Raw genomic sequence first — 245,595 nt, forward strand, 5'->3', positions numbered from 1 at the left:
TACATATTTATCGGCGGGCATATGGTGACAAATATCGAGCTGGCCAAAACGTGGGGGGGGGTGGACATGAAACGGTCAATAGAGGACTAACACTATGGTGGGATATTCATGCATGACAGCTCTACTTATGATTGCATTTGAATGATTTGTTTTCTTCTCCAAACAAGAAAAGAGTATTAGAAGTTTCTTATGAAAGGCCTTATTAGGAGTTTTCTTAAGACCTTGGTTTTGTTCATCATATGAAATTATTAGATCTTGACAGAAGTTCAAACAATTCGGTGTCTTATTTTAAAACATATGGTTCCAGACAGTAAGAGTAGGCAGACACTACCGTCTAAATTAACGGCGACGATCAATTTTAGGATCCCACGGAGACCTGCACGTGCAATCAAGGCCGTTGATCTTGAAGAACATGATAATATAATCCGTCCATTATGGTCTTAGTCTTATACCGAACCGACATCCCATGCGTAAGATTATGATCAAGGGCCAAAAATCATCCGATCAAGGTCTTCTCGACTGTATTTGATTGGAATTTCGGTCACTGATAGGACCAACAGATGTGATTACGTAGCAAAGGCTGGCCCAAAATTCTCTGTTAGGAATGAGTAGCTTGTCATATTAGTATATTGAGTAGCTTGTCATATTATCTCTGCCGGTGGTTTGTATAGTATTTCCCTCGTACACTGTAGTAGGTGGGATTCCAGGAATATACTTTGATTACTTGTTCTAACAATTAGTTTTTAGCTATTCGGGGTGCCATTTTAAAAACTGGGGGGTGGGTGGGTTTGAGTTTTTATTTTGATCATCTGATCAATTTGGATTGAAAGATGAGAATCATTGCATTGGACGGTTCAGATTGACGATCAGGTCAGTGTTGCAATGTAGTAAGATTGAATGGCTTGATTTGGATTTCAGACCATCAATATATAGGTCCCACAAAGGTGATATTGTGGGCCATAATGGTGTAACCCACATGGTTCTGGGTCCATGCCAAAGGAACATCTCATCCATAAAGAGGTGGAGGTGGTGGGGGGGGTGCTAAACTGCTAATATCAAGATTAAAGAAGGGAGTAATCACCTTAAAATAATTTGTAACCCCTGTATTTATTCTAACAAAATATGGTTTCCACCATGCTTACCCACCACCGATATTCAAATTCATGGCAAAAAAGACAGAAGACGTGACTAACGTGTTTCTAGTTTGTTCCTTTGGACACACCGTTTCAGTATTTTCTTAAACAATTTTCAATCACCAGCTCACCATATGGGTCCCATTAAATAAATAATACAAATTTGCTATTTTAAATTAGGGGTTTATGCTCCCCATGTTACTTGTATGAAGATATTTTATAAGATTGCTAAGGGCCCCTCCCCCACCCAACTCTTTGGATGATCTAAACCATCCATTTGCTAGTCCCTGATGAGCCATACCCCAAAAATCTTCTCTATAAGATGATCCCAATTCCCAACCCTTCTATTTGTGGATGTTTTGTGGGCTTTCTAAGCCATCCATTTTGCACCAATTATATTAGAGGGTTAGGATCATCCTATGGAGAAGATTTTTCAGGCAAGGCCACAATCTATGGCGTTTAGATCATCCAAATAGCTATGTCTCACTGTACATTTTCTTCAGCCTTATAAAATCTCATACTTACTAATGAAATTTCCAGTACTTACTTTTTAATGAAATTTCGGTGATTGGGACAATTGATCTAATGGGTAATCACCGGCAGGGGGTATGGAGCTATTCACAGTAGGAATAGCAAGCCAGGATTTGTTTTATCCTTGGATAGACTGTGTATCCTGAGTAACATCACTTTTGTTCACAGATGATATATTACTAGAACAAAATTGGTGAACAGACAAAACCATTTCAAGATAGACTTATCCATGAAGGATTTTACATGCTGCATGTGTGCGCTCACCAGAATCTAAATCATGTACATATGATGATCCCAACCCTCCAAATAGTGCAAAATGTGGCAAGGGACGTGCCACAATATGGGCGTAATGACACCCTCCCTAATGATGACATAGGGTATCCCCACCCCATTTAGGGCAGGACTAATCCTTATGGATGCACGCAATCCTCCGTAAACCACATGCATCGGGTAAGCCCCGGGGATTCGAACTCGCATCTATGGGAGCAAACCCACGACACGTTGATTCATGTTAGAGTTGTTTCAAACTTGCAGATATAATTCAGTGGCTGACTCTATATTCAATCGATTTGAATTTCAGGTGCACATTGCGAGTAAACTTGCAATTTAATTGGATACGGGTAAACTTGATTTTGGAGGATACAATTAGATTGCAAGTTTACACACAAATTGCACCATCTATCCAATTAGAATGTACAGTGAAACAAGCAGTACAAGTTCTTGAACATACCATTGTACTAACAAAGTCGCCCCATTTTCATTTCCGATTGTATGTTCTTTTTTCAAGTGAAAAAATGGGTTGTTTGTAGAAGATTTTCTGGTTTGCCAGCTTTCATTGATGCAAGTGTTTCATTTGATGAATGATGCTTTCGTCAAAGCCCTTGTTTCTTTTTTTTTCTTTTTTCTTTTTTTTTTTGCTCGGTAAATTGAGGTTAGACAGACCCCGACCAGATTATATTAAACAGAAAAGGAATTACAATCTAGGGTAGAGGGTCCCAGAGGAATCCTCTAAGGCAATTACAAATAGATCATTTGGAATACAAGATAGGGGAATGGGATCCCCTTTACAAATGCAATTTCTTTTAGATAGGAAATCAGCAGCCCTGTTACCTTCTCTCCAAATGTGGCTGATTTCCCAAGAATTGAGGGAGAGTAGATCTCGATGGAGCTTTTCAAGGGCAGGGAGTTTTCTCCATGGGCAAGGCCATTGTATTCTAATAATCTGAACTGCGTTGAGAGAATCTGATTCTATCCATAAATTTTCCACCTGATTGTTTCTGGCCAGCTGAACACCCCTGATGATTGCTTCTAATTCGGCCTCTTGAATGGGGACTGAGTCATAGTCAACAGAGAAGAGAGAAATGATCCGACCTTTGTTGTCTCTGAGGATACCTCCCAAAGAAACCATATCAGTACTGATCGAAGCATCTGTGTTTATCTATAACTCAGTTTGAGAAGGAAGCACCCACTGGCAATATCTAGATTCCGATTGAGAATGATAGAGGGGGAGATTCCAAATCTGGGCTATACGACTGTTTACTTCATTCAATTCATCATTCAGTTTAAGGAAGATAAAATGGCTCCTTGCAACACGGCAGATTCTATCTAAGATGATGTTCTTGTGAGTTTTTATCTTATCATGAAGCCTGCAATTTCTTTCTAACCAGATGTAATAAACAGAAGCAGTGAAGAGGATTCTTGCAAGACAACCACTCTGGCCTTTGAATTTGAATTTTTTCCGAATCCAACTCTCCTCTTTGCCAAACGATTTTCTCTGATTTTTCCGGAGGGATAATTTCTTGAGAATTATTCGCCAGATCCAGGCTGAATAGGAACAAGAAAAAAATAAGTGATTAACAGATTCTGTTACAATATTACAAAGCAGGCATCTCTTATCAGCATTGATAGGAAGGAAGGTGAGTCTATCTTTGGTTGGAAGACGATCTTGAATTGCTTGCCAAGCAGTGAAGCTGCACTTCGGAATATGACCAGGGAACCACAAAGATGAAACCCAATCTGGAGGCTGGTGAGAGGCTCGAATCGAGTTCCATGCACTTTTGAAGGAGAAGATACCATTAGCTTCAGGCATCCAGACTGGAAATGATGGAGTGGAAGAAGAGAAGAGGCTAGTGACAATGATGGCTCTCAGATCCGATAAATAAGAATGTTGATGGATCAAGTTCCACCAACCATTAGATATCGTATATGAGATGATGGCAGATTCAGGGATGGAAATGGAACTCAAAGAAGATTGTCTTTCCAATGGGCCGTTAGGATGCCAAGGGTCTTTCCAAAAGAGAAGGTTGGAATTTGGCCCAATAATATAGCAAATATGTTTTCTTGCTATGGCTCTGACCCTGAAAATGCCTCTAACCGCCCAAGAGGGGTTTCCAGGCATAGAGATATTCCAAAAGCTTCTATTTCTGATATATTTTCTGTGGAACCATTGAACCCATGGAGATTTATCTCCAGAAACGACATTCCAAAGTTGCTTGATTTGACCGGCGATGTTAAGATCCTTAAGACATCGAATCCCAAGCCCTCCTTCCTTTTTTGGCCTGCAGATGATATCCCAAGAGATAGGATGATATTTCTTTTCAAGAGGGGGCCTGACCAAATAAAGTTCCGGATAATCTTTTCAATGTCTAAAAGCACTTCTGCAGGAATATGGAATGATCCTGACCAATAAATCTGATAAGTGCTGAGGATAGATCTTACCAGCTCAATTCATCCTGATCTAGATAAGCCCTTGTTTCTTGTACTGTTCTTTCTTTTTCTCTTGTTTGTTTATTGATTTGGTGTAAGGTTGTCAATTTGGCCGGGCCAAGCCAGACTGTTGGGCTGGCCAATTGGGCTAATAGCCCATTGGACTCCAATTAACAGGCAGGCTAAGAAAATGGGCCAGAACCCACTGGCCCTAAATTTAAACTGTTAATTAAAACGTTATTTTAATTGGGCCAAGATCATTTTAAGTAAGTTGAAATGAAGGGATTGGAAAGTTTAAACCTGGTTGTTGTCTATCTTGAACATCTTTCATCCTGGTTTATCTTGTATTAAAAATGTGTATTAATTTCTATTATAAAGAAAAGAAAGGATATAATCGATACCTGTAAAGTGGTTGAACAGATATCAAATAACACAGGAGCATCAGCTCATTCTGCTGTTCTTTAAAAACAGGTACACTGTTCAAACTGAAAATTGAATCAGAATAAAATGAGAGTACAGTCAAGGAACACTGACCTTTGCTAGAAGTGAGTGAGTGAAAACTTTGCCTTCTGCATGATGAGCATTGCATAGCCAGATATAATGACCAACAAATGAAGGCCAATATATCAAAAGAAATGCAACTTCCGGAGTAAAAATAGAGTAAGTCATGAAACTTTAGTCCATGAAGGGCGCTTGAGAACTTGAAGATGTTATGTTCATGGCAAACAAAATGTAGAGAAGATGCTAGTGAACTGATGAAAAAATGATTTCTGAGGTGGGTCCTAAACAAGAAACCTGGACAGTTAGTGATCCATTGTAGAAACGACATTTGCTTGAATAAAAGTCCAAGGATGTCAATCATAATAAACATAGGAAAGTTAGGGGAAGAAGAACAAAAGAAAACAACTATTTGATTTCTTTAACAGCACTAAATTAGACGAAACATTAGAACACACAGAGAAAAAAAATGATTGTTATCACCATCATTGAGGCTGCATATAGATTTAAGAGAAAACAATGAAGAACACAATGGAGAAAACTGAAATACAACCATGACCAGGGGCGGAGGCACATAGAGCTTTGGGGGGGCCTTGTGGGCCCCCAATGATATGCAAAAATCCCTTTGACCCCACCTAATGACTATTGCAAAATCCCTTTGACCCCCATTGTGGGGCCCCCCAATGACCAATGCAAGCCCTGTGTATATTTGTCTGGCCCCCCCAAGTGCAAATTCCTGGCTCCACCCATGACAACCTGTTCCCACATAAATGAAAATATAAGCAATTGTTTCACGTTGTTTAAACAGGAGTTAAAAGGCTATTGCAATTCCCAAAAAGCTCTCTCAGCAGCCATTTTAAAAGTATAAAACAAGGTGAGTTTGCGCCCATCATCAAAACGTTGGCGTGCGGATATCAGTAGCCAAAAGAAAACGTACAAAATCATTTGTTCTTTGGCTTGGGATGGGCCCATAAGTAGGATTTTTGGCTCTTGATGGCCATTGCCAATTTCTGACCTCTTCTACTAGATTATGTGTTGAGGATCTGGGACTCATTCATGTTTGGGGGTGAGGCGAGTTATAAATTGTTCCTCTGTCACCGCCGCATCCAAAACATGATTGTCATAAAAATCCCCGCCAACTTCGGAAGAGGGATTTCGATTTGCCTCCAAATTTTTTCTTGAAATGCTTCCTCAAATCAATGAATGATCTCCAACTTCCCGAATCTTCCAAGTTCAGAATCTTTATGAAGTCTTCTTTTTGTTTTAATTTGGAGAAAAAAAATCTGATTATAATCAGATTTTATTTGCAAGAAAGCATGATTAACAAACAAAACTCCCAACTACTACATGATATCTTATGAATTCATTTGCAAGAAAGCAAAACTAGAAAGTTGGAAAGAATCTTCAGGACTTAAAAGTCCCAACTACAATAAGTGCAGAATCCTGCACTGGCTATTACAGTTTGAAACAAACAAAACTCCCAACTACTACATGATATCTTTATGAATTCTCAGAAAAACAAAACTAGAAAGATGGCAAAGAATCTTAAGAATCCCTGCACTGGCTATTACAGTTTGTAACAAACAAAACTCCCAACTTCTACATGATATCTTTATGAATTCTTTTTGGGCTGTTTCTGCTGACCGTTCCCTCGGTCTAAGAAATATATTGGGGACATCTTGTCCCTCTGTATTCTGTTTGTTATGGAATAAAAGCCACTTTAAAAAAAATCTTTATGAATTCTCACTTCTCAGGAAAACAAAACTAGAAAGATGCAAAGAATCTTTAAGGACTAAAATGAGTGCAGAATCCTGCACTGGCTATTACAGTTTGTAACAAACAAAACCCCCAACTACTGCATGAAAAAAATGAATTGAATTCTACTAATATAGCGCCTTCCAGGAAAACACTCGACCAAGGCGATGCAAAGAATCTTTAAGGACTAAAATGAGTGCAGAATCCTGCACTGGCTATTACAGTTTGTAACAAACAAAACCCCCAACTACTGCATGAAAAAAATGAATTGAATTCTACTAATATAGCGCCTTCCAGGAAAACACTCGACCAAGGCGATGCTAAAATCTCCTCAATATTCAAAGCCATCCTATCCACTTCTTAGGAAGAAAACCCGCACAAATTTACAAGCCAAGGGAATCCAGTAAAACAGTTGCATATGAAGGCCCTCCACAAATAGTTAGAATTAAATAAAATTAAGACACATTCACCAATTTCTTTGTACAGTCGTTTGGTACATTGATCCTGTGAAAGTTGGGCTCCTTTGGAACGGTTGCAGGCCTTTTTCCACGTGAAGAAGACCTAGGTGCACCAGTGGTGCTGTTTACAGCTTGGGCTTCACAGTGTGTTTCTTTGGGCCTTGAATTAGACGAGTGCTCCTTTATTAAGCTAAGCTGAGATGCTGAGTCTGTCTCCTTGCAGAGAGCGAACCTTTGAGACCTAACATACCCCAATGAAGATGACTGTGACTTCAAAGCAGTATTGTTCCGCATCTTTTGTGTTGCTTTCTCCTTGCCTTCCAACTGCATAATTCACAAGCCTCACACAACAATGTCAAGATAACCATGGAGGTTTTCAATTTTAACAATTACCGATGTAAATTTATTGAGGACTGTAAACTGCCCTACCTTTTGTCTTTCAGGAGTTCTCATGGCCATTGCAAGCCTTTTTCCGTGTGAAGGAGTTCTCATGGCTTCCCAGGGTGCTTCTTTGGGTCTTGAAGCGGATGAGGTTTCTTTTATTACGCCAAGCTGCGATGGTGAGCCTGCCACCTTGCAGAGAGCGAACCTTTGAGACCTGACATCCCCCAATGAAGGTGACTTCAAAGCAGTATTGTTCCGCATCTTTTGATTTACTTTCTCCTTGCCTTCCAACTACATAAGTCACAAGGCTCCCAACAATGTCAATATAAATATTTTCACATCTGTTTTAATAATTACCATAGTAAATTAAGGAGTGTAAACTGTCCTACCTTCTCTCTTTCAGATGTTGTCATGACCATTTTGGGCTGTGAACACTTTGTCAATTTACGGTATATGGGTCTTCGTTGCTGCAAGTTTATCTTGAATTTCAGCAAAGTTGATAGGAAAAAAATCTTAAAAGAATGCATGCACGTGCAAGTGATAGGAAGATTTTTAACACTCACTAACTGAGCTTTCTGTACTGTTTTCTGTAATTCAATTTGGCTTCCCCCATGTGCATTGCTATCTTGTCCATATTGTCCATGAGCCTTGCCATTTTGCTGTATTTTGAAATAGACAAGAAACCCAAATAATTCCCAACAGTTAGTAGACTTACAATTTTTTTGCATTCATGAAAAGGAAACCAGTTTCAAAAGATATACACTCACTTGTTTCTCATTTATGTGCCTTTTATGTATGATTTCATTTGGAAACCTGGAAGTTGGTGTGATTTCTTTGAAAGGATTAAGGAGTTGCATCCTTCTCTCCAGGTTTGCTTCCCTGAGAATTCCTCTTTCCTGATGCAACCAATGTTATCATATACCGTCCTGAAAGGAATACTACCTCAAAATTTGATCTTTATTATTGAAAAAGGCTTCTACTTACATCTGTTCTTAGTCTGAAAGGCTTAGGGTTCGTTGGTTTTGCCTTCTTGTATTTTCCTCCTCGAGAACCTGCGGTAGCAGCAGCAGGGCATTCTTGAATATTCTTACCCAACATAGTAATAACCTGCACCTTATTCAGACAAACTAGGCGAATCACAATCCATGGTATAACACCACACCATTAAGCATCGCTAAGAAACTTGGAGCTAATAAAATAAAGAAATTAGAGCAAAGTACCTTCCGTCGGGTATCACCACCGCCGTGCTGGGGGGTTTCTTTTGTAGAATGGTGGGGATTTAGGTTCATGTCTCTGGTATCAATTTGTAATATTAGATACGAGTGAGTACAATCACCAAAATGAAAATCTATAGAAAAAAGAGGAATATGTACTGCATGAAAATTAAACTCAAGTTAGTTAGGGGCTGATACCTATTGTTATCGGAAGCTGAAATGTTTTCTTTATCAGCACTCTCCATCGTTTCCATCTCATATGCCACCCCATTCAATGTTTGCAATGTGGGATCTTTTCCTTTTAGATCTTTCTCAGAATTTGGAAGAGAGTTCTCTTTAATTGTGGATTCCTCTGAAGACGGGTCTGATTCTTCTTCTGTAGTAGTATTACTAGTGACTCCAACAGAAGTATTTACTGTACCATTTCCTTTATCAGCATTCTCCTCGATCTTACTTTCAATTGTGTGATATTTATCTTCTAAATCATTCAGCTCAGAATTTGATAGAGAATTCTCTCTATTGAGGGATTCCACTGAAGATGGGAGAGATTCATCCTCTGTTGCATCTCTATGATTCTCTTCAAGTTCATTTCCTTCATTAGTCCTAGAACCAGCTGATGGTGAGGATGCTTCCAGAGAACCATTCCTTGATTTTCCATCAATATCCATATCGCTAGCATCATTGTCAGCTTCTTCTTTTGGTGCAGAGCTATCATACTTTTCTAAATTTCCATAACTGATCTTTTCACAATTTGTAGAAGAAGGTTTTTGGCTCATACCATCTCGAGGAACAGATGATAACTCTGCTTGGTTACTATTTAGTTTGCGAGCATGTAAACGTGATTTTGCATTATTTGGAGTGGGTACAGAGTGCCCTGACACACACTTTTTTTGGCTGCGTATCTTCTGAACCTTCTTCATTTCTCTACATATCACCGGCTCAGGGTTATTGCATTTCAATGAATTTGCCTTCTCAATTTTCTTTGGAGAATGAAAAACCAGGGCCTTCGCAACTGTTCTGTTCTTTGGCATCGTAACAGTTACTTTCGAACTCCGAACACTTCGAAAGGGTTCTGGATTTGGACGAGCCATTTTGTGCTTGGGTGTTGTCAATGCTTTCACAGCAGCAGAAGGTTGTTTTGCCTTTCCATTATTTGGTGTCGACCTAAACTTTGAAAAATGGGGGACTCTCACTTTGGCATCACCAACCTTTTGAGAAATCGACGTGATCAAATTCAATCTTTGTATCTTATCCTTGGATGATTTTGAAGGTGCGGAAAGCGGGCATTTTACAGTTGCACTGGAAGTAACTATCTTCTGTCATTCAATTGTTTTAGGAAAAGTAAAGAAATAATACTAATCCGTTCTTCATGGGTTGCTTTAACATACCTCGAAGCTTGTCTACTTAATGTTTTTCGAAGCCTAACATTGGGGCTCCTCGCTGCCATGACCTACATGATATAAGAGTTTAGACTCATCATGTCTTACTTTAAATGAACAACAATTTCATCAAATTCAAGAACCACAGAAACCGATTGATAACAAACCCGAAGTACAAATTTTTTGTATAGAGTATCAGGATCCATATCTTCTTCATCATGCTTTTGGTCACATCCTGCAACACAATCCACCCCATAAAATAAATCCATAAATTTTACATTCAGAAATCAACAAAAACTTCTACCGAACCAGATTCAATTGAAATGGACCCTATCACCCCAACATTACTAAAACCTAAACAGTGAGAGAGATGAAAACCTAAAATTCAAATAAAAATATTCAAACCTATGATTTAGCCGACACTTTGAATTTATTGTTGATACATGTGTCCACACGTGCTGAACACCACACGTGCCGACACTCCTTTCGACACGTTTAAATGTATTGGTAGACATAAACTTTAATGCCGACATGTTGACATGTTTTTGCATTGTGTTAAGTGTGACATTCTGCTTTATTACAAAATATTGTGTTTAACTCTTTTATTATTATCTCTTCTTTTACTATAAACTCTTCTTTTAGCTCTTCTTTAACTAATATTTGTTGTTATACCCTCTCCCCTAAACCTAACACACACCCTAAAAAAACTCTTATTCCAATATTATATTCATTTATCCTATTGGTTTCCATTTCTCATTGCATATTGGAGGCTGAAAAGAACCAGATTAAATTGACGAATGCGTTGTTATTTGATTATCGAACATTTATTTTATATTATAGTTGATTAATCGTAATATTAATTATTTTATTAAATGAATACCATATTTATATTTTTGCAAATTATGATATAATCCGTAATTTTATATGTATCTGTGTATGGCCGTGTCCCCATTTCTAGAAGTTTGGGGTTTGTCCTGTCCGATACTCTGTGTCTGTGTTGACACGCGACAGTCGTGTCCTTTTCCACAAATTTTAGATTCAAACATTGCAGAATCAAAGAGGGTCGGGAAAAATTCCAAAAGAATCCAAACAACAGACAGTAAACATGTTCACTCAGCTAAATTTAAGATAAAAAAATTTCCCAAAAATTAGAAGAATGCTGAAAAGATTAAACCAGGCCTGAAAATCGCTAAAATGTTGATCTAACAAACTCATAATCTAGATCTACAAGGAAAAAAATGATGCATTTAAAAGCACCCAATGGGCAATCAATATGAATTCAAAAAAAGAGGGAGGACGATGAGATCACAGAAAGAGCAATACCCTTGAACAAACAAAACCCTATGTTGAGTCACGAAAAAAATTCCAGAATCTCTAAAACTCAATTCAAGATAAGACAACCCAATAGCACAAAAACTGAAAACCTAGTATTCGATCAATTGAAACTACCAAAAAAAAAACCATAGCATGGGATCTATAAAGGGGAAGAAGAGGGTGTGAATATCAGATCAGAGAGCTGCAGAAAAGAAGAGCATAAGACGGTATGAGCAAAACCTACCGACGCGCAAGCAGAACCAGGAGCTATCATCAGGTCGAAATCGATCTGCGACGGTTAAATCAACAAACTTGGGGGCTTCGATCTTCTCGTAGAATTCATCCTCGTCGTAAGTCTGAGATTCCTGCTTCAAATCCATGGCAAAATCCTCCATTTCTCGATCTTGACACACAGTATTCAGAGAGAGAAAACGGTTAGTATGGGTTTAGATCTAGGGTTTCAAAACCCTAGATTTGAGGATTGATGGATTTTTCTGTCCTTCTTTATCTGGGTTCTTGCAGAGTCGTTTGGAAGAGAGAGGGGGGGGAAAGGGTTTTTTATATTGGGATTTGAACGGAAGTAGCCGTTGGAGCGGCTCTTCGGACAAAGGTTTAAACTAGGAAAGAAAAAAGAACGGTCTAAAAACGTTTCATTTTGAGAGATTATGTTTTCGCCCCCACTGTAGGATAATGCACCCCACTCTGAACGTGAATTGTGGGCAGACTTCACGCTTTTTGACGTCAAATCACGTTGAAATGGGGGCGCATTATCCTACAGTGGGGGCGAAAACCCCAGGCCCTTTTCTTTTAGCTTTTCTAATTTTCTCACGTTAAACCGTAGCCGTTATATTTCTTTTTCACCGCATTCATAGTGTTAAAAATCAATTTTTGGGTCCCACAACAAGGCACTTATGTGTGATCGGGACCGTTGATCTATTTGACTTCATCCCATCTTGTAGGATCAATGGTGAAAAACCCATCGCCCTTTTCTTTTAGCTTTTTCAATTTTCTCATGTTAAACCGTAGCCGTTATATTTCTTTTTCACCGCATTCATAGTGTTAAAAATCAATTTTTGGGTCCCACAACAAGGCACTTATGTGTGATCGGGACCGTTGATCTATTTGACTTCATCCCATCTTGTAGGATCAATGGTGAAAACCCCATCGCCCTTTTCTTTTAGCTTTTTTAATTTTCTCATGTTAAACCGTAGCCGTTATATTTCTTTTTCACCGCATTCATAGTGTTAAAAATCAATTTTTGGGTCCCACAACAAGGCACTTATGTGTGATTGGGACCGTTGATCTATTTGACTTCATCCCATCTTGTAGGATCAATGGTTTAGCCTTTCTTGAAGGAACCCTAGATGAGCATGATACAGAGATGGGGATAATATTATCCGATCAAACAGATGGATTGATGGAAAGAACTGCCAAAGAAGAAAATTCTCTCCCCCCCACGCCACGGCTGCTCTCTCTCTCTCTCTCTCTCTCTCTCTCTCTCTCTCCACACACACAACACGAACAGTTGGTGGGCCCAACAGAAACCGTTGGTGGAATGGTGGGCCCATCTTTGAACAACGTAGGCCCCAACCATACCACACCATAGGATAATCCAAACCATCCATTTGACGGGCCATAAACGTAAATAGGTTGCATCCCAAAATATTATTTCCATAGGCTGATCCTAGCCCTCCGATCTAAATAGAAACTACATCTTATGCAACCTCTGTAGATTGTAGAGTTGTGATCATCCTACGGAAATGATTTTTGGGGCACAACCTATTTACATTGTGGCCCATCAAATGGACGGCTCGGATCATCCTATGGTCTGGACGGTATACTTCATTTTCAAAAATATGGGTGGGGCCTAAATTGGTATAAACCACACCATAGGATGATCCAAACCATGGACGGCTTGGATCATCCTATGTTGTGGACGGTACGCTTCAATTTGAAAAATATCTGTGGGGTCTACGATTGGGCCTTAATGTTAGTGTACGACCAACTCCATGGGATTATCCAAACCATGGACCGCTTGGATCATCCTATCTTGTGGACGGGCCTTAATGTTACTGTACGACCACAGGATCATCCAAACCATACATTTGATGGGCCAACCCTTTTGGGGGCACAACCCATTTACGTTATGGCCCATCAAATGGACGGCTCGGATCATCCTATGGTCTTGACGGTACACTTCATTTTCAAAAATATGTGTGGGGCCTAAATTGGGCCTTAATGTTACTCTACGAACCACACCATAGGATGATCCAAACCATGGACGGCTTGGATCATCCTATGTTGTGGACAGTACGCTTCAATTTGAAAAAATATTGGTGGGGCCTACGATTGGGCCTTGATGTTACTGTACGACCAACTCCATAGGATTACCCAAACCATGGACGTCTTGGATCGTCCTACGTTGGTGGACGGGCCTTACTGTTACATTACAACCAACTCCATAGAATGATCCAAACCATTCATTTGATGGGCCACAATGTAAATAGGTTGTGCCCCAAAAATCATTTCCATAGGATGATCACAACCTTACAATCTATAGAGGTTGCATAAGATGTAGTTTCTATTTAGATCGGAGGGCTAGGATCAGCCTATGGAAATGATATTTTGGGACGCAATCTATTTACGTTTATGGCCCATCAAATGGACGGTTTGGATTATCTATGGTGTGGTATGGGCGGGGCCTACGTTGTTCAAAGATGGGCCCACGATTCCACCAACAGTTTCTGTTGGGCCCACCAACTGTTCCTGTTTTGTGTGTGGAGAGAGAGAGAGAGAGAGAGAGAGAGGTCAAATGGTGGGAAAGTGAAGGTCTAAACAGAATAGGGAGATGGTGAGGATGGTGACAGGGCTGGGTTGTGCTACCTAATCTACCACCCAAACAATCAAAGGTCAAGATTCCTTTACAATTAATGGTCAAAATCTGATCTATCTAATAAGATATGGAGAATCTAAGTTTCCTAATCTTATCTAACTACCAAATCTATATCCCTTATGGCCTTATACAATCAATTTGATCTATTCTATAGAGAAACCGTGATTAAGGAGTATTTATCATAAATGTGGGCCCACTTAAGGCACCCCAACTCACAGGTAAAGATAGATATGGCTGGAGGGCTTCTTCGCAACAGTAATGGTAACCATGTGAGCCTCTACTCTATTGATTATCCAGCAGCAAGTCTCTGCTCGTCCTCCATCTCTGAACTAGAAATAGAAGCAATTTTCAGGGGCCTCCAACTTGTTGATCCGAATCGCTGTAATCTCCTATGGATAGAATCTGATTCCCTTGTAGCTGTCAAAGTTCTGCAGAAGGAAATCACATGCCCATGGAGGAAAATCATAACCCTGGAAAAAATTGAGCTTTTGCTAACCAGCTTCAGGTCCTGGACCATTTCTCACATCTGGAGAGAAGAGAATAAGGCTGCAGATTATCTCTCAAAGACTACTTGCCCTCTCAAAGGCCACCCTATAAATGCTATCGACCTTCCTCAGGAACTGCTCTCTATTGTATTAGAAGACTCCTCTGGAGCTATTTATTTTCGTATGTAATCCTTTTGTTTCTTTAATATATCTGGTGGGGGTCTGCCTAACCCCAAATTACCGATCAAAAAAAAAAAAAAAAAGATAGATATGGCCACTCTCTCTTTTTGACTGTTTTGACAAGTGGAAGAATTATTTGATTGGTTTCAAGAGAATCAAGATACATAGTGCAAAATATTAGAAATAAATTAAACTCAACTAGTTTGTGGTTGCAAACAGGTACAAGGATTCTTCTTTTGGTGGGACTCCTTGAAGGAGTAGGAAACTAAATTTTAGAAAGATATCACTCCCCTATTTTTGCTCACAACACAAAAAAAAAATCAAGAACTCAAGGCATTCAAAACCTAACCCTTTCTTTCTCTAAGTCTTATGATGAACAACGGTTTAGATCGAATTTGTGTTTGAGATTACCAGGAGTTTGCCCAAATTTTTCTTATAAATTAGGAAAGTCAAGTTTTTCCCTCCTAACATCAAGTGTTGTCTCTCTCACTGCAGTCCGCATTACAAGGTACTGTTTTCTTCTATTTCTAAAAGGCATCTTTACCAATCGACTTTATGAAAAACCTGTTTACTAAAATCAACCGAAATCATTTTAGAATTGATTGAAGGGCTGAAATAGAAGGAGTCTCCCCTTCTTCCCTGTGTCTATGTGTTGGATCAGAGAGTAGTTCATAAGTGTGCTTTCATGTGTCTGTGTGTTGGATTAGTAAACCCACCCTTGCATAATTTAGTATTTCTCAAAAAATACTTTACGGCCCACACCATAGGATGATCCTAGCCGTCCATTTGATGGGTCACAATGTAAATAGGTTGTGCCCAAAAAAAATCATTTCCATAGGATGATCCTACAGCTCACACCATATGATGATCCAAACTTTCCATTTAATGGGCCATAATGTAAATAGGTTGTGACACAAAAATCATTTCCAAAGTATGATCCTAGCCTTTTGATCTATAGAGGTTTCCATAACATGCAGTTCCTCTATCGATCGGGATGCTAGGATCATCCTATATGGAAATGATTTTTGGGTCACAACCTATTTACATTGTGGCCCTTCAGGTAGGTGGTTTGGATCATCCTATGGTTTTGGTGGTATGGTACTTTTTGAAAAATAATGAACTGCGCAAGCTTACACCATATAAAAACTCAAAAAATCAAGGGGGTGTGAAAAAATCATAATGGATTGTATGGCTGACTATCAACGATGTTTTCATCCAAAACCCAATACATTTCTAGACCTCTATTGTCTTCATTGCTTAGAATGTTGTGAAGAAGATGGTTATTTGGAAATGTAAAGGGGGCGATGCAAGATTAACAATGAATTACTCATTAAATAACCATTTATCTGCTAGGTCTTACAATTGATAGGCCATGCAGGCAAAATCACTCCTATAATTGAATATTACCGTCCAATGTGTGCTCATTAAATATTAGAAATTGAAAATTTTCCCTATTTTTTAAATAAAATTGCAAACCTACTAGGCCACTGGAATATTATTTTCTTTGAAAAGAAATTCCATAATATGTTTTCTCTTTTCAGCCCGATTGCTGGAATCACGCATTGGAATGGCTATCTGATTCTAATTCAAACCAATTCCGGCATTCGGCTCATGAAAGAAAGGAATTGAATGGACAGAGTTGACACCGGGGTGGAATTAGATGGGAAACTGGAATCAGTGTCCAGCTCCAAGAGGTGGTTTTCTGATTCTTCCCAGGTCGCAAAGGAATATTAGTAGAATTTTTTCAACTTAAAATTTTTATCATCCTGTTTAAAGGAGAATAGAAATATGATGTGGGTTCATACTTTATTGATCTGAACCGTTCTTTACTGTTTCTAATAAAAATGATGTGGGTCATATACTCATTTTATGAAGAAAAAAAACACAAAATCGTCTCTCTCTCTCTCTCAAATATACTCTCTTTAAGACAAGAATGAAGTTGCTAAGTTTTAATAAGATGAGAAAATATCAAGAGTAAAGAGAGTTGAATGCTACTGGGAATTTGCTCTGTTTGGTTGCTTGTAGATGGCTGGGAGAATAGGAGAAAAATTAAGTCAGAGAATTAGACAAGAATGGAAGATGGGGAGAATATTAGGAGGGAGATTTGCGAGTAGTATTTGGTTGCGCGAGGAAATTAGCTGAAGATGTAGGGTGTCATTATCAAAATATAGGTGGAAGAGAGAAAAAGAACAAGACAAGAATTTCTCCTAATTCCCCCAACAATTTTTTCCATTTTGGTGAAAAAAGGGTAGAAGATTTGGGGGCGGGGGCCTCTCCGCCACGTAGGCGCCACTTAGGATAAAAACCAATAATGATGTCTAGAAGTTGTCTAGTGGTCAAAGGTGTAAATGACAACCAAACATTCTTTGGGGAGATCTCATACATTTGAAACTCCTACAATCCCCCCAAAACAATCTCTCTCTCTCTCAAACATACTCTCTTTAAGACAAGAATGAAGTTGCTAAGTTTTAATAAGATGAGAACATATCGAGAGTAAAGAGAGTTGAATGCTACTGGGAATTTGATCTGTTTGGTTGCTTGTAGATGGCTGGGAGAATAGGAGAAAAATTAGGTCAGAGAATTAGACAAGAATGGAAGATGGGGAGAATATTAAGAGGGAGATTTGCGAGTAGTGTTTGGTTGCGTGAGGAAATTAGCTGAAGATGTAGGGTGTCATTATCAAAATATAGGTGGAAGAGAGAGAAAAGTAAGAGAGAGAAAGAGAGAAAAAGATTAAGACAAGAATTTCTCCTAATTACCCTAACAAATTTTTCCATTTTTGTGAAAAAAGGGGAGAAGATTGGGGGGGGGGGGAACCTCTCCGCCACGTAAGCGCCACCTAGGATAAAAACCAAGGTGTTAATGACAACCAAACATGCTTTGGGGAGATCTCTGGGAGATCCCAAAACAAGCAACCAAACAGAGCTAAGGAATGAATAGTGGGAATAGTACATTTAATTTGTACTAGCAAGAATTCCTTGGAGTTGAATGCTCTAGGCATTACTGTATCAATTATCTATCTAAAGAGTAGTCTACTAAGTAGTACTAAACTATTGTGTTTAGGGAATTCGACAAAATTTTACTAATACTCCGTTTTGCATTTGAACCCAAAACTGATTATTAGACTTAAATTTACATATGGACCCTGTTCTTTCTTTATTTTGAGAATTGATTGACGCCAAAACTGTTAAACATAATTTTGAGACCAATAATCAATTTTGGACTCAAAATTTGAAACAAACAGGATCTTATATTTGAGTCAATCAGTTTGGGGCACAAAATTAATTCTCAAAATCCAAAACAAAATAATTTTCTGAAATTTACAAGTTATAACAAAAAGAAAAAGAAATCTTCAATATCTCTTCCCCTTGTTCCTACAATCTGTAGCCGTTGGTGACAAACAAATAACCGCACTCACCCTTAGCTAGCTTCTTCTCTCGACTTTGCCTTCGTTAAACATCGTATAAATGTCGCTTGAAATGGCGACAGTACTCGAAGAAATGGCAAGAATGATCATGAGCCATGACAAAACCCTATCCTTTTTTGTTGCAATTCCATGAGAATCCCTGCAAATCAATATCAAAAACATAACATTGTGGGGTCAAGGGACAGTCCTCCAGCATTAGAGATAGTAACAATGTTGGTGGTCAAAAGATTACTTAAACATTAAGAAGAGTTAATCGTCATTGTTAGGCCCTGTTTGTTTAAGATTATCACGACCGGTTGTGAGGGCCAAACCGATTACTCAACTCAACTAAGCCTTTCTCCCAAACTCGTTGGGGTTGGTATTTTCTATAGGATTCATTTCATAGAGAAGTGGCAAAGTTTTAAAGCCAGTTTCCAACCTGACGCCAACCCTCCTCCTTTATCCTAGCTTGGGACAGGATGTGAAAAACACAGGCGGAGTTAGGGCCAGACCGATTGTTGGACTCAAATTTAAATGTAATTTTGAGTCCAATAATTGGTTTGAAGGCTTGGAGCTGAAAATCGGTTGTCATAATCTTAAATGAACAGGGCTTTAAAATATGTTGGATCAATTTAGATCTGACTGTTGGATTGGGTGTGTCATAGATTAGATAGTTAGGATAGATTGGGCAACTAAGCTACAGTTAATTAAGCCCTGCTCGTTTAAGATTATTACAAATGGTTGTGAGTGTCAAACCTATTATTGGACTCAAAATTATGTTTAAATTTGTTTTGGTGCTCACAATTAGTTGTCATAATCTTAAAAGAACAGGGCCTTGGTAGCCAGGATTTCTATCTTTATCGTTTTCCATGATTATATTAATCTCTTTCTATCTTTGAGTGGTCTATATAAACATTCATTAGGGCCAATTCTATGGAATTCAAGATTAGTAGTAAGTCTCTTTGCTTCAGAATAATCACCTTAGTGCAATGGCTGCTGGGAAGATGAATCCGATGGAAACGGTAGCAGTAGCGCCGGTGATTTGGAAGGCGTCCCAAATGCTCGGAACGAAATTGGCTCCGAGAAAGGCGAGACCCATGAGACCGACGGTGACGACGAAGAACCTCGGAGTGTCAACAGTAATGGGGACCGCATAAGGAAAGAGGAGGCCATCAAGGTTGAGACGGAGAGAGTAGAAGACAATGGGGAAGACGAGCATGAGATGGAGGGCATAGCTGACCCTAACAACATCGTTGATGAGGGAACTATATGGAATTCCAAGATCAGTGTCAAAGTTCGCAAGAATATCATCTAGTGTCTTCTCCCCAAAGAGGAGGAAGCCGAAGAAGCTCGTCGTGACATAGACAGATGAGCACAATGCGAGGGAGGTCCTGACGATCGCCTTCATCTGGGTTGGGTCCTTGAGCTCGCTCTCTATTGGATGTACTGCAGATTATAACAACAAGGTAATAAGAAGAAGAAGAAAAGGGGATGCTTGGTAACTATTCTCTATGGTGATTTTTCTGATTTTATTAATGCACTACAAGAAAGATAGATTTTACGGCATATATTTACTAGTAGTCAAACAGAACTCTGTATGTTATATTTGAAGAATGTTAAATGAGAAAGGATAGACCAGAATTTCAAAATACGAATGTGGGTCAAAAGGCGTCCAAAGAAAATCCTAGTCAACTTAGCATGAAGCAGTCTGAGTATTCGGTTGACGCGGTCATAACTAACTAGGAAGAGTAAAAGGAGCTTTTATGATAGACGGAAAGGTGCCTATATTGGTCCATCTCAATATATTGCATTTATTGGTACTTTAATTTTATAATTGTTAATGCCATTTCCATATTTCTAGGTACCCTTATAAATGCACTTTCTTGAGATAGACCACTAGGGGCGCCCTTGTGACTAGTTTGTGCAAAGGCACCATTTAGTCTACTACTCCTTCGTCTTAAACTGTCGGTATATTATATTGAGGATGCCCTTACAATCTGGTAGGGGTCTGCCTGACCCCAGCTTACCCATAAAAAAAAAGGGATGCCCTTACAAAAACCAACTACTAGGGATCCCTTATTTGACCATCTCACCAAAATGCATTATGTTTATTATATGGCACGGAAAATATAAATTAAACGAATAATAAATGCACTTTGGTGAATGACATTTTGCAAGGGAGCCCATCAGTTTAGCATTCTTCAAATATAATATATGGAAAAATATAGGTGAATGGTTTCTACACTCCAATGTTTTGATAAAAGGCGCTCTAATTTTTATCGAGTAGTATTTAAAAGGCTGTCAGAGGAATATTACGGTTTTCAAAAGGCTCTTGAAGACCTTTAAATACTACACGACAAACAAGTGGAGCGCATGTTTATCAAAACAATGGAGTGCTGAAATCATTTCCCAAAATATAAAGTTAAATGAATAAAAAATGCTCTTCGGTGAGAATGCCTAATGAGGAAGACCTAGTAGCTTGTTTCTTACAAGGGCTGCTTCCAATTTAGTATTCCTTATATTTTTTTTACATTAGCTAGGCTCAGTTTCTTTCTACGTACAATGGGAATGGGAGTAAAATTTGTTTTATGCCCATTTTACGTGGAAAGAAATGGAACTTCTAGTAATTAGAAGAATGACCAGAGATGGGCCTCATCCTAACCAGGGGCGGAGGCACATAGAGCTTGAGGGGGGCCATGGCCCCCCCATGACTTGCTAAATTCTTTTACATGGTGCATGGCTATGCATGCATGCCAAGCTAGTTTAGTGGCCATGGCCCCCAAATTACCAATGAAGACAAGTGTAAATTAATCCGGCCCCCCCCCAACTGTAAATTCCTGGCTCCGCCCCTTATCCTAACTATCAAAAAGTCTTACGATTGGACGATCCTACTCAACTCAACAAAGCCTTTATCCCAAACTAGTTCGGATCGGCTAAATAAATCCTTTAGGAAAAATTCAAGAAGAAGGTAAAAGGAATCTACCCAGCTCTAATCCTAGTGCTAGTTGGGTTCCTCTACGTTGATCATTTTCTTCCATTCTATCCTAGCCGTTAGAAAAATTACCAAAATCAAAGAAAGAAAAATAACACAACTTACTACTGTAATGGCAGATATAGGCTGTGACCAGAATCGGCACGGTTGAGAAAAGCTTCCAAAAAGAGGCCTGATCAACGATCTCAGGCAGCAACCGTGGCATCATAATACTACCGTTGATTAATTTCATGACAGAAACAACGGCTGTGATCAACACAAATACCACAGCCAAGGCCACCGATAATGCCGACGTGTATTTCAGAGAATCTATCATACACAAAAAACAATGTCCGTATGAGTTTCATAATTCCCAAACTATCCTTCGTCGTAATGACTAGAATACCCTTTATAATTAGAGAAATGACTCACCTACGCGTTTGAAAGATATCAAAGGAGCGAAAACAAGAAGAGTGGTGAGAAGGAGAAGGAAAGAACGTGTAGTCCACCATTGTTGACCAGACCATCCTTCTACCACACCGGTGTGGTGGGTCCCACCTGAAGTAGTCCCGGAAAGTACGTCCCCTGAAAATTAATTTAAAAAATAAATTAGCCGTTTGGATATGCGGATTTTAGAATCCTGGATTTCTTCAAAATTGTAGTTGGGAAACAAGAGAAGAAAGAGAGTTGTGATCGTCTCATGTTTCCAGGTTTCAGAAATTTCACGTTGCAGGAGAGATTTCTAAAACATGGATTTCTTACTTAAAATCTTAGAAACGTTGCCAGAACATTATAAAATCCGTGTATCCAAATGGCCCCTAAAAGGGTGAGGATGGAAACTCGGAAAGGGGTCCCAAGGTGTACCCCACATGATCTTATTGGTGAAAGGAGTAGGGCCCATGTGGGACCCATTACTTTGGCCTATGGCGCTAGGCCCCACAGTACGCATGATAGATAAAACAAGGATCGACCAAAATGGCACAAGAAAAACCAACTAGTTCAGCACGAAATTAAATAAAAAGGATCAGAAATTATAGCAAAAATCAGTAATATAAAGGTCGAGCAAATCCAAATTGCGGGCCCACCTTGGGATGGGTGGGCCCGCAATTGTGTGGTTATGGCCTATCCATGATGTAGAAAGAGAATAAAAAAGACACTATGGAATTTGTTTAGAACACAACCCCCTGCTCCTTACCAATGATGATCATGTAGACGACGAGGATCCCGAGATTGTTGATAACGACACAGCCCTGCAAGAGCGCTCGCCCGGCGCAGCCGAACACATCGCCCATCACGCCGGAATATGACGACGAGCCCTTTCCGGACGACTCCCGTCCGAATCGGAGAAGCATATCGATAGAGTATTCCGTCAAGAATCCGGCCAAAATAATCATCAAAAGGCCAGGTACCAAGCCCAACACCTTGAGAGTCGCCGGGAGGGCCATAATTCCGGCCCCCACCACCGTCGTTGAGAGATTAAAGACGGCGCCGGAGAACCCGCCCTCGCCGGAATCCTCATGCTTCTGGGGAAGGAGAGGGGTTCGCCATTGCCGTCGGGATTTTTTTTCGCGGGCGGAGGACAATATTGTCATTATTGGAATTGAAATTCCGCCTCCTTCCTGTTCTTTCTCCTAGGAAATTTAGAATGTAAGATTTTAAATAGACAGTTGTTTTTCCACGCGGGAAGCAACGTGGAGCCTGTTGGACTTGTCTATTTGGTTTGACTCCTTCTTTGTGAAGAAAGGTTAGAATCAATGAAATTCTTACACGTGGATGCTGGCAGATCTTCGAGACGAAAACGCCAACGTGGATACCCTTTTAACACCTCGAGGACTCCCATGATGCACCAAGATAATCTAAACCGTTGATTTTTTTTGTAGTTTCTTATCTTGCAGATGGATAAGACCATGTGGGTCATATCATGGTGCCCTAATAGATGGACGGTCTTGATCTGGCGTACATATGGTGCCCTAAAGGTCTTTTGCAAAGTCCTGAACCCCAGAAAAGTCGTTCCATGACCTTAGAATGGGTTCTCACCCTTACATATCGTACGATGAACTCCGGTTTGCCCTTAACAAGGCCAGCACGATTCGTGATCGCTAAACCTCCTCGAGGAGAGTCAAGGCATGGAAATGGTGGGCCGTAACTTCTTCGTTTGGATTTCCTTAGAACAAGAGGGATACTATGAACCTAACATCGTGCTTTGGAGACCTTTAGGGGGTTCATCATCTTTTGAAGTCATGGATAATGAAATCGCAGTTCACAGCTGAGATTTCAGATAATTTTGTTCTACTTTTACTTATTCACACCAAATGCAGGATATCACATACCAAACAGCTCCAAGAAGTATATAATAATATGTCAGAATTGTTAAAAACCCATGGGTGATCATGTAGCCCTTACCAATGCACAGGGCAAGATTCCGAAACTCAACTCCAAACCTAAATTGGCCAAGATCATAGTTAGCAAAACTTCGTTTTAAACGGCGTCTTGTAGGTTCACCATTTAAAACATTTACAACAAAAAATATATTTTTTTTCTAAGGAAAGCGTTTTAAACATATGAAACAAGTTTTGAAGGCCAACTTTTCATTTTTAACAACGCTATATTTTATAAATGACTATTTTAAACATATTAAAAGTGTTTTTCGTGTTTTCATTTATTTGACCACTTTACTACATTTTTTTTTCTTCATGAAAATTTTCTAAAGGATTTAATTGCCGACCCCAACTAGTTTGGGACAAACGCTTAGTTGAATTAAGTTGAGTTGAGTTATTTCCTGTGTTTTATCTACATTAGTATGTGAAGTTTAAGTATTCATTTACAAGTTTTCACTTAATTGCACATTGAGTCAAAATCTAAATCAGATGTGAACTTTTAAATATTCATTAATGGTTGAAGATGAACTCTTAGACAGACTAAGAGGGGTATAAATCTCTTGCTCCTTTGTGAAAAATTGCTGCAACATGCAGACATGCAGTGAAGTTCTATCAAATGAGATACAATGATCGCAAGAGGACTCCACAATCGGTTGTCATAATCTCAAACAAGCAGGTCCTAAACAACTCAAGATTAGATTTTATCGGCAGGGAATGAGACTCAGGTTCCTTGAAAACAGCAAGCTCTATAACGACTACAGATATAAATGAAGGTATATATTTACTTTCCATGTTCTGGTGGATGACACACTTCTACCAAAGCAGAGGTGCAAACAGGACACAATGTCGAAAAAAGATAGGTCAATACCCTCAGTAAACTGATATCGGTCGACACCCGACAGGAATTTACATATTCAAAGAATTCTGATATGTTTAGAACATAGAACTTTAACATGATAGTATTAGTCTGCGCAGGTGTTTAGAACTTTAACATATTCCTACAAAATAATGAGCATCTCATTCTGATAGCATGCAATTAAGCTTAAAGGTGCTTCTAATAAATACGAAGTAGCATGGCAGCAAGAGTAATAATTAGGGCCAAACAGAATTTGGAGTTAAGCACATAAGTTATGTCAGATTTTTAGTATACAGACAATGAGAGACTGTCAAAATATTACTGTGTTAGTTTCATAATTTCCTTTTTCTCTTAGCATCTATCCTTGAACTGAACTTCCGATTCGGGTCAGATGGTGAAACTAACAACTTGGCACCCACAGCAGAGCTCCACAAAGCCCTTTCAACATCTGATGGCATCAATATGTCCCCTTCTACACTTAGTTCCTGCAAAAGACCATTACCAGATACAGCTGCAAAGTCTATGCCTTTAGAGCTAACTAATGTTGCTGCTTTCATAACATTCAAAAAGAAAAAAATGCTGTTGCGTTCATCAATAAAATAAGATACGAACATGCAAACCCACACAGGCATATGCATAATGATGGAGAACCAAAAGAAAGGTGATTGAAGGACCTAAAAATAATCTGTAACCAATAATTTTAAATTTCCACCTGCCCTAGGCCCTGTTTGTTTAAGATTATGACAATCTATTGTAAATGCCAAACCGATTATTGGACTCATATCACTTGGGAGAAAAGATTATGCCATACCAATGTTCTCTGGATACATATCATTTGGGAGAAACGTATTCTTTTAATAAATGCCAACAATCAACATATACAAGAGCTATGAATCTAAAGAATAAGGAACTAATCTTCCTCACCAACATAATCAGGTACGCTCACTAAACCCTAAAATTTGCCAACCAGTGGAGAGCTGACATGCGGAAGCTGGAGACTCAAAGGCAGTAAGGGCAAAAGGTAATTTCACAATCCGAATCCTTCCAGAAACTGCTAACCGCTTCAGCAGGACTTCTGGGAAACCTTCATTTCCAGAAAACCACCTCAAAGATAAACTTGGAAAGAGATATTCCAGGAAACGAGCCTACTCAGGAAAGAGCCCCCTGAAAGGCAAGATTTCTTAAAGTCTCTGGACTCTAGTCTATAAAAGGGGAACATACTTCGAGGTACGCATCTCACAATCTCATGATCACACATTCAATAATTCTCTCTGAGCTCACTTCAGCTCATACCGTTGTTGCCGCGTCTTAGGCATCGGAGAGTCCCCCCGGAGTCCACCCTGGCCCTCTTCCCGATGTATTTTTGTGTTCGCGGGACGTTTTCCAGAGCCAAGTCAGCGCGAATCATCTTCCAGAAGCCAGTCAAGATTTCAGCAGCAACATCTACAAAAAAAGAGTGAGACATATAACAGAAGGCAATAACAGCCCTCGAAAATATTGCTGCATCTCAACATCCAGAATTTCCTCCATAGAATTCTACATCCTTGAATTTAAATCCTATCTCAGATGTGTATATGGATCAGATCTGGGGATCATACTTAAGTACATACTTGTGATTCCATTTACTTTCAAAAAAAACTTCATGTGACCTATATATTTTTCACCATTTCTTTTAATGTTATTACCCAAACTCACTTAAAAGGTTGTCTTCCAATATAGGTTCCAGCGAGCCTTGCAAAATTAGGTTGCAACATCTCTGAAGAATATCGCTTGAGACACCATTCCTCACCATGCTGGAAACCAAGATGTGTTGCTTGCAAAAGGATTTGCATGGTTAAAGGTTTGATTACCTAAGTGTACCAATGACAACATTCTCAACGGTTGACATAAGGAAGTCTACTGCCCCACCAAGGATACTGGCTATCACATGGACAGTTGTACATATAAGCATCAACACTTGCGACCGTCCCAAAAGGAGATCCATATGGCAAGTAGGTGTGTGTTATATTGGCAAGCGGAGGATTTGCTGGATCACTTACTCTTATATTGCCCGTTCTCATACCAAGTTTGGACCAAGGCCTTCAGATCATTTGGAGTTACTTGGGTCTTTCCTAAAAGAATCAGCAAAGTATTGTTATATTGGATCAGTGGCGCTTTTGGTGAAACAGGACAAGCTTTATGGAAACTTCTTCCGTATGCAATTATTTGGAATATCTGGAAGGAACGAAACAACTGAATATTTCAAGATAGGGTACAAAAAGTGGATCGGCTGATTCTTGCAACGAAAGTGGAGTTAATTACATGGGTTACAGAAAAAAGAGGCCTCACGTATGGAATTGGTGAAATATTTTGAAACTAGAACGCAGTTATCTGGGAAAGGAAAATGGACAGAAGATACTTCCAGAATGGGTTGCACCACCTGCGGGTTGGATGAAGATGAACTTCGATGTTAGTTCAATCGGCAACCCCAGAAAGGCTGGAATTGGTGGCACTGTTCGTGATGCAAATGGAAATTTGATGATGTCATATTCAGGACCGGTAGCTGTCTGCGATGCAAATGAAGCAGAAGTAAGGGCATTACTGTTTGGTTTGGAATGGTATTTGGTTAGTAACATGGGACCACTAATTATTGAGGGAGATTCTGCGAATGCAATCTCATGGGCAAAGGACGGAGCACCCAGACTTTGGAAGCTTCATAACTCATAAGTACATTGCAGAAATACGAGATTTGGTGAGTGCAACCAGACCTAAAATTGAGCATCGAAGGAGATCGGCTAATGAATTGGCGAATTGATTGGCAAAGGAAGGCGTATTAATGGAATCGATCAATATCATCACCGCAGCTGCCCATGAGGATGGGAGGGAGGGATAGACAAAAAGCTCACTGTTGTGACTTAATGATTTCCATGTGATGTAATTTCAGCGGGCCTAATCCCGACTTTTGATGGGGGCAACTTGTCCCCTACTTGTATATTTCTCTTTCAGTAATAAATGTCAATTTTCAAAAAAAATAATAAATAATTAAACATAATATTGTAATTTTATTTAAAAACATTACTATTAGGATAGATAAATCTCAAGACAAAGGGAGAATTTTGTGGAATGTGTCATTCTTAGCTATATGGGTGGTATGGAAGGAAAGAAATGCCCGTGTCTTCAAGGGTGCGGCAAAAAGTGACTCCTTCCTAGTATTGAAGGTAATCGCCCTCACAATTTCTTGGGTAAAGGTGATTCCTTGCTTTAAGTTTGTGTCGGCCTTTGATTTATGGAATGGATGGCAGGAAGTATGTGTTCCCTCATAAGCTCGGTCTTTGACTTTGCAGCCTTAGAAGCCGCCAGCCCAAGGCTTCCTTAAGCTCTATTTTGATGGGTCTAGTTTGGGTGACCTCGGTCAGCGGGGATTGGGGGTGTTCTTATAGACGATTCAAGTTTGGTTCGGTGGGCTTTTGCAGGTCCCATAGGGGTTGCTGATTCGAATGAGGCGGAAGTCTGTTCTATCCTCCAAGGGTTGAGACTCGTGGAGGAAGAAAATTTGGATATGGTAGTAGTGGTGTCCCTTCAGTCGGTCTCATAGTCAGGCAGGCTTATACCATTACACTCACGAGCAAAATCTTAGCTTGAGCCTACCTTCGCACACCTCTATTACTCTTTAGGAGGCATCCGCCCCAGATAAACTATGCACCTCGCCCTATGTATCTTGCTTTGCCTCCGTTTGCTCTTCTGTTTGCTCCACTCTTGCAGATCCGTACTTAGTCCCTATTCCTTAGTTTGCTTGGGGTTCAGTGTACTGTTCTAAATAAAGAATAGAAGGTTTCACCCCATTCACCAATAGTAGGGGTGCAACGTGGGTCGGGCTCAACACGAACTCGACGGGTTCAACCCGATTTTGGCTCTAGTTGGGTTGGGAAAATCAATTCCCGGGTTGGTCTAGGGTCAGAAAATCCAGACCCGATTTTAATTCGGGTTGAGCATCTGACAACCCAACCCGGCCCGAAACCCGAAGTCTACAAGCTTAAAAGTCAAAATTCTTAAAAATAGACGAAGAAGCATTGGCGCTTAAGTGTTTTTCAAAATTTACTTCTAAAACCTTCACAACGATCACTCAAAATATACTTTTTATACATGCATGACAGCAATCACGTCCGTCTTTCCTTTTAAAAAAAAAATTTCATTTCTCTAGATTACCCAAATAAAGGACCATTTCTTTTCCCAAGGAAAGTTTTACTTTCCCTTTAATATTTGTTTATACTTTTAGCTCCTCTTTTCCAACCAATACCTCACACATTTATGCAAGTCATTTCTTTTCAGTCTGACATCTTCGCCTTTCCAAAATATCTCTAGAACTTGAAGACTTCTGGATTCCTCTATTCATAATCAAGAAAAATGTGGAAGCCATCCTCTCTGAAGGCTGTATCTTCATCGAGGACAGGAAATGCATATCCCTAACATGAACTCTCTCCCTTCTTCCCCTGCAAACCCGACACCTCCGTTTAAGCCTAAAAACTAGGTAAGCATTTCTCATTTAACAAGGCAAGCCTCTCACCTTTTTTCCTACAATTTATTTACTTTTCCAGAGAAACTGAATGTCTAACTAATCATGACTATGAGTAGATCTATCTTAGAAATCTCAAAAATGATTCGGAATAAACATCTATGTTCAAAACCAATACATGCCTGAGAAGAAAGGAGACCCATTTTTTCTGCTCCTAAACGCTCATCGGGTTCGAGGTCGGGGTCGAGATCGGGTTGGAGATCGGGTCGGGTTGGGTTCAGGTTGAAAAATTGGTCATTCGGGCTGAGGCCAACCCGACACGAGTTGCACCCTTAACCAATAGATGCTCCGCCTGTAGTGTCCGAATCTTCAATGAGTGGTCAAAGAATTTATGACCTAGAAAAATTCGATTATATAGGCATGGTTTTTTACTTACTGTACTTCTTGGAGAGATAGAGAGAAGCTTTAAGTAGGGGTGGTCCAATTTAGTGTTCCTGTCACCGCGTGATGTTAGTGGAGTGCTATACCATAGCATTATGGATGGAAGCTTCAGTTTCTCCTCTCTCCTTCAAGATAGACCTGCTTCCATTCCAATTGACCAAATGGAATTTGTGAGCTTCCTCAGCCCCCTATTAGTAGTAAGGGCTAAAGGAAGATTTTTTGAATAGATTCAATAGATGAGGCCACAGATCAAGGAAGATTGAGGAGGGAGAGATACTAATGTAATTTGGTAGCTGAGGGGGTCTCATATTTGCCCCTGGAGATTTGCCTCTTTCTTTGAGGAAATCCAAGACCTCTTCGGATCCTCGTCGATTTGCTATGTTCATGTTAGAAGATCCGCAAACGGGGATGCGGACAAATTAGCTAGGCGGGGTGTTTTTTTGGAGGCTCTGGAGCAATATGATTTCCTCCCTCCTTGATTATATGTCCGCTCTCCTTTTTATATTTTCCTGTTTTCATGTTATTCTTGTTTTTTCTTCTCCGCTCTGTTGTACTAGACCATCTCAGTCTTTCTATCAATGAAACTTCCAACCATTCAAAAAATAAATAAATAAATAAATCTCAAGACAGACTGAAGTTGTAAATTTTTGGTATTAGTAATAAAAAAAATAGATAGATGAGATCTCAAAAGGTCGCGACGAATCCAAAAGTATAGGAATCCAACACGTATCTGACACGGGTACTTCGCTCATTCAGAAGAATCTGTATAACATGGACTCTAAGGTTGTGTTAGACAACGATTCTATAGCCGATTTTTTAGGAGCGCGGAATGAAAAAACTGAATAATCCACCGAATGGTGTTCGTTATAAATTAACATAGTACATTTTTTAGGAACTCCTCGTGTCTTCTCCTTCAAACAGCGGGAGTCCCTCCCTCCCTCTGAGAAACAATCGACTTCATTTATTGCAAAAGAAGCCCATTCACTCTGTTCTTCTGCTTATTTTTTTATTTTGATCTCACAACCCAGTTTTCTTTGTTTCTATCTCCCTCTTCTTCCTCAAATGGCCTCTCACCCACTTCTTGTGTTCCCTCCACATCCCTACATGCCAGAAAGCTTCTAGTTCAAAGAACAAATTTAGGGTTTCCAAAATTGATCGCTCCCTCATGAAAAACAAGGTTTATACCAATTCGTTTTTAAGATGCCATTGCATTCCCTTAATCATGTTCGGAGACGATTATTCTGCAAGCGAGTGATGAGCTTCTAGAAATAAAAGTAGGGCGGTGTCAGAGGGGATTTTTAAAATTTGAATCATATTAAGTATGACTGATGATTGAATGATAGAATGAAATTACAATTCTCCTCCTGGGGTATGATGTTCATTCTTGATTTTGAGTCTGTTGGGTTGCTTAGATTAGATTAGCTAGGGAAGCCAAAGATCCTATTGCAACCCCAATTTTTTGTATGTTAACTTAGAGTTGATTTATTTTTTTTGGTCACATCCGAACATCATTCTACTAAAAAAACGGAAAAATTGACTTCGGATGTGAGTTTGCCGAACGCGATTCTATTGCCAAGAGCACTCAAAAAAATGCATTATAATTTTTTATTCAAGAATGAGAATCGAGAGAATGGTTGCCGAACGCAGCGTAACTGACTACGTTTTCAGTTCTCTGAGCCAAGACGCGCAACCTCCAGTTCGAGCTTCTCTATGGTTCTTAAAAACCTTCTAACCTCTTCTTCTCCATGCTTTACAAGTATGTTCAGTATTTTCAACGGTGCCACGGTCAAACACATCAAGGTGAGACGCTAAAAAATGCTTCAAAGTGCTCAATAATGGCGTTATGCAAGAAAGGCGTAGGCCTTAGGAGAAAAAAGTGTTCAAAGTCGTGAATGACATACACCTTTCATTTGAGGCATACGCCTCAAACAAAAGGTGTATCCCTTTCAGGCTTGTGCACATAAGGCGTCAATTTGACGACAGCTTCAATCTCACGACATGAATCCCAAATTCGATTTTCACATATTTTGTGTCTTCCCCTAAATATCTAATAATGAAAAGTTAGGTTAAGTATCGTCTAACAAGACCCATTTGGATATGTAACTGCTTTTTAGAGATTTTTGGGAGTGGAGTTCGGGGTTTTTAGGAAGTGTTTTCCTAACGACTTGTTTTTCTTTTATTCTCCCCAACCATTCAACAGAATCAAAAGCCGTCACTTACAATGGTTTTCTTTCATCAAAATGAAGCTAATGTGATAGGTTAGTGTGTTTTTTTTCTTTTGTGTATTTGTGTTTATTATATGGGAAATCGAGGAATGCAATATAAACTTGTTAATGACTCTTAGTATCTAATTATCTACTTTATATTATCTAGTAGGCACTTTGGTGATGATAGTTAGTTACTTTATTTTGTTAGTACATATATGGTTGGATAGTAATATTTATTGGAAATGAAACATATTTTTATCTAGAATTTTTAGTTATTTTTTTATATTTTCCAAGTTGCCAGAGCGGAAATCGAAAGCGGAAATCGAAGGCTCCCAGAATGGTCGGAAGTAGGAATCGTGAAGTTGCAGGAGAGTCACCGGAGATTCGCCGGGGAGTCGCCAGAAAATCACATTTCACATAACATTAAACCGTGGTTCCCAAAAGTGGGAATCGCATTTCCGAGGAATCATAAACTGTGATTCCCAACAGTGGGAATCGCGTTTCCGAGGAATCATAAACTGCGATTCCCAAAAGTGAGAATCGGGTTTCCGATGAATCCGAACCGGGATTCCCAGTTTTTGGGGATCCGAGAAGAATCCTGTTTCGGATTCGCGAACCTGGGAATCGCGGTTCCCCACTCCCAGGGAAGAATCCTACTTCCTTGATATTTTCAATTTTTTTTATGAGGCTTACCCCTCGTGCCTCACGTATTATACTTCACACATCAAGAGGAAAAATGCCTCACCTTACGCCTTTGCCTCAAAAAAAAAAAAATATTTGACCGTGTCATATGACTTTCTTAGTCACAAACTTCTGAATATTAGAAAAAAGTTCTTAGGTCTTTTAATCAAGTCATTTCCAATTTCAAGCGCTCTAACTCCTATGTTTGCCAACCCATCTTTCTGAGCAAGACCTCTTACAAAATCTTCATGAATTTCTCCAACTAAGATGACAACCCTGCTTGTTACAAACCAGTCCCTTCATTCATTATTTAAAATAATCTATTTGAAGGTTTAGATTTCAAGGGTTTATTGGCGTCTTCTATGACCTTGGATGTGTTTGGGTTTGAATTACTGAGGGATCAGCTTGTGTAGGATGAGTATTTTGGCATAGTTTTAAAAGTCCCCCACGTCCGCGTCGACTCCCTTTTACCTTGGCCGCAATCAGCGTTGCGCCGCATCTGCATTTCGCATTTTGCCCAACATGGTCAATAAAAACTCCTTTGACTCTCTCAAATTATGACCGCATCAACAGAGTACTTAGCCGCATCAACCGAGTACTTGACTTGACCACGCAATGCCGAGTCGACTAGGATTTTCTTCGACCGCGTTCTGCGCTACATCCGCGGTTTTAAACACTACATTTTGGTAAGCTCATGACGGCAGCCAATATTGATAATAATTTTGATTACTTGATTGTGGACGGTTTTCTCTTCAAGGGGAATTGTTTATGCATTCCAAACACTTCACTGCAGGTCTATGGTAACTCATCATTAAAGAGGCACATACGGCAAGGCATTTTAGAAAAGACAAGACCATTGCATTGGTACAAGAGAAATACTTATGGCCAAGCCTCGATCGCACTTCATGTGAAAAGGCGTCATGTTTATTAGACATCAAAGGGCGCTTCTACCAATGCTCATTACCCATTCTTTCTTATCCGTCGTTGAGGCCTGTATAGACTTTCGGCTTGGTTTACCACAAAGCTCAAGGGGTGGAGATAGCATATATGCCGTAGTGGATGAATTTTCGAAGATGGCGTGGGTTGCCAAAGACAATTAGATCGAATCGGGATACCAAATTCGTGAGTTCCTTTTGGAACAATTTATTGCAAAGACTTGGAACCACATTGAAGTTTAGTAGCCTGTATCATCCTCAAAAAGATGGCCAAATAGTAGGGCTGGCAATTAAACCCGTGAAAACGGGGATCCACCCCGCCCCACCCGCACGGGGCAGGGATTCCCCGATTTAAGCCGGGGCGGGGAGGGGATTATATTTCCCCGCGGGGCAGGGGTGGAGACGGAGAATTTCCCTTAAGGCCGGGGCAAGGGCGGGGATGACGAATGCAACATCCAGCCCCGCCCCGCCCCGTTGCCACCCCTACCAAATAAACAGGGTGAATTGGACGTTAGGAAATATGTTGCGATCTCAGGTGAAAGTGATGGAAAATTGGGGTTTCATCCTTCCAAAGATTAAATGAGTTTGCAGGGACCACTTGATCTTATACCTATTCATAGTCTTAGAAAGGTAACTAAGAAAGAGGAGATGATTGAAGATTTTATCGCTATTCATCAACAAGTACGGGCTAAAATTGAGGCTAGCTATGCAAAGTATTGAGAGATTGACAATCGTATCCATCAAGAACTTGCTTTGGAGAAAGGTAACAAAGTATGGGTATATTTGTCAAAAGAAAGATATCCTAGTAGTGAGTATCACAAGTTCAAACCCAAGAAGAATGGTCCATGTGAAATTCTAAAGAAAAATGATAATCCTACAAGGTGAAGTTACATCCTGATCTGCATGTTAGTGATACCTTCAATGTAAAGCACTTCTTATTATGGGGAGCATGAAGGCAAGCACTCGAGTGAGAGTTCATTTCAAAAGGGGGTGACGAATGACGTGCAACCTCACATTGTCGTTAAATCATTGTTACAGGGATCGCTACCCCCTATCGATCCACGATCCGGATTGCACGCTTGAAACATGGTTCGTTTGCAACCTGGATCGCTAAAAATGGTGATCCGGATCGCACGACCCCAAACATGGTTCGATTCTATCTCCAATGGTTAAAAATGGCGACCCAAAAGAGAAAAAAAGAGACAGATGCATGTCAATATACGCTGAGAGAGAGAGAGAGAGAGAGAGAGAGAGAGAAGCAACAATCCTGAAATGGAAGAGCTCGACCCGTGTGTGTGTGTGTGTGTGTGTGTGTGTGTGTCGCGCACATTAGTCTGCCAGGGTCCTATATAATGCCATAATACAAGAAATCTGCACAACATTTATTAATAATAAGCTTGTCAAGGATGGTTTATCTATGAAAAAGTTGATTACATACAACTGTTAGAAGAAAGTACATGCAGTATATTGTCGTGCTTGGGACCTCCAAGTACAAATGACTTCTTGCTTGTGTGAACAATCTTATGCCACAAAATGAAAAGCACGTATAAGATTTGCTAAGTTAAGCAAAGCAATGGAGTTACTACTTGGTAGGATACACTAGAATTTCTTCTAGTCACTTCCTAAAGGAAGATATGGCAGATGGATTTTCTATTTGAAGAAAATAATTTATGATGTTCTACTGAAACATGGAAAATGAAAATAACTCCTGGAAGCTAGATAAGCTAATATCTAATCAAGGCATTATCATTGTTAAGGAAAATTCAACAGAGGAGAATCACTTATTGGATGATTATATGCACATTATATCAGCATCACCACCAGCTATCTATATACCTTCTTTCTTGGCTAGATTCTTCCTAAGTTTATAAATTCAATACGCAATATAGGATAGAAAAATTCAAATAAAATCAAACCAACCTTAGCTTTCTTTTGTAGCTTCTCTGAAAATATAATATACTGTTTCAAAGTATATTCCTTCGAATTACCAATCGCCGCCACCATAGCCTTACGACCACAATGAACCACAGAAAATTTCAGTGCAAACACGAAATTACAGACAAAAAACATTCATATTAAATGGGGAAAAAAACAAACCCTAATTTTATTTTACCTCGTCCGACATGAATGGCGCAATCTCAGGCGCATAAGCAGCAAGAACCGCAGAAGCGGTCGCTGGGCCCACCCCTTTCAGTAGGGTCAAATGGGAAATAGCCTTTGTAATGTCTGGAAGAGATTTAAAGGCCTTTTGGGAAGATGATTCAACTAGGGTTTCGTCCAAAGATGAAACGAAATTCAAAAGCCGAGGCCTGATTCGCATTAACCATTCATCTAAAAGAGCACATAATAAAAGAAGGAAAACAATACAAAAAGAAGACATTTTTCTGAGATTGAATACCTCCATTTGCCTCTGGTTAGCTTCCATTGCATGAGCTTGGAGAGTTCTGATTTGGTAATGTAAGGCTTAGGGTTTCTCTGGTGGAGGAGAAGGGGGAGCTGGTCACGGTAGAAATCATCGAGTTGAATGAGATTGGGTTTGTTGAGGGATTCGATTTGGGTTTTATAAGAAGAGAGAGCTTCTTTCCAAACCCTAAGATCGGAGCACTCGAAATCCATGGAACCCTTCATTGCTCTTTCTGAAAAATGAACTTCTTGGTCTTCTTTAATGGTTTCTAGGGCATCATCCCGCGCAAGCTTGCATAGGTTTTTGTTTTTTGAAATCTATGGACCCTTCATCATCCCCGATTAAAAGGATAACCATCGTTAGATCAATTGTAATGATCAGCATAGAGTTCTACGCAATCAGGGGTGCAACCCGGGTCGGGTTCAACCCGAAAAAATCATGGGTCGGTTTCAGTTTCCGGTTGAGGACGTCGAACATGAGGTGCAGTCGGGCTGGGTTCGAGTTGAGGTGTTGGGCAACCCGACCCTCATCATATCCCAATATTTTTATATTTTTTTACAATTTTTTAGTTTTTTTTTTTTTCAGAATATAAAACCTGAATAGGGAAAGAGATGCAATCACCACTTCAAGCATGACATAGCGATAACCGGGGTCAACCCGACCTGAATTTGGGCTTTGGTCGGGTTCGGGTTGAGATATTTATTTTTCTTGGTTCGGGTTAGACTCCGTCGGATTGAGATGTTTCTTTTTTCGGGTTAGCCGCGACCACTAGGTAAAATCTACTCTCCAAACTTTTGGGTGCAATACATGCGACACAACTGTGAAGATATATAGAGATGGGACTATCTCTCATTTTTAGGCACATCACTTACCAAACGATTCTAGCTTGGGACCTTTTGTCACTACATTTTATCTAATCAAGCATCATTTGTTACTTCCTCACTATGGGAAATGCCTATGAAATACTATTTTGGATCACCCTCTGACCAGTTCCATCTTCGATCCAATCCCTTTCATTTTTAGGCACATCTTCCCCTGTGTTGTTTACAACTCCTCAGTGTTTGAGTCAATAACCTACAAGCAAGTGAATATGGATCCAAAGTGGGTTGCGGCATGTAATGACTGAGTAGTATAATGCCTTAGAAATTGTATATGGACTCTTGTACCTCATCATCTCATGAATGTTGTCAATTACATGGGTCTTTCTAGTAAAGCAATGTAGTGGTGGTTTTATTGAATGCTATAAGGGTCATATTGTAGCAAAGGGATACTCAGCAACCGGTATGACTTCAAGGATAGCTTCAGCCCTAGTTTCAAACCAATGACTGTTCGAATGTCCCTCACCCGAGAGGGACCTCACCTCACTGCTAGAACGTATACTCCTTTAGGAGGTTATAGTTACATTTGTTTTTGAAAAGCGGTCCGCTAAGTCTTCCTTCCACGACAGAATAACTTTTTATTTGATTGATAATCATATGAAGCGGAAGATATTTTCACCATTTGCATCAGATTCAAACTTCCTTCTTGCATGCATGCTCCAGGGCAATTAACGGGGGCAAGCAAATAAACAGAGGCAATTACAGAGCCAAGTACCAAGCTAACGGGGCAACGTAGTTCTTCCCATTGTTTCTTTTCTAGAAATTGACCTATTTTTCAATTGAATGTCAAGAGTGCCTTTCTTCAAGGTGGTCTCACTAAGGAGGTGTACATGCAATGAATGCTAGGATTTGTTGATTCCACTTGGCCATCCCATGTTTTTCGTCTCCATAAAGGCATCTATGGAGTTACACCAAGCACCTCAGGCTTGGTTTCAATGCTTCACCCACTTCTTTCTTTAGGTTGGATTCAACAAGGCCTGGTTTGTTATAGTATAAAAGAATAAATAAAGCCTTCTCCAACAACTTAAGCTTTTGAAGTAATTGGTAGTTTCACATGGTATCAAAGGAAAGGTCCTAAGTTCAAATCTCCTTGATGTCAAAAATTCACATGCAATGGTCAACCCAAAAGTGGGGTACATGTGCCACGTGTAGGCTAACCCTAAGAAAGAGTGGCCACACGTGAGGGAGGGTGTTAAAGTATAAAAGAATAAATAACACCTTCTTCAACAACTTGAGCTTTTGGAGTAATTGGTAGTTTGACATGGTTGATAGTCCATGTTTGTGCTCCATTCTTCATTAAACACTTTAGTTCTTCTTCTCCCTGCGAAAGGCGTCATCATAATCTATAATAGTCCCCATCGATCTCTTCATTTATCTTGTTTGGGAAAGAGTTGTCTCTTATTATAAAATTGTCCTTGTTTTATAGTCATTAGTTTCTTCTTCTTTTTTCAATTCCAAAACTTGCATGTGTTTTTTAGTTTGTCTATTATCGATATATGTTTATGTTTGTCTCATATGCTTTTCCATGTTGTTTCTGTCCTTGCATATATGTCTATGTTATGAGTTGGGCACTCTTATATTTGTCTCGGACGGCATTTGCATGTACCACTTATATTCTGACTAGCATTCTCGGTTCATACTTATCCATGGATGCAAAAGAATAAGCCCCACTCCATCAAAACTTGAGGGGAAATGATATATTGGCCCCCTTTTCTTCTTTGGGCCACCCACTTGTTGGGTAAAAGGATAGTCATAAATACACTAGAGGGGACTGGCCCGGGGAAGAAAATGGGGCGAATATGTCACTTCCCAAACATGAGGTGTAAAATAGTGGATCGCACACTTATGCATATGCATGGGTGGACCGGGTGGTGATAATGGGAACCTCCTCATCAAAACATGAGGTAAAACGGTGAGCCCCAAGAGATGCATGGGTTTGAGTGAAGTTGGTGTGACCCACCCTATCAAAACAAGGTGAAGAATCGTTGGCAGTACCATTTGCATGGGTTTGGGTAGAGATGGTAGGCCTCACCTTATCAAAACATGTCTTGTAAAATGATGGCCCCACTCATGCTATGCATGGGTTATAAAAAATATGCACTACAGAAAAATTATAGTAAAAATTTCCCACCAGAAGAATTCATTAAAAAAGTATTCAAATGAAAAAAATCCCAAGTAAAGAAAATGAGCGGCAGAGGGAAAGAAATAATATTTTTGTATGATGGAATTGGCCGTTTATGCCTTCTATCTATCATTGTTCGGCTTTGATATGTTTTTATTTTAAAATAAAAGTCATTGTGTGCTTTGAACGCTCCATATGGTTACTCAGTTGCTCAGGTTGCTACTTAATTAGCAACCCGTTTTTTTTCTTATTTGAAAGTTCGAGGAGGCATCCTAAAATATTTTAAAAAACTTTTTCTGAATTCCTTCGGGAACCTTCAATCCTAATAATTTTGGCATTTTAAGAATGAATGGAAGTTTTTTATTGTTGGGACTCGGGTAGAACTCACCCTTAAAAGCTAGCCGTCATTCCCTTATAAGCCCATCCACATCCATTCACGTTTCCGATGTGGGATCTTGCTTTCACATGGAACTCCCGACAATCTCCCTCTCTGCGTGGAAGCAACGTGTACAATCTCGCCCCTCCACGCGGCCCGAACGTTGGAACTACAAGATCTTCCCCGAGGGATTTTTCCTTCCTCGGAGGTATACAGGGTTACCGATATCTTCTCGAGGGATTTTTCCATCCTCGGATGCACACCAGGGTTACCATGGCCCGGCTTTGATACCACTTATTGGGACCCGGATAGAACTCACCCTTAAAAGCTGGCCGTTAAGGGGAGCGTTCCCATTCCCTTATAAGCCTATCCACATCCACTCACGTTTCCGCTGTGGGTTCTTGCTCTCACGTGGAACCCCGAACATTTATAGTTCCTGGATTCTAAAAGACTAGTATCGACAATCCTAGTCATTTTGCATCTACTTCAGCTGGACAATATTTTTTTCTGGTTCTATTAGCAAGATAAGGGATTATGAATCTTGTTGATCACGCTATACCTAAATTGTAAAAGAGGAGAAAGGATTTGCAGCCCCTACCTTACCATTCGGCCATGCCGCCAATATGATACAAAATTGATATTGATAAAGTTATTCTTTTATTTTTAATTGGAACCACACAACACCTCACAATTATCCTTCTCTTTTTATATTGGAGTGCATTGAAGATTAGGAGTCAGTCTTAATTAAACCCCTGGATAGTGAGAGTTGTGTTTCACTTTACATGTAGAATAGTTTTAATAGTTAAAAACGAAAGCTTATTTAAATAACTTGAGGGTATCCAAGTTTTGCTATGATATTTTACAAAAACTTTCCACATATAAAATATCAAGGTGAGACCTCATTAAGTGTTTTGTAGCACTTGGAAGCCATCAAACACTACGTAAAGCAAGCATATTGATAGATAACTATACATTGTCTTTATCAGTGGATGCTTATTCATATTGACGTTGTTCAGTTGATGGACCACACACAGGTAAAATTTTTAAAAAAAAAAAAAAAAAAAAAACAACCTATCTTAATATCTCACATGTACCCTCCTTATATGTTATTCGCTGGCTTTCGGGTAATGCTTCTCCCCCTTGGCAATTTTTGCCTCTCTTAGAGGAAATAGAGGACAGAGCTAAGGGCTCCTCAATAGTTTTTCGCCATGTCAGGAGATCAGCCAATGCGGAAGCAGACACCCTTGCCAAGAAAGGAGTCTTTCGGGCCGTGTTTGAGTGCTTTGACTATCTACCTCCTTGAATTATTGTACTGCTATCTTTGTATTATCTTTGTTCCTTCAGGACCACCTCGGTTCTGTTTTTACATATATATATAATATATTCTGTTGCCCTTTTCAAAAAAAAAAATCTCACATGTACCCGTCTCTCTCTCTCTCTCTCTCTCTCTACAAAACAAAAAAAAATCCCAAAGAAATGCCACAAGAGGGTACAATCTCATTCTAATACAATGAGGCACAAGCATTTTAATCTAGTGGATCCCACGCTCGATTGATCAAGACTAACCATCTGCTACCTGATACACGTGGTGAGTGGGTCGTTGCGTGCATCCGTAGGGACTAGTCCTACTCCCGAAGGGGGTGGGGACATCCTACGTCATAAAAAAAAAAGAGACTAACCTTCTGTTAAGACGTATGTTGGACCAATGGATCCCTGGTTGGTAAAAAATTCACTCAACTAAGACAACAACATGATGGTAATCTGAAAGATAGTATCGTCAGAATCAATGGTGATGATCAATTCTAAGGACCTACGTGGGGAAATGAATATTTAATCGAGAGCGTTGATCTCGTAGAACATCACGATATGACCCACACGGACTTAACCCCATACCGATCAAATATCCCATGCCTAAGATACGAAACTACAAAGAATCAACGGTTTAGATTAAGAGGATTGGGTGACTGTCAGGTTTGAGTCATTATCAGATGGACGGTATGGATGTATCAAAGACAGAACCCATCACGTGCACAAAAGGGATAGTAGAATCAATGTAAGTGTAACAACTGGCGATCACTTTTTAATGTTGGGAGATGATAAATTCGCACCCCCTGTAGGATTATTCACACCTCTTGTAAGGTGAATTGTGGCAGACTTTAACGCTTTTTGACGTCGAATCACGTTAAAAGCTGCGAGTTTATCTTCATTTTAATGTTCAACAAAAAAAATCTATTGTGGAAATACATGTGGCTCTGTGTAGATCCGTATATTTGCGAAAAATGCCATATACAGCTTTTTCCAACCAACCGGAATAACACCAGCCTCACAACCACACGTGTACATTGATTGCACACATCTAACCTAATTATTATTAGATCTTTATATCTACTGCTGTATAGCTAGAAAAAAAGGAATTTCTTTTCTTTTCGGGGAGTCGATTTATTACTCCCGGTGAGATTTATAGGTCAGAATTAATATTTACATTTTCTGCCATCCCAACCTTCGTATAATGATTTTTCTCCAAAAATGGCATGAATGCCCTTATGGTCTCTCCAAAATGGCCACGTCTCTCTCTTTGTCCGTAATTGTCATACTTTGTGGCATGTGCGTTGTAGTTTTTATCGTAATTTTCATATTCTAGCACAAGCTATCGGTGTTTTTTTCGTCATTTTCCTACTTTGGTACCATGTGACCGTAATTTGTCTATAACACTTACGACCCATTATGATTTATTGCTACCCACCTTTTGCACAAATACTTCTGCCAATCTTTGTAGTTTCCGTACTTCAAAGATAAATCTCTTGAGTCGACGATGTAGGGCCTTTGGACGACTAAGTCTTGAGAGGGAGAGGGAGAGGGAGAGAGGATATGCCATAATTGGCAATTAATCCCTCGATAAATCTTGCAGTTAGTTGCAAAAGTTATGACCAATTAATGACGAGATATATAATCAAATATGAAACGTATTGAGGATAAGCTATAATCGATAATAAGTACTGTAATTAGCAGAATATGAGAAACAAATCGGATGGGCGAGAAGTAGCCTTAGAGAAGGTGGCTAGCAAATCCCGAGATAAACAAAAATGTTATATGAAACTCCATAGGATGATCTAAACCGTCCATTTGATGGCCTTCAATCAAGTGTTTTAAAAAATAGTTGTTTTGAGAAAGCACCATAGGATTCATCCAAACTGTCCATATGATGGACCTTCAGAACAGTTTTTTATAAAGCACCATAGGATGATCCAAACCGTCCATTTGATGGAGCTTCAAACTAGCTTTGACTACGGCAGTGTTTTTTTGGGAGGTGATAAATTCACCCCCTTCTAGGATGAATTCACCCCATATTTTAGAAAAATGAACTGTACAACCTACACCATAGGATGATCCAATTGACATATAATTTGAGTTCAATATTCAGTTTTGGACTCACAACACATTTTCAAATTCCACAACAAACACGGCCTTAGATTTTTGGTCCAAAACTGATTATTGGGCTCTATACTGCGTTTAATTTTTAGTCCAATATAACCATTTAGAAATAATAATAATGTAGTCCAATATTCAGTAAACAATAAATAAAAATGAATATGAATGAACACATGAAGTAATTGGTATGGACTGCATCTCACAGAAGCACATTTTATCCCATGTTTAAATTAAGATTTTCCAATTCAACCACATTTCTTTGTATATTTTGATGCATCTTTTGTTTTTTGCTCAGTGAAAAGATTTTATGGGTGTTTTGTTTACCATAGCTTACTGAAAGAAGTTAGCTTCTATTGGATTTAATTTGTTGTGGTTTAATTTCAGAAATATTTTCTTCTTTTGAACTTCATTATTTGCTTCATTTTTTTGTTATTGACCTCTTCAATTTTATTTTTTGAATACTTATGTTAAAAATAATAATTTAATCATACCTTTTTTTCCTGTCTCGTGCATCGCACGGGGTGTTTTACTAGTATAGTAAAGCTGAATGTCGCACAACGTGGTGCTGCCACGTGGCACCCCTCTTATTCGCTCAACTTCTATGTATAGCCCCTAAAAGAAAGGAATATATACACGCAACTTTCTGTGTATAGCTTCTATACCATGTTTCCTCCTCTCCCTTTCTAAATCCTATCCCAGCTCTCTCTATCTCTATCTCTATCTCTTAAAGACCATTCCAACAAGGACTCCTTACCCATCCCTGTATCTTTGAAAGACTAACTAAATTAGGACTCCTTTTCAAACGCATCCTCTCTCTCTCTCTATATAACTATTTCCCGATTTTTCTATTTATTCTCCTCTTAGCGTAGGAATGAAAATTCTCGGCAAAAAACAGAGGGTAGAGTAAAAGGAGTATGCAAAGCAGATTAAATTTCCATAAGAATAGGAAACAATTTGCTTAAATTAACGATTTGCTTTAATAGAAGGCACTTTCCAGCTGCCTAAAAAGAAGCCCAACTATTGTGGTTATCAAAAATATTCTCCCCTTCTAATTCCCAATAAAGAGTCTAGATTTCCTTCTAATTTGTGTTTCATGAATTTGCATTTCGAATATCTGCATGGAACGAAGAGCCTGGATCTAATCTATTGAATTTCTATTTCTACTTCAGAGGTGACCTTTCATCTTTTCTAATTATTTCGCATTCTTTTGTTTTTTTGTTTTTGCTCAATTTATGTTGAATTTTGTGCTAATACTGAATATTTTTGTCGAAAGTAATTGCACGGACAGTTGGTAACCCTAGCTGACTCGATCCGACGGTTTTCTAAGCTGCAATGTATTCAATTTGGGTTTTTGGGTGGGGCATGGGCATGACGATATCAGACCGTCCATTTCATATAGCAAACATATTGGCAAGTTAATCTTAACCATCCGATCAATGATCTATTGGGGTATAAGTCTTCTTTTCTTTCTATTAGAGGATGTCTTCATGTCTTTGCGGGCGTTGGTCCCACACACAAAAATGAGATCATGTCCATGCATTTGGTGGGTTCCACTATAGATGGGTTGTATTTCAAAGTTACCATGTTCTTTATCTGTTGGGCCTCAAAAAGCGTAAACCACACATACGTTTCCCTATTGCTTTAGGACTTCACAAAAATTACACTTTTCACACTTTCCCAATTCCACTCAAACTCTAAAACGACTACTTCATAGACTTTATTATCTATTAAATAGCTAAAGATAATAAACACAAAAACTTAGTATGATCCAACACTTGGATAAAATCAAGCAAGTTATAGAAAATAAAAAAGATAAAACTAGCTTTGGTTTGATTGGGTTTGGTTTCAATCTTGGGGCTTCATGGAATCCATGGTGATTGTGGGATTGGGTTTTTTTTTTTCTTTTTATTTCCCACGGATAGTTTGGGAACATGGTAGAGTTCTCCAAGAGTTTGCAGATTCTAAAGAAGGTCAGTGTTTAATGAACCTCTTCAATAGTTTTCAGTTGCTTCCTTCTTGACAAATTCAGTTACCTTAATCCATAGATTAAAGAATAATAAAATTGGTTGTGATTTGCAGATAAGCTTTTTCAATACTTTAGTCTTCGGTTGGAGAGTGATTTGAATCAGGCGTATTTTGATATTTATTTCTTCATAGTAGGACTGTTACAAGAGCCCAATCATGTACGTATTTCAGCATGATTTTTTCAACTGATTTTTTTCTTCTTAGTTTCTTTCTACATATTCGTATATATAATTTTGGGTAGAAAAGGAAAACATCTGATAATACAAGATGCAATTTATTTGTGACTTTTGTGTAGTGTTTTCTGCTTATCTCCCTTCTTTTTTGTTGATTTAACTGTATATGTGATCCTATACAAGATTTTTTTTGCAATTTATTTGTGATTTTAGTTTAGTATTTTCTGCTCATCCGCTTTCTTTTTTGTTGATTTAATTGTATATGTCATGCTAAACTGGGTTTTTTCTTTATTTTATTTCACACTTCTGATAGGATACGAGTTGTTTTTAATTCGTTTGGGTCTAAATTGCACTGATAAAAATACTACAGCCTACAATTTTTCGATATAAATCAGATGCATTAGTCTTAATATAAAATGCTTCACTTCAAGAAACGAATTCAAAACTAAGAGCCATTTTATGAATGAGTTTTACTTCAATTTTTTTAAACATTTAGCCTAATCTTTCCGTGAATCATTTACTTCTTCAATTTTCTTTCTCACCAACATGCTTCCAACAATTTTTTATGTATCATTTTCTTTTTTAGCCGCGTTTGCACGGGTCTGCAACTACTCACATTAAAGACCAGAACCTAAAAGGCCTAATCGGACGGTTGTCACGCTCAGGGCTACATATTTGCCCCATTCTTGTATACACCGAGAGCCCAGTGTACGTGAGAGTTACCCCACTATTGTTTAGCAAGTTACTTTGAAATTTATTTAGCAAAACGGGATTTCGTTTGGGAGATAAAGACGAACTCCCATCTTGTGAGTTGTGACACAAACGCAAAAGACAAGGAAGTGAGATCGTATCCCCACAAAATCCAAAAAAAAACTGTGGAATTGACCGGTCAATTCCACTTTCGTCTTTATTTTCCAAACGAAATCCCGTTTTGGAAGTGTTTTTCAATTTTGCTTTTAAAAATCACTGTTTTTGCATGGCTACATGTTATCCGCACATGGTTTTCGTACACGCCCAAAATGACCAAACTACCCTTTCCCGATTTTCCTCATTAAATGGCAGAGAGAGAGAGTGAGAGTAAGGCCGGCTTCATTGCCTTACCCATTTGCCATCTTCTGTGAACATCAGAGACAATAACCCAATTCTGGAGGGTAGTTTAGGAATTCTACCTCCTTCCGAGTTATGCCTTGTTTAACTTTAAACCCAGTTGTGCGTATTTTAACCTTATCAACCCACAAGCGCAAGTTAGCCACTCTCGAATTCTATCAACGTAGATCCAAAGCGCTGTGCTGTTTTTCTATAAGGTCCTGTTCACTTGCCTTTTCGGCTAGGAAAAGAATGGAAAATTCCGCTTTTTTTCCCTAGAAATTGAGTTTGGCGCTGTTCTCGTGGTTTGACGCGAAACACGCGAAACCGAGCAATTTCCGACCAAAGTTGCGAAATTTCGTTTCTTTTTTTCGACCCCACGCGAGGAAGAGAAAACCTAGGCCCAACCCTCGGAAGTTCGTCTTCTCCGGCAAGACTACTCTTCTCCGGCGAGACTACCCAAAGCAAGGTACCTCTCCTTCGCCTCTCTCCCATCTCTCTCTCAGTCTCTATCCTTTTTTTTCATTTCTGCAAATGGGGTTTCGGAAATGGGTCTCCATCGTCAGATTTTTACGGTTTCTCGTCAAATGGGTCTCCATCTGCTAATGGGGTTTCAGAAATGGGTCCCCATCTTTGGAAATGGGTTTGCAAAAAAGGGTTTCAGAAATGGGTTTGGAGAAATCGGTTTGATAAATGGGTTTCAGAAATGGGTTTGCAAAAAACTTCTTCGATCTTGTGAAATGGGTTGCAGAAACCCTGTTCGATATTTTTATTGGGTTACAGAAAACCTCTCCTAACTTGCGTTTTTAGGGTTGCAAAACCCATTCTCATTTTTCATATTTAGGGTTTCAAAAACTCTCTTTGATCTTCACATTGATCTTAAGTATGTGCTGGAACGCATTTTTGGGGCTGCAAAAACCCTCTCTTTATTGATATTGATCTTCCATTTTTAGGGTTGCAAAGAAAATGGGTTTTTAGGTTTTGAAGCATGTCTTGATAAAAAGCTGGGTTTGCAAAAAAAAAAAAAAAAGGTTTCGGATTTTGTGGTGTTTATTTTGGCTATGATACAATAGGATTTGGATTTGATGGGGTTTCATATCTTCTTTGGCTTTCCTTTTTTTTGGGATTTTTCGAATTTCCCCTTTTATCTATTGCATTTGGGTTTGAGATCTTGGGGTTTTGGAAGTTTTTTTTTTTTTGGGTTTTTTCTTGCAATTGGGGGTTTTTGGAGTATATTTTTGGTGGTTGAATGAATTATTGATGGTTGTGGGTGTATATTTTGGACTATATTGTTAGCAAGTGAACAGTCACAAGAAACCAACATTTTCTCTGGATTTTTCAGGTTTTCCTGCCCAAGTGAACAGCCGCAGGATTTCTTTTCCAGCACAGTTTTTTTTCCTTTCCTTTCCTTTCAGCCACGTCAGATTTCTTTCCTTTCCTTCGTCGAGAAAACAAGTGAACGGACCCTAAAAGGCAGACTAATCCTTCCAAATCTCGTATCCGTTAAACCAGAAAACCAGCAAAGAAAAGAGAAAAAGAAAAAGAAAGATCGAGAAATCGTTTGTTTTTTTTGCTCCAATTCTTCTTTTTCTCCTTGCAAGATGCTGCTTTTGCAGTATCTCTTAGGAGGAATCTTCGCATTTGTTTTAGCAAGTTTCCTCATCCCTAGACTGTTCGGGAAGAGGAAGAACGATGCCAGAGCTCCGGCTACCGGGATCGGATCCGGCGCCGGAAAGAAGAGTTCTGAGAAAGGAGAATGTGATTCGAGAAATGGCGGTACGGATGTGATTGTTGTTGGTGCTGGCGTTGCTGGTTCCGCTCTCGCTTACACACTCGGCAAGGTTAGGTTTTTTCTGGATCGATTTTTTTTTTGGGAATTCGTCTGAAAATTTGGTTTAGAATTGATGGAATTTGGATTTCTGGTTGTAGATTTTTTGGGGAATTGATGTTTTTGGGGAGGATTTTGTGATTGCCTATTTTGTTTGGAAGGAAATAGCGATTTGGATTAGGGAATGAGAAACCTAGTTTGCCTTCTTATATTACCAAAATTAGGCATAATTTTTGGTTCAAACCTAGTATTGTTAAATCTTGGAGTTTGTTAGCTAAAACCTTGAGTTTATAATCTAGAACCTGGATTTTATAAGCTGAAAGATGGATTTTTACAATCCTAGATTATAAAATCTAGGTCCAAATTTTAGTTTATAAAATCCAGGTTTTTGCTTGTGAGATCCAAGATTTTTGTAGTCTTGAATTATAAAATCCATGTATCCAAACTGATAGCACAAATGTTTTGTGGATGCAGTTCTAGAAAATGAGTGTTTAAACACCTTTTCATTTAAACTTGATCTTCTATTAGCCTGTATTATTTACTGGAAAACACAATTATTTTTGGGAGGAAAGAAACAGATGTGGTTTTTTTCAATTGGATATATATATAGAGAGAGATTAGTATTTGATGAATCTCAGTCGAAGTGTTACTTGTGTGAAGATCTTCTATTTTGTTTCATAGTTTGTGCTGCTGATGCCAGGATGGACGGAGAGTACGGGTGATTGAAAGAGATTTGACGGAGCCGGATAGAATTGTTGGTGAACTGTTACAGCCGGGTGGTTACCTGAAGCTGATGGAGTTAGGCCTTGAGGGTTAGTATAATAGTTTGTATTTTTTTTTTTTTTTGGAATGGTAGAGAGTAAGTATAATAGCTAGCATTGTTTCCAACAAAAAATTTAGTTTTATTCTCAACATAGCATTGACTCGTTGGCTCTTGTTTCTTTATATTTTTTATTTTACAGACATCTCATCTGTTATTCAATTGTATTGTTCTATGCAGACTGTGTGAAGGAAATTGATGCTCAAAGAGTGCTAGGCTATGCTCTTTTCAAAGATGGGAAAAACACTCGGGTCTCGTATCCTTTGGAGAAATTCCACTCAGATGTGGCTGGAAGGAGCTTTCATAATGGGCGCTTTATACAACGTTTGAGAGAGAAAGCTGCATCTCTACCAAAGTATGCCCATCTTCCTCTCCATGAATATCAAGTTTCCTTTCCTGTATTTTCTTCTTGTGATGCCTGGAAGTGCTATGTTGTTTATGTTGATCTTTTGACTTCATAGGGAAGAAGTTGGTTCTGACCTTTAATTATATTATGGATGAGAACATTCCAAATAGTGGGACCAAGATGCCCATTTAAAAAATAGAATATCAGTGTACAGAATACATACATATAATGGTGAAAGTAGCCTTACATCTCACAGCTCACCCACAAGTTGGCTTATGCATGTTGATCATGCTTCATGTGCCTGTTTTTATGTATGCTGTCTTGGTTGTTTTATCTAGCACCTCTCTTATAAATGATAGTCTACCTCTTATATGCTTGGTAGAATGCCAGATCAGATGAGACATATATGGTTTTGCTGCTTTTCTCGAAACATATCTTTCAAGATAATTGACAATATTTCTAAGAGCGTTTTTGATAATGTCAACTCGCAAACAATTTGATGTGATCCCTTTGAATTCCACTTCAGCACCTGACCATTCCACAAGCAAACAAAAATGGATGTTTCTTACTATCTTCGTTAACGAGTGACGCAATAGGATTTGGAAGCGTTCTTCGGTGATCTTGAAGATCGGATAGATCTGGAAATTCTTGCTCTCTCTCTCTCTCTCTCTCTCTCTCTCTCTCTCTTTAAAGGATAAATCTTGATCTATGCCACGAGTTGGGGGTCGCACCAACTCGATCAAGCACGGAATCATCGGATGCTTTGATCTACGCCACGAGCGAGGGGACGCACGTGCTCGATCAAATGTGGAATTGTTGTTGCATTCAACAATAAATGATAAGAGATGAAAGACATGGAAGAAAAATTAGCACCCTAATCTTCAAATTCCATAATCCTAAGATAAAAGATGAAGGATAAAGTGAAGAGCCAATCTCTATCTCAAATTTCTTTCCAAAAATCTCTCCAAAAATTTCAATTCCAAAAAAACTTCTTACAAATGAGATAGAAGGGCCTTATATAGGCAGTCCCTAATACAACATAAAATTCGTATACTACCCCTAATGATACAAAAAGACCATCAAGGTCAATTACAACAAGTAAAATGACTAAACATCACATGAACATGCAAAGACACCTACACTGAGAACCATGCAGGAACTGATGTATATAAGCAGATGCTCCTGCACATGAACATGCAAAGACACCTACACTGAGAACCATGCAGGAACTGATGTATATAAGCAGATGCTCCTGCATCAAACAACCCCCCCCACTCCCCCCAGCCGCCCCCCCCCCCCCCCCCCCCCTGCTTGAGAAGAGCTTGTCCTCAAGCTCTGACCTTCCTCAACATACGGTAGGGAGCTTGTATTGCTGTCCCATATTTTAATCTACATGTGCACTCAATTTCAGCCACTGCTGCTCATGTTCTGTGCTAAATTCAGTTCAGTCTAAAAAAAACTTCTGGCAATTCTTGGGTAACCCATCCACAAGTCCGAAATTTTCACCTAACTGCTAATTTCTGTGATACATATTGTCATTCCTTCTCAGACTGTAATTCTCAACACAGATACCAATTATGTACCATGTTGTTCATGTTTCTTCACCTAAAAGTAGAATTCAGTAAGCCTGCAGTCCTGCACTGGTTCCTTGTGCCTTTGATCCAGAGCCGTATCGAATGGCTCCAATCCCACAGAATGTATTCATTATGAGAGCACTCCAACAGATTGCTAAAAAAGCATACCAGCTAACTGTGTCTCTTGCTGAAACTTTTTGGACATCCAAGCCTTAGAGATAGCAAACTACCAAATTTGAGAACAAAATTCCAAGTGGCCCAATTGATGACTGGTAAGCAGGAAATCCACCAAGAACATGATAAGGGTCTTATTGCTCCTAACAACTAGTTGTGACTTGTGACCGACTGGTTTGCGACCAATTAGCAATATACACAAGTTCATGATTCAACAGTCCAAAGACTTAAAAAACTGCCCCCATTCCCTTCAGTTGCAGATCTAATATAGAGTTAGAACTGCTTGCTGCTCTGTAGCTAATAACCGTCGATACCTAGTGATTATTCGGGAAACCATATGGCGAAATTCTGCCTATTCTAAATTATGACCTCCATGAGTTTGCAGTTATTTGAACAACCTTATGAAGCCCGGAAAACGCATGACTTGTGGAGCAGAACTATATGCAATTATGCTCCTGTTGTTAAAACTACTGTCTGTAACTGCTTCAAGAACTCCATATGCCTATCCTTCTCATTTTGCATGATTTTCTGCAACCTCCCATAATATCCAATTCCTATATGTTCACTGATTGGAAAGAGAGTCCCCTCATCATGCGTTGTTGCTCCACTGAAAACATCCTGGAACCAATCAGCCATGGTCCATCCATTGGTTTTAGGAGTTGCAAAGCTTAGTTGACTTGGATAATTTCCCTCATACTTGACATTCCTCAATCCAAGGGCTCAAGGGGATCTTCATTGTTAAGGGTTCTATCACCCGAGGCAGACAAAGTTCTCTTTGCAGCATGTTGAAGCTTGCTTTCCTTTGTGTTACTATTCATGTTATAAGTCTTCGGCAATGCATCATTCTTTTCCAAAAGTCCCTCCACCATTCTTTTCCAAAATTCCCTCCAGAAGCTGAGACATTGAATGCACGACACTTAGATGTTCAATGACTTCTAATTCACCATGCACTCAAGGAGCCTCGCATACTTTTTTCATTTTCTACTTGAAGGAACTCCAGAAGCTGCTCACCCTTGAAACAAGCTTCAACTGGGTTTAATTCTTGTTCAAAAAACGCTCAGCTGTACATGAACATAGTTCAAAAGTGCAGTCACATAGATTCCATAGGCTATGTTTTAAGGCTGATGGATTGGTTTCCACCACCATTATCAATGAGGCAAGCGTGCAGCAAGTAGCATAGTTCTGCTATTTCTGGACTAATGCTCGTGGCGCCCTTTGTATTCCAAAACTTTTCAAACAGAAGCAAATTTACAGCCCAATCAAGTGCTCAATTAGCAAGCACACCTATCCAAAATAAGTCTGAGGTTTACCACTCTCTGGACTTACGAAAACTATAACCTTGGTGGTTAGAAGAAGCCTAGGTTCCCACTTCCACTAGGAAATTATCTCAACAGTACCACATTCTTAAGAAGTTGAATTTTGCAACTTATAAGAGCATTAAAACAGACACATATGGAATGAATTCAAAATCGTCTTGTAGGCATCAGAGTAAGCACGTGATTTGCATTATTACATACGGTCAATTTTGTTTCACATTCAAGAGATGCAAATACCTTTAGTTAAAAACTCATTCCTTATTGAAGCTGCTGAACTTTCATACCTCTGAAAACAATATTTATAACCATGGAGACTAGCATGCATTTCCATTAAACTGGCACACATTCTGTTTTGTCTCTGTATGAGCCTCAAAGTGGTGTTAAACCTTAATCTTTAAACACAAATTCCCAAGCTTTAGACTACAACCAAGGGATTTAATTTCCGCATTGACATCAGCAGCAAAAGGAAGCTCAGATGAGAATACTTCCACTATAGAGCTCAAAATAGTTCCAATTAAAAACAGAGCAAAAACTTTTGCTTTATGTGGAACTGACCACCACCACCAATAGGCTTTAGCCTTTAGGACATTAACTTTGGGCAGATTTTAAGGGTTGAATCAATGAAGCGAAGGTTGTTCATCACACACACACGCACAACATCTTCTTCGAATCATACACTTAAGCTTCAATATCAGCCTCGTCTTAAAGCTGATCCTGTTCAATCTGAACAAACATGGTCTTGTTGAGGATTAGAGCCATGCTTTGCAGTGTTGTTCGTGTGAACACCATAAGCTGTCATGCTTTTCAAGTGGTGGTTGCTGGACTGCGAACCTTGGGGAACTGCTGGACTAGAACCTTGTTTGATTTCGGGCCCTTTTTCTAGCATAGACCCCACTGAGCAATTAGCTACAGCAACACATTGAAAGTGGCAATGCTCAGAATGTTGGATCTGTAGAAATTAGCACGGTGGCAGTGTCACAAGCAAATCAAAGAATCCAATTCATTTCAGACTTTGGACTCCACCACTGTCAGAAAGGTCAAAATTTCTATAATTTCTCGTCCAAGAAGACATATACTAGCAAGGTTGTTTTGTTCTCTAGTAGGAGAGCTAGTTGTCTTTCCAAATGAAGCAACCACCAACAAGGATATGGAGGCTACTTCAGAAACAATATATAAATGGTTCACAAATGGATGTGTTTCAGAAAGCCTATATAACTCTCCATTTTCAAAATTAGAGAGAAGATGAAGTTTAACAAGGTTTGGTCATGAGGGATTTTTGCAAGCCTGAACAAGTGAACTGACGGAGCCTCAGACATGCAAACTAAAAAAAAACATTTTGCAAAGGCACAATGTGTTTTTGAAAAGTCTTCACGAGGGTACCTTTAGATGGACCCGATCAGAGCCAGTTTCAACTGCTCTTTTTGTGCAAAAACCGCAATACTTCTAATGGTTGAAATTCACACAATGAGAATTCAAAGCTGAAATGTTCCCTTAAAGAACATAACCAAACACCTCAAGTCCAGAAAGTTCATTATTGAAATGGCAAATTCCAATGACGGATCTAGAGAAAAAAATTCCAATCGTATGCTCATGCAATGGATTTCTAATGCATGCAATTGCCTTTCCCAACATGCAACGACATTAGAAGGCATATGTAAGCTCCATCAGTAGAACGTCACATGCAAACATAGATAGCTGGAATTCAAATGACCCAAAAAAATGTCCTTAATCCTGACAAATTTCTTCAAGGAATGACTAATGCTGAAAATCATGTGGTTGTTCAACGTCTTTTTTCAAGCAAGTGACATGAAAGGGCAACTCAGTTAGAGACTTCAACTAGTTGGCTCTCTTGTGGAGAAGCAACATGCAAATCACGAACACCATTAAATGCTGAAATTCGAATTTAAAGTTCCAGATCTGAACTTGTAACCTGAGAATGCAGATCCGCTCACTTTGAGCTCTGTTCAAGTAAATTTCCACAGTCATTCTTCCATAGCTTCAAGAAAACATATGGTTCTTTCCTAATACTCATGCATTTCAAGGCAAGCTCAATGTCTGTTCTGATTTTGAACATAGGAATATCATATCTGAGTTGAAACTGGAACTTTGTTGGTTGAAGCATAAGATTGATAGTAGTATCCAGTTTCCCTGTCTTTATATAGTGTGGTTTTATAAGATCTTGTAGAACAGATATTTCATTTATTAGGTATCGTTAAAAAATAATAATAATAAAAGACAAAAAGAGATGGATAATTGTTGATTAAGCTATTGAGTTAAATGTATCTCCTATTGTCATTCATGCATATTGATCAATATCACACCAATATCCTGACAAATATTGATTATCTAGATCAACATTTTTTCACAGGACCTTCCATGTTATTATAATTCCCCTGTCTTGAAGTATTACATTTATGGGTTGGTTTTTTAATGTCTTTCTTGAATATTCTTTTCAGTGTTACACTGGAGCAGGGAACCGCAACGTCTCTGCTTGAAGAAGATGGGGTTGTCAAGGGGGTACAATACAAGACTAAGGCCGGTGAGGAATTAAGAACGTATGCACCCCTTACAATTGTATGTGATGGTTGTTTTTCGAATTTGCGACGCTCTCTCTGCAGTTCTAAGGTGAAGTTTTCAAATCCCTTTTCAATTTTGTGTTTATCGTTTGTGATAACTTGGTTTGTAAATTATTCATGGGCCTAACGTTTGCACATCCTTTTTTCCTTTTCCAAAAAGAAAAAAGAAAAAAAAAGATATAGACTTGTACATCCTTTTATCTTATTAGTCTATACTGCTTGACAGTTTCATCTTTTAGCTTCTCAAGGTTGAGTTGTTTTGGTTCAGATTTTGGGATATTTCTTCATATATTCGAGATGAACTTATTTGGCTTTCTTTTGTTTCTCCCGTCTTTGTAGGTAGATGTCACATCTTACTTTGTTGGTTTGATTTTGGAGAACTGCCAACTTCCATACCCAAACCACGGCCATGTTATTTTAGCAGATCCTTCACCCATATTGTTTTATCCTATCAGTAGTACTGAGGTTCGTTGTTTGGTTGATGTACCCGGGCAAAGAGTTCCATCAATAGCTAATGGTGAAATGGCTAACTATTTGAAAACTGTGGTGGCTCCTCAGGTATCTATGAATTCTAACACATGGTTATATTTCATTTACAATAGGGTGGTGTCTCCCCAAAATCTTCCATCTATTTACCTCTATGTTTTTCATTCACGATCATCATTACAATACTTATAAGGAATGTGAGGAAAGATTTACTTCGTACATTTCTGTTATCTAGGACCTTGTCAACAAATCTGTTCTTTACTGTCTCAGATCCCAGATCAGCTCCATGATGCCTTTATATCTGTCATCGATAGAGGAAATATACGAACAATGCCGAATAAGAGCATGCCAGCTTCTCCGTATCCAACTCCTGGGGCCCTACTAATGGGGGATGCATTCAATATGCGCCATCCTTTAACTGGCGGAGGGATGACAGTGGCATTGTCTGATATTGTTGTGCTACAAAATCTTCTTAACCCTCTACGCGATCTTCATGATGCATCTTCTCTATGCAAATATCTGGAGTCATTTTACATCTTGCGTAAGGTAAGCCATGATTAAGGTGTTTTCTTACATGAATTTCAAATTGATTATTTAGATTCATCAAGCGAGGTTTCATTGCGGTGATGTTCATTTGTCATACCTTATACTTGTAATTTTTGTACTTAAAATTTGGCATGGTTTCATTTGCAGCCAGTTGCATCTACAATAAATACCTTGGCAGGTGCGCTGTATAAGGTCTTCTGTGCCTCACCTGATCTAGCAATGAAAGAAATGCGCCAAGCCTGTTTTGATTATCTGAGTCTCGGAGGTGTTTTTTCAACTGGGCCAGTGGCATTGCTATCTGGTCTAAACCCTCGCCCATTAAGTTTGGTTGCTCATTTTTTCGCTGTCGCTGTATATGGTGTTGGCCGCCTATTGTTGCCGTTCCCTTCACTGAAACGTTTGTGGATTGGAGCCAGATTGATTTCAGTGAGTGGTTGTATTTCAATTTACTTTCACAGTCAAGTTCTTTTGGATCGGTGCATATGCAAATTACTTGCTTTAACAGTTACCTGAACTGTTGTCCTGGATATATTGTATGATCGGTTGTTATTTTTTAGGGATTTTCTAGGGACCATCGTAGAATGCATTTCGTGGGCCGGCTGTTTCATGAGAGAGCAACCACCTCAGATGAATTAAATGAATAAGACAAAATCTGTTGAAAAGTGAGCCTATGTGGCTGCTCTCTCATGCAACAGCTGGCTTGCGAAACTCCTTGTATGATAGTCCCTAGCAAATCCCTATTTTTTTAATATATTTTTTGAGCTATTAGATTCTGGATTACCCGATGTACAAACTTGAGATGGGTTTAATAGGGATTGCGCAACCAATCAAGTGCTGCCATCTAGTCTAGTAGTATTAGTTCAACATCTTTTTTCCTCTCCTTGTATCGTAGTGGCTCGTGCCAACCAGGTAATTTTTTTGGATCTCCAAAGGTGGTGGTTGATATCAATATGCTCTATTGTGCAAAACATTCTTTATGTGTATTTTTTCTTTTGAAAGAGGTTTATGTGTGAGTGTTTGTTCCTACTCGAGAACGAGGGCCTGTTCCTATTGGTGCAAAACTCCCTGTGAAATGATTTGGGAATCCCCTACGTATAATCGGTATGGGTCCCATCGCTTGCAGCAATTGGAATTGCACACTTGATCCGAAATGGGAATTGCACACAACCAAAGAAATCATCATCTTCTTTGTGGATATCTAGGGTAGCCACTTCTGCACCTATGAATATTTAAACTAGAAATACTTGTTTATAAGATTGTCTGGTGATCTAATTTTTTGGAGTGGCAAATTTATGCCAGTATGCAGTACGTACAAACATTTAATATAAGAATATATTTATCAAACTATGGCTTGTCTCCATTCTTATTGTTATAATCCTGGTGTTTAAAACCTTGGAACACAACCAACTCTCCTGTTTTGGGTAGAGGACTCTATCAAGTGGCATTCATTCCCAAATACATTTGCCTCTTACTACAGCTTTTTATATATTTATTTTTTAGGGGAGTGATAAATCGACCCCCATATATCTTAAATCGACCCCCTGTGTGTCTATCTCTCTCCTCTTTCTCTCTCTAACCCAGAGGAGAGAGAAAGACACGGGTTAGATTTAAGATATTTGGGGGTCGATTTATCACTGCCCTTTTTTTATTTGCAAAATTATTACCATCAAGTTGCAAAGTTTTCCCCCGCCCCTCTGAAAAGTACCATTTAGTTGCTAAGTTACAAATCCGTTTCACAATAATAAGAAATAAGAAAGGCTTAACTATTGGGATTGAATACAAGTGGGTTGAGAAGGAACATAGGGCCTCTGTTGTAGCGCTATAACATTGAGTTATAGCGCTTTCTATAGCTTGGGTGAGAAGTCTTCCTCCTTTCATTTCATCTCTGCATATGATCTGTGGAAAGGTTGGAGGGTAATTTGCTTAGAGGAAGAACATAGGGCCTCTGTTGTGCAAAAGTGGCAGCCCTCAGATGATGGGTGGTGGAAATTAAATTTTGACGGCTGTAGTATAGGGAATCCTGGTCCTGGTGGCATAGGAGGAGTCCTTAGGGACCACAAGGGAAATGTATTATGGGCGTTTTCAGGGCCAATAGGTTCTGTTGACGCTAGCGAAGCTGAAGTTAGAGCTGTTCACCAAGGGATTATTCGATTGGATAAGGATATTCTTGATTGAGTGATTGTGGAAGGTGACTCCTTAAATACTAGAGGCTCTTATGTTCCCCCTTGGAGGTTTGCTCGTCTTTTTGATGAGATCTTTTATAAAATTGAAGGATTGTCAGTCATTTTCAATCATGTAAAGAGATCGGCTAATACCATGGTAGATGGTTTGGCTAGAGATGGGGTAGATAGGGTTGTTTTAGAGTAGTTTGATTTGTTGCCCCCATAAGTTGTGCCATTTTTTTTCTCTTGTTCCTTTATTTCTTTTCCCCTTGTATCTCTTTGGTTGACTGTCTTAGTCGCCGTTTCATTTTTTTCAATAAAAGTTCTGCCACTGTTAAAAAAAAAAAGAATACAAGTGCTTCAGAATTATATCTCAAATCTGTTATTGATATAATACTCAAATATGAAAATTGCTGACAACGAATTATTTTGGACTGTCTAGGCAAGTGCCAAGGTGGTGGCACATGGAAATTTTGTTCCAAAGGCCACACTATTTTTCTTCTGGATTGTAAATTTCGATGTTTCGCCTGTTTTTGGGTTCCTTTTCAGAAAAGACAACGAAGTTTTTAAAAATATTTAAAGGTTAAATACATAAAGAATGAAAAATTTAATAAGAACAATAGAAAAATCCTAAACTAATAAATAAACACATTAAAAAAATTTTAGAAGTGTTTTTACAACAACCTGAAGGAATAAATAACTAGTCTTTTCATAATTAGTTCACACTTTGATATATTTTTTATGACATAGGTTATCCCCACCCCAATTTTTAGGGCGGGACTATTCCCTATGGATGCGCGCAATCTCCCGTCAACCAAGCGCATCGGGAAAGCCCGGGGGGATTCGAACTCTCGTCACTGGGGAGCATACCCATGACTTTAAGCCAAAGAGCCACACCCGTACAGGTTACACTTTGATAGTTGAACAATGGACTGTCTAACACTTTAAGGAAGAATCTTGTGGAAGCTAAGCTTGCTTGCCACCTTGTGGGCTATCTGTAAGGATCATGGCAATAGAGTGTTTTGTGACAAAAAGGGAAGTGTGGTAGCGTTAAAAGAGAAGATTATTAGGTATATTTGGGCGTGAGCAAGAGCAAAAAATGATTTCAGTGGCTTTAAAAGCGACATGTTCAAAAGATTGTTAGGTACATTTGGGTGTGAGTAAGAGAATATGATTTTAGCAGCATTAAAAATGAAAAGTTCAGAAAGTGTTGGTGGGAGATCATTAAAGTAAAACTCCTTCCATGCAAAATAGGGTAAATGGTAGCCTCTGAGATTGCCTCAAGCTGAATTTTGATGTCTCTTCATTTGATAATCCAAGACAAACCAATGTAGGAGGCCTTAGAGACCATGAGGGGGACTATAATGATGTCTTTGTTGAGTTTGGTATGTGTTGTGGCACAAATCCGACCTCAGTACTCGGATAAGTCCCGCCTTCTCGGTCTAGCTCTTAGCAGATTGGTGGTCGGCTTGCATGGTAACCTGCGCTCATAGACAAGCGTTAGGGATGCCCGGAGTCGGAACTTCGAGGAAACCCTTAGACACTCAAGTCAAATGAGGCAACATAATGGGAGTTGAACACAAGGGGTAATGCTCGATCGTGCGTACCTGGAACAAATGTTAATTACGTTTAAAATGGAGTGGGGGGTTTCCTTTTATAGGGGGAGGTTTCGTGTCTCGCGGGCCATGGATGGTATGGCACACGGCATCTGGGCTATCGCTGGTATAGGCGCCAGCACTGGCGCAGTACGGCTGACAAGAAATGACAGGTCAACGGTATGATGGTGTATGTGATGTTGTATAGCTCTGATAGTGACAACCCTGCAGGTTGGTGGGCGATGAGACACAACATGATACCTGGAGATGGTTAATCAGTGAGTTGATAGACGATGGGACGTCGTACGGTCTTTGGAGATAGTGTGTTAATGGGTTGATAGGTGAAGGGACGTTGTACGGTCCTAGGCGCACCCTGCCGACAGAGGGCTTCGGGGTCTCGGCTGAGGACTCCGTTCTGAGCCCTGTCGCACAACTACTCTTGGTTGGAAGTTTTCGGAACCTGGCCGACTAAGGCCTTCAGTTTCGGCCAGGGTTGCTGGGTTCATGTTGTGGCGGACCCTTTCTCAGACATTGGCCTTCTGAGGGCTCTGCTCTTCGCCGAGGTCTTTTAAGACCATCGTGCTGAGCGGCGGTCCATGTTTGGAGGTTCTCGGGTCTTGGTCAGTTGAGGACCTGCCAGTTGAAGTGTCAGACATGCGGGCGGGACTCAGGTCGCCTTTGGAAAGCCAGCATACCAAGACCTTAGAATCGCTAGACACAGACTGCCGCTCTGCACAGTGGTCCTAAAAGACCTTGGTCAAGAGCAAAGCCCTTGGACGACCAACGTCTGACAGCCGCAACGAATGTCCGCCACAACTTGAGCCCATCAACCCTAGCCGAGACTTAAGGCCTTAGTCGGCCAGGTACCAAGAACTTCCAACCAAGATCCGCTGCGCGTTAGGGCTCAAAACAGGGTCCTCGACCGACAAGGGGTGCCCATGGATCGTACAACGTTCCCTCGCCTATCAACCGCTCACATGCCATCTCTAGAGACCGTACGATGTCCCATCGTCTACCAACTCGTTGATTAGCCATCTCTGAGGATCACATTGTGTCCCATCGCCCTGTCACCACTATGGACTCTACAACATCCCATACCTCATCATGCTATTGACCTGCTATTTCGGGTCACCTGTACTGCGCCAATGATGGTGCCCATACCGGCGATAGCTCAGATGCCACGCCGCCACCCCATCCATGGTCTGCAAGACATGGAACCTCCCCCTATAAAAGAAAACACTCTACTCCATTTCAAAGGTAATTGGCATTTGCTCAAGGTACGCATGACCGAGCGCTACGCCTTGTGTTCAACTCCCATTCTGTTGCTTCGTCTGACTTGAGTGTCAAAAGGTTTCATCGGAGTTCCAATTATGGGCATCCGCAGCCCTTGTCTATGAGCGCAGGTCACCAGGCAAGCGGACCACCTATATGCCGAGAAGGCGGGAGTGGGACCCATCCGACACTAACATCGGATTTGTGCTGCAACAATATGGATAGAAGATTCTAGTGAAGCTGAGGTGTCGGCTCTTTTTTATGGATTGTGGCTATCTTTATATATTATGGTTGAAGGTGTCCCATTGAACATACACCTAGGCAGTTAGTATCCCTAAACACCCGTAGGTTCAATAGAGGAACTCCTCGTTGTGGATCGTCTTGCTAAGGAAGGGATAGCATGTGAAACCTTGGTATTGGGAGATTGTATAACTCTATAGCTAGAGTAGATCCGGCTTGTCATTGCTGTGGATCATGATTCTATTTGTTTGTGCCCATTCTTATATTAATAAATTTGTTGTCACTGTTCAGGAGAAAAAACAAAGTTCACACACTATGAAGGGGAATATAAATATGCAAATATAATCATAAAAGACTTAACTCCCAAGTGTTAAGTTTCTTTCAAATGTTCTCAGGTTTGAACACAAAAACTGAGTCACACTGACTCATAATAATTCCCTCTTCATCGTCTGTCATCTCCAATAAGTGCCCGAAGAGCTGTCAGTTGAATAGGGGAAATCCTGGTGGCAGATCGTCTTGTTAAGGAAGGCATAGCGCTGGAAACCTTGGTAGTAAGAGATTGTCTTTCACTATAGCTAGAGTAGATCGGGCTTGTCATTTCTTTGGATCATGATTCTATTTGCTGTTGCTTTCATGACCACCTCATTCATCTTTTTTTTCCCCACCCTTATATTAATAAATTGGTTGTCACTGTTCAGGAGAATAAAACAAAGTTCACACACTATGGAAGGGGAATATAAATATGCAAATATAATCATAAAAAAAAATAACTCCAAGTGTTCAATTTCGTTCAAATGTTCTCAGGTCTGAACACAAAAAATGAGTTACACTGACATAATAATCCTCCCTCCACTTGGACCAGCTCCCGTGCCTTCTAGATCACTGCCTAAATATTCTTCCTCTCCTTCTGGTGCGACATCAACACTTAGTTTCTCAATGAATTGCCACCCAAGTTCGTCCTTATTGAGGTGAAGAGGGTCGTCACCTACCAGCTCTTGCATAAAAATGATTTTCTCCGGGCTGATGGGGTCTGTAATTGTTAATCTCCTCTTCTCTATGGCCCTCAATATGATCCAAATTCTAGTTAGTTGGAACTTTGAAGATATAATGAGTAGAAGAGCAGAAGTCAATAATATAGTAATAACGCTATCAAAGCATACCCTTCTCGAAACATCATATTGTTGTGAACAAAGACTAGACCATTCCATCATTGATGCAATATTTATTATATGTGCTCACGATTCGAGTACATTAAGAAAATAAGAGCATACACCTTTACATGTTCTTCTGATGCTGTTGACTAAGGACCAAGGGAAATTTGTTTCTATACTGGTTTGGAAAATTTCCCTACTGTGGGACATATTGATGTTTCCAGATTGAAGTGAATGTATAGTGTGAACAATCTATGACTTAGGTGCAGTTGAATATAGAACTCAACCTGGGCATTCATGGAAGTTATTACTTAAAGTGCTGAGTTCTAACTTTAAATTGGACTCCCATTATCAGTTTTGGACTTAAAATCTATTCTCAAAATTCAAAACAAACAGGGCCTTAGTGTGTACCTTTGTGATATTTTGTTTTATCGACAGTAGAGAAAATTGGGATTCTTCCATTCTAATTGTGCCAGTTTCTTGTTTGCAGGGTGCATCGAATATCATTTTCCCCATCATAAAGGCAGAAGGGTTTAGGCAGATGTTTTTTCCTGCAACTGTTCCAGCATACTACAGAACTCCTCCTACTGAATAAAAAATGATAACAGAATGGCTTCTCTATATGATATGTCAAAGACAAATTAGCTTGTATCAGTAAGTGTCCTGTATCTAGGATAGTTTTGTTCAAGTAGGATTGCTTTTATAATCTGTCATTTAGAGAGGATTGGTGGTGCCTTATTCCTCATACTTTTAGATTACTAAGAAATGGTTCCGAACACATGAATGATACTTATCTCTAAGCTCGAATCACATTGAAATTTGTCTTACAACTGCATTATTGGAAAGAGTTCTGCTAGGGGGACTCCTTATGGGACATCCTTGAAGGACGGCCAACAAGAAAAGGCAACGACTGTGGGTTCCTCTGTATTGTAAAATGTCATTTTAGGTGCGGTTGTGTTCTTTAGCCCTTCTGGGCAGCGCCTTTGCATTTTTTTCACTGCAGGGAATGAAAAAATTGATGAAAACCAGAGAATGGCTTTCGCCAAACCCGGCCCGTTCTGCCAGTTTGTCCAAATTTGCAACTCCCACCCTCTAAAACAGGCAGATTCTCAGAGCGGAGCAGAGTCGCTCCAAGTGATTCTATTCAGCCCATTTCACTCGCTCGTTGATGCGGAGAGATGCATTGAAGATCATGCACTGTTTCTTTCGACGTAAAAAATGGACGAGAAATTTTACGTCCATTTTTACGTCGTCGAAAGAAATGGAGCCTAGATGAAAAGCCCATGGTGATATTACGTCGTCGAAGAAATGGAGCCTAGATGAAAAGCCCATGGTGATATCTTATCTCTAATGTTTTGGATGCAGCTAAGATGCTGCAGAAGTTGTAAAATACCTGTGATGAATCGACCAAAACTCTCAACGATCCCTTCATTAGACCTAAAATTATATCCAGCTACTTAAATTACATTCAAATATGGCTAACAAATGCTATCCAGGCATCTACCCTTGATATTTGATCCAACAGCAGCCCACTTTTTCAACTTTTTAACGGGCTGCTGTTGGATCAAATATCAAGGGTGGATGCCCCACCCTTGTACGTGTCTGATCGGGCACCATATAATTTCTCACGGGGGGTCAATAAAATGGTTGTGATCATGATGAGAAAGACTGCATTTGGATCTGATACCATGACAAAAGGTTGAAGCTTTGGAGAAGAGGAGGTCTGCTAATGAAATGGCAGACCAGCTTGCCAAGGAAGGTGTGTCCCGGGATTTGGTGCTCATCTCTATGGCAACTGTATTAGCTGGATATGATTTGTAATTTCATATTCTTCTTGTAAGCTAGTCGGGCGATGTAATCATGGGTTTTGGGGGCATCTTGTCCTCTGCCTGTGTTTTTCTATATATAAAAAGTCACCTTTCAAAAAAACAGAGAGAGAGAGAGAGAGAGAGAGAGGCAGCATGGCACACAGTTTGATGGAAAATAGAAGTTCTAGTAGCTCCCTCATGTCTACTTTCCTTTTATATATTAATCAACAAACAAATTACATAAAGAATCCTTCTGTTATGTACACAAAACAAAGGGCATAAATTTTAAAAATTATTTTGAATATGTTACACATCATCGAAGGTCTCCTTTCCTTTCCATTTCTATCTTAGACAAAATTTTCCTTTTTCTTTCCAGTGACAAGTTATCCCCTGACGATTCCATTTCAAATCAATAATGTTTTTCGGACTTCCAAAGATGTCACCCATCCTAGTATTACTCTTCATCCTAGTATTACTCTTGCCCAAGTACTCTGAACTTTGGAATCATTTGCATTTGTGCTGGTATGAACTCACCCTCATCTCGAATCAATAAAAAATGTTAGCTATCAATAATCCGCAATCTACAATCATTTCGTATGATTTTGTGATTCCATCCAGCTGCACCCAGGCTTCTTAATCACCCCATTCTTTCTCATCAGTTCCCTCACACTAGCAGCTTCTTCCCATTGCCCAGCTGCCGCATAAATATTTGACAAAAACACATAAACAGCTGGATTATCTGGCTCAATCTCTAGAAGAAACCCAGCTGCAATTCTTCCCAGCCTAACATTACAATGAGCTCTACAAGCACCGAGCAATGCCCACCATATATGGGACTCTGCCGGAAATGGCATACTATTTATTAATCTTTCTGCTTCATCTAGATGTCCAGCTCTGCCTAAAAGATCAATAATGCAACAATAGTGATCCACACCCCTCTCCACGGCGTAATCTTCCACCATAGAGGAGAAAATCCAGCGGCCCTCATCGACTAAACCAGCATGGCTGCAGGCTGAAAGAACTATAGTGAAGGTGACTGGATCGGGCTCGATACCTGATTCTTTCATTGCCTTTAAACAGTGGATTGATTCTTTTCCTTTCCCATGTTGCGCATAAGCAGCAACCATGGCATTCCAAGAGACTGCGTCTCGTTCAAGCATCCCATGGAAAACTTCAAAAGACCAATTCAAAACCCCACATTTTGAGTACATGGTAATAAGGGCATTCCCCAATGATGTCTCTGAATCAAACCCAGATCTTAGAATGTAGGCATGAATCTGTTTTCCATGTCTCAGGTCAGAAATACAAGCACAAGTGCTCAAAACAATGCTCAGAGTGTAGATATTTGGCTTGAATTCTGACATTTGCAATTTATAGAACATTTCTAAGCACATGAGTGGGAACCCATTCAATAGAAGCCCTGATAGAATTGAATTCCAAGAAATTAGATTTATGGAAGGCATCTCACCAAAGATCAGATAAGCATGCTCTATGTGACCACACTTAGAAAATGCAGAAACCAACGCATTGCCCACTTGGGTATTTGAGATGAGACCATTTTTAGCTACTAAAGCTTGAAGCATCTCGGCATTCTCTACATTAGAGCATGATAACAGACTCCCAAAGGTGAAGTCATCAGGCTCAATTCCAGCCCTTTGCATTCTCAAATAGACTGAGATGGCTAATTCAAAATAATTCCCTTGAGCATAACCTGCAATCATGGAATTCCATGAGACTAAATCCTTCTCCTCCAATCTCTCGAAAACTAGGAGAGCATTAAGCAAATCCCCACGGCTAGAGTACATAGTTATCATCGCATTGCTTACCAAGACAGTAGCTTCAAAACCCATCTTGACAGCTTGGGCATGGATTTGGCTACCCATTTTTGTCATTTTATCAGATGAACATGCACTCAAAGCACTCACAAAAGTCAGTTCAGTAGGCCCAAAACCAGCTTCACCCATCTCCTTGTACATCATCAGAGCCTCCAAATCTCTTCCCCAGCCTACCAACCCTGCTATCATGGCATTATAAGTAATCTGGTTTAATACCATGGTTTCTTCAAAAACTCCATATGCATCTCTTATCAGTCCAAAGTCAAAATACATACTCAACAGAGAATTAACTACAGAAACCCAAACCAAAAACCCAGTTCTAATCACCAGAGAATGCACCTGCTTTCCCAAATCCAATAGCTCCGGCGAACAACACGCTCTCAGAACACTAGCATAAGTGTACTGATCATGCCAAACGCCCATTCGATGCATTCTACAGAACATATCAAAAGCAATGTTTTGGAATCCTTGTTCCACACAGCCCGTGATGATCGCATTCCACACGGCAGCAGAATTTCTCTGCGGCACTCGATCCAACATTCGACAAGCAAAGTCAATTCGCCCCATTTTCGTATAAGCTGACAGCAGCGTGGTCCATGAGTAGATATCTGTGTTTGGCATTTCATCAAACACTTGGCACAGTGAATTTATATTCTTCAATTTCGCATAGAACGAGAGAAGGGAATTGTCTATGTGGGTGTAGCCTCTGAAACCCGTACGGATAATGTGAGCGTGGAGCTGTTCTCCGGCGACACTGTCGCAGAGGTTGGCACAGGCGGTGAGAGTGGTGGTGAGAGTGTAGTGGTCTGGTTTGAGGTGGTGGGAGGATTGGATTTGATTGAATAATTGGAGGGCTTGTGAGTTTTGGTGTGAGCGAGTGAATTGTGCAATGAGAGAGTTCAAACTTACGAGGAGTTGGGAGGGATTTTGGTTTGGTTTTGCAGTTATTATTTGGGTTTGAATTGAGAACTTCATTAGCCAATTCCTACGTTGTGGCCTTGTGGGGTGCATAGACAAATGGGCGCCCTTTTATGTTGTGACTTGTGAGAACTTAAGTTAGCCATCATACCAAGTAGTGGACCTTGTTGCCATGTTAAATGAAGACAAGGGAAGGTGATGGTTTATAAGCAAACCTTATTTTATGGCTAAATCAAGAATTATAAGGGAGAGAGAAGAAGAGAAGATACAACACCACGCATATAGTGGGGTCGCCAAATTAAGTCCATCTCAATTAAGTAAGGTGAAATGAATATTCGCCCCCTTTCTTACTTTGGACAGCCCCTTAGTGTAAAAGAGTACTCATTAAATCATTTATATATGAGGGGACTGTCCCAAGTAAAAAAAGTGGTTAATATGTCATTTCCCTTAAGTTGGGCTTTATATTTGGTGGGCCCAATGCATATTGTGGGACCCATATGTGACCAACCATGCATCAAAAGATCTGAGAAACTGTTCTGAATCGAATTTCAACTTATTGATTAAAATAATTGGCTTTTTTTGTGAATTAATTATAGGAAAAATTATTAAAAAAATGCGGAGTTTTGGTTATATTGTGAACAGAGGGTAGATGACTAGACGTTTCAATTTTATAAAAAAAGGGGTTGTCAGTGAGAGAATATGGTTTTTAGGACAAATATACCCCCGTTGCTTTTTCCTACCACTTTTTGTGGTTCTAATCCCTATGTTATTCACCTACCCATTTGACCTTTTTCTTTCTTTTTCCCTAAGCTTTCCTCCTTCCAACGTGAAAACTCCATTGCCATACTTGCTGCTCTCTCATACAACTCCACCCATGAAATGCCTTCATGCGAAAGTCCCTACCAAATCCCATATTATAGTTAGACAGACGGTGGAGGATCTGAGGGAAAACAATCTAGTGGGGCTTGCTTATTTCAGTGATCTAAACCATTTACTTGCTGGGCCCTTTCATGTTGTGCCATAAAATCTTCTCTCCAGGATGATCATAACCCTCTCATTTGTTAAGGCTGTTTGTATGAGATCCATTCATTCTAACCCTCTATAATCCTAATGGTTCAAATCATCCTATGTAGACTAATTTGGAAGCAAGTCATATCTATCTACACTAGGGCCCAAACAAATAAATGGTTTATGTTCACTGGGCCCCACCTAAGAAATATGGGATCCATAAGTTTGATTAGATTATCCTAAACCCTTGATCAAACAAGTGGTTCATCTATGTTTGTTCCAAAAGATCACATCTTATACCCCGGAACCGCTAGGGAACTACATCTTATACCACGGAACCACTAGGGCACCACATCCTATACCGTGGGACCACTAGGGCACCACATCTTATACCATGGGACCACTAGGGAACCACATTTTTTACCCCGGAACCACTGGGGAACCACATCTTATACCCCAGAACCACTAGGGAACCACATTTTCTACTCCAGAACCATTAGGGAACCACATCTTATACCCCGGAACCACTGGGGAACCACATCTTATACCACGGAACCACTAGGGAACCATATTTTATACATTTGAACCACTAGGGAACCACATTTTATACCCTGGAACCACTAGGGAACCACTGGGGAACCACATCTTATACCACGGAACCACTAGGTAACCATATTTTATACATTTAAACCACTAGGGAACCACATTTTATACCCTGGAACCACTAGGGAATCACATTTTATACCTCGGAACCACTAGGGAACCACATCTTATACCACAGAACCACTAGGGAACCACATTTTCTTCCCTCGAACCACTAGGGAACCACATTTTCTACCTCGGAACCACTAGGGAACCACATTTTATACCCTGGAACCACTAGGGAACCACTAGGAACCACATTTTATACCCCATAACCACTAGGGAACCACATCTTATAAGAACCACATTTTCTACCTCGGAACCACATTTTATACTCCAGAACCACTAGGAAACCACATCTTATACCACGGAACCACTAGGGAACCACATTTTCTACCACGGAACCACTAGGGAACCACATCTTATACCACGGAACCACTAGAGAACCACATTTTCTACCCCGGAACCACTAGAGAACCACATTTTATACCCCGAAACCACTAGAAAACCGAATCTTATACCCTGTAACCACTAGGGAACCACATCTTATACCACAGAACCACTAGGGAACCACATCTTATACCACAAAATCATTAGGGAACCACATTTTACACCCCAGAACCACTAGGGAACCACATTTTATATCCCGGAACCACTAAGGAACCACATTTTATACCCCAGAACCACTAGGGAACCCTGCCTTAAACTCCGAGTCGGAAGTCCGAACTAATGGTCGGACTTCCGAATGGAAGCCAGTAGAAATGACAAATCTGCTGGTTTCCGTCGGAAACCGGTAGAAATGGAGCTTTATCACATTGGCAATGGAGTTTCTTTTTTCAAAACTACAATGTCAATGGAGTTTTATCACGTTGCAAATGGAGTTTTTTTTTTCAACACTACAATGGCAATGGAGTTTTTTTCTTCTTTCAAAACTATAATGGCAATGGAACTTGGAAACGTTGCCAATGGAGTTTCACGTTAGAAGGCTTGTGGAAGGCTTAGGGAAGAAGAAAACAAAAAGGTGATATGGATAGTTGAGAAACATAGGGATTAGAGCCTCTAAAAAGGGTGGGAAAAGCAAGGGGTTTAGTTGTCCCAAAACCAAAATTTTCATACCCGACAGCCCTACTTAATGAATTTGAAATGTCTACCCCTTGATTTACAATAAAACTAAAACTTTGCATTTTTTTTAAATAATTTTCTCTTAATTATAATTCCCTAAAGAGATCGAAACACATAGACCAGAAGAAAGTTTTCATGTCCATTCTCACGCACACATATACAGAGAAATTACATGGTGGTCGGTCGTGCATGCATGTGCAGCCCAAAAGAAAAGTGAGTCCCACATTACTTTGGGTAATCCAAACCATTCATTTATCTGGCCCTTACGTAGATAAGGTGTCCATAAAATCTTTTCCATAGATTGATCCTAACCCTCTGGTTTGTTGATGATTAAAAATGGACGATAGTCACAACACGTATAGAAACCTACACGAATCATAGGGTTATGATCATCCCTTAGAGAAGATTTTCTGGGCAATTCCTATCTACATCAGGACCCAACATATGAATGGTTTGGATCATCCAAACAATGTGTGTTCCATTGGTTTTTTTGGGCTGCACGTGCATGCACAACAGTCCACCCTATAAATTCTCCACACACACAAGGAATGTTAAACTTAAGGGTGTGATTGTGAAAACCCAGCCGCAAGGGCGCCCATTTGGATCCACGCCATCACAAGGGGCAACATTGAAATTTTACCTATTCCTTCTCATGAGATCAAATGCTTTATTACTTACGGTCTAGGAATTCTAAATAGAAAACGTGCAGTTATAAGACCTGATCAAGAGTTGGAGATTAAATTTTAGGAGAAAAATACACTTAGACCTCCTGTGGTTTCTGACACATTCAACTTAACTCCTAATGTTTAAAAAGTTACAAATAGACCCCCTGTGGTTTCAATTTGTGTAAGGTAGACCCCCTCAGTTGACGGTTCGTCCACAGATTGAAGGGTTAGGATGATCCTACGGAGCTGACTTTTGGGCACACCCTATCTATGTCAGGGCCCATCAAATGAACGCTTTGGATCATCCAAACAATGTGGGCCTACTGTGTTTTTGGTAGTGTGGGCCCGAATCCAAACACTACCAAAAACACAGTGGGCACACTTTGTTTGGATGATCCAAAGCGTTCATTTGATGGGCCCTGACATAGATAGGGTGTGCCCAAAAATCAGCTCCGTAGGATCATCCTAACCCTTCAATCTGTGGACGAACCATCAACTGAGGGGGTCTACCTTACACAAATTGAAACCACAGGGGGTCTATTTGTAACTTTTTAAACATTAGGGGTTAAGTTGAACGTGTTAGAAACCACAAGGGGGTCTAAGTGTATTTTTCCTAAATTCTATCTTCGTGTTTTACACAATCTAATCTCAATTAGACCAAATTAGCTCTACTAATTTATATCAATTGAAAAGAAAACTTGACCAAAACCCTTGAAGATAAAGACATGACTTATGCCTTAAACCACTTACTAATTGTTTAATGAGGTGGCGAAGAATCAAAGAAGCTCAAGTGGTGGGCCCCTACAGATGGGCGACATACAAAAAACCCACACGCATCAACATTCCTGACCATCTAATCAATGGATCTTAGCTCATCAATGGTTGAGATTTCTTCACCTGCGCATGAGCCGGTGATGACAAATCCATCTCCATTCGTTGCGAATTGCGATCAGATATCAAGTTCGGAATTTATTTTATCCTTGAATAGGCTTTGCTATCTTACGTTCGAGTCAAGAACAACCCGAATAGGTAGCTATACTATAGAAGCTGGGTAGCTAATCAAAGAGGTTTATTCAAGATAAAATTATTCAAGCGGGATAGCCAATCCCAGGAACAACTTATCCAATGATTTCTATTCTATCCATGTAGAAAACAACTCCATTGATGAGAGCTTACTTGGATCACTCTTGTCATCATTTTTTAGGCATAAGGATCCAACGACAAACACAGACCGAAACTTTTTGGGAGATAGGGCCCCACATGATTCAACCATATTTTGGAGATGATCTATTCACCCCGTTTTCTTTGCGAGCCACCCTCTTGTAGTGTAAAAAGAGTAGTTATAACCATGGTTTAAAATTTCGGTTTCGGTACCGGTTTCAGACCCCACCGAAATCGAAATTTTGACCAGCGAAATCCGGCGAAGCCAGAAAAACATTATTTTATTCGATATAATTTTTCGGCCGAAATTACCGAAATTTCGGATAGTTTTTTTGGGTGAAATTTCGGGGAAAAACGAAATGTTGACCGAAATTCTGAAATTTCGGACTAAATAAAATACCATTTTCGGGTATGAGTGATTTCGGTGTGGGTGATTTCGGTCGAAATTTAAAACCATGGTATGAGCATGCATTTGTTGCACTCGAGCGCAGCTAAGCTTAGCTGCGCTCGAGCACATAAACAGGGTGGGATCCAAGCATTCATTTGATGGGCCTTTTCATGGGTAGGGTGTCCACAAAAAATCAGCTCCATTGGATCACCTTAGGGTGTATCTGTCCATTTTTGGCCCCACAAATGGACACCCATTGGTGATCCAGTAGAGCTGATTTTTGGTACTCCATTCATGATGGGGCCTTCCAAATGAATGCTTAGGATCACCCTCCAAAGACCCCACCCCCCTGTTACTGTGCTCGAGCGCAGCTAAGCCAGCTGTGCTCAAGCGCAGCAACCCTTTTCTCAACTTATAAATATAATGATAGGGTGGCCGAGTAAGAAAAGTGGGGCGAATGTATCACTTTCCTTTTTGGAAAATGATTTGGTCAGGAATCAAGTGGGCCCCAATTAACATCACATCATGACCGTCCAATTCATAGATCTCTCAATCTTCTTTTTATTTGCTAAAAACACCCTCTCTTTCAACGAGTTAACCAGAATAATATCAACCCCCACACTTTTGTCAAACACCCCCAAAAACAGTCCTTTCCAGAACCACAAATCAACCCCCGTATTTCCTCAAATTACCCAAAATACACAAACAGTCCTTTCTAGAATTACAAATCAACCCCCGTATTTCCTCAAATTACCCAAAATACACTTACGGACTTACGGTGAACTAACCAAACCCCGATCTTTCGTTAAAAATCCCCAAAAGGGCTTTCTTTCTTTTCTACCTTTCCTTCTATCTCCCTTCTCCTCTCTCATGGCGACAAGTTCTCTGTTTTCATGCAACCGTAGACTCCCATGGCGTTTTCGTATCTGAAACCCTAATAATTCCTTTTTAAATTGCTTTTCTGATGTGGGTTTAGGTCAGATCTAGGGTTTGGGCGATCTCTTGTGGTCTAATGACGAGCTTCAAGGAGCGAAGAAAGAGCTAAATCTCTTTTTGATTCGGTATATTTCCTTTATAACATAGTGATTTTGACTGTTTTTCTAGTCTAATCGGAGCTTAAACCCTAGAAAATAAGTGTTTATTTGTTCTATTTCGTTTGGAATCTCATTTCCTGTTGTGGGTTTTGTTGGGTTTGATTTGATTTGATTCTCTGTGAATGAAAAGATTTCTCTTTTTTTGATTTTACTTGATGGGTAATAGATGGGTCTTGTTAATCTGAGATTCTATTTCCTTTCTTTGTGTTTATATGGATTCTGTTGATTTTTAGTTTTTTGTTTTGTGGGTGATCCTTTTGTTTGAAAAAAAAAAAACAGTCATGTCCTTGACGGTTGGTATAAAGGATTCTAAGTTATTTATATGTGTCATTTTACTATTTTATTTTTGTTTTTATTTTTCTATATGTTGGGTTCCTTTGCTTTGTTTTGCTCTTATTTAATTCATGTTATACGTTGTCAGAAAATAATCTCCTCGTATGGTGATTGGATTTCATATGAGATTGTGGAAGTATAATGGGGGGGGGGGGGGGGGGGGGTTGTTTGTTTGTAGTTATATTATACCTTGTTAGAAACTTAGAAAATAATCTCCTTATATGGTGATCGGATTTCATATGAGATTGTGCAAGTTGGCTACTTTGATGGCAGAGATTTCCGTGTTAATAGAAAGGATCTACAAATGTCATCTGTTATGTCCATGGTGATGCACGTGGTTGTCATGTCCGAAGAAGTAAGTCACTGTTTCTTTTTTTACTTGATTGTGGTTTCCTATTTTGGAGGGAGTAATTTCTCATTCAATTTTGGAGTTTAGAGTTGGTTTCTTTGAGCAGAATTGGGAGTCATCCGATTCGTTCTTTTTAGGAAGTTGGGTTCGTTAAGGATAGTTGGAATCAATTTTGCAGGTGGTTGGCCGATTAGTCTCCCTACCCTTTTTCAGACCCATCTCGACGACCCCTGTGTCACTGTCCAGTTCCAATTGCCCGAGTTGTACGGCCATACTGATTAAGATCCAGTGACTTATCTGTCTCCTCATCGTCTAATAAATTGTAAATTGTTCAATCCGTTCCAGCCCTAGACAGGAATGGGTGAAGGAATCAGATGACTCCCAATTCTCCTAAAAGAAAATTACTCTACCCTCCAATATTTATGGAGCAATGACTCCCTTCAAAAGAGGAAACCACATCAAATAAAAAAAGAAACAATGATTGCTTCGGACTTGACCGCGTGCATCTCCATGCACGTATCATCATCTTTGCACAGCAAGTCAGCTTCTTCGTTGGCCTCTTTACCAACATGAGCAAAAGTACTATATTGGCCCTTGCAATGGTAGCTATCTCGTTTATGATTTACCCCGCAAGGCCTCCCTACTATTTCCAGCCCTCCAAGTGACCACATTCTACGAGTCTACCTTTGACCAGTGAATGTCCATCGAACCTCGATCTGAAAATCTGCCATATTATTCACGGTTCTGCGTCTTTGGAATCCATATTACCGATGGGCCCTAAGTATTCCCACAAAGTTCCTCCATTGCTATCACAGAAAACACCACCTATTTTTGCTGGTCTGGGATTCACCAAAGAGCATCCTTTAAAATTTTGTTTGATGGATCCATGAATCTTCCCTCTTTATTCATGTGCTCCCGAACCTCCATTTTCTGCCAAGCTCAAATAAGAAACACCTCGAAACTCTTATCTGTGAAAGGCCCAAATGCCCAACTCATGAAAAGATATTTGATTTCCCAACACAGCCTTTTTAGGGACTTGCTAACCCTTTCAAACACTCGCATTTCTTTAGTACCAAATGGCCCGTAGGAAAACATTTGAGACTACCTGCCCAAGAATAGCAGCTCTTACCATTAGTTTGGGTCTCCACCTGCTTTGAAAAATATCTCTCAATGGTTTGGGGAACACCCAAGCTGCACTAAACCATCACAAACCGTCCACCAGATCTTCCTAATAAGTGGGCAATGCATACAAAGTCTCAAAACTCTCTAGATTCTGGTTGAACATCACACATTTGCTAGCAAGTTTTATCTTTTCTTTGCAGTGTGCCTTGGCTGTTGATCTTCTTCAAAATAGCGGCCCAAGAAAAACGTTGTATCCTGAAGAGAATGGCTGACTTCCCCATCCTCTAATGAGCATATGAAGCACCTCTCTTCGCACGAGTGGAAAAGAAAGATTTAACAGGGAGGAACCTTTGGGATTCGGCTTCCCATACTCTAATATCCTCATTCACAAGCGACATGTCACATAAAATTTTTTTTGGTAGGTAAGCTGGGGTTTGGCTAGGAAGCAAGGAAGGGTGATAAAAGGGAGAACGTCCACCCATTTACAAGGGCAATCCTTTTTGGAGAGATAGTCGGCTGCTGAGTTGGCCTCTCGCTCCAAACATGAGTAATTTGCCGGGAGTTGAAATGACATAGGATTTTTCTTATTTCTTCAAGCATTTGATTTTCCTTTCATGGTTGCTGCCTTTAATTACATTCACAGCAAAAAGCGATTCCGCCTCAATCAAGATGTTATTGAGTTCTAGTTTCTTTGCCAGCCTAAGTCCTTCGAGAATTGCTGAAAGTTCGAGACTATAGATTTCCACCTTATTTACATTGATTGAGAGTAGGGCTCTTGTGAATCCTTTTGCGTCCCTGATAACCACTCCAACCCCTGCTCCTTCCTAATGGAGGCGTCTTTATTTATTTTGAAAGTACCTTGCTGCGATTTGATCCAGCTGCACTCTCGTTTTGGGGAATGATTTAACATGAGGGCAGCCTAAGCGTATTGCAATTTGCTGGTTGTTTCCTCCATTTCCATCTTTCAACTTTAGGAAGTTAGTCTTTATCTGACATTCTTGAGGGTTTCTTGCAAACCAAGATTTGTTTAGCCTTTCTCTTCTCTCAAACAGTCGCGCATTTCTTTCGAGCCATATATGGTATATAGATGCTGAGAAGGCAAGCTTTATTGCTGCTGATGTGTGCCTTTCCCCGAGTACATTTGTTGAACCCAGTCTTCCTCATATGTCAGGGATGTTGTGGGGTTTCCTACTGTGGCCGAATCTCCATAGAACCGAGCGCCATTTCCATTGGGAGTAAGCACAGTTGAATAGAATATGATCGATCTTCTCCCTTTTAGATTTGCATAATGGACAGTTATAATCAATTTTATCCCCCATGTATTCCATCCCGTCTCTGGTGTTGAGATTTCGTAAGATTGCTTGTCAAGCCACAAAAGAATGCTTGGGAATGTGCCCGTCGAGCCAAATGGCCTTAGCCCATGGCTTAATTGAGTAGCGAGTTATGATTTGGTCTCAAAGCACTCTTTGTAGAGAATTCTCCATCTGCATTTGGCTTCCATATGACCTGATTTTCCTGTCCTGGGGTATTTGCTTTGGATAGAATTTTCTTGATGTCCATGAGAGAAGGCTTATTTTAGGACAGGGTCCCATTCTCTCTTGTTGTAAACGATATAAATTGAAATCGATCCGCTAATGGGGAGGTGGATCATTTGGCTAGGGGTGGGGTTAGTCGTCTGGATTTGGAGTGGTTTGACTTCCTCCCTCCTTGGGAGGTTTTTTGTTTTTATTGTTGTTTTGTTGTTTTTTATATTGTACTTCCGGTTGTGGTCCTCCTCGGTCTGCTCTCCTTTTTTAATCATATCATTGTGCCATTTAAAAAAAAATGATCTAAATTGAAATCTTGGGCTAGTTATTTATTTATTTATTTGAAAATGCATGGGTTAGGTATTTATATGTGGCACTTATTGAAATTTGAGATGGTAGATGGCCATTGGGATGCCTCGGTTGAGTCCAATGTCATTCCCCTTCCCGTCTCCAATGATGTAGCATATGTTTCGTTTAGCATGGTCTCTTACCTGTAGGATACTCCTGAATCCCAGTGATGGATTTGATGGCATCTCTATGGTGTAGATATTTCGACCTCTAAAGTACTTTCTATACACCTCACACCAAGCAAGTTTCCTCTTATTAACTAAAGTGGCAAGATTGCTTCACTTGGGCTGCTTTGTTTACATCTTCTAATCTTCTTATCCCCAAACCTTCTTTCGCTTTTGGTCTCCAAATGTCTCTCCAAGAAACTGGATGAAGCCTTTTCTTTTGGTCGTTTCCAGCCCATATAAATTTTTGGAAGATTTTTTCTTTATCTGTGAGGACTCCTTTGGGGAGGTTGAAAGATGCTCTACGGTAGAGTTGATAGGAATTTAAAACTGCCTTCATCAGCTCTACTCGCCCTGCGCTGGATGGTTGTTTGCTATTCCACGTAGAGATTCTTTTCCTGATCTTGCCAGTAAGTGGAAGACAGTCATTTGTTGTCATTATAGAAGTGAAGAGAAGAAGCCATAGGTATTTGATTGGGAGCTTTCCTTCCTTCATCCCTATTTGGGAGGTGATCTTGTCTCTTTGGGCTTGACCGGTGCCTTTGAAGAATACTTAATATTTTTAGGTGTTTTCCTTTAGTCCTGTGCCGTCTTTAAATTTCCTCATACAATCAAGGATACCATGTGTAGTAATTAAGTCTGCTATTGCAAAAAACATAAGATAGTGAACAAATAATAGGTGAGTGATTGATAGCTTACCTTTGGTGAACGGAGTCGAGATATTCCCCTTTTGCAATGCTTCATCAAGTGTTATCGAGAGAATTTCCATTACAATGTAGAAGAGTAGAGGGAAGAGTGGGTCTCCTTGCCTAAGGCCGTTTGAAGCAGTGTTTAAAAACTCATTGACTCGTCTCGGAACTTAGCCGAGTCGACTCTCTTTTACCTTGGCCGTGTTCCGCGTTGCGCCGCATCCACATTCTGTGTTTTTCCCTACAAAGTCAATAAAAACTCCTTTGACTCTCCCGAATTATGACCGCATCAACCGAGTACTCGGCTGCGCCACCCAAGTATTCAACTGTGTTGTGCCGAGTCGACTAGGATTTTCTTCGACCGCGTTCCGCTTCGCATTTGTGTTTTTAAACACTGGTTTGAAGAGGTGAAGTAGCCGTGAGGGGTGCCATTAATAATGACAGAAAAAGAAAAAGAGGGGCTGCTGATCAAGAATATTGTCCCGGACTAATCTCCCCTTAATGAAAGTTGATTGAGCAGGAATGATTAGATTCCCAATTACCCTTTTTAGCCCGGTAGCCATGATTTTGGTTATTTTATTACACAGGAAGTTGCATAAGGCTCAGCTCAACTATACAAAGCCTTTGTCCCAAACTAGTTGGGGTCGGCTAAAGGAATCCTTTAGAAAAATTTCATGAAGAAGGTGAAAGGAATCTACCCAGCTCTAATCCTGGCTCTAGTTGGGTTCTTCTACGTGGATCATTTTCTTCCATTCTATCCTATGCAAGGTTATCGGTCTGAAATTGTTCGGGGTGCTTGCATCATTGTATTTGGGAATAAGATTGATAAATGTTGAGTTAACCTTTGCATGCATTTTCCCCTTGGAGAAGAAATTTTGAATGCTTCAGTGACATCTTCCCCAATTAGGCACCAGAACCTTTGATAAACTTCATCATTAAAACCATCTGGGCCTGGAGCTTTGTGCTCGTTTGCCTATAAAACAGTTGCTTCTATTTCTCTCGACTCATAGGTGATGACAGCTGACTGACTTCTTCTTTCGTTTGCTTTCTAACTGGATCCGGGATTGGGGCACTGCAAGCCTTCTGGAAATTTAGAGCTTTCTCAAAATAAGATGTTATGATGGTTCAGATTTCTTCGGGATCAGTTGTCAAGCTTCCATCCTCTATTCAACCCCAAAATGTTAGTGTTTCTTCTGGAATTAATTGCTGAATGAAAGGCCATTTAAAAAAGAGAAGTCTAAACTGAAGGGCGCCCTTCCAAAAATCAGATGAAAGGGCGCCACCATAGGTTACTCATCACCAAAAGTGCATCTATTTTTACAGTTTGGGGACGCCCTTCCATCTGATTTTTGGAAGGGCGCCTTTCAGTTTAGACTTACCTCTTTAAAAAAAATGCTGATTAAAAGAAGGATGTGTTTGAGTCCCCTATGTTTAGCCAGTCTTGCTGTCATTTTTGTCTGGGTAAAGATTCTTCATACTGAGCCACCTGAAGGTATTCTTTTCTGACTCTTCTTCTGCAAGATTCCCGCAAGTTGAATTTTTGGCTAGATTTTCTTGGATGTTTTCCAGCTTCCTTTTTATCAAAAGTAGTTTGATATCGATTCTTCCAAAGGTAGCCTTGTTACAAGCTTTAATTTGATGTTTTACTTCCTTGAGTTTCTGGACAAGTCTGTACATAGGGTTATCTGTAAGGCTGTAACTTTTTTCGACCAAGCTCTTTCAACAACCTCATAGAGCGAGGTATCATCCATCCACATTATGGAACCTAAAAGGTTTTGGGCTGAGGCTTTTGGATTCTGGATGGAGACGATGATTGGTTTGCCGTGATAGGTGACAAGGTCATGGCGTGGCGTGTTGGAGTGTCAAGCTATAGGCCCAAGTGGGAGTATCAAAGACTAGTTGGATAGATGTTAGGGTTATAAGTTTCCAGGTCAGACCAGAGCAGTGATTGAAAAGGCTAGCGTGAACTAGTGCCGGGGTTTGTAAATATTGGAGGATGATTCCATAGCACCTTGGAGGGCATTCCTGGCTAAGGTAGTTGGATGCCTCACCCATTTGACCATATATGGCGCATGAAATTCTACGCATCAAACACCTATTATAGGTCACTTTAGACTGTACCAGTCTCCTTTTATAACCTGCAACAGTCATAGTCTTCAATTATATTAACCTGTAATGTGAACCCTTTTGTTTCCCTTCCTAAATCAGTAATCCAGATTTACAGACCGAACTTTACCGAGATTTCAATGTCTATCTAGATCTGTCTTTCCATCTAAACCCTGTCATAACAGTCTTGAATCCCTATTCCTGCATTTACCTAAGTCTGGTCCCATAAAACAATTTTTTTCCTTAGTCTACATGAATTAGATTTGAGTCTAAATGTATAGAGAGACTTTTTCACTTGGCTGTCCTACATCATTGCCTCAACTCTTTGATCCCCGATGGGCATGAACCTTGATGGTTTGGTGAGGAGCCAAGCAGGGACCGACCTCGTGAGAGGCATGGCAGAGAACCATGATCGATTTCTGAAGGACCCTTAAGGGAGCTTTGGGTGTGGGCTGCTTGTGAGCAAGGTTTTAATTTCGGTTGCTTTGGGTGTGGGCTGATCCTAGCCCTCCAATCTATAGAAGTTTCCATAATATGTTGTTTCTCTTAAGGTGCCCGGAATTCGTAAATATTTTTATTGGCGTGTGGCATTCATAATATCCTCAAAAAAATACTAAGGAAAAGTAGTTTTTTCGTAATTGTCATATTTCGATACCTCTTCTTTGTAGTTTCTTCCGTAATTGTCATATACAGGTACCCATTGTCTGTAATTTCCCTCAAAAACTATACTACGTAATGATTAGGGCTGGCAATTTCACCCGAAAAAGCGGGGATCCGCCCCGCCCCGCCCCGTTTGGGGAGGGGATTCCCCGATTTGAAAGGGGAAGGGGAAGGGGAATATAAAAATTCCCCGGTGCGGGGAGGGGAAGGGGAAGGGGATGGAGTTGTCCCCGCCCCGCCCCGCTACGCCCTGCTAATCAATGCCATTTTTTGTAAATTTTTAAGTGTTGTTTTTAAGGAAAACTACTAGAAGCTCTGTGGATCGGCTACAAGATTCCCCCAAACATAAACTTAGCTTGTCTTTTCCTTTTAATTAGCTTCTGAGAGCATTTTGGGAACTATAATAACCTTTTCACAGATGTTGAAATAATAAAGACAAGCTGAGAGCCTGAGACGCTGAGTGTATGCAATTATCAAAAAATCGTAGTGCCAACAGAATTTTAGGGTTGGATTGCAGGTTTTAATTTTCAACAAGAAAAATTTAGCTACTAGAAATTTGTTTCATGTCAGCACTAGACTGAATTGCAGTTAAAGAAATAAGTCATTTGTTGATTTTGTTCTCTTCTCCATTCTCATTTCTCATGCTCATCTGGGGGTTAACATGCTATACAGAATGAACTAATGAACATTATTTTGCGTGTGTGAGCGCCCACTTATGGACTTTTAAAGTTCATTGTGACTACTGAAATAGTTACTTTTTGCACATTGGCTGCCTGTTAATGAAGGTAATCCTGGTGCTCATTTCCTATTTATCATTCCATAATTTATGCAGAAAATTGCTGAAAGATGAGGTCCTGTTGTTATTTATGTTTGTTGTCTCATCCATGCATTTCTTATTTTGTCTATCTGTTTGTTGATCACATGAATAGAATCATAGCATTCATCACAATATTGTCTGTAATGGACGTAGAAGAAAGAAGCTCTGTTTGCTGGTTTGGTTGGGTTCCAAAGAGGGGGCGGGGCGGGGATTTTGTCCCCGAAGGATGCGGGGAGGGGAAGGGGAAGGGGAATAGATATTCCCCGCGGGGAGGGGAGGGGGATTCCCCACCATCCCCGCAGAGGGGAAGGGGAAGGGGAGGGGGAAAATTCCCCGCAGAGGGGAAGGGGAAGGGGACCCCAACATCCGGCCCCGACCCGCCCCGTTGCCACCCCTAGTAATGATTATTATTGCTAGCTTCTTTCGGTACTTATTATTGCTAGCCACCTTTCAAGAAATAGTATTTCCGTGCAGTTTTTCACCACGTCTAATAAGACAAATCTTTGAACACATACAATTACAAAGGATGGGCGAGACGTAGCCTTTGGAGAAGGTGGCTAGCAAATCATGATTTGCTTTTTCAAATAATTCCAAAAATGAGTAGGATAGAAATTATGTGGCTTTAATGGGTGCCTTTGTTAAAAAGCATAAAGGAGGGCGTAGGATTGAAAATATGTGGGTTGAATGGGTGCCTTTGTTAAAAAAAGTAAAAAAAAAGTGATGTGTAATTCTCATAGAATTTTGGGAGAAAGTCAAATAATTCTCTTATTTTCTCTTCTGCTATATATATATATATATATATATAGAGGAAACTGTTGGTGAGCTTAAGCTCACCAAACTTATGGTGAGCTAGCTTGCCCAATCACATGGGTCCCACATTTTGGGGAGTGATCCAAACCATTCATTTGCAAGGCCTTATCATAGATAGGGTGTGTACCAAAAATCAGCTCCATAGGATCATCCTAACCCCTCCATTTGTGGAGGACAAAAATGGACAGACTTGTGTAAGGGACTTTCAAATGAATGGTTTGGATCATCCTAACAAAGTGGGCCCCCATGTGATTGGGCAAGCTAGCTCACCATAAGTTTGGTGAGCTTAAGCTCACCAACAGTTTCCTCATATATATATATATATATATATATATATATATATATATATATATATATATATATATATCAGGAAAATGTTTCTGAGGTAGGGGTGTAAACGAGCCGAGCTTTGTCCGGCTCGGCTCGTTAAGCTCAATACCTTAGCTCGGGCTTGAACCGGGCTCGAGTTCTTTGGTAAATAAGGGTATGAGAAGATAGATCTAATGGAGGTGGTGGTCGGATAAAATGGAGGTCATCGGAGCTCCGGGAGAAGGAGATGATGGATTAGATCTAGGGTTTAGGATCGGTGGAGAAGAGGGTTTGAGATGGGGTAATGGGTTTGGATTTTGTAAAGGGAGTGGAGGAGGGGCTAGATCTGATTGGTGATTGAAGATGGCGATGCTGGATTCCGGCGAGGACAGGTGGAGAAGATGGAGATGGGCTCTCTCCCTCTCATCTCTCTCGATCTCTCTCTGTTTCTCCCTCTCTCTGCTATGACTCTCTCTCTCTCTCTCCTCTGATTCTCTCTCTCACCTCCTCATCTCTCTCGATCTCTCTCTGTTTCTGTTTCTCAGCTCTCTCCCTCTTAGCTCCTCTGTCATTTTCTCCCCAAAAGAGAGATCCCGTTAAAAACCCTAATCGCATATTCGCATCCTACTTAAACAAAAAGGGGATGTGCTGATTTCAACACCCCCCCAGCTTTATTACATGCACCCCTGTTTGTCTTATCTCATTTGTTACTTAATGGGCACTCCTTTGCTTCTAATTCACCCCCCTTGTGCATAAAAAGGAAAATGATATCTGTACAACCATGTTTTGATGGTTTGGGCTCGTCTTTATGTGTGTGCGTGTGTATATTTAAATATATTAAATCTTATCGAGCTTTAACGAGCCGAGCCGAGCTTGGCCTAGCTCTGGCTTGGCACGTTAAGCTTAATGAGCCTGGCCAGTCGGCTCGGCTTGTCTCGTTAAGGATTCGACCCGAGCTCTAGCTGAGCTTTTACCGAGCCGAGCTTCCGAGCCAGAGCCAAAATTGACACCCTTTGAGGTATTGCGCAGCTTGAGCAACCCTTTATATACGCCATCTCCCATAGTTGTCTATGACTCATCCAACACCTTCATTCTGTAGGTTATAGGTAGGATTATGGTTATGGTTATGGTTATGGTTAGGATTACGATTTGTGGAGGTTTTGAGATGGATGGCTAGAAATTAGGCTCCTATAGATTGAATGGTTAGGATTATGGTATGGAGATGGTTTCTTAGGAACACCCTATCTATGTGAGGTCATATAGAATGAATGGGTTGTATGGGGTCAAACTACATGGAGATGGTGTATTTATAGTGGCTTGCTCAGGCTGCGCGATACCTCAGAAACCTCGCCCCCATATATATATATATATATATATATATATATATATATATATATATATATATATATATATATATATAGGAAATGGTTTGTGTGCAGCTGCACAGATAGCTTATCTGTGCATGGCTGCCACAAACCATGGGGGGTCACATTTTTGGAGGGATCCAAAGCATTCATTTGGAAGGCCCTTCCATGGATAGGGTGTGTACCAAAAATCAGCCCTATAGGATCATCCTAACCCAATCAAAGTTGGAGGGGAAAATGGACAGACACTGTTTCTGCCCATTTTTTCCCTCCACAAATGGCAGGGTTAGGATGATCCTATAGCGCTGATTTTTGGTACACACCCTATCCATGGAAGGGCCTTCCAAATGAATGCTTTAGATCCCTCCGAAAATGTGCCCCCCCATGGTTTGTGGCAGCCATGCACAGATAAGCTATCTGTGCAGCTGCACACAAACCATTTCCTCACACACACACACACACACACACACACATATATATATATATATACACACACAGAGAGAGAGAGAGAGAGAGAGAGAGAGAGAGGCACGACCATGTTTGTCTTTTTTCATTGAAAGATTGGCACGGCCATGTTTTGCTAATGGGATGACTCTGTTTTACACTTCTCTGAGCTGTTGCTGAGAGTTTTTTGGGAATCGTAATAGCCTTTTACAGCTGGTTAACACATGTAAAACAAGGTGAGTTCTTCCCATTATCAAAACATGGTCGCATTGATATCAGTCCCCTAGATATAGTTTCTATCATATCCACATTGTTATGCGGTTAACATTGTTTTTTATATTTGTTCCTTGCACCAGTCTGTTAAATCAAGCATAGAGCAATTAATGCCTTTTGAGGGCGCGTCTGTTATTGAATTTGAATTTTCTTTGGATATTTTTTTGTGAGTTAAAAGAAAAGTCCCATTTCATCCAAGTTAATATGTTATGCTAATCCACCAGATAACATTGAGCTTCTTTTTGTCAACATTATTGTTCTACTTCCCCAGCTGATTCAAACTGCGTTTCCTTGCAGTGTTTTGCCCATATTATCATCACATGCGAAGACAGTTTATACATACCTCTCCACAGTTGCCACAGGTTGCTGATTAGAAGAAAATTTTATATTTCTTTGGGGGCTTTATTTGCACTTCTATATTGCATTATTGTCAGTGGGTGCAGAAGGGAAGAATCTTTATAGCATTAAAGGAGTTGCCTAAAATTTGCCCTTAAGAAATGGATGATTTTAATTTTTTTGTTGGTCAAGAGTTTTCCGACGTCAAGACTTTCAGAAAGACGATTAAAGAGGCTGCTATTGCTCAGCACTTTGAGCTTCGGATTATCAAAAGTGATCTCATCCGTTACTTTGCCAAATGTGCCAAGGAAGGTTGTCCATGGCGTATACGTGCCGTAAAACTTCCCAATGTTCCATCCTTCACAATAAGGAGCATTGAAGGGACTCATACCTGCGGCAAAACTGCCCAACTTGGTCATCACCAGGCATCAGTAGACTGGATTGTGAATTTTATAGAGGAGCGACTGCGAGATAACATGAATTACAAGCCAAAGGATATCCTCCAAGACATTCATAAACAATATGGGATCACAATACCCTACAAGCAAGCTTGGCGAGCAAAGGAACGGGGCCTCGCTGCCATTTATGGATCTTCAGAGGAAGGATATTGCCTTCTTCCCGCTTACTTGGAGCAAATAAAGAGAACCAATCCTGGAAGTATTGTCCAGCTGTCCACTACTGGGGCAGACCATCGATTTCAACGTCTTTTTGTTTCTTTTCATGCATCAATCTATGGATTTTTGAATGGGTGTCTACCTATTATTGGACTGGGTGGGATGCAGCTGAAAAGCAAGTACCTTGGTACCTTACTTTCGGCCACATCTTTTGATGCCGATGGTGGGTTATTTCCGTTGGCTTTCGGTGTTGTTGATGTTGAAACCGATGAAAGCTGGATGTGGTTTTTGTCAGAGTTACATAAGGTGTTAGAGATGAACACGGAGAAGATACCTCAGTTTACAATCTTATCCGATGGACAGAAAGGCTTAGTCGATGCTGTAAAAAGGAAATTTCCAAGTGCTTACCATGGATTTTGCATGCGCCATTTAAGTGAAAACATTGGCAAAGAGTTCAAGAACTCAAGGCTTGTACAACTTCTTTGGAAGGCAGCTTTTTCCATCACTACCATTGGATTTAAAGAAAGAATGGCAGAAATTGAAGAAGTTTCTGCTGATGCAGCCAAGTGGATTCAGCAGATTCCACCTTGCCGTTGGGCTGTAGCATATTTTGAAGGACCACGATTTGGCCACCTTTCTTCAAATATTGAGGAGTTCAATAGATGGATTCTTGAAGCCCGTGAACTCCCCATAATCCAGGTAATTGAAAAAATTCATTTTAAACTGATGGCAGAGTTTAACGAGCGGCAAGAGAAAGGTTTGACGTGGACATCGATACTTGCTCCTTCTGCTGAGAAGCGCATGTTGGAAGCAATTTCCCATGCAGGGGGTTACAAAGTGCTCCGTTCTGATGAAGTAGAGTTTGAGGTTATATCCACCGACCGCTCAAATATTGTTAATATTGGCACCCATTCCTGTTCATGTCGTGACTGGCAAGTTTATGGTATACCATGCTCACATGCTGTGGCGGCACTCCTCTCATGTAGGAAGGATATCTATGAATTCACGGAGAACTACTTTACTGTCGCTAAGTATCGAGAAACATATTCTCAAGCAATAAGTCCCATTCCAGAGAAAAGTGAATGGAGTAAGGGAAATGAGGGTCTGGGAGATGAAGACATTAAAATTGTACGACCTCCCAGATTTCGCCGTCCACCAGGACGCCCTGAAAAGAAGCGACTTTGCATAGAGGACCTGAATCGTGAGAAGCATACTGTGCATTGTAGTCGTTGCAACCAAACAGGGCACTATAAGACGACATGCAAGGCAGAAATGATCCAAATGATAGAATATTAGAACAGTTCTAAATTTGTGTAATTTTGTACTGTTAATCTATAGATAAATCTCCCGTAGCTTTAGTTTTATATATCTTTTCACAAAGTAGTATCACATTTTCAAGGGAATGCTTCTCATGTAGTGTAAGATAAATTTGCTCTGTTTTATCCTTACCTTGTTTAAAAAAAAACTAGGAATGGAGGCAATTGTGTACTGGTTCTATCAACCTAAGGTGAGATACTCAACTATAGGCCATCTCTACTAACATGGAATAGTCTTTCTTATTTTGTGGTAGGCACAGGAACCATGTGTAACTTGATTGCATTACACCATTTCCATTCTGTTTCAACTTATTCTTAATATATCTGACTTTATAGAAATGGCATTTTCAGGTTGCTGTACATAAATATTGCTGTCATGCTGGTCTAAAAGAGCTATAAATATGATTGCGTACTCGTGATGCTACTCCTTGGAGCATTGCGTAAGGGCATATTTCTTTTTTTGCTCTTGTTTTTTAGAAGCTTCCTGTCTTTACATTCTGCATGCCTAATCCTCAATCTTGTGTGATGGGTGCGACACATTAACCAGAAGTGCAGATGATTTTATCTCTCAATGACTTTATGTTTCATTACCATTCAAAAAAAAAAAAAAGACTTTGTGAAGCTACCAATGACTCCAAAAGCTTAAGATTTGGAGAAGGCATTATTTAATCTTTTATACTTTAACACTCCCCCTCACGTGTGGGCGGTGGCCCGTCTTTTTAGGATTGGCCTACACGTGGCACATGTGGCACCTCTTTTTGGGTTGACCTTTACATGTGGATGTTTTTTTAATATCAAGGAGTTTTGAACCCAAGCCAATGCCTTTGATACCACGTGAAACTACCAATGACTCCAAAAGCTTAAGCTGTTGGAGAAGGCGTTATTCAATCTTTTATACTTTAACAGACTTTATGTTTCATTGTTATTTGCTTATGCTTTTGTAATTTCGGATACCTTTAGTCTTTCCAGTATAAATTGATATAACTATATGAAATATGAATCATATCCATTGGGGTCTCTTAGATTTATTGTATCTATAACAAATTAGTTCTGCATATTAAAAAAATGAAAACATGGGAATGCTCAAAACAGAATTGAGCAATAACCTTGATTAAATTAAACTATTGCAACTTATGGTTTATAGAATGTTTTCTTTTCCTGTCGAAACAATTTCTGAAAAAAATGTAAACAAGATGGACTAGATCCAATGAAGCACGAATACGGGTACAGGGTCCGGGTACGACACGATACGGTTACGTGGATACGTGATGTTAAAAAAAGAGGATATGGGTACGTTGAAGATAATGTATTTTTATATTTTATTATAAATTTATAAAAATAAAAATTAAATATTTTGTTAAAGAATTCAAACAATTTAATTAGAGAACAATCAAATAACAATAACATCATCAAAATCTAATATTACTTCACCAAAATCTATTATTACTTCTAAGTTGTTAGGTTTTTAATTACGGTATATATATATATATATATATATATATATAAGAAAACTGTTCCTACTCATGTGTAGATAAGTTCTCTACACACTAGCTTAAAATACAGTGGGAGCCACATTATTTGGGTGATCCAACCCATTCATTTTTAAGGCCCTCACATAGATAGGGTGTCCACAAAAAATCAGATCCATAAGATCATCCTAACCATTCGAACTGTGGAGGCAAAAAATGGACTAATTTGTAAAGGTTTAAAGACATCCATTTTACCTCAACAAATCGTAGGGTTGGGGTGATCCTATGGATCTGATTTTTTGTGGACACCCTATCTATGTGAGGGCCTTTAAAATGGATGGCTTGGATCACCCAAATAATGTGGCCCCCCACTGTATTTTAAGCAGGTGTGTAGATAACTTATCTACACATATGTGTAGGAACCGTTTTCTCTCTCTATATATAGAGAAAACGGTTCCTACACATATGTGTAGATAAGTTACTAGCTTAAAATACAGTGGGGGCCCACATTATTTGGGTGATCCAAGCCATCCATTTTAAAGGCCCTCACATAGATAGGGTGTCCACAAAAAATCAGATCCGTAGGATCATCCTAACCATTCGAACTGTGGAGGCAAAAAATGGACTAATTTGTGAAGGTTTATACACGTCCATTTTACCTCCACAAATCGTAGGGTTGGGATGATCCTATGGATCTGATTTTTTGTGGACACCCTATCTAGTGTGTAGAGAACTCTCTACACATATGTGTAGGAACCGTTTTCTCATATATAGAACATTTCCTACACACTTGTGTAGGTAAGTTACCTACACACTAGCTTAAAATACAGTGGGGGCCCACATTGTTTGGGTGATCCAAACAATTCATTTGAATGGTCCTCACATAGATAGGGTGTCCACAAAAAATCAGATCCATAGGATCATCCTAACCATTCAAACTATGGAGGCAAAAAATGAACTAATTTGTGAAGGTTTATACACGTCCATTTTACCTCCACAAATCGTAGGGTTGGGATGATCCTATGGATCTGATTTTTTGTGGACACCCTATCTATGTGAGGACCATTCAAATGAATTGTTTGGATCACCCAAACAATGTGGGCCCCCACTGTATTTTAAGCTAGTGTGTAGGTAACTTACCTACACAAGTGTTTAGGAAATGTTCTCTCATACTTAAAATACAGTGGGGGCCCACATTGTTTGGGTGATCCAAACAATTCATTTGAATGGTCCTCACATAGATAGGGTGTCCACAAAAAATCAGATCCATAGGATCATCCTAACCATTCAAACTATGGAGGCAAAAAATGGACTAATTTGTGAAGGTTTATACACGTCCATTTTACCTCCACAAATCGTAGGGTTGGGATAATCCTATGGATATGATTTTTTGTGGACACCCTATCTATGTGAGGACCATTCAAATGAATTGTTTGGATCACCCAAACAATGTGGGCCCCCACTGTAGTTTAAGCTAGTGTGTAGGTAACTTACCTACACAAGTGTGTAGGAAATGTTCTCTCTCTCTCTCTCTCTATATATATATATATATATATATATTATATATATTTTGATATATTCAACCCCCCTTTTGTTAATTGGGACAACCCCTCTATTGTAATTCTGTAATTTTCGATTTAATTTGAACTGGGTGCGCACCCAATACGTACACAAACCCGGGTGCGTGCCCGGTACGCACCCAAAGAGTACCCAAGAGTACCCGCACCCGATACACACTCGACATGGGTATGTGGGCGTCCGGAGAGTACCCGTGCTTCTTAGACTAGATCTAATCCATCTTTGACTGGATACCAAATATTAATATTGGCAAGGGTATAATAAAAGCGAATTAGAAAGACCTGAAGAGCTGATTTTCTCCATGAGGTTCTTATGCACAGAGAAGTGGCTCCTCGTGGTGGGCTGTTAAAGCCATGGACTAATATAGTAAAATTCCAGCACATACAACAGATTCAGCTCCGGCTAAGATTCTATCTTCCAGTCTAGCGGAGAGAGAAGACACTAGGAGATGCCAATCAAAACTCAAGTGACATGGCTTCATAGGTCAGGGTTTTGGGAGAGTGATAACATTAGGAGATGCCTATCCGATCTTGATAGGTTGGATTGTGAGACAGGAAGATGTCTATCTGAGTCTTTATAGGCTAGTTTTTCAGGCGGGGTATGTGGTTCGGATTGTTTATGAGATAGTTGGTGGTGGGATTGTTGGGTGGGGGGGGGGGTCGTAGTGACTCTTTCATCATTCCTTTGGAAAAGAAGATATTATGCTTCTTCTCGGTTTTCTCCTTTTCCTATGTTTTGTTGAAAGGGGTCCAACCACCTTTAAGGTGGATAAAGATTTAGAAAGCGGTGGGAGATAATTTGGGATAGAGGGGCAAGATGAAGAAAAATGCAAATTGGAGGCCTCCCCCTTTACGGAGTGCTGTTCGTGCAACAAATTCCAACCCTATATCTATCTCTGAGATGTTTGGATTTTTCAAAACTACATGGACATGCAGAAGACAATGCTATCCCCATTTCCCACTCAGACCAAGCATGACTTTCACAACCTGTCTCAAAGCTTGGAGAAGCATTTTTTACATCTTTGCATAGGAAAGGTGTCATTCTAATTTTGACAGTGGGTTTTGTTTGGCAACTTGGACCCGACTTGCTTTGTTTTCAATTTTGGGAACCCCATTGTTGGAAAAGATTCATCCAAGGTGCAAGCCATATCCCTCCTTACGGCTTTAAGACCGTCATCTGTGTATCTCAATGGTAGTCTTCTTTTGGAGGGGAACTCTGCGAATGTCATCGCTTGGGCAAGGAAGAAATCTATTTGCCCTCCTGGATCTGTTGGAAGTGTGACTCAAAATGAAATGGAGGCACGTGCACTTGTTTGTGGATTACAGATCTTCACGTCCTCTTTGAGTGGTCACTTGTGATTGAAGATGATTCCTCAAATGCAATATCATGGGCACCAAGAAGAGCTCTAGAACATTGGAGATTTGCGAACATTATCATGGAGATATTATTCCTTGGTGTTAGGATATCCCCCTTCAACATATATGGAGATATACAAATGAAATGGTGGATACTTAGGCTGGGGAAGGAGTGGAAAGGTCAAATTTGATCAATTGAGAAGAACTCCCACTTTTGGATGCAATGTAATTATTCTAGTTTTTTTTTTTGTTTATTTCGGGTTGTAGGGCAACTTGTCCCTTGCTTGCAGTGCTTTTTTGCATTCATTGAATTAAATTTATATTGTTACTACTAAAAAATAAAAATAAAAATAAAAAATCCGTTGGTCCATGGAAATTACTGGGGATATTTATTAAAGGGTACTGATATTGGCACGTCCATGTTTTGATATTTGCCGTAACTCGTCTTGTCTTTTATTATTTAAAAAGCTGTCAAAGATCATTACAGTTCCCAAAAAGCTCTCACAAGCCAATTAAAAATGAAAAGACAAGCTGGGTTTGTGCAATTATTAAAACATGGTAGTTCCCTTATTAAAATGTCTGATTTTTCCATTTCAAAAATAAATAAATCTGATATATGTAATCTTCATTCTTTATCCTTCACACATATCCTCTATAGTGCGGTTAGTGTCCGACTTGCTTGTGCCCCAACGACGCACAAACTTAAAAAATAATAGTAGTTAGCACAACTATAGTTATAAATTCCGATCCGTTCCGGCTGGAATGGATCGGAATTCCGGTTCCGGGCCAGAATCCGGTCCATTCCGGTTGTTCCGGCCGGAATTCCACCGGAATCTGGAATTCCGGACGAAACAGGTGGAATGCTTTGTTTCGTCCTGAATTCCCAAAATCTTGTTTTTTTTTTCATCTCTTCAGGTTTCCTCTTCTTGGTTCTCTCTTCTTCCTAATATTTTTTTCATCTCTTCAGGTTTCCTTTTCTTGGTTCTCTTTTCTTCCTAATATTCACATGCAAAGTCACTTAAGTAAATGTCTTTACTATTTTTATTGTCCATTTACTTAAGACTTACATGTAAATAAGGGAATGCCCCCCATTTGGATCTATTAAAAATAGTTTCAAGACCCAAATCTAAGAGGATAAAAGTCAAATTTCCAGTTCTAGTACAAAATTTGAAAAAATGGGTCGGGTCAAAATCCTAACTTCCAAACGATGGGGTATTTTTCTAATTTTAAAAATTCATAACTTCAATCATGTCCAAACATTATTAAATCCCAAAAGTCTGGTAAAAAAATCTCATAATTTGGTCTCTAAAATTTGTTCATCTAGTCAGGCAGCAATGGTCAACACATGCATTTCATAGTAAGTAAATGTTGGATCTTTTACATATTTTGTTCAATTAATTGTTTCTTATATTTTTCTAACAATTTCTGATTTTTTTTTTTGGATTTTTTCCCATATTTTAACTATTAAAAAAATTTCCCTCGTCGTAGCGGAACGAAAAGTTTCGAACGAAACGCCGAACGAAACGGATGAAACACCGAAACGTTCAGTTCCGGTAGCCAAAACGAAACGGCGAACGAAACGGAATTTATAACTTAGGTAGCAAAACACTAACTTCTTTTTCTACAAACGGATGCCTGCTTCCAAAATCCCATCTACTAAGGAAAAACCAAGGAGGCACAAACTTCCAAAATAATAGTAGGTAGCAACACACCGAAAATTCCTGAAATTCTTTTTCTACAAGTCATGGATCACCTGGTGAAAATGGGGAAAACATAGGACCGTAAAAGACAAACATAAGCTACATCAAGGCAGAGGTGTTTCTTCCATGACAACCACTATTGCCATGTGGGGTACAACTTCCACGTCAATTACGATTAAATTCTGTATTGTTAAGAGTAGTTTATCAATGCAAATTGTGAAACTATATCACCAATCATCAATCCGTTTCACAAAGCAAGGTTTTAGGCTATGGTTTCGGTTTGCATTTCAGTCCTGATAGAAATTGAAACATATTGATATGTATGCAAATGATGTACATCTAAGACGAAACTCCAGCAAGTACTAGAATATGATCAAATCCACACGAAATCATCACATAGGCGAAAAAACCACCCATAATGCTTTACACATCGTCCATTCGAAAAAAAATGTTTAACAACATCGACACCTAATGAACCTTTCAAAAAAAACATCGACACCTAATGACAGCACATGTCTGATAATTTGGTGCATAACATATTTCACATGAAATTCATATAATTATTTATTCATATTTAAATATGTACATATATCACATTTCACATGGAATTCATTTAAATTTAATTATGTATCATGTATCGGTGTATCAGTATATTGTACCACTAATATACGTTTGTTCTTGGCTTCTATGTGTATTGGTTCCGGTAGGTTGGAAACAAAAACATCTTGGTCGTTTGATATCGGTTTCAATATTTAAAACCATATATTAAAGACATGAAAACATTCGAACTAACAAATATGTGAGCCCTTTTCCATTATTAAATGAATCTAACAACTAAAAAGCACCAATACTACTCAGTAGTAAAATTGCTCCATGTCTTCCATTTCTTTTTTGAATTGGGTTCCCCCGCTGATTTTTTTTGTTTTTGAAGATGAGAAAAAATTTATTAAAATAAAACTTTAAACAGAAAGATTAGAGGGATTATCACTTGCAGTCCCCTCCTTCGCAAGAACGTCAGCGATATCATTCACCAAGAACATCAGCGATATCATTCAACTCCCTAAATAAATGAGTAAAAGGTCATTCCTTTCCTCTAGAAATGCCCCAAATCTCACTGAAAAAGTTCCCAAGATGCCACAGAACCCTGCATTTCAAGGTGGTCCTTCTAATGAAGTTTTCGGACCGGCACAATTAAATTGCTGCAGGAGTAAAGATGTGCTGACATTTGAGGAGAGCTCCAACCTCAGCCTCACTCAATTCAGCAATGCTAATAGGACCAGAAAAAGCCCTTCTCACAACTCCTCTGCAGTCTGGGAATCTTTTAACAGCTTTCTTGTGGAACAGATTACATTTTTGGTTGCTAATTCATGTATTTCAGTTACTGAATCTAAAACCCTACTTGTAGTTGATGTACTGATGGCGCTTAGCCGTGAAATTGCTCGGTTCATACAAATCCTAACCATTTGTTCTGGGAGATTTTTCCCCTCGAATTGGATTTTGCTCACTTTTAGTCAGTAATCATTCATTTGTAGGCAATTGGTTGTGTACTTGGGATTCCAAATTACATTAGATCAGTGTATGGACATTTACATGAACCTTGCTGATTGAATACTCAGGATTTTGTATGTATATGATGCATACAGTTTTAGAACAGGTACCAATCTTGAGAAGATGTAAATCGATCAAAATTTAAGAAGTTTCAGAAAATGTTCAATGGAGGAGGATCCTGTATAAAATAACTGCTGGGGGGTTCAGTATGTTTTCAAAACCCAAACCAATTTCGAGTCAAATAATCAGTTTTGGAGTCGATCAATTCTCAAAATCCAAAACGAACAGAGAATTCAATTGAAGTTTAGGAACTCTTGTTGGTACAAATTACATGCACTCTTCTCAGTGATCCTTTGTTATGTTGCTAATGTAATGCATATTATTGTTATTTATTTTTTTGGAACTGGGTGTAATGCATAGCATCAGCATTTTCATCTAAACAAAGTAGCAACTGTTTTCATTAGAAGCCTCTCTTGTTATCAACTCTTTTGGGATTTGCTAGGGACCATCACAGAAGCCATTTCGCGGATGTTCTGTTGCATGAGAGAGCAGCCACATAGCCTCACTCTTCAACAGAGTTTGTCTTTATTCATGAGGTGTTTGCTCTCTCATGCAACAGACCCTCCTCGAAATGCCTTCTGCAATGGTCCCCTAGCAAATCCCCACTCCTTTTTGTCTTTTTTTTATGTCTCGTTAACATTTAGGCAACTTCAATCCCCTAGAATGTAGACTTAAATCTTGCAAAGATTACCCCTGAGATCAAGGATTTTGTAATTACTCCAAAAGCTCCAGTGTTTGGTGTAATTATTCAGAGTGTGGTAACAATTCACATCTCATTACATTCTACTTAATCCATTCCTCGTAGATTCACAACACTCATGTTTAGATTGCAAGAAAAATATTTCTTGTGAATTTTTTTTTATTAGGAATTTTTTTGTTTGTTTCTACAATTTAGGGGGAAATGAGATGGTAATGGCTTATTTAGAAGGATGTCGTTATAAATTGAAGTCAAGTTACCTTTTAAAGTGTAATCAAATTGTGGAAAAGCAAGCAATTCTGAAGAAGGTTATCTTTTCCAAAATTTTCAAGAAATTTTCTTCAATTTTATTTTCTAAGCAAATATTTAAAGAGCAGGCATTGAAAGATTAGAATAGTCTTATAGGAGTATTTTTGGTGCATGCCCATCCATTGAAAGACCTACCAGATAAATGGTTTGGATCATTAAGCAGGTGAAGTATGATGGTGGAATTTTGCAAGAGTTGGGCCCTGAATGAATTTATTTGGAGTCCAAAACTAACTATTAGAGTAAAGATCACATTTAATTTTGTGTGAAATAATCAGTTTTGGACTTAAATCTATCCTCAAAATCGGAAACCAATAGGGCCTAAACCTAATTTTAAGACCAATAATCTGGATTCAAAATCCAAAAATGAACAGAGTGCTAGTAAAATTTTACCTTTAGGTAGATAATTGTTAAAATAGTGGCTAGATCATTCAAATTATTCTTTTAATAGAAACAAATTAGGAGAAATTGTTTGCGTTAGTAGAAGCCACTCTTGTGATCTTTTCTCATCTTATTAAAATTAAGACAAATTTAGTCTTGTAGAATGTTGACTTATAGTGACGAATATATAGTGTCCGTCGCTATAATTCAGATTAAAAAAAAACAAAAAAATGGCATTGAAAAAAATAAAAAAATTGGCATCTTCGACGAAATTATCCGCCCCCATTTCTAAAATAAAGAAGATGGAAAATTAACCTTCCCAACATCAGTTGATAGAGTTTATTGTGATAGAGTAATTTCTGTTACCATATGCATATGGCTAGCCATGGGCTTCTCTCATTTGGCTCTCCAGTCACAACTCTGATCTTGTAGAACTTACTGAGATGATCTCCATGTTTGTTTTGATCACGAGAACAGTTCAGATTTTTCAGAAAATGTTTGGAAAAGAAAAATATTTCTAAATTTCCTACATTTTCTTTTTCACACGAAAAACATAACTTCAACCAACCCCACTCACTTTCTAATTAGACAAGTCTTGTATTCAAAATTAAGCTTTATCATATAATTTCCCTGTAAATCATGAAAAATGAGTTTAACAAATACTGAAATTTATTTTCCATGCAAGAAATTTCCCTGTAAAGATTTTCTACATCCAAACAGCCCCTATTCTTCTAATTAGCTCTGACATAGCTTTTGGGGGACTGTAATAACATTTGACCGGACAAGATAAGTTAGTGCAATTATTAAATGAAAAACATAGAAATAAAGATAATCAAAATGAAAAACCCTTCCCAAATTCCTGACATTCCTTTTCTTCCAAGCTCCATGTTATTATTCTTCTTGTTCTTCTCCTGTCTCAGCTTTTGATTCTCTTCAACAAGAAGCTTCACTTTTTCCTCACGTCTCTCTTTGTTTATTAACACCCTTTCTAACTCTTTCTCTCTTTCCTTAGTATCCAACTCCATCTTATTCACCAACTTCTTTAACTTCGAAACCTCTTTCTCATAGTTCTTTTCATCTTCAAGAATCTTATAAAAAGCTTCTTGATAAAAGGATTCTTTATCCCCTTTGCCCGAAAATATATCTTTAATGATTTCCTCATGATGTGATTCCATCTCCTCTTTTTCCAAAAGAATCTCTTTAATAATCTTTTGGTAGTAACTTTCTATCTCCTCTTGAGCTGCTATTACTGTTCCCTTCTCTTCCTTTAAATGTTCTATCCCAGCCTCTAACTTTAAAACTTCTTCTTTGTGATCCTTTTCTTCTTCTTCCTTCTTCAAAACAATCTCCTTTAACTGTTTTATCTCAGCCTCTAACTTTGAAACTTCTTCTTTGTGGCTCTTTTTGTCTCCTTCATTCTTCAAAACAATCTCGTTAATAGTTTGTTGATGAAGGGATTTTTCATCCGCATTCTCCCAAACCATCTCTTTAATGATTTCCTTGTGATGGGATTCCATTTCTTCTTTATTCCAAACAATCTCTGTAATAACTTCTTCGTAATAACATTCAATCTCCTGAGCTGCTGTTGTCTTGTCTTCCTCTGACTGTTTTTTGTCAGCCTCAAGTCTTCTATTCTCAATGGAAAGAAATGAGATTTCTTGCTCCATCCATCGGAGATTTTGTCGAGCCAATCTCTCCTTTTTTTTGCTTTCCTCTATAAGATGATCATGCTGCTTCCGTAGCCTTCTAAGCTCCGATAACTTCTCTTTATTGCACTTGATGACATAGCTTAACATATCTAATGTCATTTCAAAAGAATTTGGGGTCAAAATGTTATCTTGCGATGATTCAGAGGACGCATTCTCAATCTTCATGTTAGAAGCTCCTCGGGTGATTTAAAATTGGAATTCTCAAGCGATCTGCAAAAAGACGAGAATTGATAATTAAGTTCATAAAAACACATGACTGAATTGATAATTAAGCTCATAAAACACACGAAAGTCGTGTGTCGACATAGACACAGAGTGTCATGACATGGCAAACCTTCAAAATTTAGAAACGGGGATACGGATAAAGCATGAAGTATATATAATTATGATTTGGGGATACATATTAGTGTATCGAGTTTCGATAATGATACAAAGTGTCTACCGTGATAACCCCTAAAATTCTAGAAATTATGGCACGCTCATACATGCACATACATATAAAATTAGCGATTGCTACCATAATTTTCAACAATATAAGTATTCATTTAATAAACTAATAAATCTTAGGATTAATCAACTATAATCTAAAATAAATGTGAGATAATCAAATAACAATGTATTTATCAATTTAATCTAGTTCTTTGTAGTCTCCCGGCAAGAAAGGGAGACCAGTAGGAATAAGAGTTTGTTTAGAGTTTTAGGTTTAGGAGGGGATATAACAGTAAATATTAGTTAATGAATAGTTAAAAGAAGAGTTTATAAAAAGAAGAAGAGTTAATAATAAAAAAGATAAACACAATATTCAATAATAAAATATAATTCCACATTTGACACGGTACAAAAACGCGTCGACACGCCGACACTTGTGGGTATATGAAGAGAGAAAAGGATAACTTTCTTTTATTAATAAAGGGTAGGATTTTAAGAACACCTATTCTTTCTCAAAAACAAACTTCTTACATATCCTTACATGTTTAAATTCTATCTCTATCCAAGCTGGAAAGCTGATCTGAACCGTTAATCTACTATGCCTTTCGATCCAAGGAGGCTTTCATAATAAAATTTTTGGATTACAATATAAATACTACATATATCGGAGTCGAATTCAAATATTGATGATTGAACTAAACAATTCAGACTTGGACCCCAGCGAGGTAGAGAATTATAATGGGTAGAAATTATTGGAAAAATTATTTTTTCCCATCTTAGTGGATGTCGCAATTAAATTTACAAACCACAATAGATAATTAAAAAAAATGAGACCCATAGATAATACATCGTGGAGAACCCCACAAAAACAAGAGCTAGGGTTTCCTTTATATAAAAAAAAAAAAAAAAAAAAACAAAACTTACAAACAAGAGCTAGGGTTTCCATTATGTCCAAAAAAAAAAAAGACTTATAAAAGTAAGTCAAGTTCTCACTTCAGACAATTTTTCTGAGTGCCATGCAGGTTAATTGTTAAAAAGGAACATCAAGTCATTGACCAGCATATACACCGTGAACAATATTGAAGCCATAATTTTCTCCAATTTTATTTCAAAAATTTCATTCCTAACAATTTCTTTTCATTCAGGATCATTCAAAGGAAAAGCAAAAGTCTTCTCCTAATGTCTTCTCCTAATGAGGCATTGAACTTCGAGAAAGCCACGCTAAGTAGAAGAAAACAACCGATTTCTCTAGAGTGCATAGAGATAAAAGCTAAGAACATTGCAATAAATAATTTCGGATATAAAACTTTAGGGAAAGATATATAAATAATTAAAAACTCATCTACTCAGTTCTTTTTCCCCCCCTAATTGGGAATATGGCATAGGAAATTATTCTCAGTAAATCCTAAAACAATAGTACTATAGGGCCCGGTAGAGAAACTGGGTGGAAGTGACTAATTCCAACGATTGGCAATACCTATACATGGTAGATGGTGCAAACCTAGATAACCAGTACTTACAAAAGGGTGCAAAAGTACTATGAGAGATACCCATCAAAAAAAAAAAACTACGTACTATGAGAGAGAGAAGAGGGGATACTCACTTGCTATCAGTTGTGACCTCGTATAGAATAGGGTTTTTTTTTACGGGGGTCAGGAGAAGGGAAAAAGGAAAGAACGTGTGTGTGTGTGTGTGTGTGTGAGAGAGAGAGAGAGAGAGAGAGAGAGAGAGAGAGAGAGAGAGAGATCTATTATAGTGAAAGTTTAAGGAAAGTGGAGAGATTTTAGGGAGAGTGGAGAGATTTTAGGGAGGGATTTATGTGCTTGAAAAGTAGAAACAAATACATGAAATTCAAACAACGTAGTATTATGGGAAAGCTCGGATTTGGAAAGGTTTTTAGGAAAAGGAGAAAGTCTTTAGGTCTTTAAAAGTAAAAAAGTAGTCAATTAATGCTTTTGCACCTTGAAATTCTGGATTGCCACCCGAACCAATGAGGCAGTGAACTACCGATTTATCTTGTATTTAGTTCGTCCTTTATGTAATTGGGAATCATGGCATAGGAAATAATTCTCAGTCAATCCTTAAAACAGTAGTACTCTAGGGTCAGGTAGAGAAACTGATGCATATGTAGATAACCCATATGTAGCAAAGTATTATCTGTTCACGGTCCTGAGTGGGTGGGGGCCCGCGTAGGGATGGGACTGGTGGGACCCAGCATGGTATGGGACAGGTTTAAATGGCCTTGCCTAACGCGTTCCATCAGCTCTGTATCTTTTGGCGTATTGGTAAGGTACCTAAGACTATGAGAGATCGTACATGAATAGAAGAGGGGATACTCCACTTGCTCGGATGTAGTTTACTTAGGAGTAGTTTACCTTTCTTAGAATTCATCTGAGTCTTAGATAAAACCATAGTGAACTAATTTCTAAAGATCGATTAGTACTTTACCTGTGTTAGAACGCATCAGATCTTACGGTTGACAAGATTAAATAGTTAAATCTCATGAGATGCAGTCACGGTGTGACACAAAAAGGTATGCTTCCAAATTATTTTGAAAGAAAGAAACCCTATTATTTCATCATTATTGTTTTTCTGCTAAAAATAGAAACTTTGAACCCGAGGAGTATTATTGGAAACGTCGGATTTGAGAAGGTTTCCACTAATAAGAGAAAGTCTTACGAAAACTGGAGTCTAGGTTGGAGAAAAATCTGTATTAGAATAGAACTCTCTCTCTCTCTCTCTTGACTAAATTTTTTGGAAAGGGGCTAACCGGCTGAGGGAGGGGGTCTTTGATTTGAGGGGCAACAGCAGAAATAATTATGACAAGTGTAGTATTTTACAAAAAGTGATCCTAACCCTCCAATCAATAATGGGATTACACGTTATAGAAACCTCAAAAGATCGGAGGGTAAAAATCATCCTGGTGCAACCTGAGGTTGAGACTTGGGTTGGGTTTTAACCTATCTGCATCGACCCAACACGAAAATAACATGGGCTGGGTTTAGAAGTCATGGGTCTTGCGTAGGGTCGGGGTTTAGATTAAAAAACCCAACTCAATCTTGGGAAGGTCGGTTTTAAAGAAAAAAACCCCAAACCCAAAACTTGACCCAACTTATATTAGTTTACTATGACTTTCTTAAATAACTCTTGAATAACATAGCAAATTACTGTCCAATATATTGATATCATAGTTTTTATTCAGGTGATCATGTTTGTGATGTGAAAATATAGTTTCCTTACTAAATTTATACACTTATGACATAAAGTTAGAGATTTTTGGCATGAAGATTTGTTTTTTTGGTACAATCTTTAAAATTAGTTACTATCCTGCCCAACCCGACCCAACCCTAGAAACTATCTTGAGTAGAGTCGGGTTTTCCTATAAAAAATTAGACCTGACCCGACTCGCGATAATTTCTCGGGTTGGGTAGGTTTTGGAAAATCGATATGAACATTGAAGCCATAATTTTTTCTGAGTGTCATGCAGGTTAATTGTTAAAAAGGAACACCAAATCATTGACCAGCATATACACCGTGAACATTGAAGCCATAATTTACTCCAACATTGTTTCAAAAATTTCATTCCTAACAATTTCTTTTCATTCAGGATCATTCCAAACAAAAGCAAGAAATCTTGTCCTATTGAGTCAGTGAACCTCGAGAAAGCCACACTAATTAACTAGAAGAAAACAACCGATTTTTCTGGAGTGGATAAACATTGCAATAAATAATTTGGATATAAAACTTTAGGGAAAGATATATAAATAATTAAAAAAATCATCTACTCAGTTCTTTTTTTTCTAATTGGGAATCATGGCGTAGGAAATTATTCTCAGTAAAACCTAAAACAATAGTATTATAGGGAAACTGGGGGGGAGTGACTAATTCCAACGATTTGCACTACCTATACATGATAGATGGTGAAAACCTAGATAACCCATTAGTACAAAAGGGTGCAAAAGTACTATGAGAGAGAACGTACCTTGAATTCCAGAAAGAAGAAGAAGAAGGGATACTCACTTGCTATCAGAAAGAAGAATCCAAGAATAGGGTTTTTTTAAGGGGAGAAGGGCAAGGGATGTGCTATTATAGTGAAAGTTTAAGTAGAGTGGAGAGTTTTTAGGGAGAGATTAGATCAAACTGAGAAGAGGGAGGGATGCATGTGCTTAACAAGTAACAAATTCACGAAATTCCAACCACGCGCGTAGTATTACTGGAAACGTCGGCTTTGGGAAGGTTCCTATGAAAAGAAGGAGAGAGTCTTGGGTCTTTAAAACGTAGTTAATTAATGCTTTTGCCCCCTTGAAATTCGGGATTTGTCACCTTCAATTTTTCTAAGTAGCTCTCAACAAACCCCCAAATTAATAAACACCCGTGCAATGCCCCCCCCTTCTATGTAAATAGGCTGCATCTCACTATTGGACCATAGAGCATAGAATTGCACCAATCCAATGATCCTAACCCATTCTAGGTGGACTCCACTACATATGGCCCACTAAGCAATGTGAGATACAACCGTTGGATTGTGTAGATCTCACTATTGGACTATTGGACCATCTTGGTTGTAGATTAGGAAAGTAGGTTAGATGAGGTAATCTAGATAGATTAGGCAACTAGATTGTAATAGAATAGTCTCTTTCCTTTACCAATTCTATGTTTATCACCTAGTGCTCTATATAAGCACTTATGTTTCTGTATAATTGCATCCAAGATTTAGTAGAAATTTCTATAGCATGCACCCATCCATCCTACTTTCTTAATCTACCACCAAGATGATCCAACTATGAGATCTACACCCAATCCAATGGTTATATCTCTCATATTCTAACAATGCTAACAGGAAAGCATTTTTAATATGGGGGACGGCCGTGCATCAAGTGTTGGAAATTTTTTTTACTGTGGGACTGACATTATTGGGAGATCTAAACCATTCATTTGAATGTTGGGCCTCACATAAATGGCATCGGTGCACACACTTACAAGGCCACAAATTCGACGGTAAAGATTATTCAATCAATTCAAATTTTCAGTTGGGCCCACAGCTTGGCCGTTCCAATATAAGAGCCGTTGCAGAATTTAAAAGTGAAAGAAATAGGAGGAGAAGAAAAAAAATAAGACAGAAGAACAGAAAAATGCAGAGACCAATCCGTCTATGCAGGAAATACAATCTCTTTCTCTCATCCAAACCAAACCCTCCTCCCAATCTCATCTGCAATCAAGATTCCATGCCCTATCCTTCAATTCTCCCTCCTTTCTCCTCCCTCCACATGGGTTCTTCCCCAATCACACAAAAAACCAAAACTCACACAAAAAATCAAAACCCACCAGGAGAAGAAAATTCCAGACTTGGGTTTCAATACATTTGCCTGGACAATAACAACCAAGCTCCCAATCATCAGAACCCTGATGAGTACTCGGCTGATGTCGAAAAAGTCTATCGAATTCTCCGAAAATTCCATTCCAGAGTACCAAAGCTCGAGCTAGCCTTACAACAATCTGGCATCACTGCCTCTTCCGCACTCGTAGAACGTGTCTTAAATCGCTGTGGAGATGCTGGAAATCTTGGGTTTCGGTTCTTCGCCTGGTCCGCGAAACAGCCCGGGTACAAACATAGCTATGAAGTTTACAAATCCATGATCAAAATGCTGGGTAAGATGAGGCAATTTGGGGCTGTTTGGGCATTGATAGATGAGATGAGAAGAGAGAATACCCAGATGCTTACGGCTGATGTTTTCGTTGTTTTGATGAGGCGCTTCGCTTCTGCGAAAATGGTTGAGAAGGCCATCCAAGTGCTCGATGAAATGCCGAATTACGGGTGTGAACCTGATGAGTATGTTTTCGGGTGTTTGTTGGATGCCTTATGTAAGAATGGGAGTGTTAAAGAAGCTGCTAAGTTGTTTGAAGATATGAGGATTCGGTTCCCGCCGAATTTGAGGCATTTTACGTCTCTTTTGTATGGTTGGTGCAAGGTGGGGAAAATAATGGAGGCGAAATTTGTTTTGGTTAGGATGCGAGAGGCGGGTTTCGAACCTGATATAGTAGTTTATAACAATCTGTTAAGTGGATATACGATCGCAGATAAAATGGCGGATGGGTATGATCTCTTAAAGGAGATGAAGAGGAAGGGTTGTGATCCAAATGCGACATCTTATACTATCTTGATCCAGGCACTCTGTAAGAAGGATAGGATGGAAGAGGCAATGCGGGTTTTTGTTGATATGTGTAGGAATGGTTGTGTGGCAGATGTTGTGACATATACTACTCTTATCAGTGGATTCTGCAAAGCAAGGAAGATTGATAGAGCTTATGAGCTACTGGATAGTATGATCCAAAGAGGGTGCGAGCCGAATCAGATGACTTATTTCTTTATATTGGCAGAGCATGAAAAGAAGGAACAATTGGAAGAGTGTCTTGAGCTTGTAGGGGAAATGTCGAAAGCCGGGTGCGTTCCTGATCTCAACATCTATAATGTAGTGATCAGATTGGCGTGTAAATTGGGTGAGTTGAAGGAAGCTGTGAGTACTTGGAATGACATGGAATCGAACGGGTTGAGTCCGGGACTCGATACGTTTACGATCATGATACATGGGTTTCTCGCGCAAGGTTCTTTGATTGAAGCTTGTGGGTATTTTAAGGAGATGGTGGGAAGAGGCCTTTTGTCTGCTCCTCAGTATGGAACTATGAAAGAACTACTGAATTCTCTGTTGAGAGCTGAAAAACTCGAAATGGCGAAAGAGATATGGGGTTGCATTGTGGACAAGGGATGTCAGCTGAACGTTTATGCATGGACGATTTGGATTCATGCTTTGTTCTCAAATGGGCATGTTAAGGAAGCGTGCTCGTTCTGTTTGGATATGCTTGATAGTGGTGTCATGCCGCAGCCGGATACTTTTGCGAAGCTGATGAGAGGTTTGAAGAAACTGTTTAATAGGCAAATTGCGGCAGAGATTACAGAAAAAGTTAGGCAGATGGCTGCTGAGAGACACATAACCTTCAAGAGCTATAAACGGCGAGGGGTAAGGGATGATAAAGAGAAACAGAAGGCAAAGGCGAGTAAGGATGGTGGAAGGAAGAGGAGGGGGCGTAAGCGGAGATGGGGTCGAGCCAGCCGAGCGAACATTTCATAATTCAGATGAGAGGATTGTTCTAGCCCAACTGAAGTTGGTAGATTGTATGATTTCTTCCATTCCATAAGACCTATGTTACCAAATAAGGAATGATGAGCACTCTTTCTCCTTCAAGTGGCCAGAAACCCATTCCAACAAGTCGGAGGAGAGGAGAAACACTCAGTACACCATTCTAGAAACGTCCGCCTTCTGCACCTCCCCTGCCAACCCACAATGGTGAATTGGTATATTGTGTATAGTACACCATTCTAGAATGTCCGCCTTCTGCACCTCCCCTGCCACCCCACAATGGTGAATTGGTATATTGTGTATGGTGACCGAGGAACATGTATGGATGTGCTGTTCTTTTAGCATCTGCCTGAGTATTTTCATCCATTGTAGGGTAGCCTATATATATTTATTTTTGAAAGATGACAATTTATTATAATCGGGGTGGGACAAGAATTCCCCCAAGATTACAAAGATAATATAACACAGTTAATCCTTGTAGGATTTACAAATTTGAAATAACTAGCATTTCGTCCCTTTGCGCTCCCGCTTTAGCCAGTTCATCAGCCATCTCATTTGCCGATCTTTTGTGGTGTTCAATCCTAGGATTCATGCGGTGTTCAATCCTAGGATTCAGAAGTCTCACTAAATCAATTACTTCTGCAATTAAGTTTTGCAATTTCCATGGTCCCTTAGAATCTTTGGCTGCCGAAGCCACTGCATTTGTTGAATCCCCTTCAATAATTAGCGGTCGCTGGTTATTCTCGTAAGCCCATCTCAAGCAAAAAAGAAGTACCCTAATATCCCCCTCATTTGCATCACATATTCCAGCTGGGCCTGAGAACGTCATAATGATATTGTCCTGTTTTTCATTATGAATCCACGAATTCTTGCTCTCCCAGAGGTCCCATCAAAGTTGAATTTCAACCAGCCATCCGGCGGGTCTTTCCATTTCGGCTTGGTTCTGATTGTTCTATCCCATATGATTGACCACCAATTCCTTTTCAATTCATCCACCCGATGTGGGACTCTCCTTTTTACCTTGGCCCATGAAACTATTTCCACCTTGATTTCAGTCGTTAATTGGCCAGATGTCTTACTTTTTCCTTCAATGATTCGTCTGTTCCATTCTTTTCATATGTTCCAGACTATGGCATAGGGAAAGGTGGATCAAAGAATCCGACCAATATCGCCGAAGGGTCCCCTCTGCCAGGTAATCAAAAGTGAGCAAATTAATCGAGGACCAACCAGTACATACCAAATGCACCAATTGCTTTCAACCACAAACGGTAGGAGTAAGGACAATGTAGTATTAGGTGATCCAGCGATGAACACATATGCTTGCCAAGCTAATATGTCTTCTCTTGAGGCGGTCACAAGTATTGATTCTTATGTGCACCAACGTCCACCCAAAAGCCACCACCCTTGGAGGCGCCATTGATTTCCAGATGCGACGTTTAGCGGTAGGCTGTTCGCCATTTAAAGTCTTAAAGAAAGATTTTGCCGTAAACTCACCATTAGATCAGGCATCCATATTCTTTCATCTATCGGCCGAACAATATTCGGAATTCAACTGTAGCAAAAGTCTTTGGAAATCTTGTATCTATAGCTCTTTAAGATCCCTTCGCATACGAATGTCCCAGAAACCTTTCCCGGATTGGCCTTGTATCTGATAGGGTAGCCTATATGAGTCACGCCCTTAGATGGGTTAGGCATATTGTGGGTATTCCCATCCCCATTTTCACACTTTGGAGAGATGAAATTGTAGGCATATATCTTTGCGAGAAAGGTAAGCCGTAATGGAGTATGACCCAATTTGTTCTCATTTGGGGTCTTTGGTTGGAACGGAGCAGAAGAACATTCGACAACAAAGATGATCAGTTTATAATATCTTTAGAGAAATCGAGGTCTGATCCTCCTTTGGGCCAGCTGTAGAATGGAGTTTAGAGGGCATTCTACTGTTGATCTAATAAGACAGATTCATGCCGTTAGTTAAGAAACACACCATAACATACTTACGAGCATTGGGCTGTTTTTGCATGTCTCTTCCTTCTGATCCTTACGAGCATTGAGCAGAGGTTTGTGCCATTCCCATGTGCCTTTAAGCTGTTTTCTTCTCATCATCGAGGTGACTCAGCTAGTGTTTAATAATGGATCAGACGAGGTTTCAGAAGAGTGATCCCATCAGAACTCTGAAGTGTGCTTGGGTGTAGTTAGTACTAGGATGAGTGATCCTGTGAATGACTCCTGTTGTGCCCGTCTCTCTTTGTTTTATCTTTCAAAAAGAAAAAAAAAATCCCATATCGTAAAATCTATTAGAATGTACTGCATCATGAGTCCACTCTTCTCTGATTCTATGAAATGAAAATCAGATTCTATTAAAAGAGAGGCGGAGAGATTTGTGTGTATATCCTTTGAAATTTTTATCATACCATTCACAGAAAAATCTATTTCTCAAAAATCCAAAAACAAAAATGACTAAAGTACCTTCTCCATGGTACATAATATGTTACAAGGACTGGGTTAGACATGCTTGGATGCATGTTTATCTTCTTCAAGTACATTTAAGAACGAACCATTTTTTGAATACTATTACAAACATCGTTAACAATTTCTACCAGCTCTTCTCCATCACCCCAATGAACATATATGGCAATCCACAATTCTGATAAGTCCTCTCTGAATCTCAAGTTTAAGAAATTGTCTTTCAAACACATTTTGTAGACAATCTTGAATAAATTACTATGAGGTGGAAACTGCCAGACTGAGTTGAAACTGATCGGCTTTTCAATACGGATTCTCAGAAAACACAGTATTTGGGTTTTATTTTCACCAGATTATGATTTCCTGTTCTTTCTTTCTAGTTTTATGGCTTCGTACGACGTCATAACCTCTTTGAACTTTGCCTCTGCAGCCACTGCAACAAAACACAAGCACTATAGTCAAATCAAATGAAGCAAGAAAGGCCAAGGGGATGATGCCACGTGGTGTGTTGAAAATGAGAAGGGCACTTTTGCTTCAAATTTTCCAACATATCTGAAGCAGAACTCACCTTTATTATCTTGGTTCTGGTCTGGGTGGTACTCCTTTGCTTTTGTTCTGAAAGCTGTCTGTAGAAGAGAAAATGCAAGATGTTTATTCAGATACAAAACTAAGGCCTTGTTATTTTCTTTGGAAATGGAAAAAGAGAAACAGATATATATCGAGGGAGAGCTGCGCAAGACAAAAGTATCTCTAACTGCTCCTTTCACCAAGTACTCAGTTACATCATTAGCACCCGTAAGCTCAACTCAACAAAGCCTTTGTCCCAAACTAGTTGGGGACGGCTAAATGAATCCTTTAGAAAAAATTCATGAAGAAGGTAAAAGGAATCTACCAGGCTCTAATCCTAGTTCTAGTTGGGTTCTTCTACGTGGATCATTTTCTCCCATTCTATCCTATCCAAGGTCATGTTCTCTATTATGTTCCTAGCTATCAAGTCTTTCCTCATTGTTTCTACCCAAGTTGTTTTCGGTCTGCCCCTACCTTTTTTTACTCCATCAATTTGGCACGAGTCGCCTCTTCTCACCGGAGCATCTAAAGGCCGACGTTGGATATGTCCAAATAATCTTAAGCGGTGCTCTCTCATCTTCCACCTTTTTATGAATGTCTTCATTTTTAATTCCATCTAACCTTGTGTGGCCGCACATCCATCTAAGCATTCGCATCTCCGCTACACTCATCTTATGCACATGCTGCTTCTTGGCGGCCCAACAGGCAAACATTCTGAGCCGTATAGCATGGCTGGCCTCACAACTGTCTTATTAAACTTTCCCTTCAACTTGGTAAGGATTCTACGGTCGCACAGAACTCCTGAGGCAAGCTTCCACTTCAACCAACCTGCTCTTATTCTATGGTTAACATCCTCTTCAATCTCTCCTTCCTTATGATAAAATGATAAAATCACATTGAAGGAACCCCTAAGCAAATGAGAAACTCACATTGAAGGAATCTGCATATGCTGATCACTTCAATAATCTCGTTTGCCATTCTCTGAGGATACTCACACTTTCTTCAAGTCCAAGTATGCCCATCTTGCTGCCTCAAATGCTCTCAATAATGCAGAAAAAAGATGTAACAGTAACTAAAAGTTTTGTTCTAACATGGGTTCTGCCAAGATCTATATGATAAAAGAGAAAGTAAAAATTAGGAGAAAACTATCTCAGAAAATAGCAATCGGTTGTGACGGAAAAGAAAATGAAGCGTATTATTGAACTAAAATTGTCACGGCTACCAATTGGTTGGCTGAAATTTAACTTTGATGGCAGCTCTATAGGAAACCCGGGACAGGTGGATATTGGGGATATTATTCGCGACTCAAATGGAAGACGAGTTATATCTTTTTCTGAACCTGCTGGAATTTGCGACGCGAATGAGGCGGACGTCAAAGTGTAACTTTGGGGGCTGAGATGGTATGCCAAGTCGGGGTGTGGCTCACTAGTGGTAGAATGGGACTTGTCTAATGTAATTGCCTGGGATAGCAATAAAACCGTGGCCCCCTCTGGAAGTTGCCCGAGATAATTAATGAGATAAGAGATCTGGTTTGAGAAATTGGACGCCAATTTCATCACAGGTGGAGATATGCTGATGAGGAAGCAGCTAGACCAGCAAAAGATGGGGTGGCCAAGGAAGGAGTGGAGGTCAACACTGGAAGCCAAGAGAAAGAGAGGATAGTTCTGTCATATTGAGTGCATAGGTGGGATTATTTGCAGCAACAAAAATCCGTTGCCCGCATATAATAGTACGAGTTGGAAGATTTCCAGCAATACACAAGGAAATTGGTGGTTGAAGGTTGGATTTCAGATTGAATAGCAGGTTGCATTCCCGTAGAGGCTACTCACAGAGTATTATCGGAAATGACAAACAGAGGATAGAGCTGATAATGGAGGATAGAGTGTTATCGGAAATAGTACGAGTTGCATTCCCCTAGAGTGTTATCGGAAATGACAAATAGAGGATAGAGCTTGCAGAGTTTCCTTGATAAACATAGCAGGTTTCCTTTGAAACGATAAGCTGATAATGGAGGTTGAGCACACTCTACAGCAAATCCATAATCCTATATTACTCGGCAGGGTGACCATATTTCCCTTGCATCAGAGTCGCTGTAATCTCTTCAAGGAGTAGGGTGATTGTGCTATAGGTTATGCAGTAGTTGCAGCCCACCAATCAGTTTGCCGAGGTGCCCGAGCAGTCCGCGATCCCAAGTGCTTAGCTTCAGCTGGAAGTCTCATCATCACAGGACATAAGATCAGTATTTCTGTTCAAAACAGATGGTTTGTATTGGTGGTGCTTGGTGGCAGCAAGAAATATATAGCCGCACAGAGTTTTTGTAACGGGGTGGATCTAGTGGATCTTAGAACTCAAAGGGTTGGGGACTTGGGGCTGTTGAGATGTATTTGCATTGGTGGGACATCCTGTCCCCGTTTGATGTAATCCAATCGCAGCATATAATAAAATTGTTAACTTAAAAAAAAATAGTTTTCTTTTGAAAGGTAACAATTATTAAAAAAACAGAAGTACACAAGCGGGGACAAGATGTCCCACTATAACATCTACATATTTAAAACTCAAATAAACTGCAGCAGTTGCAGAACATGACACACCGAGAGTCCCCTACCTGTGTTAAACAACCAATTGTAATACAATTATAATTCCCACCCAAATGTCTCAAAATAAGAGACATCCTTGGTATCACAACCCACCACATAATGACCCCCAAAACGTAAGCCCAGCTTGCTGGTTATTTGTAAAATCAGCAGGCACGGTTATCATCCCTTCCCTGCCTGCGCCTTCTTATGCTAATTCTTTTTGAAAGATAACAAAGTTTATTAATATGCCAAAAGCGGATTACAATTATGGGGATGAGACATCCCACTCGGGCAAGCCATGACAACCCAATCTGGATTAGGATATTACATTTGAAGAAAACAGCCCAGCTCCCTTAATTTTAACCTCATGACCCCTATAATTCCACAAAGAGCCCGATAGTGTCTCGCTTGGCTTATGCTGCCTAAACAAAATTGTTATCTATCGGGTGACTGAAGTTTACACCTTCGGGGCTGCTTCTGAATGAGTCAATTGGCTGAGAATTTCGTCTGTTTATCTAAAATCTGCAGCCCTTGCTGAAAATACCGCAGGGGTAAGAACTGAAACCAAAAAGCCTACAATATATTTTTTTTAGGGAAATGATAAATGCGCCCCTTTTCATTACTTCGGACACCCGGCTGCAGTATACGTGGCAATCAGGTTGGTTGAATCCTTCCCATGTGAAGTACATCAGCCCCTCTGCAGTCATAGATACACCACATCTGGGTGTCCCAAGTAATGAATAGGGGCTCATTTATCACTTCTATTTTTTTACCAGTCCCTTCATCCACTTCCACACACAATACCCTGCATACCCATTGACTAAAACCTTCATTCTAGCGACTCCCACTGGTCAGCATCTCATCTGCAGGGTAGCCAATACCACCCGCTGCCCAATTCCTCCCATTTTCTCTTACCTGAGTCCCTACAGTTCTAGCTGAGCCAATCTCCGACTGCATCCCATTAGTTCTTAGTGAATTCAGGACAAGTGGAATCATCATCTGCATTGCTACAGATCCCTGCCCTCTATTCCTACCTCAATGATTGAGGTAATGAATTCTGAATCCTCCTTTTCCGCCCTATCTTTTGACAACTTCTCCGCTTTATCAGCTGACCTTCTCTGGTGTTGGAATTGAGGTCCAATGACTTAAACGAGATCCCTTATCTATGTCATAAGGGATCTTAGCCCTTATCAGCATCTTCATTAGCCGAGCATCACATATGCTGAAACTTAAGAAGCAATCGACGCTACTAGATCTCAAATTTCCATGATGATGTTCACTAGAACCCATGGTCCAGCCTCTTTGCTACTTGCCCACGATATCACGTGACCAGTCGCCTTTAATGATCAATGACCCGGATCCGTGGGCGGCAAACCATCTCAAGCCCTCATATATAACTCCCGCTTATGCTTCATTAGAATCGCAAACACCGGCTAACCTGGAAAAAGATAATATCACTCGCCCGTTTGAATCTCAGAGTAGGCGTCTAATCCCCATCCGCCCCGGATTACCTTTTAAGCTTCTCTCGAAATTCAGTTTGACCCATGCAATAGGAGGTGAGCAGCATCTAGGCTTTATTTTTATTTCTTCTTTTTTTCGAACATCATCTCATTCCAATTTCTAAGAATCTAACTCGTGCTTTAACAAGGAGTTTCCTTCTCATTTCTACTCGCTGCTATGAGGTCAGTTTTGATATCAAGCAATATCCTTAGTCTCTCTTTTGATCTTTGCAAATAAGGTTGTTCCTTTCTTTCCATATGTGCCAAATCATCACGTACAACACCAACCGCCATAGAGATCGACTCCTCCACCGAAAGGCACACTCCACTCAAAAACTATTGTCTTGATGGATCATTAGCGCCCAAGCTAGGGCGAAGCTTTTATAATGTTCATCCATGAACAATGAGAGTGAGGACAATGAACTAAAAGATGCTCCAAACATTCATCATTCTCCTTGCAAAGTACACACCAACTAGCCATATGGACTTTCCCTCTTTTAAGACGGTCACATGTGTTGAATTTTTCTTACCACTGTTCATGAAAAGGCCACCACCCGAGGTGGAGCCGACGACTTCCACACCCTTGCACTACGAGATACTTCCATGTTCAACGAGGCCAACCTGTAAAAGAAACAACGAACCGAGAAGAGGATCTGTTGGGGTGCAGAATCTATACTCTAGGGTCTGAATCATTAGTACGAATAAAGACAGATTAGGCTAACGATCTTACAATCCTTTAGGCTACGCCTAAGATAAAGGCACAAGACCACATTCTCATCCTCCCTATCCATACAAGCACACACCATAACCTCCCTATTGGTGGCTAATAGGTATAGGCTCAGAAATGCATGGCACAACAAGGACTCACCTAGGCAAAAATTTACCTAGGAAATTGTCCCATCTCCTCTCCCCACTCTAAAACTCACCAAGAGATCATACAATGACTTGAACGCCGTGGCTGGTGCGAGTAATTATGATAGCAAATCTCCACGGATCAGTTCAGTTACTAAGGGCCCAAGGAATAACGAACACCGAGTCACCTTCCCCTTGAAAATTGTCACCATGGCTGGTTACAAGGATGTTTAAGCCTTCCATAATTTCTGCTTCATTAGAATTTGCAACACCAATGGGTCTAGAGAAGGATTTCACAATTTCTCCCTAGTGGTCTTTAACACCACCACCTATACTCACTGATCCAGGATATCCGTTTGAGCGCACGTCAAAGTTTAGCTTGAGCATATTAAGCAACTGAGGGTTCCATCTTGGCCAAGCTTTACTTTTAGAGCCTTTATCATTGACAACATATTGCCAACACTGAAGACTGTCGGTGACAGAGATGGACCAATTCTGATGCTCTGCTATGGCCCTTTAACAATACCAAATTTTATAGTCAAGACCATGGATTTAAATTTAATTTCGGATTTCGGTGGAGACCGACACCGAAATCACAAATACTCGAAATGGTATTTTATTTCGTCCGAAATTTCAGAATTTCAGTCGAAATTTCGTTTTCCCCCGAAATTTCACCAAAAAACCAGTTTTTTTAAATTAAATTAATATTTTACCGAAATTTTATATCGAATAAAATAGTGTTTTCCTGGTTTAGCCGGATTTCGGCCGAAATTTTGATTTCGGCGGGGTCCGAAACCGGTAGCGAAACCGAAATTTAAAACCATGGTCAAGACTAGCTCATCGACCTTCCAAGATATGGCCATTTTGTTCATTCCAATCTCTCCATGCAATAACGAAGGGAGTCAAGTTCCACATACTTCTTCTACCTTTCCTTTTCTCGTCTTTGATTTTCCAGCTACTAAGAAGGTTAGACCAAGAGTTGGGGAACATCATCTAAAGATGCTATACCACACGTTATGGGCATACTCACAATAAATGAAGAGATGACAGGCCGTTTCTTCATTTTGCTTCCACATGTAGAAGGTACCAACAATATGAAGGAAGCAAAACAAGACCAACTTGTTGCATACAAATTAACTGCTAGTGAATTAAGATGAAGATCATCTTTGGAATCTAACGGACTCTAACATCAATGAGCAGTCTATGAATGGGAGAAAGCATAAGGATTAGTTGGCAGATTATCAAGCCATAAGGTTTCATCTCCTTTTATGACATTGTGCAAGAGGAAAAATGGAAGCATAAACAAATAGGAGGTTCAGAAAATTAGGTGGAAAATGGAAGCACAAACAATTAGGAGGTTCAGAAAATTACAAACTACAGTTGGAAGGATGAAAACTACAATACCTTAATTTCAGCCTCTGAATATGGTTTTCCTCGTGACCTATAGCAAGGGGCCAAAAGAATATATCAAAATTCAACAGCCATGACAACAAATATTTAAGGTAAAATAGCGTAAAGGTAAAACAACTAGTGTTACATTTTATTACTGCCTTCACATGGTTCCTAAACACAAATATAATCAAAGTTAAAATAAATCCAACATGATAAACAACAGCAATCAACAGCAAGTAAAGATAAAAAATTACATGCTTCTACAAAAGCAATAATAATGATGATAAATATCATAAATGCAGACATCTGAAGGCAAGGTACCCTATCAAAGAACAGATCCCAAAACAAATACCACAACAATAAATTAAAAGATAACCACATCTCATGGATGAGGTGTATGCTGTGAAACGCACCAGATACATCAAATTGAGGAAATGTATAAAATTCGTTATGCTTACTGAAATTTTTTTTTCTTTATTCTTTAATTTTTCAAACATGTTTTTCAATATGAAAAAGAAAGATACACATGAAGCTACATGAGCAGAACAAAAGGAGAAAAGCAAAATATTGGCCGATAGTTCGCCGCTCAATACAAGTTTGGCATCTTGTGCCAGACATAATTTTGGGCAAGTTCCTCCCTAATTTATGAATGCAAATATCAATAACTTCTACTTATTATCTGATTACAGCTGTTCATATATAATGGTTACCCTGCTAAATCTTGGTGTTTTGGTAGATATCGCTTGTATTACATTAGATAAAATATCAATAACTTCTACATATCAACGTGCAATCAAATTACATTAGATAAATTGTCCTCCACACATAATGTATCTGATAATTCTAAGATAAGAAATCGAGCAGGATGAGCATAAAGTTCTGCTTCATTCAAATATTTAATGCTGATAGGGCTGGAAAAAAATCTTGACCATCTCCCCCAATTCATTCCTAAACATGCTGTCAAGGAAAATATTATAGCGGTAAAATGGCACGTGATAGTACCTGTCAAGGCCTAAAACTGAGTAGTGATGCGACATTGAGTAGCTTCCACTTTCTCGAGGAGTTGCCCTGGAATTTGCTCTTTGATCTTTATAAGAAGTGTCAGTTTTCCAGTACCAATCCTCTCTCTGGAAGTGTTGATACTGATAGGCACCAGGATCATTTTCCCCCCTCCAACTCTCATAGCCCTTCCTATACTTATTTCTCTCTCTATTGAATACACTTTGCATTCGTCTTATACGCTCCTACAAAAAGTGAAAGTATCATGTCAATATAAAAATGAATAGAGGAAGACTTCAATTATGAGAAATATCCAAGCAAGGGACCACTCATCCAAGCATAATTTCAAGACTAAAACTTGTACAGATCCAGATAGAATTTGGAAGGCTGGGTTAAAAACTGAAAATACATGTGACAATAGAACATGTATGTCAGAAAGAAGTGATCTATTTTCCTTTTATTGTGTAAATTAGATGCCCATTTGGTAAAGCAGAATTTTAGATTCATGCCAGGAGATAGGGGTTAAAAACTTAAAATACATGCGACATTAGAAGATGTTTTAAGGTGTTTAGTGTGATTAGGAATAGATTTCCTTTGCGAAAACCTGTAATTTCTGGGTTCAACTCAGAAAACAAGTATAGGTGTTTGTTTAGAGTATGATTGTAATTCCTACATTGAATACAAGTAGATTGTAGGCAGGAGAAGAGGTAAGGGTTGTCTATGAATACAGGCTATGAGAGACTCGTAGCTCATTAATTCTTGGTTAATTAATTTCTGGTTTGTGTTGGAATTTTCAAAGCTAAGTCTCTTTAGTTTACCTCGTCTTCAGTTCCTACCATATTTACCGGAAGCTCCTTAGTTGGGTTGGAAACTCCCTTCAGAGGCTAAACTTTTCTCGCTTCCTAAATTTGCAGGAAGCCTACTTCTCCCACACTTCCTATTTAGGTGATTAGTTTTTCCTAAATGAGTGTTTTGCCTTTCAGTAATGTCAAAGGAGTGTAATAAAAACTTAAAACACTCCTTTTAAATATAATCTATAGGAATATTTAAAACATAAGAATTCATCATGTAAAACTTATGTGATTTTTTTTGAAACGGCAGGCTTTTTAAACTATAAATCACTAAAACTTCTAATTCTAATCACACATGCAGTCCTCTATAATTACTTGCAAGGTTATAAATATCGGTTTTGCTATGCACTTCTGCCGCCACAGAAATGGATAAATGTTAGTTTCAGTCATATATTTCAGTGAAAATCCTGTAAAATCACATAAGTTTATGAAAATGCATGCAAATGATTGAAATTTAGGATGGAACTTCAGGAAATGCTAGAATAAGCAAAAATAAACACTTAGAAACCAGCAAATAAGCAAGACAACCATCCATATTGGTTTAACAAGCTCAAAGATTTAATAGTGTGTGTTGGCGTATGTATGGAACAATAAGGTCCATTTTTTTTTTTTTGAATCGTAACGCGAATCCATTCATTAATTTCAAAAAGAAAGTACAATATAATAATATTAATTCAAATAATTTTCTAAAAATAATATTTAAAATAATTAATTTTCAAAATGAGAAAGTAATGGAACTCTATTAATCAGTAGAATGGGCAAGAATAACTCATATATAAAAAAATAGAAACTAACAAGCATGTGTAATAAGTTCTTTTATCGTTTTAACAAATTGTTAAAGAATTTTATAACAAAAAAAAAAATTAAAATGAAAAAAATTGACTCCATCAATCAGTAAATCGGGCAAGAAATCATATATAATAAAATTATAAGCTAACACGCATATATGATTAGTTTTTATTTGAAAATATAGTTTTCCATTTTTCAAAATCATAAATTCATGAAAAAAAACTGTCAAGATGTATGTTAGGAAGAAGAACAAGAAAGAGGAAGGAGAAAAATGACCCCAAGTATATATGATTGCTGGCATCAGCATGACATCATCCTGAAACATGATGACATTGGCAAGACGATCCACCCAGGCCAGAGGAAAGAGAAATCTCCCGACCCTGGCATTTTTTGGTGGGGATTTTTAAGTTTATCTTTTCAGGAATTTCTGCTGGAATTTTCAAAGCTAAGTATTAAGTCTTTTTAACTTACTTCCTCAGTCCGTACAGTTGGCTGTGCTCTTTCCCAATCTGAGGTTGGGATGACGCTGAAGCTCCCACATGGAATTAATTTCAGGTCGAAAATTTTGTGAATTTTCAAATTTAGTGGCTTGAAACTTTATTTCCGCCATGAGCAAGAAACATGCTTGCCTACCCCAACTAGTTTGGGACAAAGGCTTAGTTGAGTTGAGTTGAGTTGAGTTGAGTTGAGTTGAGCAAGAAACATGCTTAGGGTTGTACCTACTAGTTTATTTCTTTCTTGAAATTTTTGGTAGCTTGGATTTGCATGCTTGATACATGTTCCGCTATCGAACTTCCTGAATAATATATTCAGCAAGTTACTTAATTCCTAGGTGTTTTCCCAGCAGGGAGGTGACTAAATTATTTTCACAACCCTATTGGCATCGCTTCCCATCACCAAAATTAATTACTGGTCCCCAACTTGTTGGTAACCAAATGAACCCTGGTACCAACTACCAACTACAACTCTCAATCTGAACCACAATAATTCTATGAAAAGAATTGAACTTCCTACAAAATAGGTATGCAATGGCACTTAACACCATCAAGTATTCTCCATCACATATTCAGTCTGTAAATTGCTCTGTGACATTACTTGTCCCAAAGTCACTTTCTGAAGCAACAATGTCAGTGCATGCGAAAAACCAGTCTAAAATTACTTGTCCCAAAAACTGATCGTACCAATCCTTCTTTCCCAACAGCGAGGTTACACTTGCTTTTTGGAGGGTAGCCTTTCAATCATCATTTCGATTTGCCCCTCAACAAATAGATAGACAAGTCCTAAGGGATTGGTGCCTGTTACTCAACGGGGGATTTAGACATACACATTAGCAACTCACTGGTCAATCACATTTGAAATTCCGTTTGAAGTCCTATTTGCATCACTTCCCATCACCTTAATTAATGACCAGTCTAACTTGTAGGAAACCAAATGAAAACAGACACCAACTACAAACGGGGACGAAGCAAGTGAACACTCCTTCTCGGGTTTCAGATCCTTTAATGCTTAGGAAAAAAATCATTCAGTGGAGAGTGCTTCTTTTATCACCATGGTCTCATCTACATCATGTTGCATGAACCAGTGGGGATTTGCCCATACCATTTGTGATGTATGTAGAGACCCGTATGTATCTTTCTTTTGTATCTTGACTCTTGAGAAGAACCAAAGTTTGTTGATTCTGTTACTGGAGAGGGTGTTGAAAAGCCAGCTTTGGCTATCGGGCAAACTCTGCCACTTTTGTAGTTTTTTTTTCTTTTCATTCCATTAATAGTGTTTGGCTCTTTGGAGCCAATCATAAAATAAAAGGGTATTTAATATCATTACAATGAACTTTCTCTGTCCTTATACAGTGTAAATCCTACAGAACAACTCCTTTTGGTAAAAAAAAAACAGCTGAAAGGAAGGAAGGGAAAGCCTTGGAAAAGTAGAAATTAAGCCATTCAGGGTCAGAAGTGCCTCAAAACCATGACATCTTGGTGACTGAGCTCCATCTCAAATAAGAATTTACACGAGTTACTGCAGGAACATCAAACTAACATGCATTTTCTCCATATAAAGTCCAACGGGATATCTCTTGAGACTCCGAACTCCTAAAACTTCCATGAATTTGAGAAATCAAATGACTTCTTAGCTAAACCAGCACGAGAAAGTACAATGTTTAGGCTAGAAATATGATCCATAAAAATTTGCCTTCATGGATCATGTGTTGCAAATGATCCAGGCAATTTCATAATAAATATTATTCGGAAAAATGAAAACTCAAGGAAATGCAGATATGCAGCATCTATAATATTTTGTAGCTAGGTGTTCATTGTTTTGAAGAAAGCAAGCTAAAATGTTTCTGAACTGCATGATAACTACTGAGAATAAAATTTTCTAAAATATTGAGTTGAAAAATACACTATTGTATCAATCTCGTAAAATGGTTTCACTAAATTTATTTGTCCAAAACATTGCTTGACACAGTAACTAATCATGATCCTTCAAAATAAGACAAGTTAGATTACCTAGCATTCAACAAAACAAACAGATAAGTATGAACAAAAGGAACAAGAAAGTAAGGAAAGGAAAGCAATCTGATTATCTGACCACTCTCTCCATTTCTTCTTCATACTCCTCTTGCATTCGACGATTGTATTTCTTCCATGCTTCCTCCTGGAAACTTGAACGATTTGAGCTACTGGTGGCACTCCGCCATGATGAATATGATTGTGACCTGTTCAGCTTTCATAGCGGAATTGAAACAAACGTCATCAATTAAACAGTTCTGCTAAATGTATAAAGGAACTTAAAAGGCATGGTTTTAAATTTCGATTTCGGTACTCGTTTCGGACCCCACCAAAATTGAAATTTCGAAATTTTGGCCGAAATCCAGCTAAACAATAAAAACATTATTTTATTTGATACGAAATTTCGACTCGGTAGTCAAAATTTCAGTAATTTCAGTCTAAATTTTGGAAAAATATTTAATTAATTTAAAAAATACAGGTTTTTGGGTGAAATTTCGGAATTTCGGATGAAATTTCGAGACGAAATACAATACCATTTCCGGTTTGTGACGTTTTGGTGTCGGTCCCGACTGAAACCTGAAATTTCGGTCAGTCCGTAATTTCGGATTTCGGTCGAAATTTAAAACCATGCTTAAAAGTCATCTTCATATATGGTTGTCACTAAGGAATCACATCCAATAATACCACAATGAGCCAACAATGTTATTTTCTATAACTTTGAAGAGAAACATACACGTTTCTAGATAATGATGGAAAGTAAATATTTCACTACACTGATTTATGAATAATTTTTATCATCTAAGTTTCCTGTGGTTTCCAAACAAAAAAAAAATACAAAATTTTTCATTCTACGTAAGAAGCCTTTATCCAAATAAGCATCAATAAAAAAAATAAAAAAAGAAGAAGCTAAAGTAGGCATAGGCTTACTATTTTTGCATCACTATGGAAGGTTTACTTAGCCACTACTCCCAGTGAACACCCAAGCCGTAACTCCAAAAACACGTGACCAAAAAGAAGCGGCTAAAGTTCTAATTGTTAAAACAGATAAACTCTTACACCTGCCATTTGTATATGTACTTCATGCAGTTTGATAATACATTCCCAAATGAACATCAGTGCATGGGAATAAAGCCTGATGTGAAATTTTATTGCATAAATTTGATTTTATAAAAATTTCGTCAAAGACAGCATCAAAAGTACTAGATTTACAAGTACAAACTGGGTAATGTGTTCTAACAGACGAAAGCCAAGGTTACTAAAATTTAGGACAGGAAGATTAGGCCCTGTTCGTTTAAGATTATTCCAACCGATTGTGAGTGCCTAACCGATTATCAGTCCCAAAATTACGTTTAAATTTGGGTCCAATAATCGGTTTGGCACTCACAATTGGTTGGCATAATACAAATGTGGCCTTGGTAGGGGGCTTTGATCATAATCGCCTCACTTGCATGTTGAATTTGACAAGGGATTTAACATTGACAATTCAGTAATTTTTAGCAGTAACTAGTAACAAAATTTAATCAACAAGAAGGTTATATAGCCCAAGACCTTGTGAAAAACATAGCCACATGACATATGAAGAACCAGTGAGAAAATGTGCAGAAAGGTGAACTGAATAACTCAATCAAATTGGTCACACTTTACATTACACTTTGCTTTAGTTGAAAATAAGTATTTATGGTCCAAGCTAAGAACAAACGTATGATTGGTTGGTAGGTGTAGTACTTGTCAATGTTTCCAAAGATACTAGATTAAAACACAGGTCTCAACACACCATTACCAGGCACCATGAGAAGAAGCTGGCATGTATTCGGTTTTAGGATTGCAAAGGATAGAAAGAGGCAACAATTACACTTTCGTTGTTCTTGAGAGATTTTTTTAAATGGCTCACTTCATATCGTGCAGAAGAACAATGATGCTACTAAGGTAGCTATCTTTAGGTCAAAGAAATGGTTATGTTACATAGAATCCCCAGGACAATTTGATCGGGTCAATAAGCAATTCTTAAGTTGGCCACATCAGGTGGCACCATGCTTACATCAGCAAGTAGCACCATAAGTCACAACTTTGCAGAAAGGGTTATAAGAATGATCACTTTTGATTTCGATATCAAAGAGATTTTTAATTAAGTTTTAGATGAGCAATTGATGGGTTTCTGAAAGTGGCGATCATGGAAACCTATGGACTACTAAAGAGTTGTAGATGTAGAGTACTGAAGAGAAGAAAATATGAGAGAAGTTCCCAAAGGATGATTTTCATTCAAATAATAGGTCAACCATCAACCGGTCTATCTATAGAGTACAATGAATACATGTGATGTTAAAAAATTACCCTTACAATCTGAGTATCTGACAACCCTCTCAAGCCAATATACTTCCTTGAAGATAGCTTGCTGACTGAAACTGATGATGATTTCCTGCAACTGCTTTTGTAAACATATCTACTTGATCAAGAGTGGAGATGTATCACCCCTCTATTTTCCATGCACAAACTAATGACCAAATTTATTGTGTGTGTTGTCCGTGTATGAAAAAACAGGATTCAGGCCCAATTTAATAGCACTTTGATTGTCACGGTGTAGGACAAATGGATGTAGAGGAAGTCTTAGCTTATGAAATAAATAGAGAATCCATGTCAATTTATGGTGTGTTCGGCAACTATTCTTTTACGGGATTTTCCCCTTTTTTAGGGGTGGAGAATGACGAAACCCAAAAAAATCTCAAAAATCTTGTTCGGCTGCGTGACCCACTAAGGTCCGTTTCCAAAATTTCCGCTACTTTTTCGACTAAAAAATTGGATTCCTTGAAGCGATAAATAACCGTTTCTAAAGTTTCTCATCACTCTGTTTTCGCCCAATTCTTTAGGCGAAAGTGAGAAGTGTTGCTGAACATGCCCTTAAGTTTAATGGCAGCCATTGGTCTATATTTTGCCTCCTATTTTCTGTTCTGAAAAAGGTACTCCTTTCATTTTCTTGTGATCACTTTCATTTTGTTCTTTGATCTTAAGGGTCTTTCATTTTCCCTAGTCTTTTCGTCCTATTTCATTCATTCTCAATAAAATCCCTAATCAATCCTTCATTTATAACCAAATCTACCTTTTCTTCTTCCTTTTGTTTTATTTTTCTTCCTTTTCATCATTCTTCATCTAGTTTAAATTGATGGTTCAAAACCCTATTTTTGAAGCTTTCACTCTTCATTTATATTCTTCTTCTATTCATTCCTCATGTAGACTTTCACTCTTCATTTATATTCTTCTTCAATTCATTCCTCATGTAGACTCAATATTTCGCTTTGAATCTCAAAACCCTAGAGATCCCCATTTTGAAGATTCTACGTTCCAAACCGTTCCCTCTCAATAGTTTCATCCTTTTAACATTGTCTTCTTTGCCAACATACAACCAACTTTAACTTAGAAGCATTTTAACATAATTTTAAGTGAGGCTCACATTAGCATGGCCCGCTGAAGTTAGGCGCACATTAGCATCCCAAATTTAAGATAGGATGTTTTAGCACCTTTTTGCAACTTACCCTCAGTAGTTTCATCCTTTTAACATTGTCTTCTTTGCCAACATACAACCAACTTTAAGTTAGATGCATTTTAACATAATTTTAAGTGAGGCTCACATTAGCATGGCTCGCTGAAGTTAGACACGCATTAGCATCCCAAATTTAAGATAGGCTTGTTTTAGCACCTTTTTGCAACTCACCCATATCTCCTTCAACTAAACGCCCAATACCCTTTTTTCCTTCAAGAAAACACTGAAACCCTTGCCCCTCTCTTCATTAGTCATTACCTTTAGTCGTTAATCATAAACAACCACCCCTCCTTTTCTCCTTTGGATGTTGCCATGTCATACCAAAACCCAATGGGGACTGCAATTGACTTCAACCACCAACCAAGAGTCGCAAGGAACAACCTAGTGAACTATCAAATCATGGATGTGCTTGTCCTTCACAGAAGTAGAAATTTCCATTGCATCTGCCTTGTGTGAACTCGAAGAAGCTTTTCTCCTACCACACATCAGCAAGTCGTAGTCTCCTATCCACAATAAGTTCAATAGAAGACAAAAGTCAAAAATTTGCCTTTGTCTCCACCTTTATCACATTCTCAAGCACAACCAACATTTTTTCATCCTGAGAAATAAACTCTATGGTTAGCATTCCACATACCTAACTGCAAAAAATGGCTCTTGTCAGAAGCTTCCCAACATCTCTTAGCCATCTGGGTTGGCGGGTTGCTTCGTAATGAAAGTGGTGGAGTTGTGTGGGCCTACTCTGACCCTTTGGGAAGATGTGATGCCTCGGAGGCAGAAGTGATGGCGGCGTATCATGGTATTAAGCGATTAGATAGTGAGTGTTTGGATAATACCATTGTGGAGGGTGATTCCCTCAATGTGATTCGATGGTTGAAAAGAGCAGTGTTGCCTCCTTGGAGATTTTTATCCTTTTTTGATGAAATTGAGGATCTAATATCGGGTTTGTCTGTTACCTTCGATCACGTGGGGAGGAGTGCTGATGGGGAGGCGGATGGGTTGACCGTTTGGAGTTAGAGTGGTTCGATTTTCTCCCTCCGTAGTAGATCATGCTGTTTTCGTTTTTTTTTTTTTTTTTGTTATTTTGTTTCTTTGTTCTTTTTCTTTCCGTGTAATTTTGGGTGCGGTCCATCTCGGTCCCCTTCCCTTTCATAATATACTTCTGCCATTTCAAAAAAAAAAAAAAATTCTCTTAGCCATCTACCTCAGCACTTGGTTCTCTGACCATTAAGGTTTGAGGATGCCTACTGCACAACTCCGGAGGAAGCTTGTCCTTCTCTTAGATGCCTTCTCATCGAGTCAACGTTTAGCTTGCCCTCAACCACCTTCTTCCAAACTTCATCCAACGGCCAATCATCACCACCTCCCTAGCCAACCTCTTAGGCCTAGGCTCCTTACAATTAACCTCGATCTCTCCTCAGAAACTTCCAAAGTGTTGAACTCGTTAAAGATAATCCAAATTCCATCACTTATTCTTACTTGCATAATTTACTCTTTTATGCTTTATGTGGTACAAATCGAGTCAAAACACTTCAAGTACAATGGAGCCTACTAGTTCTTTGATCCCTAACATCGTTCTACTTCTTACACTTGTGCCTCTAAGGCCATCATCAATGACTAAAATTTGTTATTTGTTCTAACTGAAAATTTAACCATCTAAGGAATAGAGCGTAGGATGAGTCATATAAAACATTGGAAAACCATAGTCAGTTATAGATAGCCAGTACAGTATTCCAGAGTGATCTGAAACAATGGTACAATCAATCATCACATCAGCAGAGAAATTTAGGCGGACTATTGGGATTTTCAAGTTCACAGTAAGATTGATCCTATTTAGAGGTATGTTCAAGTAAAGATAGACTATTTTGTTCGTTTAGTAAATTACCTTTTTGATAGGTTAGAGTAAGTCTTTTAGGAACATCATATTCTTTGGGGCAAGATTTTGGTTTATTATGGTGCTCCTTTTCTTATTGATCATCGAGAGTTAAAGGTAAAGAAGACGGACATCTGGCATATTTTGTTTGGTGGATTATCCTTTCTTTTTCTCTTACTTTGTCATCTGCTCAGAAATTTTCCCTACAATTTTTCTTGGTTTTGATCACACAGTAGGACAAACAATCATTACCTATCATTCATCCATTTCAACCTGGAAATAAGAAATTCATCAATGGGACTCATTTTTTTTAGATAGTTACATTAAGGTATTCTAAGAAAGCTAGTAAGCGGTAGATAAAAATACTTGGCTTCTCAGTAGTAATGCCCTTATGTGGCACTTGCTATAATCCTAAATAATATGTAATGAACTAATCTCCTGCATTTAGTTTGCCCTGCCAATCAGGAGAGAAGGATTTCCACATAACAATTATAGAAGACATCAAGCATGAAATTGTAATGGGATGGAAATGATAGTTAATACAAATGGAAGAATAGCCCATATAACTAAAAGCCAATAACGAAAAACATGTATACCTGAGTGTAAAACCAGTCAAACGTCCTGCGCAAGTGTCCAACCTGCCAGGTCACTCTAACCATCATACACAAGCCACCAACAGTAATGTACATCCACACCATTCAAAAAGAATAGTAACGTACAACAACAAACATGTTTAGCTTTTACGAAAAGAAAAAGAAAATGAAACAAAACAAAATAAATATGCAACTAGAAAGCTTAGGTAGAGTTGCATTGAGAACACTCACAGTCAGCCACAGATTCTCTGTCAAGCAAAATAAATGTTAAGGAAAAATGACATTTCCCGTAAAAAACTTAAATACTTAAGGTGTGTTCGGATGTACACCCAAACTGCAATTTTGATGCAATTTGGGCCTTTTCAAATTAAAGCTTACAGAAACTACAATATGACAAGGCTCAAGTTGCAAGTATTTTATGGCCAAATGCACCCTAAGGTAGTCAAAAAGCAGTTAGTACTAAAATTCAGGTCAGTGCTTGGATTTAACCTTTTAGGCTAATGCGGGTGACAGGGAAAGAGGACCCTTGGACTCATCACCTTGGGTTATGTGAACCCTGAGAGATATCAATGAACTATATAACGGAGGATAAGCCCCCCTCTCATTATACTTTTCTTATTCTGTGAGTTGTCATCTGAAATTCGGTTGAAACTGAGGGGCCGTTTGGATACGCGGATTTTAGAATCCAGGTTTTAGTTTGAAAACAGTATAAAAGAGGGTTTATGATCAAGCTGTTGTATGCTGTCCTGACAGCGTTTCTTGGATTTTAAGTAAGAAATCTAGGTTTTAGAAATCTCTCCCGCATCCTGAGATTTCTAAAAGCTGGAAACATGGGATGATCTGCTACTCTCTTGCTGACGGAAAGAAGGGCGAGAAATAAAAAAACGATAGCTCGTCCACTTCTTCTCTTTTCTCTCATCTACAATTTTGAAGAAATCCGGATTCTAAAATCCGCGTATCCAAACAGCCCCTGAAGATCTTTTCTTTTCCTTGCACAATTTAGTTGCATGTTTGTATTATAAATTTTGGAAGTTCAGAATCAGTCTCATCAAGTAAATTCGTGCACCTGATTTTAACAACTAGGAGAGAAATACTTTAATGAAATTGTGTGATCAGAGGCCTAAAGAAAAGCTACTCATTCTCATCCAGAATGTACATGAAAATTATCTATTATTAGCATCTCTCAAAAATAATCCCAAGGAAAACGAGTCAAATGAGGTTGGAGCAAATGGATACAAAGTCAGTGAAACAATTAAATTAAATTTGCTGACATGTATTCCAAATAGTAAGCAAACAGGTTCACAAGCTTGTGCAATCTAAACAAAAAGAAACTGATAAACTACACTAGGAAAATGATGGTCTTTCTGTCGTGAAATCAACTGGATTAATAATAATAGAAACGCCCATCTGGATAGAATCAATGGGATGTCTTCTTGATTACAGGTTGCCATTTTCCAACAATATCAAAGGAAATATATGTTTTTGGTTACGTCTAGAATCCTCCAAAGCTTCCATAGCGTAAACAAACCTGAACAAATATGAGCAAGGATGTCACTCTTATACAAGTGAATAAAGATACCAATACCTGCAGGTATGAGATTTTCGCACACAACCATGGTTTTAAATTTCCACCGAAACCAACATGAAACGACCGAAAGGGTTCTGTTTCTATCCCCACCAAAACGATATTTATATAAAATGTATACAGCACATTTCACATGCAATTCATATAAATATAATTATGTAATCTATGCTAATGTAGTATACCACTAATGCACTTATGATTTTGGATTCAATAAATAAGTGGTTACATGTCTTCCTCCTGTAAAGGAATAGGAAGCTCCATCTGCTGCTAGGTCCAGGAATGGCGCCAGGCGAGGGCGCTGCTATGCCCCACTGAATTATATGTGAAATGCGGAATATACTGAATTATCCGACATGGTGCGATAGAGCATATCACTAGGTATTTGATGTTATTAAACCACTATGGATGGCTGTCCTGCTTATGTGTTGGTTTCTAAGTGTGTATTAGGGACACGAAACTGATATAGGAAACATCAAAGGGAAAGGGATGGGTGCCTGATTTTTGGTTGAGGGAAAATAGGGTGGCTGAATGGGTATAAATTGGGATGTTGACTAGGGTTTAATGAAAGGATTATTTGCCTTCTTTTCTTATTGTCGAAATTGTCTTTCTGAGGTTAAATTTGTCCATAGTGATAAAAATTCTACTGTAGATCTTATAACGTTAATTTCCTTATTTTAGAGTTTATCTAAACTGAAGGGGGTCCTTTCCCCATTGGTAGTAAAACACCGAAGTGCATTTAATGAGATTTGTATAGCGAGAATAAGTATGAAATAGAAAATAGGAGAAGAAAAAGATTAATAAGATGAGTGAAATCAAAGCAATCACATATAAATTTAGCCATTTAGGTATTCTCACCTAGGGATGCAATCACACCTAGCATAAGCACAAAAAACTATAGAAGTCTCCAATCAACAATAATTACACTAACAAAAAGATAGCTTATATAGGTTGTTGGCTGGGTCCTTTAGTGTAACCCTAATTTTACTGAAATTACAGAAATATCCCTAACCTGAAGAATTAAAGAAAACTCAAGGCAACTAAGTCAAGCAATAAAACTAATTGAAGTAGATACACAAACTACTCCTCTTCAAAAAACAATCCATCATCCAAGTTCCCACACGGGGCCCACATCATCATAATGGTGACAAAATATGATTAGAGACTTCGAATTAAGCCTGTGGGACCTCCTTTGATAGGTCTTCAAAGGCTGAATCTGATTCTCATCATGGGATGTGGACACTGTTGATTAAAATGACTCCCAATCCTATAGAGACAATAATGCATGATATGTACTTGTAGCACCTCTAATATGTTTGCTTCCCACAAGTGTTTGATGAAATAGTTGCCAAAATATTAAAAATGATAGGCAATTTTCAAGGGTCTTTGGTGACAAGTTCCCCGCCATTGTCTATTTGGAAAACGTCTTGATTACTCTTTATTTCATGTGCCTAGTTGGGTTTTGCTTTGTCCATCTTCCTCCTCATGAATGGGTTAAGTTTTCTCCTCTCGCAGTTGACTTCGTTTTTTTAGGAAATGGAGATGGCCAAAAAGGTTTCGTTATAATCCTGGAAACAACATATGCATATCTCTCGTGGCATTATTTTTTCTAGAAAATGTTTATTATCGTGACCTTTCAACTTCTTCTACTTCCATTATTTCATACTAATCATCTTTTCATGGCAATGGTACTTGTGTTCCCTCTAAGCTTGATAATCCTCATATGTCACAACCGATAATCACTTATCAAAGGAAGAGAAAGCGATAAGCTCTTCCAACTGCACCTGCACCAGATCTTTACCGTTACAAGGCATTACTTCATTTTTCCCTATTTTAGATTTTGGTTGATCAGATTTGTGCACTTTACATCATTCTAGTCAAACCTCTAACCCTCCTAGTCGTCTTGGTTTTCCTCATCATGCCTTTTCTGTTAACTTTCATAATCGCTCCATTCCTTCTACCTATAAGGAAGAGGCAAAGAAGGATTGTTGGGAAAAGGCTATGGGTGAAGAGCTTTAGACTAGTGTTTTAAAAGGCGGATGCGGGTCAAAACACGGCTAAAGAAAATCCTAGTCGACTCGCCACGACGTGGTAAAGTACTCGGTCGACGTAGATGAGTACTCGGTTGACACGGTCATAACTCGGGAGAGTCAAGGGAGTTTTTATTGACTTTGTAGGGCAAAAGGAGGAAAGCGGCGGCAAAATGCGGAACGCGGCCAAGGATAAAGTGAATCGAATCGGGGGAGTCTATGATGACACGGGGAAGTTTTAAAACTATGCTTTTGACAAGATCTGGTTTGGTTTCCTTCGGATGCATCACTGATTGGAAGCAAATAGGTCTATTATATCAAACATAAGTATGATGGAAGCTTAGATAGATATAAAGAATGTTTGGTTGCTCATGGATAAAAATAGGAGCATGGATTGATTATGAGAAGATATTTGTTCCTATGGCCAAGATAACTATTGTTCATGCTTTCATCGCCACTGCCTCTACACGTCATAGTACATTCCTTTAGATAGAAGTAAAGCATCATGTACTTCTACATAAAAATCTCCAAGAGATGGTCTATATGGCTCCTCCTCTTCAAACTATCACTAATGAGTTGGATTAATAAGTCTCTTCATGGAATGAAACAAGCACCTCACTCGTGGTTTGACAAGTTTATGGCAGTTATAGTGGACAATGGATTTCAGCAAAGTGCCTTTGATTATTCTCTCTTTATAAAAGTAGTCGAGCAGGAATCACCATCATACTTATGTATGTTGATGATACCATCATCTCAAGGGATGATTTGGGCGGTATTGATTAGCTGAAGTCTTAGCTTCAGTTTACGTTTGTTGGACTTGAGACCACAGATATAACTTTTTGGATCAAAGGTATCTCACTCAGATAGAGGTATATTAGTCAATTAGAATAAATATACCCAGGATTTGATATCTCCTGAACATCTTAGGGATGTGAAGTATCGCCAGTCAGATGGTACATCAATTCTAGACCTCATTTTCTATCGTTGCCTAGTGGAGAGTTTGATTGATTTGACGATAGCGAGACCAGACATTTCCTATTCTCTTCAGATTGTGAGTCAATTTGTTTTCACTCCTCATTCGTCTCACCAAACAAGTCTGCATCGTATAATAAGATACATGGGACATTAGAAAGGGTCTCCTCTTTCCATCGTCATCCTCATTTGGTCTGGTTGATTATGCTAATGTTGACTGGGCAAGGTGTCCAAATACTAGTCGCTCCACTACAGAATGGTGTGTGTTCCTTGGAGATTCTTTGATATCGTGGAAGTGCAAGAAACATGATGTGGTCTCCAAGTCCTCAGTTGAAGCAGAGTACGGTCCATGTATGTAGCACCCACTGAGGTTGTGTGGCTTCGTTCACTTCACTCCAAGTTTGGTATCACTCTTCCTTCATCTACACCACTTCCTGAAGACAATAAGAGTGCTATTTAGATTCCCACTACTCTATCCTTTCAAGAGCCGAAGAAGCATATCGAATTTGATTGACACAAATCGATCAACATCACTTCAAAGGTTGATTACAGTTCTACCTGTTTGGTCTATACATCATTTAGCAGATATCTTCACCAAGGTGATGAGTTGAACTCGACATAATTTTTTTATTCAACAATTGATGCTTTATGGCAATTTGAGGGCAAGTATGGAGGGTACTTGTATATGCGACTTATATATAATATATTATGGTGTATATAAGTCATGGGGTTTGAGTGGGATTTCTTTGAATATAACTTATATCCAACCATTCAAAAAAATATAAATAACTTATATGCACATGTGCAAGAGTGTATTATATAAAGGAGAGGAGCCAAGTGTGAGACATAACTTTAACTTCTCATTCCTCAAAGAATTCATGTGGTTTGCCTTCGGGTTTTTTTCTTTCTTTCTCATCTCTTCTTCTCTACTTACTTCAAATGTGACACTTGCTCAGAGGGTGAAAATTTTCACACACTGTCTAGTATTGTCTAGTATTTGCAGTGATGAGATTAAAGCATAGTTTTAAAACTCCCCAGCATCTGCATCAACTCCCCCGAGTCGACTCCCTTTTACCTTGGCCGCGTTCCACGTTGCACTGCATCCGCGTTCTACGTTTTGCCCTACAGAGTCAATAAAAACTCCTTTGACTCTTCCGAATTATGACCGCGTCAACCGAGTACTCAGCCGTGTCAACCGAGTATTCGCCCACATCGTGCCGAGGCCACGTTCCGTGCCGCACCCGCGTTTTTAAGCAATCATTAAAGCTCACATCTGAACATCATATTAGAATGTTGTTTCATAGATTTTTGCACAGCCTCCATTCTACTTACAACTTTGGTCTATTCCATTTAATGCTTCAGCACATTAAGTATTTAAACACTAACCTTAATATCACCAAAAAAACCAACAAGCCTCTGATACATATTTCAGAGATCAGTGTAGCATACAAGACATGCAAATCATGTGCACATGAGCATGCTAAGGAAGGCATAGAAATACAGTGGATACTTGTCTTACACCTTTCCCTATGAAGAGAGAATGCCAAAAAAAGACAGCTACACCCAATAATCAAATGGAATATAAACAATGCTTATGACAAAACCTTAACACTATCTAGGACTCATTTTGCCCTTAAATCAAGTTGCCTCAAACATATATAGTAAAAGAATTTGGTTTCTAATGGTTGATGCAACGCAAAATGAAGACAGGCCTCTAATTTCAATATCGATATAATATAATCTGCAGAAAGCACATTAGAAATACAAGAGACCTTGTTCAAATTATAACTAAATAAGGTTATGCTATATAAACTCCTAACTAACAAACCCCAAAAAAAAAAAAAAAAAACATAAGTGAGAAAACGAATAAAGCACTCCAATTTCAATATCAAAACCGTGTAATCCAAAACAAGCAAGCTAGAATAAACAAACCCAAATCAGAAAACAGAAAAAGAAAAAAAAAGTAACAAAAAAGAATAAAGAACTCCAACTTCGAATTCGAACTCGCACAATGCCCTAAAATCTACTAGCAAGTGCATGATTAAGGTACCCTAGTTAATGGGTTTTGGTGAAATTTTTGAATGGCCAAATGCCCTAAAATCCATTAGCAAGTTCATAATTAAGGTACCCTAGTTAATGGGTTTTGGTTGAAATTTTTGAATGGCCAAATGCCCTAAAATCCCTTAGCAAGTTCATAATTACGGTACCCTAGTTAATGGGGTTTGGTGAAATTTTTAAATGGCCGAGTGCCCTAAAATCCATTAGCAAGTGCATAATTAAGGTACCCAAGTTAATGGGTCTTGGTGAAATTTTTGAATGGCCAAATGCCCTAAAATCCATTAGCAAGTGCATAATTAAGGTACCCTAGTTAATGGGTTTTGGCGAAATTTTTAAATAGAAAATTCAAGGGAATTCAAGTAAAAAATAAAAAAGAACAGAAAAGGAATAATTAATCAAATAAGAAAAATAAAGTAAAATAGATACCGCAAATGTGGTGGCTGTGGCGCCCACCAAACCGAACAAAAGAATTCCCCATAGCTTCATCCCATCTTCTTCTTCTCGGACGCTTTTCTTAGGCCAGTTAGGGTTAGGGTTAGGGTTGTTCTGGTCATCCCTGTTCTTATCGGAGGTCATAGTCAATGATTCCTAACCAGAGCCCAGAAAAAGACAAAAAATTGAAAGAAAAGTAGCATGCTTTGATCTCTCTGTTTGGTGTTGGAATTTTTCTGATTCAAGAGAATCAAAGAACGTAATCAGCCTCTCCAAACGCCTCAAAATTGGGTTTTTGCTCAACTCATATAAATTTTCTGCTCTGTGACAGGGGAAATAAACTAGAAAATCCCAATTATATTTGGCGAATATCGAATTTACACATTTACCCCTCTCAGAAAAAACACCCTCACTTTATCTCCTTGGCCCCGCGGTAATCAGATGACTCTTGACCGTTGATCAGGAAAGGAAAAAAATTTCTACTTATCAGAGGGACCTTGATTTTATCATAATATTCCTCTAAATTAAGATAACTGGAAGTTCTAACCAATAAGAATCCCGGCGAATCTTAAAAAGGCCTTATAGAAATTACTTGTTTTTCAAGACCCGTTATAAGTTTTATTAATATACGTTCTTATCAGAGTTGCCAGAGCGGGAATCGAAAGCGAGAATCGAAGGCTCCCGGGGAAAAATCCTACTCAAAGTTGCCAGAGCGGGAATCAAAACGGGAATCGAAGGCTCCCAAGGAAGAATTCTGCTTCCTTGGCTCTGATCTCCAGTTCATAATAGATCTAGTTACATTCTATTGTTTTTGGCTTCCGAAGTTACGCTCATCAACTAGTACTATAACGATGTGAACCCGTAGGAGTATTTCATCGAATTGGTTAGATATAAAACAATAACATCTCCTTCGTATGATCTCATTATGTATATCTATATAACATATAGATACATTGACTTTCTATTTCACATGTATAGATATCTGCTGATCTATTAAAACAGCTATACCTGCATTTATACGTGAATTTTTCTATAGATCATGTATCCTCATGTATTAAAGCATTTCCCTTTTTATTTGTTATCTGTATTATTTGTGGTCAGAGGGAGCCGCATGTCTTACCATATTCCGCTAAATAGGTAGCCGTATTATGATCCAAGTATCTTCAATCATATCATTACCCTCTAAATTTTGGAAAGAAGAAATTTTCCCAAGAAAAGATTTTTGTTGGAAATATTTTTCTCATGGTCCAAACAGGGTGTAGTAAATTTTGTTAAAATCCCTAAAGACAATAGTTTCGTAGTAGTGGGTAAACTAATCTTTAGGTAGATAATTGCTAAAATAATGCCTAGAAGAGCTTTCAACTCGAGTTTAGGAATTCTTGTTTGTACAAATTATATGCATTTGTTCTCAATAGTCATTTGTTATGAATCTTATGATGCTAATGTAATGCTTATGGTTAGTCTTTTAATCTAAACAAAAGAGTAGAAATTATTTGCGTTAGTAGAAACCTCTCGTTTCTCGATCATTTCTGGTCTTATTAAAATTTAGACAACTTCAATCTTGTAGAACATTGACTTCTCTCACACACAGAGAGAACTACACGTGAGAGAGAGAGAGAGAGAGAGAGAGAGAGAGAGAGAGAGAGAGTATGGGCTTTACTACATCTGTAAAATATGGGGATGCAAAAAAAAAAAAAAAAAATTGAGTAAAAATAACTATATTAAAAGAAAGAAAAGATTACAAGTGCAAAGATTACCCAACATACAAGGAATCTCGCAAGGTCCTTAATTTGCCCAATCGATCTACAAGATCGTTTGCACTTCTAGGATTATTGACAAAAGAAATAAAACTATCCCAATCGATTTGCAAGATCGTTGGCACTTCTAGAAATATGGACAAAAGAAATAAATCTATTGTAGAAATTTCATCCAAAAACCTAGCTAATCTCCAAGGACCTGCACTCTTTCCTTAAACCCAAGAAATAGCATCAGACGAATCACCTTCCACCTCTATTTTACCTTCCATCTGCTCCCTAAATATGCTCATGCCAAGGTGGATAGCCCGAACCTCAGCCTCCGTTGTCTATTAAGCCAATAGAGCCAATAGACATGAAAACACAAGTCTGACGACACCATTGCAATCTCTGAACACACCCCCAATTCCAACTTTGTTGGGGTTGCCAAGGGAGCAGCCATCAACATTGAGTTTAAGAGTATTGGGGAATGAGGTTTCCACAAAGCTGATGGCTTCTTCTTAGCAACGATGCCTGACGAGATTGTCTTCCTATTCCTAATAATGTACTCAACAAAGTAACCCCAAAAATATTGATGACAACTAGCCCATGTAGCCACATTGTATTTGATCTTCCAAGCCAGATGGTAGGAGGAGACACACTTATCCTAAAAATCCGAGCATTTCTTTATAGCCAAATCTCCCACATAACCGCAAAAGGGACGAGGTACCAAAGAATCTTTCCCATAGAGCCTAAACTAACAATCTTCCAAGTTAACATGAGGTTTTTGATTGAGTCCGATGGCACCCATTGGTAGCCAAACCATTCATAAACTTGGGTCAAAATCTTGTAGGCTTCTCTATAGTGGATGACTATGTGGTTGCAAGACTCTTCCTCCATCAAGCATAAGCATAGGATGCACCTGTTCGCCATACTATTGCCTAGCTTCCTGATTCTATCAAGCGTGTTGATTTTGTTCCAAACCACCATTTAGCAAAAAGCTTGGATTTTGTGGGCACCAAAGGGTTCCAAACCTTACCCCAAGTAAAGGAAGTAGCTGAAGGGCGACCAACAAACCTAGAAAATGACTTGACCGAAAAGGAACCTCTCGGATCTAGGGTCCAAATCCGTCGATTCGGTTTAATCTGAGAAATAAAAAATTCTTCCAACATAGAAGGTTAATAAAACGAGCAGTATCAAGGCTTCTAAGAATCCTATTGAAAGTAACATCCCAATCTATGCTACCCTCACTCATTTATAGGATTCAGACACTGTTGCATTTTAATTGGAAGAAAACCTAAAGAGGCTTGGGCAAGCCTGGTACAAAGGATGGATTCCTAACCATGTGTCACTCCAAAACCCCACTCTCTTGCCATCCCCCCACCCTAAACCTGATCCCTTGATAGCCACCAAAGAAGCTGACTTCCATGCTCCTGAGCCTCAACCTCTACCTATTCTACCCACCACCCACGCCTCCTTGGACTCCCCATATTTGCTAGAAATAATCTTCTCCAAGGAGCATGTCTCTCCTCCAAAGCACCAGAACCATTTCCCCGTCAAAGCTTCAGTTTTCTTTACAAGATTTCCAAGTCCCAGACCACCCTTGCCTTTTGGGAGGCACGCCATCTCCCAATTGATCAGATGCTTGATACTCGTGCCTTCATCTTTGCCTTCCCATAAGAAATTCCTTTGGAGCATCTCCAACTTTTTAGCCACACTCACTGGAATCTTAAGTAGACCATGAAGTAGACAAGTAGGTTTGACAAGGCAGCTTTAATAAGCATTATCTACGCTCCCAAAGTCAAAAAGGATTTCTTCCAGCCGTCATGTTTCTTTTCCATTCTTTCAATGATAATATTCCACAAAGGTCGACGGTGTTCCAACACCTAGAGGAAGGCCCAAATAAGACAATGGTAAAGAGATCATCGAACATCCTAACTCCTCAATCGAAATCTTAAGATGAGATTGTGCCGCATTGCAACCTACCAAATCACTTATTCCCAAGTTGAGCTTAAGCCCAAAAACCACCTGAAACCATCTCAGAATTACCCGAAGAGTGTCGTCAGCGAATTGGAGATGAGAAATAGATCACACCTCTGATGTTTACCCCCTCAATTAGACCATGTACCTCTGCCTTCACCAACATTTGGCTCAAAGCCTCTCCAACAATAGTGAAAAGGAAGGGAGACATAGGGTCTCCTTGCCAAAGACCCGTGTACCCTCAAAGAAGCCTTTAGGACTCTCATTATTCAATATGGAAAAAGATGGGTTAGAAATGCACTCAATCATCGAAGATCTCCATCTTTGACCAAAACCCAGCCAAGGATGCAATCCACAAAGGTCCATTCAACATGGTCATATGCCTTTTCCAAATCAATTTTGCAAATCACCCTAGAAACACCATCATTCAGAACCTCGCCTAAAATTTGTCTACCTTCTACAAAAGCTTCTTGAAAGGGAGAAGATTAAGTTCATTACATGTTTCAGGCGCACTATTAAGGTCTTGGCAATGATTTTATAAATACTGTTTTGGTCTGAAATCTTTAAAATCTTTGGCTCCCTCAATTTTCAGAATTAAGGCAATGAAAATAGTCTTTAAGCTCCGGTTTAACTTACTCCTTCAATGGAATTCGTTCATTACTTTCAAGATATCATCCTTCACCTAAGCCCAAGTATCCTGAAAGAGAGCCATAGTATAGCCATTTGGCCCAGGCGCTTTGTCTCGATCCATGGAGAAAACAAGTTTTCTAATTTCGTCTACTGAAAAGCTTTCTTCTAATCTATAAGAAGCATCTAGCGACAGTGTATTGAAATGGACACCATCAAATTTTGGGCTCCACCCAAACCTGCTAAGATGAAGGTGTTTGTAGAAGCTGACGATCACCTCTTCAATTTTTGAAGCACCCTCTATCCATTGGCCATTATGGAGAATACCACGGATGGAATTCCTTTTATGTCTAGCCGATGCCGTCTCCTGATCTATCACCTTAAGCTCTGATTCTACTCGCCCTCTATTCTTTCCAATAAAGCCAAATGTGGAAGCTTTCAATTCTTTAATCTTACTTTTGATAAGTTATAGCCTTTTTGACATCTTGAATCCTTCCCATCACATTCCTTCCACCAATGCTTAATCAGATCCTTGAAGCCCAGGTCCTAAAGCCATGGTTTTAAATTTCGTGAAGCCCAGGTCCTAAAGCCATGGTTTTAAATTTCGACCGAAACCGAAATTTACCGAAATTTCATTTTTCGCCGTTTACTAAAATTTAGGACTGAAATTTTGATTAAATGCCATTATTTATTTAAAAAAATTGTTACAAAATTTCGGCCGAAATTTTGAACCGAATTACCAAATTTCAGATTTTGCCGAAATTTTGGTTTTCGGTGGGGCCCGAAACGGTTACGGAAACCGAAATTTTAAACCATGCCTGAAGCCACATATTATCAAACTTTTGATGGAATTTTTTTAGTTCTTGGGACTTTTGTTGGAAAAGGTAAAAGATAAGGGAGGGGACAAGCATTAATTAGACATCTTTGTTGTTATAAGTGGAGAGAGAGGGAAGTAGACCTGGCAAAAAGTGACCCGCACCCGCGGGTCCACCCGGCCCGCCCGCAAATTTGCGGGTGTGGGTCTCTTACTAGTGACCCGTTTGAAGTGGACCCGCGGGTCCACCCGGCCCGTCAAAAATGGGCCGGGCCGGGTAAACCCGCGGGTGCCCGTAGCATAAAAAAAAAACAAAAAATGAAAATTAAAATTAGACTTTAGGTTTTAACTTTTAAGCCCATTTAGAGATTAGAGACCAAGTCACCAAAGACCAAACCCTCGTTGAAACTCCATCTCTCTGCTGCTGTTGTCTCTTGCAAAGGTTTTAAGCCCTTTTAGAGACCAAACCCTTGTGGCCTTGTTCGAGGAATCGAGCTTCGAGCACGGCAGCACACCCTTAATCTGCTGTTGTCTCTTGCAAAAGTGAGCTCTCTCTCTCTCTCTCTCTCTCTCTTTCTTTAAGGCTTCATTTCCTCCTCTACCTATCTGTTTTTTTGTAATCTGTCACAAACCCTAAATCTAATTTGTCTGTATTTTTACGGGACTTTGGGTATTTGGCTTTCAATGTCCTGTAATTTTACCCTAATCTAAACCATGACGTGATGCCGTTGTTGCATTCTGCAACCCTAGTCAAAACCCTTATTTTTGTTATGTACAAGAAATTTTAGAATTGAAGTTATAATATCTCCTAAAATTAAAGATGTGGAATCCGTGATCCATGAAGGATGACATGAAAATGAACCTGCAATTATAAACCATCAATTTTGTGAATAGTCCCTTCACTTATTTGACTGCCATCGTGAAGTGTGGTTTTACTCATTCAATTCGATTTTTTTTATAACCGAGGGTGAAGGGGGGATTAAGATGCCCAAGAAATAATTAGTTTTACTAAGTTGTTTAAGGTTTATGTAACCATGATTTTAAATTTTCACCGAAACCAACACAAAATGACGGCTTTTGTTTCAATCCCAACCGAAACCGAAATCAAAACAACCGAAATACATAACCAAAATTCTGCTAATAAAACTCGAAAAATCCTTGCCCAGCATAAGCAGAGCAATAGGGGCATAGGGCTAGGAATCAATTTTTCTCTATAAACAATATTTCATTCGTTCTTCAAAAATTCAAGCGTGGCCCGAATTGGTACCAATATGAATAAAAAAACCCTCCCTTATCACTGATTACTGATAGGTTCGGGTCATTGATTAACTATCATACAGTTGAATATTTTAAAGATTATTGTTCATTTATTTTTCTACCAACCATTCTTTACATTGTTCCTTGTTCACTTTGATAACACTTCTTGGTGTCAAATACTTTTTCTCAACAGCAGTCTGTAGTGACAAAGTTATTATCTCACTGTCCCTGTCTATTCGTCGCAACGGAAGTGACAGGTATAGCTTCCTAGTTCTTTCATTTTTTTTTTTCCAATTTCTTACATTATTACTGTGTGTGTGTAAGAGGACTTTTATTATTGGTTTCTATATGTGATTTCTGTTTATAAATTTCTAATAGGATATTCAATTTCAATGGAATCTGTGAACAAGAATCCCACTGTTGGTGTGGCCAATTTGTCCAATGATGATGATGATAGCCATCTGTTGTTTAATAATTTGTCTAATAGTGAAAATCCTCCGGCTAGTGAAACTCTTTCAAATAAAAAAGCAACTATTTGGGATGATTATGAGAAATATAAGGATTCTTCTGGAAAAGAAAGGGCAAAATGTAAGTGGTGCAAAGTTGTATCTTATGCCATAGGGAGTAATAGTCATGGTACCACAAATTTGAGGAAACATCTCACTAAATGTGCAAAATACAAGCATATGAGCATGGACGTAGACCAAATGCTATTTGATCAAGGGATGAAATTGCGTAAGTTAAAAATTTGTCAAGAGACTTACCGTGAGAAAATGGCTATTTCCATAATGAAGCATAACTACTCATTCTTAATGGTTGAACATGAAGGTACAAGAGATGTTCATAGTTATTTGAATTTAGATGTCAAACCATATTCTAGGAACACGGCGAAAGCTGATTGTTTGAAAATATATAAGAGGGAAAAAGAAAAGCTTAAGCTTGCTTTGGGTAAAGTTGATGGGAGGATTTGCTTTACTTCGGATGTATGGTCATCAATTACACAAGATGGGTATATTTGTCTTACGGCACACTTTGTTGATGAGGATTGGCGTTTGCATAGTAAAATTCTTAATTTTTATCACATTCCTCCTCCACACACTGGTTTCCTTTTGTCGGAGAAAATTTTTCAATTCTTGAAGGAATGGGGAATTGAAAAAAAAGTATTTTCTCTTACATTAGATAATGCTTCTACTTGTGATAATCTACAAGACATATTAAAGAATCAACTTCGTATTCAAAATTCTTTGTTATGTGGTGGTGAGTTTTTTCACGTGCGATGTTCGGCACATATCTTGAACCTCATTGTTCAAGATGGATTGAAAATTGCTAATGTTGCGATACAAAAGATTAGAGATAGTATCAGGTATGTGAAAGGATCAGAGGGTAGGTTGAGGAAGTTTGCAGATTGTTGTGCACAAGTTGGTATTGTGACCTCAATGGGTTTGCGCATGGATGTTCCCACTCGATGGAACTCTACTTTCTTCATGCTTGAATGCGCCAGCAAATTTCGTACTGCATTCGTCCATTATGATCTTGTTGAAATGGGTTATATTTATTGTCCATCGGAAGAGGAGTGGGAAAGAGGGGTGAAAATTGCCAAATTCTTGAAACCATTTGCGGAGATGACTAATCTTGTATCCGGTTCCGAGTACCCAACGGTAAACTTGTACTTTATATGTGTGTGGAGAATTCAGTTGCGTCTATTTGAGGAGATGATGTGTGAAGATGAAGTTATTAGTGATATGGCTCAAAATATGTACCCAAAGTTTGAGAAATATTGGGACTCTTATAGCATTGTTCTAGCCATGGCGGTTGTTCTTGATCCTAGGTACAAGTTTGAATTTGTGAGATTTTGCTATAATAAGATCGATTCACATACGGCGGAGGGAAAAGTGTCATTTCTCAAAGGGAAGTTATTTTCACTTTTTCAAGAATATGTTGATCAATATTCCACGCACGATAAAGATACCACTTCGGTTGGGACTAATGGCACTCATTCCTTCACCGATGATATTTGTGTAAGTTACATAATTCTTGTCGCATTACATTTTTTTTTTAAGTTTCAATTTTTTTTGTACTTGATATAAAAATTGCAATGATGTAGGAATATGACTATTATAGAAAACGACGAAATGTCAGCAAGAAGTCGGAATTAGACCTTTACTTGGAGGAGCCAGACTTTGATCCCAAAGAACATCAAGTTTTGGATATTTTAGAGTATTGGAGAAGCAATCGTAGTAGATATCCCATACTATGTAAGATGGCACGTGATATCATGAGCATACCAATAACCACTGTTGCTTCCGAGTCGGCTTTTAGCATTGGAGCTAAAGTCCTCACAAAATATCGAAGCACGCTTAGTCCGGATAATGCACAAGCTTTGATTTGCTCTCGAAATTGGTTATTTGGCTATGAAGTTCAAAGTAAGTGTAAAATTTAATTTATAACAACACAACATTTATTCATTTTATAATAATATTTACTTCATTATTTATATTTGTAAATGTAGGTGAAGGTCCGAGTGATGATCAACTAATGGTGAAATTTTTCGAAGATGGCACTTCGGAAACAAGAGACCCCTCAATTGTCGATGGAATGGAAGAGATATAGCAACTTCTTTCGCTTTGGTTGCATTTTGTTTGATGTTATCGTGCGGTTGCATAAACTTTGTTTTGTTTGTAAGATGTAGACCTATGCACAAGAGCTCTTCCACATGCATCTGGTGGTGTTGAAGCCTATTGTAGTGTTGGAGATATTCCACATAAGAGCTCTCCCACATGCATCTTATTTTAGATTGGCCAATCAATTTTGAATTTTCAGGTTGCCTGTTGGATGTTGTAGTGGACTTATGCATCTTATTTTAGATTGGCCAATCACTTTTGAATTTTCAGGTTGCCTGTTGTAGTGGAATTTTCAGGTTGCCTATTGTAGTAGACTTATGCATCTTATTTTAGATTGGCCAATTAATTTTGAATTTTCAAGTTGCCTGTTGTAGTGGAATTTTCAGGATGCCCGTTGTACTTGGAATAGACTGAAGGTATTTTCATATGCTATTCTATTTTCATTTTCATTAATGTGTTCTTTGATGTGTATTATATATTATCTTGAGTTACTGATGTTATTTCTATTTATTTACTTTCCAAACCCCCACCTTTTTGGGTTGCTTGACTTAAATGTAAATTTATGCACCATTCACATGCTTTAGGTATTAAAAGGGATCATCTCAATAGCAAGAGAATCAGTTTTAGAGCATTGGCTTGGTGAGAAAATCGGTAACTGAATACTTCAGTGCCATATGCATGTCTCCTAACTCTCCTAAGTGGTACTCTGCCATTGCTCAGGTCAAAAGTCTTAGACCATCCACAGCCGTGATTTCTCATCCACTGTATATGTTGTCTACATCACCAAGATTTTTGGGGGTGACACAAAACAATGAATTGAAAATTGGAAGGAGATGAAGTAGTTTAATATTTTGCATGTTTTGCAGAAGCTCTTTGAAGAATGGCAACAGGGAATGAGAAATAAGAGAAGTTCTCAGCTTTTATGGTGTTTGTCAAAGTTATCTAGAAAACTAGAACAACGGGACCTTGTCTTCATTGGAAACAAATTTTCTGATTTTGGTCTAATTTGTCACAGGCACTTTTATGGTGAAATGATGGACGAAATGTATTCTTCTACTAGCTTTTATGCTCTGCATATATCAATTACATCTTTTGTTCATGCAACAATTGCTTGTGTTCAATTAGTATTTATTGTAATATAACCTTAGTTTCTGTTAAGCCACCAGTGTAAGTGTAAGCAGGAGTTTTTATTTAGTGTAAGCCCATACCATACGGTGATCTAAACTGTCCATTTGATGGGCCACAAATAGATTGTGCCTAAACAATCATTCCCATACTGATCTATGGAGAAACGGCATATTATAAGTTGGGCACAGCCCTATTTCCATTGTGGCCCATCAAATGGACGGTTTGGATGGACCGTACAGTACCTTTTGATTAATACTGGACTATATGTATCGGGCTTACACCATATAAAATCCATATTTCTTGTTACCAGATGTGACTGTATGGCCAACTACTGGATGGTGTAGATCTGATAGACCCAACAAATGGACTTATTAATGAATGGAAGGATTTTCTTCAAAAGGGAAAATGGGTGTAAAGGGATTGAATTTGAAGCGGATATGGCTAGACAGTAGACATCAGTTCATAAGCACACAGAACAACACCTTAGTTTCTGTTAAATTTACAAAATTTTCCGGGTTACCCGCGGGTTTACCCGCACCCGCCCGGGTGGGGTCCGGGTACATGAAATGGCTACCCGCAGAATTGCGGGTATTTTTTACCCGTACCCGTTGGGTCAGTACCCGCACGGGTCGTACCCGTACCCGCACGGGTTACCCGTTTGCCAGGTCTAGAGGGAAGAGACAGAAAGAGAGAGCATCATTCCCTAAGAAGGAAAAAGCTGAGGTCACCAAGGAAAAGTTGATGTGACCACTAAATATTCTCCCACAAGAATCCTAGGGATTTTTTTTTTTACTAGCAACCAAACGGAGAAAAGGAGTGACGGGGCGAATGTAGAATTGCATTGTAGAATACTGAATACTCATAATGGAGAATGATTTGATATGGGTGTCTAGGAATAGCCAACTGACAAATGTTGGGAAAGTGGTCCTGCCATTTAATGCCTCATTTGAATAGTTATTCTTCTTTCTGTTTCCACCTTTTATGACCTCTGACCCATAATTCCAGCCCCCTTGCAAAGACTTTTTGGAAACCCATTTATGAGTATTTTGCATAGAGGTATTCAGTATTCTAAACTGAAGGGTGCCCTTACAGAAATGGGGTGAAAGTAAATGCACAACCACCCCTTGCAGCCAATGGGGCACCCTTCAGTTTAGAATACCTCATTTTGCATATTACTAGAATACCTCATTTTGCATATTGCCATATTCTTCTTGCATTGGATTGGATCTAGATTTCCTAACACCGGCCAAAGGCCTCTTTGTTTGGGTTGGCCATTGCATGCGGAATTTTTTAATATCTAGGAGGTTCAAACCCAGGCATTTGCTCAGATACCATGTGAAATGACCAATTACTCCAAAAGCTTAAGCTGATGGCAACGGCGTTATTTAATCTTTTATACATTAACATCCCTAGCAGGCTCTCCCCAGGAAAACAAAAATTCTAGAATACGCTGACTCAAATCAATGAATACCATGTTGCTTAAAGAGCCTGGATGAGCCTTAACTTCAGCCGGCTAATGAGTTTCATGAATGTTGGGGATGGGAATCTGTGAGTTTTCCTTCCTTGGCAATGGTAGGAAATTCGATAAGTTCACTAAATCTACTCCACCTAAAGTTGGTTTTAGATTCCTTGGTTCCTGCCTTTGACACCTTAACACACACCCACTGCACTTCTAATCCGGTCTTAATCCGAGTGATGAATTCTATTCTCGATGCTTTTGTTAGAAGTTTTCTAAGTTTAAAGGTTTCTAAACTTCTTTTAAAGTAAAACGTTTCCAAGTTTAGGACTTTCTAAAGCATGTATTTCCATGTTTTAGAGTTGCTAAAGTGAGTGGCCATGCATATTAAAGCAACCTTTCTCTATGTGAGCCAATTCTTTTAAGTTTGGAAATGTTTTGAAAGGCAAGTTGGCTCAATCAACTATTGCCAATATTTTTTTGTTGACATAGTGTATCCCCACTCCAACTTTTAGGGCGGGACTATTCCCTACAGATGCGCGCAATCACCCGTAAACCATGCGAATCAGGTAAGCCCGGGGGATTCGAACTCATGTCGATGGGAAGAATACCCATGAGTTTAAGCCAAATAGCCACACCTGTACGGGTTAATATTGCCAATTTGTGCTTAATTGGTGGGAAATGGACAAGAAGACTAGGAGAGGGAGAGAATTGAGAGGGCACGATTGAGAAGAGGGTGAGAAGTAGCTAAAAGACACAGAAAAAAATCACTCAAAATAGTTTTTGTTTTCATTATTATTCAGCCACTCCCAACCATCTCTCTCTCTCTCTCTCTCTGCCTGCTAATATTCCACAGACAAAAAAAAATCATGGTTGCCTAAAATGCCTTTAGGCTATTAATTTTTGCACACCTCAATCTTGTGAACGAGATCTCTCTCCGTGGATTGACTTGGTCGTGGCCCGTTGGATCAACAATCCCAAGCCTTATGATGGTCCATTAGATCAACTCTCTCAATCACCAAAGTTTAAAGCAAAATTTGTCTTAACTTTACCTCAAAGTTTCCATCATATTTTTTTTTTTTTTGAGAACCTACATTTCAATCACATCAACATTCATGGAAATGAGAAGAAAAGTAAAACTTTACTTCAGTTTTACTTGGCAACTAAACAACCCATCTCTAATATGGCATGAGTAAAACACACAACTTAACATAAGTTTTACCCTGTTTTATAACCAGATTGAGCTTAAGCTGAATCTCGCGCCCTTTTCTCGATTTTGAAGAAAATCTACTGTGAAAGGGTCACTCAATAATAGAGTGCAGGACACCAAGAACCACATTCCCTACAAGGCTAAGCAAGAAATGTAATAAGGGGTAGCCCCTTTATCGTTAAAAATAATAGTGAGGGAGATGATATTTATGCAATGTATGATGGAAGATTTCTTTCATCCATGTTCCTAGGGGCAGGCCAAATCAAGGGTCCTGCGGGATCCCACTTTTGGAGTGATCTAATCTTTTCTCTTTTAATAATATCTTGCTCAAGAATATCAGCACTAATTTGATTTGATGCCAGCATCTCTCTGTAGTTTACATTTCTCTCATTGGCTCTTACAAATTTTCGAAAGAAAATTGCCAATAAGCCATCAACAGCCAAGCAGAGAAGTTTAAAATAACGAGAAGAATGTCAATATCAAAACGAACATGATACAGATATCATCTACCAAATGACGAGAAAAGGGAAACACTATTGTCACCCTCTTTCATAGCATTTACCCCTTGTTTGTCATATTCTAAATTAGACAAAAATTAACCTTCACTTTCTCCATTGTTCGCTTGTTATTTTCAGAATAAGACAAACAAAAGGACTGAAAAATGCAAAGAAAGAGGGTGGAAATATAATTTCACAAGAATAGATAGTCAAGGAAAAATCTTTATACAATGAAGGCACAGTGACTTCCATTAGAAGTTGCTTTGCATTTTGTGTGAGTACATGAGAGTCAGATAGCATCTTTCCCATTTAGGATCCACAATAAGCCATGAACAAAATCCATAATATCTCTTCTTATCATCTTTCAAGCCTCACTAATTACAAATCCAAATATAGATTCATGCTATGAACCTTTCACTAGATTGAGATAAGCTTGTCCAGTTGAATGACAAGTTCATACGAGTCCTTGTGAATCACTGTTGCCCAACGAAAAGAATTTCTTAAGTCTATAGTGTGCAAGTACTATAAATCCTCGTGATAATCCGTCTCATCGAAAATCTCCTCCTACATGTGTAAACCCAAATCAAGATTATTATAAGGGAAGTGTAAGAAAAATAAATGTAGAAATATTAATCGAAACTGGTTTAGCACCTGCAACAACTCTTCAATGACATCTTCCATTGTTATTATTCCAACAGCTTCTTCTTCTTCAGTGTGTTTTGGAAGTGGGGTTTCGTCTATCTGCAAAACATCGATGTCCCTGACCCACTTTTTGTTTCTGGGAGTGCAAGTGCCAGTGCCTCTATTCGAATTCTGCCGCGCATTGGCGGGAAAACTTTTCCACTTTTGGAGTGATCTTTTATTTTTTGTTTTTCTAACTATGGAAGTTTTCTCACCATCAACATCCAATCTCACTTCTTTCCCAGAATCTGTGTTGAAAGGGAGCAAAAGAGAAACTCGTATAAGAAGAAAGATAATTTTCAATGGAAAAAAGTGTTCCACTCCGAAAAAATTGATGAATTAGGAGCTATAGCATCATTTTGATTTCACCATCATCTGGGTTCTTGCTCATCTCTTCCTCTGGCTTGTTGTGCCTTATAACGACTGCCATATGGCTGTGTCCTTTCTGAAACTCATTTAAGATGTCATATAAAGGCATGGTTTCAAGAACCCTGGAATACAATAAACACAAAAAATCAATCCAAAGTGGTCATGATGAAAACTATCCCTCACAAGTTTGTGTATTGACAGTAACAGATGCCAAGACAAATAAACAAGATATAGTAACAGCCATGATTCTCAAAAGATCAGGATATGATATTCTAAAGGCAGTAAACAACATGATGAATCGTCTAAAGTCTAAACATGTGAGTAGCATGGACTAATAGATTGTTGTGTTGTGAGCTCACGCCGCAGGGCGTTCTTCTCGTGGTTTATACGTGCTTCGGTTTTAAAGTTACTTTTATTGTAGCAGTAATCTTTCCTTCAGTCTTGACCAAAAACGAACCACCTTTTCCCTCCACAAAAGCCAAGGTGCAAACCCGGGTTTTATGGGAATTGACTAGAGTCGTCACCTAGGAGAGGGCCTAGGACCCGCGAGTTGAATCCGTGAGCACAGTCTACATCCCCACTTGCGGGTTCATAGCCAGGTTACGGAGATCAGATGGTGTTAGGCACCATCCCCGCCCGGTAAAGACTGGTCTCTTATTTTTTAGCTATATTTATGTTGAACATTGCAATAAATATCATGTTCGGAGTCCATTATTCCAAGAAAATTCAGAACTGTCATGGACTGATCTTTGCAATCGTAAAGCTGGCCATTTCACGAAGTCTGCGATGGCACGGTCACTTTATGATCGCACGATTCTGGCAACCACTCCTTAACTGTTTTGAACCATATTTGAATAGCAAAAGGATATAGGAAGAGGGAGAAAGAAGGATCCTTTACTCTTTGTGAAAAAAGGAATCTAAGGACTTCGATTGTATGGCACGATCCAATTCCTTAGATGCAACAATAATAATCTAGAAATAATAAAACAGTATATAAACATCATCAACACGATACATTTCTAAAGGAAACTATCACCCTAGTTTAATCATGGTCTAACTACTGTAGATTGATGAAGATATATTTAGACTTTAGGGTTTGCAAACCACAAACCTCATAGTTTCTTCTATAAAACCATTAATAATCCTATTCAAAGTTATTCTAGCTACAAAATGAAAGAAGAGAAATGATAGACATGACTCAGCAGCAGAAGCTGGCGGGAAACCGTGGGGACATTGCTTTTGACTTTTTTTTTTGAATGGTGGGCATTGCTTTGACTCTCAATGTCTTCTCGCCTCGATATCAGTCCTTCAGGGAGCAGAACACTTTTTGGCCCAAGCTCTTTACCCAGTTTGCTCAAAGGTCATCAAATTTCTTCTTGTTTTGCCTTGGGTTTGGGGCCGTTTATGGGCTCCAAACCTTGGGTTTTGGGCAGTTCTGGGCAATGTGGGATTTTCCATGGGGATGTTTTGGCGGCTTCAATACTTATCGAAAAAAGGGATTTTTCTAAGTGTTTGCGATCAGGGAGTACTTGCGATCACAAAAACACTAATTTTGAGTTTACTGAAGTTTGCGATTTCAAAAGGCTCAGAGCTAGGGAGTTGGACTGGATGTGGATTTTTTTGGGTTTTTGGAAGTTTTTATGGTGGGTTTTCAGAGTGTAGGATGTGGGTCTCAGGGTTCCTCCCAAATGCTCAAGGTTTGGAGAATAAAAAGGCTGACGACTAATGCCTTCTATAGAGATGCTCATCATCGGAGTCGTCAGAACAAACTATCGTTAGTTGAGGCTAGGCAAAATAGGATGTCTAACAATGCCCCTCTTTGGCAGAGGTTGTATGGAAGCAGAATACCAAAGCCGAAGAGATCAACATTTTGCCAACCTCACTGGTGACAGATTCTGCATGGCTCCTGGGTCCTCGAATTTGGCTTCTCACTAAAAGGGCTTGCTGTTAGGCCGTCAAGTCAGAAATCGCTTGCCGACAATCGAAGTTTTTTGAAAAGTTAAGTCAAGCAGCTAGTTGGGTCCTGGAGCAGAGCTCTCACCGAATCTAGACTGCTGGGGAGATAGAGAATAACAGCAACCTATGGGTCATGCATGCATGCAGATCCTAATTTTTGGGATGTTGTTTGTTTTTGTATGATGAGTTTGAAATGATGATAATATGATGGAGTGTGGTTCAACGAAAGAAGTCACCAAAAGCCATGAAGGCATGGGTCAGCGGCCGAAGCCACCAGGAGTTATGAAGCCATGCATTGTTTTATGGAAAAATACAGTATACGATCGTCACTAACACATCTGCAACATCATTGCCCTCGTATGGAGTGTGAAGACCCCAAGATGGTTCATGAAGGGCTAGATATAGGATATCATTAGCATGCAAAAGTAAGCTTCCAAGGAGCTTCCCTACGTATGTATACACTTTGATCATGCTGTGGCAATCCACATCCACAGCTACTAGAAGTGTAAATCCAAGACAGGAGTCTAGAAAAAGAGCCGATCAATGTTCCCAACCTTAAGTCCTCAATTTTCATGGGAGTTTATTGTGTAATCCATGCCCAAACATGGCAAGAGTAATTTGAGATCGTTTCAGAGGTTATTGAGTGGACCTTATTAGGTCCCTTAAGCATAACAAAGTCTCAAGCATGCTTAGATGGTTTAAGACATTTCATTAAGAATAGATAGGAAAAGGAGATTCTAGTAATACAAATCATGGGCTTCAAAAGCCATTCAAAAAAAAATATGGGCTTCTAAAAATAGACAAGAGCCATACAAGTTAGCACACATTCTAGATAAGATTAGGATTGTCTGCTGGATTAGAGGTGTCCATGTTCATGATATGGGGCATGGGCAATGGACAATCTCTGCCCTTGTTTTAATTTCCTTTTCTTTTCTTTTGATAAATTGTAAATTCATTAAAAGAGTGTAAACTATCCCAATGAGCAATAATACACTAACATGCTTCAACCTCACTGACTACTATTTTTTGTTGATTTGCCTGTATTTAGCTAATAGACTCAAAAGAAAAAGACAGACTTCTTTTTTCGGTTGACTTGAGCTTATATTTAGTCGACAGACTTGAAAAGAATGTGACAAGAAGTATGACACCCTATTGTAGAGTACAAACTAATTGCTTCATGCCTAAAGCAATTGGAAATATTAATCAAGGATCCACGGTGAGTACATTGAAAACCAAACACAACCAACAATAGTAGCATAAGAAGTAAAAAAAACAGAAAAAAGATGAAATCAGATCTGCTAATTCATGTGGTAGGTAATTAACAAGCAGGCTTATAAACCAAGAAAAGCAACAATAGTAGCATAAGTAGTAAGCTTATAGATCAACTTTATGACTGTTTTTCATTCATTAAATCAGATTTTATTCCCTCATTCTCTATTTCAGCATTTAATGAACATATTGGGGCTGTTCATTACAGGGATAGAAATCGTTGGATATGCTGTTCCTGGGATTGGCTAGCCTGCTTAGATAGGTTTATCTTGAAATTATCTCGTCCACTGTTCACCAATTTTGTTCCCGTAATAATTTATCAAAGAACAAATGTCATAATGAACAGAGGATAGCAAGTTTATCCAAGGATAAAAGAAACCCCAGATTGCTATGCCCATGGTAAACAGCCCCATTATTGTTTAATCGCATAGTTTTGGCTTCTTTGTTCCTTTTTTTTTGTCTTTCCTTGGCATTGGAGGCTACTTCAGTAATTTCAGATTATGAATTCCATAAGCAGTACCAACATACAAATGAAGCAATCTTGTAGAGTAAAGGCTATACTACTTTCAGGTTGCAAAAGATTAAAATTTCTTTGACCAAATACCTACCTGGGAATCTTGCGAACAGTGACATTCTTGACAGGTACCTCATCTGCTGGATGTACTGACAGTAAATTCTTCACCTATAATTATTTGTAAGGAAATTCAGATAAGTGTGTGATAAGTTGGGAAAGAACTAGAATTAAAGACATGCAACAATACTAGCTCCAGATAGGTTGTATAATGTATATTATTTTTTTTATAAAGAGTGAACAAATATGATATCCACAAGTAAATAGAAAAGACAACAGCTTCCACATTCCAAAAACAAAAACACTAAGTTGCGAAGCAAACTCAGGAAAAAAAGATGCAGTGCATATGGACATATGAATCTGAACTTCTGTCCAACAATTCCTACTTTAAACATTATGAGCATACATGGTACTAATAGTATGATCCTAGAGTAGTAAGCCTTATCCTAGTAGCACTAAGTTACGTGCCATGCTATGACAAGGGCAAGTCATATCCCACGCCACGGTTGTGATGGGGATTGTAGACGCCCGTTTCAGACTTACTATAGGCGCGGTCACAAACCCGTGGAGGCCCAAAAAGTGGCATATTTTGCCCTATAGATTTTATTTTATTTTTTTTGTCAATTTTTTATTGCCCATATATATGAGGATGATGTATTGGACATTTTAGTTTCTTGGAATAAAATTACGTGCAGATTTCTTCCCTTAATCTCTTCCTTCCTACTACTTTTTTTTTTTGAATGGTACTCTTCCTACTTTTCTTCCTCTTTCTCCTTCTTCCCTTTCTTTCCCCTTCCTCTCCTTCCCTTTCTTCTCTTTCTTCGCTTTCCCTTCCCCGTTCTACGTCAAGTTATTCCCAAACATTTTGAACCTGTCATCATCGAAGAACATGAGTTCCGAAAACCTCTCGTAAGATAAAGAAACAAAGATTGGATTTAACACCAACTTCCAAACATTGAAATGAATTATCAAACCCCACCAAAACAATCTTAAGTTGTGGCTTCCAGACACATCAGGAGAAGCTGTATCAACATCTACCTGTCTAATAAAAACAACACACTTTTGTCACATATCTGTGGAAAATAGGTGACACATATACCATAACATGGTGTACAAATTGTATGGGAGAACTTTGTAATCACTTTGTGTGTACATATATACATACATACATATGTATAATAGTTACTAGGAATATTCTTTTATGATATTCAGCTAATGTACATTACATAAGGGCTTTATTGTAAGTTGGCTTCGATATATAGGAGAAGAGACAATTCCTGAGGGTGACTTGGGCTCTTCATTCCTCAAATTCGTGAGCTAGGGTTCACCTATTTTCTTCCCATCTTGCTATTTACTTTGGTTATGCATGGTTTGACATAGTACTAGAGGCAAGGAGACCAAGGAGGATTTCTTCCATCCCTCGAGAGCAATACTATCATGGATTCAAGCAAGAGATCAACTCTTAATCTTCTCATTTTTCTCTACTTTTCTTATTTTTGCTTTCTCCCGAACCACTCAAAACACTAATCTGTGTGTGTGTGTGTGTGTATCTGAGGAAAGTGTTTCTGTGTTGCAGCGCAGGGAGTTTCCTGCACTGTAGCGCGTTATAACCAAGGTTGCCAGGGCGGGAATCGAAAGCGGGAATCGAAGGCTCCTGGGATGGTTTGAAGCGGGAATCGTGGGTTTGCCAGAGAGTCGACGGAGATTCGCCGGGGATTCGCCGGGGAATCGCCGGGAGTCGCTGTGGAGTTGGGATTCGCCTGGAATCGAGGTTCTTATAAAGTGGGAATCGGGGTTTCCATAAATTGGGAATCGAGCTTCCCAAAATTGGGAATCGATTCGGGATTCCCCGGAATTGGGGAATCGAATGGAATCACGATTCCGATTCGCGATTCGGGGAATCGCGAATCCCCACCCTCAGGTACGAATCCTGCTTCCCTAGTTATAACACCTCCCATTGGTCACTTTTGTGGGCCCGCAAAGTGGGACCCGCTGAACGAACCAATGGGGGAAGTTCTAAAGCGCATAAACACTTTTCTCTCTCTCTCTCTCTCTCTCTCTATATATATATATATATATATATATATATAGGAAAGATGTGCGTACTCGGTCGAGTAGATAAGCTTATCTACTTGGTCGGGTTAAAAACAGTGGGGGCCCACATTTTTGGGGTGATCCAAACCATTCATTTGAAAGGCCCTTACCTAGATAGGGTGTCCACAAAAAATCAGCCCCATAGGATCATCCTAACCCATCCAACAGTGGAGGGAAAAATGGGCAGATTTGTGGACAAGCTGTGTTTGTCCATTTTTCCCCATTTTTCCCTCCACTGTTGCATGGGTTAGGATGATCCTATGGGGCTGATTTTTTGTGGACACCCTATCTAGGTAAGGGCCTTTCAAATGAATGGTTTGGATCACCCCAAAAATGTGGGCCCCCACTGTTTTTAACCCGACCGAGTAGATAAGCTTATCTACTCGACCGAGTACGCACACCTTTCCCTATATATATATATATATATATATATATATATATATATATAGAGGAAAGTGTCTCTAGTCTCTCCCCTAGATAAGCTTATCTACTCCTCCCTTTAAAAAAACACAGTGGGCCCACGCTGTTTGGATGATCCAAAGCATTCATTTGATAGGTCCTAACATAGATAGGGTGTGCCCAAAAAATCAGCACCAAAGGGTCATCCTAGAACTTTGTTTTGTGGTGCCTTGTGGTACCCAGAATGGACACATATAAACGTCCACGTTTATATGCGTCCATTTTGGACACGGTATGCCCAACAAAATGAAGTTCTAGGATGACCCTTTGGTGCTGATTTTTTGGGCACACCCTATCTATGTTAGGACCTATCAAATGAATGCTTTGGATCATCCAAACAGCGTGGGCCCACTATGTTTTTTTAAAGGGAGGAGAAGATAAGCTTATCTAGTGGAGAGACTAGAGACACTTTCCTCATATATATATATATATATATATATATATATATATATAGAGAGAGAGAGAGAGGGCGAGGTTTCTGAGCTCGAGCTAAGGCTGAGCTAGAGCTCATAATACACCATCTCCCATAGTTGTTTGAGTCATCCAACCCATTCATTCTATAGGACATGACATAGATAGGGTATTCTTAACAAACCATCTCCATACCATAATCCTAACAATTCAACCTATAGAAGAACATCTTCTAGCCATCCATTTTAAACCTCCACAAATCATAAACCTAACCATAACCTACAATCCTAACCGTAACCATAAACCATAATCCTAATCATAACCTATAGAATGAATGGGTTGGATGAATCAAACAACTATATCAGAAATCTTTTCCTAATATATATATATGAGGAAAGTTTTTCTAGTCGGCCGACTAGAGAACCTTCTCTAGTCTGCCGACCAAAAAACACAGTGGTCCTACATTATTTGGATAATCCAAAACATTCATTTGATAGGCCCTAGCATAGATAGGGTGTGCCAAAAAAATCAGCTGCATAGGATCATCCTAACCTTTTGATTTGTGGAGGTTAAAAATGGACAGATTTGTGGAGTTTATAAGCGTCCATTTTAACCTCCATAAATCGAAGGGTTAGGATGATCCTATGGAGATAATTTTTTAAGCACATCCTATCTATGTCAGGGCCCATCAAATTAATGCTTTGGATCATCAAAACAACGTCGGCTCACTGTGTTTTTAACCTCCACTGTCCATTTTTAACCTCCACAAATCGAAGGGCTAGGATGATCCTATGGAGCTGATTTTTTGGGCACACCCTATCTATGCCAGGGCCCATCAAATGAATGCTTTGGATCATCCAAACAACATGGGCCCACTGTGTTTTTGGTCGGCGAACTAGAGAAGGTTCTCTAGTCGGCCGACTTGAAAAACTTTCCTCTCTCTCTCTCTCTCTCTCTCTCTCTCTATATATATATATATATATATATATATATATATATATAACAGAAGAGAAAAGAGAGAATTTTGTCCATTTAACACGTCAATGTGGATGATTTTTACCGTTTTTTGCCCTCCCCACATATCTGTACATACTATCTATGTGAGGGTAAAAAATGTATGAATGTTCGGAATTATTTGCAAAATCTGTGGCATTAACACGTCGCTGGTAATTTCGAATCTTGATTTGCTAGTCACCTTCTCCAAATGCTATGTCTCGCCCATCCTTTGCAATTGTATGTATTCAGAGATTTGTCTTATTAGATGTGATGAAAAATTGCCCGGAAATACTATTTCTTGAAAGGTTGCTAGCAGTAATACGTAAAGAAAGAAGCTAGCAATAATAATCATTATGTAGTAAAGTTTGGGAGGGAAATTACCGACAACGGGTACTTGGATATGACAATTACAGGAAAAACTACAAAGAAGATGTATCAAAATATGACAATTACGAAAAAACTACTTTTCCTTATTAATTTTTTGAGGATATTACGAATTCCGCACACCTGTAAAAATATTTACAAATTCCGGGCACCTTCAGATGAACAACAGATTATGAAAACCTCTATAGATTGGAGGGCTAGGATTAGCCTATGGAAATGATTTTACGGGCACAACCTATTGTTGTTGTGTTCCATCACATGGACGGTTTGGATCAACCTATGATGTGGTCCGTACAGTTCTTTGTCGACCCGTGCATCGCACGGGGTTTTTTACTAGTATATATATATATATATATATATATATATATATATAAATGTATAATAGTTACTAGGAATATTCTTGTATGATATTCAGCTAATGTACATTAAATAAGGGCTTTATTGTAAGTTGGCTTTGATATATAGGAGAAGAGACAATTCCTGAGGGTGACTTGGGCTCTTCATTCCTCAAATTCGTGAGCTAGGGTTCGCCTATTTTCTTCCCATCTTTCTATTTACTTTGGTTATGCATGGTTTGACATAGTACTAGAGCCAAGGAGACCAAAGAAGATTTCTTCCATCCGTCGAGAGTAATGCTATCATGGATTCAAGCAAGAGATCAACTCTTTATCTTCTCATTTTCCTCTGCTTTTCTTATTTTTGCTTTCTCCTGAACCACTCAAAACACTAATCTCCTAAGCCTCCATTATTCAACCTAACCCCTTCAGCCAAGCCATTTGAAACCTTAATCCCTTCACCCTAGCCATTTGAAACCCTAATGCCTTCACCCAAGCCATTGATCGTGGAGCAAGTGTTGATTGTGGAGTCAAAAATCTCCCGTGATGTAGGAGCATCCCCTGCATTTTCTACATCAGCCCATGTTTGCTCATCAGAGTAGTTTTTTCTTTATTTATTTTTGTTCATGTAGTGGCTTAGTCTTGTTATTTTTGTAACTAGTCATGTCCTTTGTTGTCTTTTAGGCTACTAAGCGTAGTTTGGTTATTTTGTAGCTAATCATGTACTCTTTAGTCATTTTACCTTCGTAAGGGTAGTTATGTGATTTTCATTGTAAGAGGTCCATAAAAGGGACTTCCCTCCATTTGTAACAGATTGAATCTGAATTGGAAAAGAGGGTTTTCTCTAGATCTTTGATTTTGGAGGGAAATCCTCTTGCAAAAGAGGTTTTCTTGCTAAAGTTTTCATCCAAAGGAGGATTTAAGCTTGAAAATCGAGCTCCTCACCTGGATTTTGATCTTCTTACCTTGTTGAAGCAAGGTTTACTTCATTGTTACAGAATTCGGCATCCCCCTTATGAATTCCAATCCAATCCATGAAGAATCTATCAAGTTCAATGGCAAGAATCTGCCATGAATTACAAAGCTACGGGAAATCATGGAGATTTCGGGCAATTCCGCAGCATCAAAGTGGTATCAGAGCCAAAATTGCTGGATTTTTCAATCTCAGCAGCTCTTGGAGGAAGAAAAAAGAAAATCAATCCAAGTTCTTGCAAGAACAGTCCGAGAAGCACAAGATCTGTCCCTGCATAAATGACTCTTGCAAACAGCTACAAGCTTGGGTTTCATGAAGATTTCGGTATAATTTTCTACTGGAATTCCGTCCTTGGGAAGTAAATTTCCCTCAAACAGAGGATCTGTTGCTGAAACAAGATGAATGCCATCTATGGTTTTCCGGAAGAAGATAATCTGCTGTTGCAGCACGATGGATGAGCACGCCTTGCTTGCCTGAAGAAAACCATGGCAAGGTTTCTGAAAAGAGACTGGAGAACCTTCCTTCTGTACCTACATATATTATGTACTTACATATGTTATGTACTTTGAACAACATTATTGTTCACTAAGAAACCGGAGAACGTTCCTTATGTACCTACATATAATATGTACTTACATGTGGTATGTACTTTGAACAACATTATTGTTCACTTATATGTACTTAGAACCATGTTTTCTAAGAAGGTACTCTTATATCTTATACCACTAGATTTTGATATTAACTATTAGAAATAAAAGAGTATAAATTATCAACAATGGAACAATGATGGTTTTGGTCTGAGCAATAAGATATATGAGATTATAAATTTACGGAGAATTAATTATTAGAGCCCCAACTGTAAAACAATAAAGTAATACATATTATTTATGATCTGTTAATCGTTAAAGCTTTATACTATAACATTACTATAATATATTGTGTAAAAATGATATAGAAATTTGTGCATTTGGATGGATTGCTTTTTTGAATAAGATTTTCACAATGGATCATCTGTGAAATCATAGCGGTCAACCATTGTGTTGTGACCCGAGGCGGATGAGGCTGTTGAACGCCTCTTTATCCATTATAAAGCGGCCAAAGAGAGATTTGAACTTTTATCCTGAGAACCTATTTGGCACCATCTTGGTCCTCCCTTCTCACTTTGCCAATCTGTTTGAGGGGTGGGACTTCAACCCTTGGCCTATGAGGGGTCGCATTCTGTGGACCCAGGCATTTCTAGTAGAGATCTAGATAATCTGAAAAGAAAGCAATAGATGGTTCTTCAAGGAAAATTCATTCAATTCAGTAACAAGCTCTTCCATTGGGCCAATGTTCTTCCGGAAGTCAGGGGCTCATCTGAATCCACTATTAGAACGTCTTGGGCCGAAGTGTGTGTTACCAAGGTGGCCAACATCCCTACTGCTAAGTGGTCCTCTCCTGTTGTTGGAATGATAAAGCTGAATTACAACGGTTCAAATATTGGGAATCCTGGCCCGGTTGGAGTGGGAGATCATCTTAGGGACAAGGATGGGCTAACCAAGTGGGCTTGCTTTGGGCTGTTGGATTTGAAGGACGCCAACGAAGAAGTGCAAGCCTTACAGTTTGGGATAAGGCTGGTGGAGTAAAGGCAACTTAATAACCTCATAGTGAAAGGCAGCTCAAGCAATGTTACCAGGTGGGTCTCTGGGTTTATCGGGTTGATGGAAAGAAGGTCCGTAACAAGTCTGGATAGGGAGAAATATGCAGGGTATTTACTATAGGCTTCTAAGTTCTAATAATTTGTAGCAGTTGTTTTGATATAGTGTTGACAGGTTCTTGAACTCGTAAGAGGTCAACAAGATAGGGTAGGGTTAGGGTTTAAGGCTGCAATGTTGCAGGGAAATCAAGGATATTCACTGAGTGTAGCAGGGGTAAGTAAGGTCTGAAAAGTGAAGGTTATAGAGAGTTTCATAGCAGTCGGCACGGCTACCTTGTCTAATCTGTGAGGTCAGTTAATTCCTTGGCTGTTCTGGGCATGAGTTGATCATCAGCAGTTTATAGTGGGATTTCTGAATAGGTGCAAAGGTGAAAAGGTAGAGGAAATTGGCCAATAAAGTTGATGTTAGGGGACTGGGTTTTCAGCAGGATTAGACTTCAAGAACCGGAAATAAATGATAAAAGAGAAGGTAAGGAAATCAGAGACTCACTTAGGCAAGAGGCATCACACCCAAGCTCAAGTAATCAAATTCTCATTCAATATTCAGTGCTTTAAAGGGTCATAGGCTTTACATTATATAGACACTAATTCCACTAAAATGTAAACAGAACTTCTACTCCACTGGCCTGTGGTAATGAAAACCCAAATGGCATTGACCATTCAAACTCCTAACACCTAAGCTCTTCATATAACTAGGATTCCTATTTTAACATGTCTCCTAATTCAATATGGAAACTAAACAAAGCTCCAAGCCCCACGAAAAATTCAAAGTGGAAGTTGTGGGCTCCCTTGGTCACTTAAGCGACATGATGACACCTTATTTCATAAGTGGACCTCTTTTAAACACTTAAGTAATATGATGTCAGCTTATGTCACCCTTTATAATTAAAGATCCATTACAATGGCAATGACACTCCATAAATGTGACAACCCCTAAACGATAATGACACCCCAAAAAATAAATAAGGACCCCGTTAATACCAGGGATGGTCCCCATCAAATGTACTATAGTAACTATACTGCAAGCGTATAATTATATTATACCGTGTTGTATTTTCTATGATGTATATAAGTATATAACTATATAGTAATTTCCATAGTACATTATAGAACTAAACTATATTTTTATTTATTATCTGACTATAACATATACAGTAATTATATGATATTATAAACCTATGAGATACATTTTTTTTTTAATGGTAACCTATGAGATACATATACCACATGCCAAAACCTTATCAACCAAAGCACACCACAAACTCTTTTTACCCTCGAATATCACTACATATACCACAAACCCGTACCAACTCCAACCAAATATGAGTATACATTGTTTTTAATGATTCACGAATATGAGGCTTGGTGTACTTCTAATCCAATTGTATGCCACTAACAAAATTCAACCCTCTGCAAGACAAAATATTTTGCATTGGATGGACATCTGAATGCTTTATAGGGTTTTAATGTACATAGCAGCTTCCTTGCAAGGTAAATTAAGATCCCAACCCAAGTGTTCCTATCCGGAGTAGATAGACAAGAAAAACTAAAACATTAGAAGCTTGATATACGAAGGAAGGAGGAAAAGGCAAATACAATAGATAAAAATATACAAAAAATCCAAATATTTAAGAGATCAATTGGTTCATAAACAGGAAAAAAAAGAGTCCCCATTACCAATCTAAAAGCAAATAGAATTGAGAACAATTACCAGAATAAGTCCAATTATATTTGTAGGATGTTCATAATAAACTGGCACTCTGCTATGCCCTTTTTCCAAAATTAACTTCCTCAAATCCCTGTGAAACAACAAATTTATAATGCATCCAATCACAAGATAAAACAAGAAATTTAGTTCGTAAATTCAGAAAAGAAGTATTTGCCTGTCAAGTTTTGCATTAATATCAATTGCAAAAGTATCAGATATAGGAGTCATGGCATCTCTAGCTGTTTTTGTTGTTAGTTCGAGGGCTCCAGCTATGATTGTTGTCTCATCATGCGTCAGTTCTCCACCTTTCCCAGCCTGTTTAGAGGTCAGTGAAAGATTCCACCGTTATATTTGATGGCATGAAACAAAAAGGAGCAAGAATCTCCAAAGAACAGTGAAAAAACATAATTCCGAATCGGAAGGTTCAGATCATTCATTTGAGACACAAGATAAAAAAAGGTGTAAGCCCAAATAAACAGAAATTTATTATTAAAATATAATAGTTTATCTGCATAGGTAACCTAAATAGGCTTTCACTTATTGAATCTGAAAAAAAAAAAGGAAGGGAAAATGGACATCACAGTGATAAATATAACTTTATTTAAAAGTTCAAATATTGGACAGGAAGTGAAGACAAACCTCATTCCCATGAAAATTAACAAGTGTTTTCAACTCAGCTCTACGGAAAAGAGCGACATGCCCATCGCCCAGCATAAAATCCAACAGCTGAAGAGGACAGAAAACATTAAAGATCAAGAAAGATAATCCAATATTCATATACATTGAAAGACTTAACAATATATTCAAATAAAGAAGCACGCTCTACCTTCTATAAAATTTCTGTTGCCATTCCAAAAAATAAATAAATAAAGGAGCACGCTCCAAGTTGAGTAATGTTCTAATAACTATTTTAGGATACACCGAAATAGATAGACTATCACCTTGCTTATAGGATATGCAACAGGAAAACAAATCCAAACAAGTACACGGACGAAAGGAGCCACTGCTGCCCCGATTGCTAAACCATACCGTGAACACACAGATTGTGGTATAATCTGATTGTAAGAGAGCAAAGAACCAGTTAATGCATATAAAAAAATGACATCCAGAAATGCCATAAATTTGTATGCTCATGTAATAAAATATTTAGACATGAGACACCTCACCTCACCAAACAGAAGTATCAATGTCACTGAAATCAATACAGCACCAAATGCTGAAATTAGACTATCAAGGAAAATGGGGAGTGCCTGAAGTATACGAGAAAGAATATTTCAGATACCACACACATTTCCGGATATTTATTATGAGATAATTATACGATATAGAATACTTCAGATACCACGGAGACATTTGGAGATAATTATAATGAGATAAGATCCTTAAAATATCTTAAAGGGCTTTTACCTCCATAGCAGCCGCATTACAAATAAGAAGTGTGCAAAGTAGTAAATGCTGCTTTTTGACAACTGGCAATATCTTTGCTGCAAAAAAGAAACTAGCATACAATTAGCATTTGTAGTACTCAATTGCACCGAGAAACTCAACATGCAGAAGTGGAGAACATATGGGTCGAATCTGAGCAAAGAAGCATCACTCAAACACAAGAAAACCAACAAACATGAAATCATTTTAGGGCAATGGACCCACGGTCACCCTTCTCTAATGTACCATCTTTTAGTTGTATAAGTGTAGGCAGTAAACATGGAATTTCAGGGTTGAGCATTGCACTCAAGCAGTTAGGAGGTATTGTTCACGGTGTTGAACTCATAGATTTGGTGGCAACTTACCCATTGACGAAAAGAGAAGATGCGAATAAAAATTATTTACTTCCCACACTCATAATGCTTGCTCATACAAGGCAAGGTCATCATTTTATTCAAATATAGAAGCACCTAAAGTAGTACTAAGAAATCTTGATTTCAAGAGAAGAATTAAATCCACTGTGAGGAGGTTCTCCAGCGAGAGTGCAAGACCCACCAAACATCAAAAACTGCCAAGCACCGGGCACATAAAGCATTGCCATAAAAACTGGAAGCAAGTCTTACATGAATTGCCCATGAAAATCAATGTAAATAGAATATGTATGCCACTTATCTCACACTACACAAAACCAACACCAAATCACAAAATATAAAATTAAATGCTAAAAATCAGCGAAAAAAAATAAAAAACAGAGCTAAGCAAAATATAGAAAATAAAAGCAAATCCACACTGCCCACACTAAAAAGACAGCTGCCATCTCAATAAAATCTTACAGGAAATAAATAAAAGGCATATAATAGTTTCAAATATTAACACAACAAAATCCAAACATTAACACGAATAAAAGTCCAGATTGCAGTAAGAGAGAAAAAATTAGAACTCGCTTTGGGATTGGACACAGTATGAAAAACGAGCTTTTAGAGGGTCGATTAAGAAGCAGACAAATGGGTCTTTATGACACAATCAACAAAATTGGATCCATTTTCAATTAGGTCTTGCACTAGCCTATTTAAGAGTTATTACTTCCTTGGTAGCTCAACACATTTACTAATTACCATCTTATACATTCATAGCACAATACTTGACTACTCAAATAACAGCTAAAACGCACGACAACAATATGAAAATTGCCTACTGAAAACCACCAAAAAAATCCGATCCACAACACAAACAAAACCCTAAATTGCAATTACAGATGAAAGTGAGCACAAAGAGCTGAAAAACAAGTCACAACCATGATTGATAATGAATGAAAAATTTTAAAAAAAAATACTAAAACGCCACAGATTCTAACCAGTAAAAAAAAAAAAAAAAACCAGTGCAATTACAGAGGAAAAATCGCACAGAAACTCAGAGTGACATCCAAAACTACTTAAATAACAGGCAAAACAAAATCTACTCCAAAAACCCTGAAACAAAACCCAAATCTGCAAATGGGAGAACAAAAAAACCCAAGAAATTACCGGCGTGTTTACGATCCTGCGGCGTCCCAGATTTGGCAAGAACTTCAAGATCAACGAGACTCATAGACATGAGTCCCAACGTAAGGCCAGACATCAAACCCGCAAATAAAACCAAAAATATTATTATCACTATATGGACAAAAAACTCTGTCTCGCAACATCGGTACTCCACAGCCATCCAATGATTTCTGTTTAGATTTACCCAAAAGAAGAAAGAAATCCCAAACCCAGATGAGAAAAAAGAAATTTGAAAACAAAACCCAATTCGATTTCTTCTACCTTTCTTGTGTTCTTTTTTGGGTTTCTAGAGAAATCAAGAGAAGGGTTTTTTAATCCTGGTTTTTTTATTACAAGGGGAAAAAAAGGTAAGGAATTGTATCGACATGGAACCGAAAAGAAACTAAAATTGGTTTTTGATAGCTGTATTTTTGGAAGTCAGTTATGGAGAAGACGTAATGAGAGAGAAAGATCGGAAAATAATCAAAATATGGGTAATTTTCCGGCCAGTTCCCGGCGAAGGAAGGAAAGTTCCGGCGAGAATGAGACGGAAGATTTGTGGTACGTGGAAGCATTTTTAAAGGGTGTCTCAAAATCAAACCGACTAAATGTTTATATCCGCAACTCTTTATTTTGATAATGGCACCCTGTATTTTATAATAATTTGCTGTTGAAAGCTCTAATTACGAAAGAAGACAGGCTTCCTAATGCCGACATGCATGTCATATCGAGGCTACTGGTCGTGCGTTTAGATAAGAAGATGCACAAAATTGATAGCTTAACTTTTGTTGGATCATTGGATCATTGGATTATTAGATTGAGATGTTTATTAATGGAATTTAAAAGGGATTATGATTCTCATTCAGATGATTTAATCATGGGTTTTGCTAACGGGTGCCCTTAATCAAGGTACATTAGGGGTAGTATTTTACAATCATACAATCATTTTACACGTTGTTTGATAAAAGAGGAATTCTAGACTGAAGGGAGCCCCCGCAAAAAACAGGTAAAAGGGCTCTCGTATTAGCTACATATCACCATCATGCTTATGTAACGGCTGAAAAATCAAACATGATGGTGATGTGCAGCCAGTGGGGGAGCCCTTTCACATCTTTTTTGCAAGGGCTCCCTTCAGTTTAGACTTCCTCTTGATAAAAATACTCATATTCTGTGAATTTGTTATCAAAAGATGTGTAAAATGTCATTTCCAATGCACCTTAAGGGATGTCCTAAGGGCACTCGTTAGCAAAATTTAAAACCTAGGAAGTTTTTCGTAAAATTTTTGTCCCATCCCATGTTTGGTTGCCTTTTAGTACTAGAATTTTTTTTAATCTCACTCTTGTAATGATTGCTTATGAATATGACATGGACTCCTTATCCCCTCTTTTTCTTTCCTAGGGAATGATGTCTTCTCTCTTCCCTCTCTCTTCTCCCTTCCCATATTTGGTAATGACACCCTTAAATTTTGGCGGGAATTTTAGGAATTGTAGAGAAAAAAAACCTAGCAAATCTCGTTGACTTCACTGCTGGGATTAAAAAGCTTCCGGGATAAAAATTTTACTGGCAACCAAACGGAGGATCATAAATGTGAAGCATAAATGGGGCCTAATAAGTGTTGTTTAGGATCATACTATCCCTTCTTTCTAGCATTCTTTTAATTAAAAGGTAAAATGTAAAGAGTGGGTGTCATTATTAAATGAGTTTTTATATGGTTTTAGAACTTAAAACATTGTTCGATTTAATCAAGATGAGTCAATTAACGTTGTGGAAAAGTAGGGGCATGTTCCACAAGGCTTCTCATTCTCTTCGGACAAATTAATGAGAATCTTTGGAAGCTAAACTGTTTTTTTTTAGTAGTCAGGGAAGCCTTTTTTAAGAATAACTGCCTAGTGCAACCTAAACAAGTAAAGGATCTACCTCCTGGACAACAAGGTGGGATTAAACCAATCGTGGAAAAAATTAAGTATAAAAAAATTGATCGGTTTCTTTTGTTGGATTAAACCAATCGTGGGATTAAACCAAGCGTTTAGATAAGAAGATGCACAAAATTGATCATTTAACTTTTGTTGGATTGGATCATTAGATTGAGATGTTTGTTAATGGAATTTAAAAGGGATTATTATTCCCATTCAGATGATTTAATCATGGGTTTTGATAACGGTTGCCCTTAGTTAAGGTACATTAGGGGTAGTATTTTACAATCATTTTACACGTTGTTTGATAAAATATACTCATATTCTGTGAATTTGTTATCAAAAGATGTGTAAAATGTCATTTCCAATGCACCTTAAGAGATGCCCTTAGGGCACTCGTTAGCAAAACCCTTTAGGTCTGTTTGGTTGCTAGTAAAATTTAAAACCTAGGAAGTTTTTAGTAAAATTTTTGTCCCATCCCATGTTTGGTTGCCTTTTAGTACTAGAATTTTTTTTAATCCCACTCTTGTAATGATTGCTTATGAGTATGACATGGACTCCTTGTCCCCTCTTTTTATTTCCTAGGGAATGATGTCCTCTCTTTATCTCTCTTCCCTCTCTCTCTCTCTCTCTCTCTCTCTCTCTCTCCTCCCTTCCCATTTTTGGTAATGACACCCCTAAATTTTGGCAGGAATTTTAGGAATTGTAGGAAAAAAAAACCTAGCAAATCCTGTTGACTTCACTGTTGGGATGAAAAAGCTCCTGGGATAAAAGTTTTACTGGCAACTAAACGGATGATCATAAATGTGAAGCAGAAATGAGGCCTAATAAGTGTTGTTTAGGATCATACTATCCCTTCTTTCTACCATTCTTTTAATTAAAAGGTAAAATGTGAAGAGTGGGTGTCATTATTAAAGGGAAATGATATTTACGCCCCTTTCATCACCAGGGACACCCATTTGCCAGTGTACTTTGCAATCAATTTTTCTGACATAAAGTACATAAACTCCCTTTTTGCCATTGATACACTGACGTTGGGTGTCCCTGGTGATTAAAAGGGGCGTAAATATCACTTCCCTTATTAAATGAGTTTTTATATGGTTTTAGAACTTAAAACATTGTTCGATTTAATTAAGATGAGTCAATTAACTCTGTGGAAAAGTAGGGGCATGTTCCGCAAGGCTTCTCATTCTCTTCGGACAAATTAATGAGAATCTTTGGAAGCTAAACTGTTTTTTTTTTTAATAGTCAGGGATTAAACCAATCATGTGAAAAAATTAAGTATAACAGTCAGTTAAGCAAGTTTTGTGACACCCGAAGGCCCTGTTTCGAATGCAAGAATTTTTTTTGGAAAAGTTTGGAAAAGAAATTCCTTTTTAGTATTTCAAGTTTTCCATTATTTGATTACACATTAAAAAAAAAGAGTAACTTGAACCACCAAAGTTCAAGAATTTATTTACCGGATCCTTATTTTATAATGATATCTCTCTAAATAAGACATAACCATGTCATTTCTCTATGAATTATGGAAAGAATATGTTTGCCGAAAAAAAAAAATCTCAAAATACCTTTTCCTTGCTATCCAAACAGGGTATATGAATGAATAGCATTTTCATGAAAACTTATTCCATGGAACATTTTTTCCGAGGTTGCCAGATTTTGGCTAAGGAATGTATCAATCAATATTGTGGGAATTATTCAAGTAGGAAGACTGGAAGACCATAGAATATACTAATGAATAATGATGTATAAATACCTTGTTTAATAAGTATTGATTAAACAAGGATGTATTGTTGTACGAAGGTCTCAAAATATTCTTCCACAACGGCATATTATATTAAGTAGGTCATGTGATATCCTCAATCACTTTCTCACTAAATAATTGAAAGCTTAAGTATGATAATACAAATGTGAGACAAGGTCTTATTGTCTTTAGAATATTTTATGGGGAATGATATTTCCCCCCTTATGATGGATAAAATCCCCCCCTTTAACGTTATTCGTTAAGTTTTAAAGGAAAAGAAACATTGAAGGGGGTGAATTTATCCTCAAGCAGTGAACCATTCCCACAGAAACCGTTGCAGGGGGATTTTATCCGTTTAAGAGGGGGGAGGGATATCATTTCCCTATTTTATATGAGAAACTTGGTATAGAGAATAATTAACTGGACAAGGAAAAGGCTTGATCCTTGTTGTTTGGTGCCATAAAGTAAACAGTCCATTAACAAGTAGATTTGATTTTGACAGCCCGTGGAATAACCTAAAAAAATAGGTGTTTTTGCATAAGAAGTCTTCTGGTGTCATAGTTTGACAATTTACAAAGGGAAATGTTATCAGCACTACTGTATTTTGATGAGGGCACTCCTCACTTTATTAAAACTATGGTATGGCCCGCACCATAGGATGATCCGAACCATCCATTAGATGGGCCACAGCCTAAATAGGTTGTGCCCCAAAGATCATTTCCATAGGTTGATCCTAACCCTCTGATCTATTGAGGGTTACAATCAACCCTCTAACATTCAGATCGGAGGGTTAGGATCAACCTATGGAATTAAATTTTGGGCAGAACTTATTTAGGTTGTGGCCCATCTAATGGACGTTAAGATCATCCTATGGTACAGGCCATACCGTACTTTTAATAAAGTTAGGAGCCCTCGTCAAAATAGAGTGGTGTTGATAACATTTCCCTTCACAATCAGGGTCATCACATTGAGTGAATTTTGCAAATCCTGTCATGCAGCAGTTTGTGACCGTAACGAGTAACAACCATGGTATTTTTTTGGGAAAATGACCAAATAGAAGGGGTTTCTACTGACTATAACATTTGAAGAGAGGTGTTTTGTAAATCACCAATCAAGAGTGCATATGACTAAAATGCCCTTGATTATCTCTCTCTCTCTCTCCCTATCAAATCACTTTTTTGAAATGATTACATTTATAATACAAATCCCAAAACCCACCTTTTTCTCTCTTCTTCTTCTTCCTCCCACCTACGTACGTATGAAAAACCCAAAAACCTCCATTTTTGAAACCCAAAAACCTCCATTGTTAGATGCCAAAAGCTCAATTCTATTGCTGAAAACCTCATTTTTAGATGTCAAAGCCTCCTTAACCCTTCATTGCATTGAAAAACGCCTCCATTTACAACAACTATTGCAAAAAAACGTTATTAAATTCCGAAATCGCAAAAATCTTCACTAGAAACCATCATTCCATTGCACAAAGCCTCCATTCAATGGAAATGTGTGTATTTCTAGCCCTCTCCCTTCTCTTTCAATTATAAGGCATGTTTATAAACTTGAATGAAAGTTTTCCATGTTAAACTACTGTTCTCCACTTTATAATCATTGTTATTTTACTGTAAACCACTAATTTCTTAAGTTAAACTACTATTTCACGACGATAAACCACTACTGAAGTGGGTGTTTATAAGTGGTTTATATAGCTTCTTTGGTTAAGAATCCTCAGTAGTGGTTTATAATCCTAAGTAGTGGTTTATTAAGGCTTACTAGTGGTTTAGAGTGTTTATAATTGGTTTATAAGGATTAACAATGGTTTAAAGTGTTTATAAGTGATTTATACAGGGTGAGCAGTAGTTTATAGTGTTTATAAGTGGTTTATACAGGCTTATCAGTGATTTAGAGTGTTTACAACTGGTTTATATAGGGTAAACAGTGGTTTATATAAGCCTATCAGTGATTTAGAGTGTTTATAAGTGGTTTATATAGGCTTATCAGTGGTTTAGACTGTTTATACATGGTTTATACATGGTAAGAAGTAGTTTATAGTGTTTATAAGTGGTTTATATAGGCTTATCAGTAGTTTAGAGTGTTTACAACTGGTTTATATAGGGTATACAGTGGTTTATATAAGCGTATCAGTGATTTAGAGTGTTTATAAGTGGTTTATATAGGTTTATCAGTGGTTTAGAGCGTTTATACATGGTTTATACAGGGTAAGAAGTAGTTTATAGTGTTTATAAGTGGTTTATATAGGCTTATCAGTAGTTTAGAGTGTTTACAAGTGGTTTATATAGGGTAAACAGTGGTTTATCTAAGCCTATAAGTGGTTTAGAGTGTTTATAAGTGGTTTATATAGGCTTATCAGTGGTTTATAGTGTTTATACATGGTTTATACAGGGTAAACAGTGGTTTAGAGTGTTCATAAGTATTTTATATAAGCCTGGCAGTAGTTTAGAGGATTTATAAGTGTATAATATATGGTAAACAATGGTTTAGAGTGTTTACAAGTTGTTTATATAAGCATAACAATGGTTTAGATTGTTTATAACTGGTTTATATAGGCTTAACAGTGGTTTAGAGTGTTTATAAGTTGTTTATACAGTATAAGCAGTGGTTTATATAGGGGTAAGCAGTAGTTTAGAGTATTTACAAGTTATATAGGGTAAACAGTTGTTTAGAGTGTTTATAAGTTGTTTATACAGTGTAAGCACTGGGTTAGAGTGTTTATAAGTGGTTCATGTAAGCCTAGTAGCGGTTTAGAGTGTTTATAAGTTGTTTATATAAGCCTAACAGTGGTTTATAGTGTTTATAAGTGGTTTATATAGGCTTAACAGTGGTTTAGAGTGTTTATAAGTTGTTTATACAGTGTAAGCAATGGTTTATAGTGTTTGTAAGTGGTTTATATAGGGGTAAGCAGTGGTTTAGAGTTTTTACAAGTGATTCATATAGGGTAAACAGTGGTTTAGAGTGTTTATAAGTTGTTTATACAGTGTAAGCACTGATTTATATATGGGTAAGCAGTGGTTTAGAGTATTTACAAGTGGTTTATATAGGGTAAACAGTTGTTTAGAGTGTTTATAAGTTGTTTATACAGTGTTAGCAGTGGTTTATAGTGTTTATAAGTGGTTCATGTAAGCATAACAGCAGTTTAGAGTGTTTATAAGTGGTTTATATAGGGTAAGCAGTGGTTTGGAGTATTTACAAGTGGTTTATATAGGGTAAACAGTAGTTTATAGTGTTTATAAGTGTTTTATATAAGCCTAGGAGTGGTTTAGTGTGTTTACAAGTGTTTAATATAGGGTAATCAGTGGCTTAAAGTGTTTATAAGTGGTTTATATAAGCCTATCAGTGGTTTAGAGTGTTTATAAGTGGTTTATATAGACTTAGCAGTGGTTTTAGAGTGTTTATAAGTTGTTTATTTAGGATTACCAATGGTTTAAACAACTGAGAGGGAGAGACTACCAACCTGTGAGAGGAGGTTCACTCAGAATCAGAGGATACCGGAGAGAGGTGCACGAACCTGCGGGGCATTGTGACCCTCTAATGGACCGTTGGGATCATCCCATGAGAGAAAGAGGGCATTGTGGCCCTCTAATGGACGGTTGTGATCATCCCATGAGAGAGAGGGCATTGTGGCCCTCTAATGGACGGTTGGGATCATCCCATGAGAGAGAGGGGCATTATGGCCCTCTAATGGAAGGTTGTGATCATCCCATGAGAGAGAGGGGGGCATTGTGGCCCTTTAATGGACGGTTGGGATCATCCCATGAGAGAGAGAGGGGGGGCATTGGGGCCTCTAATGGACGGTTGGGATCATCCCATGAGAGAGAGAGGGGCATTGTGGCCCTCTAATGGAAGGTTGGGATCATCCCATGAGAGAGAGGGGGGCATTGTGGCCCTTTACTGGATGGTTGGGATCATCCCATGAGAGAGAGAGAGGGGGGCATTGGGGCCCTCTAATGGATGGTTGGGATCATCCCATGAGAGAGAGAGGGGCATTGTGGCCCTCTAATGGAAGGTTGGGATCATCCCATGAGAGAGAGGGGGGTATTGTGGCCCTTTAATGGACGGTGGGGATCATCCCATGAGAGAGAGAGGGGGGCATTGGGGCCCTCTAATGGACGGTTGGGATCATCCCACGAGAGAGAGAGAGAGAGAGAGAGAGAGAGAGAGAGAGAGAGAGAGGGCATTGTGGCCCTCTAATGGACTGTTGGGATCATCCCATGAGAGAGAAAGAGAGGAATTGTGGCCCTCTAATTGATGGTTGGGATCATCCCATGAGAGAGAGAGAGAGAGGTGACGGTATTTTAAGAGGGTATTTTTGTCCTAAACCCTTGCAAACCAGTCACCATCACTATAGTTTGGTTATTTCCAAGTCTCCCCTCTTCAAATGCCATAGTCAATAGAAAGCCCTTTCATTTGGTCATTTTCCCTACTTTTTTTTACTCATAAAAATATCACAATGTTCTTATATGTGAAAAGAGGAAAATTACCTTGTAATAAGACCAAAACACCTTTGGCGCTCAATGGTATGCTTTGATCGGGTGGGTCCCACCAACTCAACTCAAACACTTGCAACAACTCAACTCAAACACATGCATCAAGTGAGGCCCACCCTTTTCCCTCATATTTTGATGGCATAGGTCCTACGATCTCCACCCAATCCCATGTGTCGTAAAATAATAGGCCCCACCCCATCCAAGCACGAGATGTTAAATGGTAGGCTCACTCCTATGCATGGGTTTGGGTAGAGATAGTGGGACCTACCCAATCAAAGCATGAGGTAAAGTAGTGATTTTAGTCTTTTTATAAGGTAATTTCAATCTTTTCACATATAAGGACAATTCGGTCTTTTTGTTAGTCAGAAAAATTTACTGTGGGCATTTTGGTCACAAATTGATGGCGTGACCGGATTGCAAAATGTAGTGACTCTATTGGTAAATTATCAAGCTAGATAATTTCATAGGGGACTTCCTTAAAATGGACATGTATAAACTCCACAAATCTGTCAATTTTTAACCTCCACAAATCAAAGGGTTAGGATGATCTTATGCAGCTGATTTTTTGGGCATACCCTATCTATGCCAGGGCCTATCAAATGAATGTTTTGGATAATCGAAATAACGTGGGCACACTGTATTTTTTGGTCGAGGACTAGGGAAGGTTCTCTAGTTGGCTGACTAGAAAAACTTTCCTTATATAAAGTAGATAGGAATGAAGAAAAAAGATAGAAGTCATAAAAGCACTACACTAGATATTTTCATGGTTCACCCAAAATTAGAAGTGCATCTATGGTCAATTTATGGGAATTCAGGTTAAGCTTTTACCATAAAATCAGGCCAGGTCTGGGTTGGTTCCACTTCCAATTCATTTTTCACCAAAATCTCAAACCAACCCAAACCCAAGTTGCACTCCTATCCATAATAGGGGTATATGATATCCGAGGGCAATCTAGAAAGAGAAAATCCACTAATCAAAATGAAGATGGAATAATGAGGTAGCACTCACTTTCCCAATATTTCTATGAACCCTTTTCTTGTTTCTTTACCTTGCAACCTGCAATTAGCACGTCGTGGCAAACTGAAACAACAGTGTTAATGGCACCCCTAATATCATTGGGCCGCTGAGAGGTTGGCCTGGAATTTTGGACTGGTGTTATTGAAAAGAAAGATGGCACATGGCTCATGTTACTTTTTGACACATGCTATCTTCAGTTGCGCAGGATGGGCCCCACCCATGGGAGCCGTTGAACCACCAAAATCAATAGTCCATATATGACTACCTTCACGTTAAATAGAACTGCCTTCATGTAAAGCACAGGGCTCTAACATGAAGGTAGTCCACAAAGTGAAGTGATGGGACCCACTCCTTCCTTGGTAGACCCGGCAAAATGGGACCCGTACCCGCAGGTGCACCTGGCCCGCAGGGATACGGGTACCAATTTCAATACCCGCGAAAAAAAAATACCCGCACCCAACCCGTACCTATGACCCGCCGGTGGGTTTGGGTCGGGCGTTGGTGCCCGCGGGTTACCCGCCATTCGGTTTTCAACTTTTTATTCTTAAGGCCTAAACACTAAACACTAAAAAATAGACTATGTGGGTGGGCCAACAAAACAAGTCAAAGCAATCAGCCATGTAACTGGTATCTTTGGTTGTACCAAAACAAACATTTGTTAAGGTAGATGAAAAATTGTATGATGAATGGGCGTATAAACATGTACTCATCATCCCATCCTTGATATTTGATCCAACAGCAGCTGACTTATTAAGAAGCTGTTGTTGGATCAAATATCAAGGCTTGTACATCCATCGTACCACCTTTATGTGTTCATACACCCATTCATCATATAATTTATTTTAATAAACATATACATAATTTCTCCTTTAAATTTGCCGGGTTACCCGCGGGTATACCGGTACCCGCCCGGGTGGGTTCCGGGTTCATGAAAGGCAACCCGTACCCGCGCCGGTATTTCTTACCCGTACCCGCCCGGGTTACCCGTTTGCCAGGTCTATTCCTTGGGCTGCCTTGATTTGTAGTTTATAGACAACCAAGTGGGACATCTATTATAATACTAACAGGACTATGGTGTAAATCATTGAATGTATATACGTATTAGGAGTGCCCTTACCATTGCTTCCTGCGTGATTTGGAATAGTGTGGGCCCCACCTCTATCTCAATTGGGGAATATGCTTGAATAAATAGTGCATTAGAAACTCATAGAAGAACTGGGTTCTCTTGTAAGAGGCCATATTAACTTATTTTAATGTTACCTATTTCTTTAGTAACTCAGGAGAGTGGATGCGAAGGAAAGAAGATATCTTACCTTACCCAAAAGCAAGCTTTCTAAATTTTATATTGGAACGATTGGAGTAATCCTCTTGGATTTGTTTATAGAGATGATCTTATGCTAAGGGAAATGATACCCCCCCCCCCCCCCCCTTAACGGTTTCGTGAGAATGGTTCACTGCTTGAGAATAAATTCACCCCCTTTAACATTTTTCTTTGCCTTTAAAACTTAATGGATAACGTTAGAGGGGGGATTTTATCTGTCGGGGGGGGGGGAATATCACTTCCCTATGTTAATTGCAATTAATCAATTTCAATTAATCACGTCAGCTCATATTGTATGGTCGGATGATCCTGACTATCCTTATGATGGACTCTACAGTGGATTAACGCTGATTAGCACAAGATCGCTTGCATTTTAATGTTTATCAACTTAATCAAAATGAATTAATTTTGGTAGTGTTTGGTTGCACAAACTCTCAGTAGACATCTGGATTTTGAAGGAAAAATAAATCAGTTTTCCTATTGTTTGCCAATATGGCATTGTACTCACATGAGACTCTTTAGTATGTTTCTAGTATAATTATTGCATGTATGATGAGGTGGCATTCATATTCCCTCCTTCTAACTTTCAAACCCAATCCTATATATCTATATATATATAAGTAAAACTGAATCCTATAAGCTGTGGTGCTGCCACGTGGTCCTCTATCCCGCAATTTTAAAAGAGTTTTGTGTTTTCAATTAAAGCTATTAAATCTCCTCATTACTGAAAATATCCGTTAAAATCAGCATTTAATATCTCTCTTAAAATCGTAAAAGACGTTTAGAATGCCTATTAAAATTCTCTCCTCATTGCTGGAAATATCCCTTAAAATTAGCAATTAATATCTTGATGCCGATTCCCTACTGATATATGTCTCCGTATCTCTTTCACCCAATTAACAGATTTTTCCGTCTACAAATAAAAATGAAGTTAAGCGCATTTATAAGCTAAACGTTCCGCGTAACTCTCAACATGACACCCATTATTCCATGCCCAAAACGTCATTGCCTTTCTCATTGATTTTCCCCCTTAAAACGCATCAGCTTCCACGACCTTTGAATTCCCTTTTAAATATAAGAAAGATGACGCTTAAATAGGCATTCATTGGTGCTTGCGAATCATCACTTTTACTCTCCTTCCTCTGTTTTTATTTATTTGATGAATTGTCATTTTTCTAGGGGATTTTCCAATTATAGTTTTTCTGATTCTATGTATTTTTTGTTTCTTTTGTTAGGTTTTCCTTCTCTTAGCAGATGATGCCAAGGTGGAAGAATATAAGGAAGAGTTGAAGGATGTTATACTCTATCTAGCCATTCTCAGATCAGAAGAACAGAAAAAAAAAATGTGTAAGGGAGGTAGAAATCAAGTGACCATTGTCCAAAATGAAGTGTTTTAATATTTTTGGGATTGATTAGGTCCTGGGTAATTTCATTATCCAACACAACGGGTGTTATCCCCCACCCCAAAATGAATTTATACCAATCCCTGTTAACTGGGCACTTTTTTTATATGACTATTATATTTCTTTTAAGTCCCATTTATATCGTTGTTGTTGGTGCAAATAGGAGAAAATTATAAAATGAAAACTACAATAATTTAATCTTAGAGTAAGATGAAAAATCAAACTGAATATAGATGATCATCGATATATGTAGAGTTGTTGTACGTCATCGAACGCTTCGCTTAAGACGTTATTCGGCCCTATTCCGATGCAAGGATCTGACGACCGAACCGTCTCCAGGAACAACAACTAAGTGTTGGTGTGCACCTACCAAACACTTTGAAGGCAAAGCTCCGAGTCTCTCTAGTTAAGCAGATCGGGCTCTACAAAAATACTTTGAGGCTTCTTGTGAAGATTTTAATCTCACACCAAAATATGGGACACACCCTTGGTTGGCTTTCCTTTCACACACCACAACAATGGTGTAGAACTTTTTCCTTCTCTCTTTTTTCTCTTATTATAAGCTAGCCAAGAGTCTCATCATTCTTATGGAATCACCCTTAATGAGAGAACTAAAGGCATTCAACTAAAATGAGAAAATCAAAGAGCCACCATAAATGGAATACACAGAGTCACTAAGAAAAGCCCACTCTTTTGTCCTTTTGTGCATGACTTTTGGAGACCAAGGAATATGAAAAGCCACCTTAAAGCCTTAGCCCAATTATGGAATATTTGAAACTTAGATTTTTTTTATAAAGAAAATCCAACAATTGTTTCTATAATATATCAGTTTTGACTGAATTATTTTGGTTTTGATTTGCACATATAATGACCTCCCTTGTGGTGGAGGTGAGTAGATTCTACCTCTTGATTTTTTTAGCTTCCTTCTCCATTTTTCATTATATAGATGGGTTTTATGTTGTTTACTTCGATGCATATTGTTAGCTTTTCCTTTTTAGATTGTTGGATTATAAACTTTAGATGGGCTTTGGTTGTTTTTTCTTGGCTTTGAATGCTATGTTTTAGGCCTTCGTCTTTTCCATTATAAGATTAGAAATGGGTTTTTGGTATTGCTGTATATGGTTGTAAATGTTATTTTGGCTTTCATTTTTTTCTAATTATATATGGGTTTTGGTCTGGTTCTTAATTTTCTTGGAATTTGAATTTTTTTTTCCTTTTCTCTGATTAGACCAGAGGGGGCATTGAGAATTTATTGTTTATGGGTGTGAAAGGTGATTGCTTAGTTACATGAATATCTGAACTGCTTCACATACATCCATGTTACTATATTTGTCATGGAGCTGAAACAATTCTACCAACTATTTTCTGGATTTTATGATTGTTTGGTTAAAATATATGTTGGTTTTATTTAGTTATTTTTGTGATACACATTTGTTTTTTCTTTGAACAGAGTCAGCTACATGGTTTCAGGTGCAGGTGTAGAAGACATTCATGCTTCAGCCATAGTAGGTGCAGGTGTAGAAGACATTCATGCTTCAGCCATAGTTTGCTTAGGCTACTCACTAAAAGATTTATTATTAATTATATCTACCTTTTCACTTCCTTATCTTCGTTGTTTGAGTATTTTTCATGCCAAGATTTTGGATTTCAAGTTGTATGTGTGAACTGGATAAGACAAGAGACACACCCAGAGATTCAAACTTATCTTGTTGTCGTTGTCCAAGGATACGAAAGTAAAGTATTAATTTTTACTTGGGTACAAAGGGCTCTCTTTTTATATTTGTGTGTAAGCTTTAACATCAAATGATGTGGAATTTTATTGGGCAAAAAAGTCAGCATTTTTTGTGCCGTTTTTTTTTTTTTCTTCGTTCTGTTTCACTACATTTTTATTGTCATTGACCTTTCTTTGCATTTTGGAAAGCTCGAGTTATTGGGACCTTGGAAAGATCTATTTTCTGTGTTTTTATTGGGGCTTTATTAGAGCTGGTTTCCCTGTACAACCAGGTGGTTAACAGTTTTCTGTACTAATTATCAATAGTTCAAACTTCAAAGTGATCATTGGGTGTTACCCATAAACAGAATTTACTCAAACAAATGGCATCACAACTATCAAATGCTGGTTAGTGGTTACCCCTCATTTCTTATTGGTTTATAGATTTTTTATTCTTAGTTTCCCAAAGACATGGTCTGATGGTCAAGTATGTGTTGTAGTTCTCAATGCTCCTATAAAGAAACTATGTTGGTCAGCCTATGCTTGCTCTTTGACATTCAAACACGACTATTATGCTAATTTGCTCTTTGAGCAGTTTTAAGATGCATCCTTTTATTTAACATTCTCACATTGTTTTTATGACTCATTCACTTTTTTGGTCTCCCCGTGCAACGCACAGGTCTGCAACTAGTTCTACAATAAAGGAAGAATTTTGGTTGAAAATTCTTGAGAATGATGCCTTTTCTTTTCTTTATCTCTCTTCCCCTCCCCCTTTCTCTACTTTCTATATTAGTAATAGCATCCCTACTTATTCTCTGAGTCTATGCCGCGCAACTAAACACTACTTACCATTATTCTCCAAGGTAATTCAAGACAAATCCAATGCCAGTCTTGACACTGGTGGAAGCGTGCAGAAGGCGAAGAACACCGTCTTCAACCCTGTAGAAGAAGATCACCGTCTTCTTTGATTGAAATCCTTGAATCCACAAGGAAAGAAGCAATAGAAATAAGTTTATTCCATGAAAATATCTCCTCTCTCTGTACATACGTTTTCAAATTTATAGAAATCAAACAAGCATCCTAATCTAACTCAATCTCTATCTCCAAGGATAAGGATAAATTCCATCATTAATCTAACTCTATCTCATCCTAACTAATTAATGATAGATTAAGATACACATCATCTCTAAACTCTATCTTATGCCAACTAACAAAGGATATCAAAACAATAAAATCATCCTACATCAGTTCCCTCCCACTTGAAAGAAACTCGTCCTCGAGTTTAGCTTTGGCTACTCCTTCCTTAAGCAAGTTGACATCATATTACCCAAAACATACGCCATTGTGTATGACTTGTGTCCACATCAATAACATCGCATAAACATTCATCTAGATAATATTTTTTAAATGGAATACATCGTCGTAGTGAAAGCTTAGGATTGATCACGGACTTGAAAACTCCGTATGGTTGTTGAGGACCTTCCTTTCGTGTCGGCATGTATAAGAACTCAAAGGCAAACAGATCTTGATCATCTCGCTGAAGATCTAACCCATGATCACCATATGTCATCTCGCCACTTTCTTCTTGGGAAAATTCTTCTTTAAGCGAATCTAGAGGCGTACAGGAGCTACGTTGAATGATCCGGGCTCTCCAGGCGCATTGGATGATGTTAGTGGCACACTTGATGCGTATGTAACTATTTCGGGCAATCTTCTGACGAAGCAAACTCTGAATCAGAATGAAGGAACCAGCGTAACTTTTATATTCTCTTCTGGCCAGGGTACGTTCGCCATGTCTTTTGGATGATGAGACATGCAGCTTTCTTCCTAGCACGGTACTTGGCAATTTGGGCTCTTTCTCGCCTGATTCTATCTTGGATCTTCAAAGACTGTTGATAAGTTATCGGTGCGAATTCTCTGATAAAGTGATCACGTATTTCATACTAACCACTGAAAGGCGAAGGATTTAGCATCAAGAGCTACGGTTAATCTGACACACTTAATCGTCTCTTTGTTGCTCATGTTGTATTTATCTCGACGCTCTTCAATTGCATCTATCCATTCCAAACACTCGGTCTCGCAAACCCCTTGTCCAAAGAAAGGTGGGACGAATTGTAGATCCATCAGAGGTTTGAGGAAAATGGAAAAAAAAAAACTAGGAAAACTTTGAAAGGGGAAGAAACATGGGAAATTGAATTAAGGGTGTGTCTCTATCAGACAGCCTATATGATAGGGTTTTTTTTAGATTACAAGTTTGGAAACAGGGCGGTTATTTATGGTGGGCTAAGTGTAGGGATTGGGTGAAGGCCAGCTGTTTTGGGTAGCATATTTGGGTTTGTATTCCTAACTGATCAATGACTGGGCTAAGTTATAGGAATAGATAGTGCGGCTTTTCAATGTGGAGACTGGGTTGATTAAGAGAAAGACGTGGCTGCAGATTTGTAGGGAATAGGGCTAAAAGATAAGAAAAGGGCTGAACTTAGGACTTTGCCAACTATTTTCATAAAACCCATAAAGAAAGTATATACAGCTGAAAAATTAGGGTTACAAGTGAAATATGGAAGGCTGGGTACCACGAAAGAAGAGGTGAGAAAGCTCCTAAACTTTTGGAGTTATGCATACGGTTCTCGAATAAAAATAAGATTGGTGCGGCTGAAAATCCGAGTAGAGAGTTTGCCTAAAAAAGAAATTGCAAGTTTAGGGCTTGAGGTTGTGTGAAAAAAAAAATGAGAGTTAGGGTTGAAACATGGAAGCATGATGAAGAAAGGGTTCTTGGCTGTGTTTTGTAATGGCCGAAACGAAGGATTTGGTAGTGTGTTGAGGGTGCTGAGATAGAGATGTTAATGGATTTATGGATTTTAAGAGGTGATCGGCATTAACAGAAACTAAGGGTGTCAATTTTGGCTCGGGCTCGGAAGCTCGCTCGAGCTGGGCTCGAATCCTTAACGAGCCGAGCTGAGCCGGCTGGCTAGGCTCGTTAAGCTTAACGAGCCGAGCCCGAGCTAGGCCAGGCTCGGCTCGGCTCGGCTCGTTAAGAATTTAATATATATATATATATATATATATATATATATATATATATATATGGAAAGCGAAATCCTATAACCGTAGTGTTGCCACGTGGCACCCCCTCTATAACAGCCATCCTATGTATGCCACATGGTACCCCCTCCATAACAGGATGTACCCCAAGCAGAATCCTATAACCGTAGTGCTGCCACGTGGCACCCCCTCTATAACAGCCATCCTGTGTATGCCACGTGGCACCCCTCCATAACAGGATGAACCCCATATTAGGTTGTACCCGTTGCTATATATATATATATATATAGGATTTGTACGAAAGGCTTTAAATGAAGAGTCATTGTACGAAAGGCTTTTTTTTCCACACCGACTATTCCTCCTCAAAAGTAACTCATTCAACAGTCAACACCTTTTCCTATTCCAAAACAATCTTTCCCTATTCCAAAATCATATCAGTTCCCAGACCTTTATGCTCTATTTGAATGCCATTAATTCTTTGGGAGATCTATATCCCAGCGGTCAAAGGGGAGATTAAAGGGGAGATCTAAAGCCAGATCAGTCAACGGGGAGATTAAGGGTGGAAGAAAGAAACATTGTTTAGTTTGTCTTGCAAATATTGGGCGGGGGGGGGTGGGTTTGGGATAAGGGCAAAAAGATCTCCCCAAGATCTTCTCCACAAATTTCTTTGATTTGAAGAAATTTGGAGAGAAGATCTCGAGCGCGCCACATCACCCGACCGTCGCCCGACAGTGCTAGTGGTCAAAGACCTTAAAAGGCAACCAAACAATCTCAAGAAGATCTCAAGAAGATGTTCTCCCCTCAATCTCATTAAAAATAGCCTACCAAACAGAGCATTAGGATTTGTCCGAAAGGCTTTAAATGAAGAGTCACCATATTGTACGAAAGGCTTTTTTATTCCACACCAGCCAGAAATATCCTATCGATTCCCTAAATATCCGCCAAAAAATTTGGGAATATCGACAAATCTGTTTACCTTCTGTTTACATCCCTTGGTAAACATTACATCCCTTTGGTCCATAACTTTCAATCACCCGACCCCATAATGCGTTGTGTCTTTTCATTAATGCCTCAAATTCGAGGAAATGGGGTTTTTTTTTAAAAAAAATTTTTGTCTACATGTAAGCCCATATAATTCAGTATTTTTTAAAAGTACTCCACGGCTTATACCAAGGGATGATCCAATCCGTTCATTTGGTGGGCTGCAACCTAAATAGGTTGTGCCCAAAAATTCATTTCCATAAGATATTCCTTGCTAATTATGGAACCTCTATAGATTGGATGGTTGGGATCATCCTATGGGAATGCAAATGGACAGTTTGGATCATCCCTTGGTGTCAGCAGTACAATAGAAATTGATTGTGGGTAAGTTATTTCCGGATTTTCGTTGATGTGGAAGGTGTAAATTGACTGTTGGAACGTTGAATAGTTGTCTATTCATTTGCATTTAGCGTCTCTTATCTGGGCTGATTTTGTTTGTTGTAGTTGATTGATTTGCATTTGCTGATTATATTGTTCAGGGGACGTACACCATCTTTCTTTGTTTTCTCTCAATTCTTCTTATTTCCTATAAAATTCTATTCACGGGTCACTCTTTAATTTCACAATCTTTGACATCATGTGTATAAGATTAATTGTCAATAAGTAGGGGCTATAGTGTTTGCTAGGCAAGAAACTAATACCCATTGTAATTTTAGCATTATAAGATGTATGCTTATCGGTTGTACTGGTTACACGTGACCATCTGATGATGATACTATATATATATATATATATATATATATATATATATATATATATATTAACCTATTTGGATAGTTGTCATCATTGAATGGACGGTTCATGCTTAGAAGATTCTACTCTCCCTTATTTTGATGACTGCCCTCTTTATTTTTCACCAAAAAACAGTTTTAAAGCATATTTTTTTAGTCGCCCCGTGCATCGCACGGGTCTGCAACTAGTATACACTAAAAGGGTTGTCCAGAGAGTAAAAGGGGGAGGCAAAATATGTCACTTCTTTTTTGGAACCCCATTTGTTACTTGGACCACCCCCCATAGTGTAAAAAGAGTAGTCAAATTACACTAGATAGGGCTGTCCAGGGAAGATGAGGGCTGTGAATTTAATATAACCCGAGCTCGATAAGGCTCGCGAGCCTGGCCGAGCCTGACCGAGCCGAGCCTGGCCAAGCTGGGCTCGGCTCAGCTCGTTTACACCCCTAACAGAAACATAGATGTTGGATGGCAAATAAATGGTTTGGGTGGTATTGGAAGGGCTTAGAAGATACTTCTCGAAGATGGGATTTATGAGGGACCGTAAATTAATGGGTTTTTAGCACAGGAAAAGATGCCAAGTGGCTGTAACCAACAGGAACATATTCAACAATAGACGGTTGGTTTTGTGAAAATACCTGCCGCTTCAATGACCTTTGGAGCGGATCTTCTCCGGTAGGATGATAACATTGAACGGTTAGTGAGGAAGAAGATCAGGAAAACTGATCTTATTGGATGGAGGTGTAAGCTGATCTTATTGGAAGGAGGTGTAAGGCAAGCCTCGCTCTGATACCAATTTGACACGGGCAGAAGTGTGCGAAAAGGCGAAGAACACCGTCTTTAACCCGGTAGAAGAATATCACCATCTTCTTTGATTGAAATCCTTGAATCCACAAGGAAATGAGACAACCCTTGAATCCACAAGGAAAGAAGGAATAGAAATAAGTTTATTCCATGAAAAGATCTCCTCTCTCTGTACATACGGTTTTAAATTTATAGAAATCAAACAAGCATCCTAATCTAACTCAATCTCTATCTCCAAGGATAAGGATAAATTCCATCCTTAATCTAACTCTATCTCATCCTAACTAATTAATGATAGAATAAGATACACATCATCTAAACTCCATCTTATGCCAACTAACAAAAGATATCAAAACAATAAAATCATCCTACATCAAGTCTCCTCCCCGTTGACTTCTTATTCCACTACTCTCTGAGCCTATGCCGTGCATCAAAAAAATGAGGATGTGTTTGGCAACAATTAACACTCTCCCATTGGAAAATCAGACAAAAGGAGGTGGAAACTGGAGAACGAGAAAGGTCCAAATTGAATCCTTGTGGCTTCAAAAAATGGATGAAAATGCTTTCTCCCTTACGGACAGTTTTGATATGGAGGAATGGGTCTAAATAGGTATGTTTTTTCCAACAGGATCTTCCCTATCTTTTAAAGTTTTTCTCACTCTCCGTAAGGCAAAAATAAGAGAAGTCATATGGAGAACGGTTGCCTCAGCATGCCATGAACAAAAATAAGAGAAGTCATATGGAGAACGATTGCCTGAGCATGCCATGAACAAATATAGAATCAATCTCTCAATCTCTCAAATGACAAAATGAAGCGGGAAAAAAACAAGTGGGATTAAACCAAGCATGCAACAAATAAAGTATAATAATCGGTTATCCTAATAAGACACTGTTTGGATTGTAAGAAAAAACATTTCCGACAGAAATTTGTTTCTTGGGAAAAAATTTCTTTGCACACTTTGGAGGGAAATGATATGATTATGGTTACTCTAGAGGGATATTATCATAAACCATGTTGCCGCTGAAATCTAACCTAAAGTTGAATGCATCTTAGCTGGCAGCGCTCCTGAGGAGATGACTTGCATTCACGAGCAAATGGTCACAAAACCACTCGGAGTCTGGACTACAGAGAGGCTCTCCGATGCTTAAGTCAAAAACTCTGGAACTGATTGAATGCAAAGATGGTAAAAAGTTTAAAGATTGTGCCTCTATTTATAGGAAGGATTATAATCCTTACTTGCCATTGGTTAGTGTCCACCATGTGTTCACTCTCGATTGGTGCCAGATGTTTACTTCCAATTGGCACCACGTGTCCAAATTGAATGTCCCACTAAATAAAAATTGAATAGGGTTCGTTCAAATCATCTTTTTTCATGTGCGAAAAAAGTAGAAATTTTTGGAAATTCTTCTTTTCCAAACTTTTCCAAAAAATCCTGCACTCCAAACCGGGCCTAATGGAATAATAATATATAGATGATAATAAACTTTTAATGTTTTCTTAAGGAGTATATCAATCAATACTGTGGCAATTATTCAAATAGCGGGATCATATAACATACCAATGGTGTAATAACACCTTGTGCCAAATCACTTTAGAACTTAATCTGCAGCTTACTACTGATGAGAGAGAGAGAGAGAGAGAGAGAGAGAGAGAGAGAGAGAGAGAGAGAGAGAGAGAGAGTCCTAAGCCATATTCACTAAACAGGAAAAAAAAACCACACTACTCCCCAAAAAACCCTTTGTCACTTGCTCAAAATTCCATTAAACTAGAGGGAAAATACCCAAAATATAATAAGGTGATTTTATATTACCAAACCAGCAATATCCACCTTGATAGAAAATCACTCATTTGCAATATCCTACCACCAAATTTTACCTTGGCTTGGGATCCAGAGAAGTCAAGCTTCATATAACTCCACTACTTGAATCATTTTAGTTAGTATTTCCGGTAGATTTTCTTTGGTTGCCACCGGATGTAAAGAATTTGAAGCACAGTTTACTTTGTCCTTTTGTGATAAATCAAATTCTTCTCCAAGTCCCTACGTACTCCGTAGTTGACTTCATTTTGTCCAAATCACTAGCAAATTTTGCATCAACAAAACTATGAATGCATTTAGAAAATTTACCATGTATGATTGAATAATCACATGTTCTCTACAGATCAAAGCGCTTACTCAGGCCCTCCCAACCGATTGTGGGACCCAAACTGATTATCGGACTCACAATCGGTTGTTACAATCTAAAATGAACAGGGCTAATGAACTCGGATTCGCCATAAATCAAATTAGAACACCAACCAAGTCAGCAACTTTGGATACTGTTCAGAAGAAAACTTAAAATAAGAAGCTAGTGGTGTTTTTACCAATTTTGCATTCATTATGCCAAACATGTCAGTACCTTCTCAACAAGTCTTTTATAAGAAAGTGATAAAGTCTGACTTTGCCTATCCTGTTGAATCTCAATCGCAAGGATTTGATGTGTCTGTCCAAGATCTTTCATTCCAAAAGTCTCTCCAGCTAATTAATCATACTCGTGTCTTTGGCCACCACGAGCATATCATCAACATGCAAGATTAACACTCAAATAAGTAGGGAAATGATTTCAGCGCTCCAATGTTTGTTTTGATAAACATGCGCTCACTTGTTTCTTGTGTAGTATCTAAAGGGCTTTAAAAGCTTTTTGAGAACCGTAATATCCTCTGACATCCCTTTAAATAGCGCATGTTTATCAAAACACTGGAGCGCAGAAATCATTTCCCAGTAAGTATTGCCTTAAAAAAAATTCAAGTAGACACAATGGTCATACTTCTTTGATACCGAGGATCCACCATGAAAGATTCAGACTTCTTATACCATTGTCTTTATTTTTTCTTGAGCCCATACAACAATTTCTTTGCACACAAAGATCTTGTCTTTTCAACAAAGGCTTGAGGTTGTTGCATGTAGACCGTCTCTTCTGACAATCTTTCTTCATGTGCCCTTATCATAATGACCCATTAAAAATTAACAGAACTTGTATTTACTTGATGAATTGTGGTCACTTGATCAAATCTTATCATAAGATACTCTCCCTCTAAATCTCCAAAAGCCCCTAAAGATTCCTTCCTTTCAAAGTTCATCAGCAAGCAATGGACCACAACTTCATTCAAGTCAAGAGAATCTTCTTTAGCAAAGTTGTAACTAAATTATCTTTAGATTCTAACAAAGTAAACAACATCATCTACTTATCCTCTTCCTCCATCCCTACTGGATGCTTTAAGTTTGCAAACCGTGTTGTTGAATGTCCAAGTGTAAAATATGTGTGCCTTCATATCCGAAGATTACAACCTTCTCTTTAACAAAATCTTATTTGTGAGAGACTTGGTCTGATAGAAGCTTTCTAGCTTTGTCCACGAACCGATGGATGTCTTTTCTCCCATTATATGGAAAAAAAATCTTATGGTAGGTACAAGAGATAGTGGAAAGTGCCTTCATATATCTCTTCGCAAGTATCTTCTGTCATTGACGCCAGCTTCTTAAAAATGCCATGTATTTGCCCTTTTGTATTAACAAGTCATGAACCGTCAACTTTCAAAGCTCAAAGCCCTTTTGTTCATCAAAATTTCCATCCTCAAATCGATTACAACCATTTGTTGAGACAAGGAGACGAGGCACTGCCCATTGTTGTCCGATTGCATAAATTGAACTTTCTATTCCCCAGTAGATTTACTTTGGCAACTTACAGAATAAACCCAAGAAATTACGTGCAAGTACCAGAAGGAAACTACGGAGGAAAATAAATACAAGCCACACAACCACAACATGAGATTTACATGTCCGAAAAGAGAAAATCCACTAATCAAAATGAAGATACAACAAAGGGAGTAGCACTCACCTTCCCACAACCAAATGAAACCATACCAAGAACCCTCTTCCTTCGACCGTAAAGTTCAATGCAATTGCAAGTTTAAATTCGATTGTAAAGTTCTGGAGCACAATTCAAAACCATATATCCAACAATCTGAATATCAACAAAAAAAATCACCTTAAACTTGTCAGTGACATTCACAAATTATGAAGTATGGATGTACCTTGATTCTAGTGAACAAAACAAAAATGATTTCTTAAAAAATGCGATGCGGTGAGTTGAAGGACAAACTAAGTCGCTATCTTTTGAGGTGAATTTGAATTTCTGTGGAAAGAACAGTTGGTTCAACAGATATTTACATAATCACCCCTACGATACAACAACCCGATGCATCATCAATCTCTTCACAATCTGCACGATCGGAGAGTTGAACCGCACAAGTGGAACACCTTTAATTGCCTAGAAAAACTAAGAAAATAAAAACGACAAAAAGTTTAAAAACTAAGAAAATAAAAACGCAAAAAGTTTAAAAACTAATTACTGGACTTCATTACAAGAAAAGAAGGTTTTTTCTATAGTTTAATATAGAAAAAAGGAAACTGTATAGATAGCCAAAATCTAGCGGTTGGATGTATCAATTGGATTTCGAAATGGTCCAACCATTGGCACCCTTGTGAATGCTTCCAACTGTTGGAGGTCCAACAGTTGCGAATCTAATGATCGGATTGAGCAATAATTGTATAAACATTTTTTCGCAAAATAATAACAAACGAGAATTAAAACTGTCTATCACACCTATGAACTGAACTGAGCCAGGCGGTGCTTGCGTGATATCGAGTGCACCAAAGGGAAATCTCATCCAAGTTCTTCCTGCTTCATCTGATTGAAAAGATCAAGGAGAATTCTTTGACAACCCTTCAAATTCATACAAATTTCTCTGAAGCCTAGAGAGCATTCCTTGGTTCCTTTTTCCTCTACATCAGGAATCCAAGTCGCAGTCTTGTTGATTTTTTTTTTAAATGGAAAAAAAAAAGTCACAGTCTTATTGATGGTCAGGTATGAGGAAATAATTATGAGGTTTGTTGGAAGGTCATCTACTATGGAATAAGAGGACTTCCTATGTGTGTCCCTTATGTAGATACCATAGGACCTAGGTGGACTTTCCTCACCTTCCAACACCATTAAGCGACTGGCAAATGTTAGAAAGATCTTTAGAAATTACTGATTCGAGGGAGATGGTAAAATCATCATCCACTATCTCCACACTGTGGGGTGGGGGGGGGGGGGGGGGGGGGGGGGGGGGGGGCGTTGGGAAGGGACTTCATGTATGCGGGGCAATCTCTGTCCTTATGTAATTTTTCACTTTCTAACTGTCATCTCCTCTTCTTCAAATAACTTCATATCTTCTAGCTCTTATCCTCTTTTCTGTCTTATCGACTCCCCAAACGGTACTATAATAATCAGTACTGAATATCCCTCCTGAAATATTACAAACTATTCTTTTGCGTACTTTCAGTTCTTGGGGCGTCTCATCCCCTTTCTCTTCTGTACTGTTTTCCTAATTTTAATGAAATCTCTTTCATTATCACCTGAAAGAAAGAAAATGGAATCAAAATCCTGGTTTTAGCTACATTCACACTGTTTACCACTAGCAAAAGTATGGATCGTATCAAGCATGGCATATATGTTTTCAAATTGAGGGTGAGATCTATCTTCTGCGAAAAATGCATGGACCTTGCAATTAACTTCTACAAAGCTGCACCCTGGTATTCTTCCCATTCCCTTTCTTCTAATAATAGTTCTAACCGTAGACACCTCATCCCATCTTCCACAACTTGCATATACATTAGCTAGAAGTACATGGTACTCTGTATTATCAGGATCCAACTCCAACAACCTTCTACATGCAAACTCAGCAGCTCTCACATTTCCATTGACTCTGCAAGCCGAGAGCAGGGCTCCCCACACATTCACTTCTGGCTCGAAGGGCATTCCTTTGATAAGGGCGCATGCCTCGTCTACTAGCCCAGCTCGGCCAAGAAGATCAACCATACAAGCATAATGCTTCACATTAGGCATTAAGCTGTGGATTCGGATCATTGAATTGAAACACTCCCTCCCTTCACTAACAAGACCAGAATGGCTACAAGCAGATAAAACATTCAAGAAAGCAGTTTCATCAGCCACAAATCCAGACCTCTTCATCTCCTCAAAAAGATCAAGAGCCTTCAAACCAAACCCATGAAACCCATAACCTGCAATCATTGTGCTCCATGTGACCAAGTTTGGATCTCGAATTCCATCGAAAACTTTTTGCGCCGAGTTTATACTACCACATTTCGCGTACATATCAACTAGAGCTGTTTCAACCATCAATTCGAATTCCAATCCCGTCCGAAGAACGTATCCATGGATCATCTCTCCATAATTTAGTGAACCCAACTGCGCACAAGCTTGAAGAACACTAGCTGCAACTATGGCATCCAGCTTAAGATTCAAAACTTTAGTCATTTGATAAAACAATGAAAGTGCCTCTTGAGCATACTTATTTTGTGAATATCCACCCACCATTGCTGTCCATGAAACCAAACTCTTCTCCCTCATTTGATCAAATAAACTGCGGGCAGCCACAACATCCCCACCTTTTGCATACCTGTCTAAGAGTGCAGTTTCCACCTCTACAGAAAAACCCAGTCCGGATTTTATTACAAAACCATGGATTGAGAAATCACAAGCTGGGATCAAGCTCAAGACCGTCACTGAATTGGGTTTCTCACCTCCCAATCTCATCTCTCTAAAAACCCATAAAGCCTCACAATGATCCCCACAATTAACATATCCAGAAATCAAGGAAGTCCAAGCCACAACATCTCGTTCAGGCATTTTATCAAACACTTGGCGCGCAATATCAATTTCATCAAAATTCAAATACATATCAATCAAAGCAGTTGCCACATAGACATTACCCATCAGCCCAATTCTGTTAGCAGTCTCATGAATTCTCTTTCCCTCTTCTACCAATGATAGAACTGAAAATGCTTTGATCACAAAAGGAAGAGTGAAACTATCAGGTTCGATTTCTTCTTCTTCCATTCTTTCATACAATTCGGCGATTTCGGACCATAATTTGCTCCGACTACAAGCTCGGATCATGGCATTCCAGAGGAAAACGCTCTTTTTAGGTATGGATTCGAAGATCTGACGGGCTGTTGGGAGATTTCCAGCCTTGGCATAGGATTTGACGAGATGGGTTGCGGAGAAACAGTTGTGGTATGATCCTTCGATGAGGATTCGAGCATGGACTTGTTTGATGGGTCGTGTTTGTGGGTGGGATTGGAGGAGGCGAGAGTAGGAGTTGCAGGGGTTTTGAATTTCTGCAGTGGTGTGGAGATGGAAAACAAGTGGGGGTGATTTTTTTGGTGCAAGGAATGTGGGTCGAACGAGAGAGAGAAGAAGAGCTGCTTGGGTGCTTGTGAAAAGCATAGGAGAATGAGAGACAAAACTGAAAACAACGGTAAAGAAGAGAGTAAAACTGAAAACAAAGGTAAACAAGAACAGGGAAATGACAAGTCTAGTTATTTTGATAGTCGCACTCCTAACTTTTTAAAAACTTTTTTGATTAGCTGAGGGAAATGATATATTTGCCCCTTTTTCTTCCCTGGGCCACCCCTTTTAGAAGTAAACCCATTATGAGGAATGCTAGACTCAAAGAAGCCCTTGCAAAAAAAGGTGGTGAAGGACTCCCCATTGGCCAGTTTTCATTTAAAACGGTTTTAAATGAAATCTGGCCAATGGGACCCTTTACCCCCCTTTTTTGCAAGGGCTCCTGTGAGTCTAGCATACCTCACCCATTGTAGTCCTGTATTTTTCAACAAGTACTGTACGACTTACATCATAGGGCGATCCAAATCATCCGTTCGATGGGCCGCAACGTAAATAGGTTGTGGCCAAAAATTCATTTCCATTGGATGATCCTAGCCCTCATTTGTAGAGGAACTGTATTTTATGGTAACCTCTATATATCCGAGGGATGGGATCATTGTATGGAAATGATTTTTGGGGCATAACCTATTTACATTGTGGCCCAGTGATGATGCCAAATTTTGGTTCTAAGATTAATGGAAGGTAGAGCTCTGATTAATGGATGTCCTGCACTCATAGAAAACACATTAGGGTGTTAGAGTTGTGACTCTGGGAGACCACTCCAACGCTCAAGTCAGAAATCGGCACAAAACAGTGCAATAAGAGAACTATAAAAGAGTAAATCTTGCAAGGAGAACTATAGAAGAGTAAATCTTGCTAGTGATTATAATGTGTACATTTGAACATGGCGTCTTATTTATAGGAGAGGAGTTCACAATTGTTGAGGAGACTTGCCTTAATAGGAATCTTTGGGCGGTTTTCTTTGGAGATAACTTCTATCATTGAATTTTTCCTTCCAGAGTACTTTCCTCCGCGGAGAAGGTTACTAATTCGTGGAGATAAGAAATCCTTCATGGCTTTACCTTCTAAACAGCAAGTTCAATTTCCCATTATATTCAATGCCACATGTCAATCATCTAAGGGAGGTGCCGATTTTACCCCCAACACCCATAAAAATGAATGGTTTGGATCATCCTACAATGTAAGTTGTGCGGCGCTGTTTGAATTGTACTAACACCATATTAAAACTCCCCCTCTCTTATTGTAAAATGAGTAGTCATAAATATACCAAAGGAGTGGTCCAGAGAAGAAAATGGGGTCAATATATCACTTCCCTTCGCTCTGTTCACTCGTGTTCCGAGAGACCAAATCCCGGGAAAACACCTTCTTTTTTTCCCGAGAAAGCTAAAAGTCGCATGTTCACTCGTCTTCACAAGATTTGAAGGAGCCTAGGTGGAAAATGTCACATCTGACATGAAAATTGAGAAAAATGATGTGGAAATGAGTCTTTTCTCACAAGTATAAGATTCATTTTCCCTTTATTTTGGTGGGATTTGCTTTCCTAAGAAAACTAGTGAAAAAAGGTGGGCAAGCAGTTTCTCGGGAAACCTTTTCTTGCACAGTTCCTGCACGAGTGAACAGGCGCAGGAAACCTTTTCCTACATAGTTTCCCTGGATTTCTTTTCCTAATGCCACGTCAGATTCCCGGGAAACCTTTTCTTTTCCTCTCCTGGGAAAACAAGTGAACAGAACAGAGCTCTTGACATGTAATTGGAAAATGATGACTACTAAAAATGACATATTTTATGTCCATGAAATCATCTTTCGATTGAATGGCATCTCTCACGTCAATGACACCAAAGGCATCTTAACAGAATGGAATTATGATATGAATGGAATATAATAAAATGGGATTTGCTAGGCACTTTGTCAATCACTAAAGTGCATTTATAATTTGTAAAAGAACATCAATTGCACTTTGGTGATGGGCAACCAATGGGGGCGCCCTTTCATTCTGATTTTGCAAGGGCGCCGCTCAATTTAGCATTCCTCATGGAAATACCTTCTAAGTTCACTTTAGCATGCATGATGAAAAAGATGTATTCTAGTCCATAATTTTTCCTAAGTTATACAAGGGGGAATCAGTTTTACGACCCTGTAGAAAACCAATCAAATTACTTATTGCCACAACACCATGAGTACGATGGGTTATTCTCTCCGTTCACATATATTTTCTTCTTGCACACTTCTTCGTTCCAATTGTCCTGTTCTTTCTTTGAATGTAGAATTGTGTACCACTCTTTCATACTTCTATTATAACTTCCTCTCTTCCCCTGTGATGTCTACTGCTGATTCGAGCTAGGATATACACTTAGTTTGGGATTCATTGAAGATATCTGCCTTCGTTTCCATTAGCACACCCTTTCATCGAGCCACTATCGCTTCTTTTCTCAGGTTGAATTATGTGAGATCTCTTGCTACTGGTGTCTCTGTCCTTCATTTGACTTGAACCCCGGGGTTACCTTTGGTCTCAACCCCCAAACATATGCCACGCGTACAATGGAACGAACAAAACTTGGCTCCGCAACGTTCACCTCCTGCGCTGCGTTGCATGTACTATATTTTGTAAATGACAAACCTTTAAATGCTTTTTTTCATGTTTCCAATATTTTGACTATGCTTTTTTTTAACCAAAACCATATAATACTTGAATTTTTGCCGTTCGTTTTATTGCCTGATAACGTTTTCCTAACTATTGTTGCAACTTACAAATACGGAGGTAGCTGTCCCTAGCAAAAAAAGGACGAATATATCACTTCCCATTTAAAAAGGACAACATGGTATAAAATCATCTAGGGCCCGTTTGGATGCTGATAAGATTTTGATTTGTAATTCTCACATTTGCAGCCCTTTTTGCGTTGACATTTGCATCCGGATCAAATCCTTGAATTTCCAATTTAGCCGGTGACAGTGAAAAAATTCAGTATGTGGAAATAAGTAATTGGAAATCCACATATGTGGCAATTTCCTTCCCTCTCTAGGCTCCTCAACCTCTCCCATCCACTAGGAAGTACCCCCTTTCCCTCTATGTCTCCCTCAACATGAGCTGGCAGATCTATTCATTCTGTACTCAAAACTCAATTCCAAATCCAAATACAAAATATGACGTATACAAACGGGCCCCTACAGTTTGAAGGGTTAGGATCACTCTATAGGGGGCGAGGGGAGGGACAAAGCCAAAGGGGGTGGATTTATAATTAGACTTTTTATAGTTGAAAGTTTGGTACCCACTTGTACATTGCTATTATCCTCTAGAATCACATTCCCCCAATTACTTAAATGCAAAGTCGCGGACCACCGAAGCACACAGCTGAGCCGACACGCTGCGCCACTTAATTACTGTAGACACGCGCACCACTATAATCTCTTTCATCGGACTACAAAACTAATTATCAGCTAGAGAGAGAGAGAGAGAGAGAGAGAGTAATATCAGGATTCGTTTTCTCTCGGTAAAGCTTAGTGTAGGAAAATAGATCCCGATCTTTGCTGGAATTTCTTCAATATCTGATTTCAGGTATTCCAAACCCTCGATTTCTACTTTTCTTAATGCTTTAGATCGTGTTATCTGCTGTTTGCTGAGAAATGCTTTTTAATTTTAGGTAATCTGATGATTCACACGTTTTCTACATTTTTCGCGAATCAATTTGGTTTGGATTTTGGTGATTTTTTGATATACTCGTAACGGAATCGATTTTATGGATCTGGTTGCCGAAACATATATATGATTCTTGTTAAGAAAAGCTTCTTGTTTTTTTTTTTTTTTATGGTTTTTTCAAGTCTCGATGTGTTGTTGTTCTTGACTCAATTGCTGAATTCGTGATCTTTTTTTTTTTTGGATTGATGTACAATATATGCTTTTAGAATTCCGATTGTTCAACGTTCAGCTGAGATGATGTAGTAGTATTTACTTGTTTATGGATCTGTGACAATTAGATTGGGTTAATGTTTATAAAATTGTGATGAGTTTTTGTTGTTTTTTATCGCAAAGTTGTGTTTTTTCTTGATTTGTATTTAGATGGATAGGGAAGTTAAATAAATTTCTATCATGAATTTCTTTCCTTTTGTGTTTTCTCTGTGTAATATCCAGGGTGCAGAGTTGCAAATCTCACATGATATCATTAATTACCTCAATTTTCACTAATATGTTGTATAATTCAATCGTATCTTGAAAGTGATGCTAGTACTGTCATTCTTAATTCTTTGTTTTCCTGAATTATGTATTTGAATTGGAGTACTCACTGGATTGTATCCATGAGTTTTCTTCATTTAGAATAGCTTAACTCCATCACACCATTTCTTTTATTTGTTTCTTTATTCCCTATCAGTGTAAAGATTCATTCTCACCATCCTAGAGATCCACCACAACCATGTCAAGAAGGCAAGTAAATCCCAATAGACGCTTTGCGGACAGTGGGAGTGTTCCATTTGCAGGCTCGTTACATCAAAAATCTCGGTCTTCACCTTTACTAGCAGTTGGCCTGGTTATCTTGGTATTTTCCATCACCTTAGATAAGGATTTCTTTGTCTTTATTGTTATGATTTCATGTCTTTTGACATTTTTTTTGTGATTACCTTGACATTTAATCTTTATTGTTGTGATGTAAGGTTTTCGGTCAAATCCTGAGTCTCTTGTCTGTTGAAATTTTCAGGGTGCGTTCCTTCTTATTGGCTATTCTTATAGTGGTTCAGGTTTGTATTGGATTCCCGACATACATTTCATTATACAGCTGAATAAAATTGGCCCTGTTGTCTCTGCATGATGGGAAAGTTAATTTATGCTACCATACGTAGCCAAGGGACCAATGAAAGTGTATTCCCTTTATCTATTTCGATGTGATACTATTACTCCTCATTGTTGGCCTTTTTTTTCTCTGGTTAAGGGCTGCTTTTTAGGAATATTTAGTTTACATTTCACTATATTTATTACTATATATCCTTTTCAAATCAACTGAACATTAAGTTTTCATGTTATAGGTGGCTTTGGCGGAGATAAAGAGGCTCTTAGCAAGGTTGAAGGTAATTCATTTGATTTTTTTTAATTGTTATTAGGGTACCCGTACCATTTTTTCAGCGTTTTCCATACGCAGAGGAATTATCTTGGCAGGCTATGGATAATCTAGGGTATATACATATCTTTTATCTTAGGTATAATTGTATAGTTGGTGGGTCAGCTGTGGGTGGAGCTGGAGGGTAATTACTCTAGTGTTATAACTTGGGATATGAAGCATAACCAGGCTTGTGGAGGATAGCGAATAGCCTATATTATCAATTGTGATTGAGATCTTAGACTTGAATGGGGCTATTAATGTGTTCTACTCAGGGGACTTCCTGTGAAGCCAATGGGATAGTGCTTTTGTCAAAAGGTTGTAATAAGATTGAAGTTGAGTATTGAGCAAGGTATGCCTTCTAATGGTTTTACTTTCTTTTGACAATGAAAATTTAGTGCTTATCCGGCAAACAAAAAGAAATGGATGATTTCATAGATAATGGATACAAACAAATAACTTTTTTTTAGCGACGAGCTCTGCTAAGTACTCACTTTTTTTCTCAATAGATAATGGTTTCTAACAACTAAGTAATTTAATTATTTCTTAATAATTTACTAAGGGAAATGATTTCAGCGCTCCATTGTTGTGATAAACATACGCTCCACTTCTTTGTCGTGTAGTATTTAAAGGTTTTTAAGAGCTTTTTGAAAACCGTAATATTCCTCTGACAGCCCTTTAAATGCTACACGATATAAATTGGAGCGCCTGTTTATCAAAACATTGGAGTGCAGAAATCATTTCCCTTTACTAAACATCAACATGTTTGTGGTTCTGTTGTTTTCTAGAAGATAAAAAGGGCAAGGCATGCATGTTCCTTTACAACATGCAAACATGTTGATGTTTGGTAAATTATTACATCTAGGGTGTCAAGAGTAAATGGTTTGTATCTTCTTTCAATTGCTGGCTAGCTCGTGTCATAAGTGTGATATATAAGAGTTCAAACAGTTTCAGGTCAATTTTCTTTTTGCTTTGAACTTTGCCTTAGTGGCTGAAAAGCTGGAGGAACTGAGGGAATAAATTAAAATGCCCGATCAATCCACTTAGGGTTGATAGCCCACTTTGAATCCACAAATTTGCAAGATAGGAGAAGATTCGTGCAAGGAGCACGCCTCTTGGGAACATAAGAAAACAGTCATGATTTGTGGAATTTGTATATTTGCGACAAGATTTGGGTGTTATTTATACGGATGCTATTGTTTTCTCTTTTTTTTCCCTATTTTTTCGTAGTATTTCATCTTTTGATGTTAGATTTATATGTGTAATATACTGTTTGACTGTTTACACTATTAGGCTGGACCTATCAAGTTAGGTATGCTTTTGGTTTCTTAATTTTATTTCTAATGATTTATGGCATATTCATTACTTTTAGATCTTTACTATGTTGATGAGCACATCGACAACCTATTAATTTGCTTGTTTGACAAGTTATTTTTGTTACTACTTGAGCTTAAAATCTAGAAACAATTATTTTAACTAAAGAAATGATCAATTAAACAATAAAATTGGTAAAATACTGACATAACTGCATAAGTACTAATAGGTCCCATGTTTAAAAACAATTAGGAAAAAGAAGCTAATCATTGGAAACCTAAAAATGGGAAAATATAAAAGAGAAGTAAAAAGTGGGCACCTCGACCGATCATACTCATAACATGTAGGCTAGCTAGCTCTATAACAGTTAAAAAAAGCACATGTTAAATAAAATGGATGATTAAAAGTTAAAACTAAAATTAAAAAATATTGCATGTTCCGAGCCTTGGCGCAACGGTAAGGTTGCTCCATTGTGACCTGGTGGTCACGGGTTCGAGTCACGGAAACAGCCTCTTTGCAAAGTAGGGGTGAGGCTGCGTACATCTAGCCTTCCCCAGACCCCGCAATGGCGGGCGCCTCGTGCACTGGGCTGCCCTTTTTATTGCATGTTGTGGTGTTTTGGGACCTTGAGAATTTGCATCTTCCAATTCACATACATATCACTGATGGTTGATATGTATCGTTTCAGCCTCCGGCCGATACACTGACCGTTTCCGATATTTAAAACTCAACGGACTGCGGACACCATTTTCTTATACATACATGTGTGTGTGTGCGTGCACATATGTATGTATATTTAAAAAAAATGATTGGCTAGTGATGGCCTTTTGAGACTTATGATAGCCTTTAGCAACTAATTAGAAAAATTCAAAAATATAAATAAAGAGACGAGTCCCATTATTAAACCAGTGGAGTGCGAACCACGCAAGCAGGAAACACCCTTAGAAATGGGAAATTGCGTTTCCGAAACGGGAAATGGGACGATTCCCCAAAAATGGGAAAGCGTGTACTGAAGCATGGGAATCACATTTCCAGAATTGAGGAATCAGGTTTCCAAAATTGGGGAATCATGTTTTTATTTTCTGGGTGGGTAGAGGGAACTAGGTATTTACATGTAAAGTCATGGTGGGTATAGGGAACTGGGTATTTACATATAAAGTCACTTAAGTAAATGTCTTTGCTATTTAATATTTACGTGTAAATAAGGGAATACCTCCCATTTGGATTTATTAAAAATAGTTTCAAGACGAAATTCTAAGAGGATAAAAAGTCAACTTTCGAGTTCTAGTACAAAATCCGACCCTTTTCGGTCATTTAGGACTTGTGAAAATCTTAACCTCCAAACAATGGGGTATTTTGCCAATTTTAAAATTCATAAAATCTATCATGTTCAAACTTTTATTAAATGTCAAAAGTCCGGTGGAAAAAAATCTCATAATTTGGTCTCTAAATTTTTTTATATAGTCAGGCACTAGTCAACACAGACATTTCGATTGACAATGACTTTTCTTTATATAAATGTTGATGTAAATATTTGCTTCACCTTTTTTGAATGATTTAAATATTTGGTTAATATAATTGTTTCTTATATATTTTTTTAGTAATTTTAATTTTTTTGGATTTTTTTAAAATTTTCAACTATTAAAAAGTATATCCTCTGACCCTTCCCGCATCCCACTTCTCACCTTCCCGGGAGCCTGCGCTTCCTGCGCTGGGAACCTTGGTGCGAACTTACACACACACACATATATATTATACGTATACACACACACACATATATATTATACGTACACACACACACACATTTTTTTTTTTGGTAGGTAAGCTGGGATCAAACATCCGACCTCAAGGATGAGATACAAAGCCTCAACCATTGAGCTACAAATCCAACCCCTATATACATATACACATACGTATACTTATACACGCAAATGCATATACAGTCCTCATCAGTTGCAGGTTTGGTGGCCGAAATTGGCTTGGCTTCGCCAAAATCCCTCATCTCTAGCAGTCCAGCTCGCAAAGTGTCCCTCTCACAGTAGGGAATCTCCCCCTCGCCTTGCTCTGTTACGTGGTCGTTCGCTAGTCTGCTCTTAACCTTGAACAACTATTCATTGAAAGTTCCCTTGCCCCACTCTTGCTTTTGTTCCAGGTTTTCACTGTCCATGCAAGCAATTAAAGTGAGCCTACTACAATAATTCAGATGATAAATGTTAAAGCCCAAATGAAACCCATGCTAGCTCTCCTTGGTTATGAAAACCCCAGTTCATAGATTAGACGCATCGGAAAATGGGCAGTGAGACATCCTTGAGATAATCATAGTAAAGAAGTGCTCTTCCAGTTTGTTTGCATGCATATCAGCAGAAATTCTTACTTTGGCTATATATGGGGATTGTAAACGTTCATTTGTGCTAGTTATTTATTTATAAAGTATCGGAGTATATCATCTTGTTTAGATCGAGCCATTTATACTCATTTTTTAGATTTCAACATTTTGTTCATCTATGCAGGCGACCTTTCATGCATGTTAGAAGTTCAAAGATCAATACCTATTCTAAAGAAAGTATATGGTGATAGCATGCATAAAGTTTTACATGTAGGCCCTGAAACCTGTTCAGCGGTTGCTAAATTGTTGAAAGAAGAGGATACTGAAGCTTGGGGTGTGGAACCATATGAAATGGAAGACGCTGATAGTACTTGCAAGAGTCTTGTTCGCAAGGGCATTGTGCGCGTGGCTGATATCAAGTTTCCTTTACCCTATAGGCCAAAATCATTTTCTCTAGTTATTGTGTCCGATGCATTGGATTACTTGTCCCCAAAGTACCTTAACAAGACTCTTCCAGACTTAGCGAGAGTATCCATGGATGGCCTTGTTATTTTTGCTGGTAATTTCCTAGGCAGTTCTTTAGCATTGCACGCCTTTGTAAACTTTCATTGCATTTCTCATATTTCATGTTTGAACAAGTCTTCTCTAACCCTATAAAAAAAGTCTTCTTTAACTAATAGGTAATTCATGAAATACTCATGGATCTTAACATTGCATGCATTCTTTTGCTCCCAGAGTTTTTATCTGTGGTTTCAAGATATTCCTATCCCGTACTAATAAGCCATAAATACCTTCATTATTTTGCAAGTTTCCTTCAAATTTTCATGAATGAAAATCAATGTTTGCTGCATAATTGTTATTAGAACCATTTTTCTTTACACAGTACCAACATCTCGATAAAATTCACTGCCTTCGAAATTGCACCCAGGACAATGTAATGCACGCTATCCTTGCCATTATGGTTTGTTTTGGATCTTATTCAATTACTTATGTTATACCTTTAATTATGGATACAGACATATTATAGATAATTCATGGATAGATGTTATCAACTATTATGGTGCAATATGTGCATTAATTGTATTATAGTATGGCTATATTGCATGCCATTTTGCTAAGTACAATAACTAAAATAAGCCTTATTCATTTGTTTATACTTTTACATTTGGTATGTTTTAATTTTTTTCTTGTACATTATCCTTGCATGTGAGTTTTGTACCAACTATTAAGTGAACCTTACATGTCATTGTTGCTGCTCATAATGTTATATGACTTTGCTATGTTACTCTTTTAGAACATTACCATAAGCTTGGAAGGGGTTGCCCATCAAAAAAAAGTTTGGAAGGAGATATTTCTTTTCCTTTTTTGGGTGTTAACAAAATGATTGTAATATATTCTTGAAACTGGTTAAATTTTTTATTTTCTCATTAATACAAAAGTGGCACTGAACATAATTTTCACAATTTCTGGCTGTAAATGTTTATTTGTATTTTCTTCGATGGGTATTTCAAATCACTAAATTGTTTTAAATCTCCTAAAACTGATATCCTTTGGTTCTTCTCCTTCTCTCTTCTCTCTTCTTCTTCTTCTTCTTCTTCTTCTTCTTTTTGAATGGTAAGAGACTTTCATTGATAAGAAACAGAGACCGAAGCGATCCCTGGAATACAATGATAAAGCTGAGCACCTGCTAAAGGAAAAAAATTCTTCTCCTCTTCTTCTTCTCTTCTGCTTCTTTTTCTCTTTTCCCCTCTATCTTCTATTTCTCCTCCCCATTGGGTCATATCAATTTATGGTGCTAGCAGTTTTATGCGCTGTTCCAAAACTCCCCATATCAGTCGTTGAGTCGCCTTAGTCGCTTTTACTTGGGCCGAGTTCTTGTTCAAGTTCGAATTTTGCCCCATAAAGTAAATAAAACTCCTTTGAGTCACCCAAGCTATCACCACATCAAATCGTTGACTTGGCTGTGTCAACCAATTACTCCGCTAGTTTTATGAGATGCTCTCCTGTCATAGTCAATGATCGGGAGCAAGAAAGGTATTACGTTAGAATGATCTGGCTCGCTTCTTTAGAAATGTATTATTCTTTGTAATGAATGTGATGCGTCACAGGACCCATGGAAAAAGCATCTTTACAGTTGCTTTCAATTTTTTATGCATATCTGTGTGCTTCTGTTAGTTAATCGAATTGATGTGTCGCATGGATATAGCTATTTCATTATAGTGTTTGCACAGCCAAGATTTCCTATGATGTTTTATTTCTTGTAAAGCATAACTAATATTCAAAAGAATTGCAATATTCAAAAGATTTCCTATGATGTTTTTTGGTAGTAAAATAGTATTCATTGCTGTTCTTTTTCTATGTGCAGGCTATCCAGGTCAACCGAGAGCTAAGGTTTCGGAGCTATCCAAATTTGGAAAACCAGTAAGTGCTACAACTCATATGATAATTCTGTTTCTGTTGTGTTATTTATTTGTGGAATATGTCTTCTTGGATGCATTAGTCTTTAGTTAAATAGTTAGTAGGTGATTGAATTTATCGGTGCTCACCTGATAGCATATCCTTCTTTATTATAAACTACATCAATAATTTTCTCTAGAGCATGTATCAGTGTAAAACCTTCTATGTAATTCTTTCATCAAAAGGTTCAACTAATTGTGTCATTTATTTATAAAAAAATGCACCATTTGGATTTTAGCTGCTGATATTGGCACTACCATGTTTTAATAATTGCACAAACTCAGCTTGTATTTTCTTTTTTATTTTGTTTCTGAGAGCTTTTTAGGAACTGTAATAACCTTTGACAACTGTTTAAATAATAAAACACATGATGAGTTAGTGCAATTATCAAAACATGGTGGTGATGATATCAGCAGCCTTGAACATTTTATCACAAAAATTCAAACAAAGTGAAACAAAAAAGTGTAATCATTATTCATCTGTAAACACCTGCGACAGATCCAAAGCATTCTATATGGGTGGAATGTATACACAAGTTGTGGGTCTGTTGGAGACTTGGAGTGTCCTAGGTCCGATTAGATAATAACAGAATACGGTTGGACCTAGGACATCGGATGGTCTGATTCAAAATGATCGTGACCCAGACACTGAAAGTAGTGTCCGAGGAATTCTCCATTTAAGATCTGTCCGAGAAGGATCTAAATGGATTGTGACCTGGACATTGGTGGACGCGATCAAATTGGATTCTTTGACAGCCCTACATGCAAGCCCACAAGTCTACAACATTGTTTGTCACATATTATTTTAAGAAATCTATTTTTCTGATGCTTGCTTTCATTGCCATCTTGCATGTATTAATGCTTGTTCATATTTATAATTCCATTATTAGTGGGTGAGGCCTTCCCTCAGAATGTCATGCAAAACATATTCCAAGATTACAGCTGGTGCATTTTCATGGAAGACAAGCTTCTTGCAAAACATATTATCAAGATTTATAGTCTCTAATACGAAATGAAATGACAAAGCATCTTTACATGCATATGAGATGACATTCTGTAATGTTTTCTTCAAGGCAAAATTGCGTAGTTCGTCTTGGTGGATACGGTATTTTGTTCAGACCGGCCTAGAAGAGAACGAATCTGCCATCAAAAAGTTCGAACAGGCTGCAAACAAGAGGTCATACAAGCCGAGCTGCCAAATTTTCCATCTCAGCTCATACCGCTGATTTCAGCAGGTCTGAGAGGTTCCCACGTAAGCCCCAAAATACATCAATCGTCTTCGGCTCTTATCAGAATCACATCCATCTTGCGGTAATTCAATTGGGCGGGTGAGATCAGCTGTCTATTATCATTATTTTGTTCTCTAACAGTAAGATTGGCAGATATTTGTTGATTGAATTTTTCTGGATAAGTTAGCATGAACTTATTTTCTCAATGTATTCGTGAAAATTAAGTTTAACGACATGATAATTATTTTTCTCTTAGCTTGGCCCAGTCCAGGCTTCCACTTTTCTGTCGAGAGGCATCATAAGCTTTTGATCTGGTTGAGGAAAGTTACCCATGCATTTTTCAACTTCTCATAAGAAAATCCCTCCATCTTCTGTTGCATAACAACTCCTTTTCCCGACCTTTTTCATGTCAAGTGCTGCAACCAAACGGGGCCTAAGGGGCGGTTTGGATGTAAGAATATGTTTTTTTTTTTTTGTGAATTTTCTCTGATCAGGAGCAGTTTTTATAATGTAATATCCCTCTATGTAGCAAGGGATTTGCTAGACTTTAGCAGAAAGGCATTTCACGGCTGGCTGTTGCATGTGAGAGCAGCCACCTCAGATGGATTAAATGTACAAGACAAAATCTGCTGAAAATTGAGCCTATGTGGCTGCTCTCTCATGCAGCATCCAGCCCAGCGTCTAGAAATCGGTTAATCGGTAAAGATACATGTACTTGGTGTTCCGCCCTTTTTGCGAAAGTTTCTAGCAAATGCCACATAACAAAGGCCTTAATGATCATTTGGGCACGTACTATTATGTTAGGACCCAACAAATGAATGATTTGGATCTTCCAATAAGGTGGGCTCCCGTATTTTTAAATAATCAACGACAACGTAAGTCTTACCAGCTACAGTAGTTTTTCCTTCTAGGTATTGTTTAAAATATTCAGCATTTGATTAACCCACTTTCCATGGGTTTTTTTTTAAACTTAAATTTGAAATTTGTTCTTAAGGAAAACTGCAAACCGACTAGACCCAGGGAATTCTAGTTCCATAGATTTTTTTTTCCCATAAAAAAATATATTTCCACAATCTTTTTTCCCCCCTGTATCCAAATGCCCCATGAATGAAGGGGGAACATCTTTATGGTTCGGATGTTTCATGTAAAATCTTTTTCTCTGATGTTCTTGTGTATTTTCCTTTGTGAGTATAAATAGGTCTAACATTGACAATTACAACTATGTTCTCATATATCTTTTGTAAAAGCATGCTAAATTATTTTATGCAGCCCCCATTTTGAACACCCAATCCCCATGTTCTACATTTATGCAGACTGATGTTTGGAAATTCCACTTTACGATCCAATTTGGACCAGTCTTATAAAAACTATCAAGGCCAAGCACAAAGAAAATGCATTTGGTTCAAGACATTCTTAGGAGATTCTGATTTCACAAATGAGTAGATATCTGTAAGAGTCTAGAGCTGAGGTTGAATTCCAATTTCCTAATGCAACTTGGGTCCAGCCCTGTATCAGTTTCCGCCCAGAAATGTATTAGATTCAACCTGAATTCGACCCGATTATAAGGTGAAAACTCAATCTGATGAACCCGAAACTCCAATGGAAACTGATAAGAGTCCCCAATATTATTGCTCCAATCGCCTTCTTGGAGTTCTTTCCATGCATCCAATCCCTGTAAAACAGGTGAATTCAATAATGGGCTGAATTGTATTTGCTCTCCACACCCCAAATCTCTGTAAAACAAAGGAATCCAATAATGGGTTGAATGGTACTTGCTCTCATTTTGCTCCTTTGAATGCTGCCATGTTTGACATTTCACTCATGGAGCCGCAACTGATCTTTATGACCTCAAGTTCGAATTCCTCAAGATGTACACTGGTTCATGCTTCATTCCTTTGTTCAAAAGACCAGAAGCTAAGTTACCGTTAGTTTTATCCCCCAGAACTAATTGTAAGCATTGCTTACTGATAAATCATGCATACATTTCATCCTCACCAATAATCCCCACAAGAACACCTCCCTTCCTTAAAACAATGAAACCTATGTGCATCCCTGACAGTAATCTCTCTCCCCACAATGGCAGAAATGAACTTAATAGCATTATGGCAATCCCCACAGATCCTAAGGTTCTTCACCACAAGTAGAGGCAACCCATCTGGGGTGCTAATCAAACCAAACCCAATTGCAAGCTTCTCACTATGATGTCCCAATCTCATCTCCTTCTCTCCTTCCTTTGCATCATCCCTAACCAAAGCCCATCTCACATCTGGTAGATATCCAGCCACCTTCATCTTCCTTGACATCTCCTCTAAAAACTCATATATCTCCTTTGTCCTAGGGTGTGAACTATCCCCGGCAAAAAAGATATGGATCTCCTTTTTCACCTCAATCCAACTACATCCTGGTTTCTTCCTCACTCCTCTATCTCTCATCAATTTTCTAACCATTGCCACCTCATCCCATCTCCCTGCACTTGCATACATGTTTGCAAGCATAACGTAAGCAGCAGCATTGGAAGGCTCCAGCTTAAGAAGTTGATCTGCTACCTTAACTCCAAGCTCTACATTCCCATGAGTCCTACATGCACCCAACAACGCTGCCCAACCGATCGAGCCTGGATCAAATGGCATTGTCTCAACCAACCTTTGGGCTTCGTCTAATTTACCCGCTCGGCCAAGTAGATCGATCATACAAGAATAATGCTCTGCAACTGGTTTGATCCCGAATTTTTCATCCATTAGTTTGAAATAATTCCAACCTTCCTCAACCTTTCCAGTGTGCACACACGCGGAAAGAACAGATATGAAAGTGATGCTTGTGGGTGCATTCTCCGACTCAAGCATTTGGTGGAACAAGACCAATGCCTTGATCCCTAGCCCGTGCTGGGCATAACCCGCGATCATTGAGTTGAATGAGACAGAATTGCGCTCTGCCATCCTCTCAAACAATTTGCTTCCATCATCAAGATTCCCACACTTGGAGTACATTGCAACCAATGCATTGTTAACCGAGATTCGATTTTTTGGGAATTCAGATTTAATCGCCAAAGAGTGCATTTGTTTCCCCTGCGATGGAGATGAAAGGTTTGAGCATGCACTGATCACACAGACAAAGCTGCAATCATCAGGGTAAAGACCGATCCATTGCATCTTTCGAAAACACTCTAGAGACTCCTCGGAGAATTTGACATTTTGGGAGTAACCCGAAATCATGGTGTTCCAAAGAACCAAATCCGGTTCGAGTACTTCTTGAAACACTTTCTCAGCATCCAAAACGCCACCGCACTTTGAATACAAATCGATCAAACCACTTCCGACGTGGGAATTCCGTTCGAGCCCATGTTTAATTAACTGAGCATGAAATTGGAGTCCACCTCTTAGATCTTCCAAGCTTGTAAATGCAGTCAAAACGCTCGCCCAAGTAAACATGTCCACATTCCATCCTTCATGAACCATTTCTTGAAACAATTTCAAAGCCTTATATCCTTCCTTGTGTTGCCCATAAGCCACAATCATAGAATTCCAAGAAACCTCATCTTTGATCTCACCCATCACATTGAAAACACGCTCCGCATCGGATAAAAACCCGTTATTGCTGTAATTAGTAATCAAAGCATTGTTCACAGAAACATAAGAATCAAACCCAGAATAAACTATGAGTGAATGTATCTGCTTAATGTGATCAGTTACATTGGAACAAGCGGCGATCATAGCGGATAGAGTGAACCCGTCCATGTCGGCATTCAATTCTCGCATTTTGGAGAACATATTGAGGGCTGATTCAATGTTCCCACAGGAAGAATAAGCAGAGATTAGTGTGTTGTAAGAGACGAGATCTGGTTGGGGAATTTGGTCGAATATTTGACGGGCAATGTGGGTTTGGGATTCTTTTGCATAGGCTGACAGGATGGTGTTGTAAGAGAAGACATTTGGTTGGGTAATTTCGTCGAACATCTTGTGGGCTTCTGAAAGAAGGCCACATTTTGAGTATAGGATTATGAAATGGTTGGAGATATAGGTGGAGGGAGGGATGAAAGATTTAACGTAGAGGGTTTGAAGGGCTTTGCCCTTTGAGAGATCTCTCTCTGAGATGCAAGATTTTAGGAGGAGACGAAAACGTTGTAGGTTTGAGAAGATTTGGCTCATTTATCTATTACTAACGGTAATGTACTGAGCCTCCTCTAAGTTATTTAAACTAGGAGGGGTGGGCCCAACTCCTTTAATTAGACAATACGTTACTGATGGGCCCGATGATCTAGACCATCCATTTGTTCCTCGTGATAACCGTCCAAATAATGGTCTATTTCCACGCTCGTTGAATCTTGATCGTAGATCTATTTGTTTTCAAGGTTGGAGAATGGGATGTAATTGTAAATGACAATGGAAGGGCCAGGATGGGTCCAGGAAGTTCATAATAGGGCCCATGGTTCAAACATCTTTTACTTGATGGGTCTCGAATTGCCCTTGGACCCACTTTCAAGACTGTCTAAATTGTGGGCTTAGCCTGGGGGATCAAAAAGCCCTCTTTTAAAGCTTTTTATACGCAAAGGCCCGTGGGCTACATGTAAGAAGAATATGATAGAATTTTTGGAGCAAGGAGGGGGGCAACTTGTTGTTGATCAAATGGGTATGTGGTCAAATTCAAGAAGGGTGTGTTAACTAAGATTGTTATGGAGCATAGTATCTAGTTGGACCGGCCACCAGAAAAAGATGAGAGTTTAGTTTATGAGTGTCCTTAGTTAGATTATAATTAAGTCTTAGGCTTGAAGAAATTCTATATAAATTGTATAGAGAGAGGGGTGAGTGGTGGAAATAACATTGGGGCAACAGTTCACATTCAACAAATTACATGTTCAGGAAAGTTAGGATTGCATGATTGGTGTGATTTGCAGAATTAGTGTGATTCTGGGGCTATAGGAGATTCACAGCAAGGCCTATCAAATTGACAGTTCAGATCACTTGAAGGTGAGTCGACCCACTAGTGGGTCTGACTATACTACCATGGGCACGCCCTACTGAAGCAGCTTAGATGACTCACAGAATGAAACAACTTCATATGGTGTGTTTTACAAGGAACTTTCTAGGAAAATACACTTTCCAAATCACCTAATGTTACCATTAATGAGGAATGATAGATGCAAGGGCGCCCTTGCATAAAGAGCAGGAAAAGGGCCATTGATTGGTTCCACGTCATTAAGTGTAACAGTTTAAAATAAGTTGAAAAAGTAAATTCCGTTGTAGTTAATGATGTGGAACCAACCAAGGGCCCTTTTCCGGCTCTTTATACGAGGGCGCCCTTGCGTCTATCATTTCTCTACCATTAATACATCCTAAAACTCAATTAGAAACTACTTATTTTACAAATCAAGGTCAAGTAGGATCACCTCTTCTAACAATAAAACTACTTAATGGTTGAATATTATTTTAAAAGATACTTTTACCCAACAACCCTATAAAATTTCTTTGATTTTCGCTCACTTTCCAAGTTCTTTTCTTTGAAAATGATGCAACTGAAAGTACCCAAAAGAAACTTTGAAGATAATCGAACCTAGTCACTACCTCGTCATGTGTCTAGGAGTCAACGATGACTTTCAAACAAAGGTGGTAGGTAGATATCTTACTACCTTAAAGAATAATGAAATCTCAAATCCTTTCTTTGATAATGACACTCCTATATTTTACACTAACTAGTTGTTATGGGTTGTTATAATACCCACAAAGCAATCTACAGCCAAACAAGTAAAAGGTTAGCAAAATGAAGATTGCATCATTGATTTAGGAGGCTAAATGAGAGAGAGAGAGAGAGAGAGAGAGAGAGAGAGAGAGAGAGAGAGAGGCTTTAGTCGTCCCACTACAACCAGAAATCCAATCTCATCTGCAGTTGGTGCACTATTCAATTGATCCCTTAGAGCGAGATACCTGGGATTTTATTGCCACTTTGGAAGCAAGAGAAGTAGTGCACGTTATAAAAAGGGAATGAATGTTTGAAAAGTGCTCCTTAAACAATGGGCCGGACATCAATGAGGAGGAATGTGTAGTTGCCAAACCTTAACCCATTACCATTGCCTAACCTCTATCATAACAATAATCAGACATGGCAGCGTGGCAAGGAGTATACACCGATCACATTGTGTAACATCCGACCCCTCTCATGACCAATTTTTTATTTATAATAAAAATTGTAGCACTATTTTATTGATAACGTACGTCTTCTCCGGGTGATCCTGTCACCCAACTACATGTATAACGACACTGGAAAATGCAAATTTAAAAGAATGATAAATGAGTTAGGTGATATGGGTCCATTGGAGCGCCCTCGAGGCAGTTTTTTTTTTTTTTTTTTTCAAAAGCGCCCTTCAATTTAGCATTCCCCTCATCTCCTCCCTCGTTCTAGCGAGTGTCCTTCCCGCTCCGATCATAATTGCAACGAAATTTTAATCTCTTATTAATAAATAAATTTTTTTTGATTTGTCTAATCTTATTCAAAATCATTGAAAAACGATCAAAATCATCTCCTCCCTCGTTCATGCGCCTTCGCGGGCTTGCGCCTTGCAACAAAAACATGCGTAGAAAAGCATATATTAGATGGACAACACTTGCATATGGTGTGTCAAACTCATGTTTACAAATTTCAAGCAGTGGACATATTTGTCCAACAAAAAGTGGAGTATCAATACTATGCAACACTACTACAAAAGGCAAGACACTGTAAAAACCACTCTGTCAAGGTACTAGGATCATTTGATGATGTGGGGCTTTGTAAGTGTTAAAAACCAGTCAATATATTTATGCTCTTATCTTCATTCTTACGCCAATTTACCTAACTTCAACTGTATGTAATGAAATTATATGGTCTACACGCATTGTGCGCTGCACGGAATGGATTAAAATGCACGTATAGGTGCCACCTATGACCTGTAAGATCCCACATTAGAAAGGGAGAGAAAGTTCTTGGGCTATATATGTGAACTTCCCTTCTCCCTGTGTAGACGTGTTTTCAACATCTTCAAGGGGCAGGCCCCTCAGAGTGGGTCAGGAATAGTTAGTGCTGCTGAAAAATATAACCGTGGAGGGCGGAAAATCCAAGAACCGGACAATATTTATATAGTGGGGCCGGGGCGTGACAAAATAGTATCAGAGCCGTACCGCCCACAGTACGGTGTGCTAGAGAGGACGCTGGGCCCTAAGGGGGTGGATTGTAAGATCCCACATCGGAAAGGGAGAGAAAGTTCCTTGGCTATATATATGTGAACTCCCCGTCTTCTTGTGTAGACGCATTTTCAACATCTCCAAGTGGTAGGCCCGTGGAGTGGATCGGGCACGGTTAGAGCTGCTGGAAAACAAAACAAGGGAGGGCGGGAAAACCCATAACTAGACAATATTTACACAATGGGGTCGAGGCGTGACACCACCTTTGATGTTTGATTCAAAGAGAGACTCTTATTGGATCGAATATCAAGGGTGGTTCATTGATTACGTACAGCTACGCGGCAACATATAAAAACTTTATTATGTGGAAATTTTATATGGTGTGTGACCGTATAGCCTAGAATTTTTCAAAAGGAATTGTACGGTCCACTTCATAAAATGATCCAAACCGCTCATTTGTTTTGCTGCAATGTATATAGGTTGTGCCCCAAAAAATCAGTTCCATAGGGTGATCCAAACCCTCTTTATTGAAAATATTTTCATGCAAAAAAAAGAGTTCCATAAAAAAAATTAAGCTTAGCTCATCATGCTTAACCTCAATAGTTTGAGAAAACTTATATAGTTAGGGCTTTAGTAATTGACGCTACATAAATTTATAATGTCTTGTGTCTTATTGATTAATCCATGAATTGGCATTATTTTTATGTTGATAATTTATACTCTATTATTTCTAATACTTAATACAAAAATCCAAACATATATGATATAATTGAGTACCTTCTTAGGAAACATTGTCCAAAGTAGATGTTAGTGAACATTAATGTTCTTCAATGTACATACTATACGAAGGTACATACTGTATATAAGTATAAATGAAACATTCTTCAGTCTCTTCGGTGGAATTGGTTATGGGTGTTCACAGTAGCCATGGACTCTAGTGTGGCAGTGGTAGCGGCACCACTGACGGATGCTAGTGGGAAGACTCTCACTTTACAGTTGCAGTAGGAGATCACTATGTTTTCTTCTTGTCATACAAACAAAAATAAAACTTGGTGCACGACAAAAGTGGGTAGAGAAAGGACAAAGAGTTAGACGAAGGAAGTGCCATATAGTTACATATCACTATGTTTTTTGCAATACATTATATAAAATGTGGCCACCAACAATATTAATTAATAGAGCCCCAATTGTAGTTGTTCTCAACTTTTTTATATGAGTCATTGTACATATTTTTCCATCTGAAACATACTGATTGGTCAATTGACAAATAATTTCGGTTGGTGCCAATTTTTTATTACTGAAACTAGCCAATGTTTTTGTTTTACAAGCTAACAAAAGGATGGGCATTTTTTGTTAATGAGTGTGGCTACAATGCTGAGCTCCAACGAAGGTGCAACATATCAAACTATAGACTTAACTATTATAAAAGAGGATGACGGCTAACATATTTCTCCCAAGCAGCAAAGGATTAACTTTTTATGTTAGGTATTTTCAAATTTTTTTTTTATAAAAAACTAATAGTTTTGGTTGTTTTTTCATGAAAGACATTTGGGTATATAATTGGAAAGTAATTTGACTTTCTATACTAAAGATAAAAATATTCAAAAGGAGAGATGCATAAGAGAATCCACAGATTGCAAAAGGTAAGTAATAGTTACCGATAGGTGATTTTTTGTGATTAGGAGAGAGAGAGAGAGAGAGAGAGAGAGAGAGAGAGAGAGAGAGAGAACTAATGAGGAGACACATCCATTGGATGAAAGTGATATGAGAGAGAGTTGTCTTAAAAGACACATCCATTGGATGAAAGAGGGAAGATACCATTGGAAAAGCAGATAAGTAGAAATTGGTGGGAGCACTTTAACTGTATAAAAATAGAGTAGAGGATAAAACATTGAAAAAATAGAGAAGAAAATACTTACAAAGGTGCTCCTCACAAAATACTTCGAAAATACTTAAAAGGGTTATCTCATTTTTAAGTGGTCCTATTGACCTTTACTACAAGAAATATTTCTAAATCTTGACTTTTTATTATTTGCTCGGGTAATCGTCGGAATCACTAAAACTATCTATTTAGTGGGGCTATGTTAAAGTCGTCACTATTATCTTTAGTGACACATCTATAATGGTGACTCAATGGCGACGAATTTGTCGCCCCTAAAACCTTTTAGTGGCGACTTCAAGATATTTAGTGATGACTATTTTCGCTACTTAAGAGCTTGTTTCTTGTAATCCATACAAATATCATTATTCTTTTACTTATTTTTGGGAGTTTGGTTCATTATTTGTTTACTTATAATAATTATTACTGCCCATTTTTCACAAGAGATTGTCCTACATTGTATTCTATGAGCAGAGATTCCAAGAGCCACCTGCATTTTATTTTCGGATATTATCCAATTGTGAATAAATCTACTGAAAGTACCTTAAGACGCGCACCTTGCCCTTTATTTCTTTTATTATTATATGTTATTCCTCTCAGCATCATCATTTTCAAATTAGGGCTTAGCCTATTTCCCCCAACAGTTTCATCTTCCATATTTTTCACCTCTACTTTTTACCGGGAAAATCACCAAATTATCATTGCCGAGCCCATTTCCACAAAAGTGCAAAAAAAAAGCTTCTTCCAGACGCAATGGTGCACCAATATAATTCTAGTCTTGCACGAAGAAAACATGCAGATGTCCACAAGCTATACTGCACCACACCGATCACATGGTCTTAGGAGAGTACAAATAACACACGTAATGCATCTCAGAGTCGTCCCTCACCTGCTTTCTATAAATCTTTTTGACGAAACTCCATTCATATATATATATATATGAATGGAAAAACGATCAAAGGGAGTCTCATGCGCCTTCGCGGGCTTGCGCCTTGCAACAAAAACATGCGTAGAAAAGCATATATTAGATGGACAACACTTGCATATGGTGTGTCAAACTCATGTTTACCAATTTCAAGCACACTTGGACATATTTGTCCAACCAAAAGTGGAGTATCAATACCATGCAACACTACTACAAACGGCAAGACACTGTAAAAACCACTCTGTCAAGGTACTAGGATCATTTGATGATGTGGGGCTTTGTAAGTGTTAAAAACCAGTCCATATATTTATGCTCTTATCTTCATTCTTACGCAATTTACCTAACTTCAACTGTATGTAATTAAATTATATGGTCTACACGCGTTGCGCGCTGCACGTAATGGATTACAACGTACGTATAGGTGCCACCTATGACCTGTAAGATCCCACATTAGAAAGGGAGAGAAAGTTCTTGGGCTATATATGTGAACTCCCCTTCTCCCTGTGTAGACGTGTTTTCAGCATCTCCAAGGGGCAGGCCCCTCAGAGTGGGTTAGGAACAGTTAGTGCTGCTGAAAAATAAAACCGTGGAGGGCAGAAAATCCCAGAACGGACAATATTTATATAGTGGGGCCGGGGTGTGACAAAATAGTATAAGAGCCGTACCGCCCATAGTATGGTGTGCTAGAGAGGACGCTGGGCCCTAAGGGGGTGGATTGTAAGATCCCACATTGGAAAGGGAGAGAAAGTTCCTTGGCTATATATGTGAACTCTCCATCTTCCTGTGTAGACGCATTTTCAATATCTCTAAGTGGTAGGCCCGTGGAGTGGGTCGGGCACGATTAGAGCTGCTGGAAAACAAAACAAGGGAGGGTGGGAAAACCCATAACTGGACAATATTTACACAATGGGGTCGAGGCGTGACACCACCTTTGATGTTTGATTCAAAGAGAGACTCTTATTGGATCGAATATCAAGGGTGGTTCCTTGATTACGTACAGCTACGCGACAACATATAAAAACTTTATTATGTGGAAATTTTATATGGTGTGTGACCGTATACCTTAGAATTTTTCAAAAGGAGTTGTACGGTCCACTTCATAAAATGATCCAAACCGTTCATTTGTTTTGCTGCAATGTATATAAGTTGTGCCCCAAAAAATCAGTTCCATAGGGTGATCCAAACCCTCTCTATTGAAAATATTTTCATGCAAAAAAAGAGTTCCATAAAAAAATTAAGCTTAGATCATCATGCTTTTAACCTCAATAGTTTGAGAAAACTTTTATAGTTAGGGCTTTAGTAATTGACGCTACATAAATTTATAATGTCTTGTGTCTTATTGATTAATCCATGAATTGGCATTATTTTTATGTTGATAATTTATACTCTATTATTTCTAATACTTAATACAAAAATCCAAACATATATGATACAATTGAGTACCTTCTTAGGAAACATTGTCCAAAGTAGATGCAGGTGAACATTAATGTTATTCAATGTACATACTATATGAAAGTACATACTGTATATAAGTATAAATGAAACATTCTTCAGTCTCTTCGGTGGAATTGGTTGTGGGTGTTCACAGTAGCCATGGACTCTGGTGTGGCAGTGGTAGCGGCACCACTGACAGATGCTAGTGGGGAGACTCTCACTTTACAGTTGCAGTAGGAGATCACTATGTTTTCTTCTTGTCATACAAACAAAAATAAAACTTGGTGCACCACAAAAGTGGGTAGGGACAGGACAAGGAGTTAGACGAAGGAAGTGCCATATAGTTACATATCAATATGTTTTCTGCAATACATTATATAAAATGTGGCCAACAACAATATTAATTAATAGAGCCCCAACTGTAGTTGTTCTCAAACCTTTTTATATGAGTCATTGTACATATTTTTCCATCTGAAACATACTGATTAGTCAATTGACAAATAATTTCGGTTGGTGCCAATTTTTTATTACTGAAACTAGCCAATGTTTTTGTTTTACAAGCTACCAAAAGGATGGGCATTTTTTTGTTAATGAGTGTGGCTACAATGCTGAGCTCCAACGAAGGTGCAACATATCAAACTTTAGACTTAACTATTATAAAAGAGGATGACGGCTAACATATTTCTCCCAAGCAGCAAAGGATTAACTTTTTATGTTAGGTATTTTCAAATTTTTTTTTTTTTTTAAGACTAATAGTTTTGATTGTTTTTTCATGAAAGACATTTGGGTATATAATTGGAAAGTAATTTGACTTTCTATACTAAAGATAAAAATATTCAAAAGGAGAGATGCATAAGAGACGCCACAAATTGCAAAAGGTAAGTAATAGTTACCGATAGGTGATTTTTTGTGATTAGGAGAGAGAGAGAGAGATCAGAGAACTAATGAGGAGACACATCCATTGGATGAAAGTGATATGAGAGAGAGTTGTCTTAAAAGACACATCCATTGGATGAAAGAGGGAAGATACCATTGGAAAAACAGATACGTAGAAATTGGTGGGAGCACTTTAACTCTATAAAAATAGAGTAGAGGGTAAAACAGTGAAAAAATAGAGAAGAAAATACTTACAAAGGTACTCCTCACAAAATACTTCGAAAATACTTAAAAAGGTTATCTCATTTTTAAGTGGTCCTATTGACCTTTACTACAAGAAATATTTCACAGGTTTTACAAAAATTATTTAATAAATATAATTTTTTTTTATTGTTATTATTATTAAAGGCTTTAGTGGCATAGAAATAGTCTTCACTAAAGTGTTGGAATAGAAGTTTAGTAGCCACTAAACTTTTAAATATTAGTGGCAAACTTTAAGCCGTTATTAATGCCGAATAATTTGTGACGACATTTGTCGTCACTAAATAAATGTTTTAGATTTTGAAGTTATTCTTTCAGTGGCGACTGTATGATATTTTTTGACGAATGCTTCACAATTTTGTGGCGACCATTTTTATTACTAATAATAAATAATTAGTGACGACAATTGTCGCCCACTAAGAGTGAGTTTAGATTCTTCAACCACATTTTTAGTGGCGACTAGAGACCTTTTAGCGACAACTTCTTCACAATTTTTTGGCAACAATTCTTATCACTATTATATAGGCTGGCTGACAACTTCTTCACATTTTTATTACTAATAATAAATAATTAGTGACGACAATTGTCGCCCACTAAGAGTGAGTTCAGATTCTTCAACCACATTTTTAGTGGCGACTAGAGACCTTTTAGCGACAACTTCTTCACAATTTTTTGGCAACAATTCTTATCACTATTATATAGGCTGGCTGAAAGCACCCCAAGCCCTATGGCTCAGAGCAAGACAAGCTCAACTCCTTCGTTCAATCAGCAGTGGTATTCTAAATCTTGACTTTTTATTATTTTCTCGGGTAATCGTCGGAATCACTAAAACTATCTATATAGTGGGGCTATGTTAAAGTCGTCACTATTATCTTTAGTGACACATCTATAATGGCGACTCAATGGCGACGAATTTGTCGCCACTAAAACCTTTTAGTGGCGACTTCAAGATATTTAGTGATGACTATTTTCGCTACTTAAGAGCTTGTTTCTTGTAATCCATACAAATATTATTATTCTTTTACTTATTTTTGGGAGTTTGGTTCATTATTTGTTTACTTATAATAATCATTACTGCCCATTTTTCACAACAGATTGTCCTACATTGTATTCTATGGGCAGAGATTCCAAGAGCCACCTGCATTTTATTTTCGGATATTATCCAATTGTGAATAAATCTACTGAAAGTACCTTAAGTAGCGCACCTTGCCCTTTATTTCTTTTATTATTATATGTTATTCCTCTCAGCATCATCATTTTCAAATTACGGCTTAGCCTATTTCCCCCAACAGTTTCATCTTCCATATTTTTCACCTCTACTTTTTACCAGGAAAATCACCAAATTAATATTGCCGAGCCCATTTCCACAAAAGTGCAAAAAGAAGCTTCTTCCAGACGCAATGGTGCACCAATATAATTCTAGTCTTGCACGAAGAAAACATTGCAGATGTCCACAAGCTGTACTGAACCACACCGATCACATGGTCTTAGGAGAGTCCAAATAACACACGTAATCCATCTCAGAGTCGTCCCTCACCTGCTTTCTACAAATCTTTTTGACGAAACTCCATTCATATATATACAGAGAAAGTTGAAAAGAAAACGCAAGCTCGATGTTCTCGACCTTCTTATTATGGGTTTTCTTCCATAAAGCCAAGTAAGGGTCAACCAAGACTCATGTTGCAGGAGGAAACCATGTACTGCACCACATGGTGTTGTAAATGGCTATAGCCTATATGTAACTTGGTGGAGTAGCAGGTGAGGAGAGTACGTGTAGCGTAGCAATAGCTGTGTCTGAGTCGTCTCTCACCTGTTTTCTACATATCTTTTTGACGAGATTGCATTGCCATATATAGAGAAAGTTGAAAAGAGATCACAAGCTTTTGATACTGGAAATCTTCGAAATAGGAAAGCACAGCTCCTTACTGTTGACAATATTATAATTAATCTAAAATTTGCTCCTTTTTCTTTCTTGGGCCCTACTTGTAGTGTAAAAGGGTAGTCATAATTCATAAATACAATATTACTTCGCATAAAAAGTGAGAAAGAGACTAAAAAAAAGAGAAAAAGGATTGAGCCTCTAGCTCAATGGTCAAAGCTTTATTCTTCAACTAGGGAGTGTTGGTGTATTTTTTAATAAAAAGTAAAATTTTAAAAATTAACAAGTGGTTTTTGAATAAAACAAAACCGTGTGAAGACAAAAGTTATAAAAAGCTAAAAGCAAACCATGGAATTCTCTACTTGTTTTGCCCCAAAAATTCGAGGTGATGTTATAGGCTATATAAAAAAAAAATCTTCCCTCATCTTGTTCTCTACACAAGTCCTCATGTGAGTGAGGCACCCCAAGTCATGGCCTATAAGGCTAGCCTAGGGTAATATAATATATAATATAATATAGAATATATAAAAAAGAAATAAATAAATAAATAAGACTAAAGGGTAAGAACCCTCCCGACGGTCTAAAACACAAGTTTAAATTTTTGGGATAACGGTTTTTTTCCAACAGTCAATACTACCGTTGGGAAGACATACGGTCTTTGTCCAACGATCACTTCTACTGTTGCGAAGGGGTGCCTTAAGAAACTCTTGGGGTGTCTCATGTCTTTTAGAATATTATAAAAGACGTCAAAGACCAGTGGGTAAAGACCACTTCTGGTTTTTCCCTGCAAGAACAATCCCCTCTTCTATTTTACTGTTTCTTTATAGTGACACTCTTTCTGCAATTTTTGTTTTTTATAAAGGGCATACTGGTTGCTTTGAATTTGGGGTGCATCCCTTATTCTTAGTGTAGGCATTATATCCTCGGGACTTATTTCCTGGTAGCCACCTGCATAAGTGGGGAAATTAAAGTCTTTAAGAGAAAGCCTTTTGCTTGCCTTGCCTACTTTCTCTTCTTTCTTTATTATTTCTTATTACTTGATCCTTTGAAATTAGTTTCTTCATTCCAAATTTTGTCAACAATTTAAAGACTTTAATATTCCCAAATGGCATTATCTGTGGGCAAAAGTTATGATGTTGAAAAACTCCAACGATTTGATGAACCTAGTTTTAAACCGTGGCATTTGAAGATGCAGTTTCATCTTTCATTACATCAAGTGGCGTATGTTCTCCAAACTCCATATCCCAAAGCAACAAATAATGGAGGAACAAATACTGGTGGAGGAACAAATAATAGTGGAGGAATGAATACCGGTGATTGAACGAATTGCGAAGGAACAAATAATGAAATGACGAGTGGAGGATACACAACAGAACAACACAAGTGGTTAGAAGATGACTACTTTTGTCGAGGTACGATTTTAAATGCAATGAGTGATGGGTTATTTGATCTATTCAAGAAGTATAAAACTGCATTAGAATTATGGAATGCACTTCAGGCTACGTATGATAGTAAAGATGCAGGGAATAGATCATTTCTCATCAATAAGTTCATAGACTTCAAAATGGTAGATGGAAAACCAATTCTTGAGCAAGTTCAAGAATTACTTCGAATTGCTCAAGATTTTGAAGCAATTGGAGAGCCAATATCTGAAACTTTTCAAGTTTCTACAATAATCGGTAAACTTCCCCCTTCTTGGAAAGATTACTGAAAGTTAATGAAACATAAATCAGAATTGCAGACATTGGAACAACTTCTCCAACATCTACAAATTGAAGAACAAGCAAGAGAAAGGGATATGTTAGAGGAAAAACAGAATAAAGTAGATAAAGCAAACTTAGTAGATACATCATTTCCTACTAAGAAGAATATGGAGAATAATTCGAAGGGTGATTTTTATAAGAAGAAGAAGAACAAGAAGAAGTTCTTTCATCCTAAAGTGCAAAAGAATGTGAAAGGTCCTTGCTTTGTATGTGGAAAATCGGGACACTATGCAAGAGTATGCCGACACCGTAAAGGGAAGGACAATGTAACCACATTGTTGAGGACAATCATGTGTCCGCGGTGATTTCAGAAGCCTTCACTGTTGATGTAGATGATGGATGGTGGGTCGACTCTGGTTGTACTTGCCATGTGACTCCTAAAGGGAGTGTGTTCAAAACCTACAAGACGGTTGAAGATGATATGAAACTCTGCATGGGAAATTCTTCTTCAAGCAATGTAATCGGTATAGGGACGGTGGAACTTGCGCTTACTTCTGAAAATACTCTTTCTCTTAACAATGTTCTTCATGTTCCAAACTTTCGAAAGAGTCTTATTTATGTATTCTTACTTAGTCATCATGGATGTCGTATTGTATTTGAGGCCGATAAAATGATCATTACTAAAAATGGATTATTTGTCGGAAAGGGATATGCGAAGGACAAGATGTATCTGTTAAGCACTATGGATAAATTTGTTAATGATTCTTTTTATTTGTGTGACTTGAGTAATGTTTGGCATTGTAGGCTTGGACATTTAAATTATAACTCCTTAAATGAAATGGTCAAATTAGAGTTAATTCCTAAAATAAATAATGTTGTGCCAATATATAAGTGTGAATAATGTGTGCAAGCAAAACTAAGTAAAAAGTCCGTAAAAAGAGTTAAAAAGAATACTAAGTTGTTAGAATTAATTCACACAGATATATGTGATAACAAAACCATAGAGACAAGATGAGGCAAAAGGTAATTCCTTACTTTTATAGATGATTTTAGTAGATACACTTATGTTTATCTCATTAGAAATAGGGACGAGGCCTTTGAAAAAATTAAAATATATAAAACGGAAGTAGAAAACCAACTAGGAAGAAAAATTAAAATATTAATAAGTGATAGGAGAGGAGAATATTTATCAAATGAATTTAAATTTTTTTGTGAAACTCATGGGATTGTACATCAAGTTACAGCCCCTTATACTCCCCATCAAAATGGAGTGGCAGAGTAGAAAAAATAGAACTTTACTTGAGATAGTTAGTTCCATGTTAATAAGTTCTAAGTTACCAACTAATTTATGGGGAGAAGCAATACTAACTGCTTGTCATATTGGTAACAGAGTTTTACATAAAGGTTTTAAACAATCACCTTATGAATCTGCCGCCATCCGCAGGAGCGAAGTAGCTCTGATACCAATCTGGCGCAGCCCAAAATACCAAGATCAAACAAAAGCCAAGAAAGAACAAGTAACAAGAAGAACTCGTACGAAATCTCACATATGTCGTGAAGATAAAATTTTATTCAATCTCAAAAACTCCCCCAACTCCAATCGGTCCATCTCTTTTATTACATTTCGAAAAGATTTCCAAGATCTAAAAAGTAGCTAACATTATATTTGTATATCTACCTAAAATACTAAAGTTTCCCTGGGCTAAAAACTAGCTACAAATAAGAAAAGCAATTGTAGCCTATCAAATCTAGGAAACAAACTAAATAAGAAAATGATATCCCTACTTTAGGAATCAAAATATTAAGAGAATAGGAAATTGCATTTTTCCAAATCTTCAAGTTTGCATGATCTGGAAAGTTTCCACTATCTCAGTCATGTAAACTTGTAAGTTTCTGCTAAGATTAGGTCCTTATTCATGGAAACTTTCCGTATTTTTCACTTGTGAAACTTCCCAAAATAGCCATCCTCAATATTTCCTGCTAATTTTTGGATTGCATCACACTCTTTCTGCACTTTTCGTTTTTTTATTAAGGGCATATTGGTTGCTTTGAATTTGGGGTGCGGCCCTTATTCTTAATGTAGGCATTGTATCCTCGGGACTTATTTCCTGGTAGCCACCTCCATAATTGGGGAGATTACAGTCTTTAAGAGAAAGCATTTTGCTTGCCTTGCCTACTTTCTCTTCTTTCTTTATTATTTCTTATTACTTGATCATTCGAAATCAGTTTCTTCATTCCAAATTTTGTCAATAGGGAGGTCGGAAGTTCAAGCTTACCTACCAAAATAAAGAGAGGAAGGGGGGTGGAAACTGGAAAAAAGTCACTCCATTGTAATAACAGGATGGAAAATTGATGAGAGACAAAAAGAGATAATAAAAAATAATTCAAAATTAAGATGAGAGAGAGGAGACTGGTAAAAAAAAAGTCACTCCTTTGTAATCATCAGAATTGAAAATTCCAACAAAAATCAACTCAAGTAGAAAGGAAGGGGCCCACACTGTCGAGGAAAAATTTCTTGGTATGGAAAGTGGGTGGGGTTTTGGTGTAGGCAAGATGCCATACTCAAATGGCCCACCTTTGTCCCTATCACACTGAGCAAAGACAAAGGGAGGCATACCAGGTTGCTCCTTCAAAGGAGCACTACTATGGCCTACACGCTCACACGATTTTGAAGGTGGTGCAGGTGATTCTATGTTCTCTTGCATGTGCGAGCCTATGGCTCGGTCATGTGAAGCTCACATGGAAACCTTCCCACGTAATCAAAGTTTGTCTCCCCACCTCCAACACCTCCAAAATTGTTTCTCGACGCTTGGTTAAAACCATACTTGTATAAGAGTACATGTATGTAAATACAACCAAGAAGTGTATTTCAGTCGCTAATATAGTCTCCTAAACAATCTATAATACAATATTGATGAGGAGGAAGCTTGTGAAGGGCAGATCACCATCTAGCCCCTGGTAGAAACTACCTTGAACCTACGAGGAAAGGAGAAAAAAGCTCAGAGAATCCACAACGGAAGATAAAAACTTGGAATTTTATTCAATGAAAGATAATCCCAATATGCACCATACATCCTTATCTATAGAGTATAGACACCAAACTCTCTTCGGTCTTACTCAAACAACAATTCCTATTCAAACTCCAACTAGGAATAAGACCACGAACTTATCCGTAACTCTTAATCCTAATACAAATTAAACTAAGAAACAAATGCAGAAAAATAGAAAAAAGTCCTACATCAAATATAGAGTTATGATAGGAGAGCCATTCTTTATTGACCCGGCAGGAAACCGAGCAAATCAGTTACTGCCACGACATCAGGATAAACCGACAACCGTTCTTTTTTGTACACACGGCACACTTTGGTAGTTGAGTACCGGCCGGCCAGGCCATATGCTCACTTCCCATATCATTTTCCTATCGTTACAACATATAAGATATGATTATCGGTTTCCGTCTCATACCATATTTCATGGTATTAGTGTATCGGCCTCATACCATATTTCATTGTATTATAGTGTAATTGGTTTGCATTTATGTTCGATCCAATAGCTTGAGTGGGAGTATGAGTACTAGAAGGGATTTTTAGTGACAAATATAGTCTCCTTAACAAGCCATAATACAATACATAATACAATGATAAACCTTAATTGGGTGATTAATTATTGTTTTTCCCTTTGAAAACTTCTAAACTTCAAGTTTCGGTAAGAGTTCTTGCCCAAATCTTAATTCACAAGCAATTAGTCCCATTAACTATGCGAATGGTTAATATGAATCTTCACAGCTGGTTTACTTCCTAGTTCCTATAGAACTGCCCCATTTTCCTATAAGTAGTGTTTTAAAAATGAAAATTACATTTAATATCATGGTCTCTGAAATACATCAGCCTTATATCATGGGGAAACCAAAGACAAGTAAAAATTAAGAATGTCACCGACATCAATATCTTACATGTGAAAAAAAAATAAAAAACAAATCAAATCGATCAGGCAAAGTGACATGATGCAAGATACCTAAATTTTAGGGTTGTCAATACCCACAATAGGGAAGTGATATATTGGTCCCTTTTCTTCTTGGGCCCCTCTTTATGACTACCCTTTTACACTACAAGCTGCAGGCTCAAGGATGAAAAAGGAGCGAATATATCATTTCCCTAATGATAATACGTCTCCCCTTAGGGTTGTCAATACCCAAAATAGGGAAGTGATATATTGCCCCTTTTCTTCTTGGGTCCCCTCTTTATGACTACGCTTTTACACTACAAGCTGCAGGCTCAAGGATGAAAAAGGAGTGAATATATCATTTCCCTAATGATAATACCTCTCCCCTTAGGGTTGTCAATACCCACAATAGGGAAGTGATATATTGGCCCCTTTTCTTCTTGGGCCCCCTCTTTATGACTACCCTTTTACACTACAAGCTGCAGGCTCGAGGATGAAAAAGGAGCGAATATATCATTTCCCTAATGATATAGCTCTCCCCATTTTTATAATTTTTCCTAAAGAGAGGGATTTACTAGCATCCATCGTAGAAGGCATTTCGTGGATGGTCTGTTGCATCTGACATCAGCCATCTCGTGAATGAAGACAAAATCTGCTGAAAAGTAAGCCTCTGTGGCTGCTTTCAGATGCAACAGACCATCCGCGAAATGCCTTCTGAGATGGACCCTAGCAAATCCCATTTCCTAAATATAGCCAAAAAAAAGCAATCGAATGAATCGTCCAATAAAGTGAGTGCAAGTGTAAATATCATTTAAATATTTACATATCAAACGCTTATAACATAGAAAGAAATATAGAGAGATAGAGAGAGAGAGATTTCACGTGACATCAATATGATCTCATGCATCATTAAACTCGAGGTCTCATATCCCATTATTAAACTAACTATCTTTATATTATGCTCCATTTGGTTGCCGGAATTTTTTTGGTTCTTGGGATTTTTGTGGAACAAAAAACTTCTTGGGAGATTCGTGGGAAAAAAATACTCCCTGGAAGTATCTGGTAAAATAAAAATCCCATGTTTGGTTGATCGGACTATGATGAAAAAATAACGACGATATTTTCACTCACCCCCTATGCAGTACGCATTTGCCCCCCTTATAAAGTGAATAGTTGGCAACTTTAACACTTTTTTACGTCAAATCACATTAACAGCGCCCGCGCGGGGGGACGGTGAAAATTATCTTAGCAACACAAAATTAAAGAAAAACCAACTCCCGATTTAAGAGCATTCTCACTAATCTCGAAAACGTGTAATCTTTGTATTACGAGAGAAATTCTATATAGTTGAAAAGTGGGCAGTGACGCTTTGTGTTTTTTTTTTTTTTTTCGACGCTTTGTGGTTTATATGAGATAAAATCGAAATGAGATTTTCTACGCGGAAAAGGAGGCGGAAAGAAGTGAGTCCACCCATCTCTATCACCCAACTCATGCGCCTTAAAAAGCGTCGGCTTTTATGAAAAAACACCGCAAAAAGTCGGTGGAAAAAAGACGGCGAACGTCGGCAATATTCTCATGGCCGACCGGCTTATATCGCGCCACTTATTTTACTGATATCATGCCAAGTAAATCAACCACAATAATACATAATCTTTTTGGAACCTCAAAAAGGCTTTTTTTTTATTGTTCAAGTAATACATGATTAACATAACATCATGGCAATTGCCATTCCTCGGTTCTAAACCCAATAATTCCTTCAGATTAAAAAACCCACATGTGAGTATGTAACCTTGTTGAAAATTTAAAATCGATACACAGACCCAAAAAAAAATCCTAGGTAAAATTAAGGCTAATTGCCACTTCGAATCCACATGGACCGAGTGCTCTCTCTACATTAAACATTAACATGAAAAAAATGAGAGAGAGAGAAAAAGAATAAAATTACATCAGACTGTTTAACGGTTGGATTCATCGCAGTGGGAAGGCGATAATCGAAAAACCCATTTGGATAGTGATTTCATGGACTCTCTGACTGATTTACAGCAAACTTTGCTCTGTTTGCTCGAATCTACGAAGGCTTTGAGTCGATACATGGCAAGCTCTAGGGTTTCTTGAGACATGTTGGCGAAGCATACTCGAAACCAGCCTGGTTCAGTGCAATGACAAGAAGAACCAGGAGAGACATTTAATCCAACTTCATATAGTATTTTTTTCCACAATTTTATCTCACCTTCTTTTGTTTTCGAGCTTAGAAGGTGTCTCATATCGACCCAACAAAACAAAGCTGCATTGCTATCTAAGCACTGGATTCCAGCGTCTCCAAGGCCAGAGACGAGCATGTCGTATCTCTCTTTAAGCCTCTTGTGGTTCTCCGAAATGTATTTTTTGGTGAATTTCTCGTCGGAGAGCATCGCGGCAAGAAGATGTTGAGTCTGTGAAGAGACTAGTCCAAAGCTTGACATCTTTGTTGCAGCGGCGACTACTGTTTCATTGCAGGAATAAATTGCACCTATTCGAAATCCAGGGAGGCCTAAATCCTTTGAGAGACTATAAACAATGTGAACTTGGTCTAAAATCTTGTTATAATTTTCTATTTCTGTTATTGCCTCTGAAATACTAACGAAGGCCGGAGAATCGAAGACCGTCCCTGAGTAAATCTCATCGCTTATTAGATGAATTCCTTTGGCCGCGACGAAGCGGAGGAGCATATGAAGCTCGCTCCGGCTCACTGTTGTCCCCAACGGATTCGAAGGGTTGGTGATTAACACTCCTTTTACTTTGACGTTACGTTTTTGAGCTCGTTTGTAAGCATCTTCGACTGCGGTTTCGGTAATTTGGAAGCCGTTGGAACTCGAACAATGTATCGGAATGATCTCCACCCCGGTTCGCCATTTGAGATCTCTATCGAAACTGAGATTATTTGGAGAAAAAATCATATAAGTTCAAGTCTAATTTCATGCACATCGCATTGTTGAAGTATAAATGATTAAATAACACCAACTCTAGCAGCTCAAGCTTTTGGAGTAATTGGTTGTTTCACAGTATCAGAGGCACTGCCTCGGCTGGTTGAAAGCTCAACAATTCCTTGATATAAAAAAATTCATGTGTACAACCAACCCAAAAGAGGGTCACATCTGCCATGTATATATGTGTATGACCAACTCTAACAGAATAAGCTTTTGGAGTAATTAGTCGTTTCACCATGCATGTAAGATCAAAAGAAATAATACCAGAAAAGAAAGCATACCCTGGATAATATGGGGTTGGAAGAAGAAAAGCTTCGCGGGGGTCGGCGAGGCAAAACATTAGAGTTTCATTTGCAGAAGTTGCGCCGGCAGTGAGAACGAGCTTATTTGGATCAAATCTAACTTTGTTTCCTCTTATTAATGACATGAATTCGGCCAACGACTGCATAAAGAACAAGATTCTGTGATTAGAGAAATGCCAACACCATGGGAAGAAATGAAATCACAATCCCACATGGGTTGTCTTTTCCTAAAAACGACAGCATTTTCATCCCCTTTTGTTTTCTCTTCTTATGAGAAAAGCCATTTTAGGAGATGACAAACATAGGGGGGTGGAAGTATCATTTCCCTGTCGTGGGATTATCAATTGACATTTCTGGGGTGGTTATACTCAAAATACTTACTTCCTTGAAAGCTGGCATTCCATGATAATCTTGGAATAAGGCAAGCTCTCTGAACACTGATACGTTGTCACGTTTGAACAGTGCCACATCTGGGTTTTCTTTCAGCCACTCTTCTATGATGTCGAAAGAGAGCTGTTAGAAAATCAAGACAAAAAAATGAAAGTGAGATTTCTTTGGGTGTGGGAGTATAATATCTAAGGATACAAAATCTTAGTATGAAACAGATTATAGCATGCCCTTTGTTTTGATGTTCCCACCCCTCTAAGGAGTTTAATATATGGAGAGGGATGATGAGAATATGAGATTTTGTTTTGAGGGACATTATACTGACCTGATTCTCTGCAAGACCCATCTGGATAATTCCTTCAGGGTTCCTGATCTCATCATATGGGTTTTTCTCATATTCCTCCCATCCAAGAAAGTATGAAGAGTCTTGCCCATGTGAGTTACACGTGGCTTTCGTAGAGAGCTGGCTCTGCTTCATGGTCTCCAAATGAGAGAGAGAGAGAGAGAGAGAGAGAGAGAGAGAGAGAGAGAGAGGTAGGTGAGGAGGCTTTGGGGAGATGGAAGGATGCTTACAGATCTTGCAAGAAATGGTTCTTCTTATATAGGGGTTTTGGGGTCAAAATTAATGGCACCAAGGTTTTGAGTCTTTTGACCAAGAAGAAAGGATACCAAATCTTAGTAAGAAAACAAAAAAAATCCTAAGAATTAATAAGAGAAATTATTTTAGTGAAATAAATGAGATTGTAATTTTGTCTGTTGGAAACTTGGAATGGTTTTTCTTTGCCGACAGAAAATCTAAGAGATGATGGAATGACTCCAATGCCATGCAGCTAAACGGGCCCATCATCACAACCATGTCGCTTCTCCAATTTCTCGCCAACCAGTATTTCTCGTTTATCCAATTTCTAGCTGTATTAAAATGAGTATTATACCCATTTATCAGCTGACATAGGAATTTGATATTTCCACCCTTAGCCAGAATTTTTACCTGATTTTGCTCTTTTTTCCATAATGGCTGCATTTTTTAACCTTTTCTTTGTATTTATCTAAATTACCCATAATCATGTTATTTATCTCTAAATTTTAGAAAGGAAAAGACTTCAAACAATATTTTCCTTCATAAATGTTTTCTCAATCCAAAAAGGGCCTTATCATAGACATCTACATACATGGGATTGAACCAAGAGCATGAATCGCCTCCTAATCTTATCCCAGATCAACAGAGACTTTGAATTTACATTCATGGCCCGCTTGTGGTTTTTGTAGTTCTCTAAAAACAAGAATTTACACACATAGACACACACACACACAAAGAGAAGATACACAGCACAAAAAAGAGTACGTGCTCAAAATCAGGGAAGAAAGAAATGATTGGACAACAAAAAAATAAATAAAAAACAAACAACCATATGTCAGGCACATATAATGCCAAATGACAACTTCACTAGAGTTTACACCAAAATTACTCTAGTAATTATAATATTTCTTTGTAACACTTAAATAACTGCATGATGTATTAATTCCTCAAGTATTATAGGAATTCCATAGGAATTGGAAGCTTCTTAATTAGTGATTACTAACAAAGAGATGCATCTCCACCTCGCATGATATCTTTGATCTTAAGCCCGATTATATTCAGGTTTACACATTTGATTTCAGTTTATCCATGCACTTGCTTACAGCTGTTATTCCATAAAATGTTTTTTTTTTCTTTTTTAAACTTGTCTCTCTTGTTAACCATAGGTATTGAATCCTGAACTATTTGCTGTGTAGACGTCTTGTATTCTGGTAGAGATTTATTAGTTGGATGTCTAATGCGTGCAATACACACTTGGGGCTAGTTGAAACACTCTTCTTTTTGTTCACACTAAAAGAGTATTTCAACAATTTTTGATGTAGTGGGGGCATTGATATAAGCCACATATTAATGTTACGGAGTGAAGGTTTTCTTGTGCATTTCTTGGCTAAGAGGAAAGAAAAGAGAGTTTCATAACTATAATCGAAATAGTAGTAGTAAAGAATAGAAAAAGGCTTGGTATGATTTGTCTTACTCTTGCCCAATCTTGCATGGGAAAGTTCCATTGTATAGAACCTATGTTTACACGTTTTGGATAATTCCCATTAATACAGAGAATATATTCAAACATGGTGGCATCCCATATTAGAAAGAGCCAACTATACAAAGATTTGTCAACTGTGGTGCTTCTCCATATTGGGAAAGATATTTCCATTGGTCATCTTATTTCTAGTACGAGATATGGGAGAGGAATTGACGTAAATTAATTTCTTATCTTGATTGACGACAATTTCTGGAAACTCGATTCTCATATGGACTCTGGCACATTGCTGAACCACGTGAATCTTGTGTCTTTATTTGTGTATTTTGTGTTTCTAGAATCTCTCATCTTGTCATGCACATGGTGTTTGATGATGGTTGTTTTTGAGATATTAGAGATCTCTTGGTTTTCAACATTATTGTTGCATCAATTGAAATTATAATTCCCAAAATTGAGAAATATTTTTCCTCCAAAACTCAAATGGACTCATATAAACCATCACAAAGCCACTACAAGGTGTCAAGATCCACCAATCGAGCAATTAGAACCAGATGATCAATGTGATTTGTGGGCCATTGTTAACTAAGGCCTTCTAAAATTCATCCATACAGTGGTAATGGGTCCTACCCATCATCACCATTGCCCCAATTGTGACAGATTGACCAGTGTATAATATGCGCACACATATATACAAACATATACTCTTAAGACAGTCAATATCGCAACAGGAGATTTTTCGGTCTTGAAGTAGGACATGTATGTGAAATCAAGGCCGTTGATCACGTAGAATGTGAAACAACCAGTTACTTCAAAATCTTAAGCTGTTAGAGTTAGTGTTATTTGCTCATTTATATACTTCAACACTCCCCCTCACGTGTCGCCCCTCTATTTTGGGTTGGCCGTACACATGGATTTTTAACATGAAAGAGTTGTTGGGTTTTGAACCCAGGACCTGCCGTAAGGCAATTGCTCTGATACAATGTGGAACAACACATTACTCCAAAAGCTTAAGCCTGTTAAAGTTGATGTTATTTAATCATTTATATACTTCAACACAGAACATCTGAGATGACCTTCACGATCTAAATCCCATTTTGAACAGACATCCCTTGAATAAAGCTTTTCTCACCGGAACCCTTGTTAGAGATTTTAAAGTAAAAGTTACTTTTTGAACTTAAAATTTGGAGGGAAGATTCAAAATTGAAACCCCCTCTTGCTTTTCAAAAGCTCTTGTCTTTTGTGGTTTATTGTGACTTGAACCCAAGACCTATGGGTGTGTGGAGTGGGTTTCAACTCCAATGCAAGAATGTTTAGTCCCACATTGGAAGTTTCAAGAAAGTTTCACCTCCTTATAAGAGATAGAGTGGAGGAAAGGATTGGGCCTTTCAAGGGACCATTGGAATTTGTTGGGTGATCCGGTTTTACATGAACCCAAGTTCATATAAATACACATGGGTGTCGCCGGGGCGGGGCGGGGCCGGGGCCCGGGGTCTGAATGTGGATTTGGGTTAATAAAAAAATATCTTTTTACTAAAGTGTTTTGATTTTCCATTAAATGCAAAAATGTTTTTATCCTCTAAACAGTTCTTTAATTATAATCGTTAATACTTATTACCGTTCTGAACCACAACAGTCGTAGAGAAACGTTTTGCTCCGAAACATAGAGTTCTTTACGGATTTTACACTGACAAAAACAAATTGGTTTTACTTCAAGGTGGTTCGAAGTACGTGGACCAGTCAGCGACTGCATGTGGAGTGGAGCATGTTTGAGGCTATTATATCTTGGAGCATCGATTTTTAGATCCTGGCTCCACCGTAGGGGGCGGATACGATTCTTGAGGAGAGTGATCGGGTGACACAACTCGACCATCCATCATTAACAATCTGATTTTCACAAAGGGTTTTCTTCAAAAACGATAAGTGCAATCTGTTTTTCAATTCTATTTACATTCTGGAATTTTCAACAGTACATAAAAATTGGGTTCAAGTATATCCAAATTTTGGTTCGACTAACCAGATTTGGGTTCGAGTTGCACCAATTTGAGTTTGACCAATTTCTTGTCCGAGTTACACCATTTTGATTTCGAGTAAGCCATGATTAGACCCTCTTTCATTATTAATTTCTCCAACAATTTTAAGAATCGTAGCTTTCTTACTACTTTTCTTACAACCCTACTAGGTTTGATGAATCAAGGGCCTAAGATAATTCAATCAGCAGGTTCTCAATGGAATTTGGCTAGGCTAATGGTCACCGTCAGATCAATGGATCTAATCATGTACACAAAATACATACAGGGCCCAAAGTGTCACTTAAGAAAGGTGCCTAACAGCCCCTATCCTTTTAGCATATTCCTTGTACATATAATATAAACCGAATAATTTCCTTCATGGGTTAGCATAATATTACTATCTAATTTCGTTCACATGCAATACTCCAACAAGAGAGAGAGAGAGAGACAGAGAGAGAGAGAGAGAGATGGCCGGTGGTTACTCGAAGCTTTCCATAGCCGTTGTTTTGACTCACTGATTTCCATTTTTCCACTCCCTTTTTTATCAGTTCTTATTACCTCTCTTGACTTTCTCTTTGTCCTGTCATTATCACAGGGTGTAAATCCAACTGAGTAATCAAATGCCTAATGCTTTTTAGGTAATAACACGTAATCAGACACTCCCTAATTTTTAAGAGGAATGCTAGACTCACAGGAGCCCTTGAAAAAAATCAGGGAAAGGGCTCATTGGTCAAAATTGGCTGTTATGACCGTGATTTTCTGCACATTCTAAATTGGTTTTGACGAGGGTGCCCTTTCCCTGTTTTTTTGCAAGGGCTCCTGTGACTCTAGCATTCCTCAATTTTTAATTACTTAAACGAGTAAAACGGCAAAAGGGTCGTTGAGAATAGGAAAGGCGCTCGTGGATTTGGATCCATTTCTCGGGAGTCTCTCCATCCATCTCGCGATAAAATGAGACATTTTATCGCGAGACTATGCCAATATGGTTTTGGGTGAAAAGGTGGCCATGTCACGTGAATTAATGGAAGCTTGATTTGGGAAAGGGAAATGATATATTCGCTCCCTATTCTTCCCCGGGCCACCCCTTTGCAGTTTAATAGAGTTGTCATAATCATGGTTTTAAATTTCGACCGAAATCTGAAATTTTGGGTTTCAGTCGGGACCGACACCGAAACATATCATATCCGAAACGGTATTTTATTTTGTTCGAAATTTCACCCAAAAACCTGTTTTTTAATTAATTAAATATTTTACCGAAATTTCGACTGAAATTTTCGGTCGAAAATTTCAAAATTTGGTATTGAATAAAATAATGTTTTCGTTTCACCGGATTTCGGTGGAGTCCGAAACCTGTACCTAAACCGAAATTTAAAACCATGTTCATAAGTCATAACTCATAAATACAGAGGATGTGGCCTTGGGAAAAAAAAAGAAGGGGGCAAATATATCACTTCCCTTCGGAAAATTCCACCCATTTGCCTTGCTGGTCAGCATTTTCGTGTCTGCATATGAGAGAGAGAGAGAGAGAGAGAGAGAGAGAGTCAAGGAGTCACACTATACATTTATTTACCAAGCAAATTCCTACACGGCTTCCTTGATTCTTCCTTTTGACTTATAAAATATACGGACCATTCTCTATTGAAACTCTAATTCTTCCTTTTGACTTAAAAAATATACGGACATGAATTTCAAAGCCATGATTTGAAGAAGATTTTAAGGTTTAATGAAAACTCTAACTACCATAAAAGAGTGTTTAAAAAACACAAAAAACTCAACTCTAATGGCCTGTTTGATTGTATGTTTTGGAGGACAGTTACCTTTAGTTTACTAGTAAAATAAGGTGTCATGAGATGATTGGTTGAAACAATATATTAAAATTAATATTAGTCTAGAATATTACCTACCCACTACTCTACATGTCAAGTCTCCTGACCGTTCAAGTGCCATCCTTTCACTCTACTACTAAAACTTTTACAAATGTTTTTTTTTTTGTGGTAGTAGATCGAGTTATGAGATTTATGTCTCTCCTCTTACTTTCTCTCTCTTTTCTCCCTTGTGAACAACTACTTAATCCAAAACCTGTTGGAGATGACATTATTTAATCTTTTATACTTCAACACTCCCCCTCACGTGTGGGCCCTCTTTTTAGGGTCGGCCTACACGTGGCAGATGTGGTCCCTCTTTTGGGTTGGCGATTGCATGTAGATTTTTACTACGTCGGAGGATAGCTCGATCATTTTGTGATCAAGGCACCTTAGTATCTAATAGCTCTGATACCATCATAAATTTAGGATGATTTTACTAATCTTGATGATTACAAAGAGGCTAATGAGTGTTTATATAGAACATTCAAAAGACAAATATATAGATTACATTGATTGTGGAATGAGATAAAGTTAGAAGCATTCTATTTTAACCTAATTACCACATCTAGCTTAGTTACTTAATCAAACTTAATTCCCTAATCTATCACCCAAGTAATCCAATGGTGAAGATCTGATCTATTCTAATATCTCTCTTACTCTACCAGGAGACTACTAACCCACCCTTGACAACCAAATGCACCTTAATGGAGTCGAGAAGCCAGCAATCGTGTTTACCATGTACTCAAAGGGGAGAGATGATAGGACCCACACATGAATTACACTAGTTTATTGCATTTGTTTTCATCTGTACAAATGTTCAACATTGATCACCTTAGATCCTTTACTTTAACATGCTTGAAGGAATAACCATAAGTGTTTCAAAAAAGAAAGAAAGAAAGAAAGAAAATAAAAAATCACAATCAACTGGATAGAATCAATATTTGATTAGATCCTTTTGGATCACTTCAATAAAGAATAGATGATTTTATGGGTGTTGATCATCATGTCTGGCAAAAAGGGAGACAATTACATCATTATACTATCCATCTATATAATTATGTGAGCATCTAGCATGATATGAACATATGAAACAAAAGATAAGTGAGAATATGAAGAATTTACAAAGGGTAGGATCTATATATTATTTTTAGCTTAAATCTCATATAGGAGCTAGTTATTCCTTTAAGTAACTAAGATATCTTAATGTTGAGGAACCCTTTTTTATTAACCAAAAGCAATCAGAGACCCAGGCCAAATCCAAATTTTATTGGAAGATAAAAGAAGCAAACAAACAAGAAAGGCAACACAGCCAAGCCGTAATACAAGCCTCGAGGAAGGCTAACTTACTTCATGCTAAGTATTGGAAAAGCCCAAAGCATCGCATCTAGACACCCCTCTAGCAAAGGAAGGAAGCACCTCCTAAGAGGAATAAGATCTATTATATATAAAGGGTTTTACATGCTTCATTGGTCAGTGCATCCGCAGCACACTTCTCTTTGCTCAATTGATGGGTGCACAACGGCTTGATACGTTCCATAAGTTGGAAGATCTCCATAGTCACATCTTAGCATTTGAGAAGATCCATGAGAAGCTTGTTGTTCGATTTAGTAATCACATCTAATGCCCTACATAGTCAGCCCATCAAGAACGGCTCTCGACTCCACTTGCATATTTGCTCCCCTACCATAGTAGTGGGACAAGCGAAGACAAGTCGCGCTTCATTATCTCTCAGGAAACCCTTCTTCAGATATACCTGGGTTCCCCTCAGTAGTTCCATCTAATACATCTATATTCAATTTAAGAAACTGGGCTGTAGTCTTCAACCAATGGATCCACAAAACATGTTTGATACTAGTCCTGAGGGTATTAATATGGCCCAGGTGATGCAGGATCGTTGAGCGGCAACACAAGATGGAGATCACACAAGGAGCAACTAAATCACTTCTTGGGGGTTTGAAAAACTCATACCACGGTTTTGTAGAAAAAATTCCAATATGACACGTGAAAACTAAAACTCCTTCAACCACGTGAATTGTCAAGGCTCTCTTCACAAATGACGTTCTGAAAGTTTACTTTATTCAAATCTATCTCTTACTTTCCTCATATCATTATATTATATAAATAGTCAAAGCCTAAAAAAAAGAAACCTTAAAAGCTAACTTCAAAACATAAGCAATAACCTAAATAAACGTTAAAAACTTGAAAAAAATAATCCTAAAATAGAAATCCCGTAATAAGCATATGTTGTTATTCTAAACATTAATTTAATGATCCCATTGGATCTTGGGCAATGAAAATCAAAGAAAAACTTGAATTTAATGAAATGGGTTTGATGTACCTTTCACCATGGCTTATGCTTGAATGTTTGTTATCCAATGATCCTCGTAGCTTTTCCGAGCACTGTGAAGGCCCAGAAATGCCCCTTGATTCTTCTCTTATCTTGCACACCAATAGGTTTATGGAAAACCTCTCAAAAGTGAACTCTCTCTCTCTCTCTCTCTCTCTCTCTCTCTCTCTCTCTCTCTCTCTCTCAATGTGTTCTAGTGTTGTGGTGTGTGGCAAGAGGAACCAAGGGTCTCTTTTATAGGCAAAAGCTCTCATAGAACTTTCCTAAAGTGCCCAAATTCGTTTGGCAATTAAACCCTAATTAGAAAGTGCAATTAGAGGCATCTTTCCCTTCCCAAACGTTTCCAAATTCAAGGGATTTCCCTTTGAACATGAAGGGTTTCTATATATGAAAGGCCATACAACTTTTGTAACTCTAAACATGGCAATCTATGTTTTGGAGAATCCAAATCAAAGGAAACTTTTAAGCTTAGAAACCCTAAACTTTTAGAAACTTTCCAACAGTCTCCCATTTGGCCTACATGGGCTTTATACCTTTCATAACTTTATTTTCTGTTCAATAAGTGTACTAACAATGGATTGTGTAATCATTGGAAAGTTAATTATCAAATGACCTCCCCACGGTCACAATGCTAGCAAACTCATCAACATGAATTAAAGCATAGTCCACTTTATGTCATTACCGACATTCTGCTTTCAAAATATCCATTTAATGTGCACAAAACAAATAATGGTGCAGCATACAACTTTATTTATCAGGATCAAAATCTCAAAAGTGATCACATTACAATGCCTATAACCTTTATGCAGACTCCCACCAATCAACGTAATCGGCCGTACCCTCGAACCTTATGCGCGCTTTATGGTCATTGATGTCCTCAAATGGTAAGCCTTTCGTTATTAGATCTGCTAACATAAGTGTGGTACTTGTGTACTCAATAGACATTAACTGATCCTGGATTATCTTCCTCACAACAATAGGTCAACACATTGACTCCTTACTTTATTTGTCGTTCTTGGAAAAGAAAAACCGCAACAGAATTATCACAACACATTCTCAGTAACTTATTGATTATCAACAAGGTAACACCCTGAGTCAAAATTCCACAACTACAAGGCATAGCTTAAGGCCTTGCTATACACCAGGAATTCTAAACCCAAGGTGGAAGCAACCAATAGTGTATATCTTACGTTCTTCCACGATTTGAGAATTTCTGCAAAAATATCTTTAAGTAGAACTATACGTGTCCGACAATTACAAAGTCAGAATTAGATCAAACAATTTCCTTAGGGTCATCGAAACTACTGTATGTGAGCCTTCAGTCCCTTATACACAACCTTCTTGGCAGCTTTCCAATGATCCATTCTTAGGATTACATTGGTACCATCTAAGCTGGCCCACCACATAAGTTATACAGAGGAAGATGCAAACTCAAGCATTTATAAGATTCTCAAATACGGAACTATATAGAATTCTCTTTTATTTGCTCCTGTCTGATCATGGGACCTACAAACTTGACTTAATATATAATCACTAACTACAAGAGGAATCACTAGTGGGGCACTTATCCATGTTGATAATTTAAGGACCTTCTCATTATAGGCTTTATGAGATAATATCAGTAATCCTTGAGTCGTAACTAGGTGAACATGAACTAAAATGTTCTACCTAGATCTTTTATACTAAGTTTCCTTCCAAGACATAGTCAGCATGGCACTAGAGTAATTCATCACGTTTGGGCAGAAGAACTACCCAAGCCAGGAGCCTGCGCTTTCTTGGTCTCATTACAATATGGACAAAATAATACTACTAGAGTGCAGTAAACCAAATCCTATTATTAATATGTGAAAACTTTAAGTACCACTACCGAGGCACCTGGTGCAATTCCAGAACAAAAGGAGCCAACAAAGACATGCCTTTCCATAGAGAGTCTTTCTTTGAAACTGGAAGGAAAGTCTCTTCAAAGTCTATCCCCCTCCTCAGTGTAGTCTTCCACTATTTTAGTTTATGCATCTCAATGTCAGCCTTGGAGTCAAACATTGATCTTAAAGATCCACATATAACCAACTGTCTTGACTCAATTTGGCAACTCGCTGAGTTTTCAAATTTGGGACCTTTTATCGAGAGCAGCTCTTCCTTAATGGTGTCAAGCCACTGAGCCGAATGATCACCTATTATGGTTGGATGGGAAAAGATGGGATCATAGCACTCCCACTAAGGTCGCCATAATTCCAAGCTCAACGTATCTAATCTTTAAGATACAAGTACTATATGTAGGACAAGAAAACCAAAACCCCTTAAACCTCTTAAGATAACCACTTAAATATCAACTCCTTATTTTATGGTCCAATTTTTCTTATTTGAGAATTGTAGACTTTAGCCTCGCCCAATAAATCGTCATATGTGCAAATACCCTAACACCGGTTTCATACTGAGACTAAAAGGGTTTCAAGTGTAACTATGCTAGGAAATTCGAGCTAGGATTTGCACCGCCGTCTTAAGGCATCTCCTCTCAAGTAAAAATGATTTGCACAGCATGCTCATCATCTTGTACATAAAAGTACGGTCTCGCTTTTCAGCAATATTGTTCTTTTGTAGATATAAGACCAAAACACTCATACCACAGCTTCTAGCCATCATTTAAAGAGATAAATAACAACAGTTGAAAAGGTTAAACTATAAATGTTAGAGATTAATGATCTCTTTCACTAACCTTTAGAGTCAGAAAAGATCTACTGATCTTATCATAAATGATCTTTAGTGGACCGATAATCTAAGTGACACCCTTAGACCCTTACCTTTATAAGTTTTCCTTTAATGTACCACATACAAACATTGGAATCAGTAAAATCAAATGAATTTGGAACTTTCCTTTCAACTAACCATCAAATATATATGTGGCCTAATATTTGAGCCACTGATTTAATAAGCTATTATCCACTTGATTTTCTTATTTTCAGCATTACTGACTGTATCATTCTTATGCAAGGTAATTCGAGTCTGGTTATAAGAAGAAATCAATCTGAATATTCATGGATTGTATTGAAAAAGAATCATTTACATATTGAATGGGAATTAAAGATTAGAAAGAACCCGCCATGCTTCCGAACTATGATTCATAGCTGAAAGAACCAAATTTCATGAAATAAAGTTTCTGAAACTAATGAAACTCATATTCAGGAATTAACAGAAAATAATAACGGCCACAATCTATACTTTATTCTCATTCGTCTAATGTATTGATACAGTTTTCCTTTACATAGAATCTACTCATAAGAATCCTCACATGAAATTTAAATATGGATAGTAGGATCCTAATCTATCCATCAATTTATTTCTAGGAGTACTTGAAAAAATATGACCCTACACATTTTTACAGCCATCACAAACTTAAGGTATTGTTACTTGATGTGCCCTCCCTATGCCACAAGGGCGGCACTAAATACCAAGTTTTAATCGCTAACCAATTGACCATGCTAGGTCACTATATCTACCGGACTCGATATATTGCCTTTGAAATGACCTCTCAGTGAACATTATCAAGAGTGCAAACTCCAAGACTTCAAAATATGCTCATATAGACCTCTTTGGTCAACTAGTTATCCAATCTCATCCTGAGGGTACTCATGAGTGTCCTGAACGATCACATGAAAAGTTCTTCAGTTGCATTCATAACCTCCTTTGCATTCTGAGTCAGAATAAATAGCTCGGATTGCAGTCAAGATGAAGTTTTTAGACTAATACAATTAGTGTACTCCCACTATTCACAAGTTTTCTTCATATGTGAATCCAGTGGGTATGTCTTTTATTAATGTGCAGTTTATCCATGTAGCTTGGAACTTTATCGATCCGTTATATCACTCACTAAAATTTTCTTCAACCAATGTCCTACAATCAGGTATCCAAAATAGACACATTTTAGGGTTCAATGTCATGGACCTAAATTTCCTAATAAGCTCACTACTTTTAACGCCTATTATTCCATGATTTGTTAAATCTTTACAAGAACACGCAAAATATCCTTATGTGATCCTGTCGAGACACTCGTCATGTCATCATGGCCCTTCCGTTGGGCCAAACCACGGCACAGAGTGGGCTCTCGCAATGAGACCAGTGAAAATGAACAACTTAGCATTAGGAATTCCATCACTGTTGGGCAGAATAGAATTCCAAAGCTGGTTACTCATTTGCAACTTCCTTATACCACCCGGACAACCCGGACAAGCATTCTTGGTTGGGTTAAACCTTTTCATGCTTGAGTGGTAGCCAGTTGAACATGATCTCATAAAATATATTGTAATATACACACACAATAATTTAAGGAGATTGCATCATTAAAGTTGGCCATAGAAGATAAAATCCAACTAAGTATTTATCTTAGAAAATACAATATCTCAATCACATGCATAGAGGCTACAATTAAGAAATTTTGCAATCACATACACAAAATTACATAGGAGCAATGACCTTCCATTGGGCCGATCAAAGCCCTTACGCAATTTTCAGGATTGCAAACTCTCACAGTATGCATACATATGTAAACCTCTTAATCTGTGCCTCACAACCAAGGTTTTAAATTTTGGTTTCGGTACCTATTTCGGACCCCACCGAAATTCAAAATTTCGGCAAAATCCGAAATTTCGTATTAAGCTTCGAAATTTGGGACCGAAATTTGTAACAAAATTTTATTTTTTTAAATGCCATTTCCTCGAAATTTTGGATGAAATTTGGTATTTCGTGAAATATCAAATTTCGGGAAATTTCGGTTTCAGCCCCCACCGAAATCCGAAATTTTGGATTTCGGTCGAAATTTAAAACCATGCTCACAACCAATAGGGATCCTTTGGAAACTTTGTTGCTTGAATCCAAATAAGTATTTACATATAGACACAAAAACCTTTTATGTGAACAATGAGCATCTAGAAACCTTAGTTGTGTTCATAAGGGAAACTAAATAGATACAAATGCAACAATGGTGCTTATCCACGGCCAACTAATAATGCTACTCATAAGATTTCAATCCCTTAGTGTATGTTTACAAATACTAGGCTTGTAATTTGTGCTTCAAAGATAGTAGGAATACTTTGAAAACCTTGTTGCATGAATCCAAAGTTCCTTCACAAAGCTTGCACAAATATTTCATAAGTAATCCAACTAAATCCAAACACAAAAGTACACGTAAAATATAGTTGGATATTTAAAAAGCCTAAAAGTACATCTTCATATTAGATTCATGTCTAATAATAAAATTAATATGTACCAAATTAATAGTATGCCACAAAACCTTAAGAACGAGAAATCAAAAGGGTTAATAGATCAAGCGGGGCATATAAAAAATCCACAATATGTATTTGGGTGCATAAAAATACACCTGACATGTAAACCACAAGAAGATATTTTATGCAATTGATGCATCTAAACAAGACAAAACAAGTATCAGTTGTGAGAAACCGAAAACGGGAACCTTAAATGGTCCAAAAACAACACAAAGGGAGGCCTACAAGCATGTTTACACATGAGCTATAAGATCCAACCCTTAGATGACTTCGAAACCTACGCCAATGGATCCGGAACGCCGAAAAACCTTGGGATACATTCCTATCTTGTAAAAAAAATTCTAAAAATTGCATAAAAAATCTTATAGTAGGGAAACCCAAATATGCCAAAAAGTTCAGATTTCATAGAAAATGAAAGGCTATGGCCCTAAAAATTTTATTGAAGATAGAGGGTACCTAGAGGGTCCCGGAAGCAGTTTTGGTTTGCCAAGAATTGGCCGGCAGAAGACCGAAACGGCCCTGGAAAGATTCTAGTATCGGATAAATTCACCCCCTTCTGGTTTTTCACCTCTCGGAGGATAAATTCATCCCCCTTGACTTCTCCACCGTGACCCTTGACTTCTCCACCGTGACGCGCGGCATCACAGACACTTGAAATTGGTTTTTTGTTGTCAAACTTGTTCAAAATTACAATCCGGTGGTGCTTTTCAAATTTTTTCAAAAAACTACTAATCAATGGCACTTCTTCAAAACTTTCATAATGACCAATCAGTGTTAAATATCTTTATAATTACGGTTCAAGGTCATCTCTTTTCTTTTTAAACTTGCAACTCTTCTGCGAAATTACAAAATTTGCCATCACCTTTAGAGCCTAATTACTTTCAATTCGATCGTCCAAACACTTCGAAAATATAGGGGTATGTTCGGAGGACGGAGGGAAACACAACCGTACCGTCCACTCGCGGAAAAAGTTAGCCGGTCGCTGGCCGGAATTACTTTTCCGGCGAGGTACCAAAATTAGTATTTTACACCCAAAATTCAAATTTTTTCTTATTTCAAAGTCTACAACTTGGCTCTGATACCAAATGTTATTCTAAACATTAATTTAATGATCCCATTGGATCTTGGGCAATGAAAATCAAAGAAAAACTTGAATTTAATGAGATGGGTTTGATCTACCTTTCACCATGGCTTGTGCTTGAACGTGTGTAATCCGACGATCCTCGTAGCTTTTCCGAGCACGATGAAGGCCCAGAAACGCCCATTGATTCTTCTCTTACCTTGCACACCAATAGGTCTATGGGAAACCTCTCTCTCTCTCTCTCTCTCTCTCTCTCTCTCTCTCTCTCTCTCTCTCTCTCTCTCTCTCTCTCTCTCTCAATGAGTTCTAGTGTTGTGGTGTGTGGCAAGAGGGACCAAGGGTCTCTTTTATTGGCAAAAGCTCTCATAGAGCTTTTCTAAAGTGCCCAAATTCGTTTGGCAATTAAACCCTAATTAGAAGTGCAATTAGAGGCATCATTCCCTTCCCAAACGTTTCCAAATTCAAGGGATTTCCCTTTGAACATGAATGGTTTCTATATATGCAAGGCCATACAAATTTAGTAACTCTAAACATGGCAATCCATATTTTAGAGAATCCAAGTCAAAGGAAGCTTTTAAGTTTAGAAACCCTAAACTTTTAGAAACTTTCCAGCATATGTCACATCCTTAAATCATTCATAACTTCATCAATTCATGTCTAAATCACGTGATCTTTGGCTTGTTGAAGTATAAATGATAAAACAATACCAACTCTAACAGCTTAAGCTTTTGGAGTAATTGGATTTTTCACATGGTATCAGTGTTATTGCCTCAATATAGGTCCCGAGTTCAAAACCCAACAACTCCTTGGTATTAAAATCCACGTGTACCGCCAACCCAAAAGAGGGGCCACTCATAGGAATCTTGAAGTATAAATGATCAAGGAACACCAACTCTAATTACTTTTGGAGTAGTTGGTTGTTAAGCTTTTGGAGTAATTTGGTTGTTTCACAGGCTCATTAGATAGGTAATCGAAAAATCTTTCTCGTGTTACCAAAATCAAGCCAAACGAACAAGATTTGATGCTTGAAAAGCAGGCTGCAAATAAGATGATGAAAATAGAAGTTTAAGAATATGAGACTTATTCCATGTCGTATTTCCTTGGTAGTTTCATCTGCATCATTCGCCCATGTTTGAAGAAAAATCGACCATGAGTTTATGCCAAATATTGTCTATCAATGAAGACATCATAACAACATCATTGCATCAACATTTTATTCCTTCCTTTTCTCATCTTTTTGTGATCCTCTACATAACGCTTAGCCATGAAAAAGGCTCTCAAAGGCACTTTCAAATCCATAGTTGTCTTCATCATGGATACGGGCTTTGAGTAGTGCTAACTTGGGCGTATAAGTCTCCACTTGTTAGAGCTGCTCATGCTCCGCAGCTAGATAAGGTTGAGCAATGTTTGGTGCAATGACCTCTTCATCTCCATCATGCATGTTGCAGAGACACCATGTGCTCTAATAAGAATTGATGAAGGACCGTTGAACAACAACACAAGATGGATATCACACAAGGAACAACTAAATCGCCTCATGGGGTTTGAAGAACTACCACAGTTTTGGAGAAAATTTTCCAATATGACATGTGAAGGAGCCAAGCTCTTTCAACCACGTGAAAGAGCCAAGCTCTTTCAAAGAGCCATGACTCTTCACAAAGGATTTTCTAAAAATTTCTTTATTCAAATCTATCTCTTGCTTTTCTCATATCATTACATTATATAGATAGTCAAACCCAAAAATAGAAACCCTAAAAGCTAAGTTCAAACCCCTAAAATAGAAATCCCATAAGAGACATGTACTACGTCCTTGGATATGAAGAGACATGTACTACGTCCTTGGATATGAAAATCAATTCAAACGGACAATATTTGATGACTAAAAAGTAGGCTGCAAATAAGATTACGAAAATAAAAGTTAAAAAGTAAGAGATTTGCTCCACACCGCATGTTCTTGGTAGTTTTGCCTGCATCAAGATGCCTTGGATACGAAATTCTTCAAAAATTTCATGCTTCTTATATTAGTGACCATCTTCGGTGAATTAGGTGACACCATTCTATTAACATAGATATGTTTTCCATCCTAAGTTGGTTCTCAATTAAATTAGTATTGATATAGCTAATATATCACTTTTTAAAAATAAAGGATATATTCAAGAAAAACATAGTATTCATGCACCAACAATAAGTAATATTTATGCTCAAAGCTCATCACGAGTAACTCCTAAAGAAAATCTAGTAACTAAAGTAGAGGATTTAGAAGTTTGTAAGATTTTGCCGTAATAAAATGGGGAAAATCTTTTCAAAATGTATACTTCCAATATATTGATGATGTTTGTATGTCCAATTCTATTGTGTCAATCATATCTGTTCTCGTTCTTTCTCCAAAGAGACATTGATGTGTTTGTATTGTGATGGTTGAATAGGAAACAAGCCACAACCTCGAGATTAAAAGTTTGTTCTTTCACTTTGAAGTTTTGCTAGTTTTCTCTTTGTTTTCCATTTCCATGGCATTTTAATTTCCGTTTGGGAAAAAAAGGATATGGAATCAGAAATGTTCTTACCTGAACAATTTCTAGACATCAATCTTGGATGATTAATAGTTTAGATCAATGATAAAAATCAAGTAGTTTTCTTGCATTATTGTAACTGATGCTATGAAACTTTCATAATCTCAAGTGGGTCTTCCTAATGTTGAAAGAATGAGACGCATATTCGATAGTGGTTGCAGGGCAGCAGTAAGAGCATTTACGGATCCTTTAACGTAATTCAATATAATTCATCTTCGTTGATCTGCCTCTCACAAGGTTTATCGATTTTGTGTGAAAACAGCACCTTAGATTTTAATTTGAAGGATGGAGTACTGATACGAAATTACCTTATTGCATAGAAACTGAGGCAAAATAAACAAAATAAAGAAGAAAATGACCATTCAATCAACGTCGTAGGAAATACAATGCTCCGATCACCATCGAAGGGGTTGATATTTACTCTAATTCTGTCGAAGTCGAGTTTGTCGGAGCCAAACTAGAAAATACTCTTGTAGAGCTAATCCTAGCAACCCATAAGTACTCAAAGAACTCAAATGCCTAAAGGCTAATTTTCATTCAATAATTTGAAGAAATCCTGTAGATCGAATGCTTTGATAATGAAAAAGAAATCCTAAAAGCTAACTTGATACCCAAGCAATTAATCTCAGTCATTCATCCAATTAATCGATAACTTCCTCAAATCACATCCAAATCGTGTGATATTGGGCGTGATCGAAAAACCTTTCTAATGATACAAAAATCAAGGCAAAAGAAAAATATATATATGATGCCTAAAAAGTATGCTACAAATAAGATGGAGGAAATAAGAAAAATGCACTTATTCCATGTTTTGTAGTCAATAACAAACCCCAATATTATTGGATCAAGGGTGGCACATATGTCGCACTCCATATTGCTCATTAACGCACGAACACCGCATAATTTAACTTTTTTCCATAGCTATAAAATCACTAGGAGGAGGTGGCCCCTGATAAATAAAGGAGTGGATTTATCATTTCCCTATACATAAGGGGTGTAAATTCATATGTATCCCAAATCACCCATCTTTTTTCCATCTCTAGGGTATAAACACCTTCATGCGCCATTTCATTTCATTTCATTCAACACCCATCTTTTTTCCCTCTAGGGTATACACCTTCATGAGGCATTTCACTTCATTCAACCCTTGCCTTGGCAAAATGGGTGGTGCAGAGTTATTGAGGTCACATGGGTTTGTAGGAGAATAAGGGTTAAGTCATGTGAAGCGCTTGTTTAATTGCCCCCCACCTTAGCCAAAAACCCAACATTAGGTTTGGGACCATGGCTACATAAATGTTGGCCGTGGTGTCAACTAACATGACGCGCACGTTAGTCCATGCCCCCTCCCCCATACTTCAAAAGGAGACACGAGACAATGCCCCCATTGCTTTCGTCTTCATTAACTCGTAGGCCCCAGTAATTTCTCACACAACTGATTATATCTGTAATTTCTCAAAGCTATTTTGTTTTGCTCTATGAAAATTTGAGTCAACGAAAACTACATATACCAACTATCAGACACGTAAATGCCAAGTAATATTCTCCAATTTGGGTCTTCTAAGGAATTTTTTTTTTCAAACTATACATGTAAGTCGGTGAGAGCAACAACTCATATACCAACTATCTGACACTTAAATGCCAAGTAATATTCTCCAACTTGGGTCTTCCAAGGACTTGTTTTTCAGACTACACATTGTGCAGAAGTTAGTGAGAGCAACAGCACTTGAGAAGTTTCATTTGATTTTGATTTTTTAATCTACAAGACCATTTACATCTGTTCATCAACTTGTTGAGGACGTGTTAGTACAGTCAAAAGCTCTTGAATGTTGCAATTCCTATCTAAACACACACAAGCTCTAACTACTTTTTTGAAAAAGAAGGGTGGTGTTTCTTGTCTCTACCATATCCAAATCTCTTGATTCTAACGTATGATTTATGGGTTTTTTCTTAAAATGCTATAAAATGTCATTGAGAAGTCACTCTAATATCGAAATGGCAAGATTAGAAATCTAATTTCATCATTATTTACAAGAAAATAGCACCCACTATATGAGCAAGTAAGAAAAATGCGTGCTTTTATGACTAAATTCTTATGAGGTAAAACTAGAAGAAAAATATGTACTTCACAACTAGATGTTTATGAGGTAAAACTAGACTGAAAATTGAGAGCTTAAATTTATGAGTTCACTTTCGAAATGATCGAGACCATTATTGAGGAATCCTCATGAGGCAGCCAACATGTTCCTGGCCTCATGTCACATGGATGCCCCGATTGACAGAAATCGGTATTTGCCTTCTCTTGATGACCTCTCAAATATGCTTAATTGAAAGATTCTAAGATCATCTAATTAAGGTGGGTGCAGCTACAATGGGATACGCTTGTAGTTGCCCACCAATTCAAGAAATTCAATTATGCACATGTGACATGCATGGGTCTAGGACCACCTTTCTTTATTTCCTTTAATTATAACATTTTACCTTCTCTCTTTTCATTTTTTTTAATTTTCGTATATGTGAAGGGTAGTTTTTCTTTTCCTTTTATAACTTTTTTAAAGAGAATTTGTTGTCATGTGTAGAATATTTGCATCTACTTAAAAACCAGAATTACTGAAAACTTCCTAATTGGGTGGAACACTCACTTTAAAAGCTAAATTATTCTCGCTTCCCAAATTTAGGGAAAGTACGCTTCCTATTTTGATTATTATTTTTCCTAAAAATGTGTTTTTCACTTTTCATAATGCTAGATGAGTGTATTTAAAAAGTAAGTGTACTTAAAACTTAAAGAGCTTGGCTTAAGTTTCATATATAACTTATATATATATATATATATATATATATATATATATATATATATATATATATATAAATGAGAAAAGGGTTCCTGCGCTCGAGCGTAGGAAACAAGGGTGGGGCCACATTGTTGGAATGATCCTAAGCATTCATTTGAAATGCCCCATCATGGATGGGGTGTGTACAAAAAATCAGCTTCATTGGATCATCATAGGGTGTCCATTTGTGGGGGTGAAAATAGACAGATATTGTTTGTCCACTAATCTGCCCATTTTTTCACCCCACAAATGGACACCCTAAGATGATCCAATGGAGCTGATTTTTGATAGACACCCTATCTATGAAAAGGCTTTCCAAATGAATGCTTTGGAGCCCCCCAACAATGTGGGCCCACTCCTTTTTTGCCCTCGAGCGCAAATAAGCTTATCTGCGCTCGAGCGCAAAAACCCGTTACTCTCTCTCTCTCTCTCTCTCTCTCTCTCTCTCTCTCTCTCTCTCTCTCTCTCTCTCTCTCTCTCTCTCTCTCTCTCTCTCTCTCTGTGTGTGTGTGTGTGTGTGTGTGTCTATATATATATATATATATATATATATATATATATATATATATATATATATAATAATGTGTAAACAATTCCTGAGGTGGCGCTAGCGCTACCTTATATGGGGTGGCGCTAGCGCTACCTTATATGAGGTAGCGCTCACAAAACACAGGGGGGCACTTTGTTTGGATGATTTTCATTTGATAGGCCCTCACATAGATAGGGTGCCC

The 245,595-nt window shown here is 38.4% G+C and overlaps 14 protein-coding genes and 1 pseudogene across 16 annotated transcripts; 6 read left to right on the forward strand and 9 right to left on the reverse strand.

Annotated features, from left to right (window-relative positions):
- Window positions 1–6,795: 6,795 nt before the first annotated feature.
- Window positions 6,796–11,894, reverse strand: LOC143875763 (uncharacterized). Of its 2 annotated transcripts, none has more exons than XM_077377366.1 (11): window positions 11,617–11,894; window positions 10,226–10,293; window positions 10,068–10,129; window positions 8,878–9,978; window positions 8,686–8,758; window positions 8,450–8,572; window positions 8,233–8,361; window positions 8,029–8,124; window positions 7,855–7,932; window positions 7,511–7,756; window positions 6,796–7,405 (listed from the first exon to the last, which is right to left on the reverse strand). In XM_077377366.1, exons 1-11 carry the CDS (start codon window positions 11,765–11,767, stop codon window positions 7,079–7,081), a joined length of 2,454 nt encoding a protein of 817 aa, XP_077233481.1. In that variant the 5' UTR covers window positions 11,768–11,894; the 3' UTR covers window positions 6,796–7,078. The 2 variants fall into 2 exon arrangements, with proteins under 2 accessions (XP_077233481.1, XP_077233480.1); XM_077377365.1 differs by having other exon boundaries at window positions 8,450–8,578.
- A 2,601-nt stretch (window positions 11,895–14,495) lies between these two features.
- LOC143875956 (uncharacterized) lies at window positions 14,496–14,939 on the forward strand. The gene has a single exon (XM_077377536.1). The coding sequence runs from the start codon at window positions 14,496–14,498 to the stop codon at window positions 14,937–14,939; it is 444 nt and encodes a 147-aa protein (XP_077233651.1).
- A 3,122-nt stretch (window positions 14,940–18,061) lies between these two features.
- Window positions 18,062–22,985, reverse strand: LOC143875764 (amino acid transporter AVT6A-like). The gene is made up of 5 exons (XM_077377368.1): window positions 22,503–22,985; window positions 21,740–21,892; window positions 21,434–21,637; window positions 19,317–19,782; window positions 18,062–18,496 (listed from the first exon to the last, which is right to left on the reverse strand). Exons 1-5 carry the CDS (start codon window positions 22,897–22,899, stop codon window positions 18,355–18,357), a joined length of 1,362 nt encoding a protein of 453 aa, XP_077233483.1. The 5' UTR covers window positions 22,900–22,985; the 3' UTR covers window positions 18,062–18,354.
- A 1,699-nt stretch (window positions 22,986–24,684) lies between these two features.
- On the reverse strand, window positions 24,685–36,028 carry LOC143876138 (DNA binding protein). Of its 2 annotated transcripts, none has more exons than XM_077377812.1 (4): window positions 35,696–36,026; window positions 35,411–35,606; window positions 35,218–35,304; window positions 24,685–25,026 (listed from the first exon to the last, which is right to left on the reverse strand). In XM_077377812.1, the coding sequence occupies exons 1-4, from the start codon at window positions 35,923–35,925 to the stop codon at window positions 24,874–24,876; spliced, it is 666 nt and encodes a 221-aa protein (XP_077233927.1). In that variant the 5' UTR covers window positions 35,926–36,026; the 3' UTR covers window positions 24,685–24,873. The 2 variants fall into 2 exon arrangements, with proteins under 2 accessions (XP_077233927.1, XP_077233928.1); XM_077377813.1 differs by having other exon boundaries at window positions 24,887–25,052; window positions 35,696–36,028.
- A 9,842-nt stretch (window positions 36,029–45,870) lies between these two features.
- Window positions 45,871–62,706, forward strand: LOC143876141 (squalene monooxygenase SE1-like). The gene is made up of 9 exons (XM_077377815.1): window positions 45,871–46,259; window positions 47,133–47,631; window positions 48,319–48,430; window positions 48,619–48,793; window positions 54,305–54,473; window positions 54,764–54,982; window positions 55,181–55,456; window positions 55,604–55,882; window positions 62,367–62,706. The coding sequence occupies exons 2-9, from the start codon at window positions 47,392–47,394 to the stop codon at window positions 62,469–62,471; spliced, it is 1,575 nt and encodes a 524-aa protein (XP_077233930.1). The 5' UTR covers window positions 45,871–46,259; window positions 47,133–47,391; the 3' UTR covers window positions 62,472–62,706.
- A 1,148-nt stretch (window positions 62,707–63,854) lies between these two features.
- LOC143876140 (Tetratricopeptide repeat (TPR)-like superfamily protein) lies at window positions 63,855–66,654 on the reverse strand. Its single transcript, XM_077377814.1, has one exon. It carries the CDS (start codon window positions 66,528–66,530, stop codon window positions 64,272–64,274), a length of 2,259 nt encoding a protein of 752 aa, XP_077233929.1. The 5' UTR covers window positions 66,531–66,654; the 3' UTR covers window positions 63,855–64,271.
- A 5,545-nt stretch (window positions 66,655–72,199) lies between these two features.
- On the forward strand, window positions 72,200–86,145 carry LOC143876142 (uncharacterized). Its single transcript, XM_077377817.1, has 2 exons — window positions 72,200–72,484; window positions 84,129–86,145. The coding sequence occupies exon 2, from the start codon at window positions 84,329–84,331 to the stop codon at window positions 86,075–86,077; it is 1,749 nt and encodes a 582-aa protein (XP_077233932.1). The 5' UTR covers window positions 72,200–72,484; window positions 84,129–84,328; the 3' UTR covers window positions 86,078–86,145.
- Window positions 86,146–102,421: 16,276 nt separating this feature from the next.
- Window positions 102,422–104,848, forward strand: LOC143876143 (putative pentatricopeptide repeat-containing protein At5g65820). The gene has a single exon (XM_077377818.1). It carries the CDS (start codon window positions 102,462–102,464, stop codon window positions 104,454–104,456), a length of 1,995 nt encoding a protein of 664 aa, XP_077233933.1. The 5' UTR covers window positions 102,422–102,461; the 3' UTR covers window positions 104,457–104,848.
- A 2,004-nt stretch (window positions 104,849–106,852) lies between these two features.
- LOC143876144 (Chaperone DnaJ-domain superfamily protein) lies at window positions 106,853–132,374 on the reverse strand. Its single transcript, XM_077377819.1, has 7 exons — window positions 132,030–132,374; window positions 124,965–125,006; window positions 119,043–119,177; window positions 114,817–115,058; window positions 113,827–113,863; window positions 107,497–107,554; window positions 106,853–107,361 (listed from the first exon to the last, which is right to left on the reverse strand). The coding sequence occupies exons 1-7, from the start codon at window positions 132,177–132,179 to the stop codon at window positions 107,282–107,284; spliced, it is 744 nt and encodes a 247-aa protein (XP_077233934.1). The 5' UTR covers window positions 132,180–132,374; the 3' UTR covers window positions 106,853–107,281.
- A 13,188-nt stretch (window positions 132,375–145,562) lies between these two features.
- On the reverse strand, window positions 145,563–162,783 carry LOC143876145 (CBS domain protein (DUF21)). The gene is made up of 11 exons (XM_077377820.1): window positions 162,209–162,783; window positions 160,668–160,744; window positions 160,427–160,510; window positions 160,202–160,315; window positions 159,900–159,986; window positions 159,436–159,575; window positions 159,264–159,351; window positions 150,242–150,315; window positions 146,409–146,530; window positions 146,010–146,287; window positions 145,563–145,922 (listed from the first exon to the last, which is right to left on the reverse strand). Exons 1-11 carry the CDS (start codon window positions 162,384–162,386, stop codon window positions 145,881–145,883), a joined length of 1,284 nt encoding a protein of 427 aa, XP_077233935.1. The 5' UTR covers window positions 162,387–162,783; the 3' UTR covers window positions 145,563–145,880.
- A 24,116-nt stretch (window positions 162,784–186,899) lies between these two features.
- Window positions 186,900–188,369, reverse strand: LOC143875957 (pentatricopeptide repeat-containing protein At1g11290, chloroplastic pseudogene; annotated as a pseudogene).
- Window positions 188,370–192,120: 3,751 nt separating this feature from the next.
- LOC143876146 (putative pectin methylesterase CGR3) lies at window positions 192,121–201,384 on the forward strand. Its single transcript, XM_077377821.1, has 7 exons — window positions 192,121–192,273; window positions 193,085–193,249; window positions 193,409–193,448; window positions 193,734–193,775; window positions 197,629–198,003; window positions 199,810–199,865; window positions 200,974–201,384. The coding sequence occupies exons 2-7, from the start codon at window positions 193,127–193,129 to the stop codon at window positions 201,124–201,126; spliced, it is 789 nt and encodes a 262-aa protein (XP_077233936.1). The 5' UTR covers window positions 192,121–192,273; window positions 193,085–193,126; the 3' UTR covers window positions 201,127–201,384.
- Window positions 201,385–202,362: 978 nt separating this feature from the next.
- Window positions 202,363–205,724, reverse strand: LOC143875765 (Pentatricopeptide repeat (PPR) superfamily protein). The gene has a single exon (XM_077377369.1). The coding sequence runs from the start codon at window positions 205,272–205,274 to the stop codon at window positions 203,121–203,123; it is 2,154 nt and encodes a 717-aa protein (XP_077233484.1). The 5' UTR covers window positions 205,275–205,724; the 3' UTR covers window positions 202,363–203,120.
- An 11,155-nt stretch (window positions 205,725–216,879) lies between these two features.
- Window positions 216,880–218,135, forward strand: LOC143875958 (uncharacterized). The gene is made up of 3 exons (XM_077377538.1): window positions 216,880–217,210; window positions 217,265–217,489; window positions 217,606–218,135. The coding sequence occupies exons 1-3, from the start codon at window positions 216,880–216,882 to the stop codon at window positions 218,133–218,135; spliced, it is 1,086 nt and encodes a 361-aa protein (XP_077233653.1).
- Window positions 218,136–223,030: 4,895 nt separating this feature from the next.
- Window positions 223,031–225,309, reverse strand: LOC143875959 (1-aminocyclopropane-1-carboxylate synthase 3-like). Its single transcript, XM_077377539.1, has 4 exons — window positions 225,157–225,309; window positions 224,826–224,957; window positions 224,424–224,584; window positions 223,031–224,086 (listed from the first exon to the last, which is right to left on the reverse strand). Exons 1-4 carry the CDS (start codon window positions 225,307–225,309, stop codon window positions 223,132–223,134), a joined length of 1,401 nt encoding a protein of 466 aa, XP_077233654.1. The 3' UTR covers window positions 223,031–223,131.
- Window positions 225,310–245,595: the final 20,286 nt, after the last annotated feature.

Source organism: Tasmannia lanceolata, unplaced genomic scaffold (genome assembly GCF_043159265.1).
Source record: "Tasmannia lanceolata isolate RefF3 unplaced genomic scaffold, GAP_Taslan_0.1 ptg000004l, whole genome shotgun sequence".
Taxonomy (NCBI): Eukaryota; Viridiplantae; Streptophyta; class Magnoliopsida; order Canellales; family Winteraceae; genus Tasmannia; species Tasmannia lanceolata.

Coding starts and splice junctions, on each gene's coding strand:
- LOC143875956 (XM_077377536.1), top strand. CDS start 14,496: ATGGCTGGAGGGCTTCTTCGCAACAGTAATGGTAACCATGTGAGCCTC.
- LOC143876146 (XM_077377821.1), top strand. CDS start 193,127: ATGTCAAGAAGGCAAGTAAATCCCAATAGACGCTTTGCGGACAGTGGG. Junction 193,250..193,408: donor CAGTTGGCCTGGTTATCTTG/GTATTTTCCATC, acceptor TGAAATTTTCAG/GGTGCGTTCCTTCTTATTGG. Junction 198,004..199,809: donor TGGCCTTGTTATTTTTGCTG/GTAATTTCCTAG, acceptor TTCTATGTGCAG/GCTATCCAGGTCAACCGAGA.
- LOC143876142 (XM_077377817.1), top strand. CDS start 84,329: ATGGATGATTTTAATTTTTTTGTTGGTCAAGAGTTTTCCGACGTCAAG.
- LOC143875958 (XM_077377538.1), top strand. CDS start 216,880: ATGACGAGTGGAGGATACACAACAGAACAACACAAGTGGTTAGAAGAT. Junction 217,211..217,264: donor TCAAGTTTCTACAATAATCG/GTAAACTTCCCC, acceptor AACATAAATCAG/AATTGCAGACATTGGAACAA. Junction 217,490..217,605: donor AGTGCAAAAGAATGTGAAAG/GTCCTTGCTTTG, acceptor CGGTGATTTCAG/AAGCCTTCACTGTTGATGTA.
- LOC143875765 (XM_077377369.1), bottom strand. CDS start 205,274: ATGAGCCAAATCTTCTCAAACCTACAACGTTTTCGTCTCCTCCTAAAA.
- LOC143875763 (XM_077377365.1), bottom strand. CDS start 11,767: ATGGAGGATTTTGCCATGGATTTGAAGCAGGAATCTCAGACTTACGAC. Junction 8,579..8,685: donor GTGGTGATACCCGACGGAAG/GTACTTTGCTCT, acceptor TGTCTGAATAAG/GTGCAGGTTATTACTATGTT. Junction 7,933..8,028: donor CAGTACAGAAAGCTCAGTTA/GTGAGTGTTAAA, acceptor ATAAACTTGCAG/CAACGAAGACCCATATACCG.
- LOC143875764 (XM_077377368.1), bottom strand. CDS start 22,899: ATGACAATATTGTCCTCCGCCCGCGAAAAAAAATCCCGACGGCAATGG. Junction 21,893..22,502: donor CGTCTACATGATCATCATTG/GTAAGGAGCAGG, acceptor ATTAATTTTCAG/GGGACGTACTTTCCGGGACT. Junction 18,497..19,316: donor CCAGCAGCCATTGCACTAAG/GTGATTATTCTG, acceptor ATTGATTTGCAG/GGATTCTCATGGAATTGCAA.
- LOC143876144 (XM_077377819.1), bottom strand. CDS start 132,179: ATGACCTCCGATAAGAACAGGGATGACCAGAACAACCCTAACCCTAAC. Junction 113,864..114,816: donor TCAGTTTTAGGCCTTGACAG/GTACTATCACGT, acceptor CCCTTGCTATAG/GTCACGAGGAAAACCATATT. Junction 107,555..113,826: donor ATTCAGAGGCTGAAATTAAG/GTATTGTAGTTT, acceptor TCTCTTCTACAG/ACAGCTTTCAGAACAAAAGC.
- LOC143876138 (XM_077377812.1), bottom strand. CDS start 35,925: ATGAAGGGTTCCATGGATTTCGAGTGCTCCGATCTTAGGGTTTGGAAA. Junction 35,607..35,695: donor CTAACCAGAGGCAAATGGAG/GTATTCAATCTC, acceptor AATGCGAATCAG/GCCTCGGCTTTTGAATTTCG. Junction 35,305..35,410: donor CGCCATTCATGTCGGACGAG/GTAAAATAAAAT, acceptor TGTGGTCGTAAG/GCTATGGTGGCGGCGATTGG.
- LOC143876143 (XM_077377818.1), top strand. CDS start 102,462: ATGCAGAGACCAATCCGTCTATGCAGGAAATACAATCTCTTTCTCTCA.
- LOC143876145 (XM_077377820.1), bottom strand. CDS start 162,386: ATGGCTGTGGAGTACCGATGTTGCGAGACAGAGTTTTTTGTCCATATA. Junction 160,316..160,426: donor TGATACTTCTGTTTGGTGAG/GTGAGGTGTCTC, acceptor TCTTACAATCAG/ATTATACCACAATCTGTGTG. Junction 146,288..146,408: donor GAGCAAGAACCCAGATGATG/GTGAAATCAAAA, acceptor CTTTCAACACAG/ATTCTGGGAAAGAAGTGAGA.
- LOC143876140 (XM_077377814.1), bottom strand. CDS start 66,530: ATGCACCCCACAAGGCCACAACGTAGGAATTGGCTAATGAAGTTCTCA.
- LOC143876141 (XM_077377815.1), top strand. CDS start 47,392: ATGCTGCTTTTGCAGTATCTCTTAGGAGGAATCTTCGCATTTGTTTTA. Junction 54,474..54,763: donor GCTCTCTCTGCAGTTCTAAG/GTGAAGTTTTCA, acceptor CCGTCTTTGTAG/GTAGATGTCACATCTTACTT. Junction 54,983..55,180: donor AAACTGTGGTGGCTCCTCAG/GTATCTATGAAT, acceptor TTACTGTCTCAG/ATCCCAGATCAGCTCCATGA.
- LOC143875959 (XM_077377539.1), bottom strand. CDS start 225,309: ATGAAGCAGAGCCAGCTCTCTACGAAAGCCACGTGTAACTCACATGGG. Junction 224,958..225,156: donor TGGGTCTTGCAGAGAATCAG/GTCAGTATAATG, acceptor ATTTTCTAACAG/CTCTCTTTCGACATCATAGA. Junction 224,087..224,423: donor CCAACCCCATATTATCCAGG/GTATGCTTTCTT, acceptor AAATAATCTCAG/TTTCGATAGAGATCTCAAAT.